This window comes from Carcharodon carcharias, chromosome 16 (assembly GCF_017639515.1).
Source record: "Carcharodon carcharias isolate sCarCar2 chromosome 16, sCarCar2.pri, whole genome shotgun sequence".
NCBI lineage: Eukaryota > Metazoa > Chordata > Chondrichthyes > Lamniformes > Lamnidae > Carcharodon > Carcharodon carcharias.
The window spans coordinates 23308140-23596497 of NC_054482.1; the positions used below are offsets into that span (position 1 = coordinate 23308140).

The 288358-nt window shown below is 43.4% G+C and overlaps 3 protein-coding genes and 1 long non-coding RNA gene across 11 annotated transcripts in view; 1 reads left to right on the forward strand and 3 right to left on the reverse strand.

Annotated features, from left to right (window-relative positions):
• Window positions 1-16726: 16726 nt before the first annotated feature.
• si:ch211-267e7.3 (ADAMTS-like protein 2) lies at window positions 16727-132104 on the reverse strand. Its single transcript, XM_041207796.1, has 26 exons — window positions 132051-132104; window positions 123734-123781; window positions 121489-121599; window positions 118967-119018; window positions 118248-118314; window positions 116531-116792; window positions 115455-115581; window positions 109373-109516; window positions 108886-108923; window positions 105021-105163; window positions 84464-84539; window positions 83718-83823; window positions 82796-82941; window positions 76639-76762; window positions 75732-75812; window positions 75442-75617; window positions 67135-67312; window positions 63434-63884; window positions 48417-48520; window positions 46006-46132; window positions 40106-40319; window positions 35421-35576; window positions 30732-30902; window positions 25144-25320; window positions 21014-21158; window positions 16727-16842 (listed from the first exon to the last, which is right to left on the reverse strand). Exons 1-26 carry the CDS (start codon window positions 132102-132104, stop codon window positions 16727-16729), a joined length of 3594 nt encoding a protein of 1197 aa, XP_041063730.1.
• A 70172-nt stretch (window positions 132105-202276) lies between these two features.
• Window positions 202277-233836, reverse strand: LOC121289310 (torsin-1A-interacting protein 2-like). Of its 3 annotated transcripts, XM_041208639.1 has the most exons (8): window positions 233699-233836; window positions 225339-225404; window positions 220252-220296; window positions 220009-220089; window positions 219199-219258; window positions 211498-211557; window positions 209529-209591; window positions 202277-206338 (listed from the first exon to the last, which is right to left on the reverse strand). In XM_041208639.1, exons 1-8 carry the CDS (start codon window positions 233766-233768, stop codon window positions 205545-205547), a joined length of 1239 nt encoding a protein of 412 aa, XP_041064573.1. In that variant the 5' UTR covers window positions 233769-233836; the 3' UTR covers window positions 202277-205544. The 3 variants fall into 3 exon arrangements, with proteins under 3 accessions (XP_041064573.1, XP_041064574.1, XP_041064575.1); XM_041208640.1 differs by lacking the exon at window positions 225339-225404; XM_041208641.1 differs by lacking the exons at window positions 225339-225404; window positions 233699-233836 and adding an exon at window positions 223528-223550.
• A 3801-nt stretch (window positions 233837-237637) lies between these two features.
• Window positions 237638-288358, reverse strand: part of LOC121289231 (torsin-1A-interacting protein 1-like) — a 93355-nt gene continuing 42634 nt past the window's right edge. For all 5 annotated transcript variants that reach the window (XM_041208453.1, XM_041208456.1, XM_041208455.1 and 2 more), the window contains 13 exons: window positions 282103-282183; window positions 276968-277030; window positions 276026-276088; window positions 275087-275176; window positions 271402-271449; window positions 266497-266553; window positions 265779-265856; window positions 263443-263505; window positions 262445-262534; window positions 249002-249031; window positions 247816-247893; window positions 244416-244505; window positions 237638-239690 (listed from right to left, as the gene is read on the reverse strand). In XM_041208453.1, coding sequence (XP_041064387.1) covers window positions 238915-239690; window positions 244416-244505; window positions 247816-247893; window positions 249002-249031; window positions 262445-262534; window positions 263443-263505; window positions 265779-265856; window positions 266497-266553; window positions 271402-271449; window positions 275087-275176; window positions 276026-276088; window positions 276968-277030; window positions 282103-282183 — 1607 coding nt within the window. In that variant the 3' untranslated portion in view covers window positions 237638-238914. The remainder of the gene's footprint in view (window positions 239691-244415; window positions 244506-247815; window positions 247894-249001; window positions 249032-262444; window positions 262535-263442; window positions 263506-265778; window positions 265857-266496; window positions 266554-271401; window positions 271450-275086; window positions 275177-276025; window positions 276089-276967; window positions 277031-282102; window positions 282184-288358) is intronic.
• The window catches only part of LOC121289232, a 20667-nt gene continuing 19232 nt past the window's right edge, over window positions 286924-288358 (forward strand). For both annotated transcript variants that reach the window (XR_005945518.1, XR_005945519.1), the window contains exon 1: window positions 286924-287262. This is a non-coding gene — a long non-coding RNA (uncharacterized LOC121289232). The remainder of the gene's footprint in view (window positions 287263-288358) is intronic.

A 288358-nucleotide genomic window follows, 5' to 3' on the forward strand; every position in this document is an offset into this window, starting at 1 on the left:
TAAACCAGCTTATATTTCAACTCTTTCTTGGACTCACTCAAGTTCTGTTGAAGGGTCATGAGGACTCGAAACGTCAACTCTTTTCTTCTCCGCCGATGCTGCCACACCTGCTGAGTTTTTACCCAGCCTCCGTACCCTGATCACTGCCCACCCCTGTGGTAGCTCAACATCCCCTCCAAAGCCTCCCATTCCCAATGCAGTTCTGCAGTCACACCATCACAAGGCCTTGGACTTCCTGTCCAGGATTGGCAGCCCACCCAAATCAGATCCCCTGCTTCACACCCCTGATCAAGCACACCCCTCCCCCTCTGAATGCTCCCCTTAGCTTACCCAGTCAGACCCCACTCCCACGCCCTCTGATCAAGCACTCTCCAATCAACTCTATCCTCCACAGTCAACAACCCATATCCCCCCACAAACTGATCAAAACACTCCAATCAAACCCCTCCAAACAACTCCCTCACCCATCCCAGTCAACCCCCTACTTTCCCCCCCAATCCCTGATCCCCACTGTTGTGACCTTCACTAACCAACACACCCACTCACGCCTCGCCCGGTTGATTAGAGACCCTATCTGCCAATAGAGCTGGCTCTGGGGCAGGGAGCGTCAGTTACTGGCTCTGGAGTTCAAACTCCGCAGAGTGCAGAAGAATCCCGAATTCTGGGTTCCCCACAACTTTCCAAAAAACCTGCCCCCTGTGGCCTAGGTAAGTCAAAATTCCCCCTCCCCCCAAAGCGTCTGTGCAATTTCCAGCTGTTGAGGGAATGCAGATGCCCCATGACAAGGGAGCGTAGGGACAGGGCAACTTGCGGCTGTGTGGTGAAGTCTATAAGAATACATCCAACCAGTGTTGCCACGGTTAGCGCGGGGCCATCGACAAAGGGCTTGTGTTCCTAAGGTTCACTCATTTATTCAAAAGAACCTTGCTACACCAGGAGACAGCTTATCATGCAGTTTGGTTGTCCGCTGGAGTCGAGGAACTGCTCAACGCTGCTTGGAAGGCACTATACCTTTTAGTGCTGGGACACAGGTCACTCCCCCCTTCACTTCCTGTCTCCTCTCCCCCAAATTCCCCTCAAAAGTCTTCACAACCTGAACCCCACCGGCCATCAAGACAAACAAGAAGAAGTCCCCAGAGATCAACAGGAAGGGCAGAGGGAACAAAATGGCGAGGCCCATCCATTCCAGACAAGCATCTGATTGGAGAGTGGAATTAGATCAGGGGTCTCCAGCTGGCCGGGAACCAGAAAGGAGACATCCTACCGGCAACAAGTAAATAGAACGATGCAGATTAATAGGAAACCACAAGAAGCTGTGAGAAATGATCTTGTAAATGACGTTCTTAACAACACACATTCTAATAAACAGGGTTCGCTGTATGCATTCCATACATAACCAAGGCCTTGCATGTCCCCTTGGTGTATACTGGAAAGGGCTCGATGTTCCCTGCTAACTGGATTTTGAGAGTAAATTGTATTTATTTAAATAAAGTAATAAAATGATATGTCTTGGGGTCGCTGAGCACCTGCCGTGGACTGAGTCTCTCTTGTTTGCATTTGAATGTCATTCTTTGGGTGATGGAAGTGAGCTAGGCACCACAGTATGTGTACCTGAGCAAAAGGCCACATAGTAGCTGGTCACATAGTCAGAAGGTCACATAGTACTGATTGAACAAACAGAAAGGATGGGCCTTATGGCTGAGTTTGTGTTGATGAAAATTAATTGAAAGCAGAGAAACAGGCATCTATTTCATAAAAAATAGAAGTTTACAGCACAGAGAGAGGCTGTTTGACTCATTGTGAGCATGCCAACTCTGCTAGATCAATCCCAGGACTAATCCCACTTCTCTGCTCTCTCCCTAAAGCCTTGTAGCTTCCTGTTACAGATAGTTTTTCCAAAATTCCTGACAATAGCCTTGGACACAATTACTTCCTGTGGCAAGGAGTGGGTGGGGAGGGTAGGAGGAGACACAGCCGGGGAGTTACTGAGGTGATAGATTCCACAGGATCCACACTACATAAGTTTATTTCAAAACCATAAACATCAATAACATGGGCGAACCATTCCAATATTACAGCTGTGTTACTGTAACATTAGTACAAAAATATTTCTAAAGAAGCTCAGCAAGCTTCCCCAATCTTTAAAAACTAATCAATAAATGCACATATAAAATTATAAACTAAAAAATCCTCTAGGCTTTCACACAGCTTGTCAGAAGCACAATTGTAATGTTCAGCTGACAATCTGGTCTGTTCCTTCTAACAGCACTGGTCATGTAATACCCCACCACTGGACGCAAGCGGTGGGGGAGTTGTCTACATTGACGTCTTCTGATAACCAGAGTTCCTTGCAATCTGGAGATGGTGCTTTTAAGTTTTAAGATTCAGGTCTGTTTCTCTCTCTGTCAGAGATGGGAAATAATCTACAAACAAAAATGACACAACATTGGAGGCTGTCAGCACTGTAGAAAGTGAGGGGATAGTCTGGGATCTGGGAGCACATGGAAGGAGTTCAGGAAGGTAGTAAAACCCAGAAGGCCTTGTCCCAAACATGAACAAAAGAGCTACATCCCAGAGGTGATATGAGAGCAACGTCCCTTGACACCAAGGTAGCATTTGACTGAGTGTGGCATCAAGGAGCCCTAGTAAAATTGAAATCAATGGATAATGGAGAAAACTCTGCACTGGTTGGAGTCATACCTGGCACAAATGAAGATGACTCTGGTTGTTGGAACCCAATCATCTCAGCTCCAAGACATCACTGCATGAGTTCTGCAGGGTGGTGTCCTAGGACCATCCTCAGCTTCTTCATCAATGACTTCCCGTCATCATTAGGTCAGTAGTGAGGATGTTTGTTGATGATTGCAGTGTTCAGTGCCATCTGCAACTCCTCCGATACTGAAGCAATCCATACCCAGCAAGCAAGACCTGGACATCATTCAGACTTGGGTGGGTAAATGGAAAGTAACACTTGTACCACTTAAGTGCAAGCTAATGATTATCTCCAACAAGAGAGAATCTAAGTATCTCCCCTTGACATTCAGTGGCATTACCATCAATGAATCCCCTACCTTGATCATTTGATTATCAGCATTGCCAATATGCCTGATGGCAGGCAGTGACAGTGGGAGGATTTCCCAGCCAACCATATTGCAGAATGCAACAATAATGAGTAATAACCATGGACCAATCCAATGGAAGTCCATGGTTGCCAATGCTCTCATAGGGAAGGCATGGAAGGAGGAGGAGTGTGGATAGTTATTCATGTTAACAGTGTGATGAGAGATTGGTGGGTCACTGCTCAAAGCAGATGGAAAGCTTCAGGGGATTATTCTTTGTTCCAAATAATAAAAATCACAACAGTTACATGGAGAGACTGGAGAAGATGGGATTGTTCTCCTTAGAGTAGAGAAGGTTACAGAGAGATCTATTACTGATGTTCAAAATCATGAATGGTTTTGATAGGGTAGATAAAGAGAAAGAGTTTCCACTTGCAGGAGTATAGCTAACCAGAGGGCCACAGATTTAAAATAGATTTACGGCAAAAGAACTGAGAGATTTTTTTTATATACAGTGACTTGTTAAGATTTGGAATGCACTGCCTGAAAAAGTGATAGAAGCAGATTTGATCGGTACATTTAAATCGAAATTCAACTGTTACTTGAAGAGAAAATATGTGCAGGGATAAGAAACCAAGTTGACAGTTCCTTCAAAAAGCTGGTACAGGTATATAAGCTCATCAAAGCATAATAAGTAGGAGCAGGAGTAGGTCATATGGCCCTTCAAGGCTGCTCCACGATTCAATAAGATCATGGCTGATCTTCAACCTCAGCTGCACCTTCCCATCGGATCCCCAAAGTATGAAAAATCTATCAATCTCAGCCTTAAATAAACTCAACGACTGAGCATCCACAGCCCTCTAGGATAGCAGATTCCCAAGATTTAAGATTTCTACTCATCTCAGTCCTAAATAATCGACTCCTTACCCTGGAACCTATCACCCCTAAGTCTCCAGGTAGGGGAACCAACCTCTTAGTATCTATCCTGTCAAGCCCTCTCAGAATCCTACATATTTCAATGATCACCTTTCATTCCTTTAAAATGAGAGAAGACTCTCCACATCTACCCACAGTTCTTTTTATTTACTCCATAAAAGCCCTTCATAATTTTAACACATCTAATAAATCTCTCCTTAACCTTCTCTGAGGTATGGTTGCATCTGATGATGACCACAAAACCATTACCAATTGTTGTAAAAACCCACCTGGTTCACTAATGCCCTTTAGGGAAGGAAATCTGCCATCCTTACTTGGTCTGGCCAATGTGCAAATCCAGACCCACAGCAATGTGGTTGACTCTTAAATGACCTCTGAACAAGGGCAGTTAGGGATGGGCAATAAATGCTGGCCTAGCCAGCGACACCCATACCGCGTGGATGAATAAAAAAAGTCTCTTTAACTTTATGATGAATTAAGAACTTGAGATTTAAAAGCACTTGGTATTTAAAAGTTTTGAATGGGCTTTCATGAATGGGAGTGTATGTTTTAATATTGTGAAGGTTTTAATAGATCTTTAAACCTTTATTAATCACAACATGGCTCCTGAGGTCTGCCATTGGTGAATACTAGGTGAGTTGGCATGGAGGGTTCAAGGGAAAAGGGTAGTGAGCGAGGGGCATGAATTGTCATGGAGCTATAAGGGGTCATAGGTATAGTGGGGGATGGATTGTCATCATGAGTTGGTATGAGATAGCATGGGAGTAGGTAGGGGTGATGGTGTATGAGGGACAAGGGTGAGAGGGCCTAAACTTTTGAGGAAACAAATGGGACGAAACCCAAGACAACCAAGGTGCACCTACAAACAACCCACCTCGGCACTCAAGGGCAGAGTATAAATCAGGAAATTAGAGCAACATTTAACAAGGGTAAATCAATAATAATGGGGGGTTTTAATCTTTATCTAGACTAGAAAAAACAAAATGGCAAAATTGGAAGATGAGGACACAGAACGCATAGAAAACCAACATGTCAAGAAAGCAACTAGAGAACAGATTATTTTAGATCCAATGTTAAGTAATGCAACAGGGTTAATTAGTAATCTTATAGCAAAATGACCCACAGGGTAGAGTGATCATATGTGTAGGTGATTTTACTTATTTAAGGCCAGAGACCGAGAATTACAATTGACCCAATCCCACACTAAATCCAACACCTTTATTGAGAATTTTAAACAAAATAAGTAAATCATAGTTATCCCTCAGGTGGTCAATCTGAGATGATTGTAGGCCACTTAAGAACAATCTTTGACCAAGATCTTCGTGCTTGGTTCAGCAGGACTCTTCCCATTGATATATATCTTCTATCTTCTTTCTGAAGCACTGCCCATCAATATGTATCCTCTGTCTTCCTTATTGAGTGCCCGTGTGGGATTTTTTCAAGGGTTTATATACAGTTTTTCAATGAGCTCATGCACAATTCTCTTCTGGTTAGCTGAGTGCATGATTGATGGTTGGCTAGCATATTCTAAAGTTGCCTTCCATTGGCTGAGCCATATAAGGACTTCATCCCATCCCACTGTGATTACCTGTCTGGCTTAGATCAATTTGCTGCCAATAACTTCTATTTGAATATAAAATTGTCCAAATCAGCAGTATCACTGCAATTAACCATTACCAATGCAATAAACAAGTATTGCAGCCATCCAGTTTTCACATGACAAACACTGTTCTGAAATAGCCAGTCCATTAATCCTTTCCTTACATGTGACAGAAATTGAAGTTCAGGGGTGATATGATTAATTCCAAAACTAGGATCTTAAAGTTAACCAAAGCAAATTATGTTAGTATGAGGGATGAGTTGAGATGATATACAATAACAAATGTTTGGAGAAATGATTATTAATTCTCAACTATTGTACATTCCCTAGAGGATTAAAATCTCCACAGGAAAATGGCACAGCTGTAGCTAACTAGGGAATGCATAGTATTAGACTAAAAGAGGGCTAAATGTTGCCTGAAAGCTTAGTAAGCCTAAGGTATTCATAGAAACCATAGAAATATAGAAAAGTTACAGCACAGGAGGAGGCCATTCAGCCCATCTTGTCCATGCCAGCCCAAGGACACCCATGTGCCCTTTCTAATCTCACCTTCCTGCACCCAGCCCATAGCCCTGCAGCTTACAGCACTTAAAGGTGCAGATCCAGGTACTTTTTAAAAGAGTTTAGAGTTTCTGCCTCTACCACCAACTTGGGCAGTGAATTCCAGACACCCAATACCCCCTGCATAAAGAAGTTCTTCCTCAGGTCCGCCCTACACCTTCTGCCACTTGCCTTGAATCTATGCCCCTGGTTCTAGAATTCTCCACCAAGGGAAACAATTTTAGCCTGTCCACATTAAAAAATCAAAGGATGACCAAAAAATGATAAAGAGGGAAACAACAGAATGATGATAAACTAGCAAGAAATATAAAAACAGATTGTAAGAACTTCTACCAGCATGAAAACAAGAGCTTAACAAAAATAAATGTGGGTTCTTTGGAGGCAGAGTCAGGGATAAGGAAATAGCACAGACATTAAACAAATGTTTCATGTCTGTCTTAACAATGCAAGCTACAAAATACATACCAGAAGTTATGGGTTACTGAAGGTTTGATGAGAATAAGGAGCTTAAAGTAATTAATATCAGTTATAAAAATAAGTATTGGAGAAATTAATGGGACTAAAAGCAGACAAATCCCTTGAACCTGATGCTTTACAGTCTAAGGTTCTGAAAGAGGTGGCGTAGAAATAATGGATACATTGACTTTGATCTTTCAGAATTCCCTAGATTCTAGAAGGGCCCCTGTAGATTGGAAGGCAACAAATGAAACACCGCTGTCCAAAAATAGAGAGAAGAAAGAAAAAGGGAACTTTTAGTTAGTTAGCTTGATATCAATAGTAAGAAAAATGCTAGAATTTACTATTAAAGACATGGTAACAGAGCTTTTGGAAAATCACTACAGGATTAGGCAGAGTCAACACAGTTTTATGAAAGGGAAATTGTGTTTGACAAATCCATGATTTGAGGGTGTAACTAGCCTGATAGATAAACAGGGGTCTAGTGAATGTAGTAGACTTGGATTTTCAGAAGGTTAAGGTGTCACACAAGAGTTGTTACGCAAGGTCTGGACTCATGAAATTGGGAGTAAATGTTAGCTTGGATTGAGGATTGGTTAATGGATTGGAAATAGAATAGGAAGAAACAGCCCATTTTCAGGTTAGCAGGGTGTAACGAGTGGAATGCCTCAAGGATCAATTCTTGACCCCAACTACTTAATAAATGACTTAAAACGGGAACTGGATGTAATACATCAAAAGTTTGCTGATGCTAGGAGAACTGTGAGGAGAACACAAAGAGGCCATAAAAGGAGTAGACAGGTTAAGTGATTGGGTACGCAGGTGTGTAATGTGGGAAACCAATAAAATTATTATTCACTTTAGTAGTGAGAATTAAAAAGCAGAATACTGTTTAAAAGGAGAAAAAGCTAGGAGATATTGGTATTCAGAGGAATTTGGATGTTCTTGTACATGAATTACGGAAAGTTTACAGATACAGCAAGCAATTAGGAAAGCAAAGGATATGTTAGCCTTTATTGTAAGGGGATTGGAAGAGCAAGGAAGATTTGCTGCAATTATATAGGGCCTTGGCGAGAGTGCACCTGGAATACTATAGACAGTTTTGGTCTCCCTACCAAAGGGCAATCAAGTGCCATTCTGGCAGCGCCTGTCAGTGGCTGTGGAGTGTTTTGGCAGAACTTTCCTCTAGACTCTAGGCAGGAGAGTCTAAAACTAGGGGTCATAGTCTCAGCATAAGGGGTCAGCCATTTAGGACTGAGATGAGGAGAAATTTCTTCACTCAGGATTGTGAATCTTTAGAATTCTCTACGCTAGCTGTGGATTCTCAGTTGATGAGCATATTTAAGATGGAGATCAATAGGTTTTTGGGCATTAAGGGAATCAAGAGATATGGGGATAGGTCAAGAAAGTGGAGTTGATGTCGAAGATCAGCCATCATCCTAACAAATGGCACAACAGGCATATTCCTGCTCCCATTCTTATAGTATTAAAGACCAGGGCTCAATGATAGTAAAAATCAATATCCCTACCCAGACCCAACGGTAGATGTGCAATGCTATGGTGCACCCATTAGCCCTACGCAGTAGTATTGCGAAATATTAGCCGAGGGCAGTGTTCAGCCTCAAAGCCCTATGATAAATAGTGACAGTGTCTTAATCCCATATCAATACAAATCAATACAGCCAGGCCACATTTTCCACTCCCAAACACATCCACATAGATGTTCTGAATCATTAAGCATGCACTGCTTCCAGCATAGGCGCATCATTGAAAGTGAAACTAAAGTACGAGCAATCCGTCACCATAAAAACCACATGTTAAACTCTCAAAACATGAAAGTGCATAATCATTACCCAAAACGTGAACAAAAATGTAACATTGCTTATTCCTTCCTTTCCCTGATAAGGTCAGATCTTCTGTGTGCTCCCACCCGCTGACAGCTGAACTAAGGCTGACCGAACTCATTTGTTTCCGGGATGTTTAGCAGCTGTAGGGAGCTGGCTTTCTTCCCACCAGTCTGGGCCCAATTCCAAACTGCGTAATAGAGGTGAAAGGCTAATGCTCCAACCCACTGTGCCACCTGCTCCTTCCATCTCCTACAGTTAGGAACCAACAATACTTAACAGCCCAAGAGTTTCAGTTAATGCTATCTGGGTCAAGTGAAAGAATTGTTTCATTGCTTCCAACGATGCAGCATCTTCACTGGACTCCGCAGAATGGTTTATAATTGGAACACATATGCAAATGATCAGTGACATGCTTTCTGAAGTGTAAAATATCTTTACTCCAAGTGCTGCTGGGATTCTTATTTACTCCAAGGCAAAGCTCTCATAACAGTTTTTTTTTAAAAATGATAAATGAGTGTAGAAGTTCATCAGATTCAACTCCACATTTACACTCAAAAGCGAGGGGTAACAGAATGCTTTACGTCAGGAGCTGGAAAATGTCATTGGAAGTCAGTGCAGTAGAGGGCGCTCTTCTGAGGTGGGCCCTGGTGCACTGCTGAGCCATAGGGCTGAACTCAGTCCAACATGATGGCAGCCGGACCCAGTAAATCACATGCGAGACCACGTGTCAGTCTGCCAAATGCAGGAAAACCTTCCACTATTAAATCAGGGGTGGGAAGAGGCTAACACTATTGGCAGGATGTCAATTAGGTTCATTAATAAGCCAAGCAACACCAATTATCCCTGATCCCACTGGAATTTAGAGGTGGCTCAGGGATTAAATGGGAGTTGCACAGGTCTCCTGTGCCTCCTGAAGGTTGCCCAGCAAACCTCGTCTGGTTTGCCGGCGATCCCATAGGAAAGAATTCCCTCATTCAGAGGCACTCAGTGTTCGATCAAGGGACTCAGCACTCTTGCATCGAATGTGCATCGCAAAGATGGGCCATTCAGGAAGGGGGTCTGCTGAAAGACACTCCCTTGCCCCTGACTTCCCTGTCCCCCATTCCGGTGACCTCCTCCCTGCAACCCCCCACCCCCCCATTCCATCCACCCACCTTTTGTCAGGGATCCAGCAACAATCCAAAGTGAAGTCCTTGGAACATTACCGGCAGCAGCCACTGCTCCCAGTGGCGCTGCTGGCATTGGAGAGCTGTCAGCCTTTGATTGGCCGATACCTCTCAGCAGTCAGGATTACTGCTCCTAGGGTCCTAAGCTTGGGGAAGGCCCAATGCGGGCCAGTTAATTGCCTGATGGGTACTTAATTTGGTCAGACTTCCCCCAATGAAGCAACACAGAGTTCTTCCAGAGTGTCCAAACTAGAGGTAACAAATGTAAGATGAGGTGGAATTTTCCAGCCCGCTACATGGCAGGTTCCCCCGCAGTGGGGCCGGCGAGACATTGAAATCTCTGCTCACATCGGCGGGACAGGAAGAGATAGTCACTAATAAGACCATTAGGGAATTCAGAAGAAACTTCTTTACCCAAATTGTGATAAGAATGCAGAACTCACTAGCACATGGAGTAATTGAGATGAATAGTATAAATGAACTTAAGTGGAAGCTAGATAAGCATGAGAGAGAAAATAGGATAAGGTAATAAGATAGAGTAGGAGGAGGCTTATGTGGAGCATAAACACAGCAGAGACCAATTGGGCTGAATGTCCCATCTTTGCGATGCACATTTGATGCAAGAGTGCTTCATACCATGTACTGCATTGTGGGTCAGCTTAAAGGTGCACTGCCACCTGGTAAAAGTCTCTCCCACACTGAGTTAAAAGGTGAGGAAGGAAAAGTCTGCTTCAGTAGCATTTCAAGGGAGGGTGGGGGTGCAGATAGAAGGATACACAAAGCCCTTTGAATGGGATAAAAGGGTGGGTATGTGCGAGTATTGCAGTGCGGTATTCCAATGCAATTCTTCGCATGAGTGTATTGTGAGAGCTATTGAGGGTGTTAGAGGGGCAGTACGCAGCGATGGTTCTGTGAGAAGTAACCCAGGTGTCAAGCTGTAGGAATAATAGTGGAATCTTTCATGCAGAAACTACTTCCACAGATAGAAAACATCCTATCAAGTGATGAAGACTAACTGTTCGAGTGCCAGGGACAGAGAAGCTCTGGGCTATCCAGTTATATTTCATTCACAAATATCCAACACAAAGTAACGTCAACACATCACAGAAACAGGACCTTCCAACAGCAAGAATGTTGAATCTGATTAAAGACTAAAATGTAACCTTAATTAAAAACATTATTCCTTTTAATCGGTCCTCTGCACTTAGCTCAAATTCCCACTCCCCCTCTTTTTCTGTTTTTCTTGTTTCCTCTCTTTCTCATTTGTTTTAACAGTAATTTTTTAAAAAAAATGTATTTTAAAAAGGGCAATTATTCCACCATTTTAAAGAGGTTGAACAAGTTTAAAAATAATTGGGATTCAATGGTCTGAAGCCTGGGTTTAACGACCTGCATTCGAGAAGATTTGAAATCCTGGACAAATGGAAGACTGATGTGTTCACATCATAGCGGTTTTTTTATATCAAAAGCAGGAAGCTCTCATTGAACTTCCTTAAGGTTCAGCTGCACCACACGACTCATTTGAACTCTCTTCTCGCCTTCAATGCCCGACTCCCTTGGGCCCTCTGCTCAGCTGCGTGACATGACAGGACCTTGCTTTGAACCTCAGAACAACATCAGGCTCGATCAGACCCTCTGTTCAGTTCTATCGCCCGACTCAATCCGGGCCATGGTCACGCTGTACCGCACAGCACAACTTCGATTTGGTACAATCACTTTGAGCAAAGTACATGACTGAATGCAAAATTATAGCTGGCTTGGGAGAGGCATACATCATCCATTCTAATCCTGAAATCACGTCACATCAAACAGAAAATGTTAACGATTTCCTCCAGCTCTATAAATCCCAACAGATTCACATTTTGCAGGAAAGATACAAGAGATTTGTGATTAATCATTGCTATAAAAGTGCATGATGTATTAAAACCAACTTCAAATGCAGAATTTACCAGGTGGCATTTTCCATTCAATAGTCCATTAGAAACTGTAGTCTTTATTTAGAGGTCAAAGTGGGTTAATAAATTGTCAATATAACGCAAGAGTCAGAGCTAAAAAGATGAGTGTGAAGTAAGACTGAGTTGCATGAAGAGATAGAGCCAGAGAGGAAAGGGAAGCGAAGATGGGAAGGAGTGGAACAAAAAACGAGAGGTAAGCAGAAAAGCAAAGAGACAAACAGCGTAAGGTGAAAAGAAACAGTGGCAGAGACAGAGTCACAATAAAAGCAGAGAAAAACAAAAGGTGATCAAGGCAGAGTGAAAAAGATAAAAAGTAGAGGCTAAGAAAGTCAAAAGAAAAGAAAGCAGCAGAGAGAGATTAGAGAAAAAGAAACTGCGAGCCAAAACTCTGGAGAAAGAAGCACAAAGAACAGCAAGAAATATGGAAACTGAGAGACCGGTGACAGAGAAGAGGGCAAGGGAGAGTGAGCAGAGAATGAGAAAGATAGAGGGCAAGAGAAATAGATAGAGATTGAGATAAAGCAAAAGACAGGTAGAGGCAGCCTCAAAGATATACAAAGGTCTATTCCCTGCCAATTGGCCACTTACTCTGATTCCGAGCCCTGGCAATGTCCCATTCTCACAGGTGCACAAGGACAGAGAAAGTCAGAGTACAATCAGCATTCCTGAAAGAGTGTCAGGAGATAGCAGCAGCTTTTACCGGAATAGGCTAGGGAACGGAAGGGATATCTCTTCAGTTGATCTATAAAGCAATGTTTTCTCAATTTCCTTGTTTCCCATCTAGCAACATATTCAACAATTAATAATAGCCTCTATATATAAGCACCTTTCACAAATTAAAGAGCTAGATACTTCAGTGTCATTTATTTGAGATGACTGCATGTCCACCTGACACAAACACTTTAATCCATGCACTGTAAAACCAGTAGTCCATGTACACAATGGAAAAAATACATGGAAGCCGATTGCGTACATCCAGTTTAGAGAAAGTGCAGATAAATGGAGGCAAACAGGATCCATGAGGAGTTGACGAGTTCAACTTGTCAACAGACACCTTGTGGTCCAAATTTCACGCTAGTGATAAAGGTTTTAATTTGCCTAATGGTAAATTCTGACTTTAGCCCTTGAAATTGAGACTCCAAGCCATTCCATTTCCATTTTCCCAGTTCAGCCTGGGACTGTGCCCAGTGCTGACTCATAACCGGTTAATAGGATTGCAACCTCACTGCTGCTGGGATGTCACATGTTGACTGTTGAAACACATTTGGCTAGCCAGCCCAAAGCATTGTCATCTGCTCAGTCTGGGCTAGATTTCAGCCAAGACCCAGAACAATAATTTATGAGTAACAAGCTCAGCATTTCTTCCTCATATTCAGTATCTGCTTGCATGGTTTCAAAGCTTTAGTAGCTCATTGCTTCATTGCTCTACAAAAAGCATGTGTTAAGAGCACAGCTTTTAACTGAGAAACAGTGATACAAATTTATTGGAGACAACTCCACTCAGCAAGTCTGGATGGGGTCACATAAAGAAGCAGTGCTTGAAACCAGCAGATGGGGCAATGGTTGCGCAAAAAGAGAATGTCTGTCTACATGCTACATGGCTATTTGTGATGTTACAATCCCATAAAGACCAAAAACATTTACAAATATGAGAACTTCCAATTAATTGCTGAAAGAATAACAAAAGGTTTCACAGTTTAAGAATTTACTGTAATACCAGACTAAAAGCACTATTGACTAAACACTATTTCTGTGGACAACTTATACTTTAAACTACAGGACATTTCCCTTATTAATTTACAGTGCAACTAAAAAAATACATTTCACGGGTATACTTTACACTGTCCTTTAAGTAGACATTAAACTCTCCCATGTCAGTCCAGAGTGATTTTTAGTTCATGAGGGTCTACTTCTGTTCTTTTCCTTTCTTATCCTGGTAACTCCTAACCCCAGAACTATCCTTCATAGTGAAAGTATTACTGGAGATCCTCCCTCTAACACAAGCTAGGCAAATCTTGCAGCTTCATTTTAACTTCTCACAAATTTGGTCTTTCCAGTCCAAGCACAAGCTCCCACCAACATTCCTGCCTGCTGAACCATAGAGACCTTCCACCTCTAGCTGCTCTCTCTCTCTCCTGGATCCTGGAAAACTCACTGTGAGAATTTTCAGGGATATCTCAGAAAGCCTTCCTTTCTTAAAGCCAATTTCCATGGCAACTTGAATCACATGGGCCTTGTATTCAGGTAGAAATGCTGATTAGCTAAACATGAGAGCCCAACTCGCTTTCATCTTAGAACTAAATGGACAGTTTAAAGTACAACTGTTTACAACCCAACATTCTGAACACTTTTCTGGGACTTTGGAGACTCAGTCTATCGACTGTTAACCATGGCCTTGCCCCTGCAATTGCCTCCATCCCTACAACCCTCTGAGAGGTCTGCACCCTCCAATTCTGGCCTCTTGCACATCAGCAATTTCCTTCATCCCACCACCGGTAACCGTGCCTTCAGCTTCCCGGACCTTAAACTCTGGAATTCCATCCCTAAATCTTTTGAACACTCTACCACCCCATCTCTTTTAAGTCGTTCCTTAAAACCTATCTCTTCCTGATAGCTCCTTATGCAGCTCAGTGCTAAATGCTGTTTTATAACAAACCTATGAAGCACCTTGAGGCATTTTTGCTACATTAAGGATGCTATATAAATGCAAGCATACTATAAATAGACATATAGTAACTGTAAAAGTGGCCAAGTGTTGCTTTATTAGGCCTGATTTAAGATTCCAAGTCCACCAACCTCCAGGGATGATGACATATTTCATTACAGGGACAGTGTCATTAGTACAATTGAGGAGAAAGCGTCACATCTAGCATGGAAAATCCACAGCACTCGACCCGATAGGAGTCAGGCAGGCTCTCGGAACAATTAACCTTTCCCCTGAACATGTGCGAGGGCTCTCAGGAGCTTCTCAACAGGTCTAGGCTCTGTTGAACTGGGTGGATGGCATTTCCTGGCAGGTGCTCCACAGATGCCCTCTTAACATGAAGACAGGGGGCAGTGGTGACATTCACAGCCACTTGAAATTTGAAAGCATGATCATGAGCTGCAAATAGCAGTGCCTAGGGGATTTATGCTATGCTCCAGGCCCGGGATATAACAGTGGCTCTTCATGGGCAATCTTTATCCAATGGGTAACCTGTATCCAATGCCACCATTTTGTTGTTTGAACTGACTCTTACTTTATAAATCAGTGGGTACCAGACACCGAAACATCCCTGGGACCTTCTTGTGTTACTCAATGGATGGAGACTCCATCAGGGCAGCTCAACAATGTCACATTCCACAAAATAGGAGTCACTCAAAAAGTCACTTATTTATTGCTGTACAAAATATTTCTAATAATATAGCTACAGTACATCAATAATCTGTTATTGTAAAATAATTCTAAAGAGTCGCTGTACAATTACCATTTGGGAGCATGTGTTGTCTAGTTGTCATATATTAAAGCTACACCGTACTATCAGAAATACATCCCCGAACTCAGTTTCACCAGGAGTGTTAGCTTCATCTTCCAAAGCAGACCTGTGCATAGCTACAACTTAAAAGGGCTTTCTGCTGTAGAAAACTGTCACATCTTACTTTGATCGCATTCTGATTGCAACGATATAACTTTGTGATCATAATGCATGCAGCACAAATCACAGTGTCACTGGGCCAAAGCCTCTTCCTCTCCAGTGACGTCCTGTAGATAGCGTGTCCTGCGAGTCAGTTGGCTGGCTCCTCATCATCAGGTCCAAGGTGATTCAGCCAAGCCACTAACCATGTGGGAGTTGTACTGAAACATGTTTTAATTCCATAAGTAACCCTGTTAAAATCCTGTCTGCTCTTTCCCCCGTTCTCTGGGTGATAATTAAGAATTGAGAGTGTGCGCTGTGCCATGAGTTGGAGCATCAGAGTGTAGTGCCATTATCTGATGGAGTACAGCCTCAACCCTTAATCACCGAGTCCCCGAGCCCAGGCACACCATTCCAGGAAGCTAAAGGGGGGGTGGGGTGAAGGGGAGCGGGGAAGAATCAGAGTGATAGAAACTCTCTCACTCCTCTTGATAACTGGTTTCAGGGCAGTGAAGAGGAAGGTTTCAGACAGGTGGTTTGTTGGCATTCTTGGCTATCAGAATTGCAAGGACCACAGGTGAGAGGAGGAGTTAACCAGAGAGTTGGGGGAAGATAAAAAGTTGGAGCAGGAAGGGACTGAAGAAAAATTGATGCAGTACTAAATTTCTGCCTCCAGTTGGCTCTAGCAAAGCTTGTAAACAATATGGAGTACAGTACTTCTTGTAATGATTGGAGGTGTCTGGGCAATCAACTTAATACTGGACCAATTTTTTTCTTCTAATTACTCACAAGTCTCTTAGCTGTATCATCAGGTCATGCCTCTTACATTGGTCCGGAAGCTATTTATATTGTTTCACTGCTTGTGACCACTCCATAGCCATGACTTCTGAGTTCTGAGACCACTGGAAATTTGCAAATGACTGTTGCCCTTATGCCCTCCCCACAGAGCCGCTATAATATGCAAAGATCTAGGTACCCACCTCAGTTAACTATTTCATCTCGTCTTACTAAGACATGGATCATTGTTGGGACTGGCGCCATGCACCTCATTTATGGGATGAGTCAGCTGTCGTAGACCAGAGAAGCTGGCCATTTTGGAAGGGAAGGGTAATGGAGGGATGGGGGTGGAGGGTAGGTGGTTGGGGAGGGGGCATGGAGGGGACAGGCTCTGGATTGAAGCTCATGCTCCTGTTCACTGATAGAGATACCCAATGGGCCCAACTCTACCCAGAGTAGAGTTCAGGAACTGCTGGAGTTTAGGGTGGAGGGTGAAATAATGGGAATAAACCCACCACCCGTAAGATGTGATGGAAGAGAGAGAGAGAGAAAAAGAGGCAAGAGTGGTATTCTATTCATGAAACAAACACAGATGTGGTTTGGGGGTTCATTATTTTTTAAGTTTAGCAGTATTGCTTGCTCATACTGACTGGAATTGATTATAAACTTCACCCCCTACCCCCACCCCCAAAAAAGGGACTGTATTTTCTATTATTTCCCCTACAAGATTGTAGCCCTGAGGGTCATCAGTGGCACTATGCCCTGTTCTTGCAGGATCTGCAGCAGGCCTTCCTGTAGTACCAATGTGTGCACAGCTTCACCTTCAGCACCAGTGCGCAGTTGGCCGTCACTTTGTCCTGACAATTGTCATCTGCAAGGCAAACAGGGTGTAGAGTTAACGTGGAAAAACCAGAAACCGATTCACTACCTCCCTTCCATGACCACCCCACCCCCACCCTGCCAGCCCCATGAGTGTTGCTAACTTTGGGGCGATGAAATCTGCTGGAATACGTCTCAAGGTCTTTGACCTCCAACCGCATCCCACCCCCCACCAACCCAATGCTATTGCCATTGGCCACCCAGCATGTCCGTCCTTGTGGCATAAGACCCCACGCTCAATGGAAATTGATCAAACTCTCTTTTTATCCAATTGGAAATTCTTGACTGTCAGTCAATTAGCCTTTCTCTCCCCCTGCCCCCCCACCCCAATATTTTAATAACTAATAAATGAAAGCGTTCACTAAAAATTTTGGCGACAATCCATAGCCTTGTTATTCTCCTCTCTTCACTTGAAACATGTCTGATTGTCCATCTTCTAGCCTGATGCTTGCTATTTGGTCCCTATATATGCTCTGGATAAATCTCATATCTTTACTGACAATGTCACATTTCAACAATGTCACAACGTTTGGTGATAAACACGATCAAACACTTTTTCATTGTCTAAGAAGCATTTGTAAATGTTCTAGTTTACTTCCAGATATTTGTCCTTAGGTCAAATATTCCCTCTCTTGTTACTATTCCAGATCTAAACCCAAACTGTGTTTCACCAAGCTCTGCTTCTGCTGGTAGTCAGAAGGAATACATGAGAAGAACTAAAGTGAAGATTGAAGTGGATGGTGTCACACTGGAACAAGTAGATAAGTCTGTCTACTTAGGACCAATGATAACAGAGGATGGTAGATATGATGCCAAGGTTAAAGGAAGAATAGAGATCGCCAGAAGTATTTCTGTGAAGATGAAGGGTGTGTTATCAACAAGAAAACTCAAGCTTGAAACAAGGCAAAAACTCATAAGATGCTACATTAAATCCACTTTCCTATATGCCTTAGGAACTGGATAATAAATAAAGATCTGTGGGAGAAAATAGAGGCCTTTGAAATGTGGACCACATACAGACCACAAGGCAAATGAAGAGGTGCTTGAAATTGCAAGAACAAAGTTAACTCTAAAAGGTGATATCCAGGAAAGAAAACGTCAGTATTTTCACCATTTGATCAGAGCTGAAAAGCTACAGAGATCTCTTCTAGAAGGCAAAGCGGAGGGCAACAGAAAGGGAGGGGTAGTTGGATGACAGGCGTCACATAGCGGTGGCAGATGAGCTACAGTGGATGTGTGTGAGGATGGCACAAGGCAGAGGAGTGTAACATACCATGACAACAGATCTCCTGGTGGGAGTAGCTACAAGCAGGAGCACATCACTAAAAGTTAAGAAAAACACAGGATGGAATTCTCCCATCCGGGACCAAGTGCCGTGACGGGGGCAGGGACAAGGTGTGTTTCCCACCATGGAGTCAACCGTATCGCGCAATCCTGGCCTAATTAATTATGCACTCAGGGGGTTTTCCCCGACCATTTGCCTGCCGGAGCAGGCAGGTTGGCTAAAGCCCCACTATCCTATCTGGGCACCATTTTTTAAAAGGCATCACTGACCCACCGTTGAAGAACGAAGATGGACCTCCTGAAGAAAGAGGATGGGCCTCCAGGAACACTCTGAAGCTGGACGATGGACCTCCTCAAAGGCACTGAAGCTGGGAGATCTACCCGATAGATGCTCTCCCCACCCCTGCGGCATCCTCCAGGGGCCACGGTCGCTGGAGGCCTCCATCCCAAACTCCGGAGGCAGCCCCAGACTCTCTTCAGCTAAGTCCCGATATGTTGGTCCAGATGTGTTCTGGACCGGTGTGATTTCCTGCTGGCGGCGCTGACGATCGGACATGGGCGAGGGTGGGTAATTCTGTTCAGGCCTTCATCTGCATCTGCAAATCGGTTTCACACTGGCCTCTGGCAGGAATTGCGACCCACTGTGGCGGCCGGGAGTGGATGATCCCACCGTCATTTTACGTCAGTGTGAAACGGATTTTTGGACCCCCCCACCACAGTCTCCCATCCCCTGCCGCCATTAAACCCACCATGGGGGGGCATGGGAGAACTCCGCCCACTGTCTCCCGAATTTGCCTGCGGCAGCAACCCATAGGATCACAGTTACAGTACAGAAGGCCATTCAGCCTGTATCAGCTCTTTACAAAAGTGATCAGCTAGTCGTACTCCCCTACTTTTCATCATAGCCCTGACTTTCTTCTCTCCATATGCTTATCCAATTTCCTTTTGAATCTGCCTCCGCCACACTGTCAGGCAGTGCATTCCAGAGCCTACCACTCACTGTGTAATAATGTCTTTCCTCATGTCGACTTTGGTTCTTTTGCCATTCGTCTTAACTCAATGTCCTCTGGTTCTCAATCCTTCCATCAATGGGAACAGCTTTTCTCTACCCACACTGCGTTAGACCTCACATGATTTTAAACACCTCTATCAAATCTTCTCTCAACTCTCCCTTTTCTAAGGACAACACCCCCAGCTTCTCTAATCTAACCATGTTAACTGAAGCTCCTTATCCTAGGAACCATTCTCATGAATCTTTTCTGCATCCTCCCTAAAGCCTTCGCAATTGTCCTAAACTACAGCAACCAGAATTGAACACAAGACTCCAGTTAGACCAAACCAGTGTTTCATAAAGGTTTATCACAACTTCCTTGCTTTTGTACTCTATGCCACTATTTATAAAGCCCAGAGTTCCATATGCCTTATTTCTCAACCTGGCCTGCCACCTTAAATGTGCGCGCACATATACTGCTAGGCCCCTCTGCTCCTGCATCCCTTTTAGAATTATATTGTTTATTTTGCATGCCCTCTCCTTGTTCTTCCTACCAAATGTATCATTTCACACTTCTCCGCATTAAGTTTCATCTGCCACATGTCTGCCACTTCCGCCAGCCTTTCTGTTGTAGTATCAGGGTGTTCGGGACTGTAAGGGTTAATGTGGGACTGGGGAAACAGGACAGCCCACATTATGATGCAGAGAATCACGTGGGAGTAGTAGAGTGTAGCTGTGAGTCAGGTAGAAATCAGCATGGGGATAGCACCTAGTCAGGGGTATATATTTGTATATAGTTAATAAACAGTTTTTGTTCAACTGTACAAACCTCTGGGCCTCTTCATGAGGCAATACATGTATGTCCTCTTGAAGTCTATCATCATCCTGCAAATTTTGAAATTGTGCCCTGTTCACCCAACTCTGGGTCATTAATATAGATCAAGAAAAGCAACGTTCCTAGTCCCAGTGCCTGGGGAACCCTACGATAAACCTTCCCCCCAAGCCAAGAAACAACTGTTCACTGCTACTCTCCGTTTGCTGTCACTCAGCCAACTTTGTATCCACGGTGCCACTATATCTTTTATTCCACGGACTTCAACCTTGCTGATAAGCTTGTTGTGCAGAACTTCATGAAATGCCTTTTGGAAGTCCACATCAACAGCATTACCCTCATCATCCCTCTCAAAAAAAATCATCAAAAAACTTCAAGTTAATTAAACATGATTTGCCTTTAACAAATCAATGCTGACTTTCCTTAATTAATCCACTTGTCCAAATGACTGTTAATTTTGTCCCAGATTAGCATTTCTAAAACCTTTCCCTCCACCAAGTTTAAACTGACTGCCCTGCAGTTGCTGAGTTTCTCCTTATCCCTCTTCTCCAACCCCACCATTTGTTTGAGGTTTCATTACATCAATGCCCTTGACCATTGGGTGGAATTAGCCTTAGTAGCCATTTCAGTGGCTCATTCATAAGGGTCTCGGTGTGCATGTCCTTGAATTGGGGATTTAATCCTGGGGGGAGATTGGATTGAGGATTTAATCCTGGGGGGAGATTGGATTGGGGATTTAATCCTGGGGGTTGGAATTGGGGATTTAATCCTGGGGGGGGGGGATTGGATTGGGGGTTTAATCCTGTGGGAGGGGATTGTGAATTTAATGCTGGGGGGGATTGGTGATTTAATAATGGGGAATGGGGAATGGGGAGTGGGGAGTGGGGAGTAGGGAGCGGGAATTGGATTGGGGATTTAATATTGGAGGGAGGGAGTGGGGTTGGATGGGGATTTAATATTGGGGTAGGGTGGAAGGGATTGGATTGCCAATGCAGGTCCTTTACATGTACTGGATCTCACTCTCTGCATCGTGGGGCCTGCTGCAGTCAGTCTTACCTGGTGCATCCGTGGGACACGGCTGAACCTCACATGCCTCTTTTGTCTCCGGTTTTGTGGATGGATCACATCCTTGTCCAACCTCATCTCCTTGGTAACATTTCACCTCCCGAACCCGGACTCCACTGCCACAGGTTTTACTGCACTGTGCAGGATAAAGAGCGCAGTTATTTATCAGACAGCACCAACTGCAGGTTGCCGAATGTAACAGCAATCCATGTGTGGCCAGTTAAAGTGCCAATGTTGCATCAATAACACTTCAAAACCAACGAAAGAAAAACCGTTTTAGTTATCAAGAAGGGTTTTAGTTATCAAGAAGGGTTTTAGTGCCCAGGAACAGACTAATTTTCCCCAGTCACCATCAAGCATTCACTGTTCAAGGATAACTCAAGGATTACTCCTTCCATACAGCTCCATCAAGCATGTGCAGCTTTTTACACTCCAGTGTCTCTTTATCCTTTTATAATTTTGAGACTAGAACTGTGCACAATACTCCACTGTGCTTGAACCACTACTGAAGCAACCCAAAGCACTTCACAGGGGTGACCAAACAATATCTGAGCCATAAAAGGCAACCTTAGGGCAGGTAAACTGAAGCTTGGTCAAAGTGATGGGCTTTAAGGAGCACTTTAATGAAGCAAGAGGGACAGAGCAGTTTAAGGAGGCAATTTCACAGCTTAGGCAGCTGAAAACAAGGCTACCAATGAAAATGGGAAATGAAAACCAGAGATGAGCAAGAAGACAATATTTGAGAAGTGCAGAAATTTCAGAATGTTATAGGGCAGGAGGAGCTTCCTGAGATAGGGATTGACAGCATTGTCTGTCCCATCTACCTGTCATCAGTCAGTAGCGTCAGAAGAGGCTCAGCTTGCTCTGCTGCTCACTCAGAAGTCTCATTAGCACCAGGCAACTGAACAGACTGAGTTTTTATCTGGAACGTGCTGCCTGAAAGGGCTGTGGAAACAGATTCAATAGGGAACTGGATAAATACTTGGAACAAAAAAATTTGCAGGGCTATGAGGAAAGACAAGGGGAGTGGGATTATTGGATAGCTCTTTCAAAGAACCAGCACAGGAACAATGGGCTGAATGATCTCCCTTCTGTGCCGTATGATATGATTATAGTATGAACTGTATGAACTAAGGACTGTATGAACAGCCCTTTACTTGTGGTAAGGATTAATCTCCTTTCTGGTCAATACCCTCTCCACAAGTAGTTAAACTGTTTGCCGCATTGACAAGTGGTGGACAGTGCCAATAATTACTCTGCTTTAACCTCTGTGAAAAGAGCACGCTAGCAGCACTGTTACTCAGCAAGTTTTTAAGCAGAAAAGGCACATAACCAAGCGGGGATCCTGATTCCTAGAGCTGGCTTCATACTCTGGACACAGCGGCATATAAATCCATCCTCTGGCCGCAGCGCAGGAGCTGGGGACAGCAAAACACCCCGACTGCCACACAGCCCACTCAAGCTCCATCCCAGTTAAGCTGCTGAAATTGCGCTGAAATGGAATGACTGTGCAAGTGAGCATAAGTGTGTAAATGTTCAGCATCGCGACCTTTGGATGAAGGGGACAGATTCCTGATTGGAGACTCATCCAAAAAAAAAAGAATGTGCCAGTTCCTACAGCAGGAACACAGCTGAAGGGTTTGGGAGGGGGGAATGAGTGAAGGGAAATGTAGGAACTGGAATAGGCCATTCATTCCTTTGAGCATGTTCTGCCATTCAATTAGATCGCGGCGGATCTGCACCTCAACTCTGTTTAGCAGTCTTTGCTCCACAGCCCATAATATGCTTACATAACAAATCCATCTATTCTTGGTTTCTTTCTGAATGGCCCAGCTTGAATGTTAAGCTTCGGTTTTGATGTCCCCACCAGAGGAAATAGTTTCTCTGTATCTATGAATCTTTGATCATTTCCAAACAATCCGATCAGATCATCCCTTAATCTTCTATATTCGAGGGAATAGAAGTCTAGTCTATCCAGCCTGTCCTCATAATTGAACGCTGTAAGGTCTGGGATCATTCTGGTGAATCTGTGCTGCACCCCCCTCAAAGCCATTATAACCTTTCTGAACATCCCTTTGTCCTTTTGTCTATGACATCTTTGGAAATCTCTTCTTTGCCTCCGCCTATCGCTGGCCCTCTATCCAGCTCTACCTGTCCCACCTCTCCTCTACCAGCTTATATTTCACCTCATTTCTATATTTCCTTAGTTCTGATGAAGAGTCATACAGACTCGAAACCTTAACTGTATTCCTCTCTGCAGATGCTGTCAGACCAGCTGAGTTTTTCCAGCTGTTTTCGATTTTGTTTCAGATTTCCAGCATCCACAGTATTTTGCTTTTAACCTTTCTGATGTCTGAATGCTGTCAGGGTCTAACCAAGGCTTCATACAACTGAAACATAATTTCCTGTCCTTTATATTACAGCCGCATGAGATAAAAGACAACTTTCTGTGAGCTTTTCCTACTTGCTTTTTGTACCTGCTTACTGGCTTAATATGATAAATGGAGTTTGAGAGTAGGAGAGGAGCTTCATGCCTTGATGTTTACTGGCATCACCTAGTTCCTATGGGCCACAGGCAGTAGAACGGGGAGCAGGGAAACAAGAATCAAGAAAACAAAGTGCATGAATATCTGATTCTATAATTCATGTGTTTTAGATGTAGAACTTTTAGATTTAGGAATATAACTTCTAACCTGGAGATTAAATCATTAAATGAAGAAACCTGATTAAGAAACGGGGGAACAATCCTAATGCAAATGCAAAATCCAACAAGCCTGGGTTAATTATCATTAAAAGGTAACCTGTGTTTTCAGGAATTAGTGGGAAAACCTAAATAATGGACGACCCATCTCTAAGCTTGTGATAGAGCCAGGAGATATACACTTACCTCAATAAAAGATTTAGATTATTTATGTGGTTCCCAGATGAAAAGAAGCTAAATGCTGCTTGAAAGCAGGGCAGTATTTTTTGTTGCTGGGACCAGCAAGTTTGCAGAGGAGGGCCATTATTTCCATTACAGATATAAAATTAGTCATGTGGGTCCCAGAATCAAGCAGGTTGTTTTGAAGGTAAACAATAGTTCATTTGCATTTCTGTTTGGAACATCCCAAGTATTGCCATTGAGATGGAGTGAGTGTGTGTGTGTGTGTGTGTGTGTGTGTGTGTGTGGGGCGGGGGGGGGGGGGGTTGGTGGTGGTGGTGGTTAGATAGGTTCTTTTTTTATTATGTTTTGCTCACAGAGGCAGGCAGAAAGCAATTCAGTTTGAGAACAGGTTTTGACCCAGCGGCAGTGAAGGAACAGCAATATATTTCCAAATCAGGATGGTGAGTGGCTTGGGGGGCGGGGTGGGGGGGTCCTTGGTGAGTATCTGCAGTACATCTTGTAGATGGTGCACACTGCTGCCATTGTTCGTTGGTGGTGGAGGGAGTGAATGTTTGTGGAAGGGGTGCCAATCAAGCAGGCTACATTGTCCTGTATGGTGTCAAGCTTCTAGAGTGTTGTTGGAATTGCACTCATCCAGGCAAATGGAGAGTATTCAATCACACTCTTGACTTGTGCCTTGTAGCTACTAGACAGGCTTTGGGGAGTCAGGAGGTGAGTTACTCGCTACAGGATTCCTAGCCTCTGACCTGCTCTTGTAGCCACAGTATTTATATGGCTAGTCCAGTTCAGTTTCTGGTCAATGGTAACCCCCCCAGGATGTTGATAATGGAGGGGATTCAGTGATGGTAATGCCATTGAATGACAAGGGGCAATGGTCATTGCCTGGCACTTGTGTGGCACGAATGTTACCTGCCACTTGTCAGCCCAATGCTTTCCAATGAAAAGTATAAGTAATTACCTAAGACAGTGTTCAGTTAATGCTGTTTGTTTTGTTTGACTTTTGTACAGTAAATTTATTTTATTTTAAAACATGAAACCTTGTTAATCACAGTTAATAACTTTGAATTCATATTTCTCTTCGCTACAGGTTTGTAACAAAAGGGAGGAATCTTATGCAGGAAAAGAAAAGCGAATTAAAAAAACAGAGCAAAGATAACTTGAATATGCTGTGGTACACTCTCTTCACGTGAATCAGTGAGAACCAGCAGCTCCCTGCTGATCAGGTGAGTTTGCTTACCTGTGACCAAGATGTTTTGAACCACTTTGAGCAGGGCCTCTCAAAACAGGCTGCCTCTTCGTTAGGCTTCTTGGAGTGTCCACATCGGCTCTCCTCATACTCCTTATAAGCTCCATTTTCCAAGCCAGCACACAGAATTCTCCGGGACTTCCTACCCCGGCCACATGTGGCATTGCACTAAAGTAGAACGAGGGCAACCGTTTATTACAGATAATTAATCAGTCCCCACCAACATCCTGCATCAGTGGGACTTGAGAGCAATGCCAGATTGCAGACAAACACTGATCCCCACCCCTCTCAACCTTCTAGCTAAAACTCTCCACCCCCAGGCATAAGACGAGTCTCCACATTAAAACAACATTGACAACTGCATCTGCTGCAGCCCAAACTCCCAAAGGCAGCAGAACATCAGAAACTTGGCCAACGTTATGAAATCCTACACAAAATTTACCTCCTGAAGGGCCAAGTGACCTTTCCCTGGAGTCAATTAGAGTCCAAACTGAGGCCCAAAGATTTTGTGAAAACTTTGGGCTGCTACTTAAGTCTGTTTGCAACAACCAATCACTTCCCTTCCTGCTCCCAGTCTGTCTTTCCTAGGGTCTCAGTCCAGAGCTTTCCTCTGTCAGGTCGCCACTCTTATTTTCCTCACCTGTTCACCTCCTGATTTACAGATACTACTGGAATGCTTTTTGTATCCTCTATAGTGAAGACAGAAGCAAAATATTTCTTCAATTTATCCGACATTTCCTTATTACCTACTATTAACTCTCCAATCTCACTCTCTGGAGGGCCAACACTCACTTTACTGACTCTTTTATTTTCTAAAATACCTGTAAAAACTCATGCTATCCATTTTTACATTTCTATCTAGCTTCCTCTTATACACTAATTTCTTACTCCTGATTAACATTTTAGTCATTCTCTGCTGTTCTTTATATCCTGACCATTTATCTGACCTGCCACTCATCTTTGAGCAGTTATATGCTTTTCCTTATGTTTGATGCTTTCCTCAAATTCCCTAGTTAACCATCGATGGTGGGTCCTCCCCTTAGAATTTTTCTTTGTAGTGGAAATATACTTATTCTGAAATATCCACTTTAATGTCAGCCACTGCTTCTCTTTTGATCTACCCCCTAGCCTAGTACCCCAGTTCGCTTGAGCTAGTTCAGCTTTCATCCCCACAAAGTTGCCCTTGTTTAAATTTAAAATACTAGTCTTAGACCCACTCTTATCCCTTTCAAACTGGATGTACAATCCAATCATATTGTGGTCGCTGCTACCTAGGGGTGCCTTCACTCTGAGGTCATTGTCATCGGATCCTTGGACACAGAGTGAGAGCAGGAATGGGGTCATGGAGGAGGGTTGCAGCAGAGGTTGGCAGGGGGCGTCGGTGGCAAAGAGCATACGAACAAGGAGCAGAGGCAGACCATTCAGCCGCTCAAGCCTGCTCCACTATTTATTGAGATCATGGCTGATCTGATAGTAACCTGAAACCTGCATCCCTTGCTTACCAAAACCCTATCCATCTCTGCCTGAAAATTATTCAAAGACTCCACTTCCACCACCTTTTCAGAGAGTTCCAAAGACTCATGACCTCTGAGTGAAAAAATTTCACCTCATCTGTTTTTTAAATGGGCGACCCCTTATTTTTAAACGGTGACCCTCTAGTTCTAGATTCTTGCACATGCGGAAACATCCTCTCCACATCCACCTTGTCACGACCCCGCAGAATCTTTAGTTTCAATCAAGTCGCCTCGTTCTCTTCTAAACTCCAACGGATACAAGTATAATCTGTCCAACCTTCTCTGAACTATTTCCAACACATTTATATCCTTCCTCAAAAAAGGTGACAAATACTGTACACAGTACTCCAAATGTGGTCTCACTAGTGCCTTGTACAACTGAAACAAAACCTCCCTACTTTTGTAATCAATTCCCCTCGCAATAAATGATAACGTTCTATTTGCTTTCCTAATTACCTGCTGTACCTGCATACTAGCCTTTTGAGATTCATGCTCTAGGACACCCAGATCCTTCTGCACCTCAGAGCTCCACAATCTCTCACCATTTAGATAATATGCTTCTCTTTTATTCTTCCTGCCAAAATGGACAATTTCACATTTTCCCACATTATCCTTCATCTGCCAGGTCTTTGCCCACTCACTTAACCTATCTATATTTGTTTTTGTTTCAGATTTCCAGCATCCGCAGTACTTTGCTTTTATATTTGTTTGTAGCCTCCTTAAATCCTCTTCACGACTTACTTTCCTACCTATCTTTGTGTCATCAGCAAATTTGGCAACCATCCCTTCATCAAAATCATTTATATAAATTGTAAACAGTTGATCCTGATCAACTGATCCCTGTGGCACGCCACTCGTTACATCTTGCTAACCTGAAAAAGACCATTTATGCATACTCTGCTTCCTATTAGTCAGCCAATCTTCAATTCATGCCAATATGTTAGCCCCTATACCATGAGCTTTTATTTTCCACCATAACCTTTGATGTGGCACTTTATCAAATACCTGCTGGAAATCAAAGTACAGTACATCCACCAGTTCCCCTTTATCCACAACACGTTACTTCTTCAAAGAATTCAAATAAGTTGGTTAAACATAATTTCCCTTTCACAAAACCATGTTGACTCTACCTGATGACCTTGAGCTTATCCAAGTGCCCTGCTATAACTCCTTTAATAATAGCTCCTAACATTTCCCTATGATAGATGTTAAGCTAACTTGCCTGTAGTTTCCCATTTTGTCTCCCTCCCTTTTTGAATAATGGAGTTACATTTGATACCTTCCAATCTAATGGGAGCTTCCCCGAAACTAGTGAGTTTTAGAGAATTAAAACCAATGCATCAACTATCTCACTAGGCACTTCTTTTAAGACCCGAGGATGAAGTCCATCAGGACCCAGACTCTTGTCAGCCCGCACCTCCAACAATTTACTCAGGACCACTTCTCTGGTGATTGTAATTTTCCTGACTTCCTTCTCCATTTCCTGGTTTATAGCTGCATCTGGGATGTTACTTACATCCTCTATAGTGAAAACTGATACAAAATACTTGTTCAATTCATCTTCTTGCTTTCCATCATCAATTCTCCAGGCTCATTTTCGGTAGGACCAATGTTCACTTTGTTAACTCTTGTCTTTTTAAAATATTTATAAAACCTCTTACTATCTGTTTTTATATTTCTGGCTAGCTTTCTCTCATACTCTAATTTTTTCCTCCTTATTAGTCTTTTAGTCATTCTTTGCTTTTCCTTATATTCTGCCCAATCTTCTGGCCTTCCATCTATCTTTGCACAATTATATGCTTTTTCTTTAAATGTGACACTATCTTTAACCTTTCTAGTTAACCACAGATGGTGTGCCTGTCCTTTGGAGTTTTTCTTACTCGTTGGAATGTATCTATTTTGTGCATTCTGAAATATCCCCTTAAGTAATAGCCACTGCATCTCTATTGACCTATCCCTTAAACTAACTTGTCAATTCACTTTAGCCAGTTCAGCTTTCATGCCTTCATAATTGCCCGTACTTAAGTTTAAAAACTTAGTCTCTGACCCACTCCTCTCTCCCTCAAACTGAGTGTAAAATTCAATCTTATTAGAGTCACTACTACCTAGGGGCACCTTCACTATGGGATCATTAATTACTCCCATCTCATTGCACAATACCAGGTCTAGTATAGCCTGCTCTCTGGTTGTTTCCAGAACATGCCGTTCTAAGAAACTATCCTGAAAACATCCGATGTACTCCTCATCTAGGCTATCTTTACCCATCTGACTTTTCCAGTCTATATGTAAATTAAAATCTCCCATGATTATCGCCTTGCCTCAGCAGCCTCCCCCACTTTCTCATTGCCAGATCCCTCGATCGGGCACAGATTGCCTATGAACAAGTGATCCTCCCAGGCATGCCACTGGCAAAACCAACAAGGTAGCAGTGCGGCCACTGAAAGGCAAGGGAAACCTGTGCGACACCCAATTATTACCTGAAGCATCTCTAAATTCCGGTGAGCTGAGGGAGCATTGCTGTCAATTGGCTCATTATTGAACCTAATTGAAATCTTGCCACAAACGAGCCAGATTCTCGCATCGGCCCTTTCCCGTCTCCGACTTAATCACAGGATGTTTTCCCACTTCCGGAAGACTGACATGCAGCCTCCACCGTAATTAAGCGGGCATGGCGGCCGTGCTTCCTGCTGGATTAAAATTCACCCTGGGAGTCTGAGAGAGGGCAGTGACAGACTGAGAGTGACAGGCTAGGGGCCTGAGAGAGCAGAGTGGCAGACTGGGAGCACGAGAGAAGGGAGTGACAGACTGGGAATCTGAGAGGACAGCGACAAGCTGGGAGTAACAGGCTGAGTATCTAAGAGAGGGCAGCAATAGGGTGAGAGTGACAGACAGAGTCCGAGAGAGAGTAGAGACAGACTGGGAGTGGCAGACAGTGGCCAAGATTTTATGACCCCACCGCAGCATCTCCCACCAGCGGATGCAGCGAGCCACTTAAACCTCCATCCAGTTCGACAGGACCGTGATATCCTGCCGGGCGAAAGGGGCCATAAAATCCAGGCCAGTGAGTCTGAGGGAGGACAGCGATGAGCTGAGAGTCCAAGAGAGGGCAGTGATAGACTGGGAACGACAGGGAGGAAGTAACAGATTCTGGGCCCAAGAGCAGAAACTGACAGAGTAGCTGAGGGTTGTCAACAAGGAGAGTAATCCGGATGTGGAATGTTGTCAGGGGGTAATCCGGATGTGGAATGTTGTCACGGGTAATCCGGATGTGGAATGTTGTCAGGGGGTAATCCGGATGTGGAATGTTGTCACGGGTAAACCGGATGTGGAATGTTGTCACGGGTAATCCGGATGTGGAATGTTGTCAGGGGTGATCTGGATGTGGAACGTTGTCGGGGGTAATCCGGATGTGGAACGTTGTCAGGGGGTAATCCGGATGTGGAATGTTGTCAGGGGGTAATCCGGATGTGGAATGTTGTCAGGGGGTAATCCGGATGTGGAATGTTGTCAGGGGGTAATCCGGATGTGGAATGCTGTCACGGGTAAACCGGATGTGGAATGTTGTCACGGGTAATCCGGATGTGGAATGTTGTCAGGGGTGATCTGGATGTGGAATGTTGTCAGAGCCATTGTTGATTTTGCGAAAGTCAAAATTCTCTGTTCTGATGGCTGAAATGTGTAGGGAAGGTGTGTGAGGAAAGTGCAGTGAATAACGTAACAGCACCAACCTATTAGCTAAGGAATATTTATTTTTCAAATGACAGAAACATATTAGCTGATCAGGCATCTCACTATAAGATGTGGGGTCCTGCAGTGCAGTAAATAGCTGCTACCTGTATCTCTACAACAACGGGCACTGTATTTTCAGATGTTGCTCTTTTACCACAGAAATGCCCTGTGCGAAATCTCTTTTTTTATGATGAGAAGCCTTGAATGCTCCCTGCATTATTTCTGTTCACCTCTTTTTTTAAGCAGACTTGAGGGTAGGCTGAAATTGGCTGCTAGCTCCAGTTCATCCGTTTGGCCCTTTTATTCCTGCAGAATATGTCTCACTCACTGTCATACCTGCTCCCACTCCTGCGACACCCAGTGGGGGGGACAGTCTTTATCTCCACAGGGATGCACTGCCAGGGGCTTCGTTGTCAAGTCGCACTGCAAGTCCGGTAACACCTTCCCGTCATTGTTCCTGCAAACCACATAGCGTGTCATCCGGCCCTCTCCACAGACTCCTGAGCACTTTAAACAGGAAAGGGAAAAATGTGGCTCAGAAATCAATCTAAACAGATAGCTTACCATTAACAACAACAACTTGCCAAGGCTTCTTTAAACACCACTTGACAAACTCAAAATCTCTATCAGTTGGATGGGCCAGGACAGCAGGCTTTCAGGTGCCTCAGGGCTTCCAAATCTCACACGCACACCCAACTAGGGTTGCCAACTGTCCAGGACTGGCCTGGAGTCTCCAGGAATTGAAGATCAATCTCCTGGACACTGCTGTGTGCAATGCTGAAGAAAAAACATCAGGACATTAAAAACAATTGTTTTTTTATGGGTCATTCTATTGGAACATTCCTCTTTACCAGACATAAAACTGTGGAAAATGCAGAAAAATGCTGTTTGGCTGACAGTCAAGCATCATCCAATTGGGCAATGAGTCTTTTTGTTTTCCAATTAGCAGAGGAAGGCAGTGAGTCAAACAATGGTTGTGTTGGCCGACTAATGGCTGGAGCATGGGAGAAACCTCCAGGAAAATATTTAGTCACAGTTGGCAACCCTACTCCCGACTTGGAAATATATTACCATTCCTTCATGGTTAATGGGAGACAAAAGTCCAGAACTCCCATTCTAACAGCAGTGTGGGAGCTCTTGCAACCATGGGCTACACAGCTTTAAGATGACCCACCACCTTCTCAAGGGCAACTAACGATGGGTAATCCAAGCCTGCCGGTGACACCAACATGCCAAGAATGAATACTGAATAAACTTACCTCACATTGAAAATGTCAGAAAGCACCTCACCTGTAAAAATAATGGACCCCAAGCTAATGATGGAGCTATTAAGGGGGGTGACCAAAAGCTCAGTCAAGGATTAAGGTTTTAAGGAGGACAGGGAAGTGAAGAGGCAGAATATGGAGCCAAAACCAATGGTGGGATGAAAGCGGAGTTGGGGGAAAGTACAAGAGGCTGCAGAGAGTGAAAGAGAGGAAGGAATTATGAAGCTGGAGGAAGTTGCAAAAAAAAGAGGGAAGAGGCCATGAAACCATTTCAACATGAAAGGATGAATACTTGAAACTTGAGGCACTGAAGGTACAAGATTAGAATGTAGATCAGGATGGGGGTCTGAAGAGGGTTCAGGACTTGTTATGGGAAGGGATGGACAGCAGAATTTTCAATGCTAGAAGTTGTTGGCAAGCGGAAGATGGGAGGTCAGCCAGGAGAGAATTGCAGTAATTGAGTCTGGAGGTGACAAAGACACAAAGGGTGAGGTATCATCAGCGATTAAGCTGAGGTTGTGGTTATAAGAGGATGTTGTTAGAGATGAAGATGAGTGGTCTTTGTGATGGAAGTGGTATGTCAGTGTGGGGAGGGTGTGTCTCCATGTGTTAATGACAGCGTGAGGCATGTGTGTTCCCGTGTGTTGATGTCAGTGTGGGGCGTGTGTCCATGTGTTGATGTCAGTGTGGGGCGTGTGTCCATGTGTTGATGTCAGCGTGGGATGTGTGTCCATGTGTTAATGTCAGCGTGGGGTGTGTGTCCCCGTATGTTCATGTCAGCATGGGGCGTGTGTCCATGTGTTAATGTCAGCGTGGGGCGTGTGTCCATATGTTGATGTCAGCGTGGGGCGTGTGTCCCCGTGTTGATGTCAGCGTGGGACGTGTGTCCCCCTGTGTTGATGTCAGCGTGGGGCGTGTGTCCCCCTGTGTTAATGTCAGCGTGGGGCGTGTGTCCATGTGCTAATGTCAGTGTGGGGCGTGACCCCCTCCCGTGCTAATGTCAGCATGGGGCGTGTGTCCATGTATTAATGTCAGCGTGTGGCGTGAACCCCTCCCATTGCTAATGTCAGCGTGAGGTGTGTGTCCATGTGTTAATGTTAGTGTGGGGCATGTGTCCATGTGTTGAAGTCAGTGTGGGGCGTGTGTCCACGTGTTGAAGTCAGTGTGGGGCGTGTGTCCATGTATTAATGTCAGCGTGTGGCGTGAACCCCTCCCATTGCTAATGTCAGCGTGAGGTGTGTGTCCATGTGTTAATGTTAGTGTGGGGCATGTGTCCATGTGTTGAAGTCAGTGTGGGGCGTGTGTCCATGTGTTGAAGTCAGTGTGGGGCGTGTGTCCATGTGTTGATGTCAGTGTGGGGCGTGTGTCTATGTGTTGATGTCAGTGTGGGGCGTGTGTCCATGTGTTGAAGTCAGTGTGGGGCGTGTGTCTATGTGTTGAAGTCAGTGTGGGGCGTGTGTCCATGTGTTGATGTCAGTGTGGGGCGTGTGTCCATGTGTTGATGTCAGTGTGAGGCGTGTGTCCATGTGTTAATGTCAGTGTGGGGCGTGTGTCCATGTGTTAATGTCAGTGTGGGGCGTGTGTCCATGTGTTAATGTCAGTGTGGGGCGTGTGTCCATGTGTTAATGTCAGTGTGAGGTGTGTGTCCATGTGTTGATGTCAGCGTGGGGCGTGTGTCCATGTGTTGATGTCAGTGTGGGGCGTGTGTCCATGTGTTGATGTCAGCGTGGGGCGTGTGTCCATGTGTTGATGTCAGCGTGGGGCGTGTGTCCATGTGTTGATGTCAGCGTGGGGCGTGTGTCCCCCTGTGTTGATGTCAGCGTGGGGCGTGTGTTCCCCTGTGTTGATGTCAGCGTGGGGCGTGTGTCCATGTGTTGATGTCAGCGTGGGGCGTGTGTCCATGTGTTAATGTCAGCGTGGGGCGTGTGTCCATGTGTTAATGTCAGCGTGGGGCGTGTGTCCATGTGTTAATGTCAGTGTGGGGCGTGTGTCCCCCTGTGTTGCTGTCAGCGTGGGGCGTGTCCCCCTGTGTTGATGTCAGCGTGGGGCGTGTGTCCCCGTGTTGATGTCAGCGTGGGGCGTGTGTCCCTCTGTGTTGATGTCAGCGTGGGGCGTGTGTCCCCCTGTGTTGATGTCAGCGTGGGGCGTGTGTCCATGTGTTAATGTCAGTGTGGGGCGTGTGTCCATGTGTTAATGTCAGTGTGGGGCGTGTGTCCATGTGTATTGCGTGGGGTGTGTGTCCATGTGTTAATGTCAGTTTGGGGCCTGTGTTCATGTGTTAATGTCAGCGTGGGGCGTGTGTCCATGTGTTAATGTCAGTGTGGGGCATGACCCCCTCCCATGCTAATGTCAGCGTGAGATGTGTGTCCATGTGTTAATGTCAGCTTCAGGCGTGTTTCCCCGTATTAATGTCAGTGTGGGGCGTGACCCCCTCCCGTGCTAATGTCAGCATGGGGCGTGTGTCCATGTATTAATGTCAGCGTGTGGCGTGAACCCCTCCCATTGCTAATGTCAGCGTGAGGTGTGTGTCCATGTGTTAATGTTAGTGTGGGGCATGTGTCCATGTGTTGAAGTCAGTGTGGGGCGTGTGTCCATGTATTAATGTCAGCGTGTGGCGTGAACCCCTCCCATTGCTAATGTCAGCGTGAGGTGTGTGTCCATGTGTTAATGTTAGTGTGGGGCATGTGTCCATGTGTTGAAGTCAGTGTGGGGCGTGTGTCCATGTGTTGAAGTCAGTGTGGGGCGTGTGTCCATGTGTTGATGTCAGTGTGGGGCGTGTGTCTATGTGTTGATGTCAGTGTGGGGCGTGTGTCCATGTGTTGAAGTCAGTGTGGGGCGTGTGTCCATGTGTTGAAGTCAGTGTGGGGCGTGTGTCCATGTGTTGATGTCAGTGTGGGGCGTGTGTCCATGTGTTAATGTCAGTGTGGGGCGTGTGTCCATGTGTTAATGTCAGTGTGGGGCGTGTGTCCATGTGTTAATGTCAGTGTGGGGCGTGTGTCCATGTGTTAATGTCAGTGTGAGGTGTGTGTCCATGTGTTGATGTCAGCGTGGGGCGTGTGTCCATGTGTTGATGTCAGTGTGGGGCGTGTGTCCATGTGTTGATGTCAGCGCGGGGCGTGTGTCCAAGTGTTGATGTCAGCGTGGGGCGTGTGTCCATGTGTTGATGTCAGCGTGGGGCGTGTGTCCCCCTGTGTTGATGTCAGCGTGGGGCGTGTGTTCCCCTGTGTTGATAGTGTTGATGTCAGCGTGGGGCATGTGTCCATGTGTTGATGTCAGCGTGGGGCGTGTGTCCACGTGTTAATGTCAGTGTGAGGCGTGACCCCCTCCCGTGCTAATGTCAGCGTGGGGTGTGTGTCCATGTGTTAATGTCAGTTTGGGGCCTGTGTTCATGTGTTAATGTCAGCGTGGGGCGTGTGTCCATGTGTTAATGTCAGTGTGGGGCATGACCCCCTCCCATGCTAATGTCAGCGTGAGATGTGTGTCCATGTGTTAATGTCAGCTTCAGGCGTGTTTCCCCGTATTAATGTCAGTGTGGGGCGTGTGTCCATGTGTTAATGTCAGTGTCGGGTCTGTCCCCGCCCCCCCGTGCTAATGTCAGTGTGGGGCACGTATCCCTGTGTTCATGTAAGTGTGGGGTGTGTGCACCTATATTAAGTAGTCTGTGATGATGGTCTATCTTATAGGTTGGCAATCAGGATAGAAGAACAATCTTGGGGTTCCTCGGGAAATGTTAGATCAGTAACATGAGTGCAGCACTTACTGGTCCCCAGTCTGATGCAGTCCAGCGTCGGTCACATGGAGGACCCATGCAATCCTTCTTGTTGCTTGGCTTGGTGTACTCATCACAAAGGCGAGGTTCCACCGAGCAGCGAACATCACGTCTCATGATACCCCTTGTGCCACACCGGGCAGAACACTAAGTGCAAAAGAATGTTACTAGCTGGGTGGGTTCCACACTGAGATTGCATCCAACTGTCACTAGCTGGGAATCTTCAAACATTTTCAGGATTGAGCCCTGCATAAATATAAAGACCCTTTAACCAATAAAATGTTGAATTTAAGGAGCATTACATTAGAACATAGAAGCAGGAGCAGTAAATTCAGCCTTTCAAAGTGTTCTGCCATTCACTTACACCATCATTGATCTGTACTTGAAATCCCCTTGCCTGTTTTTGCTCCATTTCCCTGCAAATCCTCACCTAATAAAATCTATTTGTCTCAGTCTGGAAATCTCATAGAATTACATAGGATATACAGCACAGAACCAGGCCATTTCCCAACCGGACATTGCTGGTGTTAATGCCTCCTCTCATCTAAATCTACCATCTATTAAATTTCAATGTAATTCCAATTGCCCCGGAATTCACAGCTTTTTGGGGGACAGAGCTCCAGATTATCATGACTGTGTGTGAGAAACTAGGGATGGGCAATAAATGCTGGCCCAGCCAGTGAAGCCCACATCCCGTGAATGAAAAATAAGTGCTTCTTGACATCACTTCTGAATGACCAAGAAGTAATTTAAGAAGATTATTCCTCCGGTACTCGATTACTCCAGCAGAGAAAATAGTTTCTCTGCATTTACCCTATCAAATCCCTTTATTAATCTAGATCACCTCTCAGTGTTCTATAATTCAAGGGAATACAAACCACATTGCCCTCAATTTAATTCTGAGCCCTGGTATAATGCAGTGCAACTCCTCCAAGGTCAATATATTCTTCTTGAAGCACATAAACGAATGCAGTGCTCCAGGGCTCTGTACAGCAGTGACATATGATCTTCCCCTTTGTATTCCAACCCACCATGCCTTAATTCCATCATTCCATTTACCTTTCTGATTATTGATTGTACCTGTCTACTAACTTTTACCTCTAAAAGAGAGATACCCACGCACTGCCTTGCATCTCTCATTCTTCCCTTTGTCTCCAATGCTTTGCATTGTTTGCAGTCACTCACAGGCAGTCTGAGTGCTGACATTTTGTGCAGAATCCCCTGGTTAATAGTATCAGAAACTGGAGGAAAGGGCTGCAAGCAGCATTCCTGATTCAAAGCAGGAAATAGACTTCAATCAGGGGGATTCACACCTGGGCTGTCACTGCTTTCCTGGCTGGTGATTGGTGTGTGAGCATTCAAGAGCCCTAAGAAAGGTTAACGGTAACTGAAAATGGAGGAAGGAGATTATTATCTCAAAAACTCCACAGTAAAATACATCTTCGGCTCGCTGCCTTTTAACAAAATAACTTCCTCCCTCAAGGGCACAGAGAGCGAATGCGGTCTGCTGTGTGCAACTGAGGAGGAAGGTCAAAGGTTAAATTCCCTGGTCTGAATAGTCCTAATTATTGGTGGGGGGTGGGTACTCAGGAACCCACATCAAGGAAAGGGGGAATTCACCCTGCAAAACTGTGTCTAGGTGAGTGCATTGGATGGCAGAGGATTAAGCTGAACTGCATGTTCGCAACTACCATTAGCCTCCAACACTCATTGTTAGCATACACATATGTTGGACAGGAAAAGACCAATTATCCCATCAGCCTGTCCCATAAGGTTGTTAATTTGCCAGATCTTTCTTTCCTCCTGACTGGCCTGAGTTTTCATCCCAGGACTTTACATGGCTCCTGGTCAAATGCGGAATGTACATATTGTGCTGTACAAGGTATAACAAACGCGTGGGACAGTCTTGATGGACCTGTCATTTTTCATCCATTCGCATGGTCCATTAGACATGGATATGGACCACCTCTGATCACGGAGAGCCACGTTATCTCCCAGGAAAGGCAAAAAGTGAGAACAGATAAAAATCCCCAGGCTAATTAGGGGGAAGGAGGAAATCTGTAATAATTCCTCTATGACCTCTTTAAGCAATCAGAAATATTCCAAGAGATTCATTAGCTGGTGAGCAATGGCTACACACAGACCATGTACGTAGAATCATAAGCTCCAGCATGAAAAGGGAATGGGGACAGGGAAAATGACACAAAGCAACATTGAACCCATGGATCGATTTGGAGTTTGGACAGAGAAAACATTAGAAACCTCCCTGCCTATCTGAAACAGACAGATACAGTCTCAGTGACACCACTGGGCTGGCATCAGCTCCCTGAAGTCAGGAATGTTGTTGTGTAACGTTGCCTTATAGAGGCATTCAACTGCCAGTCTTCAACACAAATCATATCTCTAGTTTTTCTCCTGGCATAGTAATCAGGGTGGAACAAATAAAATTATAAGTAGTTTAGCAATCGTAGAGTAGAAAGCCATTTGACTCATTGTTCCTATACTGACTCTTTGAAAGAACATGTAACTAATCTCACTAGTCTCCCATTCTTTCTCCATTGCTCTGTAATTGGTTGTTTATGCAGTACTGCATTAATGTAACCGTTCATGTACTCACCCACTCACCCACCCAGTTGAAGTAATCAAGCAGGTTGTAGTAATCCAACTGGTTTACAAATGTCCTTTAGAGAAGAAAACCCATTGCCCTTATCCTGTCTGGTCTATATCAGATTCTGGTCCCCACACCAACATTGTCAACTCTGAAGTGGCCTGGTGAGCATATCAGTTACATCAAGAAGGTAGCCCACCACCTCCTTAGTGCAACTGGGGATAAAAATCATAGAATCATTTTTTTTAATCCTTTAATGGGATGTGGGCATCGCTGGGAAGGCTGATGCCCATCCCCAATTGCCCTTGAACTGAGTGGCTTGCTAGGCCATTGCAGCAGGCAGTTAAGAGTCAACCAGGTAAGGACAGCAGATTTCCTTCCCGAAAGGACATTAGTGAACCAGGTAGGTTTTTATAATAATCAACGATAGTTTCATGGTCACCATTGCTGATACTAGCTTTACATTTCAGATTTATTAATTGAATTCAAATTCCACCAGCTGCCATGATGGGATTTGAACCCGTGTCCCCAGAGCATTAGCCTGGGTCTCTGGATTACTAGTCCAGTGACATTACCACTATGCCAACATCTCCCCGCTTTACGGCACAAGAGGCGGTGATTTGGTCCATCAACTCTATGCCGGCTTTCCTTGGAGCAATCCAGTTAGTCCCATTCCTTCACTCTATCCCCATAGCCCTGCAGGTTTACTTCCTTCAAGTGCCCATCCAGTTTCCTTTTGAAATCATTGATCAGCCTTGCTTCCAGAGCTCCCCTCCTCAGCAGCAGGCTCCAGCGTTCTTACAACTTGCTGCGTAAAAAACTTCATCCTCACATTCCCCCCTGTATCTCTTGCCCAAAACATTAAGGCTGTGTCCCCTAGGTTTTGTACCAAAACATTAAATCTGTGTCCCCTAGGCTTTGTACCATCAGCTAATGGGAATAGTTTTCCCCTATTTACCTTATCTAAACCTGTCATAATCTTGTACACATCTATCAAATCTCCCCTCAGTTTCCCTTGCTTCAAGGAGAACAACATCAGCCTCTCCAACTGCACCTTGGAGCTAAACTTCCTCATCCCTGGAACCATCCTGGTAAATCTCCTCTGTACCCTCTCAAGGACCCTCCCCTCCTTCCTGAAGTGTGGTGACCAGAATTGAGCAGAATAATCTAGTTGTGGCTAAACCAAAGCTTTATAAAGGTTTAGCATAGCTTCCCTGCTTTTATACTCAATGTTTATACTAATGAAGCCCAACATCTCATATGCTCTCCTAACTGCTCTCAATACGTCCTTCCATCTTCAAAGATGTATGCATATGAATCCCCAGATTCCTCTGTCCCTGCACACTCTTTACAACTGTGCCATTAAATATATATTACCAATAAATGAATAGGCAATAAATGTCAGAATGTCAGTTTTGTCGGTGATGCCATGTTCACTAATTAATATTTAATATTCTCGATTATCGCTAAAAAAAGACGTCAAAGCTTTTCGTCCTGCATTCATCAGGACATTCACAAGAATACCAAATATAAAGGGAACACCAAATCTCTGGTTCATTCCCCAGGGCAATGCCCTGACCAATCAGAGCCAATCTGCCTGGTTTGAATTTAAACAAAGCTTGGCAATTAACTGTCAGTTGTCAGTTAACTGGTGCATTCTCTATGGCAACGCCTCTACAAATCAGAGTCCACTTGCCAACCAATCAGCACTCTCTTCTCATGAAGTATAAATTGTTGTTCCCTTTACAAATGTATTCTTGTGCATCTGAGTGCAAGATGAAAGGCTTTGATATGTGTCTATTTTCAGTGATACAGACAGTTATTTAATATTCTCATAGAGCTACAAGTTCCTTTGTTCACCAACTTTAACAAGGCAGGGGAGAATAGCATGTATTTATATGGAGTGTTTTAAGTTTAAAATGTTCCACGGTGTCTCTCAATGTACTGGATGAATATTAAGCAGGGAAGACTACCCCACTTTTATTACAATTAGGGAACAGAAGACAACAAGTCCCTAATGTCCTCTTGTGGATACTGAACCCTCAATGCTGAAACAAAGCTGCATTACCTCCGACCATTCTGACACTTCCCACTGCGGCCCGCACCCCTTGTTTTTGCAGAGTTTGCGCTCCACAGGCCTGGTCAGCTCAGCCGCTTCGCACAATTCATCATAAACAGAGCTGTCAAAACCAGGGGCAATCATTTTCCAACACCGCACCGTCCTGAATTGATAGCCTTCCCCGCAGGTCCGGGAACACTCACTCCACCTGCTGGTCTCCCACCTGTATAACAGCCAGAGAAATAAACATCCAGAGTGAGAGCAATACTGGGGAAAGGGGAGTATGGCCTGAATTTCGCTTTTGGCGGGTGCACGCAATAAGCCGGCTCGGGAGCAGTCAGGAAACGGGCCCCCAACCCCAATCAGTCCCCGGCCACGATTTCACGCTGCCTGGGCCATTTAACAGCCAGCCAGTGTGAAACGCGCGCCGAAACGCTCAGCGCTGGCGGGGCAGGGGGAGGAAGAGGGCAGGCGATGATGTCACTGCGGGGGGGGGGGGGGGGGGGGGAGAGAGAGAGAGAGAGAGAGAGGGGGTTTGAGCGCTGCGAGAAAGCCCCCTGAAGGCAGACAGCTGCCTCTGGGAGCTGCAGGCCCGATAAAGCTAAAATAAAGGTTTAAAAAGCTGCAAAAAAAAAAATGTCCATGCATCATAATCAATCGTCTGAAAACATAGCTGATGAAAATGCTGTCCACTGAAATTTCTTTTTATTTTATTTAATAACGGAAATTTGACACTGCCTTGGATGAGGTTTGATGAAAAATGTAAAGGCCGCCTGGCCAATTCGCCCGTCCACCGACCGTAAGGTTGGACGGGCCACGAAAAATCAGAGACAATTGCGCCGTTAACGGACTTAATTGCCCTCTTAATCGTTGGCAGGCGGACTTCCGACTTTGGCGCGCCTCCACCGAGCGAAATACTGCGCAAGTGCACGACGACGTTGGGACACTCGCCCAACTTCCTCTCACACGATTTTCTGCCCAAACGGGTCAGCCGCGCCCTGTGTGGTGCAGATCAGCCATGACCTAACTGAATGGCGGAACAAGCTTGAGGGGTTGAATTACCCCCTCCTGTTCCTAAAATTCAAGTGCAAAAAAAAAAATGGCCATTCAGCCCATCAAAGTTATTCTGTCCAATCCCTCAACTCTTGCATCACGGAACTCAACATTATCTGGAGCAATCCCAATGGGGTTATCTCCACTATTCCAAATATTGAATCAGTCTCATCTTCATTAAACCATAGTTAATTAAATATATAAAACAAGGTTAGATAGAGATGGCAGTGAACGAGGTGGGCTGTGTCTGAAATGTCTGAGTTAGCGGAGAGCAGTGTGATCCCAAGTAGGAAGAGTCCGCAACTCAAGAAATTTCAGCTCAGAGCTGGAGACCGAGGTGCAGGATGCACTGTGGGTGTTCCTACACCACATGGACTGCAGCGGCTCAAGGAAGCAGCTCACCATCTTCTGAAGGGCAATTAGGGATGGCCAGCCATGCCACCATCCCATGAATTAGTTAAAAATGGACATTGCAGGGCATCGGGAGGGAGAATGTTATCTAGACATTTTGATCCAGGAGGCAGTCATACCCTTCGGATTAGGTAATGGTTTCGATCTGGTTAGTGGTCAGGGACAGGAGGATTTGGCTGAGACTCAGGCAGGGAAAAGAACCACAGATGTGGTGGCAGAGCAGCCTCAGCCTTTGCTGGTGAGCAACAGGTACTTGTGAATAGTCTGGATGAGACCATTGAAATGGGACAGTGAAAAGGAATCGGGCAATAGTAGGGGACAGTACAGTTGGGTGGATAGATGCTGCTCTCTGAAGTCACCACCCAGAGTCCCAAAGGCCCACAAATGTAACTCAGGCACTGACTGAGGGAGGGTAAAACTGGAACATCACGTGTCTGAGCCGGGTAGGCGAGTGCTGGCTTCAAATTTCACTGTATTTCTGCTGCTGTCTACCTGTGGTACTGCAGGCTAAGGACTCTGCTTCACTGGCACTGGCAACTAGGCCAAATGGGGGGTGGTGGGGGGAGAAAAGAGGAGAGGAGCTGATGAGCAAGAACTTGTGGGACGGGGGTTTGAAGGGTGGGGAAAGTGTGTCAGGTCTGGTTTGGTCAAGCCAGGCCTGCGAGAGGTTGGGGCAGTGGGGGGGGGGTGGTGTTGGTGGTGGTGGTGGAGGAGTGTGTGATGGGGGGGGGGGTGCCTCCGGGGATTGGGAGAGTGGGTGTCGGGCCACTAGGAGGTGGGCCGGGCTACAGGGTCCGGTCGGTGTCAGGCCTTGGGGAGGGGGTGGGGAAGAGGGCCTACGTTGGGGGGCGTGGCCTCAGGCACAGGTTGGGGGGCGAGGGTGTCGGGTGTTGGGTCTCAGGAGGGGGGTCGGGCTCATGGGAGGAGGAGTCAGGCTTCGAAAGGGGATGAGAGAGGAGGGTGTCAGACTTCAGAGGGGTTGAGGGGGAAGAGAAGGAGTCAGGCCTCAAGAGTGGGGTTGTGCCCTAGAGTGCTCGGGCCTTGGAAGCGGGGTCTCAGGAGCACACAGGTAGGGTGGGGATGGTTGTCAGGCCTTGGAGGGAGGGGGTTTGGGACTCAGGTCGGGTCCAGTCGGGCCTGGGGGGCATCGGGATGAGAATTGGCCTGCCAGGGGTGGAGTGGTGGGAGTGTCTCATGCAGGTGTGGGGAATCCCATGGGAGGGGTAATGGGAGACTCCCAGGGGATCAGGGGTGGAGGAAGAGTCCCAAAGGTGATAGTCAGGTTGGGGGGGGGGGGGCGGGGTGGTGGAGGCATGGGGATATGGGGGAGACCCATGGGAGGGGCGGGGGTGCTGGGGAAGTCAGGAGTGAGGTGGGATAGACTTGTGGAGGTTCCGGTGGGGCTGAGTGTCCTGTGTGAGGGCTGTCTCCTGGAGGGTTGGGTGGGGGGGGTGCGGTCAGCATCTGTATAAGTTACCCAGAAGTTAGAAAAGGCTTTAATTCTTCTAACTTTTTCTTGGTAACTATTGATATAATAGTCGGAACCATCCAAAGTTTGCAATTTAAAATCACATTTTCAGATGGCTCCCACTGCATGTCAATTGCCCAGAGGAAGTTTGCACTTCTGGGAACATCCAAAGGGAGTTTCCCAGCACATCTTTGGGATGCCCACCCAATCAGACAGTGAGGAGCTCGGAAGTAAAGGCCCTTTATCATATTTATAAGATGTATTATTATATGTTGATCTACAGCACGCAAACTTTAATAGTTATATTATGCTGTCTTATTGCTGTTTTGTTTTGGCTGGCATCTGGGGTCACTTTAATTACTCAGGTGTTAAAATGGGGTCACATTGTATAGATTGGGAAGCACTGATTTAGTAGCTATTAGCAATATGACTGCAGGTAAGCAATGGCAAACATTTAAGAAATTATCCATAATTCTCAACAAATGTGCATTCCTTTGAGGAATAAAAGCTCCACTGGAAAAATGGTCCAGCCATGACTAACTAGTGAAGTTAAGAACAGGATTAGGTTAAAAGAAGAGGCTTAAAAATGTCGTCTAAGGGAATAATAAAACCAAGGATTGGCAGAGTTTTTAAAAACCAGCAAGCAATCACCAAGAAAGTGATGGAAGAGGGAGAAAATTGAAAATGAGAGTAAGCTAGCAAGAAATAAAAGATCAGATTGTAAGAACTTTTGCAAGTTTTTCTTTAAGAAGAGATTTGTGAAAGTAAATGTGCGTCCCTTACAGGAGAGCTAGGAGAAGTTGCAATTAGGAATAAGGAAATAGCACTGAGGCGAACCAATATTTTGTGCCTGTCATCACAGCAAAAGACACATAACAGATATTGTGGTGAAATCAAGGGTCTAATGAGAGTGTGGAACTTAAAGTAATTAATAATAGTCAAGAAAAAGTACTAGAGAAATTAATGAGGCTAAAAGCCAAAATTTCACTGGGGCCTGATGGTTTACACCCATCGTGGTGGGAGCAGGTCCGGAAAATGCAGCAAGCCATTCAAAAGTCCACTGACTTCGGCAGGATGGGAAAATCCCGCCAGCGGGAGGGGCCGTAAAATTCTGTCCCATGGTTTTAAAAGATGCAGTTGCAGAGATAGTAGATGCATTGGTTTTAATCTTCTGGAATTACCCAGATTCCAGGACAGTCCTCATGGACTGGATTGTAACAAATGTAAGTCACTGTTCAAAATAGGAAAAAAGAGATAACAGGAAACTATTGCCAGGATTTTCCAGCCCCGTCATGGTGGGACCCGCCATGGGAGATTCAGCAGTCCAGCCAAAAGTCCATCAACTTCCGGCAGGACCAGACGATCCAAGCGGCAGGTAGGGCTGCAAAATCCCACCCTATAAGCCAGTTAGCCTGACAGAGATAGTAGGGAAAATGCTAGAGCCTATTATTAAGGATGTGGTATCAGGGCACTTAAAAATTACAGTGTGATTAGGCAAAACCATCATAGCTTTATGAAAGGTAAATTGTGTTTGACAAATCTTTTACACATTTTTGAGATGAGTATCTAACAGGCTAGATAAGGGGGAACTTGTCTAGTATACTTGGATTTGAAAAAGGTGCCATACAAGAGTTTGCCATCAAGGTTGGGACTCATAGGATTGGGAGGTGTAGAGTATTAACATGGATTGAAGATGGGTTAATGGACAGAAAACAGAGTAGCAATACAAGGATCATTTTCAAGAGTGTAGGATGTAACAAGTGGGATTCTGCAAGGATCAATTTTTGAACCTAAACCATTTATAATTTATATCAATGGCTAAGATAAGGGGGCAGAGTGTAATATATCTAAGTTTTCTGATGATAGAGGCTAAGTGGGAAAGTAAGCTGTGAGGAGGACACAAAGAGGCTGTAAAGGGACATAGGTAGGTTATGTGAATGGGCAAGGAAGTGGCAGATGGAGTATAATGTGGGCAAGTGTGAAATTATCTGTTTTGATAGGAAGAATGGAAAAGAATTTTTTTTTAAATGATGAGACACTAATAAATGTTAGTAATCAGGGATTTAGGGGTCCTTGTACATGAATCATAAAGTTAGCATGTAGATTCAGCAAGCAATTAGGAAGGCAAGTATTATGTTCAACTTTATTCCAAAGGGTCTGGGGTATAACTGTAAGGAAATCTTGCTGTAATTATATAGGGAAACAGTTTACAGTTTGATCGCCTTACTTAAGCAAGGATGTACTTGCCTTAGATGGGGTGCAACAAGACTCTCTAGATTCGTTTCTGGGATGCAAGGGATATCCCACGGGGAGAGACTGAGTAGAATGGGTCTATATTTTCTGAGTTCTGATGAAAGGTCATTGACCTGAAATGTTAACTCTGCTTCTCTCTCCACAGATGCTGCCTAACTGCTGGATATTTCCAAGGTTTTCTGTTTAATTTCACATTTCCAGCATCCACGGTACTTTGTTTTACTACCTTCTTTGGAGTTTAAAAGAGCAAGAGGTGATATTGAAGCTTGTAAAATTCTTAATGGCTCGAAAGGATAGATAGACACCTAGGCCGTTTCCTCCGGCTGGCGAGCCTATGCCAAGAGGTCATCGTCTCAGGATAACAAGTCGGCCGCTTAGGGCTGAGAAGAGAATTTTTTTTAACTCAGAAGGTAGTGAATTTTTGGAATTTTCTATCCCAGAGCCTGTGGATGCTTAGTTGATGACGATATTCAGGACTGAGATTGATAGATTTTCAGGAAATCATGGAATATGGGAATAAAACAGGAAGGTAGAGTTGATCTGGATATTCAGATCTTATTGATTGGCAGAGCAGGCTTGATGGGCCATGCGGCCTACTCCTGCTCTTATTTCTTACGTTCTTATATAAGCAAGTGCAGGTTTCAAACCAGTGGACCTCACAGGGGGACTGTACCTTTAAACACAACATCTACATCACATTTGAAAAGCCACACAGCTCACTTACCTGGGGGGGCACTCCCTCCCTGCACAAAATTCATGTGTCGGCTCAGGCCTGGTAACTGCATCACAGTGAGACTCATCCACCTCCACACCATCGTACCTGACACACATTGCATAAGAAGTGGTAATGCCTGTAGGGAAGGAGAGGGTTGCAGTTCATTAGATATTGTTTCATCAGCCTTGTACCAGTTATATTCAGAACATTGTTTCCGATGAGGGCCACGATTCAGTGGGGAGCTCTCTTGGCTCACAGCACCAAATCCAGGCTGACACTCAGTGCAGTACTGCACTGTCAGAGTTACCATCTTTCAGATGAGAAATTAAATTGAGACCCTGTCTGTCTCTCAGGAGGATATTAAATCCCATGGCACTATTACAAAGGCGAGGAGTTCACCCTGGTATCCTGGCTCATATTCATCTCTCAACCAACATCACTGAAAACAGACTATCTAGTTAGTGGAAGGTGCAGTTATTCTGGCTCTGGTTAGTGGAATAAGTAAGTGGTCTTGGTCCTGGTCCTTGGGAGGTACATTTAGGATAGATTCTGATTAGCAGGAAGTGCTGGGCTCTAGTTTGTGGGAAATACAGTTAGATGAGTACTTATCACAATGCTGTCTGTGGGAACTTGCTGTGCACAAAGTGGCTGCCACATTTCCCACATTACAAGAGTGACTACACTTCAAATGTAATTCATTGGCTGTATGCTTTGAGACATCTGAGACCTCAAAAGGCGCTATATAAATACAGTTCTTTCTTTATATGTCAGCTGCTGAATTATTGATGGCCTTTGGTGCAAGTAACCTTCCCAAATTAATGGAGCGGGTAAAGACTCTCTCAGGAGCGTTGTCTTTAATGGTGAGACCGTTTTCCATGTATATGCAAAAATCCCACAGAATCCTCATTCAAGTAAACAGACGCATCTGTTCTGACAGTCAATGAGATTAAGCATTCAATTGCACCAGTTTCGTCACCAAAAATCTCACTAACACCTACCTCCTCCTGACGCTGAGAAAACCTGCATCAGCAGGCCCAAATCAGAGGCATGTGCGGCCATGATTTTAAAATTATCTGCTGCTTCCTGATGGACCCCATTTTTGCTGGGGTAGGAAACATGGCGGGTCACAGCCCAGCGCTCACGTAAAGCAACGTGGGATTGCCATTTAAATGCCTATTGTAAATTCTATTTTTCCTGACATCAGTATTTTCGTCAAGGCGATTGGGATTCCTGAAGTCTGTGGGAACCACGCCAGCTAAGTCAATTTGCAAACTTTTGGGGAAGCCTGATGTGGAGTAAAGGCCTTTTGACCTTTTGTAAGTTTAAAAGTTGTTGGCAACTTCAAATATCATAATGTCATGGTGTATGATGATTTAAGTACATCTTCAATGCAGTGATTGATCAAAGGGCTCTGGCCTTAAAAGATCATTAAATTGAGCAGCATTGTGTAGTGTTCAATGCATTAGAGTACTTTATCCATGGATAAAGTACTCATGCATTCAGGATTATCAGGAAAAATGAGCCATATAGACACTGCAGTTTATTACAATGATTTAAAATCCAAAGATCCTTTCAGACTTTGAAAAAAAAAACTGAACAGTTGCCAGACTTCTATCGAAACACCATTGAGCCCTTGAAAAAAAATGAGCAGATGGCTAGAAATCTGGTCAGGGGCCTTCAAAGATTCTACTCTATTGAATTGTTATGGTATGTTTATTCAGCTGAATAATGTAATCCCATTATGGATGCTTGGCTGAGCTCCAAGCCCCACTAATGGACTTAGCCCAGGAGCTGTTTACACAATTGGGAGGGCACTGTGTGCTTCATTTGATTGACAGATTTAAGAGCAGATAATAGTATTAAATGCTTTGAAGAGGTTTTTGAATGTTTATTTTGACAGATTAATGAGAATTTGAGATCTTTTTTCCCCAAGGGGAGTTTCAATGACTGTGTGTTTGAAGTTTTATTATTTCCTGAGCATTTCAATATGGCTCATGAGTCCTGCACATTGTAGATACTGGGTGATTGGGCATAGAGGGTGCAAAGTGGCATGGAGGATGCATGGGAGATATGAGAGGGCATGGGGGGGTTGAGGGGTGAGGGCTAGAAGGCATAACAACCATCTAGAGAGCTAGGCCAATGTCCCAGTGAACAGAGGTGGGCCTATTTACCTGTCGGCCTAGCATCCACCCACCTCTGTTCCTGCCTCAGACCTGCTTTGGATGGTGGCGGCCACAATTATGTGCCACAGGCTTGATGACATGCCTCATGACGGGGTGATTCTTCTTAATACCATATGTTAATCCCCTCAGCTTTAACATCACCCCTCCCACCCACACCCCACCCAACACTCCAACTGGGTAAAAGATTAATGGCCCTGTACTTGTAGAAGTGAAGGGCTGTAGGGTTTCCAAAGGCACCTGTGGTACATGTGGAACTGCAGGGTGCGTACGCTGATACCTTCCATCTGTACATGTCAGCCAGACTGATGTCATGATCAATCTCTCCATCTTCAAACTCATTGCTGCAACGAGAAAGGAAACAAGAGAGGTTTAAAGATAGCAATGGAGAAAAAAAACCCCGGGAAACCGAGCGTGAGAGTGTAATTATTTAGGTGAGAATTGCCGGCCTTAGACAACATGTAGCATCTTCAAGCCTACTCTACCATCCAGTAATTGATCTGTCCCTCAACTCAATGCTATTAAAGTTCAGCACCACACCGCACGAGGCAACACCCTGCACCGGGCATCATCCCACCCATGTACTGCCCACCCTTGGCATCCCCCTCTTGTTGTGCAGAGCTTTGCAAGAACCTCTTTACTGCAGTTGCAGATTCATAGCAAAGGTCAACTGACTGTTACAATGCCATCTGGAAAAGAAAGGAAAGAGTCTTGCTGGGATAATAAATGAGGCAGTTTGCTTGCAGGTGGATTTTAAGCTGCACTGACAGTTAGCTAATATTTCTAACTGCACAGGACCATGAGTCATTTAAAATCAACGAGGTGAAATTTGCCTTGAGAATCAGAGTCAAATAGAAGATAGTGAACCAGGTGATTATTTAACACTCTTCCTCCTGCAAGGAGGATTTTGCACACCCAGCTGTTTGGTTGTGTCGGCTGTGACCCTAAGAGATCAGCTTGCTCTTCCCTGCCCCGCCCACACCCCACCCCAAGTCTTTCCTCTCTCAAAGATGCTGCTTTCTCCGGGATTCATTTTTATGAATGTTGGCAGTCATCCGGCACCTCAGGCTCACCCAAGTGGTCATCTGTCCAACGCAAATTGAGCAGACTGTCAGACTAGGCTAAGAACGAGACCTCAAGAAGCAAGTTCAATCTTGTCCCCACTACACAAATCAACATAGGTCGCTGCATCTACCAACTGAGCCAGTGAGGAGTGACCACTGATAGACTGCGACAGCAAGTAGCGACCACCTTCAGAATGAGATAGTGAGGAGGAATAATCACTTGGTGATTATAGATATCTTGGAAATCATAGAATCTTACAGCACAGGAGACAACCATTTGGCCGATCATGCCTATGACGGCTCTTAGAGCTATCCAATAAGCCCTACCAACCTGCTCTTTCCCCCACCTCTGTCTCTATCTCTTCAGGTACCATGCCCCAAGATGGTATTAGTGACCATGGGCCTCCATGTGAATCTTGCTCTTGATCTTCTCCCTGCTAATTTTTACCATTCAAGTATATATCCAATTCCCTTTAGAAAGTCACATTTATCAGCCTTCCAACAACACCCTGTATTTATTTGGTATTGCAAACCATTCCAAGATCCTTCGCAAGAGCATTAACAAACAATATTTGACAATAAACCACATATAGGGCAGGTGATCAAAAGTTTGGTCAAAGACATAGGCTTTAAGGAGCCCCTTTAAAGGAAGGGAGGTGGAGAGGTTTACTGAGGGAATTGCAGAGTTTAGGGTCTGGGCAGCTGAAGGCATGGCTGGCAATTTAGAGCCAAAGAAAACTGGGGAAACAAAAGGTCAAAATTGGGGAAAGCAGAATTATTGGAGGGTTGTGGGCCAGAAGAGGTTTCAGAAATCGGAAGGATCAGGGCCACAGAGCATTTTAAACACCATCATGAGAACTTTAAATTTGCAGCGTTTCAGGTAGTACATTCCAAACCATGACAACCCACTGCATAACAAAAATCCTCGTTGCCCCCCAGTTCTTGCACCAATTATCTTAAATCTGTTGCTTTTATCTTAAATCTGTGCCTGGTTATCGATTCTCATGCCAATGGAAACAAGTTCTCCCTATCTACTCTATCAAAGTTTTTCAGAATTTTGAACACCTCTGTTAAAGCTTCCCTTAACCTTCTCTGCTCCAAGGTGAACAATCCCAGCTGTCTAGTCTCTCCACACTACTGAAGTCCCTGGCTCCTGGTACCATCTAATGTTATGCCCAGCACAGGCATGAAGATATTACAAATTTTTAAAGCTATTTTTAAAAGCCACATTTTTAAAGACTGCTAAAGACAGAGTCCGGGGATCACCAAACTTCTGTTGTGGACTGAAACTACCTTGCCTCCAGAGAGGCCAAAAAACTACACTATTGACTGATGTGGCTCATTGTGGGTCAGACCACAAGATAAACAAAACCCAACAACACCTCACTATAATGTGATGGTCTGCCCTTCAAACACAAAAGCTTTTGACTACCTGAAACCACAGGTGTGAAAAGCCACAGTCCAGAATGCTTATTGATTGACATATCACCTTATTTGAACAATAACACGGCACTTGAAACGAGGTCACATCATTAAGGCTTTGCTCCATATTTTTAAAACGTAATTGCAGACTTCCAACAGAATTACATCAGAGAGTCCAGAAAACAACATCAAAAGCCATCCAGCCGTTGCAGTCAACTAAACAGAGAAGGCATCCAACAGAAATACCTTGAAAAAGAACAAACGATTCTCTTATATCCTGTTCCAACTTCAAGTTCACCTGAGACCAACCTCCTGGCAGATCAACTACAGGAACCTTAGCAGTTTTTGAGAATTCTCTGCTTATCAAGACCTTCACTCCAGCCAAAGCATCAACTCAATTAAGAAACATCGGCGCTGTGACAACAGATGAAATTGAGATAAGTTTCATTTTTATAGTTGACGTTTTTAGCTTCATCTGTATCTAATTTTGTGTGCGCGTGATAGTGTGAGAGAGTCAAGTGAGTGAGACATCGCACTTTGTTAACCTCTGGGGTAAGTGTGTAAGAAATAAAGTTAACTCCCTCATTTTTAAAAACACAAAAGCTTGTTGGTAGGTTGTTAAAAATTGAGTAAACTACTCTGAGGGTAACAAAACACGCACCTCTACATACAAACATGCGCAATAAAAAGGGTGCGCAAAATTTGTCCGTGGCACTAGTAAGTCTCCTCGGAAGGCCTTATTTTAGAACAAAAATAAAAATTGCTGGATAAACTCAGCAGGCCTGACAGCATCTGTGGAGAGGAAGACAGAGTTAACGTTTTGAGTCCGTATGACTCTTCTCAGAACTAAAGAGAAATAGAAATGAGGTGAAATATAAGCTGTTTGGGGTGGGGGGGGGGGGTGGGGGGAGGTGGGACAGGTGGAGCTGGATAGAGGGCCACTGATAGGTGGAGGCAAAGGAGAGATTGCCAAAGATGTCATAAACAAAAGGTCAAAGGAGTGTTGACCTTTTTTTTAAGAAAGTGGCCTTATTTTATTGAAAGGAACAGTTTCACATGAGCGAGAGGCAAGGAATGCCTGATGTGTCACTGGGATCGCCCATCTGTTCATGACATATTTACCGGTCTTTCCATTTCTACTGCTTTTGTTTTCTTTGGCAGACCAGGATTTAACTCCCTCTCTTGTCACACAGATATTGTAGATTCCATATTTCACAGTCAAATGCTCAAATAGCAAATGACAAAACAGGGGGTTATATCTATTTGTCATTCATCATTCAATCCTACTTCAGGAATTTGAAAACAATGACCAGTCATCTGCACTGGTCACTGTATCTTAGACAGCTCCAAGCAGCAAAATTTTCCCAATCAGTTTGCTGATACTCCAGTTAGTGCCTTGTTTTTTAAAAACAACTTTTAGTTGCTTAAGTCCAATTCTGTAAAGGTTTAACACAAAATAACTGCTTCGAAAAATATATACAGCTCTAAGATTGGTAATTAGATTTCACAGGATGGGCCCATTGTCATGGTGACACATTAGCTTGCTTAGTTATGGATAACTGTCCCTCATTAGCCAAAAAAGGTCAGCAGCTGCTACTGCCCACTAGTATATCTAATTGAGACACAGTGACAAAGAATGACTACGGGGAGAGAGACACAGCAAGGAGTGGCCACTCAGTGAATGAGAAGGAGCACTCATGTCATGATTGAGACAGCGAGTAGGATTAACCAATCATAGTGAGACAGAGAGGGGGAGTGACCAATCATCGTGAGACAGAGGGAAGGGGTGACCACTGGGACAGTGAGGCAAACCTATGCTGTTCTTTAAACAGGTTCCAGTGGTAAACCAGAATGAGTTGCTAATCATGTGATCAAGTTGCACATGATCTACAATCACTCCAAGTCTCACGTTGATCTGTACATGTCAGCATGTTCTGGGATCAAAGAAACCACAATACAGGATAGGTCATTTTAAAGGCTGCAGTAACAACCTGACCCTGATAGCTGTGTTTTGTTAACTTAATTTACTTCAGACATAAAGAGGGAGGAATAAGCTGAAGGTTATTCTTCTGTTAAGTAAAACAATATGTAAGAGACTATTTATCTATGAGTGACCATAATATGATCGAACTCAGTGTACAGCTTACAAAGGGGTAATTTAAACATAGGCACTTCAATCCTAGATTTTAGTTAAAACTAACTTTAATGGAATGAGATAGAGATTGATGACAGCAAACTGATCAAAGCTGATGGTCAAAAAAGATTTAACTCAATACAGGACCTGTATATACTTTTAAAAGGGCTGGTTAGTTCGGTTAGCTAGATGGCTAGCATGTGGTTCAGAATAATGCCATGGGTTTGATTTCCATTCCAGCTAAGATAGACCTGGGACCTGCCTTGTTGCTCTGCTCCTGCGACTGGAAGGATGGAAAGCACCCCTGAAAGAAACTGCTCCTAATGAAGCAACAGCAGACAATGAGCCAAAGACCTACCTTCGAGCTGGGTACGCATGAATGAATGAATATACCTCTAAGGGCAGCAGCTCCACTTATCAACTAAACAGCCATTGTTGACAAAAGGGACAAGAGGTGACATAAAACTAAAGAAGAGGATATAAAAGTGCCAAGAACAGTGCAGATCCAGGGGACAGAGAGAGAGAGATCTGGCGGACAGAGTGTGAGATAAAGAAGAGCAAAGAAAGTTAAAAAAAAGATAGTAAAAGCTGCAAAAGGGAATAATGAAAAGAAACTTGAGAGAGATATCAGCATCAACACAAAAAGTTGTTACAATTATACTGGAAGTAATAGTGCAATTTTGGGTAATGTGGGCAATTTAGAAAACAGATGTGTCTAATATTATAAATCAAAATATGGAAAGGGCAGGCTTGTTGAACAATTATTTTGTGTCAGTCTTCACAGTGGAAAAGGATAACATATCTGACATTCCATGAAAATTAATAATGAATCAAGAGCAGGAACTCACTAAAGTTAACATAAACAAGAAAACAATATTAGAAAAACATAATGGTACTAACAAATCCCCAGAACCTGATCCTTTAAACCCTGGGGTAGAAGCTAAGAACATGAGGAAATTGCAGCTGCTTTAGCCATAATCCTCCACAGTATTCTCGATTCAGGAAACATCCCTATAAAATGGAAAATTACTAATGTAATTCCACTATTTAAGAAAGGTGAGAGAAACACCAGAGAGTAAAATAAATGTTACTCTAATATCTATTGATATCGAAATCTACAATTAAAGACAGGGTGACTGAGCACTTGGAGAAATCTGAGCTGATCAGCATGAAGCAACATGAATTTGTAACAGGTAGGTCGTTTCTAACAAATCTACTTGAATTTTGAGGATCTAGTGGAGGTAGTGGACAGGGGAATGTCTAGGAATATGGTTTATATGGACTTCCAGAAGGTTTCTGACAAGATTCCACCTTACAGACTGTTGGCTAAAATTAAAGCTCAGAGAACTGAAGAAAAATTATCGATCTGTTTAAAAGATTGGTTAGGTGATAGAAGATAGAGAGTAGGAATAATGTTACAGGTACCCAAGTTGGAAGGAAGTGCTGTCGCACAAGGACATGTGCAGGGTCTCGGCTATTCATTATGTTTATTAATAACTTAGGCAATAGAGAGCCATGTAATCAGGTTTGCCAATAACTCAAAGATTGGTAGGATATTAAGTAGTGTAAATGGAAGCATAAGATTGCAAAGGACACTGACAGATTGGGCAAAAGTAGGGCAGATGGATTTTGATATAAGGTTAAATGTGAGGTTATCGACTTTGGACCAAAACAGGGTAGATTTAAATGGTAATAAACTAAAAAAACGGTGGAGATCCAAAGAGATTTAGGACTCCATATACTTAGATCACTAAAATGTAGAAATCAGGTCCAAAAAAAAATTCTAAAGGCAAATGCAATGTTGGTTTTTATCACTAGAAAGCTAGAATATAAAGGGAAGTTCTGCTACAGATATACAAATCGCCGGTTAGACCATACGCGAGGTACTGCGAACAATTCCAGGAACACTCCCTAGGAAAGATGTATTGCTCATCAAAGGAATGCAATGGACTGTCACCAGGATGTTACCAAAGCTCAAAGAGTTAAATTATGAGAAAAGTTGACATAAAGTAGGCTTATATTCCCCAGGTTATAGGGGGCTAAGGTGATGGTTTTAGGAAAAGACTCACCACATTAGACAGAAGGAAACATATTCCACTGACAGGGAAAGTCTAGGACAAGGGGACATAACCTTAAAATTAGAAATAAAAACAGAAAACCCTGGTAAAACTCAGCAGCTCTGGAAACATCTGTGGAGAGAGAACCAGAATTAACGGCTAGTCCATATGACTCTTCTTCAGAGCTAAAGAGAGCTTAAAATTAGAGTTCAGCCATTCAGGAGAGAAGTTAGAAATTGCTTCTTCAATCAAAGGGTGGAAGCAGTATGGAACTCTCTCCACAAAAGCAAATGCTAGCTCAATTAATAGCTTTAAATCTTGTTACAATCCCCATAGAGACAGATTACTTTTAAAAGAAAGTAATTTCCACAAAGGTAATGGAAAGAAAGCCAGTGGACAAGGTTTCATTTTTTAAAAACATTTTCCATAACCCATTAAAACCAACACAATTCAAATATAAATTAATATGTGAAAAATCTTTCAAATAAAGAGGTAAACTTCACTTCAAATAGACGATACTAATTATTCTTAGGCAGTCCCTCTGGAGCGAGGATAACTTGCTTCAACTTCACTTTGATGGGTTCTGAGATGGCTGATAGTCCAATGTGTGATCTGCAGACCCTGCTAATACGGGGTAGAGGGTGCATAAAGGGTCAGGTAGATGAGTTGCTTGAAGGTTTATGCACACTTTCCGTTGCCCTTGATTTGACCTCTGAACGCTCCTGACAAAGTCTCTCGATGTGTTCAGTGCCTTCCAGATGAGCCTTCTCCATATTTTGATCGGTCACAAGCCAGGGACTCCCAAGAGTTGGCAGGGATGTTGGATCTCTTCAGTGATGCTTTGAGGACATCCCTAAAGCATTTCCACCCTCCTGGGCGTCTCCTGCCACAACCAAGTTCTGAGTAGAGCAGCTGCTTTGGGAGCCTGGTGACAGGCATACAAACCACAACAGCAGAGCTGGTTTTAAGTAATTAGCGCCGGGCAAGTTGGCTTGGGAGAAGATGCCTTTCTTGTCACCAAATTTAGAGGATCCTGCAAAAGCAGTGCTGGTGGTACTTCTCCAGTGCTTTGAGGTACCTGCTGTAGGTTGTCAAAATCTCAAACATATGGGAGCATGGGGATCACTGCTGCACAGTAAACCATGATCTTGATCTTGGATCGATACATAGTCAATACAACAAAGATACGCCTCACAAGGTTACAAGTACTCGCATTGCTTCCACAAAAATGTGGCACCATGTGCAACCTCAGTCTTTCTAACTCATCCTCCAGTATGTAGGATCTCTCACTTCCCACTCAATCATTTCAGCCCTGTTTCACCAACAGCCATATTCCATCTGTAGTGGCTACATATGGTTAACACCAACAAGGTGCATATCTACGAACCTTCTTTCACTTGGGTCATGACAGTCCTGATGGCACAGAATCCCTAGAGGCTCCCTTCTCTGACCCCTTTAAACAGTCTGGTGGACTCTGGCAACACTAAAACAGCAGCAATGGGTCTTATCCAATCCATAATCCCTTGCCCTACCTGTCTTCAGTTCTCGGCTCTTTCCAACTCTATCATGCACACTATAATAGTCTCTGCTCTATTATCAGACACTTGCTTCAATGCCAGGATCTGTTCAAAAGCTGCCAATCAGAAGACTGTTCCAGTCAGAGATAATCTTGCTTGTTTCCTCTGACCTGAATTCCCAGCGTTCTGAACTGTCTGCCACAAAGACAGGCTGAAGTAAACCCAACACCACTGCAGTTAGCTAAAAACGAAAAACTGCGGATGCTGGAAATCCAAAACAAAAACAGAATTACCTGGAAAAACTCAGCAGGTCTGGCAGCATCGGCGGAGAAGAAAAGAGTTGACGTTTCGAGTCCTCATGACCCTTCGACAGAACTAAGTAGAAATAGGATTTCTACTTCTATTTCTACTTAGTTCTGTCGAAGGGTCATGAGGACTCGAAACGTCAAAGGCAATTAGCTTTCTATTGACCATTTTCTTCTTAACTGTTCATCCCCCATGGTAGCCTCAGGTCACATCGGCATTTCTTGGAACCTGTCATAATCAGGAAACCAATTAACCCTCTTTCAGAAAACTCCCACTTTGGTCTTAAAGGTGACATTGCACAAAAAGAAAATATAAGCATTTTCCAAAGCACATGGATTATCATAATCTGAGATTCATATAATTTTGCTACACAAGGATATTGAAGGGTATAAAGTCAAGGCAGATTAATAGGCTACAATTCAGCCATCTTCTTCTTTCATATGGCTTTAAGAGCCGAAGCTGTCATCACAGTTAATGCCAAGTTCCGCAAAGAGTCCAACACCCTGCTGGAGAGTGAGTGTAACTCCAGGATGTCGCCCTCAAACTTGAAACAGAGGATTGATATTAGTATGTCCTCCATGGTTTGGTCAGGGTTTCCACAGTTATAGCCAGGTGAAGTTTTGAAGTTCCACTTTCCAGTGAGGTCAGACCACATTGAGAATATTGTGAGCAATTTTGGGCCCCACATCTCAGAAAGGATGTTCTGGCCCTGGAGAGGGTCCAGAGGAGGTTCACGAGAACGATCCCAGGAATGAAAGGCTTAACATATGAGGAATGTTTGAGGACTCTGGGTATATACTCGAAGTTTAGAAGGATGAGGGGGGATCTGATTGAAACTTACAGAATACTGAAAGGACTGGATAGAGTGGACATGGGGAAGATGTTTCCATTAGTAGAAGAGACTAGGACCCGAGGGCACAGCCTCAGAGTAAAGGGAAGACCTTTTAGAACAGAGATGAGGAGAAACTTCTTTAGCCAGAGAGTGGTGAATCTATGGAATTCATTGCCACAGAAGGCTGTGGAGGCCAGGGCATTGAGTGTTTTTAAGACCGAGATAGATAGGTTCTTGACTGGTAAGGGGATCAAAGGTTACGGGGAGAAGGCGGGAGAATGGGGTTGAGAAACTTATCAGCCATGATTGAATGGCAGAGCAGACTCGATGGGGCCAAATGGCCTAATTTCTGCTCCTATATCTTATGGTCTATTATGGTTGCCCACATACTCCAGGGGAGATTGAAGTTGAGAGGTTGTGTTTCTTTGGGAGGGTGTTTTCTGCCCAAGTTTTCCTCCTGGTTTTATCAGTGGTATGGAGTTAGATGATGTTCTGATTCATGTCCAGAGGGGTTTTGTAGAGCCATGCGGTGCACCGGGACTCTTGAAGGTCTCTATGGATGGAGAGGTCCAGCAGGTTGTTGCTGATACAAGTTATTTCTCTGTACATTGTTGTTTCCTGTCAGATGAAGGGAGGGGACTGGCAACCACCAAATTGGAGTTGATCTCAGAGTCCCAGAGAACTCATTACCAAGTGAATTTGTGTGTCAATGAGTTTGGCGTAACAACTTGAAGCCCATACAGGTGCACAGTACTCAGCTGTCAAGAAGACCAAAGCTACAGCAGAAGTTTGAAGGAGGGTGGTTTTTGCACCCCAGCTTGTGCCAGCGATCTTGATGTTCACTCATATCTTGGTCTTCTTGGCAGTCAGAAATGTCCGCAGCACCCAGACTAGTTTGGCACATGGCAACAGCAGGGACAGCTTGAGCATCAGTCCATGTTTCCACACAGTATCATAGGCTGAGGAAAAATCTATAAAAGCGGCTCCAGTCTTGACCTTGCGATGAAAACCAGCCTCAATGTTTGTGGTTACAGCAAGGGCTTATCCACAACAACTGCTTTGGGGCCGAAAGCCAGCATGCTCTTGGGGGAAAGATGAGTTGGTAATAGGGCTGATTTTTAAAAGAATGAGCCACTACAGGAGCTTATAGGTTGTACAGAGTAATAAAATGGGCCTGTAGTTCCCAGGGTCAGCAGCTAGCTTTCCTGGTTTTTGCAGTGCTATTACCGTCACCTCGTGCCAGATTTAGGGAATGCAACCATTCTCCACCACATTGAGAAGAGTGCCAGTAGCCATTGTTTTGCCAGTGGGCCAAGATGCTGCAAAAAGTCTGGTGGGATGCCATCTTTCCCAGCAGCTTTGCCCTTTTTTGTGGTTACTAGGCCAACATTCAGTTCCACAAGGATAAAGTCGTCTGACAGTGGGGAAGACTCTGGACAACTCGCCATTGCTTCTCTGTTTTCTTCACCTCCTGGGGTCGATGATGATAGCATTCTCGTGGCCCACCCTGTCGTGGCAGGTTTGGGTGGAGATCAAGGGGAGACAGGTCAGGTTTCACAGACTGGGGGCGGGTAGGTTCCTTCAGTCCGGGGATGGGACGAGTCTAACAAACCAGGCATGGGATGCACATAAGATTATTAAAAATCCAAGCAACACCTTGAGGGCTTCACTGTACAGGGAGTTTCTCTTAGGATCACTTCAGATCGATAAAGTCAGCACAATCTGTCCTAGAAATGAATGGAATTTCATACCTTGCTCAGTTTAACAACACTAATATTTAAGAGAACTTCTATCACATTTCATGCAACAGCACCTTTTGCAGCTAGAAAATTTTGTACTGACCAAGATATGTAGCAGTCTCTGATGTTCCTTGACACCCCATCTGCACAACCAGCCATGCAAAATGGGAAGTATTTGAGGCACCAGCAAATAATCTGGACAGACACCTCAACACAGTACCAAAGGAGTGCTGCACTGACTGAGAAGAGACATTAAACCAAGGTCTTCCTCTCAGGGGTTGTAAATCCCACCCACCCCCTCCTCCTCCTCCCCCCACCTCAGAACAGCTTGGGTGTTCTCCCCTGACAGATACTTATCCCTCAATCAATATCATCATCACATTGCTGAGAGTTTGCCATGTACAAATTGGCTACCGCATTTCTTGCATTACAGCAGTGCCTACATGTCAAAAGTACTTCACTGGTTGTAAAGCACTTTGGAATATTCTGGGATCATGAAAAACACAATACAGACGCAGGTTCCCCTGACTCCATGAAGTTAATGCAGTACATCCCCACAACGTTGATTCTGCTGGTCAGTCCTCACCAGTTAGATTCCACACATTATGTTCTGGCAGTCCCAGAGGAACTGGAAGTTGAAACATTCCATCTAAGTCATCTAGTGATTACCTATGTCTACACTCCTTCCCATAACCTTCAATCCTGCTATTAACCAACTATTCATCACAAATAACTGTGGCAGAGGATTTTGATACTCTGCAGCGGAAATCATTTCAATCTCTAGTCCCACTCATCTTTCCAGCTTTGTATTTGCGTCTTACTGCTTTGTGATCACAGTTTCAGTTAAATACACTGCTTCTATCACGTTATCATGCCTTTTAGCATTTTACGTAACTTGCATTTAAGTGGCATCTTAAATGTAAAAAAAAACTTTACAGAGGGAAAAATAAAGAGGCAACTTGGGTCTTCACTGTCGGACAGTGAAGAAAGACAACAAAGAGACTGGAAAAAGAAATAGGCTTTGAGAAAACTTTCAAAGATGGAGGAAGCAATAGAGAGATGGATGGATTATAGGGTAGGCGGCCTTTACAGTTGGATCAAGGTTGTTAAAGCTCTGTCACAAAGGAAAGAAGAGTCGCACAGTACATCAGAACTGGAAGATCTAAAGATGTAGACAGAATGTAAGAGCGGAGGAGGTGCCAGAGCTTGGGTGGAGCTAGGCCAGAAAATGATTTGGAAGGAAGGAAATTTTAAATTCTAAATGTTACAGAGCAGGAAGCTAGTGTATTTCAACAAGAAAGGCAGTGGTAGATATGGAGGACATGATGGGTGTTTATGGAATGAAGAGAATGGAAAGCCGTCAAGGGGGAAATTGGAGATATCAAGTCTCCAAGTGGCAAAGGCATGGAGAAGGCTCCTCACTGGCAGTGTAGTAGGGGTATAGAGGCAGGCGATGTTGCAGACAGGCAAGTAAGCAGTCTTCAGGATGTAGAGGGTTTGAAGCTCAACTCCAAATTGACAAAATGCCATGGTTTAGCATGACCATATTCAGTCTAAGTGAGCAACCAAAGAAGATGATGGAATCAGTGCACTGAAAACAGTGGTTTCCATCTTCTTTCCATCTTGGAATGGAGTTTAAGTCACCCACTGCTTTCTATCAAACAGACAATCTGAAAACACCAAGGGTCTTATGGAGTTAAAGGATGGGGGGGGCGGTTAACAGTATATAGATTTGGAAGCCAATTTCATGCAATAGGATGATGCCTCAGAGAGGCAGCAGATGAAGCAGAGTGGGGCAAAATATAGATTCTTGGGAAACTCCAGGGGTGACTGTGCAGGGATGGGAAGCAAAGTCATTGCTGCATTGGTACAGAGAGGGTTGCATAGAAGCTGCATACAGCTGGACAACAAAGGTGTGGCAATGAAGGAGAATGGTGTGGTTGAACAAATCGAAAGCTACAAGATGCTCAGGAACTCAAAGTAATGTGCATGTGCGTTACAGAGGATTTCCTTCATGACTATTATTATTTGTTCTTTCGTGGGATGTGGGTGTCACTGGTAAGGCCAGTATTTATTACCCATCCCTAATTGCCCTTGAGAAGTTGGTGGTGAGCTACCACCTGGAACTGGTGAAGTGCAAGTACACCCACAGTGCTATCAGGAAGAGATTTCCAGGATTTTGTGCCAGCGACAGTGAAGGAACAGCGATATATTTCCAAGTCAAGGTAGTGTGTGGCTTGGAGGGGAACTTGCAGGCGGTGGTGTTCCCATCCAACTGCTACCCTTGTCCTTTTAAGTGGTAGAAGTCATGGGTTTGGAAGATGCTGTTGGAGGAGCATTGGTGAGTTTCTGCAGTGCATCTTGTAGATGATACACACTGATGCCACTGCATGTCGATGGTGGAGGGAGTGAATATTTAAGCTGGTGGATGGGGTGCCAATCAAGTAATCTGGTTTGTCCTGGATAGTGTTAAGCTTCTTGAGTATTATTGGAGCTGCAGTCATTCAGGCAAGTAGGGAGTATTCCATCACACTCCTGACTTGAGCCTTGTGGATTTTGGACATGTTTAGTGGGGGTTAGGTGATGAGTTACCTGTCACAGAATTCAGACATGCTCTTGTAGCCACAGTATTTATATGGCTAGTCCAGTTCAATTTCTGGTCATTGGTAACACCAAGGATGTTGATAGTGGTAATGCCATTGAATGTCAAGAGGAGGTGGTTAGATATTCTCTTGTTGGAGATAGTCATTGCCTGGCATTCGTGTGGCACAAATGTTACTTGCCACTTATCAACCTAAGCTGTTTTGCAGCTTATGGACACAAACTGCTTCAGTATCTGAGGATCTATGAATGGTGCTGAACATTGTGCAATCATCAGCAAACATCCCCATTTCTGATCTTATGATGGAGGGAAGGTCATTGATGAAGTAGCTGAAGATGCTTGGGTCTAGGACACTACTCTGAGGAACTCTGCGGTGATGTTCCCGGGCTGAGAAGATTGACCTCCAACAACCACAACCATCTTCCTTTGAGCCAGGAATAATTCTAACTGGTGACTTTTCCCCGATTCCCATTGATTCGATTTTTGCTAGGATTCCTTGATGCCACACTCGATTAAATGTTGCCTTCATGTCAAGAACATTCATTATTACCTTACCTCTGAAGTTCAGTTCTATTGTCCCTGTTTGGAACAAGGCTGTAATGAGGTCAGGAGTTGCATGGCCTAGGCGGAACCCAAACTGAGCATCAGTAAGCAGGTTATTGCCATGTAAGTGCCACTTGATAGCACAGTCGATGGCCCCTTCCATCACTTTACTGATGATCAAGAGTCGACTGATGAGGTGGTAATTGGCCGGGTTGGATTTGTCCTGCTTTTTGTGGACAGGACACACCTGGGCAATTTTCCACATTGCCAGGTAGATGCCAGTGTTGCAGCTGTACTAGGACAGCTTGCATAGGGCACGACTAGTTCTGGAGCACAAGTCTTCAGTACTATTGCTGGAATGTTGTCAGGGCCCATAGCCTTTGCAGTATCCAGTGCCTTCACCCATTTCTTGATATCATGTGGAGTGAATTGAATTGGCATGTTCTACTGCATAAGATTTTTCTAGAAATGCAGAGCATTTTTAACAAGTTTGAGGAATTTCTGTTAAATGACATGGAAGCTTCCTAGGCACAATTTATACACTGAGTTCTAGTGAACACCAATGGGTTAGATCTAAGGAGCTACACCCTATGAGAAAAGGGGACCAGTGAGTGAGACACAGTTGCTGATTGATTGATACACAAAGTTCACAGAACCTGTGAGAAACCTCCCAACCTCTCTCCAGAGCACGGTTGTCATATTTGGATTTTGTTTTCACAAGGATATCAGGAAGCATGAAGCAAGAAAAGGCTATTCAACCATCAGTCACACACAAACTACTCTCCAAAGGACTATTCCCTCCTTAGTTGAACTGATGGGAAGTTCTGCATAATTTCTCAAAGGCAATCAAGGTGGGGTCGAGAATACTAATCCACCCCCATATGCACTGCTCTAACTTGGCTAGTCGCTTTCCTCGTTGCGAGAGGGAATCAAGATTGTAATTTCTGTATTTCATTACAGAACGTGGAGATTAATTTTAGGACTATTACACAAGAGTGAATTGAGCTAAGTTCAAGAAAACAAGTAATGGTTAAATCTTACCTTTCAGTGTCTGGTGATTGAACAGACTCCGTCCTGTGGTCATTCACTAAGTTTAAGACGTGGAATGAAGTGGAATTGGAAAGTGGGTAAATTGAATCCGTTAACAGACTATAGCTAAATCGCTCCTCGCCTCCAGTGTTGATTCCAGGCTCTGAGCCCGTATGAAGCTGTTCAAGTACACTGCTCTGATTTGGTTCTTCAAGCTGCTGGCTGTCGAGACCTGTGTTTGAATAACTGGTGAAGTTCTCAGTTCTGAGCTTGGCTGACATGTTGACCTGCAGCTCCATACACAGGATGGGCAGTGCCGCATTCAGAGAGCTGTTCCTACACAACATTCTCAGACTGCTCTGCTGGGAAGTGCTTCGAAAGTTATTGTGCAAACGGGGGTGGTGCAAAGTGCTTGTTGTGTTCCATGGTGTTGGGCTCAGACTGATCACATTGGACTGCAGGGCTGTGAAGGAAATATTGGATTAGAATTGTGTTCTTCATGCAATAGGTTAACCAAATCCTTCAACTCTTCCAAGGGCAAATCCAACATATAGAATAAAACTTAAGAACAGGAGTAGGCCTATAAGCCTCTCAACCTAACTCCACCATCTTATTACATTGTGGCTAATCTATGAAACAAGTCTTTGGGCTGGCTGGGGAGGATCTAATCACAGAATTCTCACTCTGATATTCCCCTCCTCATTTGAAGGCACCTGTCTTCCACTTCCACAGAGAGGCATAGAAGATAATGAACTTACAATCCACCACTCCACAACACCATGTGTTGGCGAGGGGGTGGCATAGCGGTCATTTGTACTGGTTATCCAAAGACCCAGGAAACCCAGACTCTGGGGACATGGGTTCAAATCCTACCATTGCAGCTGGCAAAATTTGAAGTTCCATTAATAAATCTGGAATATAAAGCTAGTCCCAGAATGTGACCATGAAACCATCATTGATTGTCATAAAAACCCATCTGCTTCACTTATGTCCTTAAGGGAAGAAAATCTGCTGTCCTTACCTAGTCAACATGTGACTCCAGATCCACAGTAATGTGGTTGACTCTTAAATGGCCCTCTGCAATGGCCTAGGAAGGGCAATTAGGGATGAGCAACAAATGCTAGCCTTGCCAGCAACACCCACATCCCATCAAAATAATTTTTAAAAAGATATACCTACGCACAGTTCATTCAGAGGGAGAAAATGGAGTTATACATACAGGCACCCACAATTACACTATTTAGGCAAACTTCAGTGATCAGCCAAATTGACATATTTCAATCCCCCTAAGTAGAGCCATCTCTCAGACCTTCTCGGACTGCTCAAGCACATAAGCCAGCCCCACACCATGCAGAGCCTGCCAACTCAAAGTGCACCGCCCAACTTCCTTAAACTGCACAACCATCCCAACAGATACAACCCACGTGCAATGTTCAATCTCCCCTGACCAGCCGCCTGCATGACCTTGATTCATTGCTAGCCTGCACCCGAGAAGGAAGGCTTTTGTTTGCCTTCCTTCCCATCACCTGTTCGGAAATACTCCAGTTTTACCCACCAGAATCACAGAATCACAGTGCAGAAGAGGCCCTTCAGCCCACCACCAGGTGGAAAATTTTCTTTCAACATGTGTAACACCTTTAATGTAATGAAACATCCCGGGGTGCTTCACAGAACCATTTTAAAACAAAGTATGACACTGAGCCACATAAGGCAATACTAGGTCAGATGACCAAAAGCTTGGTCAAAAATGTAGGTTTTAAGGAGAGCCTTAAAGGAGGAAAGTGAGGTAGAGAGGCAGAGCAGTGCCTGGGACCTAGTAAACTGAAAACAGAGTCACACTGGTACAGCAATTAAAATCAGGGATGTACAGGAGGCCAGAAATTGTGGAGTGCAGGTATCTCACAGGGTTGAGGGACTGGAGGAGATTATAGAAATAGGGATGGGTATGGCCATGGAAGGGTTTGAAAATGAGGGTGAGAATTTTAAAATCAAGACATTGCTTGACTGGGAGTCAATGTAGGTCAGCAAGTACAGGGGTGATAGGGGAACAGCCTTGCTGCAAGTTTTGGATGACCTCAAGGCTTACCGAGGATAGAATACAGGAGGTCACACAGCCAGGAGTGCACTGGAATAGTCAAGTCTAGAGGTAACAAAGATGTGAATGAGGGTTTCAGCAGATGAGCTGAGACGGGGTGAAGTCAGGCAATGTTACGGAGGGATAGCAGATAGACACTAAGATCTATTTGGAGTATTCCAATTCAAATATAAACAATTTTACAACTGTGATATGTCATCTATGACTCGGCGATAGCACTCATGCCTCCAAGTCAGAAAATGTAGGGTTCAAATCCCATCACAGTATTTCTGCAGTATTGCATTGTTAGAGGCGACATCTTTTGGACTTCAAACCAAGGTTCTGCCTGCCCCCTCAGGCAGGTGTAAAGGATCCTGTGGCATTCTTCATTGTCTGATCGTGCGATCTAGTTATGCAGAAATTGACTGCCATGTTTCTCTATACACCAACAGTGACTACATCGCAAAAGTACTTTATTGGCAGCAAAGATGCTTGCAGATGCCGAGGTTGTGAAAGACACTATATAAATGCAAGTCTTTCTTTTCTTACCTGCTGTGGAGTGAGCCGAGTATAGATGGGAGCAAAGGAGTGGGACATAACAGGCAGTAACAGGTCTGAGGCTTCTCTAAGGGGTATTAGGTCATGGGATAGGTGGCAAAGGGGTGCACAGGGTTTACAGGAAGGACCATTAGAGGAGAGATAATGAGAATCTGGAGGCAATGAGGAATTGTTGGGTCAGAAGGAACTAAATCGCCATTCCTTCACTGTCACTGGGTCAAAATCCTGGAATTCCCTTCCTAACAGCGCTGTAGGTGTACCTACACCACATGGACTGAAGCAATTTAAGAAGGGAACTCACCAGCACCTTCTCAAATGTACTTGGGGTGGGCAATAAATTCTGACCTTGCCAGCAAGGCACACATCCTGTGAAAGAATTAAAAAAGGAAGAGTGAATGGAGTGGGGGGGAGAAACAGCAGGATAGCCATGAATAATGGCATGAAAACGATGGGGACGATAGAAGGTGACAGACTCCCTTGGAAGGACAGTGGATAAGTGACACTATGTGGACTTGGGCGAAATTGTGAGAAGATAGAAATTTCAACAATGAGATCGATAGAATTTTTCTGGGTAAACGAAGGAAGGAATATGGAGAAAAGATGGGTAAATTGAGTTGAGGTGCAAATCAATCATGATTTAGTTGAACAGGCTCGAAAAGCTGAGTGATCTCCTCCTATTCTTAACGTTCAGGGCCATACTACTGAATTCTGTGTTTCATGAGGGGTTAATACTGGAATTCAGGGAAACTCGGAAAAGCTAGGGGGAGCAAGTCTTTCACATACAAAAATAAACAAATATCGAGTCGAGGAAGCTTGCGGCCCGATTTTGAATATCCTTTCCTGAGCTGCTCAGTTCATATGGGATTTATTTTTGAGACTTGTAAAACTCAAATATCAGACAGATTAATTGAAGGATAGAACTCCCAATCTTGATCATCTGTTTCGCCAAGAGTGACATTCCCATCCTCCAGCTCCAGGTCAGAGGTGAAGCTGACGTCATTCTGACATTCTGACCCTGTGCTCTCATTATTGCTGCTGTAAACAATTTGGATGGCTGCATCAGTAGGAATCAATATCTCACCATTAGGGCCTGGATGGAGTTTGACTCGATGCCAGTTGTTGACACCGTCTTCGTACTTTGTTTCAGGGACACTGAAGTAGAACGGACTCTCAACGGGAGGCGCAGGCTTGAGCACGGGTGGCCGTGGGATCGTGTACTCATATGTTACGTGCGGCATCTTCCCATTGAGGTTGTAATACTGTTTTAGCAGAAAGGGAAGTAATCATAACCAGAGAGCAACAACAGCACCTCAGAATACATTTTCTATTAGAATATCATTCTTGATCTGAACCAAAGCAGAAGGATTGTGATCCAATAGTGCTGGGTAATACTAAGGCTAAAAAAGTTGGAGAGCAGAGGAGGTAAATCAAGTAAATGGTGGTTAGTTGATAGCAAGCTTGAGTTTTAAATGTCCATAGACAGAAAGAGCAAGGATAGACAGAGGGAGGTTAAAATGTTGTACAATATTCAGCGAGCTCCACAACAATGAGTGAGACTAGGAGATTGCACAACGAGTCTTGATTTAAGTACAGCAAAGGGTATGGAGCTTGGAAGGAACAAAAGAGGAAAATTCAGAGTAGCAGTGACCATAATGGTATGGGTGAAGCTTAAAAATAAAGAGAATCACGATAAAAAGTGAGGCAGAGAGATGCTAGAGCTTGCCAAGCTACTCCTGTCCTGAGATGTGTTAAGCAAATGGAAATGCTGTTTACTTTCCCCTCCTTTGTAGTTAAGAATGTAAGAATATAAGGAATAGGAGGCGTAGGCCATTTGGCTCTTAGATAAGGAAACCAAAGTTGCACTCAGCACTCCAGGTGTGGCCTCACCAATGCCCTGTACAATTGCAGTAAGATTTCTTTACTCTTGCACCCTGATCCCTTTTGAAAATCCAAATACACCATATCTACTGGTTCCCCCTTATCCATCTCACTAGCTACATTGTCAAAAAACTTCTCAACAGATTGGTCAAATACGATTTCCCCTTGGTCACTTTGCCAACATCGCATCAATTGACCCACAACAACTGGATGGCTGTGTGTAAAAATGGTGCTGTTATATCAAATGATCTATAGCTGTCAACTGTGGCCCAGTGGTTGCACTCTTGCTTCTGGGTCAAAAGATTAAGGGGTCAAATGCCACTCTAGGGTCTTGAGCATAAAGTCCAGGCTGACAGTCCAGTGCGGCACCAAGGGAGTGCTGCAAAGTACAAGCTGTCAGCTTTCAGATGAGATGTTAAACCGTTGGGACATAAAGGATTTCATGGCACTACTTTGAAGAAGAATGGTGGAGTTTTCCCCTGTGTCCTGACCAATATTTATCCCTCAACCAACACCACTAAAATAGATTATCTGGTCATTATTGGTGTTTGTGGATCTTGATGTAGACAATTTGGCTACTTTGTTACCCACATTACAACTGTGGCTGCACTTCAAACATATTTCATTGGCTGTGGAGGCAGTTTGGGATATCCTGAAATCAAGAAAGTTCTTTCCAGCATTCTTCAGCCAGGAAGGGTCTGGGGAACCTAGGACTAGGAGGCATAGCTGAAAAGCTAGGCCTTTCAGACCTTTTCTTTTAAAAAATATATCCTATTGTCACTAAAGGTTTCATTGCTTCTCTATAGTGTACAATGGGTGAATGGACATAGAAGTGCCATAATTTGGCATGGGGGCCTGAGGGCCCACAAAGGGTCAAAGGGGGAAACATATCTTAACATGGAGGGGGACATAAGGAGGACCTTCTGAACATACCTTTCAAAAGGTTCCCTCATGCAGAATATGGTTCACGACACCTCTGAGGTGCCATGAACCACGACTCTTTGAAAAGCTGGCCTGACTCCATGAAAATTGCGGAGGACTAGGGCATGCCTATCCCCTCAATGGAGCCGGCCAAGTTGGGAGTGCCAGGGGTGGGCTCATGACTTGAACCAGCTCACACCTTGAAAAAGCACTCCCAAAAACCAGTAGTCTCAGGAATGGGGTCAGGGATCCCGGAGTTGGGACCTGCTCGCCATTTTTAAAGGGCACCCGAGTCATCCCAGCTTGGTGAAAATCCAGCCCACTGTTCCTGAAAAGACAACAAAGTATCTCTCTTTAACGTCAACAGATAATTCCCATTGGGTCAGGCAGAAATATTGTGGAATGAAGCAGCACAGAAAGCGGCCATTGATCCATCCCGCCTGTGCCAACTTTCTGAATAGTCTCACTCGTCTGCTCTTTCCCTGTAGACCTGCAAATTCCCCCTTTCATGTATGTATTCAATTTCTACTTCAGAGTTACTATTAAATCTGCTTCTGCCACCCTTTCAGGCACTGCATTCCAGATCATAGCACACTGTAAAATAATTTCTCCTCATCTCGCCTCTGGTTCTTTCGCCAATTATCTTAAATTTCAGAACTCTGCCAGGGAGGACAGTTTATCTCTACTTACTCTGTCAAACCCCTTCATAATGTTTTCACACTTCTAACAGATCTTCCCCTAAACCTGCTCTACTCTAAGGAGTACAATCCCAACTTCTCCAGTCTCTCCCCTGTCAGTCCCTCTTCCCTGGTATTATAATCTCCTCCACCCCTGTCCGACACTCTGTCATCCTTCCTGAAGTGTGGTGCCCAGAATTGGCCTCAAAGCTCCAGCTAAGACCTGACCAGTGATTTATAAAGGTTCAGCCAAACCTCCTTGTTTTATACTCTCTGTCTCTATTTATAAAGCCAAGGATCCTTAATTTTCAGTTTCAATTTGTTCTGCTATCAACCATTAGGTAGGAAATATTCAATAAAACATCTTAAAAAGCAAAATAAACCCTTTCATCATCACAGTAAATCTATTTATAAAGTCTCAGACGTTAGGGATGTACTGAGTCTAGACTATCAAGAAATTTTGTCTGAAGGAACAAGAGTCTGGTTAACATAACATCACGAAAATACAATTTTAAAAAATAATTCACAAAAAAAACAAGATTAGTACCCAAGATATTATGCCCAGCAATGACAGTCATGTGATATTCATAAACTTATATGTTCAAAATCCTCAATATATACCTTAAATTTTATTGCCAAAACTGATGTTGCTCCCCTCCTGCCAAATGAACTGCTCCTCAGGGCTGCTGACCTATAACATCATAAGATGAAGAGATTGTTGTCAGAAGCACAATCCAAGAGTTAATGCTGGAGTCACATTGCACATTAGCTCTTCAGTAGCAAAGGCAACATTCAAAACTTTCCAAAACTGCTTTTGAAATAATGGAGCCTATTTTAGGGGGCTAGGTACTACACAAGGAAGGACTTTCGATACAAAGTGCGTCCGTCCTTTGTTTTTATTAAGTATCCCAAGTATGTGGTGTTAAAAAAAAAACAAACTTTCTACCTGTTTTGGCTTAATGACAAACTAGACAACTGCCTCAAACCTAAATCAGAAGTGGCATGGTGGAAGTCAGATCCTGCTCTAGTTTAACAAGGAATTCCTCCCATTTCAGTCCCACGTGCCATGATAGGTCTGCAGCTCATTCTAACCAGTACTGTTTGTGGGGCTCAGCCATCACTAAGATAGCAAATGAATGGCAGCTTCATACTTCATGTTTTTTATGTTCATTCTTGAGATAGAGAAGACCACCATTTATGCCCTATCCCCAATGGTCCTCCAGAAGGCAGTGGTGGGCCTTCTTTTTGAATAGTTGCCATTCATGTGGTGTAAGCACTCCCATGGCGCCGCTAGGCTCAGGCACTTCAGGGTTTTGACGGGCAGAGTGAAAAGAGTGAATGCGTGGATATTCTTTCTTTTTAAAAATCTACATGCTGGCACCGATTGGGTGTGCCTCAGGACAAGGGGAGATTGGGACATTTAATTCAAATCAGGATTTCTCAACACACATTGGAGAAAGAGAAGCATCTATGTCTTGGCAAGGTAACGAAGGAAAGGATTTTTGCATTGAGATCGTTTCACTGTCCAGTATCGGGTCCTCTTTAGCTGTTTACTAGGTGGATATCTCTTGGCTACCACCCTCCATCTCAGCCGTGCTCCTCACAAACAGTCTCTTCAGTTTTTCATGTTATGGATCAGCAGCCCAGTGGAGCAGTTCATTTGACAGTGTGGGGGAGGGGGAGGGGGAGAACAACATAAATTTGGCAGTAACATTTATAATGAGTAAATTCAGAAGTTTGAACTTGTCGAGTGTTTTGGTTTTATGAAGGAACTCATTCATTAGAGAAAAAAGTTCTGAAGAATGGTGTTAGTTTTGGGAAACCTTATGCACCATTTGAGGATGGGCCATCACATTTCTTCACTGTGTTTGCAACAGTAAATGCAAAGTTTTGAATGTTTCATTTTGCCATGGATTCCACTGTTAATAACAGACAGGTGTCCCACACGCCTGTGTCTTATTTCCACTGCATTTCAGAATGCAGTGAATTGCACAGATTTCCTATTCCACTTACTGTGTAGCTGAATAGAAATAAGAATTCCTGTTACATAAAGAAGGGATTTAAGTAGTACCTGTGATGAACTCGGGACATCCAACTGCACTTCACAGTCCAGGAAGTACATTTACAGTTATAATGCTTGCAAACAAAGCAGCCAATTTGAACAAGGTCCCACAAAAGACAACAAGATAACAATTTATCTAATTGGGTGATGCTAGTTACTGAACGTTGACCAGGAGACTGGAGAACACCCTTGCTCTTCTATGAATAGTGCTTGCAGGATCCTTGACACTAGAACATGGCAGATAAGTGGAGCCCACATTTAATGTCTCATTCTTAAAAGCGCCTCCAATGATGCAGGATTACTGGATTGTCAGCCTCAGTTGTGTGTTCACGTTGAGGAATGGAGCTTGAACCCACCATTTCCTATCTCTTGATTCAGAAGTGAGAGTGCTGCCATTGAACCAAGCGGACGCTTTGCATAGGGAAATAACAGCGCATGATGGGGTTGCCAACCCTCCAAGGTTGCCCTGGAGTCTCCTTGAATTAAAGCTTCATCTGCAAAACACCGTTGCAAGCAGCCCAGGAGGAGAATCAATGTGACAATAAAAGTTTGTTCTTTTTGTTAATTTTTTGTTAAACACTTTCGTTCGCTAGTTATAAAAATACTGGATATGGGTACAAGTTGCTTGACTGACATCGAGAATCATTGGATAACGAAGAATCTATTTGTTTCCCAGATGATGTGGGAAGACAGTACACCATGAGGATGGACATGTTGGCTAACTAATGATAGGTTTGGGGCATTTGGTTGTAGAAGGTCATGTGCTAAGACCTCCATGAATACCTTCAAACAGAGTTGGGAACTTAAGCTCACAGGGAAATTTCCAGACACCAATTTTCTGTTCTTCAGCTAACAAGGGTGGTAGAATGCACTCCACAGATCAATGAAAACCTATCCTTCATGTTCTAAAGAGTCTCATGTCGGCTAGTCTTGATTAATTTCTTGACTGGACTATGAAAAGTATTGATTCCAATTCAATTAAAGAAACAATTTCCTATAGATGAATTGGAATTGATATATTTCTCTGCAACAGAATTGGAAGCTTTTGGTTCACTCTATTACATTTATTAAAAAGGCAACCAGTATTATCCCATCAACCAAGGTCATGTGGCACAGCCTCCCAAATACTGGAACTTCTGGCATTGTGAAATGTTGTCAGGTCAAACAACATTTTATGAAAATATAGCACCCTTTCTTTCAGGAAATATTTTGGAATATAGATAGAAAATTGTCAGAAAAATAAAATAACTATCTCTATATCATATAGATTTACAGATTCCTGTCTATCTGTGTCTACTCAGTAATGTTTGTTGTGTCTAGTTTGAAAAACAGTGTTACTTTATGGCTCTAAACTCAGTGGCAGATCAGTTTAGAAGATCTGATGATCATTAATAAGAACAGGTATCCAATGACTCTAGAAGCTCATTCATTGAGGAGCTGATTCAACCAGGTCAGATAAATCATACTTGATGAATTGGGTTGAGTTCTTTGAAGGTTGAAGAAAGTAGTGCAGTGGTGTGTATGTGGACCTTCAAAAAGGCGTTTGATAAAGAGCCAAATAGTAAATCTTGTTAGCAAAATTGAAGCAAATGATTTAAAGGAACGGGGACAATTTATGAACGAAATGGGCGAAGAGACAGAAAGCAGAGAGTTGTGGCAAACAGTTGTTTTTCAAGTGGTGCTCCCCAGGCGTCAGTATTAGGACCACTGCTCTTTGTGATATATATTAGAGCTGGACTTGGATATGTAGCATATAATTTCAAAATTTGCAGATAAGACAAAACTAGAAAATCTACTGAACAATGAGGAAGATAGCAACAGACTTCAGGAGGACATAGAGTAATGAAATGGGCAGACATGTGGCAGACAGAATGTGTGTGAAGTGAAGCGTTTTAGTTGGAAGAATGAGGGGCAATATAAACAAAACTTTAAAATTTAAAAGGGTATGCGGGAACATAGTAAAGACCTGGAGGTAAACATACACAAAATTTTCAACAGTTAGCAGTACAAGTTGAGAAGGCTGTTAGAAAAGCATACAGCATTCTTGCCTTTATTAATAGGGGCACAGAGAACAAAAACAAAATAGTCATGCTCAGCCTCTATAAAAGACTGGTCAGGCCCCAGTTGGGGTTGTGTCCCCCAAATCTGGTCACCATGCTTTAGGAAAGATGTCAAAGCCTTAGAGAGAGGGAGAGGAGATTTATTAGGCTTGTACCAGCGATGAGGCTTCACTAATGTAGAGCGACGAGAGAAGCTGGGGTTGTTTTCCTCAGGGCAGAGAGCCTAAAAGGAGATTTAATAGAGGTGTTCAAAATCATGAATGGTTTTGTTGGAATAAATAGGAAGAAACTGTTTCTAGTAGCAGAAGGATTGATAAAACAGAGGGCACAGATTTAAGGTAATTGGCAAAAAGCATCAAAAAGCAGAGATGAGCAGAATTTTTTTAAGTCAGTTCTGATGATCAGGAATACACTGCCTGAAAAGGTGGTGGAAGCAGATTTAATGGCCTTGAATTTGCAGGATTTTTGATGGCAAACTGTTACAATTCACCATAATTACCCCTCGGAGCACAACTTCAGGATTGGGAGCAAGTACAGGATAACATACAAATCCTGAAGTTGTAGTCTGTCAGTCACTGTTCCATTGCAGGTTGTGCTGTGGACTACCCCAAACTACAACCAGCAATTAGTGAAATCAGTAATGTGGTGAGAACTTCCCCTTTTCTGCTCTGAAATTGCTGTTAGGAACCCCATAAAAAGTTGTTGAAATCTAAGTGACAACTACTGCTGAACAGCTGTTCTGACCCTGAAGAATAGTGGGATGTTGTTAAATGTCTGCATTCGGATTTTTAAAACTAGATTTTTAAAATTTGTTCATGGTACTTCAGCTTCTACCTTACCCCATGTGTTATGGGCTAATCTTTAGTCTGCTCTCATTAAAGCTTTTACTAAGTGTATTGCTTATTAGTCCTTCTCATTTCCTGGTTTGCCATCTGTGAAATTTCTTTAATATTATTGGCTGTTTAGACAGCTAAATATCATTGTAGCTCGAACCTGAGAAACAAGGCTACACATTGAGAAAATTAGAGTTCTCGTCATAGAGATCAGCAGATCTCTCAGCACAGCTCTCCTCAAGGTCAGCAGGGAGCGCTGTCACATGCCAGTGACTACAAATTATGGATCATATAATAACTTTCTACAGGAAATTGGTTAAATACCTAAAGGGGAAAAATTGCAGGGCTATTGGGAAAGAGCAGAGGAGTGTACCTAATTGGATGGCTCTCTTTGATTGTATGATTCAATTCCTAGTCTACACTGAGACATCAATAAGGACAGTAATTCTGGAGCTACAAATGGTCATAATGTCCCAAGATTAGTGAGGATGGAGGCGGCATGGCCAGGATGGCTGCTGTACATCAACGCCTGGTAGCAAAACACATGTGGACAGGGTATTGCCTTGCTGTGATGCACTCTGTAGCCAAATAGCTTTATCAAATTGGCTGTCGAGGTGTGCAAGTGCATAGCAGCCATTTGGAACTGTAACCCAGCAAGGGTGTTTGCCTTCTGGAGGAGAGCAGGAGAGATAAGTATCAAAAGAAAACATGACTGACAAAGAATGTGCCCTTTCAAGACAATGTCCTTTCCCTCCAGAGGGATGACAGAAAATACCCTCCCCATGTGTGAACATCACTTAATGCAAGCTCCCATATTTTTTTGTTGATTGTGGGGGTGGGAGGGGGGAGTGGTTAAAGTACATATTAACAGGACCTGTGCCCCTCAGTGATCACAAGGTTATGGATGATGTGACAGGAGTTATAAAGACTATTACTGCTGTTATCTAAGTTACATACCATCACATTCAGTCCTTGGTTGGTGGGTCCTTGAGCAATGATGTATTCAAAGCCATCAGACAGCGGATTCGCAGGACGTCTATACTTAAATACTGTCCCAGCCACACGGAAGTTCCGAGGATTGTCAATCGCTGTGTTCCCATTGAAGAAAAAGTATCCACCTTCATCTGCGAGAGCTTTAGAAGGTAAAACAAGAGATTAGTAATTCATTACACAACAAAAAAATAAGGGTGGAGTAGGTGGGGGAGGGGAGGGGCAAAGGACTATTTGAACTGATTTAATGGAGTTACCCAAAATATTTTCCGTTTTCCTCCTTTCAATTATTTGGATGTCAGAAGCACCAACAGGAATGTTTGTAATGAAGAGATAACCTGCCGAGCAAAGGGAGAGATGGTCATCAAACCAGAAATCATTTCAGTTACGTCCTAATGCAGGAATGGTGGAGCTGCCTCAAGGTATTGTCTGTGACTAAAACATGACTCCCTATCCAAAAATCCTAACCTAATGATGGTGTACACTGGACTCCTTGAGTTTCAATTCAAAGTTTTCAGGTTCTGTGAAAAGACGCCCATGTGAAAAGCGTCAAGCATCACAGACGAGCTCTGCCTGTCACCTCCTGTGTGGCTTAATGGTAAATAGTTCTTTTGGGGTTTGTATTATACTCATGGGGATTTGTAATATATCCATGTTACACTAGCCTCTTGTGCATCTCCATTTCTTTTGCACTACCAATGGCAACCATGCTTCCAGCTGTCTTAACTCTTAACTCTGGATTTCCCTCTCAAAATCTCATTACCGCTCTAACTTTTCCTCCCCCATTAAAATCCTCCTTAAAAACAACCCCCTTGTCAAAGCTTTTGGTCACCTGCCCTAATGCCTCCTTACGTGGCAGGGTGTCAATTTTTGCCCGATAACTCTCTTGTGAAGCACCTTGGGTCATTTTTAATTTAAATGCACTACATAAATGCAGGTTGTTGTTACAGTCACTGCTGACGCGGTCAAGCCAGAACACCCAAACCTCCACCTCTAAAGCGACAATGTATATCAAGAGGTTGCTGCATACATTGCCACTTGGCTGCCTCTGGCCTATGGTGTCACCTCTTACCAAGATGGTCGTTGGGGAGCCTTTCCTCTCCATTAATAACTGGTATTATTCTGTCAGTTTGAGTGAAACATGCAGTTAGATCTCACACCTACCTAAACGTGTGATCCCTCGTCGGTAGGTGCCCGAGATTCGGAAGCAGGTGCTTCCGTCACCGCCGCAGAGCCCACATTTATCCAGCCTTTTGGAGGAATACAGGAGACCATCACAACCCACGGGCTGCAAAAAAAAAAAAGACATTACATTTATTGGGGCTTTGGACGACTGACCTCCTTCCCCCAGAGGGTCACTTTTCGTCAGATGAAAGGCAAAACCGCTACCTGGCCCAACAATGGGCATGTTCGCTCCAGTCTCAAAGGGAGTAATTGGTTCCAACAATCCTGCATCCCAGTTCAACCATCTCTTGAGACAGACATGGTGCCAATTCAGTGCTGGGTTATCACAGAATGATGTTGCAATGAAGAAAGGCTATTCAGCCCACTGTGCCTGTGCCAGTTCTTTGAAAGCCCACTAATTTCCACTCCTGCTCTTTCCTCCGAACTCTGTAGATTTCTCTCCATCAAGCATTTATAGCAGACTTTGATTTATTGCTGAAAAAAAGACATTTTGTTGAAGCTTTTCGTCTTGCACTCATCAGGACAATCACAGGAATACCAATGTCATGGGGAGCAACAAATTTATACTGCATGAGAAAAGCGTGCTGATTGGTTGGCAAGTGGGCTCTGATTAATAGAGGCATTGCCATGGAGAATGCACCAGTTAATGGTGACTGACAGTTAACTGGCAAACATTAAAATTTTAAACAGGGCAGCCGGACTCTGGCCAAGGCATGCCCCGAGGAAGATTGGGCACTTTTCAGGGCTGAAAGTGACGGCCTTGGGCCCGTTCACGAGTCTGCGTGATATACTGCATGAAATGATCTGATCAGGGTAGCCATTATTCTGCAGGATGTCTTTGATATGCCTTATTTCAGCATCAAGCTTGCATGGCGAGCAAATGGCTCAGGTCCTATTTACAAGATTGCCAATAAGGCCAATCATAGAGCATGGAACTGTAAGAATTCCAACGTGTATATTGACCAGTGAAGGTAGGCTTGCGGTAGACCGTGGTAGAGAACCCCCTCACAGATTTCTCAACTAGCGTGTCAAGGAAAGGGAGTTAATTTGACCGCTCCATTTCAAAGGTGAATTTGAGCGCAGGATGGAGCCCATTAAGACATGGAGGGAAATTATTACATACCACTATGGATTTAAATATAACAAACGCATCATCCACATATCAGAAATATGCAAGGTGTAGGAGGTTAGGTGTCATTCCATCAAAGACACATTTTCTCATGGAGCCCAACAAAGATGTTTTCGGGAGCTGGGCCTAGAGGGGATCCCAAGGCAACACCATCTGTTTGGACAAACATGGTGCCGTTAAAGCTAAACTCAACAGCACAATTTGCCGAGTACATAACTTCAATTAATACTGATTCACGCAATGGTGGCAGGTCTAGATCACCATGATATAGCGCCATAGCGCAAATAACTATGGCTTCCTTAAGTGGAATATTGGTGAACAAGCTAGCATTGTCGAATGAGCACATGGACACAACATTGCTATTGATATGCAAGTCCTGTATGGTCTTCGCAAATGTGAATGACTCCTTCACTGTGAACCTGGAAAACTTGTTCAAAACTGGTTGGAACAACTCACCCAACCATTTGGCCAATTCATGCTGTGCAGAACCAATCAGAGATAAGATACAGTGTAAAGGAACATCATTTGTGTGTCTAGGACAGCCTATACATATGCAGTCACAGCGAGCATGAGGACAAACCCTGTCGTATATTTCTAGCTGTTTCATGCTGCTACTATGTAGTAGCAACACAAGTGGTATTTGCCACTAACAGGGATGCTGCCATCAAGCCAAAAAGATATTCTGCCTATCACACAAATGAATAACATTGTATATGAATTTCAGTGCCAATGTGATGCTAGGTACATAGGCCGTACATCCCAAAGACAGATGAATCGTATCAAACAGCATGTCCATTCCAATGTTTGCAACGGGCAAGGTACAGACTGTATCCAACCAGCCCGTGCTTGGAAAACTCAAAGCACAGTGTCCAACATTAGATGTGATTCTGTGACTCAACAACATTTGCTAAATAATCCTCAGTGTGTTAAAAATTACACTAACAATCAATTTCAGATCGTCAGTCAGGCTCGCACTGAGGCGCATTTGCATGTACTGGAAGCTACATCTATTAATACTCAGGGCCCTGTACTTTGCAGACAGGGATAACATTTACACACACTGCACTTGTTTCACCTAAGCAAAATAAGTGGCAGCCATTCACTGGTTCATTCCTTGGGGCGTGCCTTCGCCAATCAGAGTCAAGCTGCCTGGTTTAAAATTTCAAACAATGCTTGGCAGTTAATGTCAGTCACCATTAACTGGTGCATTCCCCATGGCAACACCTCTACCAATCAGAATCCACTTACCAACCAATCAGCACTCTCCTCTCATACAGTATAAAGTCATTGCTTCCCCTGACATTGGTATTCTTGCGATGGTCCTGATGAGTGTAAGACAAAAAGCTTAGAAAAAATGCCTTTTTTCATCGATACCCAAGTTCTGTGCTACAGAGTTTGATTTAGTGGATTCACACCAGATTCAAACTTTCCAGATGCCTTTCACCATTGGATCCACAGCCAGGCGAGAGTGTTCAATCATTGTCCCGGTGCATGGTCTGGATTGTAACTCAGTCCCCAGAACTAAAAGGGCAGATTGCTAATCCACTGAACCACTGATATATTCACGTATTTGCCAGAAATATTTTCAGATAAATGAAGGCTAAGAGAGGAGAAGCAGGTTTGTATGCCACCAAGGCTGGAAAACATAGCATTCTACAAAGCACATCTTCCATCTCTCAATTTACTCTGCATTACTGAGGCATATGCTCACTGGAGGTGACATTATGCAAATACAAAATGTCTGGGCTCTCCCAACTCATCAAGCACACTGAAGCTAGTACAGGACCATGAACAGATGACCAGTTAATCTAGAATTTTCCTCTCTAAAATACTGTACTGGCAATCAATTTAAATTTAAAGACCGAGATTGACAAATTCTTATTAGGTGAGGATAAAAAAGGAATATTATTCAAAGACAGAAAAATGGAGTCAAGGTACAGATCAACCAGATTCCAGTTCAATGGTGAAACAAGGTTTGAGAGGCTGAAGGGCCTACTCCTGCTCTTATGGCAATACATTAGATCACTGTAGTGTATGTAGCTCCATTCCACATTTTACACAAGATCCATTTAGTGTTCTGGAAGTTCTCAGGAAAGATTTATTCCAGGAGCAACTGGCTGAGGGGTATGTTCAACATGTTCAATATATCAAAGGTTTTATGGAAGTGAATCATATCTTCTATTTTATTACATTAAGTAAACAACTATTAAGTATAGTTTTAAACTCACACTGGGAACAGAACATTCCCCTCCCCCTCCTCCATTGCATCATGGTGACCTTTCCATTTTTCATGCCTTTTACACTTTCCCCCTTTACAGTTTCGCCAACTGAGGTTGCCAAAGTTGTGACCCATCATTCGGGGCTTTGGCAGGCAGCCAACTAGCCAACTCAAGACACAAAGAGACTGAGAGCAGCTGGTATGTCCATCCCACTAGGCGCTTTAGCTGATTGGTTAAAGTGCTTGCCTTGTAAACAGGGATCCCGGGTACAAATTCCAGTGTGCCTTTAATTTGTGTGGGGAGAGAGCAGGAGAATAGGACTGACTGGATTGCTCTACAGAGAGCCGGTATGGACTTGACGGGCCTAATGGCCACCTCCTCTGCTATTTTAATTCTATGACAGTATGATGCACTGGGGTTCCATTTGTAACATTATCCCCGGCTAAAAACAGCAGGACAGTTGGTGAAACTTGTTGGCGGGTTAGAACATCGCCTGGGATTACATAGTTACATCTTTCAATTCACTCACAGGAGAGGGAATCAAAAATGCAAATAGGTTATTGGTCTTCATCTCAAAAGGATATGGAATACAAAAGGGAGGAAGTGACCCCATCTCAGACCCCATCTAGGCTACTGGGTTCAGTTTTGGACACCAACTCAGGAAGGAGATGTTGGCCCAGATTCACCAGAATCACACCTGGACTTAAAGAGTTAAATCAGGAGGACAGTTTGCATGAACTTGGTTTGCATTTAGATAGCTGGGGTGATCTAATTGTTTTGTTGAAAATAATAAAGGGATTCAATAGGTCAGATAGAGAGAAACTATAATCTCTGATGGGGAGTGCAGATCAAGGGAGCACACTTTAACATTAGAGCCAAAGCTAAAAGTGCAATCAGGAAGTACTTTGTCAAAGAAAGGGGAGTGGAAATCTGCAACAAAAGGCTGTGGATGTTCGGTCAATTGAAGCTTTCAAGACCGAGATTGATAGTTTGTTGCTGGGCAAGGGTGCAAACATAGAAGCAGAAGCAGTCCAGTCATTCCCTCAAACCTGCGCTATCATTCAGTGAGATCAGGGCTGATCTGTGTCTTAACTCCATTGACCTGCCTTGGCTTTACAGCTTTTATATCCTTGGCTAGCAAAGATCTGATTTAAAATTATTAATCAAGCAAGCATCTAATGCTTTTTGTGGGAGAGAGTTCCACTCTTCCACTATTTTACAAGAAGTGTTCTAATCTCTCTCCTAAATGGCTGAGCGTTGATTTTAAGGTTATGCACCCCACCCTAGGCACACTCATCTGTAGAAAATGGTTCTATCTACCAAATCAATTCCTTTCAAAATCCACAAATCTCAATCAAATGACCCCTTAACCTTCTTAATTCCAGGAATACAAAACTAGTTAATGTAATTTCTCCTCATAATCTAAACACTGAAGCCCTGGTGTTTCCTTCCTAGGCCAGTATCTCCTTTCTAAAGGTAGTGCCCAGAAATGTTTGCAGTAATCCAGATGTGGTCTAACCAGACCTTTGTTTAGCTACAGCAAAACTTCCTCCCCTTTACATTCTAGCTCTCTAGTTATAAAAGCTAACACATCATTCAAATTTGTCATTTTGTTTGCAGCTGGCAACTCCATTTTAGTGACCTGTGTATATAGATCCTTAAATCTCTTTTGACCTCCAGTATTCCTACTTCTCACCATTAAATAATACTCGGATCTATCCTTTTTTCTTCAAAATCAACGGCCTCACACTTAGCTGCGTTGAAATCCATTGAGCACAGTTTCACCCGCTTATTTAATCTATCAATGTCTCTTTGTAATTTTATGCCTCTGCCTGCACAACTTATTACAGTCAATCTTAGTGTTACTGAAAAGCTTGGATACATAGTTAGCTCTCTGTTATATTACCCAACCATTAATAAATATAGTGGATAGTTGAGGCCTAAGCATGGATCCTTGTAGGACAGCATTATCAATTCCTTTCAATTAAAATACAAACCAATTATCCTGCTCCCTGTCTTCTACCTAACCAATTTTGTCTCCGAATGACATCAAAATTTTGCCTTTAATTTCATGAGCTTTAATTTTAGCTAACAGTCTTTTCTGCGGAACCTATCAAATGCCATCTGGAAGTCCATGGTAACCATATCCATAGACATTCCCCTGTCTACGACTTTAGTTACTTCCTCCATAAAATTGTTATAAATTCATGTTAAATCTCTCCAACAGCTCAAATTAATCTACATCCTTAGTCACATAGATTATCTACATTAATTATAGATTCCCAATAAATCCCCAATAATAGATGCTAGGCTTTTCACTGACACGATGTGGACGTCTCTGGCTAATCCAACATTTAATGCCCATCACTAATTGCCTTTGAGAAGGTGGTGGTGAGCTGTCATCCTGAACAGCTGCAGTCCCTGGGAAGACTGAGACAAAATCATTATTCAACATTAAACTTCTTAAGGGATATGGAACAAAGGCAGGTAAATGGAGTTGGGAGATACGAATCAGGCATGATCTAACTGAGTGGCAGAATGGGCTCAAGGGGCTGAATGGGCTAGTCCTGTTGCTCTGAACCTACTCCACGTAAGTGCTATGGGTTATTTATTCAGAATCAAGATGTAATGTGGAAACAACATGTTACAGAGCAAATGAGCTGCCTGCTATTGCACTACACTATCCACCTTCTGTTATCAGGCACTGTTTTCACTTCAAAGGAAAGCTCATTTCCAGAACAGCGATTTGATGAGTAGTTTGAAGTTCACCCAAACACATCAGCCTTACCTCACATCGGCCAGTAATGCAGACGCCCTGATAGGTTCTGTCCCGGCATGATGTTCCATCCTGAGCAGGAACCATTAACTGCCTCTCTCCGTCAGTAGTGGTGCATTGCAAGTCACATGGCTTGTTTGAAATATTAATATAATCATCTGTTTAATAACCAAAAGAAGGGGCTGTTAACGATAATCAGCATCCCATCACTCCTCATGATGTAAAAACAACAGGGGCCTCTTTCCTATCTGTCTTGTTTGGTTGAGCTTTCAACAGTTCTCATCAAATGTCTTGATGAATTTTCTGATCTTGGCAAGAAACCAAGGAATTACAAGCCGTTGTCAATCTACAGAAAATTGCATTCCATGTTAAGCCTTACCAGGATGTACCTGTAATAGACCTCAGGAGGTGTCAGTTTAATACAATTTGAACTTTTGGCCTTAAGAAGAACAGGTCATCTAAAATATAGATCCACAGTAGCAGCACAATTTTATTTGCACATGTTATATAGTATAATGCTCCTGGTCCTCATCATACAGTGTTATCACCAGAATTATTAGGAGTGACATCATAAAATATCTGCTACAAAATCTAAGGTAGGTTTCAGAGAGCATCTTAAAAGGAGGGGGGGTGGGAAAGAGAGAAAGAGAAAGAGAGAGAGAGAGAAAGACAGAGAGAGAGAGGTTTAGGTAAGGATTTCCAGAACTTAGGCCCTTGGCAGCTGCCAATGACAGAGCAATAAAAGCTGGGGATGTACAAGAGGCCAGAATGGGCAAAGCACGAAGATCTCAGGGGGTTGTAGGGCTGGAGGAGGTTACAGAGATAGAACTTTATATCTTTTTTATATCTTAGTTTTAAAATGACTGCAACATGCAGTCAGAAACACTATTATGTGCAGTGTTTCTATTTTTAAATCAAGCTTGTAGCATCTTACCTGGATACAGTGGAACCCAGTGATAATATCGGCCACCACTGAATGCTTTGGCATTAAAAGCTGAACATTGCTGTTGTTTGAAGCTGACTCCATTGTTTGGACAGGGCTGTACAGAGAAATAAAAACATAATGAACACAAAGATCTTGCGATTATATAGTACCTTTCATGACCTCAGGACATCCTAAAGTGCTTTCAGCATATTGAGTATTTTCTGAAGTACAGTCAATGTTGTAATGTAGAAAATGTTGCAGCTAAATTGCACACAAGGTTCCATAATATGATAATCTACTTTAATGATGTTAACTTGGCCATCAGTGCTGCACTGGCATGCCAGTCCAGATTTTAAGTGGGACTTGAACTCACAACCTTCTAATTCAGAGGCAAAAGTGCTACCAGCTGAGCCACTGCTGGTACTACAAGGTACAGCACTACAAGGTGCATCCCATTCAGCAAGTGCACAGTGGCAAGGTTTCTCTGTTTGCCCCCTGGATCTCGTTGTCATTACAAGGTATTAGGCAGATAAAGGCATACATCAATTTGTTGAGAACACAAGGTCCACTTAAGGGTGTGGACTCTGAGCCCAGGTAGAATCCAAAAAACAAACTCAATGGTGGTGACCACAGGCTCAATGAAGGAGAAGCATTGAAGATTTGTCATTGCTATCAGTGGATGAGTTTATCCCGAAGGAGCAAGAAAAGAGGAAAAGAGACAAAACAGTCAAAAACACAGATCTAGAAAGCCTTACCTGGATTTGGCACAAGTGGTACCGCCGAGGTGATCCAATGCAAAAGGTGTCGTTTTTACTTTGTGAAATGATACGTCTGCAAAAGAAAATCACACTTCAATAAATGTACTGTAATGTCTAATCTAATTCAACAGTTCAAATAAGGTTATAAACATCACCTCAGCTTACTGAACTACAGTGGTTCACCATCTTATCAAAGGTCACAGACCTGAAATGTAAACTTTCTTTCTCCACAGATGCTGCCTGACTTGCTGAATATTTCCAACCTTTTCTGTTTTAAATGCAAACTTGAATTTTTTTAAACCTACATGTAAATTTATCAATAAATATAACATCTAAAACAAAATCCATTAAATGTATTAAGCAATTCAAAACAAAATGTTATTCTTTTTGAAATAGTTGCATGCATCATGTTGTAAATTCCCACGGTGTGTGCTTTTCAGAAAGGCCTATTACTGTGTCAGGAACGTGGAGCTCAGTTTAGAAAACCTGACTGGAGATTGAGCCATTTAATAGAGCTTTCTTCATTTTCTTTTCCTAATGATGCCTTGGTTCCAACCAATTAGCCACAATTTAATTATGCAATCCACCATGCTTTTTTTTAGCAACCCTTGTTGGCCACATCATGTACTTCTTGCTCCAAGTGTTCCCTTTGAATCCAAGAGCTTCCTAGCTGAGGCTCCTATTCAACTTGAGCTTCTACAACAACCAGAGGTTCTTCCTGGTTTGTAAGGCAAGAATTGGAGGAGAGCCAGAGAGCAAGAATTGAAAGGGTGGAGCAAGAGATGAAGTTGGAGAATTAACACAGGTTAAGAGAACAAAACAGCAAGGATATACACAGGAGAGATATACACAGGTAGAGCATAGAAAAGAGAGACACACAGATGTATTGTTGGAAGACAAACATAGGTGGTATAGGACTATTAGTCCAAAACAATCCAACTAAATCGTGTTGGAGGAACCTGAAGACATTCCTTAACACTTACTGCAAATCCCATCAGGAACTCAAATATGAATATAGATATCATCCCCTTTGTTCATCTGGTGAATCACCCCATAAAATATACAATTATTAATAGTTTGAAAGATAGCATATGTGTGCAGGCACCTCAATCTCCAGGAATGGGAAATAAAAATCTGACAGAGTAGTGTATGACAGAGTAGTCATATCCTGCTCACCAGCTACTTAGCAGCATCAATACCAGCTGACTTTTCCTCCACTCATCGAAAACAAGGTTATCAGAGGCACTGCCAATCACAACTGGATGAGAAGGAATATATAAAGAAAAGGGGCAGAATCGTCTAGTCCCGTTGGTACCGGGCGTCATGGCGGGTGTGAGCGGACAATATGGCGAGAAAGCCAAAAACCAGTTTCACGCCATCGTGAAACCAGCTTGCAATTGTCTGCTCCAAGCTGTAGGACACCAAGGAAGAGGTGCCTCACATTTGGAAAGTGGCTGTGTGTGTGTGTGTGTGTGTGTGTGTGTGTGTGTGTGTGTGTGTGTGTGGGGGGGGGGGGGGGGGGGGGGGGGGGGGTGGGGGGATGGGATGGGATGGGATGGAACAAGAACGTCTCTTTTTCCCAGCTACCTTTCAGTGCGCTGCCAGGGCAAGGGCTATAGTGCGGGTGGGGCTAGATGGTACACGGCAGCACAGACTGAAGGAAGTACACAAGCACACACCGGAGGCCTGGGGTGGGGGTGAGGGAAGCGGCCACGCACTTGGAAAAGCTTGTCAAAACAAAAGTGAACATTCTTCCGTAGCTGAGACCATTCAGCAGCAGCTCCATTGACATGCTTGGAGTCGGGCCTCTGAAGCTTTTCTGCCCACACAAGCCATGCAAAAGCCTGAAAGTGCCACCAAATGCTCCAGAACCTTTCACCCCTCAGGCACAGACTGCAGATTAATGTGCATTTTAGGGGGCAGCAGAAAAAGTTGGCCAACTGGTCAAGTTGTAGAATCCCCTTGTAAAAAGTGGCCACGGCACAGTCACTGGTGGATGTGCTCACAACCACTTGCAATGTTTTTATTAAGGTTTGGACCCAGTATCCCTCATGGTTCAAGCTAACAGTGCAGCCTTGCAGTGTGAGTTAGGAGAGTGGAGGGGGGTAGAGGTGGTGCGGTTTCAAGCAGCCATGAAATGCACAACACACTGGCCAACTAAGTGGTGGTCAGCACTCTCCTGTATGCGTGAAGGGGCCTTCAAGCTTAACCAAGAGAGGTTCTTAGTTCCCCCACGCTAACCAACGCATCTCTCTCTTTGATCCTGCAGGAAGAGAACATCAGGATCATGGAGCCTGGTGATTTAACGGTATGCCTCATGGCTTACAGGGATAGAGAAGAAAAAGAGACTGGTGGAGGCACCTGTTAAGCAAAGGGAGGAGCACCTCCCTCAAGATGAAGGGGCGGCAGGGCCTGCAGCTGAAGATCCACAGAAAGCCATCGCTCATAGGCACCTTGCTAGACCCAGCGTCTATAGATGGCACCTGTCATTCCTTCAAATGACTGAGAACCAGTGTCACCGAAGACTGCGCATGTCTAGGGAACTGGTCGGTCGCATATGCCACCTGCTACAGGATTTGGCGCCACGGGAACATGGAGGACACCCACGGCCAATGGCTGCGAAAATGATCGCGATGCTCAATTTTTACTCCAGTGGCTCCTTCTAGGGCTCCACAGTTGACCTGTGCAGGATCTTGCATGCCTCCATGCGTAAGTGCATCCAGAGGGTCATGGATGCCATCTTCGAGAAGGCACAGAATTTTGTGCATTTCGCCTGGGATCAGGAAAGCAAGGAAGCAAGAGCGCTGGTATTTGTGCAGATCTCAGGTTTCCCACAGGTGCAGGTTGCCATCGACTGCACTCATGGCACTTAGGTCTCCATGGCAACAAACAGTCAACTACTTCAACTGTAAGGGTTTCCATCGCTAAACATTCAGCTGGTTTTCAACCACCACAAACACATCCCACAGGTCTGTGCATGATTCCCAGGGAGCTTCCACGACTCCTACATCCTTAGCAGGGCTCAGTTCCCTGACATCTTCCAGGGTCCACAGAGGCTGCAGTGTTGGCTCTGCAGGGACAAGGGCTTCTAACAGAGGATGTGGCTGACGACACTCAAGCAGCGGCCTCAGACTGCAGCAGAGTGACAGTATAAGGAGGCTGATGTCGCAACCTAGACTTTGGTGGAGCAAACAATAGGCATCTTGAAAATGAGGTTCCAGTGCCTTGACAGGTCCAGTGGAGCCCTGCAATACAGCCCCCAGAGGGTGTCACGCATCATCATAGCTTGCTGTGTGCTACACAACCTGGCGCTGCAACAGGGGAAGGAAATGGAAGAGCTGCATATTCCTCCAATGAGGGGGACATTGAAGGGAATGACAGTGATGAAGTTCTCAAAGTCAAGGATGCCGGCGATGAGGTCATCGCACTGGGCAGATGAGGCAGGCGCACTCGGGAGACCCTCATAGCCGCAAGATTCGTGGAGGATGATAACCGGATGCAGTGAGGACAGTCCTGACATCCTCACCTTGCATTTGTGAACCTTTGACTCCTGTGTGGCTGATGGCTGAGCACATACCCTTAGTGCTCAGGCTCATGTCATGGAGATGCCACAGAGGCCCTAATAGTCAGATTCCAAGAGGATGATGACAATGACATGCAGTGAGGACACTCCAAAGATCTTCACATTGCCTCTGAGAAGGTCTGGCCCCTCTCTGGCTGAGGGCAGCTCGCTTGAGCTCTGTGATCAGGGCCATATCATGGAGATGCAGCCATGAAACTTTAAATGCACCTGATCCTTAATCAGCCTACAGCATCTGTCTCCTTCAGGAGCCCAGTGTAAGCGGACACAGATAAAAAAATTGGGGGGGCCAGCCCCACCTTAAAAGTTGCTGAGTGCACAAAGAGAGAATGACAGAACTCTGTGACTCCTGCCCACGACATTCTGGCAGCAATGACAAGCACCATCGAGGTGCAGGCATCAGTAATGTTTCCAGGGAGTGTGAGGCTGGACCATCACTTTGATCTGAAGGTTACACAAAGCACAGGGAAGAGGCCATTGACTGAGGCACCTTCCTTTATCTTGTGCAGGATCCAAGGTTTCACACCTGAGTGACACGAACACTGCTCATCATAACAAGGAGTCATAGGCAGGGAGACATTCTTGGGAGTCTATTGACAATAGTGAACATTATGTACAAGTGATTAACACTCATGCCCACACTGTGCAACTAATTCTTCTTAACGTTCCTAACCCTGCTGCTATGTATTGGTGCTCCCCCGACATCCACAGCAGAGGAGGAGGCAGCCTGCTGACTGCGACACCGTCTCTGTGATAACTTTGGCATACATCCCTTTGAGGACCAAGACCTGGAATGCCCTGGCCTGCTTTGGGTGTCCTGCTGTGGGCCAGCTGCACTCTACTCAGCCTGTGGAGCTGGAGCTGCTGGGGTCACAGGAAGAGCGGATTTGGATCTGCTCGACATTCCCGGAGTCACCTGGTTGGACGGCCCAGGGGTGTCGAGCTGCTGGTCCTCCTATGTGTGCCCGACGACCCCTGGCTGACTCTTTGAGAAGGGGAAGCTGAAATGAGATCAAGCTACCCCGCACACCTGTCGCGCAGGCACTGTTGGAGGTCAACTATGGGGTCAGCGATGGAGTTCAGCCTGTGCAGCAGTGCAGAAACAATGTCCTGGACTAAGGTCTTCATAGCTCCCATCCTGCCAGTGTTTACCTCAGTGTGTTGGCATTCCAGCGCTATCATCTCAGACTGAAGGCAGCCGGACTCCTCCATCCTCCCTTGTAATCTATGGAGTGCACCAAACATCCCTTCCTGATGTTCCCCTGATTATCTGTGCAGCTCCACCAACTAATTGAGGACTGAGTCCAGAGGCGCATCATCTGACTCAGACTCCACAGGTTCATCCCTCCAGCAGTCCACTGAGTGCCAGTGACCCAAGGATGTCCCTGCCTCCGCCTGCTGTGGAACAGATTGTGTGCTGTGCTCACCAGACTGTGATCCCAAGGCTACTCTATATCTAGGTCCCACCAAGGTGCGTGTCGGGTGTCGTGGAAAATGTGGGTGAACGCCATGACGGGCCTTCAACAGTGCTGCTTTCAGGGTCCTCATCCAAGGTGCTCTCAGCACTGGGGTCGAGGTCAAGGTTGCCGGAGGACAATTGGTTAGATGTGCCGAGGATGGAAAGGAGATTATTTGTGCTTGGCAGCCGCATTGAACACAGAACATTGGACGTAGTAGTACTGACAGAGAGATCATGTGGTGCAGGATCCTCACATGGGTGTCCACTGCCAACCTCATCACCACTGCAGGAACTGCCCATGTCGTGTCCAGCCAGCTCCAACGTGTGACTTGAACTGAAATGAGGACCTTGGTGTCCGGCACACCACCCCTAGTCTAGGACCTCTCCAGTTGATTGCGCACGATCTTGTTCTGCATAAAAACATGTTTTTATTCATTCAAGGGATGTGGGCTTTGCTGGCTCGGCCAGCATTTATTGCCCACCTCTAACTGCCCTTGAGAAGGTGAAGGTGAGCTGCATTCTTGAGCCACTGCAGTCCACACAGTGTAGGTACACCCACAGTGCGTAGCACACGTAAGTGAGCCAAAACATGAGCGCGACTGATAACCTTAAATTGGTTGTCAGTGTAATTCTTAGCACACATAGGATTGTTTAGCAAATGTTGTCCAACTTTGGAATCACATCTAATGTTGAACACTATGCAAGCACGGGCTGGTTGATTGTGTACAGTCAGTACTTTGCCTGTTGTGAATAGCTGAAGGGGCACGCTGGTTGAAACAAACCGCAAGTCTTTTGATCGTAGGCCTACATACCTAGCATTACACTGGCACTGAAATTCATATATCACATTATTCATTTGTGTGTTAAGCAGAACGTCCTTTTTGGTTTGGCGGAAGAATCCTGTTAGTGGCGAATACCACTCATGCTAATATTGCACAGTAGCAGCGTGAAATGGCTACCTTCACCTGTTCCTCAAATTTTTGAGATACCATACCCTTTCGGGGCAATCCGAGGTAGCCTGGGCACTTTTCAGGAGCAGAAGTGGCAGCCTTAGGCCCATTCATGAGTTTGCACGATATATATCAGAGCAGTGATCTGATCAGGGTAGCCATTATCTTGCTGGATGGCTTTGATACACCCTTTTTCAGCATCATGTTTGCACGGTGAGGAAATGGCTTGGGCCCTAGTTACAAGGTTGCCGATAAGACCAGTCTTGTAGCGTGTGAGACTGTAGGAGTCCCAACGCACATATTGACCAATAAATGTAAGTTTAAAGTAGATGGTAGTAGAAAACACACTGGTAGATTTCGCAACTAGCACGGCAAAGAAAGGGAGCTCATTTGACTGCTCCATTTCAAAGGATGGAGCCCATTAAAAGACGTGTAAAGAAATTCTTACATGCAGCTGCGGATTCAAACGTGCCTTTTTTAAAAATTCAGTTATGGGATGTGGGCATCACTGGCTAGGCTAGCATTTAATGCCCATCCCTTATTGCCCTTTAGGTGGTGGTGAGCTGCCTTCTTGAACCACTGCAGTCCCTGTGGTGTAGTTACACCCACAGTGCTGTTACAGAGGGAGTTCTAGGATTTTGACCAGCGACAGTGAATGAACAGTGATGTGCTTCCAAGTCAGGATGGTGAGTGGCTTAGAAGGGAACATCCCGGTCATTGTGCTCCCATCTATCTGCTGCCCTTGTCCTTCCAGATGGTAGTGGTCGTGGGTTTGGAAGGTGCTGCCTAAGGAGCCTTGGTGAGTTTCTGCAGTGCTTCTTGTAGATGGTACACACTGCTGCTACTGTGCGTCGGTGGTGGAGGGAATGAATGTCTGTGGATGTGGTGCCAATCAAGTGGGCTGCTTTGTCCTGAATGGTGTCAAGCTTCTTGAGTGTTGTGGGAGCTGCACTCAACCAGGCAAACAGGGTATTCCATCACACTCCTGACATGAGCATTGTAGATGGTGGACAGGCTTTTGGGAGTCAGGAGGTGAGTTACTCGCCACAAGATTCCCAGCCTCTGACCTGTTCTTGTAGCCACAGTATTTATCTGGCTGGTCCAGTTCAGTTTCTGGTCAATGGTAACCCCAGGATGTTGTTCGTGGGGGATTCAGTGATGGTAATGTCATTGAATGTCATGAGGCGATGGTTAAATTCTCTCTTGTTGGAGATGGTCATTGCCTGGCACATTTGTGGCATGAATTTTACTTGCCACTTGTCAGCCCAAGCCTGGATATTGTCCAGGTCTTGCTGCATTCGGACATGGACTGATTCAATATCTGAGTCGTCGCGAATGGCACTAAAAATTGTGACATCAACGAACGGCCCACTTCTGACCTTATGATGGAAGGAAGGTCATTGATGAAGCAGCTGAAGATGGTTGGGCCTAGGACACCACCCTGAGGAACTCCTGCATTGATGTCCTGGAACTGAGATGATTGACCTGAAACAACCACAAACATCTTCCTTTGCGCTACATATGACTCCAACCAACAGAGAGTTATCCCCCGATTCCCTTTGACTCCAGTTTTGATAGGGCTCCTTGATGCCACACTTGGTCAAATGCTGCCTTGATGTCAATGGCAGTCACTCACCTCACCTTGGGAGTTCAGCTCTTTTGTCCATGTTTGAACCAAGGCTGTAATGAGGTCAGGAGCTGAGTGACCCTGGCAGAACCCAAACTGAGCATCAGTGAGCAGGTATTTGCTAAGCAAATGCCACTTGATAGCACTGTTGATGACCCCTTCCATCACTTTAGCAATGATCGAGAGTAGACTGATGGGGCTGTAATTGGCCGGGATGGATTTGACCTGCTTTGTGTGTACAGGACATACCAGGGCAATTTTTTACATTGCCAAGTAGATGCCCATGTTGTAGCACAACTGGAGCAGTTTGGCTAGGGGCACAGCAAGTTCTGGAGCACAAGTCTTCAGTACTAATGCCAGAATATTGTCAGGGCCCATAACCTTTGCAGTATCCAGTGCCTTCAGCCATTTCTTGATATCATGTGGAGCGAATCGAATTGGCTGAAGACTGGCATCCATGATGCTGGGGACCTCTGGAGGGGGCCGAGAAAGATATCAGAAATATGGAAGAAGTAGGAGTTAGGTGTCATTCCACCAAAGAAGCATTTTTTATGGAACCCAACAAATATATGTTAGTGAGAGCTGAGCCTGGAGGGGATCACACGGCAATACCATTTATTTGGGCACACAAGTATCATGAAAACTGAACTCAACTGCGCAAGTTGCTGAGCTCAGTTCATAAGTTCAATGAATATAGATGCAGACAATGGCGGTGGGTCTATTTTGCACTGAGGCACTATAATCATGGGAAATATCTAATGGCTTCCATGAGCAGTACATTGGTGCATAGAGTAGCAATGTCAAATGTGCACATGAACACAGCATCACCATCGATATGCAAGTCCTGTATGGTCTTTGCAAATGTGAAGGAATCATTCACCGTTTATATGGAAAACTTGCTCAAAACTGCCTGGTTTGAATTTAAACCAAACTTGGCAGTTAACTGTCCGTTATCTGGTGGATTCTGCAGGGCAACATCTCTACCAGAGTCCACATGCCAGCCAATCAGCACGCTCTTCTCGTGCAATATAAATTGTTGTTCCCTTTACATTTGGTATCTTGAGAATTGTCCTGATGAGTGCAAGACAAAAAGCTTCGACAACGTGTCTTTTTTCAGCAATACTCAAGTTTTTTTACTACCAAACAACTACTAGTTACTATCTTAATTATCACATCTATTCTAAAACTCAAAGGCACCATTAGTTAAACGAGAGTTAAAAGATAAGTTACAATTAATTATGAACTATGAATTACACATTAAATGGCAGACACAACTAAAACAGATCTTACAAATTGGTTCAGTGGTCTACTCAGCATATTTGTCATCAAAATCAGCCAACAAAGCCCTTTTAAACTCTGTCGTCCTTACAAAGAATTTCAGCTGCTCTTATTCTCGGATTTAGTCTGATCCCCAGCTGAGAGCAGTGTCAACCAACCCGAGTACCACAGGTATGGTCTTCCCCAAAAATGGCACACATCTGCAGAACCTCAAGTTGCTCTGAATGGTGTAGATCCACCAATGTTATCTTCATGGAAAAGAAACAGCTGCAGCAACTGTGTATTTGCTTATTCTCAGCTTCCGGATCTTCTCCAGCATGCCTGTACTGCACCACTGGACTCATTAATTTCTACTGAGCTCTGATTACTCTTTCTCCTTTTATATAGTTTCCAATCTCAATTTCAGTCAGTCAGAAACTGGGAGGGTTACTTTCCTTTCTCAGTTTCCATTTTCAGTTTGCCTTTCCAATTAGGATCTGTCTCAAAAATACAAGCTTTGCCCACAGATTCCATCACAATGGCCTTTTAATTACCTCTGTTGGCTACCATATGCGGACGGGTAGCTGTTCCACCCCCAATCCAGCCTCCCAGAAAATGGATTGGGGGCTTGATGGTGCAGGCAAACCAGATAACGGAATGAAATTTCACACCCGCCCACCCATTCCCTTGATTTTTATGCTGAAGTGCTGGAGTGAGACTTAAACCTACAACCTTCTGACTCAAAGACAAAGTGCTACCGGGACACAGCTGACATCCACAGAAAATGTTTTTTAAAAAGTTAAATTTTTAAAAATTGGGGCCAAAATCCTGCCCTGGGTGCCTGAAATGCACCCATATCCCTCAGCTTGATGAGGGAAGAGATTCATCAGAAATTCTAACACTGTAGAAAATTGTACTCAACAATGCTGCACCTGAAAACATGAATTATGATGTGTGCAGTCGATTTTGATTACTGGCTCTAACCCATGAAGGCAGCATGGGATGCGTACCTGCACATTTCCAGTGGAAGTGTGCATGGCTCCCAATCCTCCTTGTACCACTTAAAATGAGCAGGTCGTGTTAATTTTCTTTTACACGGTAAGCACATTCTTTTATGCTGTGAGCTTGCAAATGAACAACTTGCACCTTCACACTTAGCTGCATACAGCACAAGTCACTGTGGTGAGCCATTTAGAAGCAAGGAAAAACAGGAGACCTCATATCTTTTGTTAAAAGAAATTTCTCCACTACCCCCTACAATGAATCTTTGTTTACAAGAGTCTACTGGCCCACTCATTGTTCCCCAACTCTCCCATTACTTATAAAAAGAAACGTTAGCATTTTTTTGAGCCTGCACTCCAAGTTAATAGTTAGATTTGCTCCTTCAGCTGAGCTATTCACTTTGCTGCATGAGATTAGGTTGAAGAGTATCTGATTGCTTGACAAGTATCTTGCCAGCTAGGCCTGGCTTGAATCCCTGCTACAGAAGAGAGGCATCCAGACTGTTGCTCAATTCCTTCACTGTGCTGGTGGCTTGGGATAACAACTTATTTTTCTTGTTTTTCTGTGCAGAAACGAGAAAGATGAGCACTGAGCAGCGGAGAAGTATAAAATTTGAGAGTCCAGAGAGATCATTTATAAAGGGATTTATTTCGAAAGCAGACTGAGGTTGATGGCACAGCAGAGGGTTTTAAGGAGGAAGTTCTGCAGTACATGGACATGGCAGCCAATAGTATGCCTACTGACGACAGAATGGGCAGGCTAGGGAACGGGTGGTAACCCAGTGGAGGAGGGAATGAGTGTGTGGAACACCTTCATGACCACCTTAAACTGTCAGAGGAGATGGGACAGCAAGTGGTTCAAGAAAAGCTGTGGAAGAGTCACAGGGAAGTTAAGGCAACATCCCAAAGGCATTGCAATAACTTGGTCAGCATGAGCTTTGAATGGTATGTGCCCAAAGGTTCTGGCCTCTAACACATTCCTGGATTTTCATCAATCCACCATTGGTAGACCATTACCTTCAGTTGCCAAGGCCCCACACTCTGGAATTTCCTCCCTAAACCTCTCTGCCTCTTTATCCTCCATTTAGATGCTCTGAAAACTTATTTTCTTGGCCTCTCTCCTAACATCTCGAGGCTCGGTGTCAAGTTTTGTTTGATATTGGTCCTGTGAAGTGCGTTGAGATGTTCGGCACATTAAAAGCGCTATATTAATGAAAGTTGGTGTTTGTTAATTTGACAATGAGCCTGTTTAGCAAGTGAACGGATTTCCACTGACAGAAAAAATGTAGGGGGCCATGATGGGGATCCTTTCCCTAGATAACAGACAGAATCAGGTTGAGTTTTGAAAATCAAGTGCGAGATCATGAGTCACACCACAAATGCAAATAGGAAGTGAACTTTCACCTCAGCCTTTTACATATGAAAAGCACGGGAGGGGAGCCTTTATCATCAAAAGGTCCAAAGGGGATCACTCACTGTGAGCAAGTCACGTCATCCGAGGAGCTTTTCTTTGAAGCCGCACTAATGCTTTCAAAAACTACAATTCACATAAAGCCACCATGATTTTCCTGCAAATTTCATAGGAGTTCCCACGCCACATTCTATCCTGAAAAACAATTTGTCCAACCCTTATTATTTTGTTTTTACATTTAAATAACATGTTTTTTAAATCTTTCACAGATGATGAGGTGCTTGTGTTCCTTCAGGAAACAGACTAAGGCGCAAGAGATTAACCTATGACCTGGAAGTCTGGGAAGTGTTTTAATTTCTACTAATGTTCTGGCAGTCCTGCTATGGATTTCCATTTTGTATAATGCCTTTGCTTTTAGAAAAAAGCAAAAAGTAGTCCCATCTAGTGTAATATTCCTTCATCTTGAGGACGATGAACTGTATTGAATATTCTGTTCAAATCACACAAACACACAGCACAATTGCAAGTCATACTAAAATAATATAACAAAAAAAGACAAGATAGAATGGTTTGCTTTATCATCACTTTTGACCACTCCTTCTACAGGTGGTGCTAGTAGCCCTCTTTCTCAGGTGGAGTCTTGTTTCTCCCCAATGAGTGAGCTTAGATAATGAGTGTCGAAGAAGCTAGTCAATGACAAGAGCACAAAGTCAAACCCAAACCTTACCTCGCATCCAAGTGATCCCTTTTGAAAGCTATGTGCAAAGAAAAGGGATTGGAAGCAGAATCCTTGGTACGGTTTTGTACCTCAGAGGCCTTTTTTTAAATTCTTTCATGGTATGTAGGCATCACTGTCAAGTCCAACATCGCCCATAACTAATTGCCCTTGAGATGGTGGTGGTGAGCTGCCTTCTAGAACCGCTGCAGTTCCTGAGGTTCTGTGGTACCCACAGTGCTGTTAAGGAAGGGAGATCCAGGTTTTTGACCCAATAACAGTGCAAGAAGGGTGATATATTTCCAAGTCAGGATGGTGTGTAGCTTGGAGGGGAACATACAAATGGTGGTGTTCCTATGTGTTTGCTACCCTTGTCCTTTTAGGTGGTACAGGTTGAGGGGTGTGGGTGGTGCTGCAGCGCATCTCGTATATGTGTGTCAGTGGAGGAGAAAATGAATGTTCAAGGTAGTGGAAGGGTTGCCAATCAAGCGGATTGCGTGTGTGTGTGCGTGTGTGTGTGCGGTGCTGAATAATGACAGGGAGTCAATTCATCCTTCCTCACCCAGGGCATAACAGTTTGGGGGTGTCCCAGCCAGACAGTGAGAAATAGAGGGGTATCGCCTGGAACAAAAAACTTTGGGGAACCTCACCTGGAGGTCGGTTGTAACTGTTTCAGTGATGACGCAGTTGAAGATGGTAAATGGGGAATTCAATGATAGTTATGCCATTCAATCTCAAGGGTTGGTGATTATACCCTTTGTTGTTGATGATGGTCTTTGCCTGGCACTTGCGTGGCACAAATGTTACTTGTTACTTTATCGACCCAAGCCTGACTGTTGTCCAGGTCTTTCTGCATATGGACACAGACGGCTTCAGTATCTGAGGAGTTGTGAATTGTACTGAACCTTGTGCAATCATCAGCAAGCTAATCTTATGTTGGAGGGAAGGTCATTGATGAAGCAGCTGAAAATGGTTTGGCCTAGGACACCACCCTGAGGAACTCCTGCAGTTATGTTCATGGGCTGAGGTGATTGACCTCCAACAACCACAACCAATCTTCCTCCATGCGAGGTATGACTCCAAGCCGTGAAGGGCTTTCTCCCAACTGACTTTGGATTTACTAAGATTCATTAATACAGCACTTGGTCAAAAGCTGCTTGGATATCAAGGGCAGTCACTTTCACCTTACCTCTGGACTTCAGCTCTTTTGTCTATGCTTGGGCCAACACGTAATGAGGTCTGAAGCTGAGTGGTCTAGGCAAAACCCAAACTAACCATCAGCGAGGAGGTTGTTATAGCAGAGTCAATGGCACTTTCCATCACTTTGCCGATGATCAATGATGAAATTGAGGCTGATGGAATTGGATTTGTCCTACTTTTTGTGGACAGGACAATTTTCCACTGCCAGGTAAATGCTAGTGTTCCAGCTGTACTAGAACAGCTAGTTCTACAGCACAAGTCTTCAGTACTACAGCAACAATGGGAGAGGTGGTGGCATAGTGGTATTGTCACTGGACTAGTAATCAAGAGACCCAGGATAATGGGGACATAAGTTTGAATCCTGCCACTGCAGATGGTGGAATTTGAATTCAATAAAAAAATCTGGAATTAAAAGTCTAATGATGACTATAAAACTATTATCGATTGTTGTAAAAACCCAACTGTCCTTTTAGGGAAGGCCATCCTTACCTTGTCTGGCCTACATGTGACTCCAGACACACAGCAATGTGGTTGACGCTTAATTGAACAAGGGCAATTAGGAATGGGCAACAAATATTGGCCTAGCCAGCGATGCCCACATCCAAAGAATTTTTAAAATGTTATTGGGACTCCGCAGTCTTTACTGCATCCATGCCTTTAGCCATTTCTTGATATCACGCGAACTGAACTGGCTGAAGATGAACGTCTGTTAGTTTTGGGGGTGGTGAGGAGAAGGATGAAAGAAGCATTTGGTACTTCTTGCTGAAGACGATTGCAAATGTTTCAGGCTCGTCTTTTACAGTCACATGCTGGGCTCAGTCATCATTAAGAACACAAATGTTCATTAATCCTCCTTCTCCCATTCATTATTTAATTGTCCCCTGCCATTCATGACTAACTGAGCTTTGATCTATCAGTGTATTGCATGCGGTTTCTGCTGTTAAGCACATATGTTATCCTGTGATATAGCTTCACCAGGTTGGCACCTCATGTTTAGGTGTGCTTGATGCTACTCCCCGGCATGTTTTTCTACACAACTCATTGAACCAGGGTTGATCCCTTGGCTTGATGGTAATGGCAGGTTGAGGAATATGCTGGGCTATGAGATAATGGTTGTACACAATTCTGCTGCTGATGTTGATGGCCCTCAGCAGCTCATGGATGCCCAGTTGAGTCACTAAATCTGTTCTGCATCCATCTCATTTAGCATGGTGGTAGTGCCACACAACACAATGGAGGGTGTCCTCAGTATGAAGGTGGGACTTCACCTCCACAAGGACTGTGCAGTGGCCATGCCTAACAATATTGTCACAGGTGGATGCATCATTAAGAGTCAATTGCAAGTGTGGGACTGTAGCCTTGTCTAAAGGTAGCAGGTTCACCTTCTCTGAAGGAGCAGTCAATGACCCATTTGGGGTTCCACAACATTCCTGATCACTTTTTTCCTGATGCCAGCCCACAATTATTTAACTACTGAATTCCATTCCACAACATGGAGCAATGGGATTTGAACTCTCAACCTCTGGGTTATTAATCCAATACCCATAGCTGCCAGGCTACTGTTTTGGAGTCTTGCAAATTCGCAAATAGTGAGAGAGAGAGAAAAAGAGATGGTTGTAAATTTGAGTCCAACAATGACAACACCAATTCAGAATCTATTGCAAGTGATGAGACAGTGCAAAGAAATTAATATCCCATGAAAAGGATTCACAGGTTTCCTATTTTTCAGGGTAATGCAGCAACGGTAAAATCAAGAATACCACCCCTTGCATGAGTCAGTTGGAAAATTAAAACCAGACCTAGCTCAGGCAGTAGCCCCTCTCTTCTGCTCTTCAAAGTACCAAAGTCATTCAAGCAGCAACATTCAAGCATCAGGTTACACACTCGGGTCATTGGTTGACACGGGGCATGTTCTGCTGGGTGAGAAGCGTCAGGAGAACAGGACAGAATGAAACATAACACGGCTTTAGCTGATCAATGGCATCACTAAAAGTCTTTCAAGTTTCACACAACAGGTACAGAATCTCTCCGGAAGAACAGTAGATTAGTAAAAATCTGTATTCTCAGCAGCAAATTCATTTTGACCTGGAAGTTATTTTAATGTTGTTTTAAATTTTGATCCAGCAGTGGAAGTCCCCATTATGTTTGTGGCACAGAACCACTCCCACAAACCTTAAACACTCATTCTTTAATAATTGTTTCTGTGTCAGCTGTGCTTTAGTTGGCAGCATTTTCACCTCTCGAGTCAGAAGATTGCAGGTTCAAGTCCCAGACCAGAGACTTGAACACAAATCTAGGCTGATACTCCCAGTGCAGTACTGAGGGCATTCTAGCTGTTGAAAATGCCGTCTTTCAGATGAGATATTAAAACCTCTGGTATGGACATAAAAGATCTCACGTAACTGCTTTTAAGAAACGCAGGGTGTTCTTTCTGGTGTTCTGACCAATCAATATTTTACCCTCAACCAACATCATTAAAACATAAAATCTAGTTATTATTACGTTGCTGTTTGTTGGATCTTGCCATGTGTTATCTGGCTGCTGCATTCCCTACATTACGACAGTGACTACACTTTCCAAAAGCGTAATTGCTTTGAGACATCAAGGTCATGAAAGATGGAATATAAATAAAAGCTCTTTCCTCAATCACTGCAGGATCAATCTCACAGCACAGTAGTAGAAGGCAGTAAGCTTATTATTTGAAAGTCACCACTTACAGCCTTGCTTTAGGAATTCCCCCGCCCTGTTCTTCCTTTAAGCCGTACAATTGTGTGGAGCCAAAAGCAGATCCACCTCCCTCAACGGTACTAGCTGATGTCTGATCAATATCTCAATTCTTTTCATATTACCTATTCCAGACATATCTTTTCACATTCATGTGTGTGCAGATCAGGTTAAATAGATCATCTGATGCAATTTTCTAGGAAACTGTACCTTTGCATGGGGTCCCAGCAAGACATACACCACCCTTACATGGTCATAGTGAGAACTTAACCAGGGAGCAATAGGCTGGGAGGACAAACAATGTAACTGGTACCTGTGTCCTATTAGTATATCTGGGGTACGTATAGTTGAAGGACCCGTTAACAGCAAAAACACTGACCACCCTCCTACATTAACACAAGAGCAAAATACAGCTGATCCTGGAAATCTGAAATAAAACAGAAAACGTGGGAAACACCCAGCAGGTCAGGCTGCATCTGTGGAGGGATAAGGAGCGTGAACGTTTCAAGTCTGTGGCCTTTCGTCACCCTCCTGTTCTGTTTATGGTGCCTTATATCTGTACAGTGTAAGCAGGCCAAATTCAACAGAAAAACAGCTACACAAACAGAGGAAGATGGAATATAATCAAGTCTAACTCTAGGCAATCTAACTCCTGCACTATGAGATGTAAACAGGCCAGCTTCCCACAAGAAACCTCACTCTGACAGTCTTATAATCTGAGCTGGCCACACAAATCGACAGCCTCCTGAAAACATGACAAACAGTGTAGGAGGATAGCCAGACTGTACGATGGAGATAAAGCACTACACCCAAAACAGGAAGGTGGTCAGACTGTACAAGAGAGAGATAAGACACCACACCCAGTACAGGATGGTGGTCAGACTGTACAATAGACAGATAAGACACCACACCCAGTATAGGATGGTGGTCAGACTGGACTATAAAAAAAGCAGCAAGGAGAACAAATTCTAATTGTGACCCTAGATTTGTTAACTCAATAGAAAGAATTTTGTCACCAAGTATCTCCGATAACACTGTAAAAGTCTACTCTTCTTCAAAAAGCACCATTATAGTGTTAGCATCAACCTATACTGGCAGATGGATTCTTGATTTATCTCAGATAAAAGCAAAAACCTAGTTCTGTTGAAGGGTCATTCAGACTCGAAACGTTAACTGTGTTCCTCTCCACAGATGCTGCCAAACCTGCTGAGTTTTTCCAGGTATTTTTGTTTTTGTTCTTGATTTATCTCATTTGATTTAACATCTCTTGATTTTACACCCCATTAAATCCATAATGGAACATGAGAACAGGAACAAGCTATTTAGTCCCTCAAACCTGTTCCACCATTGTGTGACACTCCAGTGCTACACTGAAGTGTCAGCCTGAATTATGTACTCAAATACTGAGGTTTCTTGTAGGAAGCTGGCCTGTTTACATCTCATAGTGCAGGAGATAGATTGGAACTTGAACCCACAACCTTCTGACTGGAGAGAGTGTAAGTGCTGCCAACTAAATGTGTGTCACGTAACACCCGATGATCCCTATTACCAAGATCAGAGACAAGGTGATAACTGAGCAGCAGCCGTCCTGCACCTGGATCACTCCAGGTAAAAGGTAAATGGGGCCGTGGGGATATTGGGCCACTAACAGCGTGTCAATGTGTCTAGAAAGCAGAACGAGACACATCACTGGCTTGTATGGCTGTTCTGATTGCTGACACGTGCTTCAGAGGCTGTGTAGAGAAAAAACAACCAAGGATCATTGAGGATCTAGAACGGTTTAAGACTCAGTGTGTATTTGCAATAAGGCACTGAGCTAGCTTGTCCCATTCCACAATTTACTTACTGAAGGCAAGAAAAACAACTGTCTCGGGGACACAAGAACGTGCTACTTCTAAATTTATACTAATGTTTCACCGTTTTAGGTGTTTACACTCTCACTGCTGAATACAGTTCATTTATTTTAATTACACAGCCACTGGAAATCATTACAAATCTTACAGGACCTCAAATGAGAAACACTGGAGTTAGCCAAAGATCTTGCAGTTAAATCGTTTATTATTTTATAAAATTCCTCATTTGGTCTTTTTGCCCCTGTTGAGCTTCACCAAAAGGGAAAGGCTGCCTTATGAAACAGACCTGTTTATTTGAGAGCACATGGTAGAGTGCTGACCTGAACTGGTGCACTGGCAAGGGGGCAGGACACAGCTAATTCACCCCTGCGATATCCCCAACTCCTCTCCTGATAACACCATGTTCCAGTTGGGGAAAGGCGACAATTGGAGGCAAAGGAAATAATGGCCAGACAAATTAAGCATTAGCCCACTTCATACCCTTCACAACATGGCTCAGAGCTGCCATCTGTCCAGGAGAGAAAGGGGGCATTTGAGCAGAAGCCTTATCAGAGGCTAGTGAGGAAAGCAATTACACTGCTGTGGCAACAAGCCAACATATTAACAATAACCCATCCCTGAGGGACTCTTTCAGTTACCCTATAATTTACTGCCATTGAAAAACAAATCCTGTGTTAATTGATCAGTTAACTCCCACTATATTATTTGATTGAAGCAGTGCATCCTTGTACTCATACAAAGGGACAAAAATCATCAATATCAACTGGAATAATGAGTTGGTCCACTATGTCTACCACTGGCCTGAAACAGCAGAGCCACAAGTGTAAGGAAAAAATAGTCAAAACTCCAAATGCTACAGCGTGTCCAGGAATAAAGAGTGTAGAAACTAAAATGTGCTTAAAAAAATTTGAATGCCCAAAGAGTAGAAGTAGACAGTCCATTAATTAGAAAGATTTGCATTTATAGAACACTTTGCACACCTCAAGATATCCCCAAAGCACCTTATAGTCAACGAAATTACTACAAAATAAATGGGAATATACTAAGAGGGATAGATGAAGTGAGAGATCTTGACGTACATAGGTTCATGAAGGCAGCAGTTCAAGTAGACAAGGTTGTAAAGAAGGCATATGGAATGTTCTCCTTCATTGGCAGAGGTATAGAATATAAAAGTAAGGATATAATGTTGGAATTGTATAAAACACTGGTGAGGCCACAACTGGAGTAGTGTGTGCAGTTCTGGTCATCACATTACAGAAAGGACGTAATAGCTCTAGAGAGAGTGCAGAGGAGGCTTATAAGAATGTTGCCAGGGTTAGAAAAGTGTAGCTACGAGGAGAGATTGGATAGGTTGGGGTTATTTTCCTTGGAAAGCTGAGAGGTGACTTGATTGAGGTGTACATAATTATGAGGGGAATAGATAGAGTGGACAGGATAAAATTGTTTCCCTTGGTGGAGAATTCTAGAACCAGGGGGCATAGATTCAAGATAAGTGGCAGAAGGCATAGGGGGGGACATGAGGAAGAAGTTTTTTACGCAAGGGCTAGTGGGCGTCTGGAATTCACTGCCCAAGTTGGTGGTAGAGGCAGAAACTCTAAGCTCTTTTAAAAAGTACCTGGATCTGCACCTAAAGTGCTGTAAGCTGCAGGGCTATGGGCCGGGTGCAGGAAAGTGGGATTAGAAGGTGCACCTGGGTGCCCTCGGGCTGGCATGGACAATATAGGCTGAATGGCCTCCTTCTGTGCTGTAACTTTTCTATGGTTATATGGTTCTGTAAAGAATGGCAATGTTGTAATGTACTAAGTGCAGCAGCCAACTTGCAAACAACAACCTCGCACAAACAACAATGTGAATAATAACCAAATGATCTGTTTTTAGGTGTTGATAGAGATAAATATTGACCAGGACACCAGGTGGAACTTACCTTCACTACTTCAAAATAATATCATGGGATTGTTTTTTTTTTACATACACCTCAGCTGCAGATGGGGCCTTGGCTTAACGCTCTCCTGTGAAAAACAGCACTTGCTGACAGTGCAACACTCCCTCAGTATGGCACTGGAATATCAGCTTAGATTCTGTGCTCAAGTACCTGGAGTGGAACTTGAGGAACCACAGCGGGAAACACCTTATAATGAGCTTAGATTAAGATAACTTTCCACTTAGTGAGAAATCAGTGAGCAAGGCATTAGGTAATATAGTGGAAGGTTCTGGGGACCCAATGAAGATGCACCATACTTTTTTCTTATACGTTTTCAGGAAATATTGTGGTTGCATTTATTACCCTTGAGAAGCTGGTGGAGGACCTTCTTGAATTGCTGCAGTTCATGCAGTGAAGGTGCTCCCGCATTGCTGCAATTGGAAGCTCCAGGAGTTTGACCCAGCGTCTATGAAGGAATGGCAATATATTTCTTAGTCAGGATTGGAGGGAACTTGGAGATGGTGATGTTCTCATACAATTGTTGTCCTTGCGTTTCTAAGTGGTGATGGTCACAAGTTTAGGAGGTGTCATCACAATCACACAGGAAATGTGGCCAGGAGCCAAGTTGGTTCAGTTCAGCCTTTGCACAACTTTGCTGCCAACTTTCCCAACTGTCTGGGGTAGTCACCAGTGTGCTACCATTGCTGAGACACATCAACGCTTTGCCCCTAATACAACTGGCATTTTTATTGCATCTTGAAGCTGGAAGGTCACAAATGCTTTACAGATCCATAAATGGGAAAATAAAAGGGCGTTAGCAGCAAACAGTTGAGCGGCAAAACTCTTCACCACTCACCTTTGTTGTAAACAGTGCCTCTCCTGTGCCATGACTCCTCCTCCGCAGCTCCGACTGCAAGTGGACCAGGAGCTCCATTCTCCCCACCACTGAGCCACGTCCTCTTCTCTGCTTTGGTCCTCCTCCGTGACTTCACTACTGTCCTGACAAAAACAACAAGAAAAACGTCCATTTACATCCATAAAACAAAGATGTAGATAAATTCCCTGGAAACATGACACCAAGGGAACAGGCAGCAAACTTGGCAACACAAAACACCTGGGTAAAGAAAAAAATTTGCATTTATATAGCGCCTTTCACAACTTCAAGACATACCAGAACCCTTTACTAGGCAGTTTTGAAGTGCAGTCAATGTTGTAATTTAGGAAACACAGCAGCCAATTTGCACACAGCAAGATCCCACAAACAACAATGTGACAACCAGATAATCTTCGCTATTGATGCTCGTCAAGGAAAAGATATTGACCGTGGTATCAGAAAGGACTCCACTGCTCCTCTGCTTCAAGCTCATCCCTCCCCATCTCTCTATCCTCCTCCAACATCTCTTCACTGCTCCAATTCTGGTCTCTTGCGTGGCCCCGAGTTTTATCGCCTCAACTGCCTAAGCCCTGGAATTCCCTTTAAGAAGGCCTTAGCAAGGTCAGCTGGCCTTTTACTCCCTTCACCCTTCCACAAACATTTGCACCATTTGTTTTTGAAGAGTACAAATGCTCAAAATGCTGCCTCCCATGAGTCCATTATTTTTAAAGCCCTGTCTTTGTGTGCAGCAGTATTTAGGGCAGCAGGTCTCCCTGAAGCTTCCAAGAAACCCGGCTGTACTGAGGCAAGTCCTCAAATAGAAATCCAAGCCCAAAATAAAACTTCACTGGTCAATTTACTCTCTGGAGCTATGGTTACCAAACCGAGCGGTTAGAATATAAAACTATAGGGGATATTGAAGCAAACAGCATCAATGTATTTAAGAGGAAGCAAGATAAGTAGATGAGGGAGAAAGGGAGAAAGGAATAGAATTCCTCAGGATAGTGTCCTCGGTCCAACCATCTTCAGCTGTTTCATCAATGACCTTTCTTCCATCATAAGGCCAGAAGTGGGAATATTTGCTGATGATCGCACGATGTTCAGCACCATTCGCAACTCCTCAGAAATTGAAGTAGTCCATGTCCAAATGCAGCAAGACCTGGACTATATCCTAACTTGGGCTGACAGGTGGTAAGTAACATGCGTGCCACACAAGTTCCAGACATTGACCATCTCCAACAAGAGAGAACCTAATCATCGCCCCTTGACATTCAATGGCATTACCATCACTGAATCCCCCACTAACAACATCTTGGGGGTTACCATTGACCAGAAATTGAACTTTACCAGCCATATAAATAATGTGGCCACAATAGGTCAGAGGCTAGGAATCCTGCGGTGAGTAATTCACCTCCTGACTCCCCAAAGTCTGTCCACCAGCTACAAGGCACAAGTCAGGAGCGAGATGGAATACTCTCCACTTCCTGAATGAGTGCAGCTCGTACAACACTCAAGAAGCTTGACACCTTCTGGCCTGCTTGATTGGTATCCCTTCCACAAACATTTACTTCCTCTACCACCAAACAGTGGCAGCAGTGTGTACCATCTACAAGATGCACTGCAGAAACTCTCCTTAGGCAGCACTTTCCAAACCCACAACCACTACCATCTAGAGCAAAAAGAGCAGCAGGCACATAGGAACACCAGCTCCTGCAAGTTCCTCTCCAAGCCACTGACTTGGAAATATATTGTCGGTCCTTCACTGGGTCAAAATCCTGGAACTCCCTCCCTAACAGCACTGTGGGTGTACCTACACCACGTCCACTGCAACGGTTCAAGAAGGCAGCTCACCACCACCTTCTCAAGGGCAATTTGGGATGGACAATAAATGCTGGCCCAGCCAGCGACACCCACATCCCGTAAATGAATAAAGAAAGGAAATGCTGATAGAGTTAGATGTTGGAAATAGAATAAAGTTAGCATGGAGCATAAACACTGGTATAGATCTACTGAGCTGAATGGCCTGCTCTAAAACTAAAACCCTCCAGGACTGAAAGACTGATCTCCTAAGTACTAATGCAAGAAAATCCTGGGGAAAAATCATGGGCACTTTAAAAGAAAAATGATCACCCACGCTCCCCCCACCACCATTTCTTTGAGCTAATTATTTAGTTATAAAAATATTGGAGATGGCAAAGTAAAGGGTGTTTGATTGGGCAAGGTGGGAAATCACAAGATGAAATCATCAGCCACTACACCTAAACAGAAATAAAAACAAAAAAATGCTGGAAATACTCAGCAGGTCAGGCAGAATCTAAGGAGAAAAACAGAGTTAATGTTTCAGGTTGATGACCTTTGGTGAAAAGCTCAGGTATTACAACACTCAAATTTCAGTTAATGGTGCTTGTTCTGGGTTTGTACAATTACCCTGCTCCTTATAATAAGTGTTATGGTAGTGCTATTATTCCATAGTCCTGCATGTTATCCAGATTAACAATCTACTCACAACATACTGATTTATTAACTGCCTGTGTTTAGTACTGCAACTACTACCCATCTCAATTACTGATGCAACATTTTTTTTTAAATGGTTTTCTCTGCATGCTGCCCTTGGTAAATCTAGAATGTTCTGGAGCATCTCCTGACTAGGGATAAGGAAAACGTTACACCGTCTTTCCTCGGGGGATTAAAATAAATCGGCAAAAGTTACATTATCAAATGTGGGAAAGACCCATCAATAGGAGTTGATCAGTTTATTCTTGTCCTTCCTCAGTAGAAGCATGCAGCTCACAACAGAATTTCAGGCTCATCTTGTGAGATCTTTCTAATCATTAGACGGAGAGATGGATTCATTCAAAGTTCAAACGGACCAGGATTGGGCCATACTAACGATGACAAAAAGGGAGGGGAGATAGAGAGAAACTATTTCCTTTGGTTGGAGAGTCCAGCCCAAGGAGTCATAACTTTAAAAGTAGAACCAGGATGTTCAGAGGTGAAGCACTTCCTCACACAGAGTAATGGAAATCTAGAACATGCTCCCACAAAAGGCCATAGATGCCAGGTTTGGGGGTGGAGGTTGCAGGGAGCAACTGAAGCTTCAAGATTGAGCGATAGATTTTATTCGGTATAGATGTCAAGAGATATGGAGACAAGGTGGGCAAATGCAGCCATGATGTAAATAAGTGGCAGGACAGGATTGAGGAGCTGAATGGCCTAGGTGCTGTTCCTGTTACTCAAAGTGACTGTTGATCTTTTGCATACTGCCAGGGTGCTGAACACAGCCGTACAGGAACACAGACTGATCCTTACATTGCCAGGGTGTATCAGGCCCATCAGGCCCCACCTCAGCTTGGAAGATAAAAATGACAACCTAAAGTGTAGTGTCATCTGGCCAATGTAGACCCCTTTGCAATCTCACCGTATGGTAGAATCAAAACAAGAACGGATTTTCTGATAGCAAAAGATGTTGCACTATTAGTACTGAGGACTGCCAATACTCTTCCAAAACCAGCTACCAGAAGGCAGAAGGGTGACTATGCCCTTGAGGAAGGCTTTGCCCTCCTCTCATGTCCTGCTTTTAATTATCCAAGACCAGAAACTCAGTACACAGAATCATAGAGCTGTTACAGTTCAGAAAGAGGCCATTCAGCCCAGCATGTCTACATCAGTTCTCCAAACGAACATTTTACAACGCCATTTCCCTGCCTTCTCCCCATAACACTGCATGTTCTTCCTTTTCAAATAACAATCTAATTCCCTTTTGAATGTCTCGATTGAACCTGCCTCCACCACCTCATCCTCCCTGTGAAAGAGAGTGCACTACTTCCATTCTGCCACTCCCACTCACGACAACTTGGCTGGGTGTCTCAAACACATCGACCACAACTGGAATCAAGGCCAGTCCAAGGACAGGAGAAAGAGATCAGAACACATGTCCTGCTACCTCATGCACATGTGGTTTTTATGATGCAGTGGCATTTTCTAACATACGTCAGCATGCAACCCCACTGAAAGGCTTGTCCCAAATAATGTCCTAACAGTGCAAGCATACATTTCACCATCTGACCCTCAATGAAGTGTGTGCATGCTGTCCAATGTTGTCCTAAGCAGCACAGACAAGGGAGGTTCTAGATTCATTGACCTGAATCAAGTAATGACAACTGAAGCATGATGTAGCCTCTGACCTAAAATTATACAGGAGAGTAGGGGTGGAAATCAGGCACGATTTCAGCTCCTGGTCATTGTCCACACCCCCCACTGCAAAATGCGAAAGGCACGGTCAGGATCGTGATGGCTACGGTGCCTTCCCAGCCAAATCGCATGCCAACATTTACCGCCTATGTTCACACAAGAATAATAACCACCTGAGTGAGTTCCTGGAGGGCTTCCAACAATATGGAGTTCGACGCCAAAGGTCAATGACCTCAGGAAACGAGTGGGGTCGAGGCGAGACAAGGAGGCACTAATCTGAAGGAAAACTGGAGAGGGAATAACAGCAGTATGGATCTGATTAAAATCCACACACCCGACACTACCAGCCAGCAGATTTAGAAAAATTATTACACATTAAATAATCAGCAGTCATTAGTGGGGAAATTAAGGCTCAGGGGAATTCATACCTAAAAGTACAGAAAATTCCTGAAACAAATTTTTAAGCAAATGCAGAGCAGTGGCACCACCGAGTGTGTTAAGGGAACAGGGGCTGGATTCCCTTTCATTACTGATCTGCAATCAATTCCCAGCTAGAGGCTCAGGGAAAGGAGGGTAGGGCTGAGGAAGGGTTTTCAGCAGGCTGTTCCTCTGCCTCCTAGTGGTTAGCTGCAGAACAGCAGCAGTGGAAAACTGGAACTGGGTCATCCCCTGACCTCTTACACAAAAAGAAAGGAACAAGAAGCAAATCGAACGCTGGCTCCCTGGCAGTTCATTAAGTTATTTCCACCACCAAGGTTGTACTGTGCAAGACATGGCTTGATTGCTATCTGTGCTGTTAGCTTCAATTGGACTCATAACCCCGGGGCCAGAAAAAGGAAAAATAATCCCGTTGTGGTGCTGTGACTCCTGTAACAAAGCACTTTCCAGAGCTCTGTGGCCCACACACACTCATCACTCCAGCCATGATAAACTCCACTCACTTAGCCAACAAATCAACAATCCTGCCCCCAATCTCCAAATCATTGCATTGCTAAACTCTATCCCGATCGATAAATGGGAGCCTTTATCAAATGTCTCTGCCTTCAGCCTTATCTCCAGCTTCAACGTTTTTACACCGTGCTTCATGATAGCCCAAAATGGCTTGGTGAGCAAAAGAAAAAAAAAACAGAATTACCTGGAAAAACTCAGCAGGTCTGGCAGCATCAGCGGAGAAGAAAAGAGTTGACGTTTCGAGTCCTCATGACCCTTTGACAGAACTTGAGTTCGAGTCCAAGAAAGAGTTGAGCAAGGCAAAAGAGAGGAACGGAAATCTTGTCGCAGAAAAGAACAGAACTTCTTCAAGGAGGTAGGCATTTCTTGAAGAGCAGTGGCAGTCAATTAAACACAGAGATAAAAACAAAAAAACTTCAGAAGCTGGAAATCCAAAACAAAAACAGAATTACAGTTGGAGCCAGTGCAGTAGTCTGTTTCTGTTAGCAACGTGCCAAATATTCTAGTACACAGCAAGATTCCACAAGCACCAATCGAAGTGAACTACTTAATTTTTTTGTTGTTGCCACTGGTTAAGAGAGGAATGCTTGCCAGGCATTGGGACTGCATCCCCGGCCTTGTTATCCTTCAAAGAGGCCATGGATTCTTCAGCATCCACCTGACTCATCAGAACAAACAGATGAGGCTTAATTTACTGGCTCATCCAAAAGATGGCATCTCTGACAAAGCAGCATTCCCGACAAATATAAGTGCGGGTGATTTATTCCAACGGGCCTGAGCCAAGCTTACACTTAGCATTTGTTCCCCACGCCCTGCACTCCAGGACTGGAGGCTACTCATGCATTCAGTACACTCCAACAAGCCCCTTTATGTAACAAGATGTTTAGCAGGAGCATTATCTGACAAAGATTTGACCCCAAGCCATCTAATGAGGTATTAAGACAGGTGAAAGAGGAGTTAAGGAGTTTTTTTTTAATTTATTCTTTCACAGGGTGTGGATGTCACTGGCTAGGGCAGCGTTTGTTGCCAATCCCTAATTCCCCTTGAGAAGGTGGAGGTGAACCGCCTTCTTGAACTACTGCAGTCCAAGTATTGGAGGCACACCCACAGTGCTGCAAGGAAAGAAGTTCCAGGATTTTGACCCAGCGGCAGTGAAGGAACAGCGATATATTTCCAAGTCAGGATGGTGAGTGGCTTGGTGGGAACTTGCAGGCAGTAATGTTCCCATCTATCTGCTGCCCTTCTCCTCTCTAGATGGCAGGGGTCATGGGTTTAGAAGGTGTTGTCGAAAGAGCCTTGGTGAATTCCTGCAGTGCATCTTGTAGATGGTACACACTGCTGCCACCGCGTGTCAGTGGTGGTGGAATGGATGTTGGAGGTTGGTGAGTTGTCAATCAAGCTGGCTGCTTTCTCCTGGATGGTGTCAAGCTTTGAGTGTCGTGGGAACTGCACTCATCCAGGCGAGTATAGAGTATTCCATCACACTTATGACTTGTGCCTTGTTGGTGATGGACAGGCTTTGGGGAGTCAGGTGGTGAGTGACTCACTGCAGAATTCCCAGCCATTGACCTGTTCTTGTAGCCACAGTGTTTTCATGGCTAGTCTAGTTTAGTTCTGGTCAATGCGGAGAGAGTGGCAGAGATATTCAGGGAGAGAATTCCAGAGCTTAAGGCCGAGACAGATGAATCACAGAATCACAGTTCAGAAGGGGCCCTTCGGCCCATCAAGTCTGCACCGACACGTGAGAAACACCTGACATGAAGGCACAGCCATCAATGGTAGAGAGTGGCAGTGAGCTGGCGAAGTTTACATGTTGTACATTTGGCCTGGAGTGCAATAGTTGTAGAGTTCTGGTACGGTGCATGTTTTGAGTGTTTAGTTTTTCTTTTTGTTCTGGAAAGGGCCAATGAATAAAAATGTTTGGTTTATATTTTCCTTTGTTTAATTTCCTCCTTGCCAAAGTCTGTTTTGCTGTGTGAATGTCAAGGAATAAAAAATGATTTGAGGCCATCATCATTGAGGACAATGAGAATCATGGTCTAGGCTCCAGCCTGCATAAGACACCTGTAAGTCATTTTTAGGCCAGTTTTAAGCTAATTCACCTACCTTCCAGGGAAGGCTTGGCCTAAATAGCCAAGTGGTTATGGTACTGGGCTTATAACCCCAAGATCAAGAGTTCAAATCTCACAATGGCAAGCTATGAAACAATGTAACTTCATCTGAATAAAAACAGATGGAAACATGTTTGTACTCGAAAGAGTTACCTTCCAGGGAATTATGTCACCATCACTAGAAACAACCATCTTAAGTTCAGCATGTGACCTAGAGGACATCTTAGAGTCGTTTTTGTATTTCTGTGGATCAGCAAAACAGCATGTATTCTTAATATTTATATTTTGTTGTAGAAACAATGTACAGATGTGTGTGCCTACAACCATGATAGTTAAAGGCGTTCCAGAAGAAACAGACTAATTGAAAGCAATGTACTTTGGTGGCATGCCGAAGAATTAACCCTAATCAGCAGAGCTGACACTGAACATTCACACTTAAGTTTAAATATTATTTCACCTTTTTAAGTTCTACGCTCAGGATAGACTTCTTTCTTAAAAACCTATGCGCCATTTACAAATTATTTTCATGTTATGTTTACTGTAGTAAGCCAGCACTGAGATAAAGAAACTCTACTTTTATAATCACTCATGTATTAAATAAGGGTTATTACATAATTAGGAACCATCCAGAAACAGATGATTGGCCAAATAGTGTACTTCAATTAAGTTGTAATTGAAGAAATAGTAAATAATCAAGAAGTTATGTTAAGGTTGGATTTAAAAGCTTATCGTACTAAAATGCTGTAGGTTTCTTTGGATGAACATCAAATCAGATATTCTGTGCTAAGCTCAGCATAAACCTTTTACAAAACAGACAATGGACAATTGTGTAGAGTCAGATAACAAAAGACACTGCGAAAGAAACATTGTCCCTTAGGTGATCAAACACCAATTGAACCAAACTAATTCTTAAATTAACCAATTATGAAATTAGACAGACCATGGTCTGAGATGGATGCTTGGCCTGAATAGCCAAGTGGTTATGGTACTGGGTTTGTAACCCCAAAATCAAGAGTTCAAATCTCACAATGGTAAACTATGAAACAATGTAACTTCATCTGAAAAACAGATGGTCTGAGATGGAGTATTGATCATTTAGGGGATAAAAAGTAAAGGCTTTGAACGACACCTTTGCTAGCTCATCACATGCTGGATGTTCCCAATAAAGAATTTGAAAGAATTGCTGTCAACGAAGGAACTAGTAGACGAGTTTACTCTTCAGCAACCTGAACATTCATTGGAAGCTATAAAGTTAAGTGTACTTTCTCTTTTTTAAAATAAACATTTTCTTTTAATTTGCTATTTGAGAGTCCATCTTGCCTTATGGTTATGTCTTGTTCAAACCAAAAGATTTATTGGATTAATTTGAACTCAGGTAATTGAATAATTAAGAAGATAAATTTTTAAAACTCTATATATAAAGAACCTACAGATCTCAAAGGATGCTTGTGCCCATGCACCTTTGCCTAGCAAAGTCTGTGGCTATACAGGAGGGCAGCAGAGGAAGAAAATTGCTACAGTTAACCTTTCTTGGAAACAAGTCGCTGTTAATTATTCGAGTCCATATGGCCCTTTTTCAGAGCTCTGAAGAAAGGTCATACGGACTCAAAACATTATGTTTCTTTCCCCACCGATGCTGCTAGACCTGCTGAGTTTTTCCAGCATTTTCTATTTTTGTTTCAGATTTCAGCATCCGCAGTATTTTGCTTTTATCTCTGTTAATTGTAATCTGAACTTGGGTTTCAGCCATGACATAGTGAATAGCAGTCTCACCTTCAAGTCAGAAGGCTGCGGGTTCAAGGCCCACTCCAGACTCAAGCACAAATTCTAAGCTAACACATCAGTTCTTATACTGAGGAAGTGCTATACTGTTAGAAGTGCTGTCTTTTGGATAAGATGTTAAACCCTCTCAGGTGATATAAAAGATCCCACGGTTCTATTCAGTCCGGGGTTAGGGAAGCAGTGATGTTCTTAGTGTCTGACCAACATTTATCCCTCAACCCACATCACTAAAACAGATTTTATGGTCGCTATCACATGACTGTTTGAGAGAGCTTGTTGTGCTCAAATTGGCTGCCATGTTTCCCACTCTACTACAGTCACTATATTTCAAAAGGACTTCACTGACTGTATAGCACCTTCATCTGTTGTGAAAGGCTCTACATAACTGCAAGTAATATGAGTGAGAGCAGAGAGGGCAAACCTCAGAGGTAACAGTGCAAATGGACAGCAGATAAAAGTGGGAGAAGCGGTGACAGAGAGACGGGGAGTCAGTGAGAATGAGGGGAAACTGTGCAAGACTAGTGGAAGAACTGGGATCAGGAAGTGCAATAAGTCACAGTCCCAATCAACATTCCCTCTAAGCTGCACAGCCCTCTTCCTGCTCTGCCCACGAGCAAATCTTAGATTATGTCTGCACGCCGTGTAAAAGCTTGAACAGGTTGCGCACTTAAATATATTGTCCACACATTCAAAAATAAGTTGGAGAGGATATGTTGATCAGAACACAAGCTAAATGAGAAACGCCAAGAAAGAAATTCGAAATTGACATCGTTCCTACAGAGTGAGTGAGCGAATTGGTGGGTAACAATCTTTCAGAGGTCAGCTTTAGAGTTTAATAGGTCAGTGTTCACGTCTTGGAGCATCAAGAGGATGTGAAGTACCACATGAGTGGCCCCAAGCATTTAAACAGAAGCACAGGACAGGACAAAAACAAAACTGTTGAAGGGTCATGAGGACTCGAAACGTCAACTGTGCTCTTCTCCACCAATGCTGCCAGACCTGCTGAGTTTTTCCAGGTATTTCTGTTTTTGTTTTGGATTTCCAGCATCCGCAGTTCTTTGCTTTTATCACAGGACAGGAGTAGCAGAGGGGAAAACACAGTAAATTTGCAAAGTTGACACCACAGTTCGGAAAGTGCAGGAGCCTGTGAAAGTCAAGTGACGTCAGAGGATGAGTAAATCAGGCCAGGAAAAAAAAGTTTTAAAACAAAATAAGCAATCTATCTAATTTTAATTCAACATTAACCATAAACAAACAAACAAACAAATTAATAAATAAAGACTGGAGATGGCGTGGCAGGCAGAGAGTCAGGGCTGTGATCTCAAGACAGCAAGACCATCAAGTTTCCCAAATCTGCAGGCAATCTGCAGCCTTCAGTCACTTTGGCTCAGAATCATTAATGTCAAGGGAGCTTTCTTCACCCCATCTCTAGAATTCAGCTTCTTTGTCCGCAGTTGGACCAAGGCTGTCATGAGGTCAGAAGCCAAGTGATCCCAGTGGAACCCAAACTGGGCATCATGAGCATGTTATTGTTGAGTAAGTGCCACTTGATAACACAGTCAATGATACCTTCCATCACTTTTCTGATGATTGAGAGTAGACTGATGGGAAGGTAATTGGCCAGATTGGACTTGTCCTGTTTTTTTGTGGACAAGGTTTGCCTGGACAATTTTCCACTTTGCTAGGTAGATGCCAGTATTAAAGCTTTACATGGATAACTTGACTAGAAGCACAGCTAGTTGTGGAGCACAAGTCTTCAGTACTCCTGCTGGGACGTTGTCGGGGCTCATAGCCTTTGCAGTCTCCAGTGCCATCAAACGTTTCTTGATATCAGGTGGAGTGAATTAAAAATTGGCTGTAGACTATCATTTATGGTGCTCGGGATTTCGGGAGAAGCTATGATGGATCACCCACATGGCACTTCTGGTTGAAGACAGTTGCTAATGCTTCAGCATGCCTTTTTCACTCAGTTGCTGGGCTCTCCCATCATTGAAGCCTCTTCCTCCAGTCAGTTATTTCATTGACCACCAGCATTCAAGACTGAATGTGACAGGATTAAAAATATTAGATCCAATCTGTTAGTTGTGGGATCACTTAGCTCAGTCTATCGTATTTTGCTTCTGTGATTCAGCATGCTTGTAGTTCTTGCTGTACCAGGTTGGCACTTTATTTTTAGGTATGGCTGCTGCTGCTCCTGGCATGCTCTTCCGCACTCCTCATGAACCAGGATTGATCTCCCAATTTGATGGTAATGGTAGAGTGAGATATGCCAGGCCACGAAGTTACAAATTGTGGTTGAATACAATTCAGCTGCTGAAGGCTGACAGCACCTCATGGATGCCCAGTCTTGAGCTGGCAGACTTTTTTAACAAATTTATCCTACTTTGGACAACCTCCATTGTGATGTGTGGCATATGCTAAGGGTGAAGACAAGACTGTGCAGCAGTCACTACTAACGCTCTTGGACTGATGTGTCTGTGACATGTAGATTGGTGAGGACATGGTCAAGTAGATTTTGCCCTCTTGCTGGTTCTCTAACCACAGGTTCAGTTCAGCAGATAAGTCCTTCAGGCGTTGGCCAGCCCAATCAATACTGATGCTACTGAACCACACTTGGTGATAGGCATTGAAATCCTCCACCAAGAGTACATTCTGTGCCCATGTTACCCTCAGTGTTTCTTCCACAAGATGTTCAATGTGGAAGAGTACTGACTCAGTACTAGAAAAGGAAGGGGAAAAGTTCAGTTGTCGGAGTCCAGGTTGGAACAAATGACATAGGTAGGGACACAAAGGAGTTCCTGCTGAGGGAATATCAGGAGATGGGAACTAAACAAAAGCAGGACCTAGAGAGTCATAGTCTCTGGCTTATTGCCCAAGTCACTTGCAAATTGTCATAGAAAAATAGATCAGGAGAATGAACACATAGCTAAAGAGTTGGTGTGGGTAAGAGATGTCCCATTTCACGGGACATTGGCACCAGTACTTGGATAGGAAGGAGCTGTATTGATGGAACGGGCTCCTCCTGAACTGGAATGGAACTAGTGTCCCAGCGGAAAGTGTAAAAAAGGAAGTGGCAAAGGCTTTAAGTTAGTAAAGACAGACAAGAAATGAAACAAGCCTAAATATAAATGAAACATGAAAGGACAGTTAGGACAGACTAAACTAAGGAAGCACATAAATGGCCAGGAAATAAGAGTTATAGTGCAGCAGTGGAAAAGGGTGGTTAAAAATAAAGTGAGAGGAACTGCAGTTAAAAATTAAAAAGTCAGGCAATGGGATTAGAAATGATAATTTCACTTGATACAAAAGAGGAAAAAATATTAATAAACTAATCAAACTCAAAGAGGATAAAACCTCCGGACCAGATGGATTACGTCTCACATTTTAAGAGAACCTAGTGAAAAAATAGCAGTGGTACAATCACAACTTTTAACTATCTAACAGTTCATTAGAAAAATATGTAGTGTCAGATGACTGGGGGATAGCCAACATAATACTTCTATTCAAGAAAGGAGATAGAACATGACCAGTGAACCACAGACCAGTCAGCTTAACATTGCTGATGAGAAATAACAACTTTATATTTATATAGCACCTTTAACATAATGAACCATCACAGGATGCTTCACAGGAGCATTATATAACAAAGTATTATTTCAAGTTACATGAGGAGATATTAGATCAAATGGTTAAAAGCTTGGTCAAAGAGGTAGATTTTAAGGGGTGACTTAAAGGAGGAAAGCAAGGTAGAGAGGAGGAGAGATGTAGGGAGGGAATTCCACATAGGCAACTGAAGACACAGCCACCAATGGAGGAGCAATAATAGTTGAAAATGCACAAGAGGCCAGAATGAGAGGAGCACAGATATTTTGGAGGGTTGTGGGGCTGGAAACAATTACAGAGATAGAGAAAGGCATGGAGGGATTTGAAAACACAGACGGAAATTCAGGAAAATAGAAAAACATCTAGAAATCAAAAACAGTAATGAATAGTGGTGGGGATCTAATTAAGGGCATGTCATCTGCTCATTTCTCCAGGCCTCACGGTCTTGCATTGTCCTCTTCAATTGTTCGCAAGAACCTCCCATTTTCAATCTTAAATTATCTACCATCAACATTCTCTTCAACCATCAACTTCAGCAAGTTCTCAAGCCTTAAGATATGGCCAATCCAACCTTTTCAAATGAACAGTCGAGATGGATTTCAAAAAGGGCAGGCTTGCTTGACTGATTTCATGGAATTCTTTGAAGAGAGAACAAGGGAGTAGACAAGGGGAATACAGGAGATGTAATTTATCTAGCTTTCCAGAGGCCTTTGATAAAATGTCATGATGCTCATGAATAAGGTCAGACCATACAGTCAGGAGACAAGAGACTAGCTGGCTGCAAGATAGAAATCTGACAGGAGGGATAATGGGTAGCCATTCAGAATGGCAGAAGGTGATAAGTGGGGTTCCAAAACAAACTGCTGGGACCACTGCTTTATTAATAAAAATTAATAATTTAGACTTTGGAATCAAAAGCACAATTCCTAAATTTACTTATGACACCAAAGGGGGGGGGATTGCCAATGTTGAGGAAGACTGCAACAAATTTCAAGAGGGTATTAATAAACGTGCAGAATGGGCAAATAACTGGCAAATGGATTTCAGCACAAATAAGTACGAGGTATAATATTTTGGTAAGAAAAAATGTGGTCTGCATTACGTAAAAAAATGAGAATTTAAATGGTGCAGAGGAACAAAGAGATATGGGAGTACAGATCCACAAATGACTAAAAACAGTGGCATGGGTTATTAAGGTCAAAAACAAACCAAGTAATGGGTTTTATTCTAAAGAGATTGAATGGAAAAGTAGATAAGCTAAACTTGCATCGAACTTTGGTTAGACCATACTTGGAGTAATATGTACAAATCTGGTTGTCAAATTATAAAAATGATTGATGCACTAGAGAAGAGCAAAAAAGATTCATAAATATGGCACCAGAAATGCAACATCATACCCATCTGGAAAAGATGAACAGGCTAAGTTTCTGTTCTAGCGAAGGCTGAAGGGCAGCCTAATAGAGGGCTTTAAAAATTATGAAAGATTTTGGTAAGAGTAGAAACAGGGAGAATGTTTCCACTTGTGCAAAAGAGTAAAGCTAAAGACCAATGAAGATTTCACCAAGAAATCAGATAAGGAGTTGAGAAGAAACAACTTAACCTAGAACGTGTAGCTTGCTACCACAGTAAGTAGTTAAAATGAATATATAAGCATTTATATGGAGGCTAGATCAGCAAAAGGAGGAATGAGTCCAGGATTTTCCTGATAGTTAGATAAGGCAGGTTTATTTAAATTTATTCTTTCATGGGATGCAGGCATCATCAGCAAGGCCAGCATCTGTTGCCCATCCCTAATTACCTGTGGGTCTGGAGTTACATTTGGCCAGACCAGTTAAGGATGGCAGATCCCTTCCCTAAAAGACATCAGAAGCAGAAGGATTTTTGCAACAATTGACAACAATTGTCCTGGTCACCATTCATTACTGAGACTAGCTTTTCAATTCCAGTGAGTGGGATTTGAACCCTTATCCCAGGAGCATTATGACTTTGATTACTGACCTAGTGACATTACCACTTCACCACCATCTATCCAAAGGATGGGAGAAGGCTCGAGTGGAGTATAAACGCCAGAAATGCACTAATTGGTTGGCCTGAATGCCTATTGCTGTGTTGTATATTCTCCATAATTCCATACAAGCTGCGCTTTTAAAGTATATTTATCAGGGAGCGTTGTTCACACGTTTGACCTTCCATCTGTCAGCAGAGTGCCTCCACCTGAAGAAGTCAGTAGCAGAGAGTGAGCACACTTTCCTGCTAGCTTTTGGCAGCTGGCTGCTTATCCCGTGGCCTCCCGCTTATTGTGGGGACCTCCCGATTTAGATGGGGAGACAAGTGTAGTTATTGCTGTGATCTGAACGTCAGCGGCTGTGAGAAAACCGCAAGAGCACGAAAACAAAAGCACCACAGCAAACAATCGTTCAAAGACTTTCCTCTCCAGGGGAAATGTTTAGCTAATCGTTTCAGTTAATGATGCCCAATTTTGATTTTGTAAGGAGCCAGAGATTTACAAAGTCTTGCGGCTAAGAGTGCAGTGGTTAAGTTCATCATGTTAAAAGAAAGCTTTGGGCTGAACAAGCGCACATTCTCCCCCACCACCCCTCCTCCCGGAGTCTAATCGCTTCTCCTTTCTCCCCTCGGGGTTGGCAGCTCTCAAGAGCGGCCAGAGACAAAACAAATCCCACGTGATGTGCCAGAGCATTAACACGGCCCCGAACCAGGGCCAGATGAAAGGCTTCAGTTTGAGGCAAAATTAATGTGCCTCTCCTATAGTCTAGACAAGCAAGAAAGGGGCTGCAAACTGCCCTCGCCAGCCTCTCATTCTACACACTGCCCTCCTCCCAATTCCAACGTTCAAAGAGAAAACACAGATTTAGGCCACATAGCCTTTCCTTTAAATATATTTTTTTAAAAACCTTCATCTCAATCATTTAACACCCCCCAATACTTAATGTAGTAAATTCGAATCTGCACCTTGTCCTTTGAATATAAAAAGCATTCGAACCACTTAATTTCAACACTTGAGGTTTTATATTATCTTTTGCATAGAAATTTCCTCGCGCGCAAAAAAAGCCCTGATTTCTAACATCAAGAAGCTGTCAGTTGCGTGAAGAGGGAGAAACTTTGATCCAGCATCTGCAATAATTTGCTTTTGTCAGAAGTAACTGTGCATGTGCGCGCAGACTTCTTTTCTCCAGGATGAAAAAGTGGCAAGAGGATATTTATCTGAAGTCAAAGTTGTTGCCGTCTGTGTGATGGGAGGCGACAACTGCAAATAGCGGGGTTTAAAAGAAACTCCACATTAATACACTTTGGGGCATGAAAACATTTAAAATAGGGCGAGTTTGGTTTAACTGGGCAGTCAAAGTTAGTAGCAAGTTAGTCTAAACACACACGATACACATCAATTCTTGTTGAAAGTGGACAGTTCGATTTATCTAATCTCCAAAATGTTTCAAAACATCTCTACTTAAAACAAAAAAAATTCTTCCCTTAAATCTGGAAAATATAAACCAATCGATGCCATTTAGAAACATTTCAAAAAATCAGGATTTGACAACTGATTTGCATAGTTTTTAAAATATCTTTCTAAAACCTTTTAAAATAAAGCAGCAAATCAAACCAAAAGACAAATGTTTTCTCACCACCTCACACGTGAGAAGATCACAACACTAAAACAGCTTTTGTCTTGTGCTATCCTTATGTGAAACAGGCTGCTGCTCATGTTGCAACAAGAGAGAGAGAGGCGGGGGGTGTGAGGTGAGGGGGGGAAGCATTAAAGCTCACGAGTGTGTAAGATAAGAACTAAAACTTACCAGATAGCCGTGAGCCTCAGCCTGCCACAGCAGGAAAAGCACAGAATAGGTGAAAAGCGCAGCAGACCTGTTGCCGAGAGTCCAATCCCTGGCAGCCATTCTCCAGCAGAACTGCAGGAGAACACATCAAGGGAGAGCTTGATGAAACCTGGATGGAGAGCAATTAATGACTTTACAACCTGTGGGTGCAAGCGAGGGGAGCAGATCGCTCCATTTACCCTGATTGACAAGCTAGACTAGCAGTATATGTATGCAAAACCCCAGCTCAAAGGAAAAGACACCCATTCTTTTCCTCCTTTGTGTCTGTGTGTGTGCTTACTGCACATTCTTTTCAGCTTTTTTTTTCTCTCTCTGTCTCTTTCCCCCACCCCTCCCCAAACAGCCACAAAAGAGGAGGACAAACTGGAGGGAGGGGAGGGGGGGTGCAGTCGACCTGAACATGCATTCAAGCCTTGCCGTTGCACGCCAGTGGCTGCAAACTCAGGAAGTCACAAGGGGCTGGGACCTGGAGCCACCTCCAGGCTGCCTGCCTTGCCTTTGAAGCTTGCGCAGCAGGTTAAAAGAGGAAACGTTTACTCTTTCATGCCAGACGTTAAGGAGAATAGACAGGATCCTCTTTTTTTCATGTGCGGAGACAACCTGGGTAATTCAAAGCCATATAGCAGAAATTAAAGCCACATGGCATGTCTTTTTAAATAGTCCGTCCTCCCCCACCCCACCCCACCCAATAACGCACTTTTTGCACTTTCTTCAAACTGAACCCTGTTTGTAAAGCTGGAGGTAAACATAACCTATGGAAAATGATTCCTATTTTCTGGATCCTGCCAATCAACATGGGGAGGGGGTTTTCTGTGTGTTTAGTGAAAGGCCTACTTTCTCATATACTTTGACATATGAGTCAGCAATGTCCTGGTACTCAGTTTCTGAGCGAGTGCACACACAAGCCCTCGTCTGTGTACTGAAGCCCTATGGCTGAGGCTGGAGTGGTTTTGGTTTTGGATTGAAGGCGGCGTCGGTTGAACAGTTTCCCATTTGCTCTGTAGGTCATCTCCACACCTGTGGTTGATTTGCTGGAGGTGAGGTAAAATATTGAGACGAGGAAATGAAGAAAAGAGTTGGTGCAATGACACAGCCTTGTTTGACCCCAGTTTTCAACACCTTCCAAACCTGCAACCTACAACACCACAACCTCCAAGTTCCCCTTCAAGCTACACACCATCCGGACTTGGAATTATAATGATATTCCTTTACTGTTGCTGTGTCAAAATCCTGGAACTCCCTTCCTTAACAGCACCGTGGGCATACCTACACCACGATGACTGGAGCGGTTCAAGAAGGCAGAACAGCACCACCTTCTCAAGGGCGATTAGGGATGGGCAATAAATGCTGGCCCTGCCAGTGATGCCCATTTCCCATGAATGAATAAAAAACTATTTTAAAATAAAATGCCCAGCATCTCGGCACTTATCGCTCTAATCGTTCAGCTGGATGGGGCACGTTAGTCATATGTCTGACACCAAAATCCCAAAGTAATTGCTCTATTTGGAACTCGACTGCAGCAAGGCTCTCCCAGGGGGACCGTGGAAATGCTTTAGGAGCGTCCATGCTTCATGCCTGAAACATACCCACCAACTCACGGGAGACCTTGGCTTGTGACCAACCAAAATGGAGCAAGCTCATTCAGGAGGGCACCGAGCACAATGGGAGGAACATGCAGGGGTGAAGTCGAGGTGTCGGAGGGAGCGTGTAGACCTCCAAACACCCATCTCCATCTACCCTTATTAAACTTTTTAAAAAATGGATCACTGACTCCATTCTCTCTGACCATTGGCTGCTTCACCTCCCCGACACACATGCTGTGAATTGTTGGGGAGGGGGATAAAGGGGCAGAGACATGAAATTGTGGCAGTTTCTGTGCTTAAAAACTTTTAATCAAATCCCTTCAATTTAGTATAATACTTTTCACTTAAAATAGTTAAGTGAGAGGTGACCTTCATTGAGCATCCCATCTCCATCTACCCTGTAGATCGTGCATCTCGCTCAAGAACCGTTTTTCTGTGTGAAAAACGGTGAGAGTGAAGGTTCCTCTGGCGAGTGCAGCCACATTCATGGCGCTGTGAGTGGCTCAGCTGCACAGTGGGTGAGCAAAAAGAGGGGAAGAGCAATAGTGGTAGGAGGCTTGATAGCAAGAGGAACAGACAGGTGTTTCTGCAGCCGTAGACGTGACCGCAGGATGGTACGTTGCCTCCCTGGTGCCAGGGTCACGGATGTCACGGAACGGCTGCAAGACATTCTAAAGGGGGAGGGCAAACAGACAGAGATCGCGGTACATATTGGTACCAATGACATAGGTAGAAAGAGGGATGAGGTCCTGCAAGCAGAATTTGGGGAGCTAGGAAACAGATTAAAAAACAGGATCTCAAAAGTAGTAATCTCTGGATTACTTCCAGTGCCATATGCTAGTATAGAAATAGGAGATTAGTCCAGATGAATGCGTGGCTGGAGAGGTGGTGGAGGAGGGAGGGCTTTAGATTTCTGGGACATTGGGACAGTTTCTTGGGGCGGTGGGACCTGTACAAGGCAACGGGTTGCACCTGAACCAGAACGGGACCAATATCCTTGCGGGGAGGTTTGCTAGTGCTGTTGGGGAGGGTTTAAACTAACTTGGCAGGAGGCTGGGATACTGAGAGGAGGTTCAGCAGGGGGAGATTCACAGTCAAAATTAATAGAGAAAGCAAGTGAGTCTGGAAGGCATAGAAATTATAGCACAAGGGAGCTTGGCAAGGTTGGATGGTATTTATTTTAATGCAAGGAGTCTGATGAATAAGGCAGATGAGTTGAGGGCACAAATTAACACATGGAAATATGATGTAATTTGCTGTCACATAGACATGGTTGAGAGAGGGATAGGATTGGCAACTCAATATTCCAGGATATAGAGTCTTCAGGCAAGACAGGGAAGGAGGTAAAAGAGGAGGGGGTATCTCAATATTGATCAAGGAATCAATTACAGCATTAAGGAGGGATGACACCTTAGAAGGCTCCTCAAATGAAGCCATATGGGTAGAAATTAAAAACAGAAAACGAGCAATCACATTGCCGGGAGTGTAATATAGGCACCCCAAACAGTCAGAGAGAAATAGAAGAGCAGATATGTAGGCAAATTTCAGAGAAGTGTAAAAATAATAGGGTAATAATAGCGGGGGATTTCAACTTCCCCAACATTAACTGGGTTAGTCATAGTGTGATAGGTTTAAAGGGAGCGGAATTCTTAAAATGCATGCAGGAGAGCTTTCTAAGCCAGTACGTAGAAGGTACTGCAAGAGAGGCGGTGGTCCTGGACTTAATTTAAGGGAATGAAGACAGGCAAGTGGTAGAGGTATCAATGGGGGAGCATTTTGCAGATAGTGATCATAATGCCGTTAGATTCAGGGTTGTTATGGAAAAGTCAAGGATGAGCCAGAAATCAGAGTTCTAAGTTGGGGCAAGACCGATTTTAATAAGGTCAGATTTTATTTGGCCAGAGTGGACTGGGAGCAGCTATTTTAGGTAAATCAGCGTCAGAGCAGTGGGACTCATTCAAGAAGGAAATAAGGAGAGTACAGGGCCAACATTTTCCAGTAAAGACAAACAGTGGGACCAACAAATCCAGGGAATCCTGGATGTTGAGGGATATACAGAATTGGATAAAGAGAAAAGGGGAGGCTTATGGCAGATACCGAGGGCTCAAAAGAACAGGAACCCTAGAGGAGTATAGAATGTGTAGGGGGGAACTTAAAAAGGAAATTAGGAGAGCGAAAAGGGGGCATGAAAAAACATTGGCATGTAAAATAAAGGAAAATCCAAAATACAAGTATATTAAGAGTAAGAGGATAACTAGGGGAAGAGTAGGGCCCATTAAGGACCATAGTGGTAATTTGTGTGTAGAGCCAGAAGATGTAGGTAGGGTTCTAAATGAATACTTTGTTTCGGCATTTACAAGTGAGAGGGATGATGTGGGTATGGAAATCAGGCAGAAGGACTGTGATATAATTAAAGAAAGGGAGGAGGTTCTAAGTGGTCTGGCAGGCTTAAAAGTAGACAAATCTCCAGGCCTGGATGAAATGTATCCCAGACTGTTGAGTGAGGCAAGGGAGGAGATAGCAGGGGCACTGGCAATAATTTTCAATACCTGTCTGGCCACAGGAGAGGTGCCAGAGCACTGGAGGACAGCCAATGTGGTACAGTTATTCAAGAAGGGAGGAAAGGATAAACCAGGGAACTACAGGCCAGTCAGTCTAACCTCAGTGATGGGGAAAGTATTGGAAGCAATTGTGAGGGACAGAATTAATCTAAACTTGGAGAGGCAGGGATTAATCAAGGACAGTTAGCATGGTTTTGTTAAGGGGAGGTCATGTTTGACCAATTTGATTGAATTTTTCGAAGAGGTGACCAGGTGTGTAGATGAGGGCAATGCATTTGACGTAGTCTACTTGGACTTCAGCAAGGCTTTTGATAAGGTCCCGCATGGGAGACTGATAATGAAGGTAAGAGCCCATGGGATCCATGGCAATTTGGCAAATTGGATCCAGAATTGGCTGAGTAGCAGGAAGCAGAGGGTGATGGTCGAGGGGTGTTTTTGTAACTGGATGCCTGTGTCCAATGGGGTTCCCAGGGATCGGTGTTGGGTCCCTTGTTTGTGGTATATATAAATGATTTAGATTTGAATGTAGGAGGGTTGATCAGTAAGTTCGCGGATGACAAAAAAATTGGTGGGATGGTAAATAGTGAGAAGGATAGCCTTAGAATACAGGAGGGTATAGACGGGCCGGTCAGATGGGCTGATGAGTGGCAAATGGAATTTAATCTGGATAAGTGTGAGGTGATGCACTTGGGCAGGACAAAAGGGCACGGGAATACACAATGAATGGTAGAACCCTGTGAAGTACCGAGGATCAGAGGGATCTTGATGTGCATGTCCACCGATCCTTTAAGGTAACGGGATAGGTAGAGAAGGTGGTTAAGAAGGCATATGGAATACTTGCCTTTATTAGCCAAGGCATAGAATATAAGAGCAGGGAGGTTATGCTGCAACTGTATAAAACACTGGTTAGGCCACAGCTAGAGTATTGCGTGCAGTTCTGGAATCCACATTATAGGAAGGGTGTGACTGCACTCACGAGAGCGCAGAGGAGATTTACCAGGATGTTGCCTGGGCTGGAGAGCTTTAGTTATGAGGAGAGAGTGGATAGACGGGTTATTTTCCCTGCAGCAGAGAAGATTGAGGGAGGACATGATTGAGGTGTATAAATTATGAGGGGCCTAGATAGGGTAGACAGAAAGGAACTTTTCCCCTTGGTGGAGGGATCAATAACCAGGGAGCATAGATTTAAGGTAAGGGGCAGGAGGTTTAGAGGGGATGTGAGGAAGAATGTTTTCACCCAGAGGGTGGTGGGAATCTGGAAATCACTGCCTGAAAGTGTGGTAGAGGCAGAAACCCTCATAACATTTAAGAAGTATTTGGATGTGCACCTGTGATGCCATGGCATACAAGGCTATGGGCCTAGTGCTGGAAAATGGGATTAGAATAGTTCGGTACTTGTTTGACCGGCGCAAACCCGATGGGCCGAAGGGCCTTTTTTTGTGCTATTGACCTCTATGACTCTCGCCTGAATCACAAGTTCATGGATGGCCACCATCTTGTACAGTACTGAGGGAGTGCTACGTTGTTGCAAGCCATGCTCGGCGGATGAGACATTACACTGAGGCCCTGTCTGCTTTCTTCAGAGGATATGAAAGAACCCATGGCACTATTTGAAGAAGACAATAACCTGGATGATATTCATCCCTCAACCAACACCACATTTCTGTTTATGGGAAACCTGCTGTGTATAGATTGGCTGGTGCAGTTTCTGCATTACAAAAGTAACCCCACTTCAAAAGGTACTTAATTGGCTGTAAAGTGCTTTGGGACACATCCTACTGTCATAGAGGTGCTTTACAAATGCAAAGCTGTTTCATTTGTCTTTCTTTAATGCTTCCTGAAGAATTTCAAATAACCCAGGACGGACCACGAATGTCGTGTCCTTTGCCTCAGAAGTTTGCTACACAGTCCACTCGCCCACCGAGCCATTGCGATCATGATTGTAACAACAAAATAAAGATTGAACGTTTTCAATCCCTCACATAAGACACTAAGTGAGGGCATCATCCAGATCTTAACGCTGTCCTACCGTGAGGATGTCATGATCACATTACTTACAGTCCATAACTCAGCACGGAGTGAGGTATTGTTAAGAAATTTAGGCAGAAATTCAGGCGCGCAAAAAACATCTTTTCCATTTCCTTATTGGAGATTCAGAAGTATTCTTCTGAAGTGCTTCTGTAGTATTAATGAAGTCTAACTCACAAGAGTAAATTCTGAGCAGAATACTAATAAATTTAACATGGGCCACGGTCACCCTTGGGACTGATTCCAGGAATTCCCCTTTGAGTTTTTGGGATAAGTGAATGGCCTCCCATCAAATGTGGGCCAAATCCCAACTGCTTAAAAAAAAATGCACCACACCAGACTGGCTGATCTCCAACTCTCCACTGCATGAAAAATAAGAAATCACAGTTGATCCCAGCCCAAACTCTTCTTTCAAATAAAGGTTTTTATGCTGAAGTGAGACTCTCGGAGTCAGCCCTGGTTTCCAACCTGGAGCTGGTGGCTATCTTAATTCACTTGAAATAAGTCACTTTTTTGGTGCTGATCAAATTGAAAGCGACGGATCTATAAATGGAGGATATGCTAATAGGGTGAGGTGATCAAAGAATCATAGAATGGTTACAGCATAGTAAGAGGCCATTCAGCCCATTGTATCTGTGCTGGCTCTCTGCGACAGCAACTCATTGGTCCTGCTTTCCTGCCTCTTCCCAATAGCCCCGGAAAGTTTCTCTGTTCTGATGTTATCCAATCCCCTTTCGAAGGCCATATTTGAATCAACCTCCACCACACTGTCAGACAGTGTATTTCAGATCCTAACCGCTTGCTATGCAAAAGATTTCCTCATGTCATCTTTGGTTCTTTTGCCATTCACTTGAAGTGTAGGAGGAGGCTCCTGTGGAGCATAAACACTGGCATGGACCTATTGGGCCGAATGGCCTGTTTGTGTGTTGTAAATTCTATGGAATTCTATGTAACCAGTAATACTTTCTTATGCAGCACTGAAGGGAGCTTCCCTGGGGTTGCTGCTTTTAACTTGAGAGACCGGGTCTCAGGAGAAGCAGGCAATCAGACTGCTGTCCCCCATTTGCACTCCAATAGCCTGTAGGGTTTATGAAGCCACCAACTGCAGTGTGATATTGCAGCGCATGGGGCCTGCGAGTGCATCACCGGAGTTGAGGCGAGACAGGCTGCTATTTAGGAGATGATGGAGGGGTGGAAGGGTCTCACCAGGCTGGAGCCATTTGCTGGACATAGCTCGAAAGTCAAAAATATCCAGTTGCTCTTCCTGGCCATAGACCTGAAAAGAATCTGCAGGCTGCACTTGCCCAGTACATTGGGAATCAGCAGTGTTAGAAGTACGTCAGGCTGGCCAGCAACTAGGCCTGGGTTCCACCTGCAGCCTCTGCTGAGTTTGCTGGTCTCAGCAAAGGGAGGGAGGGAGAGGAGGAGAGAGGGAGGGGATAGAAAGAACAAAGATGCTACGGTTGGTCGCAGAGCCCCTCAAGTTAAAGAGGGGGAAAGTCAGGCACGGTTTCCAGTTCTTGGCATGACTCATTGCCTTCTGCTGGAAGTGGGTGGCACGCACACTGGGTGAGAAGGGCATGCTCCACCCTGATTGTAATAGCCCCAAGGTTGAACACCAGTTGATACTCACGGTCAAGTCTCACACACAAATACTATTTAATCAGGCAAAGTACCAGAGATTGTGGGAATTATTGTTTTATATATAATGGGGCGGGGGGGTGGGGGTAGGCAGTTAGCTCACATTGGCTAGACAGCTAGCATGTGGATCAGATTAACAGCAACAGTGCAGGGTTTGATCCCCGTTCCAACAGAGGTAGACTCGGGGCCTGACTCCTCGCCCTACCCGTACTAAAAAAAATCATGGCATTTTGCCATGATTCAGCAAATAATTGCCAAGGACCTGCTTTCAGGCAGAGAACTCAAGGAGAAGAAGATTTATATATAATACCAGATTTTATATGGCCCATCCGTGAATTGAAACGCCTCAAAGCCATTCACAAAAATGAATTATTTCTGTTTAATCTAGTTTTCACTTGTCACACATGATGAACCAAATGGCCTCCTTCTGTGTCTGCGTTTCTGTGGGAAGGATTTTTTGCTCGGCGTGCAGGCAGGCGCCCGACACATGCGGGGTGAAATCGCACGCGATGACATCGGGCAAGCATCCCAATGTCACCACGCACTCGTGCAATATTTGGGTTGGCAGGCTAGCGTAACAGTTGGCAGCGAGCCCGCCGACAATTAAGAGGCCTATGAAGGCCACTAATGTAGTGATTGGCCTGGATTTTTCGCTGCCTGTCCAACGTTACGGTTGGTGGCCTTTGGATTTTTTGAGGAAACCTCATCCACGGGCGGGATGAGGTTTCCGACATTAATTTTTTTTTTAAATAAAAAATGTTTGGGCAGAACTTTTATCATCGATATGTTTAGGTGAGCGATTCTTTTACGGGTGAAATTTTTTTTCGGAATTTCAAAAGCTCTATTTCTGGATTTAAAACTCTTCAGCTTCCTGAGGCAGCTCTCAGCCTTCAGGGAGCTTTTGTTGCGTGGCTCCTGCACTGATTTCAGCACCCGCCCTCTTCCCGCCCCCATCCCGGCACTGCTGAGCTTTTCAGCGTGCATTTCATGCCGGCTGGCCATTAATTGACCAGCCAGCGTGAAATCGCAGTCGGGGGCCAATCGAGGGCAGCAGCCTGTCCCCCAACTGCTCCTGTGGGCCCACCCACCCGCCCACAAATCCTGCCCCATGATTCTAACCTGTTATCCCCTGCCGCAGTCGCCCAGGACACCCAGGTCCCACCTCAGCCGAGACAATGAGGGAATTCATGCCGTCAAAGTTTATCATTTTTGTTTTTAAGTTGTCTCCCCCAGATCACATTTCTTCAGTCGAAATTGCATTAGAATGTAACATGGAGCCAATGACTGACCCGGCCCGGTTTTCTGTTCACCTCACTTCTGACAACCCTCATCCCAGCTGTAACAAGTGGATATGAGGGACAGGCAGTCCTCCAAACCACTGCTATAATAGCAAGGCTTCGCTTGTTATTGTGCTCCTCTTGGGTTCCTGAAATTTGAAAAATTAAGGCTTCAACACGCTGTAGTCGAGCTGCTCAGAAAATTCCAATCTGTGGAGCGTGCATTCCTGCATGATACAATCCGGGGAAAATTGGATAATCTCTGGTCTTTGTTTAGCTCTGGAAATGATCCCGTGTTCTTGAATATAGGGTGAGCAGATTTCCAATTGCTCCGTCTGTGGCAGGCCAAGAATACAGTGAAAGTGCCCCCTCTTTTCAAATCATTAAGTATCTCCTTTGCTTTTTGTCGTTACTCTGGTTTGAAAATGTACGTTTGTCTGCAAATGTCTGCTTGGCTGTGAAGCCAGAATGGTGGAATAGTCAGCTGCCAACCAATGTCAAGGCCCACACATGAAAAATGATGTCCCAGCTGTGCCTCAGTGGGAACCTTCTTGGCTGTGGGCTCAAGCCCCATTCCAGGGACCTGAACAGAAATATCCAGGCTGACACTCCAGTGCAGTAATGAGGAAATGCTACACTGTCTGAAGTGTTGCTTTTCAGGTGAGATGTTAAAGCAAGTGCCTGTCTTCCCTTGTGGGTGGGTGTATAAGATCTCAAGGCACTATCTTGAAGAAGAGCAGAGGAATTCTCCCCCATGCCCTGGCCCATATTTATCTCTCAACCAACATCACTAAAACAGATTAGTCATTATCTCAAATAAAAGGAAAATACAGTGCATGATGGAGATCGGAAATAAAAACAGGAAGTGCTGGACTCAGCTGGTTGGACAGCATCTGTGGAGAGCGAAACGGTGTTAACATTTTGAGTCCAATATGACTCTTCTTTGGAACTCCTTATCTCATTGCTGGTTGTCAGAGTTTGCTGCATGCAAATTAGTTCGCCTCCTGAGTTTGGAAAAGGTGCTATATAAGTGCAAGTTTTTACTTTCTATGGCTCATGTCGCGAGTCCCTGGAGGGCAGCTCATGTCCAATGCACCTACCTGACTATGAGTGGTGACATTGAAAAGGGAATGCACCTAAGGGAAAGCAGGGTTCATATTGCTTTACATTATCAATTAACATGACATTCTCTGGTAGATTACTGATAATGAACCCTCCCTTTTTCTGAATTTATATATCCAACAGACCTTGTCTTGGCAGCTCAGTGAAATCATGTACTCAGCGTGTGTCTTGCCTGCGAGCTAAGTGGATCCCCCAGCTCGTTAAGCTGCAGCTTTATCTATAATCACAGTCACGGTCGATAAAGTAACACACAAAGAATAACAATAATAAACTTCCCACAAAAACACAACAGACTGCAAAACCCTCCATACCATGTTTTCTGGGAAAGCTGCCTGTAGTTCCTTGTAAATGCACAGGATTCCCATCTGTGCTGCTAATGGGCTGGAACACTGGGGAACCATGAAATACTAAACTCAACACACAAGCTTCCGTCTATTCCCTGCTCTTCAGATTCCTTGAATGCCCAAGGAAAGGGGAGTTGGGGGCTTTTCCAACTCTATGTTCTGGTACATCAGCCTCTACTATCAGTGCATTCAAAGGGCTTATCCAATTAACCTGGGGTTCCTCCTTACACTTTAAGTCTTTCAGTTGGATGCTACAGATAATAAATAAACTGAGCGGACAGCCGCATATGTACTTTTAAAATGTAGCCATTGTCGCAATGTAGCCAATAGACAATTTCTGTACAGCCAAGCCCCACAAACCTCAATGAAATAAATGATCAGACAATCTGTTTGAGAGGTTGGTTGAGAGGTACATATTGCCCAAGTCAGCTCACGGTAGATGTAAATGATTACAGCCATGTAATCATTTACATCTATCCGTAAGGGCAGACAGGGTTTAGGAGTAACACCAAATTTCAAAGATGGTGCATCTGACACTCCCTGATCCACACTGCATTGAAGGTCAGCCTAGGTTATGCGGTTATATCTCTAAAGTGTGCTTGAATCCACAATCTATTGAATCATAGGCAAGGATGCCTTAATTGAGCCACAACTTGACAGAACCTATTGTTTAGGAACAATTGTTTTCATTCGCTTTTAAGTTAAGTATGCAGTGACGTAAGTCATGCCACTTGCAGTATTAAGTAAAGTGCTACCAGGGTACAAAGCTAATCATGCCAAGACTAAAGCCATTGCCTCCGGGGTTGTTCTCCCTTTTAATATCACAGAATCATTTTCTTTTAAACAGATGTCTCCGAAGCATGTTGGGGCACATACTATTGGAACCTTCAGCTCCTTTGCAACAACAATTATTCCTCTTTCCAAATGACATAAGTGGTCTCCCATAGAGGTTGGGGGAAAGAAGAAGAAGACTTGCATTTATATAGCATTTTTCATAACCACTGGATTTTTAAAAAATTCTTTCATGGGATGTGGACGTTACTGGCAAGACCAGCATTTGTTGTCCATCCCCAATTGCCCTTGAACTGATCTTGCTCAGTCATTTCAGAGGGCTGTTAAGAGTCAACCACACTGCTGGGGGTCTGAAGTCACATGTAGGCCAGACCAGGTAAGGACAGAGATTTCCTTCCCTAAAGGACATTGGTGAGCTGCATGGGTTTTTACAACAATCAATGATAGTTTCATGGTCCCCATTACTGAGACCAGCTTTGTATTCTGGATTTCTTAACTGAATTCAAATCAAGTGGTGGGATTTGAACTCATATCCTCAGAGCATTAGCCTGGGTCCCTGGGACAGCGACATTACCACTACACCACCGTCTCCCCCAAAAGCACTTCACAGCCAATGAAGTACATTTGAAGTGCAGAAACTACTGTAATGTAGGAAATGCAGCAGCCAAGTTGTGCACAGCAAACTCCCACTAACAGCAGTGAGGTAAATGGCCAGATCATTTTGTTTCATGGGTGTTGATTGAAGAATAAATGTTGACCAGGACATCCCTCCCTGATCTTATTGAATAGTTCTGTGAGATCCTTTACAATCACCTGTGGAGACAGACTTAGCCTTAGTTTAGCATGTCACCCATAAGATGGCACCATTTAAAAAAATCCTTTTACGGCCAACATTTATTGCCCATCCTTAATTGCCCTTGAGAAGATGGTGGTGTGCTGTCTTCTTGAACCGCTGCAGTCCATGTGGTGTAGGCATCCACAATGCTGTTAGTGAGGAGAGTTCAAGGATTTTGACCCAGAAACAGTGAAGGAACGGTGATATATTTCCAATCGGGATGCTGAGTGGCTTGCAGGGGAACTTCCAGGTAGCGATGTTCCCATGAAACTGCTGCCCTTGTCCTTCTAGGTGATAGCAGCTGTGGGTTTGGAAGGTGCTGCCTAAGGAGCCTTGGTGAGTTTCTGCAGGGCATCTTGTAGATGATATATACTGCTGCCATTGTTCATCAATGGTGGAGGGACTGAAGGTTTGTGGACAATATAACACTCGTTCAAGTGCAGGGAGTGGAGCTCGAATTCTCGATTGTCTGAGTAGAATCAAGAGTGCAACCATTGAGCCGTAGCTGGCACCTCGAGCGCAAGGTTAATTTTACATGTTGATATATACCATGTCTTGGGGTCTCCCTTTCCTCTCACTTTACATTATTTTACGACCACATGATAATAAGGTTAAAGAAAGGCCTATAAAGTGGCCAGAAATAGTAGTAAACCTGAGGATTAGGAGCATTTTAGAATACAACAAAGGAGGACCAAGAAACCGATAAAGAAAGGGAGATTAGAATATGAATGTAAACTAGCAAAAAACATAAAAATAGTAAAAGCTTCTATAGGTATGTAAAAAGGAAATGTTTAGCTAAAACAAACGTGAGTCCATTACAGGCAGAGTAAGGAGAATTTATAATGGGGAATAGAGAAAACACAGAGAAGCTAAATGATTACTTTTTGTCTGTCTTCACTGAGGAAGATACAAGAAATCTTCGATAATTAGAGATCCAAGTGGCTCGGAAGAATGAGGAATTGAAGAAAATTAGTATTAGTAAGAAGGTCGTATTGGAGAACTTAATGGGACTGAAAGACCCCAGGACCTGATATTCTACATCCCAGAGGTAGCTATGGAGATAGTGGATGCATTGGTGATTATCTTCAAAACTTCTATAGATTCTGGAACGATTCCTGCAGATTGGAAGGTGGCAAATGTCACCACACTATTTAAGAAGGGAGGGGGAGGGAAAATGGGCAACTACAGACCTGTTAGCCTTTGTTATGACTGGTCCCCGGGCGAGATCCCCCAATTTTTTAACTTCCCAAACAAGACCCCAATTTTGTTATGCTCCCGGGTGAGGAGGAATCAGCTGGCTCCCCATCTCTATTCAACTGCTTGGTCAGTCACAACAAGGTTAATTTAAAAGGGGTCCCTTCCCCCAGGGATACCTTTTCCCAGTCCAAATGTATTTTTTAGGAGGCAGCAAATTAACCAGGCTTTCTTGAATCAAAGAAAGAGAAAGTTTATTAGTTACTAAAACCTGAGAAAAATAATAAAAACGCAACACATATACAGACGGATCAGAAATGAGAAGTGAACAGTCCAAATAAAAGTTTAAAAAGATATACAAATCAGTCTTTGGCTGGTCTGTGAGGCATAGTGAAACATTGCAGACGTTAAGTTCGATGATTCCGGGAAATCCATGAGCTGCTTCACAGCAGAGCCATGTCCATCAGAATCCACCCAGGATGCCATGGACGTTTCTCCAGAGTGCCGTTGGTGTCGGGCTCCAACACCTTCTTCTCCTCAGAGGTCCACGATGTGAGCAAAGCCTGGCGGGTAAGTCCCGACTTCTGCACATCACAATTGTCAAGACATGTTCTACATCGGCGTGTTTTCCTGCTGACGTGGGCGATCGATCCAGTGGGGAGGGGACAATTCTGGTGGGCAGGCCTAATAATGATATGCTGATGTATTACAATGAGGTTCCAGTGGCAGAGAACGTGGCCCACCATCAGCAGGCTGAGCGGACGATCGCAAACTGGTTTCATGCCAACGTGAAACTGATCATGCCATATTGTCTGTTCACGCCACCGAACACGCCTGACCCCAGCGGGCACTGAAAATCCCAGCCCTTGTCTCCACAACCACAGGAGATTAAAGTTCAGTCTTTTGCATCTTTCCTATCTCCCTTTCAAGTGTTTCTGCTTAAAGAAGGTGCGACATTCCATGTTCTCTCAGGATAGGTCTGTCGATATAATCCCTGCAGGAATTTTTCAGGAGGCAGTCACTTTACATTATCAGCCATCTTTTGCTCAGTGTCCTTGCTTGTACTTCTTTAAAAACAAACCTCTCCCTTAAAAAGTTCAATATGCCCATTAGTAAATTGTTGCAGTAATCAGCTTTTCACGACACTTCCCCCACACCACAAATGAGTGAGAATCATTCTCAACACAAACACACACACACACACACACACACACATATACACACACACACTCTCTCTCTCACTCCCTCTTAGCCTTGGTCAGTATTATCTAGCCGGGTATCTTCACAGGACGTCTGCAATCACATTTGATTTCATGGCAATGTAGGTGATTTTTAGGTAGCACGGTTGGAGAAACAAACTCCGATGGGATAACCTGGCATTCTATGTTGCAAGTTCTTCCACAAAGGTTACATTTATTTACAGATTAGCTTGGTACCAAGGTTTCAAAGTTGCTTTATCTTATAAAAACAAAAAAACTGCGGATGCTGGAAATCCAAAACAAAAACAGAATTACCTGGAAAAACTCAGCAGGTCTGGCAGCATCGGCGGAGAAGAAAAGAGTTGACGTTTCGAGTCCTCATGACCCTTCGACAGAACTTGAGTTCGAGTCCAAGTCTTAGACTCGAACTCAAGTTCTGTCGAAGGGTCATAAGGACTCGAAACGTCAACTCTTTTCTTCTCCGCCGATGCTGCCAGACCTGCTGAGTTTTTCCAGGTAATTCTGTTTTTGTTTTGCTTTATCTTATAGTCAGTCATCTCTGGTCAGTAATCCTGTGGCAGCCAATGTGATTCATTTCTTTTGTCATTTAAAAGGCTGCAAGATCCAACTCCAGAGTATTGGAGAAGGTGAGCTCCAGCCGCTCTGGGGCTCAGCTATATCAGGGTTCAGTTTGTGCTGGGTTTCCTGCCTGACCTGGGCCGGCTCGTAGGGCTATTGATTCCCACATCCACCTCATGGGCAGCTAGTGGGGTACCCTTCAGTGCATCGCTGTGAATTTCTCTAAATTTCCCGAGCAGGATGGCCACATTTTCCAACTGCTCTAGGGTCAGGGTTATTGATTGAACATTTGAGATCACAGGCTCTGCCAACCTGACAGTGGGGATTCAACTGGGGAAGCCTCTTGTCCCTCCTGGCTACCCACTGAGGTGTCCCCCCTCTGGTAGACACTCTGGTGGACTGTGCTCTAAATTAGTCCCAAGGGCGGTGGAGTTTCAGGGTCACTGTCTTTCCCTGACCTGTTACCTGAGGAGGGGTTAGTTCCCAACCTGTTCCATTTTTTTTGGGACACTACTGCCCTCAGGTGACTGTTCAGCTCCTGCTGCACTGCCCTGAAGCTCATCAACTAGGTGAGGCATCCCCCTCACCATCTGCATGTCTATTTGGGATCCTCACTCTTCTCCCTCTAAAGTTGAAAAAAAGTGTGGGCTAGCCAGATCCCCAGCTCATTCTGCAGAGGTGCAGGTTTCTTTTAAAACATTCTGCCTGGTTTGGGACCCTTTTGCATCCCTGTTCTTTCCCGTATCTTTGGGGATACTTTCGTTCACAGGGTTGGCCTGCTTCGGCTACTATGCCCTGGGGCTCCTCAGCTAAGTGGGGCATCACCCTCACTCTTCCCTGGCCTATTTGGGAATTTCGCTGTTAGATCATATCATCATAAGACGTAAGAGCAGAAGTAGGCCATTCGGCCCATCGAGTCTGCTCCACCATTCAATGAGATCATGGTTGATCTGATAATCCTCAACTCCATTTTCCTGCCTTTTCCCCATAACCCTTGATTCCCTTACTGATTAAAAATCTGTCTAACTCTGCCTTGAATATACTTAACGGCCCAGCCTCTACAGCTCTCTGCAATAAAGAATTCCACAGATTAACTACCCTCTGAGAGAAGAAATCCCTCCTTATCTCTGTTTTAAATGGGCACTCCCTTACTCTGAGATTATGCCCTCTGGTCCTAGACTCTCTCACAAGGGGAAATAACCTCTCAGCATCTAGATAAAAACAAAAAAACTGCGGATGCTGGAAATCCAAAACAAAAACAGAATTACCTGGAAAAACTCAGCAGGTCTGGCAGCATCGGCGGAGAAGAAAAGAGTTGACGTTTCGAGTCCTCATGACCCTTCAACAGAACTCTGAGGACTCGAAACGTCAACTCTTTTCTTCTCCGCCGATGCTGCCAGACCTGCTGAGTTTTTCCAGGTAATTCTGTTTTTCTCTCAGCATCTACCCTGTCAAGCCCCCTAAGAATCTTATATGTTTCAATAAGGTCGCCTCCCATTCTTCTAAACTCCAATGAGTACAGGCCTAACCTACTCAACCTCTCCTCATATGAAAATCCCTCATACCCGGAATCAATCTAGTGAATCTTCTCAGGACTGCCTCCAATGCCAGTATGGTTATAGTTCCCTATTTAAATTTGCCACAAAGCTATCAATCAAGCAGAATCTTGGTTCAATAGCACTCTCCGTTGTCTCGGGAATTTGCGTTTTCCCAACCTATTCCACATCTCCTCGAACATTACCGCTTCCAAGTAGACATTCGGCCCCCACCATACTCCCTTGTGCCTTTTCAACCAAGTGAGGCATCCCCCTCACTATCTGCCTTTCTGAATGGGAACACCTCTCGTCCCCATTTAAGTCTGCCATGAAGCTGTTTGCCAAACAGATCATTGGCCTCTTCCTATCCTCCTTTTTAACCTTTACCGGTGCCGCATGGATCTCTTTTATTACTACTGGTCTATCTTTGATCCTTTTAATGTGCTTAGGTTCTACCTTGTTTCTTTGTTCTTCTGCAGGCTGTCTTTGGCCCTTTTAACTTCCAGTAGCTCTGCAGTCGGGTGTGGCAGCTCTCTCACTGTCTCCTTACTTGCCTTGGAACTCCCCTGGTCCCTGTTTAATTCTGCAAAAAAATGTACTGACTAACTGCATTTCCAGGTCATCCTTTCTGCCTGTTTTACATTCCACTGGTCTTTCCTGGACCCTTGTTAACCCCACAGATCTGACTTTGCCCTTTTAAATTCAAGAAACTGTTTCTTAACTACTCCAACCCTACTCCAACCCTCACTGGTTCTATCGCCTCCTTTTGGGCCGGTGAACACTCTCCAGCTCTCTGCCTTTCTGCAAGCTTTGGCTGTGTAGTCCCTGCCTCTTTAACTGCAAGTAGCCCTTGCCTAGCTACTCCAACCCTTACAGGCTCTATTTCCCCTTTTAAGGCCTCTGAACCATTCTGGGATTCTGGGTTCCCCGTATTCCTATGGATCCCGGCTGGTTTCCTCCAGCCCTTTCAGCTTCTTTTGACTTGCGATTTTTCTTGACTTTTCAAGAGTGCTATCCTTTTGCCTGCCTCAGTTGCCTTTATCTTCCTTTCCACTTCATGCAGTCTTCTTTGGAAAGCTTCCTCCCTTTCCCTTTCTCTTTCCTGTCTCTCTTTCCATTCTCTTTGGAAAGTTTCCTCTTCCCTTCTCTCTCTTTCCTTTTCCTTTTCTCTTTCCTGAAACTCTAATTTCCACTGCTCCAATTTTAATCTCTCTACCACTGTTCTATCTGTTTAATTGTCCTCGATTTCCACCTGTAGATGGTTGGCTACCTCTTTTAAAATTTTGGATTTTCTGGCTTTCAGGCGAAATTGTGGCTTCTGCTGAGCCTTGTCTCCAGCAAAAGAGAGAGAGAGAGAGAGACTTTGCCTGCAACTGCAGGGGTGACTAGTTGTTCTTCTTGTGCTGGCACTCTCACAGCACACTAGCACACGCTGCACTGCTCTGCAGCTAGTGTTTTAACCCATTTTCCCCTGTGTATTCCTGTAAGGGGAAAAAGACTATGTGTTATACCCAAAGTCTGTTTTCTTTCACTTCCAACCATTTTACACATTATGAGGTATAAATCAACAGGAAATTGATTTTAGATGTCTCCTGAGATATGGTAATCAATCTTTGTCTCCATAGCCACAGGAGATTAAAGTTCAGTCTTTTGCATCTTTCCTATCTCCCTTTCAAGTGTCCCTGCTTGAAGAAGGCCATGATGCCTTTTCAGAAGAACATTCCATGTTCTCTCAGGACAGGACTGTCAGTATAATCCACCTAAGGATTTTCCAGAAAGGGGTCACTTTAGATAACCATCTATCTTTTGCTCTGTGTCCTTGCTTGTATTTCTTTAAAAACACACATATCTTCCTTTAAAAGTTCAATATGCCCATAAGTAATGCTTTTCATGACACCTTACATCAGTGGTAGGGAACATGCAAGAATCTATTATAAAGGGTGTGATATATGGACTCTTGGATAATAATGATCTGATTGTGCAGAATCAACATGGATTTATTAATGGGAAATCACGTTTGACAAACCTGTTGGAGTATTTTTGAGGATGTTACTAACAGAATTGATAGAGGGGAGTCGGTGGATGTGGTATACTTGGATTTTCAGAAGGTGTTTGCTAAAGTCCCCCCACAGGAGGTTGGTTAGCAAAATTAAAGCATATGGGATAGGAGGTAATATACTGGCATGGATGAAGGATCGATTAACAGGCAGAAAACAGAGAATAGGAATAAATGGGCCATTGTCGCATTGGTAGGCTGTGACTAATGGGTTACTGCAAGGATTAGTACTTGTGCCCCAGCTGTTCACAATATATATCAATGATTTGGATGTGGGGACCAAATGTAATATTTCCAAAACAAAAACAGAAATACCTGGAAAAATTCAGCAGGTCTGGCAGCATCGGCAGAGAAGAGTACAGTTGATGTTTTGAGTCCTCATGACCCTTCAACAGAACTAAGTAAAAATAGGAGAGGGGTGAAATATAAGTTGGTTTAAGGTCGGGGGGGGTGGGTGCTGATTGTAGGGACAAGCAAGCAGTGATAGGAGGAGATAACCAAAAGATGTCACAGACAAAAGAACAAAGAGGTGTTGAAGGTGATGATATTATCTAAAAGAATGTGCTAATTAAGAATGGATAGCAGGACAAATAAGGTACAGATAGCTCTAGTGGGAGTGGGGTGAAATAAGACTAAAAGGGCATAAAAGGTATAGATTTAAAAATAATGGAAATAGGTGGGAAAAGAAAAATCTATATAAATTATTGGAAAAAACAAAAGGGAGGGGGAAGAAATGGAAATGGGGTGGGGATGGAGGAGGGAGTTCAAGATCTAAAGTTGTTGAATTCAATATTCAGTCCAGAAGGCTGTAAAGTGCCTAGTCGGAAGATGAGGTGCTGTTCCTCCAGTTTGCATTGAGCTTCACCGGAACAATGCAGCAAGCCAAGGACAGACATGTGGGCAAGAGAGCAGAGTGGAGTGTTAAAATGGCAAGCGACAGGGAGGTCTGGGAAATGCTTGCAGACAGACTGAAGGTGTTCTGCAAAGCATTCACCCAGTCTGCGTTTGGTCTCTCCAATGTAGAGGAAACAGCATTGGGAGCAACGAATGCAGTAGACTAAGTTGGGGAAATGCAAGTGAAATGCTGCTTCACTTGAAAGGAGTGTTTGGGCCCTTGGACGGTGAGGAGAGAGGAAGTGAAGGGGCAGGTGTTGCATATTTTGCGTTTGCATGGGTAGGTGCTGTAGGTAGGGGTTGAGGAGTAGGGGGTGATGGAGGAGTGGACCATGGTGTCACGGAGGGAACGATCCCAATGGAATGCTGCCGGGGGGGTGAAGGGAAGATGTGTTTGGTGTTGGCATCATGCTGGAGTTGGCGGAAATGGCGGAGGATGATCCTTTGAATGCGGAGACTGGTGGGGTGATAAGTGAGGACAAGGGGGACCCTTTCATGTTTCTGGGAGGGAGGAGAAGGCATGAGGGCGGATGCACGGGAGATGGGCCGGACACGGTTGAGGGGCCTGTCAACTACCGTGGGTGGAAAAATTCGGTTAAGGAAGAAGGAGGACACGTCAGAGGAACTGCTTTTGAAGGTAGCATCATCAGAACAGATGCGACGGAGGCAAAGGAACTGAGAGAATGGGATGGAGTCCTTACAGGAAGCGAGGTGTGAGGAGCTGTAGTCAAGGTAGCTCTGGGAGTCGGTAGGCTTGTAATGGATATTGGTGGGCAGTCTATCACCAGAAATTGAGACAGAGAGGTCAAGGAAGGGAAGGGAAGTGTCAGAGATGGACCATGTGAAAATGATGGAGGGGTGGAGATTGACACCTTACGTCACATCAACAATTTCCAGTTCCCTGGCCCCAACTGCCTACTCTTCACCATGGACGTCCAATCCCTTGACACCTCCATCCCCCACCAGGATGGTCTGAGGGCTCTCAGCTTCTTCCTCGAACAGAGGCCCGAACAATCCCCATCCACCACTACTCTCCTCCATCTGGCTGAACTTGTTCTCACACTGAACAATTTCTTCTTTAACTCCTCTCACTTCCTCCAAATAAAAGGTGTGGCTATGGGTACCCGCATGGGTCCCAAGCTATACCTGTCTCTTTATGGGGTATGTGGAACATTCCTTGTTCCAGTCCTACTCCAGCCCCCTCCCACAACTCTTTCTCCAGTACATCAATGATTATTTTGGTGCTGCTTCATGCTCTTGTCGGGACCTGGAAAAACGTATTAATTTTGCTTCCAATCTCCACCCCTCCATCATTTTCACATGGTCCAACTCTGACACTTCCCTTCCCTTCCTTGACCTCTCTGTCTCAATTTCTGGTGATAGACTGTCCACCAATATCCATTACAAGCCTACCGACTCCCATAGCTACCTCGACTACAGCTCCTCACACCCCGCTTCCTGTAAGGACTCCATCCCATTCTCTCAGTTCCTTCGCCTCCGTAACCTCTGTTCTGATGATGCCACTTTCAAAAACAGTTCCTCTGACATGTCTTCCTTCTTCCTTAACCGAGGTTTTCCACCCACAGTGGTTGACAGGGCCCTCAACCGTGTCCGGACCATCTCCCGTGCATCCGCCCTCACGCCTTCTCCTCCCTCCCAGAAACATGATAGGGTCCCCATGTCCTCACTTATCACCCCACCAGCCTCTGCATTCAAAGGATCATCCTCCGCCATTTCTGCCAACTCCAGCATGATGCCACCACCAAACACATCTTCCCTTCACCCCCCTGGCAGCATTCCGTAGGGATTGTTCCCTCCATGACACCGTGGTCCACTCCTCCATCACCCCCTACTCCTCAACCCCCACCTACGGCACCTCCCCATGCAAACGCAAAATATGCAACACCTGCCCCTTCACTTCCTCTCTCCTCATCATCCAAGGGCCCAAACACTCCTTTCAAGTGAAGCAGCATTTCACTTGCATTTCCCCCAACTTAGTCTACTGCATTCGTTGCTCCCAATGCTGTTTCCTCTACATTGGAGAGACCAAACGCAGGCTGGGTGAATGCTTTGCAGAACACCTTCAGTCTGTCCGCAAGCATTACCCAGACCTCCCTGTCGCTTGCCATTTTAACACTCCACCCTGCTCTCTTGCCCACATGTATGTCCTTGGCTTGCTGCATTGTTCCGGTGAAGCTCAATGCAAACTGGAGGAACAGCACCTCATCTTCCGACTAGGCACTTTACAGCCTTCTGGACTGAATATTGAATTCAACAACTTTAGATCTTGAACTCCCTCCTCCATCCCCACCCCCTTTCCATTTCTTCCCCCTCCCTTTTGTTTTTTCAATAATTTATATAGATTTTTCTTTTCCTACCTATTCCATTATTTTTAAATCTATACCTTTTATGCCCTTTTTGTCTTATTTCACCCCACCCCCACTAGTGCTATCTGTACCTTATTTGTCCTGCTATCCATTCTTAATTAGCACATTCTTTTAGACAATATCACCACCTTCAACACCTCTTTGTTCTTTTGTCTGTGACATCTTTTGGTTATCTCCTCCTATCACTGCTTGCTTGTCCCTACAACCACCACCCCACCACCCCCATCCCCGCCAACGTTAAACCAGCTTATATTTCACCCCTCTCCTATTTTTACTTAGTTCTGTTGAAGGGTCATGAGGACTCGAAATGTCAACTGTGCTCTTCTCTGCCGATGCTGCCAGACCTGCTGAGTTTTTCCAGGTATTACTGTTTTTGTTTTGGATTTCCAGCATCCGCAGTTTTTTGTTTTTGTTTTTGTTTTTATCTCTGTAATATTTCCAAGTTCAGGGAAGACACAAAGCTAGGTGGGAATGTGTGTTGTAAGGAAGATGCATAGCAACTTCAAAAGGATTTGGACAGACTTAGTGAGTGGGCAAGAACATGGCAGATGGAATATAATGTGGAAAAATGTGAGGTACCTACTTTGGTAGGAGGAACAGACGTACAGAGTATTTCTTAAATAGTGAGAGATCAGAAAGTGTGGATGTGCAAAGGAACCTGGTGTGTCCTCGTCAATAAGTCACTGAAAGCTAATATGCAGGTGCAGCAAGCGATTAGGAAGGCTAATGGTATGTTAGACTTCATCAAAGAGGAGTAGCGAAGTCTTGCTTCATTTATATAGAACCTTGGTTAGACAGCACCTGGTGCACTATGTGCAGTTTTGGTCCCCTTACCTTAAGAAGGATATTATTGCCATAGAGGGAGTGCCACAAAGGTTCACAAGACTTGTTCCCGGGTTGGTGGGACTGTCCTGTGAAGAGAGATTTGGGAAACTGGGCCAGTATTCTCTAGAGTTTCAAAGAATGAGAAGTGATCTCATGGAAATCTACAAAATATTCAAAGGGATAAACAAGGTAGATGCAGGTAAGATGTTTCCCCTGCTTGGGGAGTCTAGAACCAGGGGGCACAATTTCAAAATAAGGGGGAAGCCACTTAGGACCAAGATGAGGGGAATATTTTTTTATGCAGCAGGTTGTGAGTCTTTGGAATTCTCTATCCCAGAGGGCTGTGGAAGCTCAGTCATTGAGTATGTCAGATTTTTAAATACCAATGACATAAATGGGGTATGGGGATAGTGTGGGGAAAAAAGCATTGAAGTGGATGATCAGCCATGATCATATTGAGCGGTGAAGCAGGCTCAACAGACTGAATGGCTGCTATGTTCCTAACTGAGGAGAGTGGTCATGTTGCACTTCTACTTCACCAATGCTGTAAATATAACCCATATCAAACATCTGGGCTTACAGCAAAGTAAACTGGACTTCACCAGTTATCATCTTCCCCTCTGTCCACTGTCAGAAGACAGAATGAACACCTACACCTCCAGACTCTTGGAATGGGAGAAAATCCTGCTTCAAAAAAGTTCTGGCATGTTCAGAGAATGTGATAAGATTCCACAGAAGTGCAAGTTATTTATATAAGTAACGTTGCATTTTTCAAATGTCAAACCTGAAAGCATGGTCCCATAGGATCAATACTTTAAAACCACCAAAATTGGACTTAGAAATGGGTGATTGGTTCAAATAACCACTTGCCTGTTAAGTTGATGATTAAATTGCCAATTGTGTCAGCCATGGCTCTGTGATAACGCTGTTACCTCTAAGCAGGCTGTGGTTTCAAGTCCCATGTCAGAGACTTGAGCACATAATCTAGGCTGACACTCCAGTGTAGTATTGAAAATTACTTTATTTACTGGGGCTGAAGCTGGTTGAGTTTTAAAAAGACTGAACAGCAGCATTTTTTTTTAATGACTTCAGCAGCAGTTTTTATGATGGCTAATTATTTGCATAATCGTACCCTACAAATTGTGAAGCTATTAAGATGGAGGCAGGCTGTCTCGAAGAACCCATCAAAGACAATCACCTTAGAGAAATGTTAATGGCCCATCTCCTCACCCATTCAACTATAGTGGAAGAAGCCATTAGACGTGATCATTTTGAACAATAAACCATGGCAGAGATGGGAACTAACTCTTCCAGCCATAATCTAATCATGCCTGAACCATGAACCTAGAAGCAACTTGCTTTGGCTATGGGAAGAATTTTCCTGTCGGCGAGCGGGGGCGGGGGGGGGGCTCGCCAATGTGTAAAAGGATGCACGGTAACATTGGGCGGGCATCCCGACAGTCACAATGCATCATTTAGATTGTCAGTTTGGCAGGCATCGGCTGCACGCCCGCCGAACTGTCAAAAGCCTATTAAGGCCATTAAGAAAGTAGTTAAAGCTGTTAAGAACGCTGCCCGTCCAACCTTAAGGGCGGGATGAGGTTTCGTGAATGGTTTATTAATTAAATAAATTTTTTTGAAAAAATTTATGGACATGTCGCAGCTCATGTGACAGCTTCACATGGGGAGACATGTCCTTAAAAATTTTTTTTTTACCTTTATTACATTTTAGAAGTTAAAGCAATCTTCCTGAGGCACGGAAGCACCTCAGGGAGATTTCTGCGCCCTTTCATGCACATGTTCGAAAGAGCACAGGCCCCGGCTAAGGGAATACCCCTCCGCCCGCACCAGGAGCGCATAGCTCTTAATTAGCCCGCCCACGTAAAATGGCGGCATGCACCCGATCCCGCCTGCCCCCCCACCACCCCCCCCCCCCCCCACCCCCCCCTCCACCCCCTCCCAACGGGGAGAAATTTCCACCCTATGTTTGATTAGCTGATCAGTTGGTGAGAGGGGAATCCTGTGATAAGCCAACTAACTGTCTTTTGTGTCTTAAACTGCTTTTCTCCAGGTCAGAACAGAAGAGACGTGGAAGAAGAAGGACCTCAAGTGGGCACACTCCCTTTATCGCTCCCTCTATCCATCCTGCAACCTCGAGCCATGCCTGTTGTTTGACCATCCACACGTTGCAGGCAGTGTTTTAAGAATCAGCCCAGCAGCTGCTGGCTCCAGAGGAAAAGACATAAATCGTCCGTCAACATCTTTAAATTGTCTCGACACGGAATCCAAAAAGACCATCGAGCCCAGTCTAAAACCTTCCAAGTCATCAATCTACAAGATCCATATGCCACTGACTTTTATTGGACTTTTAAACTACTTAACCTATACTCCCACTTTGTAACTTACTTGTGTGTGCATGTGTGAACCCTTGAATCCATGTGTGTGAGAGAGTCAGAACGTTTTTATAATTTTTATTTAGAACGGGTGTTAAGTAGATTAAACATTATTCTCTTTTCTTTAAAAACTTGCAAGAATACCTCAATGTGTGTCTTTTACAGCTACAGCACGTAAACAGTTAAACACTTACTGAAATGGCAAGCGTGTCCTTTTAAAAAGCCTGTTGTGGTCAAATGAGGAGTGGAAAAAGAGGGGAACCATTCTACCCCTCCTCAGTTGGCCACAACCAAGGAGTGTTGTACTGTTGAACATAAGAAATAGGAGCAGGAGTAGGCCATTCAATGAAATCATGGATGATCTGCCCCAGGACTCAACTCCCCTTTTGTGCCAGCTCCCCATAGCTCTTAACTCCCCCATATTTCAAAAATCTATTTACCTCCTCTTTAAATACTTTCAGTGATCTAGCGGCCACAATTCTCTAGGGTAGAGAATTCCAGACACTTGCTACCCTCTGAGAGAAGAAATTCCTTAGCATCTCAGTTTTAAATGAGCGTCCCTTTATTCCGTAACTATGGGCAGAATTTTACGGCAGCTGGATTTTACGTTCCCGCTGTTGTCAATGGGATTTATAATGGCTCACCGCATTTTACGGCCCTGTCCCTGCTGAAACAGGGCAATAAAATTCTTCCCTATGTCTCCTAGTTCGAGATTCCCCAACTAGTAGAAACGTCTTCTCAACACCTACCCTGCCAAGCCCCTCAGAATCTTGTACGTGAAGGTACTAACTTTCAATTGAGGCGTTAAACTGAGGTCCAACCTCCCTCTCAGTTGGCAGGGCCCACTTGCCGACCCGTAAAATGATGCGCATTGACGTCAGGCGGAACTCCCGATGTCACCCCGTCCCATTTAAATTTTCCGGAAGATGGGGGCGTAGCAAAATCAGCTGCGCACCCGCCGACCTGTCAATGGCCAATTGAGGCCATTGAAAGATCAATTAAAGTAATTAGTGGACCTGCCCGTCTGACCTTAAGGTTGGTGGGCAGGCCAGGAGCCCTGGTGGGAACTGGAAAAAACATGAAACCTCGTCCACAGGCGGGATGAGGTTTCATGTAGGGTTTTAAACATTTTTAAACATTTTTTTTTGAATATAATGAAAATGTCCCAACTCATGTGACATTGTCACATGAGGGGACATGTAAGGGAATTTTTTTGTTTTTCTATTTTTAATACCGAAAGTAGAGGCGATCTCCCTGAGGCTGCACTTAGCCTCAGGGAGATGAGTGCACTCTTTCGTGCGTATGTGCAAAAGAGCGCACTCTTGATTTTAGGGATTCCCGCACCACCCCACCCCCCACCCCCCGCCCACATAGGGACCGCATAGCACTTCCCTGCGGATGTTACGCTGGGCGGGCCTTAATTGGTCCCCCCATGTAAAATGGCACCGCACCTCTAATCGGGGGTGCCAATCAGAAGCGCACCCGCACACGCCCGCCCATCAACATCCCCCCCAACGGGGGGACAATTCTGCCCAAAGTTAACATTTCAGGTTGAGTAAAAACAAAAAAACTGCGGATGCTGGAAATCCAAAACAAAAACAGAATTACCTGGAAAAACTCAGCAGGTCTGGCAGCATCGGCGGAGAAGAAAAGAGTTGACGTTTCGAGTCCTCATGACCCTTCGACAGAACTTGCGTTCGAGTCCAAGAAAGAGTTGAAATATAAACTGGTTTAAGGTGTGTGTGTGGGGGGCGGAGAGATAGAGAGACAAAGAGGTGGAGGGGGGGGCGGGGGTGTGGTTGTAGGGACAAACAAGCAGTGATAGAAGCAGATCATCAAAAGATGTCAACAACAATAGTACAATAGAACACATAGGTGTTAAAATTAAAGTTGGTGATATTATCTAAACGAATGTGCTAATTAAGAATGGATGGTAGGGCACTCAAGGTATAGCTCTAGTGGGTTTTTTTTTTATTTATATAATGGAAATAGGTGGGAAAAGGAAAATCTTTATAATTTATTGGAAAAAAAAGGGAAGGGGGAAACAGAAAGGGGGTGGGGATGGGGGAGGGAGCTTACGACCTAAAGTTGTTGAATTCAATATTCAGTCCGGAAGGCTGTAAAGTCCCTAGTCGGAAGATGAGAAACTGGAGGAACAACACCTCATCTTCCGACTAGGGACTTTACAGCCTTCCGGACTGAATATTGAATTCAACAACTTTAGGTCGTAAGCTCCCTCCCCCATCCCCACCCCCTTTCTGTTTCCCCCTTCCCTTTTTTTTCCAATAAATTATAAAGATTTTCCTTTTCCCACCTATTTCCATTATATAAATAAAAAAAAACCCCACTAGAGCTATACCTTGAGGGCCCTACCATCCATTCTTAATTAGCACATTCGTTTAGATAATATCACCAACTTTAATTTTAACACCTATGTGTTCTATTGTACTATTGTTGTTGACATCTTTTGATGATCTGCTTCTATCACTGCTTGTTTGTCCCTACAACCACACCCCCGCCCCCCCCTCCACCTCTTTGTCTCTCTATCTCTCCGCCCCCCACACACACACCTTAAACCAGTTTATATTTCAACTCTTTCTTGGACTCGAACGCAAGTTCTGTCGAAGGGTCATGAGGACTCGAAACGTCAACTCTTTTCTTCTCCGCCGATGCTGCCAGACCTGCTGAGTTTTTCCAGGTAATTCTGTTTTTGTTTCAGGTTGAGTACCTTGATGAAAGGTCATCGACCTGAATCGGTAACTCTGTTTCTCCACTGATGCTGCCTGAGCTGCTGAGTATTTCCAGCATTTTCTGCTTTTATTGCAAATACCGTATATTCACCATAGCCTACAGGCCAAAAAAAAAACATAAGCAGCTGCCAAAAAGGAAGTTTGAAGAGGGAAGAACAATTATATAAAAGCAAAATACTGCGGATGCTGGAAATCTGAAACAAAAACAAAAATTGCTGGAAAAACTCAGCAGGTCTGACAGCATCTGTGTAGAGAAAGACAGAGTTAACATTTTGAGTGCATGTGACTCTTCTTCAGAACTAAAGAGAAATAGAAATGTGGCAAAATATATACTGTACTCAGGAGGGGGTGGAACAGATGAAGCTGGATAGAAGGCCAGTGATAGGTGGAGGCAAAGGAGAGATTGCAAAAGATGTCATAAACAAAAGGTCAAAGGGGTGTTGATGATGGTGATACTGGGTAAAGGAGGTGCTAATGGTGACATTAAGAGTAGAAAGCAGGATGAGCAAGTGACAGATGGCCCTAGTGGGGGTGTGCTGGGGGGAGGGAATGGTATGGGAGCAAGGATCAAAATAGGCTAAAAGGTGGGGATAAAACAATGAATGGAAATAAATTTTTAAAATAATAATAGAAATAGGTGAGAAAAAAATGTATATATAAAAATTTAAAAATAAATATTTGAAAAAAGTGGATCAAAAAGGATTGAGGATGGAGGAGAGACTTCATGATCTGAAGTTGTTGAACTCAATGTTAAGTCTGGAAGGCTGTAAAGTGCCTAATCGGAAGATGAGGTGCTGTTCTATATATATATTTAACATAACAATTATTAAAAATATAATTGCATTGTGAGCAAATATGTAGTGGTAAGTAAATTGTATTACAAACATTATATGAGGGCCCTGTATCTTTCAATAACAATTTTGTTTTGACTGAGCAATGTGATGTATTGATGGATGATCCACTGCAGTGTTTATGCTCTGGTACAATTCCAGTAACCATGAGGAGCCACCTCTAGCTCCAAGACAAGCTCTGAGCAATGCCATGGGAGGGCTATGAGTGACATTAATCTTTTAATGTGATCTGTAACTATTGCCCTGGGAGCACAAGAACCAGGGTGATCGATTAACACTTAAACTGATCGAGAGTTCAGGTTGATAGAACCATAGAAAAGTTACAGCACAGAAGGAGGCCATTCGACACATCATGTCCATGCCAGCCCGAGGACACCCAGGTGCCCTTTCTAATCACACCTTCCTGCACCCGGCCCACAGCCCTGCAGCTTACAGCACTTAAGGTGCAGATCCAGGTACTTTTTAAAAGAGTTTAGAGTTTCTGCCTCTACCACCAACTTGGGCAGTGAATTCCAGACACCCACTACCCTCTGCGTAAAAAAGTTCTTCCTCATGTCCCCCCTACACCTTCTGCCACTTATCTTGAATCTATGCCCCCTGGTTCTAGAATTCTCCATCAAGGGAAACAATTTTATCCTGTCCACTCTATCTATTCCCCTCATAATTTTGTACACCTCAATCAAGTCACCTCTCAGCCTTCATTGTTCTAAGGAAAATAACCCCAACCTATCCAATCTCTCCTCATAGCTACACTTTTCTAACCCTGGCAACATTCTTGTAAACCTCCTCTGCACTCTCTCCAGAGCTATTACGTCCTTCCTGTAATGTGATGACCAGAACAGCACACAATAATCCAGTTGTGGCCTCACCAGTGTTTTATACAATTCCAACATTATATACTTACTTTTATATTCTATACCTCTGCCAATGAAGGAGAACATTCCATGTGCCTTCTTTACAACCTTGTCTACTTGAACTGCTGCCTTCAAGGACCTGTATGCACAGCCTAAACATTCAATAATTGTTAATATCTTTTAAGGGGGTGAATATTAGCCAATTAAGACTATATTCCACCTTCAGCCCTTCTATATACTGCCTAGATTCTAATATTGCTTAAAAAAACATTGTGCACCCCTTCCCCCAACCCCACCTTACTGGATGCTCAATTGACAGAAGCTCCTTAGAACTTCAAAAGAAACCTCCCAGGAATGAAAGGTTGACAACAGGAATATGTATAGATATGTATGAATCCATAGGCCAACAGCAACCCCAATCAGTGGGACAACTAGCTCATGTCGGCCAACGGCTAGTACTAAGCTTCCTCAGCTCTTAGAAGGGCAGTGCTTCCAGTGGATCCTCAGCCATGATAACAAACACTTGCATTTTTAGAACCTTTCACAACTCAACTATCCCAAAGCATTTTACAGCCAGTGAAGTATTTTGTGAACTATACTTATGGCTATAATGAAGGAAATGCAACAGTCAGTTTGCGCACAGCAAGGTCCCAAAAACAGCAGTGAGACTATGACCAGGAAATTTGTTCTGTTGAATATTGGCCATGGCTTCTTTTAGGTCCACTTGAGAGAGCAGACAGAGCCTTGGTTGAACACATCATCTGAAAAACAGCATCTCCAACAGAGCAGCATTGCCTCAGTTCTACAATAGGGTATCAGCTGAGGTTTTGTGCTAAGATCTCTAGAGTGGGATATGAACCATGATTTTCTTGCTCCAAGGCAAGAATGATGCCAACTGAGCCACAGATGACATCAAGTTCAATATGTTCTCCCACACATACCATATGGACTGTACATGCGTCTGCAAATATAACCTTGAAAATACAATTAAAAGAATATAACAGCATTTCGGCAGTAAGAGACTCACAAGTTTTGGTATGTTAAACTCTTGAAGTGAATAAAGTACTGTGGTGAATGGGTTACTGATTGGACAGGGATTGGCTGCATTCCCAGCAGTAACAGCCACTCAGACATGTTTCCTGCTGGAGTAGGTTTCGTACAACACGTCTGGAGAGCAGACTGTGTGATAACAGCTACTTAATATAAACCATACCAGGCCCTCAATGGTTTTGCTTTAAAACCGCACAATCATTCCCTTATTATACTCTCCTGTCAATCCTGTAAGCATGTGGTGAGTGAACCCCAGTGCAGCCTCTCCCAGTCAGTTGTAATTCCAGCGATGTTTCCCGTTTTCATTTTCTTTTTAAAATGTTCTGCTCATCAATGCGAGGAATGTCGGTCCTGTTTTCCTGAAGGAGTTGACCCTTTGTCGGGTTTGCGGTGGCCTGGTCAAGAGGCGACCTCTGCTATCTCAGCCAAATAGCCACTGTTTGTGTGCAAGCCTTAATATGGGAGTGCTAGCAGCCCATTTAACTGGAGCGGCATCACAGGCCAACCAAAATTTTGTCCCCATCTTACACCCACATATGCAAATTTCCAGCAGAGATCCAAGGTCTCAAGCAGGAACAATTTTCCCCTCCCCAGCTAAGGACGCAGGAGGCATCACCAACTTGTCCAACCACTGCTTGCTTATGAATCAGAAAGTTGTGGATTTGAGCCCTTCACCAGAGGTTTAAACGTATTATCCAAGCTGACACTCCAGCGCAGTACTGAAGGAGCACTGCGCTGTTGGGTGAGATATTAAACCAAAGCCTCATCTGCCTCTCAAGTGGGCATAAAAAATCCTATGGTGCTATCTCAAAGAAGAGCAGGGAAGTGCTCCCCAGTGTCCTGGATAATATTTATCACTCTTCCAACACCTAAAAACTGATTATCTTATTCCATCAGGTTGCCGTTTCTATGCTCAAATTGGCTGCTGAGTTTCCTACATTTCAGAAGAACTTCATTAACTGTAAAATGCTTCGGGATGTCCTGATATTGAAAGATACTTTAAAAATAAAAGTTCTTTCTTTGTTTCAAACTGAAATGGTAAAATTCTAGAGAGCAAAATTGTCTTAAAAATTGCATTTGTTCTTTGCTATTGTGTTTTTTTCTTTACATATTTTTATACCAATACAATTTGATACATCGATTTTGTGTTTCCACTAGTTTTTCAATATGATTGCAGTTTAAGCAGAGGTGGAAAGGGTAGAGAGACTGGGCTCACGCTTTGAGGGCAAGATGACCCTTTCATATCTTGAAACATTGGTTTAAATCTAGCCCTGACTGATGGGGTGAATGTGACCTCTACCTACTGGTTCTAAGGGTCCCGTGTAAGACACTGCAGGAAGTCTCAAACTATTTCCTAATGGAGGATAAATCCACAGGATGAAACTGTTCTACTCTAGCACCAATTCACTTGGAGAGGTCAGAGGCTGACTGGTGTCACCCTGGTGCCATGCGGCGTGCTTTGTCTGAGATTAGGGCTGAGTCCCATTGTTGGGATAGAGTAGAGGGAGCAGTGCTCTACATCTGTCTGCGCTTTACCTGACCTGGGACTGCTTGATGTCAATGCTGAAATAGAACATTCACCGTCATGCACAAAACAATTTTTTAATATAAAATAATTGAATTCAGAAGGTTATAATTAATTTATAACAGGTGCTTCATTTTTGTTCTTGACAGTTTTCCACCCACCCAATTCCCAGGAATTTTCATGTTTCTGATTCTCCACATTTTTTGCATTTCCAGGAGCACAGTAAGTACTCCTGGAATTGCTTGAGGGTCTATCTCAATTACCTTGAGGTTCTGTGATTCTTTTCACTAAAGGTCCTTATTTCTTTCCAGTTTTCAGCCAGGTTTTACCCTCCAGCCCCATTGTGGTGGGACCCACCATGAGAGATTTGGTGGCCCAGCCCAAAATCCAGTGACTTTCAACGGGACCGGACAATCCCAGTGGTGGGCGGGGCCAAAAAATCCCACCCTAGTTGTACCCACCACTTAGCCTTACCAGAACGATTTACAGTCATTCAGCCAGTGAGTGGGTGAGTTGGAATGCTATTAACACTAATAGATTTTGATGGCCACACATTTGATCCTTTGTATGGTCAAAGTAGAATGAAAAGAAAGTGCAGCCTTAGATTTGGTTCCTTGTTTCTTTGATTTTCCAGGAATTTGCATTGTATTATTACAATTACTCCAAGAATCAGTTCTGCGTTTTCTCAAATTTTCTGTTGGATTTCATTTGTTTAATGAATTTTCATTCTACCATCTATTTGGATTTCATTTCGCTTCATCCACAGCAACCCTTGGGCAGTTCTTTGATTGGGTACGCTTGGGTGTTACACAGGAGTAAGACATTCAGTTCCTTGAGCGAGTTCCACCATATTATTAGATTACAATGATCTCAACAATCTCTTAAGCAGTGGCGTAGGGAGCTCTTTGCTCCTGATAGGACCATTGTGGCAGGGACAGTGATTAGTTTGGCAGGGCGGGGGGGGGAGTGGGAAGGGGGGAGGGGGGAGGGGGGAGGAGAAAAGCCAGACAGAGTGCTGTCCAAGTAGTCCTCAACTGTAGAACAGGCAAAGGAATACTGTGCATAAGACCATAAGACCATAAGACATAGGAGCAGAAATTAGGCCATTTGGCCCATCTAGTCTGCTCCACCATTCCATCATGGCTGATAAGTTTCTCAACCCCATTCTCCCGCCTTCTCCACGTAACCTTTGATCCCCTTACCAATCAAGAACCTATCTATCTCGGTCTTAAATACACTCAATGACCTGACCTCCACAGCCTTCTATGGCAATGAATTCCATAGATTCACCACTCTCTGGCTAAAGAAGTTTCTCCTCATCTCTGTTCTAAAAGGTCTTCCCTTTACTCTGAGGCTGTGCCCTCGGGTCCTAGTCTCTCCTACTAATGGAAACATCTTCCCCACGTCCACTCTATCCAGGCCTTTCAGTATTCTGTAAGTTTCAATCAGATCCCCCCTCATCCTTCTAAACTCCATCGAGTATAGACCCAGAGTCCTCAAACGTTCCTCATATGTTAAGCCTTCATTCCTGGGATCGTTTGCGTGAACCTCCTCTGGACCCTCTCCAGGGCCAGAACATCCTTCCTGAGATATGGGGCCTAAAATAGCTCACAATATTCTAAATATTGTAAAAAAACAGCCGCTTTTCCTGAATCTCCCTGTCACTTTATCTGCAACGTCTCCCACATGTGAATGTTAAAGTACATTTCTAATCCTGTGTGTTTCCCATTTTAAAGATAATAGAATGACACCTACTCCCCATCAGGGAATTGAACGCTGGTCTCCTGCATGACAGGCGGGGGTACTAATCACTATACTAACAAGGAGCTGATAAAACTCATGCATGCTTTCAATTACAATGTCTTAATGATGAGGCAGAGTGGCAACAGAGATGGAAAAGAAAGGAAGCAAATCCTGCACTCCAGATCCACCACTTTGTCCTACTTCACATGCCTAAAAATCTGTGGGTTAAGAATTGACCTGTTCACTCACATGAAGACCCATGGCATAAACTTGTGACCCTGTGTAAACATCATCCTCGAATTGAGGGACAGCCACTGCTGCCAACAGTCTGTATCTAGACTCCATCAATGATTCATATCCTTTAATATCTTTACCTAACAATAATCTATTATTAAATACTCAATGGATCATCCTCCGCCATTTTTATCAGCTCCAGCGTGATGCCACCACAAAACAAATCTTCCCCTACCCTCCCCTTTCCCCAAGCTGATTGTTCCCTCCGCCACACCCTGATCCTTTTCTCAGTCACCCCCAACAACCCCTCCCTTTCCTACAGTACCATTCCACACAAGCGCAGGAGTGCAACACCTGTCCTTTTACCTCCTCCTATCTCACCATCCAAGGTCCCAAATACTTCCTTCAAATTGGTATACTGCATTCACTGCTGACAATGTGGTGGTCTTGTCTACACTGGGGAGACCAAATGTAGACCGCTTTGCAGAACACCTCCATTCAGTCCGCAAGCATAACCTTGAGCACTCTATCACTTGTCATTTTAATTCTCCACCTTGCTCCCCGCTCTGTCCATGGTCTGCTATGGTGTTCTAATGAAGCTCAACACAAGCTCAAGGAACTGCACCTCATTTTTCAGCTTGGCACGCTACAACCTTCTAGACTCAACATTGAGTCCAGCAACTTTAAAACATAACCTCTGCCTCCATCTTGTTCTGTGTTTTTTATTGCTAGTTCGGTCTTGTTTTGTTTCTTTCTTTATCCTTTCATGTTGCATTCAGAAAGCTGCTACGTAGCCATTCATGCCTCAGCTGGACACAACCTTTGTTTCTTTACTATACCAATTACCAGTCTCTTTCATCAGGAACTTTTTTATTAGTTAATCTCTCCTGCCCTCCACCCAGAGATGAGGTGAGAATGACTGCCCTTGACATCAAGACAGCATTTGACCGAGTGTGGCATCAAGGAGCCCAAGCAAAACTGAAGTTAATGGGAATTGGGGAAAACTCTCTGCTGGTTGGTGTCACATCTAGGACAAAGGAAGATGGTTGCTGGAGATCAATCATCTCATTCTCAGGACATCGCTTCAGGAGTTCCTCAGGGTAGTATCCTAGGCCCAAACTTCTTCAGCTGCTTCATCAATGATTTTCCCTCCAACGTAGGGTCGGAAGTGGGGATGTTTGCTGATGATTGCATAGTATCCAGTGCCATTTGCAACTCCTCAGATAAAGCAGTCCATGCCCATATGCAGCAAAACCTGGACAACACTCAGGCTTGGGCTGATAAATGGCAAGTAACATTCACACCACATATGTGCCAGGCAATGAGAGAATCCAACCATTTCCCCTTCACATTCAATGGCAATAACATCACTGAATCTACAAGGGCAGGTCAGATTCTGGGAATTCTGCAGCGAGTAACTCAACTTCTAACTCCCCAAAGCCTGTTCACCAACTACGAGGCACAAGCCAGGAGTGTGATGGGATACTCTCCACATGACTGGATGAGTGCAGCTCCAGCAATGTTCAGGAAGCTTAACAACATCCAGGACAAGGCAGCCCACTTGACTAGCATTGTAAATATTCACTTAAACACCTTTAAACGTTCACTCCCTCCACCAATGATGCACAGAGGCAGCAGTGTATACCATATACAAGATGCACCACAGTAACTCGCCAAGGATCCATCGACTTCTACCACCTAGAAGGACAAGAGCAGCAGATGCATGGGAGCACCACCACCTGCAAGTTCCCCTCTAAACCGCACACCATCATTACTTGGAACCATAATGCCGTCCCTTCACTATCTCTGGAACTCGTTTTCTAACAGCACAAATGCATGCTGAGCCATCAAACCCCACATCCCCTGAAAGGATAAAAAAAATCACAGACATTTCCTTTTGTTCTTTTTGCCATGTCAACGGCTCTCCAAATTTTCCTGTCCCACCATTGTGATGCCCACTGGTGTCAGGGCCAGAAAATCCCACCTAAGGTGACAAATCCTGGAGCAATCCCATAATTAATCTGAGGCCTCAGTCAGTTTGGAGAAAGAAAATAAGGAAACTTCCCAAAAAAAAACTTCCTTCCCAAAAAAAACTATTGGAACTAAAAGCTGTGTTACTGATAAAAGCTTGTAAGAGAAAAAAAAATGTCATGTTATATGAACTTCAATTCAGAACTTTCCATTTAACATGTTCAGTTTTGACTGAACACATTAACAGATAACTGATTCCAGAACATGTACAAGGTTATCCATAGTTTCCACAATTTCCAAATGGGCTGCTTTGTGTGAAAATGAGCCACACAGGCCAAGTAGCCAATACAGCAGTCAGCTTGTTATGATCACTCATCTCTCCTGAAGATGCTGGTCTGCAGCATTGTGGACATGAGCAGCTCTGTGGGCCCCATTCTTCACACCAGTCCAGATGGTGGGTGCCACAGAAGGCCATCTGACGAGATGGAATCACATCACCTTCCAAAGATGCATTCACCTTCGCTTTCTGTCAAGCTATCTAACTTAGTATCAGCAAACCTTGATCGCTCCAGTGATACAATTGCCCAAATCATTCATACAAAAGAGTAATGAGAGATTCTGGCAGGATTGGAGTCATCCAGCACACCACTACCTACAATCTCCATAATCCAAAAAACGTCAACTGATCCCAACTTCTTGCTTTTTATTCCCCTCACTCCAGCCATCTCTCAATCCACTTGGCTCTATTCCCTTTAAAATGATTCAACATCATTCATCCAACAAGTCCCTTGTGTGATAACTTATCAAACATCTTCTGAAAATCCTTATATACAACTACAGCATTTCTTTGATTATTTCATAACTTCTTCAAAATAAAACTAAATTAGTCAAGATGTATGTAATCTCAGCAAATCCATGCTGACTGTTAGCCTAAGCCCTTCTAAATGTTTTCTAGTTTTACTCATACTAAGAACTCGGAGTTTACCCACAACTGTTTTTTCTGGCTTCACTCTTCCTCCATTTTAAAGGGGTATATCATTCTCCAACCCTCAGTCCTTTGGCACAGTTCCCAAAGATTTTGAAAATGTGATGATTAGTGTCTCTGCTATCACTTGATTGAAGATTATAAGATCCTGAACAGTATTGACAGGGTGAACGTGGAAAGGGTGTTTCCTCTTGTGAGTGATTCAGAACTAGGGGGCACTGTTTTAAAAATAGGGGTCACCCTTTTAGGACAGAGATGAGGAAAATTTTTTTTCTCTCAGAGGGTTGTGTGACTTTGGAACACTGCCTCAGAAGGCGGTGGAAGCAGGGTAATTTATATTCTTAAGGCGGAGGTAGATGGATTCTTTTTAGGCAAGAGAATCAAAGGTTATCAGCAGTGGATGGGAATGTGGGATTCGAAACGCAAACAGATCAGCCATGATCTTATTGAATGGCAGAGCAGGCTCGAGGGGCCGGATGGAATACTTCTCCTCCTATTTCGTACGTTCGTGTAATATCTTCTCCCCATCTCCTTCGGTACTCTGGGACACATACAGAGTCACAGAATCACACAGTGCAGAAGAGGCTCTTTGGCCCATTGATTCTACACCGACACACAAGAAACACCTGACCTACCTACCTAACCGAATTTACCAGCACTTGGCCCATAGCCTTGAATGTTATGATGTGCCAAGTGCTCATTCAGATGCTTTTTAAAGGATGTGAGGCAACCCGCCTCCACCACCCTTCCAGGCAGCACATTCCAGACCATCACCACCCTCTGGGTAAAAAAGATTTTCCTCACATCCCCCCTAAACCTCCTGCCCCTCACCTTGAACTTATGTCCCCTTGTGGCTGACCCTTCAACTAAGGGGAACAGCTGCTCCCTATCCACCCTGTCCATGCCCCTCATAATCTTGTACACCTCGATCAGTTCACCCCTCAGTCTTCTCTGCTCCAATGCAAACAAACAACCCAAATCTATCCAACCTCTCTTCATATCTTAAATGTTTCATCCCAGGCAACATCCTGGTGAATCTCCTCTGCACCCCCTCCAGTGCAATCACATCCTTCCTATAATGTGTCAACCAGAACTGCACACAGTACTCCAGCTGTAGCCTCACCAATGTTCTATACAACTCCAACATGACCTCCCTACTTTTGTAATCTATGCCTCGATTAATAAAGGCAAGTGTTCAATATGCCTTTTTCACCATCCCACTAACATGTCCCTCCACCTTCAAAGATTTATGGACACACACACCAAGGTCCCTTTGCTCCTCAGGACTGCCTAGTGTCATGCCGTTTATTGAATACTTCCTTGTCAAATTACTCCTTCCAAAGTATATCACCTCACACTTTTCAGGGTTAAATTCTACCGGCCACTTATCTGCCCATTTGACCATCCCATCTATATCTTCCTGTAGCCCAAGATACTCAACCTCACTGTTAACCACCCGGCCAATCTTTGTGTCATCCACAAACTTACTAATCCTCCCCCACTCATGGTCATCGATGTCATTTACATAAATGACGAATAATAGGGGACCCAGCACAGATCCCTATGGTACAGTAAATTGCAGAACCCTTAAGTGCATTGACGGGCAGAGGGATCTGGGTGTACAGGTCCACAGGTCACTGAAAGTGGCAATGCAAGTGGATAAGGTAGTCAGGAAGGCATATGGCATGCTTGCCTTTATTTGCAGGGGTATACAGTATAAAAGCTGGGAAGTCATGCTGCAGCTGTATAGAACCTTGGTTAGGCCACACTTGGAATATTGCATGCAATTCTGGTCGTCACATTATCTGAAAGATATGGAGGTGTTGGAGAGGGTGCAGAGGAGGTTAACCAGGATGCTGCCTGGAAACTCGGATTGTTCTCACTAGAGCGACGGAGATTGAGGGGCGACTTGATAGAAGTTTACAAAATTATGAGTGGCATGGACAGGGTAGATAGTCAGAAGTTTTTTCCCAGGGTGGAAGAGTCAATTACTAGGGGACGTAGATTTAAGGTGAGAGGAGAAAAATATAGAGGAGATGTGCGGGGCAAGTTTTTTACACAGAAGGTAGTGAGTGTCTGGAATTCGCGGCCAGAGGAGGTGGTGGAAGCAGGTACGGTAATGGTGTTTAAGAGACAGCTTGACAAATACATGAATAGGATGGGAATAGAGGGATACGGACCCTGGAAGTGCAAAATGTTTTAGTTTGACAGGCAATATGATCGGCGCAGGCTTGGAGGGCTGAAGGGTTTGTTCCTGTGCTGTACTTTTCTTTGTTCTTTGTTTTTGGTACGCCATTGGACACTGGCTTCCAGTCACTAAAGCAGCCTTCTGTCATCACCTTTTGTCTCTTACAACTAAGACAATTTTGAATCCACCTTATCAAATTACCCTGTATCCCATGTGCATTTGCCTTCTTGATAGGTCTCCCATGTGGGACCTTGTCAAAGGCTTTGCTGAAATCCATATAAACTACATCAACCACACTACCCTCATCTACACACCTGGTCACCTCCTCAAAAAATTCAATCAAATTTGTTACGCATGACCTCCCTCTGACAAAGCCATGCTGACTATCCCTGATCAAACCTTGCCTCTCCAAGTGGAGATAGATTCTCTCCTTCAGAATTTTCTCCATTAGTTTCCCTACCACTGATGTGAGACTCACTGGCCTGTAGTTCCTTGGCTTATTTCTACAACCCTTCTTAAATAGCAGAACCATATTAGCTGTTCTCCAGTCTTCTGGCACTTCCCCCATGGCCAGAGAGGAATTAAAAATTTGGGTTAGATTTCCTCCATTGCCTTCCTCAGTAGTCTGGGACACAAATCATCCGGACCTGGAGATTTGTCCACTTTTAAGCCCGCCAACACCTCCAATACCTATATCACTCCCTATATCAATTTGCTCAAGAACCTCGCAGTCTCTCTCCCCGAGGTCAATACCTTCATCCTCATTCTCTTGGGCGAAGACAGACGTGAAGTATTCATTCAACATTCTAGTGATGTCCTCTGGCTCCACCCATAGATTGCCCCCTTGGTCCCTAATGGGCCCGACTCTTTCCCTGGTTATCCTCTTCCCATTGATATACTTATAGAATATCTTGGGATTTTCCCTACTTGTACCAGCCAGAGCTTTCTCATATCCCCTCTTTGCTCTCCTAATTGCTTTCTTAAGCTCCACCCTGCACTTTCTGTACTCCACTAATGCCTCCGCGGATCTGCTTCCCTTATACCTGCTAAAAGCCTCTCTTTTCCTTCTCATCGTATCCTGAATATCTCTGGTCATCCATGGTTCTCTGGGCTTGTTACTCCTTCCTATCACCCTAGAGGGAACATGTTGAGCCTGTACCTTCCCCATTTCCTTTTTGAACGCCTCCCACTGCTCCTCTGTAGATTTCCCCACAAGTAGCTGTTCCCGGTCTACCTTGGCCAGATCCAGCCTTATTTTGCTAAAATTCACTATCCCCAAATCCAAAACATACCAGCTAGGCCTGATAATTTTTCAATTTTTGTAACTCCATTATCATCAATAGTGGCTCTCCAACATCATTCCCTGTTATACCTACAATTCCTCCATCATCCTTTGTAAAATTGATGCAATATACTTTGTTATTTCTGGCATTCTCCAATTTTTTTGAATAAAAAAAATTAACCTCCTTGGCTTTGATTGAGTCAATTGGTGAAAATACCATAATTCGAACAGGTTACCTTGTCAGCTAGTTGCAACGGTGTACTGTTTAAAATATGTATTCAAAAAGTACAGGGCTGTCCAGTGACACCATTGGTTATTTTTTTAAAAATTCATTTCCAAGATGTGGGCTTCGCTGGCTGGACCAACATTTATTGCCCATCCCTATTTGCCCTTGAGAAGGTGGTGGCGAACTGCCTTCTTGAACCCCTGCAGTCCATGTGGTGTAGGTACACCCACAGTGCTGTTAAGGAGGGGGTTCCAGGATATTGACTCAGTGACAGGGAAGGAACAGCGATATTTTTCCAAGTCAGGATGGCGAGTGACTTGGAGGGGAACTTCCAGGTGGTGGTGTTCCCATAAATCTGCTGCCCTTCTAGGGGGTAGTGGTCGCTGGTTTGGAAGGTGCTGCCTTAGGAGCCTTGGTGAGTTTCAGCAGCGCAACTTGTAGATGGTCCACACTGCTGCTACTGTTCATTGGTGGTGGGGGGAGTAAATGTTTGTGGAAGGGGTGCCAATGAAGCAGGCTGCTTTGTCCAGGATAGTGTCAAGCTTCTTGAGTGTTGTTGGAGCTGCTCTGGAGAGTATTCCATCACTTTCCTGACTTGTGCCTTATAGATGGCGGACAGATTTTGGGCAGTCAGGAGGTGAGTTACTCGTCATTGGATTCCTAGCCTCTGACCTGCTCTTGCAGCCGCAGTACTTATATGGCTAGTGCAGTTCAGTTTCTGGTTAATGGTGACCCCCCAGGATGTTGATAATGTGACATTCAGTGATGGTAATGCTATTGAATGTCATGGGGTGATGGTTATATTCTCTCTTGTTGGAAATGGCCATTGCCTGGCATTTCTGTGGTGCAAATGCTTCTTGCCATTTGTCAGCCCAAGCCTGGATATTGTCCAGATCTTGCTGCATTTGGACATGGACTGCTTCAGTATCTGAGGAGTCACAAATGGTGCTGAACATTGTGTAACCATCAGCAAATATCCCCACTTCTGACCTTATGATGTAAGGAAGGTCATTGATGAAGCAGCTGAGGATGGTTGCCTTAGGATACTAGCCTGAAGAACTCCTGCAGTGATGTCCTGGAACTGAGATGACTGGCCTTCAACAACCACAACTATCTTCCTTTGTGCTAGGTATGACTCCAACCAGCAGAGAGCTTTCCCCATTTCCCATTGACTCCAGTTTTGCTAGGGCTCCTTGATGCCACACTCGGTCAAATGCTGCCTTGATGTTAAGGGCAGTCACTCTCGCCTCACCTCAGGAATTCAGCTCTTTCGTCCCTGTTTGAACCAAGGCTGTAATGAGGTCAGGAGCTGAGTGTTCCAGGCAAACCCAAACTGGGTGTCCGTGAGCAGGTTATTGCTAAGTAAGTGCCGCTTGATAGCACTGTTGATGGCCCCTTCCATCACTTTACTGATGATCAAGAGTGGACTGATGGGGCGGTAATTGGCTGGGTTGGATTTGTGCTGCTTTTTGTGTACAGGACATACCTGGGCAATTTTCCACATTGCTGGGTAGATGCCAGTGATGTAGCTGCACTGGAACAGCTTGGCAAAGGGCACGGCAAGTTCTGGAGCACAAGTCTTCAGTACTATTGCTGGAATATTGTCAGGGCCCATAGCCTTTGCAGTATCCAGTGCCTTCAGCTGTTTCTTGATGTCATGTGGAATGAGTCAAATTGGCTGAAGACTGGCATCTGTGATGTTGGGGACCTCCAGAGGGGATCGAGATGGATCGCCTACTCTGCACTCCTAGCTGAAGATTGTTGCAAGTGTTTCAGCCTTGTGTGACAGCACACTCAATTAAGCAGTGATAGTATGACACAGGTTGATAAGGATGAGGTGCCAGGTTGAGACACACCTTCAAAGGGAAGGAAACCAAATCAGAGAGTAATTTAATGTCAATCATGGCGGGGAAGCACTCTCACAGAAAGCTGTAGATTTAAGTACCAATTCAGAGATTTCAGCACAGAATCTAGACTGACACTCATGTGCAGTACTGAGGGAGTGCTGCACTGTCAAAGGTGTCGTCTTTCGGATGAAACATTAAAGCAAGGCCCATCTGTCCAGTAAGGTTGACTAAGCTATTTTGAAAGAGAACAGGGGGGTTCTTCCTCGGTGTCCTGGACAATAATTATATCTACATTACTAAAGCAGATTATCTGGTTATTTAACACATTGCTGTCTTTGGAACCTTACTGTGCATAAATTGGCTGCCACGTTTTTTACATTACAGCAGTGACTACACTTTAAAAGTATTTAATCAGTTATAAAGCATTTGAAACATCCTGAGTTTGTGTGAGGCACTATGTAAATGCAAGTCTTCTTTTAATTTTAATAATGGAATAATGATAAAGAAAAATTAAACTAACTTTTTTTTAAATAATAAAAGCCTTAATACTGCCATTTTGCAGAGCTTTCTAACAAGTCAATCATTAAATAAGAAAATAAAAATAAGTATAAACAGTGCTCATTCACACAGTTCATTTGACTGTCAGGCGATCGGGAGGGTCTGAACACTATTCAGATGGGTACCGTATCTTTCTGTAAGTTTGACCCATGTTTTTCAAGTGCATTTAATGCCCCCATTTATCCTAGCCAATGATCATAATTGAAACAAGCTTTATTAAGTTCTGTGCAAGTTTTACAGTGTAAAGGCATCTGGAATGTGTTCTCTTTTCCTGTGAGGCTGTTGCCTAACTGTGCTGTTACATCCAAGTAGTCAGAAGGAGGCCAAAATAGCTGGCTGTAACGCTAAAGACCAGCCGTTTAAGCAGCCTGCATTGCACCGATGTGGATTCTCCTGCAGATCTCATACTGGGTAACCCAGCTGTGACGGATGCTGAGCAACCAGCCCTGGGTGCCAACTGTGGAATAACCAGGACCCAGTAGGAAATTAAATGAAGCATTGCCATTAGTGTTTTAAAATGGCCAGTGAGACTCCCCCCAGTGTGGTGTATCAGTGACTTAACCCTATTGCCCTGCTGTGGTACAGCAAAATACAAACCACAGAAGATCCCAGATTAATTCCCCAGTCTGCGCTGACTTTACTGATCCATGCTATGGTGCAGAGGGGAGATGGGGGGATTAACTAATCTCAATAAAGAGACTTAAACAAAATCGAGCACAGTTGTTGTTTCTGTTCGCAATCCAGAGATCCTTGCTAAACAATGTGTGAACATAAACATTAAGCAAAGATAGGGGTGTGGCTTCATTGAAATACCTTCCCTGGTCAAATATCCTGCTGCTGTCACGTGTCTGTGCTTGCACAAACAATGGCTGACATAATGAGAATACAGAAGAGCTCAAGGTCAGATTGAAAATCAGCGCCTGAAAGATAGGAGAGAGGAAAAATGCAAAACCAATGAGCAAGCTTCATTTTATTTGTTGTATAGAGAATTTATTTGAAGAATAAACTGTTTTCTTCTCACAAGTTTGTGAAAATTCTGAATGGCCCCTAATTTTGTTTGTAGAGAAAGGATTTTGATTCATTTCAAACATTGACCTTTTTTTTGAGTAATGGTAGGGCAGTAATATTGAGCTCCTGTAGCCTGGCACTCACTTAATACTGAAGACATCTGCCCCATAAGATAACATTTTTAAAGCCAGACAGCGTTCAGACAGCTTCTGAGCAACACACCCACCCTCCCTGCTTCCACATTGACTTTTCCAAGAATTCCTTGATTCCATTCAAACAGGTTTGCAAGGAATGTTTCGGCACCTCTCCTAATTGCCAGCTCCCTCTATTGTGCAGAGGATGAGAACTCACGCTATCAAGGTCGATCTTAGTAAGTGACAGATGCACTGATGTTCCAGATGTTCGCAGTTTTTTGAGCCAAGTCCATTACTTCTTGAAGGTCCCGTCCACAGAGTTTCAAGCAGAAGCTGACAAACTGCAGCGTTAAAAGGGCTGTGGTTTCGGGTCTCATTCCTGCAATAACTCCAGGGAAATCCGTTCTTTCTCCCACCTGTACCGCCCAGTATTACTGTATTGCCGCAGTGTCTATCCTTGCCTCTGATATGTCTGATAGCTGAGTTACAGTGGATTTTCAGCTTATTTTTTATGAAACTGTCTCCCGAAAGGTCTGCCCCTTTGCTGAGTTACAGCACCCACCAGTGACAAACAAACATTCAACCCAGGGGTCATTCTTCATAGGAGCCGGAGCCATGCCTGATAGATATTCATATGTTGACAGCTGGCACGCTTCACCAAGTGCCGTTCGGAACCCTGGGTGGCTGGGTTTTTCCCCCCCCAACTGAGCAAAATTAGAAATAACTTGCAGGAAAACTTAAACAATTCGCTGCAAAGGGTTGAGGCATAAGTGTGCTTTTCTCCCAGCCCAAACCCAGCCATCATCAAGACTATTCTTCTCACGATCAATACGTAATCAAAGCTACATAAAACGTATGCGCATGTGTCTGCATGAGGTGCTTGGGTATTCAATAATAAAGGTGCTTGGAATTCTAGCTTTAATATGAAGTTATTACTGCTACGGCATGGTAGCAGAACCTGCAGTTCTGCCTTTTTTTTTCACAAACCAGCAATCTGCATCACCTAGAAGGACAATGGCAGCAGGTGCATAGGAACATCGCCACCTCCAAGCTTCCCTCCACCACCCTAACTTGGGCATATGTCACCGTTTCTTCATCATTGCTAGGTCAAAAGCCTGCAACTCTCTATCTAACAGCACCAAGGGAATATCTTCACACCACAGGACTACGCTGTGCAAGAAGGCAGCTCACCACCACCTAATATTTTTCCCACTGGCAGGTGCATTGGAAACCAGAGCACAAGAGTTAAGGTATCTGATTTTTAAAAAGCCAGAACGGAAATAAGGGGAATAATTTCACAGCGAGTTATGATCTGGGGTGCACTGCATGAAAGGGTGGTGGAAGCAGATTCAATAATACTATAGATCACAGCATATATGTCGAATTGGCGTATAAGACCACCTCATTTTTCCAGCCCCAAAATTCATATTTTTGCATATACTTGGCATACGAATCAATCCCTTTTTCAGCCACAACATGCTATACTCACATAAATAATCAGCCTCAATTTTTCACTCCACAAATGCATGTTTTACTTATTGGTACCTTATATCTGGTTGCAAGATATCAAACGAGTGATACAGGCTCTGTTGCGAAGGTGTACAGGGGTTTAGCACACGCCCACACAGAGCAGTCCGCATGTGGCAAACAGCAGAGAGATTCCAACAAAATGAATGAAGAGTGAAGTTAGTTTCAACCTAAAAGTCATGACATTTGCTAACTTGTCAAATAACTGTGCTGCAGCAAGGAATTCGGTGCTAATTAAAAACTGGTGCAAGGATGGAAGAAGGAATCCACCCTGAAAAGATGCCCACAACCAAATGCACCTTGAGAACAGGGACCAGTCACTGGTCTGATCTTGAGAAGCATATGGGTCCTTGAAAGTTGTTAGCATAGTCACATCGTCACCAGAAATGCAATGTGTATATACGCACTTAAATGGGCCAAATCAAACCCAGAGTCCAGCAAAGATTTCAGCGCAACGGTTAGTTGGTGTAGCTGCTTTATGGAGCAAAAATGTCCTGTGTTACAGCAGAAGACCAAGATCGCTCGGAGACTACGAAAAAAAACTTAATGCCAAAATTACCAGTTTCCAGTGATTCATCATCAGACAACAGCAAAAACACAAGGGCCCATTATGCCACATTGGCAACATGGATGAAATATCCATGAATTTCGATATACCCCGCAGCTGAACTGTGGGGTGGAAAGGTTCAAAACTAGTTCTAATGAAAACCACAGGACATGAGGAGACAAGGTTCTTATGGCATTAACCTGCATAACTGATGGAACAAAATTAAAACCTGTGGAAATTTTTAAATGTACAATCATGTCAAAGCTCAAATTTCCCACAGGAGTTTTTGTCCATGTCCACAATAATCTTTGGATAGATAAGGATGGAGTGAAGTTGTCGATTGATAATGTGTGGAATAGGCGCCCGATGGCCTATGTAAAGAATACAACTTATCAGTGTGGGGACAAGTTCAGATCTCACATAACCAATGAGATCAAGAGGTGCCTGCAAAGAAATAACACCCACATTGCAGCTGTATGAGGAGGGGGTCTGGTGTCTGCAATTCAATGTTTGGACATGTGCCTCAACAAGCCATTCAAGAATAAGTGGATGGTTGTTGGAGAATGATGGAGAAAAGAACCTTCGCAAAGAGTGGAAATACGCATACTGTCCCACTTGATGTCTTATGTGGTTTTGTCATCAAATCGTAGGATGCTATTAATGCACAAACCATCATCAGATCGTTCAAAAAATGTGCAATATCCAATTCAATGGATGGAAAGGAAAATGATTTGATGTGGAGGGATGATTATGGAACCAAAAGCGCCACATCTGATCCAGAGTGAGATCCTTTTCTTGATGCCCTAGCCGAAGTGTCACTGAATGAATTTGATGAACTCTTTGCTTTGGGTGCTGTAGTAATCTGAGGTGTAATACACCTTTAAGAGAATGTGAGCAGATTGACCACGTGACTGTAAGACCCAATAGCTGTATAGTGTGGGCTACCATGTTAATGTTACTCTAGCATAGAGTCTGATTGGAGAAGTATACATGATATTAGTACTCTGTTGTCTGTGTAAATAAATAGCACGTGCTTCATTTCATATTGGTCTCTGTGTTTGCAGTGTTTGTAACTGACTCACCTACTGACAAATAAGCACGCAACTGGTTTGCGAGCAAAGCAACCCCTTGTAGAACATAACAGATGCCAAAGACAATGGGCAGAACTTTTCGTCCCCTAGGCAGGCGCACGCCTGACCCAAACAGGAGTAAAATAGTGTGCGATGATGTTGGTCAAACATCCCAACGTCATCGCGCACTCACACGATATTTCGGTCGGCGGGTGCGCACAAGAGGCGGCAGCGCGCCTGACGGCAATTAAAAGGCCTGTTAAGGCCATAAATCAATTAACTGAATTGAATTTTCGCTGCCCATCCAACCTTACGGTTGGCAGGCGGACAGAAAGGCCAAGTGGGCTTTGCAATTTTTTGTGAAACCTCATCCACGGGTGAGGTTTCGATCGTTGATTAAAAAAAAAATAAAAATTTTAAAATCTCATTTTTAACATATCCCTGCTCATGTGACAGAGTCACATGAGGGGACATGTTTTCCTTAATGTTAAATCTTTATTTGTAAAGTTGAAAATCTTCAGCTTCCTAAGGCAGCTCAGTGCCTCCGGGGAGCTTTCACTGAGGGCACACCCGTGCGCACGTGCTGACTTCTGCGCTCGCCCTCCTCCCCCCTCTCCACCCAGGCAGCGCTGAGCGTTTCTGCGCTCAGTTGACGCTGGCTGGCCGTTAATTGGCCAGCCAGCGTGAAACCGTGGTCGGGGCCCAATCACAGCAGCTCATGGACCCACCCGCCCGACGAGGGAAGAATCCTCCCCAATGATTTTGTTTCAAAAAGCTTCGATTGTGGTTGATCTTTGTAGAGTTAATTGATTCCACAAACCATGACACATCAATTTAATATGAATTACCAACATTTTTTCATCATTCAAAAAGGCGGCCTCGCACACCTACACAGACAGTTCAGATTTTATACTCAGCATATAAGTGGACCCCCCCTTTTTATAAAGGATTTTTGGAGGCTTCAAGTGTCGACTTATATGCCGCGATCTACAGTAACTTTCAAGAGGGAATTGGATAAATACTTGAAAGGAAACATTGGGAGGGCTATGTGGAAAGAGCAAGAGAGTGGGACTAATTGAATAGCTCTTTCAAAGAGCTGGCACAGGCTTGACAGGTCTAATGGCCTCCTTCTGTGCTGTATTATTTATGACCACCTTCGCAAGGGCAGATAGAGATGGGCAATAAAAGATGGCCTTGTCAGCAACACTGACGTCCTCAGAATGAGCTTAAAAACATAAACACAGCCTGTTTGCAAAATCCCCTTGCCCACCCATCAATCCCCATCCCCCTCTGCCCCACTCCACCCCCGCTAACCAAAGGTAATGGTGTCCCCCTGACTGAGTAAACATAATTCAGATAAACTGAGATTAATAAATGAAATCTGACATTAGTTTCTTGTTGTCTGCCAGGTGCTGGCAGATATATAAAATTAATGACCACACCTTCGCAAAAACTACCTTACCCTTAGATCGATGTAGAGGAAGGAGAGCAGAGCCATAAGGATACACTTCATTGGGAAAATTTTCTGTTCCATCAACTGTACAGTACTGAATAAAACAAAAACATGCTGATTGACCAATCCATCACTTCTCTACAAAGACTCATCTCTTTCTAGATCCCTAGCAGGGCATGACTTTTGAATGAACCTCGAGGCCATTCAGCTCTCATCTTACGAATTGGTCAGTTAAAATAAAAGGAGTTTGACCTCCACAGCCATGTTTGGCTATTAATTTGCTCATGATCTTTGCTTTTTAGTGCAGATTGAAAAGATGCAGAGGTTCCATATCCTGAGAGACCATCAGACCCAAGAAGAGATTTATGTTCTCCTATTGTTGAACTGAATTGTGTGGAGAAAAAAGTTGGGCAAATTTTCAAAATGAATAACAACACAGCAATTACTGTTTGAAGTACCAGGAGGCTGGTACCTACTAAGATTTATAATGAACTCATCTTAACTGAAGCTAATTAATGATCGTACTAAATAAGAGCTGGTAAGAATCAAGACATCTGTGCTCCTCCAATTCTGGCCTCTTGATCATCCTCGATTTTAATTGTTCCACTATTGGTGGCTGTGCCTTCAGCTGCCAAGGTCCTAAGCTCTAAAATTCCTGCCCTAAACCTCACCGCCTCCCTACCACTCTTCCTCCTTTAAGGCGCTCCTTAAAAGCTACCTCTTCAATTAAGCTTTTGGTCATCTGCCTTGTGTGACTTGGTGGCAAGATTTAATTTATGCTGCTCCTGTGAAGCGTCTCAGAATGGTTACTACATTAAAAGCTCTATATAAATACAAGTTCTTGTTAAGCCAATGTTTTAAACCAGTGGCTGAGCATGTGGTTGTGGCGAATTTAATTGTGGTTATCAAAAGGGAACTGGATCATTGCGGGGGGAATTTTTCCTATGGCGGATGGGCTGGGCAGGAGCGGGCGGGCATGGAGCTGATCGACTGTGCGCCGCCATTTTACTTGGGTGGGCCAATTATGGCATGCGCGCAAAAGACCGCAGCAGCAATTTCCCTGAGGCAGAGAGCTGCCTCGGGGAGATTGAATGGTTGTGAAAACTTTTTAGTAAATGATGTGAAAATTTATTTTTTTATTTATTTTACTGACAGTGTCACATGAGCTGGGACATGTTTGTCAAGTAAGTCAAATTTATTTATTTTATAAAAGCTTCGGGAAGCCTCAGCCTGCCCATGGATGAGGTTTCCTGAAAAATGCAAAGGCCGCTTGGGCTGCTCTTCACCTGCCCGCCAACCTTAAGGTTGGACGGGCAGCGTTCTTAACAAGGCTAATTAATTTGTTAATAGCCTTAATAGGCCGTTGATATTGAAGTAACACGCGATGATGTCGGGGCACACACCCGACGTCATCACCCGTCATTTTATGCGTTGGCATGTTGGGCCTGCCCCGCCCGCTGACGGCAATATTCTGCCCATTGTCTGAAAAGATTTTATAGGGCCACAGGGAAAATGTCGAGGAGTGGGACTAGCTGCATTACAGTTGCAGAGAACTTACACAAAGACCATCCTCCTCACATTTCACAATACTTCCAAGTCTTGCATAATCTTCAAATTTTGAAATTGTGCCCTGCACACCCAGGTCTAGGTTATTAATATAAATCAAGAAAAGCAATGGCCCCTCTATAAACCATCTGTCAGTCAGAAGTAAGTAAGGTTTTCTGTGATTAATGTTTTTCATTGGTTTGAATTAAATAATTAAGCTGTTGCAAAATGAGATTCTAGTTATGTTAAATATTAATGATTCAAAATACCACATGGTTTGAAATAAAATGGCTATTGACCTGATATTTTTCACTTAAGAAGCATAGTTTTACTGACTTTGGGGACTCAAATGATTAATACATAGGAAAGCAACATAATAGATTTAGAAATGATATGGCCAACACATTTCCTTAGAGCTCCTGCACCTGAAAATTTGGCACGACATTACTGCACAAGATACAGTTAGAGAAAGTAGCTTCACTTCTATGAATATTGAAACCAAACAGAATAGTTCATAGTTTACATGAATATCATAGTCCAGTGAGATGGGTTCTTCCACTCAGGAGTTAATCCAGGTGAGTCCAGGTAGCTGAAGACAGGATTTCATGGAGTTTTCTTCTGAATAAGAGATGCACACCAAGTTGAGAAAAGCAGCCTTGATAACACTTGTAGCCATAGGACCAGTTTGCTTTTCCAGGCGATGTTAGAACCTTTCAGGCAATAGGTTTCTAGGGGGCTTTAAACTTTAAGCTTTGTGGTTTGTTAAAAATGCTAGATGTTACAATCGCCAGGTTTCTGCAGTGATGTTACATCTGCATCCTGCAGTGCTGTCTCTTCAGCAAGCAAGCAGAACTTATAACTTCATAGGCTTTCAGAAATGAAGGAATTCCAGTCAGGTGACGACTGGTCATTGATGCGCGATGGGAAGCAATCAATTGTCTGCTCATATTTACGAAGTAGCTTCCATCTCCCATGGTCAAAACCATTGACACACAATGGAGGCAAACAGGAGTCTCAGCTTCTGCATAATAAGTTTCAGTAGCTCCCTATTGTTACCTGGCAGGTCTGGAGACAGGATGCCTGTCTAGGCTTTATTGTCCTTGCTGTTTTGGGGTGAGCTTTGACACTGGCAGGTGTGACATTCCACAAAGTTGTGGCCATTGCCCTCTACTTGTAGAAGCTGCTGCTTGGCCAACTTGCAGTTACAAAAAGTCAGGGAGTCTGTGGCAGCCATTTTAAAAGTCCGACAATGTCAATTTTTAAAAGAAAGTACAGCTTTTAACAACTTGTAATATTTCCATGTCTGCTCGACATGACAAATATGATTTCCCTTTCACAAAACCATGTTGACACTGCCTGATCCCATTATGATTTTCTAAATATCCTCAGATTCTAGCAATTTCCCTATGACAGATGTTAGGCTAACTAGCCTATAGTTTTCTGCTTTTTGTCTCCCTCCTTTCTTGAATAAAGGTGTTACATTTGCCATTTTCCAGTCTGCTGGGACCCTTCCAGAATCTAAGGAATTTTGGAAGATTATAACCAATGCATCTACTATATTTGCAGACATTTATTTTAAGGCCCTAGAATGCAGGACATCAGGTCATGGGGACTTCTCAGCCTTTAGGCTTAATAGTTTACTCAGAATCTTTTTCCTGGTGATGGCAATTATTTTAAGTTCCTCCCTCCCATTCACCTCTTGATGTTCAAATGTCTTTGAGAAGTTTTCTAAATCTTCTACGGTGATATTTGGACCTTTAACAACAACTTGCATTATATCCAGTCTTTAGTGCAGTTAAACAGCCAATGGAGCTTCCCAAGAGCACTATCATACAAAATTTGACACCAACCACCTAAGGAGAAATTAGGACAGATGACTAAAGATGTAGGTTTCAAAGGAGAGAGAGAAGTTGAGAAGCAAAAAGGTTTAGGGAGGGGAATACAGAACCTAAGGCCAAGGTAGCTGAAGGACACCAATGGTGGGGCAATTAAAATTGGGAATGTGCAAGAAGCCAGAATTGGAGCAGCGCAGATATCTCAAAGCATTGTGGAGCTGGAGGAGATTTCAGAGATAGGGAGGGATGAGACTAGACAGGGACTTGGAAAAAGGAAGATAATTTTAAAGCTGAGGCTTTATTGGGCAAAGAGCCAGTGTGGGTCAGCAAGCACCAGATTATGGATGAATGGGATTTGGTGTGAGTTATGATATAGGCAGTAGAATTTTCAATAACTTCAAATTTATGGAGGATGCAAGGTGAGAGCCCAGTCAGGAGAGCACTGAACTCAGATTGGACTCAGAATAGTTGAGTCTAGAGGTAACAAAGGCTATCAGCAGCAGATGTATGGAGATGGGGCATGTTACAGCAGTGGGGCTAGGCAGTCTTAGTGATGGAGCACAAGTCAATTATAATAGTTCATTTTCATTATCCTAACTTTCAAACATCATGTAAAGTTAAGCCTTGATCTAAAAGTGACAACCTTTCAATCGATACGCCATACAAACAAATGTTTCATACATTACTAACTCCATGTCTGAAAATACAAGCCAGCACAACCACCACTTCAGAAAGAGGGAACTTTAAAGTCTAGAAATTTAATCCCACATACTTGAGATGCAAAAATCATCACTTTAAAGGAAATAATGGAGAACCATTATTCCTATTACAGCAATAAGGGTCTTCGGGGGCACACTTCAGTGGTCAGAAATATTTTGCATAAGAGACAAAAGAAAAATAAAATCTTGTCATTTAAAAATCACCTTTCACAAATACAGGATGCCTCAAAGTGCTTTACAGCCAATGAAGTACTTTCAAAATGTTGTGTTAGGAAACTCAGCAGCCAAATTGTGCAAGGCAAGCTCCCACAAAATTGCATTATGATAATGACCAGATAATCTGTTTCTGGTGATGTTGCTTGGGATATAAATATCAGCCAGGACACCACTTTGAAATACTGCCAGTGGATCTTTTATATCCACCTGACAAGGCAATGGGGCCTCAGTTTCGAGTCTTAGCAAAAAGGAGCAAAAGAAGGTGCTGAAGAAGAGGTAGCCAAGGAGTGACATAGCATGTTGGAAGTCTACTATACCCCAACAGTATAAAAATGGAACAGTGCTGATTAAATCCCCAAAGTCTCTCCATCACAATCATCTTCAAATTTTTAAGCATATTTTGAGGCCCAGCGTGGGGATTGATGGAGGAAAAAGGGACAGGGGGAGAGATTTTTTTTGTAATTAAATAAATTGGATTGAATATCATAATGGTTATCTGGAACCACTCTTGTAAATCTTTTCTGCACCCTGTCTAATGCCTTTGCATCTTTACTAAAGTGTGGCACTCAGAATTGAACACAAAGCTCCAGTTGAGGCCGAACAAGTGTTTCATAAAGGAACATCAGAACGTCCTGGCTTTTATAAACTATGTCTTTATTTATAAAGCCTATGATCGTGTACGCCTTTTTAATCACTTTCTCAACTTGCCCTGTCACGTTCAACAATTTGTGTACACATAACCTCAGATCTCTATGTTCCTGCACCCCTTTTAGAAATGTACTTTTATTTTACATTGTTCCCTCCTTTTCTTCCTATTAAAATGTATTATTTCACACTTCTCTGCAATAAATTTTATCTGCCATGTGTCCAACCCTTCCCCCAGCCTGTCTATGTCCTTTGGAAGTCAACTACTCCTCGCAGTTTATACAACATACCTAGTGTTAAAATCACCTGAGTATGTTAATGTGCACAACCAACCAAAGGTTCTGTCAATCAGACCCAAAATGGTGCACCAGGTCATTTGCTTTACACAACACACACCCTAGTGACTTGGTTGACTAGATCCCTCCTGATGTGAAATCAAAGGAAGTCATCAATCCCACAACAAAACACAAGGTTTGACAGTGATTCATTAGATCAAAAGCAACAGTAAATTCAAAGATTTCAATAATACAAGTAGTTGGCAATATAACAATTGTTTGTACGATAAGGTTAATGATTAAAATGTGAACGAGATGCAGTTTAATTACTCAGTTAAGTAAGGTCCCTATTTTGAGACGGCCTTCATCTGAAACCCTGAGAGCAGAATTTTACCGCCCCGTTTCGGCGAGGATGGGGCCATAAAATGCGGTGAGCCATTATAAACCCCATTGACAACAGGGGAAGGTAAAATCCAGCTGTCGTAAAATTCTGCCCTTAAAATGCAGAGGTTATGGTCTGGTTTCTAAAAGTAAAGAGTTTCCCTCGTCAACAGCCTTGATGATGGAGGGCTGGCTGTTGGCTCCTCAGAGGTAAGTGCACTATAAGGTATGGTACTGATATGTGGCAACTATCAGATTTCCGGACTCATCATAACGTTTGCTCCCATTTTACTTTTGGGAAGGTGGTGATTCTGCTTTTTCCCCATTTACACCTCTTCTAGACTTTTGTTTCTTTACTTGTCTCATTACCATCTCTTTTTGCTTTACACTATCAACCCATTCATCATTTAATCTCTCCTGCCTTCCATCCTATCACAGGCCAGCTTCCATTTGTTCTTTCCTCCTCTCCCTGCCTCTCCTTGCCCTCTCTTGTTTAAATTCTGTTACATCTCTAATCACTCCCTGTTCTGAAGAAGAGTCACCAATCTGAAATGTTAACTCTCTTTCTCACTCCCCAGATGCTGCCAGACTTGGACATTTGCAGCATTTTCTGTTATTGTGTCCCAGGATTGATCCCTGGTCTATGCCAAGCGCCTGTTCCCTGGCCAGGCAGGAGCTGAATTTAACTCAGCATCCTCAAACTGAGACTGAAGAGGACATTTTTAAAAATCGGTAAAGATTGCTGCTTTTGATCACTGTCTACTTACCCAGTCCTGGAATCTATGTGGCAGTGGATTAGGATATACGGCACAGAAACAGGCCATTCAGCCCAATCAGTCTGTGCTGGTGCTTATGCTCCACACGATGCTCCTCCCATCTTTTCTCATCAAAATCTACCACCATAACCATTTTGTTCCCTTCTCCCTCAAACACTTGCTAGCTTCCCTTTAAATGCATCTATACTATTCACTTCAACCACTTCCTGTGATATTGAGTTGCACATTCTCACCACTCTTTGGGTGAAGAAGTTTCTTCTGAATTCCCTATTGGATTTCTTGGTGACTATCCTAGATTGATGGCCTCCAGTTATGTTCTTTTCCTGAAGAGGAAACATTCTCTCTGCATCCAATCTATCAAAACCTTTCATAATTGTAAAGACCTCGATTAGGTCAACCCTCAACCTTCTTTTACCAGGAGAGAAGTCCTGTTAATCCTTTCCTAATATGTACAGCCATGCATTTCTGGTAAGATCCCTGTAAACCTTCTCTGCACCCCGCCCCCCCCCCCACCCACCAGTGCCTCTAAATCCTTTCTATAATATGGTCATGTCAGAGGAGGCCTGTGTCAGAACACAGCTGTGACACCATCACAGTTGAACAGCCTGTCAACATTCACTGTATACCCACACTTGAAGAATGACCATTTGGACAAGGCACTCAAGGCTACTTTCCATTATGTAACAGAGCTACACTGTGGATCAGCGTCTTCATGAAAGGAGGTGAGAGAATAGTATGAAAAAAACTCAAATGAAGAAATCAAGTCTTCAAGAACAGATCGTACAAAAATTCACCCATGAAGTAATGCACTCCTTGGTTAAGTACCTCCCAAATAAAGTGAAGTCAGCACTGAACCATTGGCTAGAACAATAGACTCACACATGTACTCTATCAGCTTCTATAATAGTTCCCTCTCCAAACACCAAGAGATCCAGTGGGATTTGCATACCTGTAACCAGTTGCACCACATCCAAGGCATCAGCTCAAAATTTGGTAAGTTTGGGCCAACAGCAGAACATAAATGTACATGTATTCATCCCTAAATATTCGTCATTGCTCACTAAAGAAGAAACACACAGTTGATCTGCTTCTGAAACCCTCATTCATGTCTTTGTTACCTCTAGACTTGACTATCCCAACACACTCCTGGCTGGCCTCCCACATTCTATCTCCCATAAACTTGAGGCATGCAAAACTCTGCTGTCTATATCCTAACTTACACCAAATTCCATTTACCCATCACCCCTACAATGGCTCCCGGTTAAGCTACATCTTACTCTTAAAATTGTTATTCTTGTTTTCAAATTCCTCCATGGTTTCACCCCTTCCCTTTTTCTACAATCTCCTCCAGCCTCACAACCCTCAAAGACACCTGTGCACCTCCAATTCTGGCCCCTAGAGCATCCACGATTTTATCATTCCACCATTGGCACCTTAGGATGTTTTACTACACTAAAGGTGCTATATAAATACAAGTTGCTGTTGTTGTAATTGTTCTGGCGTTCTGTAATAACAAGTTAAAATCTTCAACTTGGCCTCCTTTGTTTTAAAATCAAACAAACACCCCAAATAGCTATCCTCTTTAATAGATTCAGCAATATCAGCCTCACAATCCTCATCTGTGATGCTTTTTCCACCTGAAAGACAGATTTCTTTAGAAAAATCATCTTCCCACTTGTCTTGTCCCAAACAAAAAGATGATCTGCCAGCATGCCCTCATGCAACCTCCCAATATCAAACTCATGTGAGGAAGGTGGTGTAGAGGGAGGGGAAAAGAGAAGAGTGTTGCACTAGGCCTAATGAAAATGAATGCCACACCTGGGAGGAATGAGATTAGAACAGTGATCGCTAAACAGGTCAAAGTGATATGTTTTGAAGAGATGTGGAGATAGGGATACAGAGGATCAAGGAGAAAACCCCAAAGAATAGGGCTGAGCCACCAGAATGTTCTGTAGTGAGGGAGGTGGATTTCTCAAAATGCTGGAATCAGAGGAATGAAAAGGAGTTTTCAGGAGAACTTAAAAGAGTAGGAGCAGGAAAAGGAAAGACGGTGGAAAGATTTATTGATGAGGAAAAGAGTTTTCAATTTAACGTGTTGACTGAAGGGAAGTCTGTAATTCAGCAAGGATGTAGTACTTGATAATCAGGCTTAGTGTGAGGCAACGCAAATCATGTATTGATTTGAGTTTATGGAATATTGAAGGCCTGCAAGGAAGACATTAGAGTAGTCAAGTCTGGTAGTGACAATGGCAGCTGTAACAATATCAGTGGCAGAAAGGCAGGCGTGGGCCAGTAAACTTCAATTCGTCCAAAAACTTGGTTATCCATTATACTGTCCTCACTGATTGACATTACCTCCTTCTAGCCCAATATATAAAAATCCTTGTCTTCATCTTCAAATCCCTCCAAAGCCTTATCCCCAGCCTTGTTCCACAACCTCCTCCAACCTTCAATTTCTCCTGTAGCCTTCAATTTTCTGTACATTATACGTTCTGTACACTGTACATTTGTACATTGACCTTTGGCCCCACCATTGGTGATAAAGCCATTAAACACTTTGGCCTTATTCTCTGAAATCCTTCCATAAACTCATCTACTTCACCGCTGAACTCTACACATTTAAAAACTTCTTAAACCTATCTGTTGGTTACCCTTCCTAATCTGTTTCCATTGCTCTGTGTCTATTCTTCATCTATTCCTACATTAACTCCCCTGCCACTCTCACACCCCCGCCATCCTCTGCAGCCCCACCTAGATATTTTCTATATTAAGGACGCTTTATAAATCTAAGCAATTGTTAACTGTGGAACAGACTAAGAAAGCGCTTCACAACTGTTCCAGAAGGAAACATTCTAGGAAAAAGTATAATAAATATATCAGTTCTTTCCTACCCTATATTCCAACTAAAGTAGACACACGTTCAAGATCATCACTTAAAGCAAAGGGGTATAATGTTGACATGGAACTAATATTTAGTATAGGGCAGGATACATTTTAGGAAGGGGGCAGTACAACAACAACTTATATTTATATAACATAATGAAACGTCACAAGGCACTTCATAAGAGCATTATAAAACAAACTATGTCACCGAGTCACATGGAAGATATTAGGTCAAATGCTCAAAAGCTCAGTTAAAAAGGTAGATTTTAAGGAGTGTCTTAAAAAAGGACATGAGTTAGAGAGGTGGTGAGGTGTAGGGAAGGAATTCCTGAGCTTGGGATCTAGGTAACTGCAGGCACAGCCACCAATGCTGGAGCAATGATATTTGGAAATGCTCAAGAGGCCAGAATTAGAGGAGTGCGAATATCTCAAAGGTTGTGGGGCTGGAGGAGAATACAGGGATAGAGAGGGGCAAGGCCTAGGAGGAATTTGAAAGCAAGGATCAGAATTTTAAAATCGAGACGTTGTTGACTGGGAGCCAATGTAAGTCAGCAAGTACAGGGTAATAGGGGAATGGGACTTGCTGCAAGTTAAGGCCTGGGCAGCAGAATTTTGGATGACCTCAAGCTTACAGATGGTGAAATGTGGGAGACCAGCCAGGAAAGCATTGGAATAGTAAAGTCTAGAGGTAAAAAAAGGCATGAATGAGGGTTTCATCAACAGATGATCTGAGACAGGGGTGAAGTCAAGCAACGTTACAGCGGTAGAAATAGGCGGTCTTAATGATAACATAAATATGATGTCAGAAGCTACCTCAGGATCAAATGCGACACTAAGGTTTCGAACAGACTGGCTAAACCTCAGACTGTTGCCAGGGAGAAGGATGGAGTTTGTAGTTAGGGAATGGAATTTGGGGTGGGGACCAAAAACAATGGCTTCAGTCTTCTAAATCTTTAATTGGAGGAAACAATAGTTACAGAATCTACTTGAGTTGCAAGTCTCCCCTTATCTTTGTCAAAACTTCATCATGTACTGAATTCCTACATGGGAAGGAATGGGTTGAAGGACCCCTCTAGGTCACAGATTTAATACTTGTTACTGTTAACTGGTCTCTTAATCTAGGTTTTTCTCCCATCTATGTTTTATTTGCCACTTTCCTTCTTTCTCTTCAGGAGCTGGGATGTCCCACAGGCACTGGATGAAGGAAGGGAAGAAAGTGACAGAATCTCAGCACTAATCACTATTCAGTGACTCCTGATAGAAAGAGCTTGTGTGTGTGGTTGGGATAAGGTTCAGCTGTGATGGTCTCTGTGATCAAGTAGCCTCCCCATTAGATAATGTAAGCTAATAAATTACTGCAGGTTTGTCAGTTCCCATGAAATTGTCATACACTACAAGGCTTCACTTTTCAGATGTGGAGAGAGGAAACGGTACATAGAATTTACACTACAGCACAGGCAACTTAGCCCAACAGATCTACATCAGTGTGTAAGCTGCACATGGGCCTCCTTCCACTCTGCATCATTTCACCCTATCAACATACCCTTAAATTCCTTTCTCCTTTGTGTACTTATCCAAATTCCTCTTAAATGCATCTGTACAATTTGCCTCAACTATTTCATGTGGCATTCTCTGAGGTAAAGATATTTCTTCTGAATCCCTTATTGGATTTATTGGTGACCATCTTATATTTATGACCCCAATTTTGGACACCCCCACAAGTAGAAATATCTCTAGTCTATCCTCCCTCTTAGTAACTTTAAGAATGGACAAAACACCCAGTGAATATTATGTGTTGCATGGACATGAAAGCATGAGGCACAGATTCACAGCCCCAACAATGACTTGCAAACCCCTCTGAAGTAATATTATCTCATCATCTTTTTGTGAATCACCCCTCTTTTTCCCCAACTGCTACTGGATATTCTCTTGGTCTGCACATGGCATTTCGCCAGAGTGGAACAGTGAGCACACAGCTCTCCAGGGATAACACAGGTGAAGGCTGCACTATGTCGAATTAATGCTCCATTAGTTGAGTGTTTCAGAAAGTGCATTCTGAGAGTCATTTCTGTATTAACAGTTGGTAAAGTCATTACACAGCCATTTTTTTTTAAGTAAGACGATGGATACACTGTTGCTGTGTGGTCTCTGACCTATCCATTAAAAGGTGAGGCTCCCATTGCTTGCAGGGACAAAACAGCCCTCATGAAGCCCAGACACAATAATGAACAGACTACAACCGGAAAGATAAGCTTCTGCTTTTATTATCAATAATATTAAAAACCTTGGGAATAACAAGTTATTACATTCATTATAGCTTCTGCTGCCCAGAATCCATGTACTGACCCCGTCACAAATCAAAAGCAACAGATTTTTTATGAAAGAGAAACTACATTTTAATTCCCATCGCCTTCTGATACTTTTTCTATCTTTTTTTCTTCAAAAGTTTTGTTATTTTCTGTAAAGGAATGGTCTGCCAGCTGCCCCTTCCCCTTTCATCCCCTCGCAGAAGGTCTACCCTCAAGCAATCTCTCCAATTATTGCCTCCATCTTTAACCTTTCTTAGCTCCAAGGCACCAAAATGTGTAACTCTTTTCTAACAACTTCCTGCTCAAGTCTCCTCAACCAACTTTCCATGCCACTCAGCACCAAGATAACCAACGATAGAATCAGTGACTACAACTGTGGAGAACTACCCTTTCCCAGACTGCCTCCACCTTTCATTGCTGCCCAATATGGTTGACAAGATATCCACTGCTTCACCTAGGTCAAGCCCCATTGGGATGTCCTCATGTGGTTCCACACCTATCCACCCAGCTGGTGGAATGACAGCGATGGTTCCTCCTCCTGCTGAGTGTAGCCATCACCACAATTCACCCAGTTTCATTCTTGGCTCCTTCTTCTTCATCTACATGTTCCATCACTAGGGACAGAGGCCATTTCACTATAGGGTTGGCCACACCCAGCTCAATCTTTCCATCACTTCCTGAGCCCTACAAGCATGACTGTGCTCCAAAAACAAAAAATGCTGGAAAAACTCAGCAGGCCCGACAGCATCTGTGGAGAGAAAGACAGAGTTAACGTTTCGAGTCCGTATGACTCTTCTTCAGAGCTAAGAGAAGTAAAAATGTGTTGGAAGTTATGCTGTTTAAGGGGGGTGGAGCAGGTGAAGCTGGATAGAAGACCAGTGATAGGTGGAGGCAAAGGAGAGATTGCCAAAGATGTCATAAACAAAAGGTCAAAGGGGTGTTAATGGTGGTGGTACTGGCTAAGGAGGTGCTAAATGGTGACATTAAGGATAGGAGGTAGAATGTGATAATAGCTGGACAAGGGTAAGCACTTTGGAAAGAATCCAGCTTCTATCCAGCTTAACCTGCTCCACCCCCCTTAAACAGGATAAATTTCACCACATTTTTACTTCTCTTAGCTCTGAAGATGGGTGATACGGACTCGAAACGTTAACTCTGTCTTTCTCTCCACAGATGCTGTCAGACCTGCTGAGTTTTTCCAGCAATTTTTATTTTTATTTCAGATTTCCAGCATCCACAGTATTTTACCTTTATATGACTGTGCTCCAGCTATCCACATAAAGTCATGCAAGTCACACTTTCCTCCAACTGAATCTCAGGGAAACCAAAGTTATAGTTTTTAGCTTCCAGCAAAACAAACTCTTCCCACTGACTTCATTCAACTCCTTGGCTGTTTGCTTAAGCTGCATTGGACAGTATGAAACCTCAGCCTCCAGTTCATCCAACGCATGAGTTAGAAAACCTGTCCATCACCAAAACCAAAAACTTCTATTTGCATCTCATCAGTTGCCTCTATGCCTACACAACCCTGACCCACATTCTCTGTACCTCTCAATTTGATTTCTTCAATGTCCTCACTGACATCCACAAACTGCAACTTGTCCAAAGATCCACCATTCACATATGGTCCTCCTTTTCTCAAGCAAGAAAAGTCCTTATCCTCAGAGCTCTCCTTGGCCAATACCCACCTACCCTACTACAACCTCCTCTAGCTCCATGTCCTCTCAGGTCCTGAATCTGGCCTTGTGTGTACCCCTCTTCACTCCACTCTGCCAGCATCTGTCTCCCCAAAAAACTCCCTCCACTTCTCAACAGCTTTAAAAGGTACCCAAAAGCTCAGCACTTCAACCAAACCTCTGTTTTTTCCTTCTATGTAGTGCGTCAAGACATTTTAACTCTTAGCTATGTGATTGAGAGCTGTTCTTATCTAACCTCACATATGATGAGTGATCACTTGAGTGAAGCACAAGAGTCAATGCATATACAGGACAGAAATTTTTTTCTCTACAAGTGTTTTATATACACATCACGTGGGAATCTCATGGCCAACATTGTAGTCGACTTTAGTCTTTCGCCAAATGATAACACCAAACAATCACTAGGTATTAGTGATACAGAGAGCTAGTGCAGACATGATGGGCCAAATTCTGTGATGTACTGGTTCCAATTCACTTGAATGCTGATAATACCCTTGTATCACTGTTGAACTTCACTGAATCACACCAACCCTCCAACTACAAGAATAAAAGCCGGCCCCTGCCTGTCCACCAGAATATCAACCATGAGCAAAAAGAAGAGTCTATACACCACAAAACAATAAAGCATAGAATAAATATTGGTGCAGTGCGCTCTTAAGCATATCAGTTTGGGAAGTAAGGACGCTAGCAACAGGAAATAGGGGGGTTGGGAGCTCGATATTTAAGGGGGAAATGAAAACACTGGCTGAAGATAGGGCTCAGTATCATGGAGGCTCAAAAATTGGTGCTGACACTGAGGGCACTAGTTACCTTAGAATCTCAGTACTCTTGTTGGTGGAAAGGTCACTGGTCATCAATATGGGGAAATTGGGGGTTGTTTCGTAAGGGCAGTCTACATTTAAACCAGGCTAGGGGCAGTGTCCTGGAGAATTAAAGAACTAGGGAAGTGGCAAGGTCTTTAAACTAATAAAGGTGTGATGGGAGGTTTCAGCAAAGATTAAATTCAAAAGCAGCAAGGGAAATACAAAGGCTCTAGAGCAGAGCAGTGCTTTGAACAAAAGGATAGACTTGCATTTATATAGTACCCTTCATGGCCACTGGACCTCTCAAAGTGTTTTCCAGCCAATAAAGTGCAGTGATTATTGAAATGTATGAAACAAAGCAGCCCGTTTGATTGGCACCCCTTCCACAAACATTCACTCCCTTCACCATTGCTAAAACAATGGCAGCAGTGGGTACCATCTACAAGATGCACTGCAGGAACTTACCAAAACTCTTCAGGCAGCACCTTCCAAACCCACAACCACTACCATCTAGAAGGACAAGGGCAGCAGATACATGGGAACACCACCACCTGGAAGTTCCCCTCTAAGCCACTCACTATCCTGACTTGGAAATATATCGCCATTCCTTCAATGTCACTGGGTCAAAACCTCCCTCCCTAACAGCACTGTGGATGTACTTACACCATATGACTGCAGCAGTTCAAGTAGGCAAAACAACATGGCAGCAAACTCTCACAAAGAGAGGCATGATATGGACCAGATAATCTGATTTTGTGATGTTGATAGAGGGGTAAATATTGGCCAGGACACCAGGGATAATTCCCCTGCTCTTCTTCAAAATAGTACCATGGGATCTTTTACATCCATTTGAGCAGGCAGCTGAGGCCTTGGTTTAATATCTCATCTGAAAGAAGGCACCTCCAACAGTGCAGCACTCCGTCAGTACTGCATTGGAGTGACAGCCTTGATTTTTGTGCTCCAGTCCTGGTGTGGGAGGGGTAAAAATAAGCAGAGTGGGTCAGGAAGGGACAGTGAGAGTAGCAAAAGTAATAAGGCATTAATGACTAAGGGGCATCAGGAAAAAATTTAAAAATGCCAAAGCTAAAGGTAAAATATCTGAATGCATGTAGCATTCACAACAAATTACCGTAGATGAATTAATAGCACAGATAGAAATCAATAGGTTTGATCTAATAGGCATTATCGTGACACGGGGCGGAATTTTCCGTGCCCATTGACATTGGGCGCGTTCGGACAATATGGCAAGAGGGTCAAAAATCGGCTTCACAACGTCGTGAAACCAGTTTGGGATCATCTGCTCAGCCTGTCAATGGCATTTCCCGCCATTGGACTCAGGAACCTCATTGTAATACAGCTGCATATTATCATAAGGTCAGCTTGCTGGAATCATTCCCCCCACGCTGCATCATCCGAGCACATCGGCGGAAAAACACGCCGGTCCAGAACACGTCTTGACAGGTGTGACATGCAGAAGTCAGGACTTACCTTCGAGGTCTTGCTCACATCACGGACATCCGAGGAGCATAAGATGCTGGAGCCCGACAGCAATGGGGCCCTGGAGGAATGTCCATGGCATGTTGGGTGAATTCTCATGGACATGGCTCTGCTGCGAAGCAGTGCACGGAAGGTGGAAAGTCACCGCTGAGGGTCTGCTCCCAACAGATGTTAGTCAAGTGGGTTGGGAGGAAGGTCTAAGATCGACTGGGAGAGGAAGAGGTGTCAGTGGGGGAGGGGGTGGGGTGAAGTTTGGAGAGGGTGTTGCATTGAAGGTGGTTGTTTCGTAGAGGGGGGGAGGAGGTTGGGAGATGGGAGGTACTAGGGGGGAGAAGGGGGCTATGGGGGAAGAAGACAGCAACTGGCGAAGTAGGTATAAGAGGGTTAAGGGGAGTTGGTGGGGGACTGGGGGGGGAGGAGTCCAAGGGGAGGAAGGAATCCAGGGAGAGGAAGGAATCCAGGGAGAGGAAGGAGTGTGGGGGAGGAAGGAGTGTGGGGGAGGAAGGAGTGTGGGGGGAAGGAGTGTGGGGGAGGAAGGAGTGTGGGGGAGGAAGGAGTGCAGAGATGGGAGAGTGTAAGGGTGAAAGAAGGAGTCAGGAAGGGAAAGGAGTAAGGATGTCTAATGGAGTCAGGAAGGGAGAAGGAGTAAGGTAGGTGGAAGTGCTGTTTGTGGTGGGGGGGAAGGATTAAGCGGGGGGAGAGATCTGGGGTCGGGGAGGAAGGATTTCCAAGTCGGGGGGGAAGGAGCTCCAAAGGGGAAGGAGTCTGGAGGGGGTGGATGTCCAGGTGAAAATACAAGAGAGGGGTCTGATGAGTCCATCACTGCTTCCTGGGGAGCAAACTCAGGGTGGGCGTGGTATGAGGGAATGGTGAGAATGACCAAAGGCAGAGGGGGGCGGTAGGGTGGAAGGGTGATGGTCTGATGGTATCAGTAGAAGGGACGTTGAGGGTGCTTGCTGGGCACTCGGAGGCAGTCACAGATCCTGGATTGGGAAGGAGGAGGTTGGGGAGGTTAATGTGGATGGGGGTGGGATTTTCGGGAAGGAAGGGAACGTGCACGTTCACCTGGACATCACCAAAAGAAAAGGGTTGTGGCTGGTAAGTCATGGAGGGGAGGTAGAAGGTGATGCCAGGGGGGTGGACAGTGATGGGGGAAAGAAAATGAGTGACTGGGGGAGGAGAAAGGATAGGGGAGCGTATTACTACCATGCTGGCTAAGTCAAAATCAATGCTGTGGGAAAACTCGTGAGGCCTATTAATGAAGCTGAAAGACACCATTATATATTATTCAGTGAAAAGGAATATATTTCCAGATTGTAAGGTGGCAAAATATGTTCACCCATGTAACAACAGTGACCAGAATTTAACCTTTGAATAGCTTTGTTCCCTCCCTCCCAACCTCACCCCCGACACATTTGTTCCCCTTCAACGTCACCCGCTCCCCCGACACCTTCGTTCCCTCCCTCCCAGCTTCACCTTCCCGACACCTTTGTTTCCCCCTCCCAACACCTTCTCCCCAACCTCACCCCTCCTCAGCTTCTTTCCCCCCTCACAGCATCACACCCCTGACATCTACGTTCACCCATTCCCCACCTCACCAATTCCCTCCCAACCCTGCCACCCTGCCCCTGACATCTCTTCCTCTCCCAGTCAATCCTCTCCCAAACACAGCTGGATGTTCCCCTCCACTCCCTCAACCATCATCCGCAGTAAGCAGACCCTTAACGGTGACTTTCCACCTTCCGTGAGCTGCTTCGCGGCAGAGCCATGTCTATGAGAATCCACCCAGTATGCTATGGATGTGCCTCCAGAGTCCCAGAGTCCCCTTGCTGTCGGGCTCTAGCATCTTCTGCTCCTCGCAAGTGCGCGATGTGAGCAGGACCCTGACGGTAAGTCCCGACTTCTGCTCATCACACTTGCCAAGACGTGTTCTGCACTGGCGTGTTTTCCCACCGACATGGGCGGACGATCCAACATGGAGGGTCGAGTCTGGTGGGCTGGCCTTATAACGATATGCAGGTGTGTTACAATGAGGTTCCCGACGTCCTATGGTGGGAAACACGGCCCGCCTTTGAAGGGCAGAGCGGTCATTTGCAAACTGGTTTCATGACATCATGAAACCGATTTTTGGCCTTACCATATTGTCCACTCATGCCACCGAACACGCCCAACATCAGGCACAGAAAATTCTATCCTTTGTATCTGTCTTCATGGTAGAAAACACAAAATCCGTTCCAGAAATAATGAGAAATCAAGATTCTAGTGAGAGCGAGGAACTATGTAACAAAATAGTACTAGAGAAATTAATGGGGACTAAATGGCAACAAATCCCCTGGACCTCACAACCTGTTTCATAGTGTTTTAAAAGAGGGTAGCTGCAGAGGTAGTGCATGCATTGGTTTTGATCTTCCAGAATTCCTCAGATTCTAGGACAGTTGCCAAGGATTAAAGGTACTAAACTTAACGCCCACTATTTAAAAAGAGGGAAAAAAAAGAGGAATAGTAGAAAGAGAGGGAAAACATGAACTATGGGCCAATTAGCCTAAACATCAGTAGTAGGCAAAATGCTGAATCTATTATTAGAAACATGGAGTGGCATTTTCCATTTTTCACTGTAAAAGTGTGGAGACGTTACCAGAAGTTAGAGTTGAACCTGCTCCTTGTCAGGCCGGAAGAACTTCTGCAGTAACGCGCCTCTCAGCTCATTACCTATTCATGCGCATGAAAGGCAGCGAACCTTGAAGCAGGGCAGGCAGCAAGTCAACACCACTCCCGTTACATCACGTGTTCGAAGGCCTGGGGTCCGTATTTAAAGGGCACCCAGATAGGTATTCATTACCTGCAACCCAAGAACGGCTTCTTTCATCACTGAGCACCCCCCACCACCCCCAGCGCCCAGCTGTGGACTGATGTCTGAAACCAGACAGCGTTTGGCCCCATCTTTTAGCGACGCCCCATCGCAGGTTTTCCTCCAGGCTGTCTGCAAAAGAAGGGATGTCCTCTTTCCCAGGGACATCAGCAGGAGGCCATTTCCCCAGACTAAAGCAGCCTGGACAAAGGTAGCAGCGCAGGTCAGCAGCTGTGGGGCCCACAGAAGAAACTGGCTCCAGTGCCGCAAGAGGATGAGCGATCTGTTGTGCGCTGCCATGGTGAGTGCCACCGTCTGCTCAATACGAAGTCACACTCATAGGGACACGAAGCATTGTAAGTTTGCAACTGTAGAGGGTTGACACACAGGTGGCATACATCTCCACCAGATGCAACATGTGGGCTGAATGTGTGCGAGTTAATTAGTGCTCTGAACGTTCCACAACATTGTTAGAGAGTTTTGAAACTGTGCGGGGTTTAAAATAAAACAAAAAAGGCTGAAAAAAACTCAACATGTTTGACACCACCTGTGGTGAGAAACAGAGTTAACATTTCAGGTCTGTGACCTTCTCTCAGAACTAGGCAACGTTTGAGGTGGAATAGGTTTTGAGTAAAGGGTATGTGGAACCAGGACAAAAGCAATAAAGGTGGCTTTTAACTTTTCAGCAGGACAGAGAAACCCCAATTACACAGATGTGACAATGCGTGCCATTTTTACGAATAATGTAACTCCTTGCCAAAACAAGAACAGCATGTACTCAACAGCTATAACTCTTCAAATGCCCCATAGTATATTCTTCTCACCAATAAGGGTGACACAGAAATTGGCAGCTGTGGGGGCCACAGGAGAATATGTAGCCATGAATGCTGTGAAACTGCTCATGTACCCATGTCTCTCAATGCTCCTCTCTGTCTGCAGGAGACAAAAGGGCACAATAAGCATGAATGTGCACAGGCGGGGAGGAATGCCTGACATCAGGATCATAACCCCATTTAAAAAAGAGGCCACAGAGCTGGCAGGAGAAGAGGGTGACCATGCCTGAGGGGAGATTAGAGTTGTCCGACCATCGAATGAGAATGCCTCCTGTCTGCTCCCCCCAGCTGGACATGAAGCAGCCTTATACATGTAAGCTTTGCTGCTCGTGACACCAATAATTCTTTATGTTCTTTAATGCAGCCTCTGGAGCCCATTCTCATTCCAGGCATAAGAGCAGAAGGTTCCATCCCCCAGCTCCGGCTCCAAATCTGAGAAGAAAGAGTCAGGACCCTCACGGAATGCACCATCAAGGTGTTCCTCCACATCCTCTGCCAGCACAGAGATATTCACCTATCAAGAGTAGGCTCAGGGTCACAATTGGTGATGCCGAAACTGACATGGATCAACTAGTGAAGGAAGTGAGTGATAGTCGAGGCCTCTGACACCGGAGGACTGCCGAAGATAGTAGAATAAAGGGTTAACAGCAGAAGCATACACCATGCAGCTGTAATAATGATGTTGGATCATATGTCTGAGAAGTAAGGGCGATCTGGAGGGAGGAGAAGCTCCACCCTCATGTAGGTCCAAATGTTTAAACACTTGCTGGGGATAAAGATTAATGGTTTAGAGAAAGTACTGACTTGAGCAGCATGCTTTGGAGGAATAAACAATCTCCAAACCCCCGTCTCAACCACGACCACACAATGAAACATGGAAGTAGAAAGTAAAAGACCCAGCAGACCTTAGGAAGATGATACAGGGCTGGCAAGAAAAGAGATACTCAAAGGAAGGACAAATGAAAAAAATTTAAGACTCACCAAGATGTCGGAATATTGAAGGAGCAGCAGATACAGACCTGGAGACTGGATGGCAGTGAGCACAGGCCCGAAGCAGCAAATAGCAGCAGGAATAATTCCTGGGCTCAGCTGAAGCATGGAATCCACACTACTTCTTCCAGGGCCATTTCAAAGTGCAAGGGGCCCACAAAAGGCTCAGAACTGGGAGACTTGAGAAAATGGGTCACAAGGTACAGAACTGCTTCAGGATTACACAAGATAAAAAAAGGCCAGGTGAGTACACTACTTTATGCAGTAGGATACAGCACCGATGGCGTGATAGCAAGGCAGGGGTTGATGAGACTTTAACTTCTTATGAAGAAGTCCTGAAAGTCTTTAGATTTTATTTCCGTGTCCGTCAGAATTTAATAATAGAGAGGGCTAAATTTAATAAAAGAAAGCAAAGACCAGACGAAAGCATGGATTCCTCATCAACGACTCTATAGGCTGGCAGGGAAATGTGATTATGGGACCTTAAAGGATGAGCTGATTCACAACAGAATTGTAGTAGGGGTCCTAGATGAAGCATTATCAGATCTTTTACAAGAGAGGAGTTAACATCAATCAAAGCAATGCAGATTGGGAAGCAAACAGAACTCAGGAAACAGAATTGGGCGTTTGTTCACAGAGAAGGTGAGGTCCCATGGAGGTGATCGCGTGAGGTCATTCAGTTTTAAGGCTACAAGAGAGAAAGCGCACCAAAGCCTAAGCTCGCAAAAATGGGAAAAGCACGTCAACCATCATTTTGAAATGCCATCGGTGTGGCAGGAACAAACCACACAAGAGAGAAGAAATTCCAGAGTGCCACAACTGTGGAAAAATTAGGCATTTCAATGCTAACAACCTGTAAAAAGATGGAGAAAATTTTAAAACAGAGCCACGCACAAGTAGTGAAAGAACCACAGCAAAGGAACTTATCTTCCTGTGGGGAGGTTTTTGTTTTATCAGATGAAGTCAATTGGCTCAAACATTGCAACCCTCATCTATCAAATTACAAGGGCCTGGTGGGATTTTAAAAGTCAAAGGCCAACTCATGGCAAAGCTGAAATATAAAGAGTAAGAAATCCTCAAATCCCGCTATGTCTTTCAAAATCAAGAGTGCTCTTTACTAAGCAAAAAGATATGCCTAAATCTATAAAGTGGATTAAGTTACTGATGACAACTACAGCAGTACATTTCAAAATGAATTTCCAAAATTGTTTACAGGGCTAAGGAAATTAAAGATCAAATACCTCCAACCCTATCAGCTGATGCTAAACCAATTTGCCTCTTTACACCGAGGAAAGTCCCTCACCCACTCTGGGATAAAGTCAAGGATGAAACTAAAAAGTTTCAGTCACCATGCCAACAAAATTGTGTTCAGGAATGGTTACAGTCCCAGAGCCAAACAGCTCTATCAGAATCTGTGCGGATTTAACTCCATTGAACAAATCGGTGGAACGTGAGATCTGCTCGATGGCCTGAGTAGATGACAGCCTTGCCAAACTAGCCAAGAGGACTGTATTTACCAAATTGGATGTGAACAGTGGATTTTGGCAGTTGCCTCTCAACAAAGAATTCAGATTCCTGACCACATTTATAATGTCATTTGGTTGTTATTGTTTCAATTGATTGACCTTTGGTATAGTGTCTGCCCCAGAAATTTTCCAGAGAACAATGTCTCTCACTCTAGAAGGCATAGAAAGAGTAATATGCTATATGGACAACATACTTAGACATGGTTCCACAATAGAAGAGCATGATCAGAAAGTCAGAGTCTTACTGGGTACAAGCCTAACATTGAATGAAAAATGTGAGTTTGCCAAAGCTTTGATCAAGCTTTGAGGTCATATGGTACAAGCCACTGGAATCACAGTTGATCTAAAAAAAGCAAAAGTGATTGGAGGATTTCCACAGCCCAGGGACATAACTGAGCTCCAAAGGTTCTCGGGATGGTCAACCAAGTAGGCAAGTTCCTATCAAGTTTAGCAAAGGTTAATAAGTCCTTGAGACAGTTGTTGATACAGGATCAACAAGTGCTGCTGGAATGTGGACCAGCAAAATGCTTTCGAAAAGATTAAACAACTTTTAATCTCTTCTGAAATCATGGCACATTACAAACCAGCAGCTGATGCATCGTCTACAGGTCTGGGGGCAGTTTAATTTCAAGTGCAGAGACAGCAAGCATAGACCAGCCTACTATGCCTCTAGGTCACAATAAGGACAACAACACACCACCATAGAAAAAGAAGCATTGGCAGCAACGTAGGCTTGCGAAAAAATTTCAGATATGTTATGGGACTGCATTTCAAAATCAAAATAGACCATAAACCACTAGTCACCTCTTGAACAGGAAAGAAATTGTGAAGATGCTGCCCAGAACAAGGTTCAGATTAAGTTTAATGATATATGATTCCATAACAGAGTATGTGCAAGGGAAGTATCAAACAACAGCACACACACCATCCTGAAAACAATCAAAAGGAACCAAACAAGAGGATTTACTGTTCATCGAGGAGGATTAATCACTCAGCACTTACCAGCTCCTGCAAAAAAGTTGCAGAAAATAAAACAAGCCCAACAACGAAATGAAGAACGTCTCCAAATCCGAGAATATTATCTTGAAGGATGGCCAGACTACATCCCCACTAATCCTTCACTACGGATGTACTTTGAACAGCATAAATATCTCACTATTATTGACAATTTACTAGTCTCCAACCAGAGAACAGTCAAATGTATAGCACTTGGACTTCATATTCTTCAAAGACTTCACCAAGATCGTCTGGGAATAGCAAGATGCCACGTGAGAGCACAGGAATCAACCTGGTGGCCAGGCATTGCTCACTTCATAGAAGAAATGATTTCTAACTATCTTACTTGTGTAGTAAGCAGCAAAGAGCAAAAACTCAAACCCAACATCACCATGAAAGACCACAGGAGGTAAAACAGCATGAGGAAGAACAGAGAAGCAACCAGGCTCAGAACTTCAATCACAGACATAGACCACCATAGAATTACCAGTGCTGAAGTCCAGGGAGAGTGTATGGGTCCGGGAGCAACAGAAGGAACGCACAATCATTGAAAAAACTCCATAACCAAGATTGTCGGATTGAGGCAGGTTAGGGTATCATAAGGAGAGACCACAGTGCCTTAACATCCTTGGAGAGAAAGCCCATAGAAACTTGGGCTTACTATTCAGATCCTGATGAAGAAGAAAGACTTACGACAGCTGTACAAACAACCAGGAGAAGAACACTCATACTGAGAAAGGGAAGTGCACTGAATATCCTCGACTTCAAAGAGAGATCAGAACAGGTCAAGGCACCTCAGAGACTAACCCTGTGAAGTCTGAGACTTTTGGGGAGATATAGGGGAATATAAAAATGACAGGCATAAAGACTTGGGGGGAAATGTAGAGTAAAGGGTTAACATCAGAAGAATACGTGATGCTAATGTAATAAAGATGTCAGATCACATGACTGAGAAGTAAGAGATCTGGAGGGGGGAGAAGCTCCAACCTTGTTCAGAGGCCCATATGTGTAAATATGTGCTGTAAATAAAAAGTAATGGTTTTGAGGAACTACAGAACCGAGCAGCATACTTTGGGAGAATAGACATCCACAAGACCTCTGAGCAGACCCCAACCTCGCAAAAAACAGAGGCCAGGCCCCAACAGGGCCCCATGTAGATGACAAGCCTCTGGACACAGCCATAAGAGACCTGTTGGGAGATGCAGAAACAGGCAGGGGAATATCAGGCAGAGGTGCCAGAGGCCATTCACAGACTGGATAAGTCCATCCACATTCTGTCCGACATCGTGACTCCGACATGTGAGTGCTTGGCTGCCTCCGTGGAAAGGGTGGTGGCCGGCTTGGAGACCCAGTTCCAGCAGAACACTCAGTGGCTGCTGGATATGTGCTCAGACCTGTACTTCATCGCTCTGGCCATGAGCGCAGTGTAGCAGTGACTAGGTGAGAGAGCGGTAAGGCACCTCAACTTCTCTCCAGGTGCCCCTCCACCTCAAGGAGTCAGGGAGTTGCCATTGTGCACCGACAGGGAGGAAGGCACCTCAGGATGTTCGCCCCAGTACACTGCACAGGTGGCCTGCAACTCAACCTCCTCTCTGCCAGTACCTCCATCTCCTCCAGTGACTCCGTCTCCTCCACTAGGTCAGGTCGGTGAGAATGCATCTTCACCTGTGCAGGAGACCCTTAGCAGGCTGGAGCCCTGTAGGCCTTGGACCACCAGAAGGACCCATCAAAGTTATCACAGGTAATGGGGCATAGTAGTCAGCAGGCTGCCTCCACCCTAACTGTGGATGTCAAGGCTGTGCTTAGACGTAGCAATAGAAAAAGAAAGATAAATATATTTTGAAGGCACATAGGTGGCACAGGTGTCTAATCACTGTATATATGATGTTTAATTGCACTGTTTTCAGGTTTAGTATGTTCTCATTATGTTGTTAGTTACTGTAATGGCTGCGGAGATTTAAGGGTGTTGCACTTCGTTCCCAATCAGATTCCAATGATGTGGTTCTACTGATACATCATTTATTTTCTCACATCATCAATAATGTCATCAATGAGTATTCTGACATGAGTATGTTTCAGCCTAGGCCATCATTTGTGAATGTGCAGCCTAGACACGCATCAGGCAGCCCAGTAGAAATTGATTACCCTCAGAAAAAATGCTATCTGTGCAGCGTCTGCAGTCAAGTCATTGCATGTCCTGCTGGCATCCTGATGTGAGATATGAGGAGGATGTAAAATGGCCTCAAGGGGAGTTAGATATGCTATGCGAGTACCCAGGAACATGGCAGATGGAATACAAGAGTCAAAAGCACGAGGCTCTCTATTGTGGTCTGAGGAGTAGCAAACGAGAGTCTTTCCTAGTGGTAAGATAATGAGGTGTGGACGGTCAAACTGAATCACAAGCAGGTGCAACCAGCAAGTAGGAGGGCAACTTGCAAGTTGGTCTTGACTGTAAGAGGGATTAAAGAAGTCTGGCAGCAGTTGACTGCAGCCTTGGTGAGGCCTCATCTGGAATAATGTCTGTCCTGTTCATCTCCTTACCTAGGGAAGGATTAGACCTGCATAAAGAGATTGCAACCAAGGTTCACCAGACTTGTTCCAAGGACTGTGGGATTATCCCATGTGCTGAGACTACTACAACCCCAGACCCTGCTGGGATTTCGATATTATGAGACCCATGAGTCAGGGAGCACACTTGCTACCTGTGGGCTTCACCATAGAGAAAACACAACTATGATTCTCAAGCAGTTGCCTCATAATTATTAGGGTTCCTTTGTAGTCAACCAATTGTGCTTGCCTTTAACTCCACTCACCCAAAAAGACCCTCCTCCCACTTCGAAAGATTGCACTTTCGGAACAACTGTGTTTCAACAAACACATTTAAAAAACGGTGCGTGTCACATTTCAAATGCACTCCACCAACTTCCTCATCACCCTTGACCCACCAAATATAACCATTCTTCTTACCTCTCTCACCCTTGAATCTTCCCATTACCCTTGATCCTATAATCATCACCTTTCACATGCCTTCTGTCTCTTCTGTGTCTACACCGGTTACCATCCCCATCCCGACCCTTACCCTTCCCGTTATCCGAGCTACCCATTTTGTCCATTTCTGTGACCCACCCACTACCTGACAATTACCCTGAACCTGCCACCCTACCACATCCCACTACCCCCTCTCACTGTGACTGTTCTGTCTGCCGCCAGTGCCCTCAGTGAAACCCTCAGGACCCCACTATAGACAGCACCAACACCGACCTTTAGGACCATCTCTTTCCCACCATCCCTGCCCTGAAACCCACTCCCCCATTTAACCACAGATCACCCACACCCAACATACAAGGCCATTCTCTCCCTCCCACATCCGTGCATCCTCGCATTCCCTCGCTGCCTCCCTCCCTATCCCAAACAGTCTGGTTACCTTCCCCTTCCCACCCTGCTCCGTTGACCCTTGTACCTGGTCCAGTTCCACCCTTCCCTGCTGGCCCTGCCTCCCTTGAAATAAACAGGACATTTTTGAAGTTGGCAGATTGTAACTATTGGGGTACCATAAGCATCAACGCTTGGACATCAGCAATTTATAATCTATATTTATGCCTTGGATGAATATAAGGTTTGCTGATAGTACAAGTTAGATGGGAAAGTAAGCAGTGAGGAGGCCACAAAGAGACTTCAGGGGATTAGAAATCCAGAGGGACCTGGGTGGCATTGTGTATGAATCGCAGAAAGTTAATATGCAGGTACAGTAAGCAATTAGGAAGGCAAAAGGTGTTTTAGTGTTTTGGATTGGAGTAAAAGAGTAATAAAGTCTTACTGCAATTACACAGGGTATTGGTGTGGCCACATCTGGAGTTGTGCAGTTGTGGCCTCCTTGCTTAAGGAAGGGAATATTTGCCCGAGAGAGAGTGCAATGAAAGCTCACTAGGCTGGTTCCTGGGATGAAGGGATTGTCTGACGAGGAGAGATTGAGTGGACTAGGCCTATATTCCCTGGAGTTTAGAAGAATGAGAAATGAAACATATAAAACTCCTAAAGAGCTTGACATGGTACATGCTCCTAGGATAGGGAGTCTAGAACATGGAGCCACAGTTTCAGAATAAGGGGTCAGCCATCTAAGGATTGAGACGAGGAAAAACGTCTTCACTCAGTGGGTTGAGAATTTTTGGAATTCTCTATCCCAAAGAGCTGTGAATGTAGTCATATATGCAAGACAGAGGCTGATAAATTTTTTGGTTCTAAGGGATATCAGAAGGTTGAATCAGGGTAGAAGATCAGCCACGATCTTGTTGAATGATGGAGCAGGCTCAAAAAGCCATAAGGCCTACTCCTATTCTCATTTCTTTTTTAGTTATTCTTTTCATGGGATGAGATTGCCATTGCCCATCCCTAATTGCCCTTGTGAAGGTGGCGGTGAGCCACTTTCTTGAACCGCTGCAGTCCCTGTGGTGCAGATACATCCACAGTGCTGTTAGGTAGGCAGTTCCGGGGTTTTGACACAATGACAGTGAAGGAACGGCAATATAGTTCCAAGTCAGGATGGTGTGTGGCTTGGAGAGGTAATTCCAAGTGGTGTTCCCATGGGAATAGGAGTAGGCCTTATGGCTTTTTGAGCCTGCGCCATCATTCAACAAGATCATGGCTGATCTTCTAGCCTGATGCCACCTTCTGATATCCCTTAGTACCAAAAAATCTATCAGCCTCTGTCTTGCATATATGCCCTTGTTCTTCCCGGCAATAGAAGTTGTGGTTTGGAAGGTGCTTATTGAGGAATATTGGAGAGTTGCTGTAGCACATCTTGTAGATGGTGCACACTGCTGCCACTGTGCAACAGTGGTGGAGTGAATGTTTAAGGCGGTGGTTGAGGTGCCCATCAAGCTGCTTTATCCTGGGTGATGTCGAGCTTCTTCAGAATTGCTGGAACCACATTCATTTTGGCAAGTGTAGAGTATTCCACCACACCCCTGGTTTGTGCCTCGCAGATGGTGGACAAGTTTTGGAGTCAGGTGAGTTACTCATCATAGAATTCCCAGCCTCTGACCTGCTCTTGTAGCCACAGTATTTACAGTATATGGCTGGTCCAGTTAAGTTTCTGGTCAATGGTAAACCCACAGGACCACCATCTTCCTTTGTGCTAAGTATGACTCCAACAAGTGGGGAATTCCCCCGCCCTCCCCCAATTCCCATTGACTTCAGATTTGCTACGCTTTGATGCCATACTTGGTCAAATGCTGCCTTGATGTCAAGGGAAGTCACTCTCACCTCACCTCTTGAGGCTCTTTTGATCATCTTTGGACCAAGCCCTGGCAGCAAAGTGAGCATTAGCGAGCAGGTTATTGCTGAGTAAGTGCCACTTGACAGCACTGTTGATGACACCTTCCATCAGTTTGCTGATGATCAAGAGTAGATTGATGGGGCTGTAATTAGCCAAGTTAGATTTGTACTGTTTTTTATGGACAGAACTGGGCAATTGTCCACATTGTTGGGAGGATGCCAGTAATATAGGTCTACCAGAACAGCTTGGCTAGAGGTGCAGCTAGTTCTGCAGCACAAGTCTTCAGTACTACTGCTTGTATGCTTACAGGGACCATACCCTTTGCTGTATCCAGTGCCTTCAGTTGTTTCTTAATATTAAGGGGAGTTAACTTAATTGGCTGAAGACTGGCATCTGTGATGGTGGGCCTCAGGAGGAGACCAAGATGGGTCATCCACAGCCTGTTTGAAGATTATTGCATATGCTTCAGTATGGTCTTTTGCACTGGCAGCCTGGGCTCCCCAACATTGAGAATGGGGATATTTGTGGAACCTCCTCCTCTAGTTAGTTGTTCAATTGTCCACCGTTCACAACTGGATGTGGCAAGACTGCTTCGATCTGATCTGTTGGTTGTACTTCTGTTGTATTTATCACAGGCTGATTCTGCTGTGTTAAAGCGTATGGACCTCTGGATATAAAACAGAAAGATCACCTACATGTCTTCATTCATAAAATGGTTAGCAAGTGAAACTCAAGAAAAATCATTACTGGATGTGATGGAATAAGCTGAGTCTTCAGACAGCAGCTGCTAATGTCACACCTGATAAAAACAAAAAACTGCGGATGCTGGAAATCCAAAACAAAAACAGAATTACCTGGAAAAACTCAGCAGGTCTGGCAGCATTGGCTGAGAAGAAAAGAGTTGACGTTTCGAGTCCTCATGACCCTTCAGCAGAACTGGGTGAATCCAAGGAGAGAGGTGAAATATAAGCTGGTTTAAGCTGTGTGTGTGTGTGTGTGTGTGGTGGTGGTGGTGGTGGGGGGGGGGGGGGGGGGGGGGGGGGGAGGAGTTGGTGTGGTTGTAGGGACAAGCAAGCAGTGATAGGAGCAGATAATCAAAAGATGGTGACATCTTTTGATTATCTGCTCCTATCACTGCTTGCTTGTCCCTACAACCACACCACCCCCCTCCACTTCTCTCTCCCCCACCCCCCCCACCTTAAATCAGCTTATATTTCACCCCTCTCCTTGGATTCACAAAGTTCTGTGAAGGGTCATGAGGACTCGAAACGTCAACTCTTTTCTTCTCCGCCGATGCTGCCAGACCTGCTGAGTTTTTCAAGGTAATTTTGTTTTTGTTTCGCACCTGATGAACCCTACCACAATGCCACATCATCTCAGCGCATACTTCTAAGTCTTCCAAAAGCTAAATAGATTGCATATCAAAAGGTATATATACTAAAAGTCATCCTGTACAAACACAGAGCATTAAGGTAAGAAAGGCAACTCACAAAAAACATGACTCAGATTCAGATTAATATAACCCACTTGCACCACTCAGTGGTTGCTTTCAGATATACCACCAGTTCAATTTTACCAAGTTCCTCATTCCTTTCACCTCTTGATTTACAGCTATTATTGGAATTTTTTTGTATTCTATATAGTGAACACAGAAGCAAAATATTTCTTCATTTCTTCCATTTCTTTATTATCTACTATTAACTCCCCATTCTCACTCTCTAGAGGACCAATGCACACTTTACTCGCTCTTTTCCTTTTGAAACACCTGTAGAATCTCTTTCTATTCGTTTTTACAGACTCATGATTTTGAATACCCTCTATCAAATCTCGTTTCATCCTTCCCTTCTCCAAGGAAAATAGCCCCAACATCCCAATCTATCTTCATAACTGAAGTTCCTCATCCCTGCACTCTCTCCAATGTCTTCACATCTTTCCTAAAGTGCAACGCTCAGAAATGGACACGATACTCCAGCTGAGGCCCAATTATTTTCTTATAAAAGTTCAACATAACCTCCTTGCTCTTGTACTCTACACCCCTATTAATAAAGCCTAAGATATTGTATGCTTTATTAATCACTCTCAACATGTCCTGCAAGCTCCAGTGACTTATGCATATATACACCCAGGTCCCGCTGCTCCTGCACCCCTTTCAGAGTTGTATCCTTTATTTTATATTGTCTCTCCATGTTCTACCTACCAAAATGAATCACTTCACACTTCTCCACATTGGATTTCATATACCACTTGTCCACTCATTCCACCAACCTCTGTCCTTTTGAAATTCTACACTCTTGTCCTCACTGCTAACAATCCTTCCAAGTTTCATAATATCTGCAAATTTTGAAATTATACCCTGCACAACAAGGTCTAGGTCATTAATATATTTCGGGAAGAGCAAGGGTCCAACACTGACCTCTGGGGAACTCCACTACAAACCTTCTAACAGCCTCAAAAACATCCATTAAGCACTACTGTTTCCTATCACAGCCAATTTCAAAACCATTATTGCTGCTTTCCCGCTTAATCCATAAGCTATAACTTTGCTCACAAGTCTATTGTACGGCACCATATCAAATATCTTTCAGAAGCCCATGTACATCACATCAACAGCATTGCCCTCATTCATTCTGTGTTACCTCTTTAACATGGAGTTTTTTTAACATGATTTTCCTTAACAAATCTCTGCTGGCTTTCCTTAGTTGATCAAATGGACAAATGCAGGTTATCAATTTTGTCCCAAATTATTTCTAGAAGTTTCCCCCACTGTATTTAAACTGACTGGCCTGTAGTTGCTGGGCTTATCTTTACACCCTTTTTTTGAACAAGGGTGTAACATTTGAAAGTCTTCAGTCTTCTGGAACCATCCCTGCATCTAAGACAGATTGCAAAGCTCATCCAAAACTCTGCTGCTCATATCCTAACTGCCACCAAGTCCTGTTCACCCATCACCTCTGTGCATAATGATCTATACTGGCTCCAGTCTGGCAACACATCAATTTTAAATCCCTCCATGGCCTTGTCTCTCCCTATCTCTGGAAACTCTACTAGCCCTGCAACCCTCCAGTATTTCTGAGCTCCAATTCGGAGGTCATCGCCACAGATGCTGCCAGATCTGAAGTATTTCCAGTTTTTATTTCAGTCTATGAGCAGAACTCGTTCAGCCTTACGGAGTGGCATGAAGAGGGAATACAGTTTGTGGCAGAGACCAAAGGCTCCAGCTTCAGTCTTCCCAATGCTAAAAAGGAAGAAATTTCAGGGCAATCTCTCTCTCTCTGGATAAGTTGAGAAAAGCCCATCTCAGAAATTAACTGACACACTCCAAAAATGTTAAGCACATCATTTGTGTGTTTGGTATTAAAATTCATTTTCAGAATAAGTGTCACTGGCAAGTCCGACATTTATTGCCTATCGCTAGTTGCCCGTGAGATGGCGGTGGTGTGTTTTCTTGCAGTTTGTGTGGTGATGATGATGTTCGCATGTGACATGTTGCCAATTCGTACCCCGCCCCTCCACAATTTCCCTCCAGACTGAATCCTTAAAAACAGCCTGAAACTGGCTGTACCCATTACTAAATAAAGTGAACTAGGGAACAAAGACTTCAGCAAACAGCAATGGGGCAAAATGGTCACAAAGCTGAATTTACATAGAAATATTTTAAAAATATACATTTTTATTTTCCTTCACATTGTAAAAGAAACTCTACACAAACTTGTGTTACAAAGAAACCTGATTGAGAGAGAATAGGAACAGTACAATCAACACATTTTAAAAAAGAGGCAACTTGCATATTCACAGCACTCAAGTTATTAACTTGTACATTAGTGTAAACAGGCAGTATTAGAAATGCCGAATTCTTAAAATCAATTGATAAGGAAGAGCTTGCATTTGTAGAGTACCTTTCATAATCTCTTGACATCGCAAAGCGCTACATAGATATTGAAGTACATTTGAAGTGTCATCATTGTTGTAATATAGGAAACTTGGCAGCCTTTCTGAAAGGGGTGATCTGGGAAGTTGAACTCACCTCTTTTTCAGGCACTGATTGGTCAGCTGTGTGTATTTGTAATCCTTCTGGAGCAGTTATGCTGTGGAACTGAAACTATTTGTAAAAAAAAAATGCAGGCTGCTATATTGTAACCTGCACGTTTCAACTTCGGGAAAACTTTATTTTTTTTAAATTTGAGCCATAAAAACATACACTTTTAGGAGGTACTGCAGATACAACGACAGAGAACAGGCATTGTATCATGCACATAGCTCTCGCAGTCAGCTATGGCCCCAACAACTGAACTCGCAAGACCATGTGAAGTAATTTTCTCAAATGCCATTCCACTAATCAGGAAGAAAAGTTAAGTTCTACACAAAAGATTTGTTCTGTCACAGGAAAAGAGGTTTCACAACAAGCAACAGGATATGCAGTCAAGCCAGCAATCAAGTAAAACATCCTACACGAATGGCAGATTTCACGATCATCTAAGTTTAATATTGGGCACTTATGAACCAAAAGAAAAAAATCCAATCACTGTAGGAAGCTCCTTGCTAAACCATCTCCAACACAGCTTTACCTTAAGAAGAATATCAGTTAAAAAAATGCACTATCACAACAATACTTCTATAATGTACTTAAGGTAAAGGGAAGGTTTTATGGTAGAGTCACTCTCTCAGTTTAGTAAAGGGTCTATTAGCATTTTATTTTTAATTCAGAGTGAAACACTTCCAAGTTATTTTCTCCATATTTTCTCAGCCTGGCTGGAGCAAGAATTTCCCCAGAGATAAGGGGTGGGCAGCAGCCTGTCCCCAGGATATCAGTCAATGCTGCACTTGAATCAGATACTCAGGACAAATGACCCTCCCTTTCCTGTGGGAAATCACCATCACTTGTTCTCCCTAGAAACAAAATTGAAAGGTTGACTCTACCATAAAATGTTTTCTTTACCTTAAATACAGTATAAAAGTATTGTGATTGTGCATTTTTTACTGAGTATATTCTTCTTAAAGGATAGGAATCTCAGCAAGCAAAAACCATGCTTATTAATCAATGTTGTAATGTTGGAGTTGTAACATGATAGCACAATGTCCCTCCCACCCTACTTGTTCTATCACACGTAAGAGACAAATGGATTGAAGTCCGAGTGCCTTTATTACTTAGCCACAATTGTATTTCCAGAGAAATACAATACCATGGAGTATTATTTCCTGAAAAGAGTTACTTTTAATTATGTAGAGGGGTTTAGAGAGCAGCTGTTCATGCTGCCAGAAGTTACCAGACAGGAGTAGCAACAAACACTTTTACGAAATTGAGAAGCACAACCTGTGCGCTCCCATTGGACTTCATATATTCAGATCTGTTCAGCTTCCTGAAAAGGCTGAGCTTTAAAAAAGTTGTGCAGATTTTTATCTTTAACATTGTTTTAGGCTTAAAAGTATTTTAATTTTTTTCAATGACTGTGATTAATCAGGAAGTTTAACTGGAGTAGAAATACAAGCAGCAGCTCAATGCTACCCTCACCATGGCAAAAATCAAGATCAAGTTAATGGAGGTAATCACAGTGCAGCAGAATCCACCCATGGATCTGGCTGTGGAGCTTCGACCTTTGCCGGGAGGTGGGGGGAGATAGCAACTAATCGTTCACAGGTTGTCTCTGGATTGTTCCAATTATTAGCGCAGTTCAAAATAAAAACCATCCCTCATACTCTTCCACCAACCCAAGCTAAATAGGGATTTGTGATGCTCCTGCACTCAAGTGACTTAAGGCCACATGGCAGCAAAAAAAAGACACATGAATACAGATGTTTGGTCCAAAAGCCGCATGATAGATTTTCAGATTTCCACCCGGAAGAAAGGCTCATCATTGGGTACCAGATGCACCTTACAGAGGTTACTCAATTTACACTTCCCTCAATTTCAGTGGAAACAAAAAAATTGGGTTTTTTCAATAACGATGGTTGAATCATAGTGTTATTTTATCGCGGGGCGATGTGCATTATCTCCCGTCAGGAATTTAAATAACTGAACTGAAAGTAGGTACATGGTAGCAGTTGCTGCACAGCCCAAGTACAACTGGCATCCAAGCTATTCTTACTCAATGTCATACTTCATATTCTGCCCACAAATGCACACTGGTTATTTTCGTTGCCAGGGTAAGGGAGGAGACCCTCAACTTCCTAGCCTCTTTTTCTGCTCCAAACACCATTCCCAAGAAAACGGTGGCTGACCCACTCCAAATCCTCCACGGGGCTCTGGCTCCTATCTCCTCACTGGCAAGGAGCGGTTTCCACATTCCTTCATTTTGCTATTGATAGGTTGGTGCTAAATGCTTGGCTCGAGCAGGTTACCAGCTGTCTTGGCAGCATAGCCAGCACATGGTTGGGGGGAGGGGGTGGTTAATCATGTCCTGGTAGCACCTAATGCTGTGCAATGGGGCACTCACCACAGGACTGTCATCAATTAGTTCCTGCAACATTGAGATGGACCATGTTCATCATGGGTGAAAGCTTTCATTCAAGCTTTCCATTCAGAAGCCACCCAAGATTAAGTTTATGACACATCTTGCTAAATAGCACATTGAGAAACCATGGGGGAAGATAGATGGGCAACATAGTATCTCCCAAGGCATTCAAGTGTCAAAATTTTAATAAAAAGTCACTTAACAAGAGTTTTAAAAATGCTTTGCGCATAACTTAGGTTTGCAAGCTTCCACAAAACAGTTCAATCAATAAACAGAAGAGGTTTGTTCTTTTTAGTGGACAGATGATCATATCTTAAATCAGGGTATCATTCACAGAGCCTGGACACTCAACTGTGGACAGGCAAGTGTAATATGGTGTTGGGGGTGAGGGTGGGGTGCGGGAAGGGAGAAGAGAGAGGGGAAATACTGCAAATGATTAAACTTCACCTTTCCACAGCCCCCTTCCACAGATCACCGCCCACCCTCTTTAGGATCGCAGCCCCTCTCCTCAATCTCACGCACGGGCACTACTGGGAGCACAACGTGTGCAATGCGACTCCACAGGCCACTCAGCTTGTCTGTGTCCATGCCCTCTCTGCCGTCAGAGGCAGAGAACTTCCTCTTTAGAAAGTCCCGGACTTTCACTTCCACGGCCCCCAAGCCGACACCAGGTGGCAGTCTCTCCTCGTCCAGCAGGACGGTGAGCAGCAGGGCAATGCCTTTGTAGGCCGCATTCTCATGGTCACAGTACTTGTAGAATATCAGGGTGGAGGGTGGGGGCAGGTCCTGGAAATGGTGAACCACCGCTGCCTTGCTGCCTTTGTCAAAACCAGATGAGAGCAGTGTGTCCACCTCCAGCTTCACCGCATCACTGTCCCGCCTGCTTCTGGCAGAGGCATCAATTTCCACTGTGGCTGTGGCGTTGAGGGCCGAAGAGTAAGCTTCAGCGATCCGGCGAGCGAGACACCTCATGGTCTGCTCTCCGTCCCACGCAGCTGTAAACATCAGGATGGCAGGTTTCACGTGCCGGGTCACATTGATGTGGTTGCGCAGGGTGATCCTGCTTCTCCTCCACAGCGCCGATTGCTGACCATCAAAGAGGGCCTCAACCTGCTCAAATTGGTCTGAAAATAGCACCAGTGCCGTCCTTTCCCTCAACACCTCAGCCGGTGGTTTGTTCCTCACAGAGAGAAACAGTGCAGAACAAACCACTACTACAAACATCATAATCAGGGCTGCATACTTGCTTGAGGCTTCAGTGATCCCTGTGGAGGAATGAAAACGACAAAGAAAATCAGTGGCTGTTCAAATGGCCAGTTGTTGAAATTCCACAAAGTTCAGTATCTGACCAGTGTCTAGGTTGAGACTATACGAGTACCAATGCGTGGGATGTGTGAGCACTAACTTTATACCTGGACCGAACAGTGAGAGTGTGTGTGAGTGCACTGAGACCATACTAGTAGCTCATAGTGAGAGATATCTGCGCAGAGACCACAGCTGTACTGGCTGTAACTCAAATTCTAACTAAACTCATTCAAAACCATTCCTATTTTGTACCAGGAGAAATTCAAATCAGTAATCCCAGGTGTTAAACATTCAGCAGTAAGGTTAAAAAAAAACAATACTGTGCAATTTGAAATAAACGCAAGTCTGCTACACCCACACCACAGAACATGGAAAATGCATTGCACAGCTGGAAGCCATTCACAAATTGTGTCTGTGCCATCCAAATAAAAGCTATCCAGCCTAATCCCATGTTCCAGCAGTTAGTCCATACATCCACATGTTACAGCATTTATCAGCAGTTAGTCCGTAGCTCTGTATGTTACTGCACTTCAAATACATGTCTAAGTATTTTCAAATGCGATGAGGGTTTCTGCCTCTACCATCCTTTCAAGCAGTTAGCTCCATAACCCTGCCAACCTGAGTGAAACAAATTCTCAATTCGGCTTTAATCCTTCAGCCACATACACCACCCACAGCACCTTCCCATGCAACCGCAGAAGGTGCAACACCTGCCCCTTTACTTCCCTCCTCCTCACCATCTAAGGGCCCAAACACTCCTTTCAAGTGAAGCAGCATTTCACTTGCACTTCCTTCAATTTAGTCTACTGCACTCACTGCTCCCAATGCGGTCTCCTCTACATTGGAGAGACCAATCGCAGACTGGGTGACTGCTTTGCGGAACGCCTTCTGTCTGTCCATAAGCATGACTCAGACCTTCCTGTCGCTTGCCATTTCAACCTACCACCCTGCTCTCATGCCCACGCCTGTCCTTAGCCTGCTGCAATGTTCCAGTGAAGCTCAACAGAAGAACAGCACCTTATCTTCCGATTAGGCACTTTACAGCCTTCCGGACTTAACACTGAGTTCAACAACTTTAGATCATGAACTCTCTCCTCCATCCTCATCCCCTTTTGATCCCCTTTTTTCCAATAATTATATATATTTTTCTTTTCCCACCTACCTCTATTATTATTTTTAATATTTGTTTCCATCCATTGTTTTATCACCACCTTTTAGCCTTTTTCGATCCCTTCCCCTCACCCCACCCCCACTATGGCCATCTGTCAATTGCTCATCCTGCTTTCTACCCTTAAAGTCACCATTAGCACATCCTTTAGCTAATATCGACACTGTCAACACCCCTTTGACCTTTTGTTTATGACATCTTTGGCAATCTCTCCTTTGCCTCCACCTATCCCTGGCCTTTTATCCAGCTCCACCTGTCCCACCCCGCCTTAAACAGCTTATATTTCACCACATTTCTATTTCTCTTTAGTTCTGATGAAGAGTCATACAGACTCGAAACGTCAACTCTATCTTCCACTCCACAGATGGTGTCAGACCTGCTGAGTTTTTCCAGCAATTTTTGTTTTTGTTTCAGATTTCCAACTTCTGCAGTATTTTGCTTTTATCTCAACTTCTCTTGTCTGGCTCAATGCTTCCCTCTCCAGCCAGAGGGCAAGATGAGTTGCCCCAACCTTTATGTTCATTGTTTCTCAATCCCTTAACAGAACCTCCATTTCTACACAGCAATTGTAACTCTGAGAAGTTTTCCCTTTCCCATCCCTTCACAAAATAAAAACTCTGCACCTGCGCACATTGTATACACTGTTTTGGATTTAGTGTTACTTCTACAAGATACATTTGTGTGGGATCGTTACACACTTGAGAAAGGAACAGAAACCAACACCATTTTCAATGTCCTGATAAAGTATGGTTGAGTGCGTTCCTGGTCTTTTACTAAAGAACAATTGAATGTATCTTGAGAGATTAGAATTTTGGATCAAATTCCTTTAACTGCACAGCAACCAACCAAGTAAAGCTGAATTTACACTTAATCATGTTGGATCTAACCTAGCATCGTGCTTCTCTGAGTACAGCAAGTTCAAACTTCCTTCAACAAATATCAACTTTTAACAGGGGTCAGCAGTGCTGTACACATTACATTCTTCTCATTGAAGCTCATGAACTCAGAATGGTTTGATATTGTACCATTAATTAGGCTTATTTCACCATCATTTACAGGTATTTTTTTTATTACTGAGAAAAAGAGACATGCTGTCGAAGTTTTTGTCTTGCATTCATCAGGACATTTGCAAGAATGCCAAATTTCAAAGGCAGCAACAATTTATACTGCATGAGAAATGGGTGCTGACTGGTTGTCAATTGACTTGATTGGTCAAGGCATTACGATGGAAAATGCACCAAGGTACTATTGTCCCCCATGCTTTTGTTTAATGAAAAAAAGTGCAATGCTGGGACTTGGGGATTCCTTTTGCCTGCAGAGGACCGGTCTCTATATATGAATATATGCAGCCATGAGCAGCTGTAAGCAAGCCATTGTGCATGCCTGACTACTAGTCTTAAATTGGCTGTTAATGTAATTATTAGCACACTCAGGATTGTTCAGAAAGTACTGCTCAATCGCGGAATCACATCTAACATTAGACATGATGTTCTGAGTTTTGCAGGCACTGGCTAGTTGAGTACGGTCAGTGTTCTGCCTATTGCGAACAGCCAAAGGGATGTGCTGTTTGGCATGATCCGCCCATTGTTGGAACATACGATCTACATACCTGGCATTGCACCTGCACTGAAATTCATATACCATGTTACTAATTTGTGTGGCAGGCAGGAGGGCTTTTTGGCTTGATGGTAGCTTGGCTTGACTTATTAGTGGAAAGCATGGGGACAATAGTTCCCTGGTGCATTCTCCATGGCAATGCCATAACCAGAGCCATCTTGCCAACCAATCAGCACCCTTTTCTCATGCAGTATAAATTGTTGCTCCTTTTGAAATTTGGCATTCTTGCATCTGTCCTGATGATTGCAAGATGTTTTCTTTTCAGAAATACTCAAGTTCTGTACTTCCAAGTGACCACAGCTTTTCCCTTTGGCATAAAGTTGATATATAACAACTGGATAAATCTTAGCAGGTTTGGCTTATACCTTCCTTCCCATGTCTTCTGTCCCTTCGTTCTTTCTTTGGTGAAGGCTCACTGCGAGGCAGAACTGTAGAGTGAAAAAACAAGGCTACTGAACAAAAAAGTAAACTTAATCTCTGTGCAATGTCACTACCACCAATACCAACATCAACACAGTTATACACTCAATGAACAAATTCAATCACTTCAAATGAATGCAGGACATAGATAAGTGAAGCCAATTACATTCAGTTGGCTGGAATGCTTGCCATTTATCCTCAACAAAAGTCATCACACAAAGGCAGGGAAATAACCCCTTTGTTTCATTCATTAAATAAGTGCAAGACATTCCCTTTGGCACCTTGAAAATTAGGAAATGTTCAGTGACGGGAAAATTAGCCTAAAAATCCTCACAGCTTATCGTCTATAATTAAGCCCTTTTCCCTGAGCATAGGTGCAGGACAGCACAACCTATTATATATTATACTGTCTCACTGAGACAGTGAAACAGACAGAAATTAAATACTAAAGAACTTGTATTTGTATAGCACCTTACATGACTGCAGGACATCCCAAAATGCCACCCATCTAATCAAGTAATGTTCTCGTAAAGTGGGGGAGGAATAAACTTCCCTGCCACACTACATTTGCCATAATGTCTTTAATACCCAGTTAAGAGGGCAGTCAGCCTCAGCTTAACATCTCATCCAAAAGACAGCACCTCTGACAGTGTGACACTTCCCTCAGTAGTGTAGTGGAGTGTCAACCAAGATTATTGATTCGAGTCTCTGGAGTGGTATTTGAGCCTATAACATTCTGACCCAGAGGCAAGACTGATACACCTGCTATTCGTATATTTTGGGACAGTTAATATTGCAACTTGGATTGAAGTGAAATCCAATCTCGAACGATAACTTGCAGGATAGCAAGGGGAGGCACACTTCTCTACAGAACACTATCACAGGAAATGACATTTACAATGCTTACCAATCATTTCACATGTTTCACAAAATGGATAGGTCAAGCAGTTCCTCCAGGAGAGACAGTCATTCCCAGGGACGTGTGTCTCTACAGAGTCAGGAGTGCAGGTTGTCCAAGCTCACATGTTGTGTGGAGTTTTGAAAAGAGGAGGCTGAGCGATGACCTATAGTAGTCTTTAAAATTATGAAGGAGTTCAATAGGATAGATGTAGAGATGATGTTTCTACCTGTCACTGAACATTTCCTAATTTTCAAGGTGCCAAAGGGAATGTCTTGCACTTATCTAATGAATGAAGCAAAGGGGTTATTTCTCTGCCTTTGTGTGATGACTTTCGTCTGAATTACTGAATGTAATTGGGGGGACCACAAATAAACATTAGCGTCCATAAATAAAAACAGTCACTGATAAATCCAACAGCGAATTCAGAAGAAACTTCTTTATCCAGAGTGGTGAGAATTTAGAACTTAATATTGTGTGCAGAGACTAAGGTGAAAGGTATAGATGTATTTAATAGGAAGTTAGATAAACATATGAGGCAGAAAGGTTATGCTGATATATGTTTCTGCGATGTGAATTCTGTGCAATTCTATATAATACTTCTAAAGATAAATGCCACTTCATCAAAGAGCAAACATGCACATCCAAAAATACGGAGAGTGGCTATTTGTGGTGAATTGTTGTGATCATCAAACCAATGCATGCCAGAGACGTAGAAACCTTTCCCATTTGTAATACTGAACATTGGTATCATGTTTTCCCAGTTTGGATAGGTAACACCCTCTCTGACTTTTATTGCCACACCCTACAGAAGCCTAACTGAGACACCTGGAACACAGTCCTGCAAGTCATGCAGAGAACACAATGCACCAATTAGTGCAGCTAAACTTTAAGAGGGTCTCAAGAGTTGGCCAGCCTTCTGTGAATTTTCCAGCTAAAATCTGACATTCCTTAAATTCTACCTACTCTGAAAGATGAAACAAGCATTAGAACAAAATATTGCTGTCAGGCTTTACCTGAAGTTACAGGCCTGGGATCAGCTTTAGCTGGTGACACACTCCCACCATCCTTTCGGTCTATAGAAAAGCAAGAATCGTAAAGGTTAATAACAGTGTCTCAAAGTACATGTAAGAGGTGAGATCATGAAAGTGAAATAACTGAATCATTTAATAGGAACCTTGAACATTGAACCTAAGAGAAACCGCAAAGGGTAATTCCAAAATGACAGTCAGATTGAATCTAAAACTACACACATCGTTTGATCAAGACTAATGCCAACGTGACAAAAGCTGGTTTACATCATCTTCTTTCTCTGATGTGATAGATACAACTCTCTCAAAGAAAAACTAAATCAGATTAAGACAAAATACAATCCCAGGTGTTCCCTTTTAAGAAAACAGCAAGGATCTTGCTTTCTGTCTCAGGCAAGAATCACTGTGTGACTTCGGCCAAAGTTTAAAATTTCACTCGCCCTGTTTATTTTTTTTTGAGTACGGATGTGCAACATTGGTAACATGCATTTATGAGCTGCAGCACCAGTTTTCTATCATGCAGGGAAATCCATCTACATTGTGGCCTGAAGACATCTAGTTTCAAGATTCCAACATTTCAATGTGGTTCAGACCTTCTGCAAACTGGGCAGACTGAACCTAAGGACCCAGGTAAGCATGAAGCCAGAGAGGTGAGGAAGGGTGGGGGTTCAAAAATGAAATAAGTTGATCTCTGCCAATGTTAAATTGAAAAATCGCAACAGTTCAGAAAAGTTAATATCTTTTGTTGCAAGTCACAAAGTAATTGTCTGATCTTGAAAGAAAAATCACATCTGTAATAACAGGATCATAGAAATTTGTTTTGCACACTACATGCAATAAATAGATTAACATTCTTTACGACGGTACAATAAAAGTTAACATAACATCTTGGTGGTTCATGAAACCAGAATTATCTGAACTCCACATTTTCTGTTCAGGAAATGAAGCTGAGATTTTAAAGCTATTTTCAATCACACACAGACTCCATTGATTCACAAGAACAAAAGAAGTAGGAGAAGTAGGCCATCTGATCCTTTCAGTGTGTTCCACCATTCAAGATTATGGCTGATCATCTACCTCAACACTACCTACCCATACTATCCCCATATCCCTAATTTCCCCGAACACTCAAAAATCTATCAACTTCTGTCTTGAATATATTTAACGACTGAGCATCCACAGCTCTCTAAGGTGCAGGATTTTAAAGATTCACAACCCTTTGGGTGAAGTAATTTCTCTTCATCTCAGTCTTAAATGATTGACTCTTACCCCTAGACTGTGCCCCCATGTTCTAGATTTCCCTGCCAGGGGAAACATTTTCTCAACATTTATCCTGTCAAGTCCCTCAAGAATTTTATATGTTTGAATCATTCTTCTTAAGTGCAGGGAATATAGTCCTGGTCTACTCAATCTCTCCTCATAACACAATCCCCTCATCCCAGGAACCAATCCAGTGAACCTTCACTGCACTCCCTCTAGTAAACGTATTTCCTTCCTTAAGTAAGGTGACGAAAACTACACACGGTACTCCGAATACGGCCTCAGCAATGCCCTGTATAATTATAGTAAAATGTCTTTACTCCTATACAATAATTCCTTTGTAACAAAAGCTAACATACCATTTGCCTTCCTAATTGCTTTCTGTACCTGCATGTTACATGAACCATGTACAAGGACATCCAGATCTAACTGAATGCAAAAATTTCCCAGTCTCTCACCATTAAAGAAATATGCTGCTTGTTAATTTTGCTTGCTTGTTAATTTTTCTTACCAAAGTGAATAATTTCACACTTTGCAACACTGTATTCCATCTGCCAATTTCTTGACCACTCACTCAACCTGTCTATATCCCTCTGCAGCCTCTTTGCACCCTCCTCACTGCTTACTTTCCCATCTATCTTTGAATCAGCAGCAACCTGGACACATTATAATCAGTCCCTTCATCCTAGGCATTAATATAGACTGTAAATAGCTGAGGCCCAAGAACTAATTGTGTTGGTACCCTCCTGCCAACCCAAAAGTCTTGTACTTCGCCTTCTCCCCATTTACCAATTCTTAATGCATGCTAATACATCACCCCCGAATCCCATGAGATCTAATTCTGCATAATAACCGTGTGTGACATGTTAGTGAATGCTTTTTCAAAATTCAAATACACTGAGGCACAGGTTACCAAATGGGATTATATTATTGCTATAATAGAGACCTGGCTCAAAGGAGGGCAGGACTGGGCTTTAAATATTCCTGGGTACGAGGTGTTTAGAAGAGACAGGAAAGAAAGAAAAGTTGGGGGTTTGGGGTGGCAATATTGATTAAAGATGGCATTACAGTACTGGAGCGAGAGGATGTTCCAGAGTGGTCAAGGATGGAATCTCTCTGGCTAGAGCAAAGGAGTGAAAAAGGTGCAGTAGCATTGAATGGTGTAGTATATAGACCATCAACTTGTGGAAGGGATGTGGAAAAACAAATTTACATAGAAATTACAGAGAGGTGCAAGGATTTGAGTAATCATAATGGGGGAACTTCAATTATTCAAATATAGACTCGGATACGAATAGTACAAAGGGACAAGAGGGGCGAGAGCTCCTGAAATGTGTTCAAGATAATTTTCTGCAGCAGCATGTTTCCAGTCCAACAAGAGTACATGCACTTTTGGACCTGGTTCTGGGGAATGAGTTGGCCCAAATGGATCAAATATCAGTGAAGAGCCTCTAGGGGACATTGATCATGAGGTTTAGGTTGGTCATGGAAAAGGACAAGGAACAATCCAGAGCAGGGATAATTAATTGGGAGAAGCCAACTTCAATGGGATGAGAATGCATCTGAGTCAAATGAGTTGAAATTAAATGTTGGCAGGAAAGATGGTGGCTGAACATTGGGCCACCTTCAAAGTAAAGGTATTGAAGGCAATGTCAAGGTATATTCCCTTGAAAGAGAAAGGTAGGACAAATAAATCCAGAGCACCCTGGATGATGAGAGAGATAGAGGTGAAGATGAAAAGGAAGAGGCGCGCATACAACATATATCAGGTAGAAAATACAATGGAGAATCAGGCTGAATACAGAAGGACCAGAGAAAAAGTGAAGAAACTGATAAGAAAAGCAAGGGGAGAACATGAAAAGAGCTGGCAACTAACATAAAGGGCAATCCTAAGGTTTTCTATGAACATGTAAATATTAAATAATATTAAATAATAAAAGGGTGGTAAAAGAAAGATTAAGGCTGATTAGGGGCAAAAAAGGGGAACTACATAGGGAGGCTGGAGAAATAGCAGAGATATCGAATGAGTACCTTGCATCTGTCTTTATAAAGGAAGAAGACGCTGTCCAGGACAAGATAAGAGAGGAGGTAACTGGTACACTAAAAGAATTTACAATTAAGATGGAGGACATGTTAGAAAAGCTATCTTTACTTAAAATAGATAAGGTACCAGGACCGGTTGAGGTGCATCCATGGGTTCTGAGGGAAGTGAGAGTGGAAATTGCAGACGTACTAGTGATAATCTTTCAGTTTTCCTTAGACACAAGGGAGGTTCCAGAAGTGGAGAATTGCGAATGTCACACCCTTGTTCAAAAAGGGCTGCAAGGATAAAGCTGGCAACGACAGATGAGTCAGTTTGACCTCAGTGGAAGGGATACTTCTGAAACCTATAGTTCAGGATAAAATCAATAATCACTTAGTGCAGGATAATTAAGGAAAGCCAGCGTGGAATCATTAAGGGAAAATCATGTTTAGCTAACTTGGAGTTTTTTGAGGAGGTAACAGAGAAGGTTGATGTGGTGCATATGGATTTTCAAAAGGCGTTTGATGCAGTGCCACACAGCAGACTTGAGAGCAAAATTCTAGCTCATGGAATAGAAGGGAAAATAGGCACTTGGATAAGAAATTGTCTGAGTGACAGGAAACAGAGAGTAGTGATAGATGGTTGTTTTCAGATTGGAGGAAGGTTTGCAGTGGAGTTTCCCAGGAGTCAGAGTTGGGACCCTTGCTCTTCCTGATATATATTAATGACCTAGACTGCAGTGTGCAGGGCATGATTTCAAAACTGCAGATAATAAGAAGATTGGAAATGTCGTCAACTATGTTGGGGGCTAGTCATGAACTTCAAAGGGACATGGACATGTTGGTGGATTGGAAAGACAAATGGCAGATGAAGTTCAATGCAGACAAGTATAAAGCGATCCATTTTGGCAGGAAGAACATGGTGAGACAGTATAAAGGGAGAGTCTCTAAAGGAGGTACAGGAACAGAGGGACTTCGGTGTATACGTACATAGGTCATTGAAGATGGCAGGGCATGTTGAGAGAGAGCAGTTAATAAAACATGTAGTATCTTAGGCTTTATTAATAAGGGGTTCGAGTAAAAGAGTAAGGAGGTCATGTTGAACTTGTATAAGACACTAGTTAGGTCTTATTTGCAATACTGTGCGTCATACTTGAGGAAGGATGTGAAGGCATTGGAGGGAATAGAGGAGATTCACAAGAATGATTCCAGGGATAAAGAACTGTAGCTATGATGATAGATTGGAGAGGTTGGGACTCTTTTCCTTGGAGAAAAGGTAGCTGAGAGGAGACTTGATCAAGGCATTCAAGCTCCTGAGGGGTATGGACAGGGTAAGTAGTGAGAAGTTGCTCCCACTCAAGAGAGCATCAAGAACTAGAGGGCACAGATTCAAAATATATATATTTTTTAATTCATTCACGGAATGTGGGCTTCGCTAGCTGAGCCAGCATTTATTGCCCATCCCTAGTTGCCCTTGAGAAGGTGCTGGTGAGCTGCCTTCTTGAACCGCTGCAGTCTCTGTGGTATAGGTACACCCACAGCGCTGTTAGGAAATTGGCAAAAGGAGTAAATGTGATGTGGGGAAAAAAAATTTCACCTAGAGGGTGGCTAGAGTCTGGAACAAACTTCCTGAAAGGGTGGTGGAGGCAGGTGCAATTGAGGTATTCAAAAGGGAATTGGATAGCTATCTGAAAAGAAATAATGTGCAAGATTATGGGATAAGGCAGGAGAGTGGGACTCGGTGGAATGCTCTTTCAGAGAGCAAGTGCTGAATGGCCTCCTTCTGCACTGTAAAGATTCTATGATACTACATTCACTGGTTCTCCCTTATCCATCATCAACCCTGTCGACCCTGCAAAGTCCTCCTTACTAACATCTGGGGGCTTGTGCCAAAATTGGGAGCGCTGTCCCACAGACTATTCAAGCAACAGCCTGATGAAGTCATACTCACCAAATCATACCTTACAATGTCTCAGACACTACCATCACCACCCAAGTATGTCCTGTCCCAATAGCAGGACAGGCCCATCAGAATGGTCGGCACAATGGTATACAATCAGGAGGGTGGTGCCCCGGGAATTTTCAACATTGACTCTGGACCCTATGAAGTTACATGGCATTAATTCAAACATGGATAAGGAAACCTCCTGCTGGTTACCACGTACTGACCCCCTCCCCTAGCTGATGAATCCATACTCCTCCATGTTGAACACCAATTGGAAGAAGCACTGGGGACAGCATGGGCACAGGTTGCATTGAGTGGGGGACTTCAATATCAATCACCAAGATTAGCTGACGAAGCTGGCTGAGTCCTGAAGGACATAGCTACTGGCAGGGTCTGTGGTGGTGAGGCAACCAACAAAAGGGGAAAAACTTGTTTAACCTTGTCCTCAGCAATCTACCTGTTATAGATGCATCTGTCCATGACAGGATTGGTAGGAGTGACCAGTGCATTGATGAAGCAGCTGAAGATGGTTGGGCCGAGGACACTACCCTGAGGAACTCCTGCACTGATGTCCTGGAACTGAGATGACTGACCTCCAATAAGCACAACCATCTTCCTTTGCGCTCAGATTGACTACACCCAGTGGAGAGTGGTCCCCCCGATTCCCATTGACTCCAGTTTTGCTAGGGCTCCTTGATGCCACATTCTGTCAAATACGGCCTTGATGTCAAGGGCAATCATTCTCACCTCACCTCGGGAGTTCAGTTCTTTTGTCCATGTTTGATCCAAGACTCTAATTAAGTCAGGAGCTGAATGGCCTTGGCGGAAGCCAAACTGGGCATCAGTGAGCAGGTTATTGCTAAGCAAGTGCAGCTTGATAGCACTGTTGATGACCCCTTCCATTGCTTTACTGATGATCAAGAGTAGACTGATGGGGTGGTAACTGGCCGGTTTGGATTTGTCCTACTTTTTGTGTTTAGGACATACCTGGGCAATTTTCCAAGTAGCCAGATAGGTGCCAGTATTGTAGCTGTACTAGAACAACCTGGCTAGGGGTGTGGCAAGTTCTGGAGCACAAGTCTCTACCACATCCCACTACCCCCTCTCACTGTGACTGTTCTGTCTGCCACCCAGTGCCCTCAGTGAAACCCTCAGGACCCCACTATAGACAGCACCAACCCCGACCTTTAGGACCATCTCTCTCCCACCATCCCTGCCCTGAAACCCACTCCCCCATTTAACCACAGATTACCCACACATTTCCCTCCCTCCCACATCCCTGCATCCTCGCATTCCCTCGCTGTCTCTAATTCCCTGATTTATACCCTACCCTTCACTACAACTACTGTTGGGCGGGCCAATAAACAACTCCCGCCAGTATTTTCTATCCCATGCTATCCATAGTTCCACCCAAAATGTTTCTGCTTCTTGATTTTGTGAGCTAAGATCCACTCTCTCTACGGCCCTTATCCATCCTCAATTATTAGGGCTACCTCCTCCTTTTCCATTTTGCTTTTTTCTTTGAAAAGTTAAGTATCCTGGAATATTCAGTTCCCAACCCTGATCACTTTGTGACCATATCTCCATAATGCCTGTAGATCAACTTATTAATTCCTGTTCGTGCTACTAATTCATCTAGTTTGTTGCAAATGCTTTGTGCATTCGGATACAATGCTTTTAGCTTAAACATTTCCTAAAACTTTCCCTGATGTCACCTTCGTGATCAATGCCCTATTTATTACCTTTGTTACACCCACTGTTCCTTCCTGGTCCACTCTGCTTATTTTTACCCAAAACTCTGCTCTGCAGCCTTAACATTTCCCTTCTGCTTTTGAATTTTCATTTTTCCCGAATCCTACCAACCATGCCCTTTATGGTTTAAAACCCAGTCTACTGCCCTAGTTACTGAATTCGCAAGTTCTAGCTAGTTTAGTGGAGTCCAACCCAACAGAACAGTTCCCTCTTACCCCAGTGCTGGTGCCAGTTATCCATGAAGCGAAACCCTTGTCTTCTTCACCACTCTTTCAGCCACGCATTTAACTTTCCAAAATGTTTATCCTTGTGCCAATTTGCATGTGGCTCAACTGACAATCCAGAAGTTATCTTTGAGGTTCTGCTTTTAAAATTTGACCCTAACGCATTGGGCCCCCTCAGCAGAACACCATTCCTTGATTTACATACGTCATTAGTTCCTATGCGGACCACGACAACTGGATGCTACCCCTTCCACTTGTTCTACAGCCGCGAGGTATTGACCCAGGTGCCAGGCAGCCAACAAAGTCTTCAGAACTTCTGGTTGTATCTATTTCCCTAAATACATGTTCCACTATCATTACCACCTTCCTTTTCACTACCTCCACTAATACAAGCAGCTCTTTCCTGAGAATTGTCCGGTCAGTTCTACACTCAGTCATACATCCACCATACTTTCTTGTTCAGGGAACCGCAAGGAGACATACTTCGAGTTGAACGAAGAGGTCTTCGGCTGAGGCTAGGCTGTGTGTGCAGAAGAACTTGATCTGCAAAAAACAGAAACATAGCAAGAGGTTATGAGTGTCCAAAGTTCAGTGCTAAGTTCAACTCTTCCAACTCAACTTCCAGTACAGATACCACCCATTAGGTACGTTGTTGATTTTTTTCTACAGTAACACGTAGATGACAGAATAAAGTATATGAATGAGCCACACAGTTCTTAGTTCAATCCCATTATGAGTTAGCTGATCTCATTAAGGACAGTGGTTGAGGCATTATAGTTGCCTCAACAATCCTAGAGTCAGGAAAGGAAAAGGATAAATATTGTCCAAGGCTCCGAGGACTGGTGGCAATCCAGTGACTCTTACTAGAAAGTGCTCCAGAGTGGGCACTGGGTGTAGACAAGATGGGTGTGGCTATAATGCCCCACTGTTAAGAGGGAGAGAGTAGGGAAGGTGGGGGAAAGGGAAAAAGGGGAATAGGGGCCAGAAATAAAACCCAAATTCAAGACTGCTCACATACATCCACTTTTCAGCAAGGGTATCAATGAGTCTTGGTAAACCTGGATTGTCTCCCTAACTGGTGAGGAGGGAAATCAGTTAGAATGTCTGATTCATTACCCTAATTCACAAATATTAAGTTTCACTGTATTCATTCCAGTATAAGTGGTTTAACTGGAAAGGTCAATGCCAAAGAACAGCAGTATTGATTTACAGCTGATGGGTTAAAGGACAATTGGCAAAAATGGAGAATCCCATGAGTGGAGCTAACCGTGTTCTATCTCTGGGAGCTCTTACCTGATAAAACCTGAGACCGTGTCCTGCTACATATCGGTGAATCCCCACCTGCCCCCACATCCATATCAGAGTCACTGGTTTCTAGAGAGAAAAGAAACACAGAAGCATCACGCATCACAACCACACTGTTCGAGATCTCTGCCGGCATTCACAATGACAATGGGCATTTCAAAACCAGATTGTCTCAATAACATCAATATCATCAGATAAAACTGGGCCAATATCTCATGCGCCTCCACTTACCTTTGTCAGATTTGCTGAAATCAACTTCATCTTTAGGACTGCGATCTGTTGAAAAGGAATCATACAAGTTATGTACCCTAATTACCATTTCATGCCCCAAAATTAATCACAGTCTGCACAACTAGAAATTTTATATAATTGCAGATAAGGTGCATCATCCTAAGGAGCTGGGTGGTAGGAATGCAGCTTTATCTTGTCCTTGCAAAGGGGGAAAGAGGAGCATATCCTAGACTTCCCTTACATCAAGGCAAGATGCAGAAGATTTGAAAGCAGCAGGGAAGATGAGGCTAGAGGGAAGAGAGGAGGCTAATGGCAGGAGAGAAGAGATGAGAAGATGAACAGTTACTGACCTGTTCAGCGGCCATTTATTATTAAACACACTGGTCTGCATATGGTTGTGGCTGGAATGTGTTTGAAAGAAGCTTTAGACTTATCTGATGACATATGAGAAAATTAAAATACAAATAACCCTACCTACGAAAATGTACACATGCACGTGGTTATTTAAGAAAAATTAGTAAATATAAATCTAGAAACACAATCCATTTCTGTTAGCAACACTCATTGATTCATATCCATTGGAGTTTGAATACTAACTGCAGACCGAGGAATTTGATTCACATTCAAGCATGCGCTTTTTGCCCAATAAATCGTACCCTCACCAACTGTTAATGGCTCATCTTATGATGTCAGTATAACAGCTCATTTCCATCATTTGCTAAGGTCTAGCCAGTGTACCAATGACACTCTAAACATCACGATTGGTATCCCTGATTGATATTGGATTCACATGTAAACACTGCTGTTAGCATTCTGAATTGGCCCAGACCTATCTCAAAACTAGTTTTTATTCATTCACAGGATTTGGGTATCACTGGTTAAGGTCAGCATTTATTCTTCATCCCTAATTGTCCATCAGCCACCTTCTATAATACAACTGAATGGTTGGCTAGGCTAATTTATTGCTGATTTCCTTCCCTAAAGGGCATTCGTGAACCAGATGGGTTCTTTTGACACTCCAGCAGTTTCAATGTCATCAATACTGATGCTAGATTTTCTTAAATTTATTTTAGACATATTTAATTAAATTAAAATTCCTCAGATACTCTGATGGGATTTGAACTCATGTCTTCAGATCATTAGACTAGGCCTCTCGATTACTAATCCAGAAACATAACCACTATGCTACTACTTCCCATAACGTGCTTGGCCTAAATAGCCAAGTGGTTATGGTACTGGGCTTGTAACCCTAAGATCAAGAGTTCAAATCTCACAATGGCAAACTATGAAACCGTGTAACTTCATCTGAATGGGAACAGATGGAAATGTGTTTGTACTTGAAAGAGTTACTTCCCATAATGTATTCCACAGTACTAAAAACAAAATAGTAATTCTTTTGCACACTGTCTAGAAATAAGAATCAGGCTCCTTAATTCATTACCTATTTTCTTTCTGGGGAAAGATAACACTGGCATGCAGGGGAGAGAAAATAACAACTTGCATTTTTATAAATTTATTTTATGACCTCAGTACTTCACAACGAATGAAGCACTTCTGAAGTGTTGCCACTGTTCTAAATGTAGGAACAAACGACTGCCAATTTGCATACAGCAAGGTCCTGGAGAAAAGCAATGAGATAAAGGACCAATTAAACTGTTTAAGTGAAAGTGGTTGAGGGATAAATGTTGGCCAGGCTATCAAGGAGAGCTCCTTTGCTCTTCTTCAAAATTGTGTCATGGGATCTTTATAACCACCTCAGGGGCAGACAGAGCCTTGGTGTAATGTTAAAGCAGCACTCCCTCAATACTGGACTGAAGAGTCAGCCAAGATTACATACTCAAATCTCTAGAGTAGAGTTTGGACTTAAGTTCAAGAGTGCTGGTACTAAGCCAAAAACAACTTAGATTAATATAGCACCTTTAAAATAATAAGGCTTCCCAAGGCAAATTTAGACACATGAGACACTATTGGGGTAGATGGCCAAAAGCTTGATCAAAGTAAGTAGGTAACTCCAGAGCTGAGAGCCCAGGCAGCTGAAGGCATTGCCAGTGGTGCAGCAATGAGATTCAGTGAAGTGCTCAAGAGGCCAGAATTAGATGAGTTCAGCTTTCTGAGGTTGGAGGGGATTACAAAGATAATCTGTATCTCTATGGCAAGGCCATAGAGGGATTTAAAAACAAGGGTGAGGCATTACTTTAGGAGCCAATTTAGATTTGCAAGCTCAGAGGTGATAGGTAAACAGGGTTTGATGTGAGTAAGAACATGGAACAGCAGAATTTTGGATGACCTCAAGTTTATGGAGGGTAGACTGTGTGAGGCTAGCCAGGAGTGCGGCAGAATAGTCAAATCCAGGAGTAACAAAGGCATGAATGAGGGTTTCAGCAGGAGATGGGCTGAGGTAGGGGTGAAGCCCTGCGATATTACAGAGGTGGAAATAGGTGGTCATTGTGATGGCGTGGTCAGGAGCTCATCTCAAGGTCAAACATAACATCAAGGTTGCAACAGTCTGTTTTAATCTCAGACAGTTGCCAGGGAGAGGGATGGACTCAGTGGCTAGGTAATGGTGTTTGGAGCAGAGACTGAAGACAATGGGCCGTAACTTCCAAACTCCAGGGTGTCGTATCTGGGGGTTACCCCAAAGATGCGCTGGGGAACCCCCACATTCCACCTTGGAAGTTCCCAGGTAAGGTTTGTACGGCAATTGCCTGGGAAGTGCAAAGTTCCCATGGTCAATAGCCATGCACTGGGAACCACCCGAAAATTCGACTTAAATCGTAAACATCGGATAGTTCCAACTGTGTTAGCTCAAAAGTTATCCAGAAAAATTAGATGAATGAAAATTACTTCCAGCTTCAGGATTATTATTGTACAGTCCCACAGTGACCCCCATCACAGGCCTTACTCCACACCACTCTTACCACCTCCTGACTAGCATCCCACCGCGGACTAACCTCTCAACCCACATGACACCCCACCTCTTGACTGCCCCCACCCCATTCTGCAGGGGACTACCACACCACTTCCCACCAAAGGGGCTCCCCCACAACCCATATAGGACAACCATCACCCCCACGGTGACTCTTCCCGCCCCCCACTCCCGGCCAGGTTAAACTTCCAACTCCCCAACTCCAACTGCCGCCAGGCCCGACTCTCACCCCCCACCCCCTGCCAAGTCCTGACCCAACATTCCTCCCTCCACCCTACCCCCCAACCCCAAGGTCCGACTCCCACCCCCAGGCCTGACCCAACCCCACCGCCCCAGTCCTACCCACTTACCTTCTCTTTTGGCTTGTCAAAGACCTTTAAACTTATCTGGTTTACAGCAGCTAGTGCCATAAAAAAGGGGAGTGGCTTACTTATCTACGACTACAGCCCTCTATGCTAGGCCCAGGGGATGTGCTGCACTGTCCAGATCTTGCCTGCTTTGAGTCAGAAGGTCAGGCAAGATAGGATTGCCTGGATTTCAAGGAACTCTCGAACGGAGTAGCAATCCAACTCAATTGTCACTTTATTGGAGGTTACAGCCCAATGGTTTTAGTCTTCCCAATATTTAATTGCAGGGAATCTTTTGTTCATCCAATACTGAATGTTGGATAAGCAGTCTGATAATTTATCAACAGTGGGGCAGTCGAGATGCGTGCTGGTGAGGTACTGGGCATTATCAGTGTACATGTGAAAACTATGATGATGTTGCTAAGGGGCAGCATGTGGATGAGAAATAGAAGGAGATCCAAGGTGGAGACCAGAGTGATTAGTAATATAATACATGTTTTCTACTATATAGCAAGGCTAGGCACAGGTTTTAGTACAATGATCTGGACTTTCTGAACCTTTCTGTGTCTATCGTGATTATCAGTGCTCTATATCTAGATAGCAACAGATGTTCTCCTAGTCCTGACACCTTGCCTTTACTTCTTCCAAAAAATCAAGAGTTTATCTACTGTAATGTTCTTACAAAACAAGCAGCATGGCATTCAATGAGGACAAGCAAGTTAAATGGTGCTCAAGGCTATGACTCCAACATTAAAGTACCAGAGCTCCTGAACCATCAGCTATCTTGCTCCTCCACACCACACAATTTCCTGGTACTCAAGACTCAGCTTTGGGTTGAAAGGTCTCACTAGTAAACCAATGAACCCTCACACACACACATGGGTAATGTTAATTGCTGTTACCCAGAATCAAGATATATAACGTGGTTGACCCAATATCGGCCACTTCATACTATCATCACAGGTTATTACTGCCCCATCTTCAGTCTCATGTTTGCAACATTTAGGAGAGGCACCAGAGGTTGGAAACCTCACCTTTGGGCATGAAATAAAATAGCAGAGGGCACAGTAATCCAGGGTCAGGAGAATTACTGGCAAATTGTGGCCTAATCAGTAAAGCCTCTGCATACTTGAAACCTGTGGCTCTGATTAATAGACCTCAGTATTATATGATCTTCACTCAACTGTCAGTCAATCATCGAAAGGGATTCATCTATTATGCCAAGGACCAGTCCTACAATTGATCAAATAAAAAGGGGCTCCACAGTTCTATTCCAACATATTTTTCTTGGGTATAAATTCCTTCAGAAAGTGCCAACACTCCTAAACTAGGAGTTCCTTGACATTTTCCCAATTCCACAATTCTAGATCTAGATCTTCTGCAAATCTTCAGTTTTTCCTATTTTACTGTTATCAGCAAGCTTGGCCACTAAACATTTAGTTTCGATATCCAGCTGTTAGATATGGTTAAGTGGGTAGCACTCTCATCTCTTGAGTCAGAAGGTTGTGGGTTCAAGTCCCATTCAAAGAATTGAGCACAAAGTCAAAGCTAACACTCCAGACATGAAGAATCCTCCGCCCCTCTCAGCAAGATGGAAAAGATCCCATTGAAAGAGGAGCAGGGGAATTCTCCTCAAATTACTTCATTGGCTAAAAAGTACTTTGGAACATCTTGAGGTTCTGAAAGGCGCTATAGAAAGTCTTTCTACTTAATTGATGTTGTGCCTAAGTACTGTGCTTAAAGAAATACTTAAGCCACATGTACTAAAAAAAATTCTTTGTGCAGTCGAAAAACTTGGAACGGTTAATTTATACCTCTCCTCGCAGGACTGCTGTCCACATCATCTGTCACTCCTTTCTTTGAAGAAAGTTTACTTCCATCTGGAAAAGTAATGAGGAGAACAAATCAACCAAAAAACAAGATGTTACACTGCAGGTGAAGTGCATAGACATCACCTGGGTTTCAACAAATCTTAGTTTACCAGCTTGGGGCATTTTGTATGTCATTTGAAATGTTGCCTATTTCCTGCTCAAACTATGCAAATGACGAGCAGCAGAAAATGCTCCACTGCTGCTGAGACAGACACAACAGCATGTGCTGTCACATCGGGACAATCCCCAAATAGGTTTGAAAGCACTAGTGTTCAGCTAACTCGACCAGTCTGCATTCAAACATCTTCTGACTAGAATTATTTATGGCACCAGTGATAAGATACAGAATTTTAAAGGGCTGGATACAAAGATCACTCAATCAGCTGCACAAGAGGTCGCCACTTGAAGTCTAGCAACAAGTGACAGATGGCCACTAATATAAAAAGGCATTGAAGTGTGGAACTGAAAAGGCACTCATCTGTTTCAGAACTCCAAAATGAGATCTTAGTACACTTGCCAGGCCAGATGACACTTCTTTCCTCTTGCAGTGACAAGTGTCTCTCTGTCTTCAGGATTACTTTCTACCATTAACCTTCTTATTTTGAGGTAACTTTATTTTATCATATAAAGATACAGACAGATCACAAGGGTGTTATTTAATCTTAAGAGTTCATGCAGAATCCATAAACCACTTGAACTTTGTTCTCTGAACTTCCAGCAACTAGAAAACTAAAGTCAGACACGCCTACAGACATGAATTAAGAATGCAATCAATTAGTTCTCTCTGGTTTCTGTACCTAATTAAGTCAACCATGTTCTTAGATTGTACGTTCAAAATTCACCTGACTTAACCTCAAAAAGTTCAGATTATGTATATTCATCCTCACCACCAAATACTCAGCCAAATATGTTTACTTGGCGCTTATGTGAAAGCATCATTACAGAATTTCATCCAAGTGACCATGTGAGCCACACTATTGCACTGCTGTTCCTGAGGTTACAGTTAGTGATGCAGAGCTGAGAATGTGGGGCTCCTGGAAGCCAGTGTTGCATTTTTGGACAATGGCACAGAGGGGTAGCATGTAGATGAAAACTAGGAGGGGTCAAGCATAGGTACTTGGGAGGATTCCAGAGGTAATGGTGAGGAAGCTGGGAGAGAACAAAATGCTGGAGATTCTCTGGTTATGACTGGAAAACTAAGTGTGGAATCAGGCATGGGAGGTCATACTCAGCTGGGCAAGGAAGAGAGGTGATGGAAGAAAGCAATGTGGTCAACCATCTCAAAGAATGAAGCCAGGTCAAAAGGATGTGGAAGGAAAGTGCAACACCACAGTCAGATCGGTCACAGGTGACTTGTGACTTTGATGAGGACCCTTTCAGTGCTGTGGCAAGCACAAAAAAAGCCTGATTGGAGAGGTTCAAACCTGGAGCTGCAGGAAAGTTGGGCACAGGTTTGTGGTGTGACTATACGTTCAAGGACACCTGGAGAGGACTAGGATGCTGGAGATAGGGTGGTAGTTCACAAGGACATAGAAGCCAAGGGTGGGTTCTTCAAAGAGGCAGGTGATGACAGCAGACTTGACAGGGAAGGTGACAATACCAGAGGAGAGGGAACCATCACCAATATCAGCTAACATGAGAGCGAAGAAAGGAAGTTGGATGGTCAGAATTTTTGTGGAAATCGGGTTGAGAATGCAGAAGGTGGGTCTATTGGCAAGATGAGCTTGTAGAGGACATGAGGGGAAGCCGGAGAGAAAGAGAAAGAAGACAGTTCTAACCAGGGCAACATGAGGACAAGTTTGGCTTGGTGGGTAAGGGGAATAGAGAGATATGGAACAGGCAATTAAACAGGATGGTTTCAGTCTTAATGACCAAGATATCCACACTTTCTTCACACTTGTTGGAACGGTGGTGGAGGCAAGAGGGGGAGAAAGGTTTAAGGAGACATGTATTGAGAAAAGTTGTGTTTATCGTTGGATTCCAAGATAATCGTGGAGTAGAGAGTCATTTTGCCAGAGGACAGCTAGACAAGAGAGACCTTTATGTGGTCCAGCCAGATCTGATTTACAGGCCAATATCATTCATATCTCTTTCTCTTGGAGTTAAGAGACCAAAGGCTCTTGTTTCTGATGAATTGCATCATTCTGATGAATTGTGGTAACTCAGGGCTTTGAAATGTGAGATCAAGTATGAGACCTTTTCCTCCCTCCAACAGCGCCACTAATTACAGAAAAGCACTTCAGTGCCTTGAGGACAATAAGGGAATTAAATAAATGCAAGTTCTTTATTTCTGTAATGGTTGCAGTAACATTGAGTATAATTATGGGGATTTGAAGAATCAAATGTAAGCCTTGCAAAAGTATTCGGTCTTGACTATACATACACCATTAAACTAGGGAGACCATCACTTTGAGCTGCCATATGCATTGCTCAATTTCAATCCTGAACAAGTCTATTCACCCCACAAATAAGGCGTACTAATATAAAAACCTCAAAGCACATTCTGTCCTAATTCAATCCAACATCAAAGAACAAACTTGCCTTTATATGGCGCTTTTCACAACCCCACGCAGTCCCAAATCACTTTATAGCCGGTGAAGCACTTTTTGAAGTGTAGTCAATATTGTAGTGTAGGGAAACATAGCAGCCAATTTGCATACAATGACCACATTATTCTATTTTGGCGATGTTGGTTGAGAGATATACATTGGCCAGCAGAACTCATCTGGTCTGCTTCAAAATAGTGCAATGCGATTCTTAACCTCCACTTCAAGAGCCTGGGTGTACCATCTCCTCCGGAAGGTGGCATCTCTGACAGCACAACATACCCTCAGTACAACACCGAATAATTAACCTAAATGATGTGCTCTAGTCTCTGGAACAGGGCTTAAGCCTTTACCTCATGACTCAGGATGCATTGAGCCAATATTGATTTTCTTGTTTCAAAATTCATGCCACTATTTTGGCACAGAGTCAATGACTTTTTACATAAGGAGGAATGGCAGCTCTAGCATAGTGTCCCTGATGGTTGGAGTGTTCTCTGGATAGCGCATTAAAGAAAAGAAAGGGACTTCTCCCCAGTTACTGGCCAATATCCCCAGGTTATGAAAACGACGACAGAAATCCAAGTCCTCTTTCTTTGTTCCCAGCTGTCTGTCTCAGAAGTAAATAACATGCTCAACCCTCTGGAGTGAAGGCGGAACTGACAACATTCAGATTCAACGGGAACATACTCACTGATCCAATCTTGGGGTGGGGGAGGGGGGAGGGGAAGAGGAAAATTATAAATTCAACATGAAAGGATCTATTCCTCCTCTCCTTCCTCCATTGAGAAAAATCTGAGAACAATTTTTTAAAATGTTAATTCTCACAGGAAAACCGGCTTAAGTTAAAAAAAAACTTAAATGAAATGAACCAATATTTTGCTACTCTCTTCACAACAGAGGATACAAAAAACATTCTAGTAATATTGCTAAAAAAGACATTTTGTCAAAGCTTTTCGTCTTACACTCATCAGGACAATCATAAGAATACCAATGTCAGGGGAAGCAACAACATGAGAAGAGAGTGCTGATTGGTTGGCAAATGGACTTCAACTGATGGAACTTTCCAGAATCTAGCGAATTTTGGGAAATTAACACCAATGCATTTACTGCCTCATTAGCCACTTCTTTTAAGACCCTAGGATGAAAGTCTTTTTTCATCAATACTCAACCAAATTACTATTTGTACTCCAGTATTCGATGAAAATCAGGTTGAAAGGAGAAGGAAACGGTGAAATTACAATCACTGGGGAAGCGGTACTAAGCAAACTGATGGGGCTGCAGGCTGACAAGTCTCTGCGTCCTGATGGATTTCATCCTAGGGTCTTAAAAGAAGTGGCTAATGAGGCAGTAAATGCATTGGTGTTAATTTCCCAAAATTCGCTAGATTCTGGAAAGTTCCATCAGAACAGAAAGAAGCAAATATAACCCCTCTATTCAAGAAGGGAGGGAAACTGAAAACAGGGAACTATAAGCCAGTTAGCTTGATGTCTGTCGTGGGGAAGGTATTGGAATCAATCATTAAGGAGATTATAGAGAAACTCAAGGTAATTGGGAAGAGTCAACAGTGTTTTGAGAAAGAGGAATCATGTTTAACTAATTTATTAGTGTTCTTTTAAGGAGTTGCATGAGCTATGGATAAAGGGGAGCCTGCAGACATACCGTATTTGGATTTCCAAAAGGCATTTGATAAGATGCTACATCAAAGGATATTACCGTAAGACCATAAGACATAGGAGCAGAAAATAGGCCATTCGGCCCATCGAGTCTGCTCTGCCATTCAATCATGGTGATAAATTTCTCAACCCCATTCTCCCGCCTTCTCCCCTTAACCTTTGATCCCCTTACCAATCGAGAACCTATCTATCTCGGTCTTAAATACACTCAATGACCTGGCCTCCACAACCTTCTGTGGCAATGAATTCCATAGATTCACCACTCTCTGGCTAAAGAAGTTTCTCCTCATCTCTGTTCTAAAAGGTCTTCCCTTTACTCTGAGGCTGTGCCCTCGGGTCCCAGTCTCTCCTACTAATCTTCCCCACGTCCACTCTATCCAGGCAGAAAATAAAAGCTCATGGTGTAGGAGGTAACATGTCAACATGGACACAAGATTGGCTGGCTGACAGAAAACAGACACTATGCATAAATGGGTCTTTTTCTGATTGGCAGGATGTGACGAGTGGGGTCCCGCACGGCTCCGTCCTGCAGCTTCAACATTTTACAATTTATATCAATGACTTAGATGAGAGGATTGAAGACATGGTAGCTAAATTTGCAGATGATACAAAGATAGGTAGGAAGGTATGTTGTGAAGAGGAGATAAGGAGGTTGCAGACAAATATAGATAAGTTGAATGAGTGCACAAAAATCTGGCAGATGGAGTATAATGAGGGAAAAGAATAAAAAAGGCAGAGTATTACAAATGGAGAATGGTTGCAGAATTCCATTGTTCAGAGGGATCTAGGTGTTCTGGTGTGAGCCACAAAAGGTTAGTATTCACATACAGCAAGTAACCAAGAAGGCTAATGGAATGCTATCATCAGGAAGATGTAATCATTTTCATAATGTTCTTAGGATTTATTGTAAAGTACAGTAATAGTGGGGTCTGTTTATGTGTGTCTGTGTGAGAGAGTGTGTGAGTTAATTGAATTAAAGGCAGCTGGTCTGAAGGCTTTAATGTAACAGAAGATAAGCTAGGTTTGAAATGTTCAGTAGGTAAACATAGGTGTTAAGGGAACATTTGCATTTTTAAATAAACCAGACTAGCTTGAATTCAAAGGAGGGGTGAAATGTTTCACCTAGCCAGGGGAGGTTAAGAAACAGTGTGTTTATTTTTCCCCCAAATTACTGGTAAAATTGGTACTATGAGAGATTCTTATTATTAGAAATGTAAAGTCAAAAGACAAAGTGAAACAATGGGAATTTGCATTTAAAGGGAAAAATATGTATAAAGGTGCAAAGGGTGTGTGTAAGGGCAGGCATTCTAAGATCCAAAACAAGGGTGAAAAAGTTTCCAGCATCTACACCTCAAGCTGCTGTCTACAAAGAACTGAAGTTAAGAAAACTCACTTTGAATTGGATTGTTCAGGGTATTGTGTTTCTTTGCTTGGATCTTTGAAAATCTATGTGCCTTACTGTTACCTTAACGAAAATGTAACTGGGGGTTAGATTAACTAGGAAATTTAGAAGTTATCATAGTAGTAATTTGAAAAATGTGTGTACACTTAAAATAATTTCTTCTATTAATAAAATTTAATTTAGTTTTGTAAGAAACCTATAAGACTCAGTGGTCTTTATTACTACTGAATTCAAGGCATGCATCTCAAAATTTATACAAATTGCAAAACAGTTGTGGCAGTTGTTTCAAGTTTCCCTTTGGGATTTGAGCAGCTATCCTTTATTACAAGAGGAATTGAACATAAAAGTAAGAGTGTTACGCTTCAGTTATACAGGGCCATACATCAAATATTACATGCAGTTTTGGTCTTATTTAAGAAAGGATGTAAATGCATTGGAGGCAGTTCAGAGGAGGTTTACTAGATTGATAACTGGAATGAGTGGGTTGTTTTATGAGGAAAGGCTGGACAGACTGGGCTTGCTTCCACTGGAATTTAGAAGGGCATGAAGTGACTTGATTGAAGTATATAAGATCCTGAACGGTATTGACAAGGTGGATGTGGAAAGGATGTTTCTTCTTGTGGGTGAGTCGAGAACCAGGGGCCACTGTTTTAAAATCAAGGGTTGCCCTTGAGGACAGGCATTAGAATTTTTTTCTCTGAGGGTTGTGCGACTTTGGAATTCTTTGTCTCAGAAGATGTTGGAGGCAGGATCATTGAATATTTTTAAGGCAGAGGTAGATTTATTCCCTTGCCTAACAAGAATCTAAGGTTATCGGGGTAGATGGGAATTGGGAATTCGAAACAAACAGATCAGCCATGATCTTATTGAACGGCAGAGCAGGCTCGAGAGGCCAAATGGCCTACTTCTGCTCCTATTTCATATGTTCGCATGTTCGTATAACTTGGTATGATGGTAGGTGATCTTAGCCCTTCAAATTGTTCCTATCCCCCTTTGCCAGCCCCACAAGCAAGTTCCCAGTGCAGACTTTGCCAGCTGGCCAGTCTCCCTCCCTCCCACTCTATCCATCAAATTCTGCTCCTCCCTCCCCCTCTAAACATCCCTCCCTCTACCTTTTAACCCCCTCCTCCATCCCTTGCCAAATCTATCTTCTCCCTCTCCCCCCCTAACCATGTGCCTCCCTCTCTCCCTCCCTTCTCCATCTCCCCCCATCTCCCCAGCCTCCTTCTTCCCCATTTTCCCCTCTCTCTCAACAAAGATATATTCGATTGAGAAAGAAAGGCTCTATGAGAAGGATATAACTTCCTTAGTTAGCCACAGATATTAAAGATGATATCAAATTGAAATAAAAAGTGTACAATGCTGCAAAGATTAGTAGCAGGCCAAAGTTAGGGAAAATTTTAGAAACCAGCAAGGGATGACTAAAAAAAAATTACTGAGATATTAGAATATGAGAGTAAACTAACAAGAAAACCAAAAAAGAATGCCTACAGGTTTATAAAAAGGAAGAGTAGCTGAAATAAATACTGGTCCCGGAGCAGCTGGCAGAGACTTTGAACAAGTATTTATCTGTCTTCACAGTACAAGACACAAAAAAATCACAAGAATAGTATAAAATCAAGGAGGAAAAGGGAGGGAGCAACCTAAAGTAATCACGATCACTAGAGAAAAAGCACTGGGAAAACTAATGGGACTAAAGGCTGACAAGACCCTGGACCTGATGGCTTGCATTCTGCTTTCTTAAAAGAAGTGGCTGCAGAGATCAGGATGCAATGGTTGTAACGTTCCCAAAATTCCCCAGATTCTGGAAAGGTCAAGGCGGATTGGAAAACCATAAATGTAACATCTCTAATCAAGAAAGGGGGAAGGCAGAAAGCAGGATGCAATAGGCCAGGTCGCCTAGCATCTGTCATTGGGAGAATGCCAGAATCCATTATAAAGAAAGTAGTACCAAAGATAGGTAGGAAAGTAAGTTCTGAGGACACAAATAGTATTAATAGATTAAGTGAGCGGGCAAAAATTTGGTAGATGCAGCAAAATGTGGGAAAATGTGAAATTATCCAAATAGGTGAGAAATCTTGCTACAACCCTACAGGGAATTAGTGAGACCGCATCTGAAGTACTGTGTACAGTTTTGGTCTCCTTAAGGAAGGATAGACTTGCATTGGAAGCAGCTCAGAGGACGTTCACCAGGCTGATTCCTCGGATGAAGGACTTGTCTTATGAGGGAAGGTTGAGACTATTCTGAATGAAGTTTAGAAGAATGAGGGAGCGATCTTTTTGAAACACATAAGATTGTGAGGGGGCTTTGACGGGGCAGATGCTGAATGTTTCCCCTCGTGGGCACAGTTTAAAAAGAGGGGTTCTCCCATTTAAGGCAGATATAAGGAGAGTTTTTTTTCTCTCTCAGAGGGTCTTTAATCTTTGGAATTCCCTTTCCCGGGGAGCAGTGGAGGCTGTGTCATTGAATAAATTCATGACTGATTTTTGATCTACAAGGGAACCAAGGGTAATGGGGGTGGGGGGGTGGACGGGTTTCAGTTTGGAAAGTGGAGTTAAGGCCACAATCAGGTCAGCAGCCATGATATTATTGAATGACAGAACAAGCTCGAGGGGCCGAATAGCCTCCCCTGCTCCTCATTCTTAGGATCTTTACCACCTCCGCCGCCCCCCTCACCTCACCTCGGCTTTTCTCCGTTTCCTCCCTGGGTCCGGCCCCGGGGCTGCTGCTGCTGCTGCTGCTGTCACTCATCTCCCTGACTCAGCGGTGCCGGTGAATCTCCGCCCGACATCAGAGGGGAAGCCGGTGCTTTGTGGGGGGCGGGGGGGCGGGTGGAATTAACCAAGAAAAACTTTCCAACCGGCACCAGGAACACGAACCGGAACCGGAAACCGGAAGGGCGGCCATCTTGATGATGGCGGCCTTTTTAATCTTTACAGCTTTTAAAGAATATCTTGAATCATCCCGCCGGCTGGATCGCATCTTTAGTCTCTCCGGTGTGTGTTTTTATTAATTAATCTGTCTGTGTGTCTCTCTCTGCCGTTCGGGCTGATTGAACAGTTAGACCCGTTCAGTTCCCAACCCCTCCCGGAATGGGCGGGAGTCACTTGGGAGTGGGAATACGCGACAATGAGATAAAAATGATATATGAAATGAAACAGCTTGATGTCGGTCTGTAGAGAGATATCCAAAACTGGCAGCAAGCCCCACTCTAAAGGAATTGTCTTTCCTACCACATATTACTGAAACAAAAATCAGACTTTACAGACAACTCTGGCACTCGAAATTTTCATGTGGGAGGGCGGAGAGGGCAAGGGTTGCAAGGGAAATGTCGCAGTGGGTTGGGTGGGGTAAAAAAAACAGTTCGAATGAGTATGTTGCTCAGCAGATTATAATGGTCAGTGATGCAAATTGTGCCCCGAATGTCGACACCCCCAGGTCAAGCGTAGCGCAGCTGAGATGCTGCCTCTGCCCTGACTCCATTGCTTGAATCTAAGACTTTAGTTTCCACACCAATCGTTCATGTTGCCTCTCTGAGCAATATGGGCAACTGAACGGTCCCAAATTATAAATAAAAACAGAAAATGCTGGAAAAACTCAGCAGGTCTGGCAGCATTTGTGGGTTCTGTAGCAGAGTCATGCTGGACTCAAAACTTTAACTTTCTTTCTGCACAAATGCTGCCAGGCCTGCTGAGATCTTCCGGCATTTTCTGTTTTTATTACAGTCGCTTGCCATTTCAACACTCTCTCATGCCCACATGTCTGTCCTTGGCCTGCTGCATTGTTCCAGTGAAGCTCAATGCAAACTAGAGGAAGAGCCCCTCATCTTCCGACTAGGCACTTTTCAGCCTTCCGGACTTAATATTGAGTTCAACAATTTCAGATCATGAACTCTCTCCTCCACCCCCACCCCCTTTCTAATAATTTACAACTTTTTTTTACACCATTTTTTTCTTTTCCCTCCTATTTTTAAATTTATTTTGATATATTGTTTCATCTCCACCTTTTAGCCCATTTCGATCCCTTCCCCCCACCCCACCTGCACTAGGGCCATCTGCCACTAGCTTGCTTCCCTTAATGTCTCCATTAGCACATCTTTTAGATATCATCACCATCAACACCCCTTTGATGCTTGGCCTAAATAGCCAAGTGGTTATGGTACTGGGTTTGTAACCCTGAGATCAAGATTTCAAATCTCACAATGGCAAACTATGAAACAATGTAACTTCATCTGAAATGACGGATGGAAATGTGTTTGGCTTGGCCTAAATAGCCAAGTGGTTATGGTACTGGGTTTGTAACCCCAAGATCAAGAGTTCAAATCTCACAATGGTAAACTATGAAACAATGTAACTTCATCTGAAACAGATGGAAACAGGTTTACTCAAAAGAGTATCAACACCCCTTTGATGCTTGGCCTAAATGGCCAAGTGGTTATGGTACTGAGTTTGTAACGCCAAGATCAAGAGTTCAAATCTCACAGTGGCAAACTATGAAATAATATCAACACCCCTTTGTCCTTTCGTCTATGACATCTTTGGTAGTCTCTTCTTGGCCTCCACCTATCACTGGCACTCTATCGAGCTCTCCTGTCCCACCCCCTTCTACCAGCATATATTTCATCTCATTTCTATATGTCTTAGTTCTGATGAAGTGTCATATGGACTCGAAACGTCAACCGTATCCCTCTCTGCAGATAGTCAGACCTGCTGAGTTTTTCCAGGTATTTTTGTTTTTGTTCTAGATTTCCAGCATCAGCAATATTTTGCTTTTATCTTTGTACCATTTTGTCTTTTGCTTCTTGCTAAATGTGACACCATCTGATGTTTTGGCGATCCAGTTGGAACTGGTTGCCAAACAGAGAGAAAATGCTGTCTTTTCACACCATGCTGTTACTCCCTATTGTTGCTTATCTCTAAGTCATAGTTTTGTTGTAAACAATCTTTGATGCGTGTTCTCGTAGCAGCATATTACCTTATATTTTCTAGCAATCTCCCACTCTCACCATTCCTCATGCTATGATGAAAAGCCCGTTTAAAAAACTTGTGGTTCATTCCAAATCACAATTTAAGTTCAATATTTGTCCACTTATCTTATTCAGATGTGCCTATTTTTAGGGTATAATATCTTTGCTTCTGAAATTCACCCTTCTCTAACGTTATCAGCATCACTGAGGGGAAAAGACGAGTTTTTCCAGAATATGATTTAAACCAACTTATTTCTAAAAAAAGACAAAATAGTGCAAAAACATTTATATTCTTACAAACTACTGTATTGTTGCAATATCATATGACTACCAGGATGGTATAAGGCAAACTAGTTGATCTGTGGTCATTTTTCATCCTGTATTTCCTATGTTTAGGATTTATTTATTCTGCATTAGACACCAGGATTCAATAGAACTGCATGATCTTGTGCTGGTCAGTGCCTGCATTCTGCCAAACTCAGTTTCTTCTCCCTACTTCCCTGTCCCCCACAATATGTAGATTTTTAGTCTACTTATCAGTGCAGTCAAAACTTTATTTTAAACTTCAGTACACAGGTAAAAATCATTAATAAGGTTTGTCACTTTAAATCAGTTCCAACTTTGCTTGATAATGTTTTCGTTCACCTTTCCCTGAATGAATTGAGGCTTCATTTGAAAAGATTATTAGAAATGCTAAGAAGTTAAAGAGCTTGTGTAGTTAAAATTATTCAACAGACATTGGTTATTTCTATCATCATTCAATTTTATCTGGCCCTTGATGTGGCAGATTTCAGTTCTCAGTTCCAGAGCAGTGAAAAGGAAATCCTGGAACGAGGTTTGGCTTGCACATCATTGTTGTTTCAGGAAAGGAAACAGATCCTCAGCCTACTGTCCAGGGGGATAGGTACACACATCTTCCTGGTCACTTCCAAATTATTCAGTAATCTTGACTTCTGTACTCTGTACTAATCTAATGGGGCGAGTATAGTTTTAGCAAGCCATGAGAGGACTGAAGGATGGTCATTTTCTGTAAATGAAAATCGCAAGCAACAGCTAAGACTGCTGAATACACAAAATTGTTTCTTAACAGTACTGTGCTTTGACCAAGAGCCTACCATTGTTAGTTCAGCAGGTCTGGCAGCATCGGCGGAGAAGAAAAGAGTTGATGTTTCGAGTCCTCATGACTCTTCGGTCGAAGGGTCATGAGGACTCGAAACGTCAACTCTTTTCTTCTCCGCCGATGCTGCCAGACCTGCTGAGTTTTTCCAGGTAATTCTGTTTTTGTTTTGGATTTCCAGCATCTGCAGTTTTTTTGTTTTTACCATTGTTAGTTGCTGGTTGGAATCTATCATGTATTCCCCAAAACAGAGAACGTGGGAGCAGGGGTCTAAAGCTCCTATAATAATGAACTGTTTTACAAACAGTATTCATTGGGGAACAATAAGAAGTTAAAAATTAGGAACAATAATAATAAGTTCAGAGAAGGTTCACGCTACTCATTGCTGGGACAAAGGGCTCATCTTATGAAGAAAGATTGAATAGATAAGGCCTATACCCATTGGAGTTTAGAACAACTTATTGAAACATAATATCCTGAAGGGTCTTGATAGGACTGATACCAGGCGAATGAAGAAAAACAAACATCTAACAGAGGTTTCCTACAAACTTTTTATTATGAATTTTTAAGTACTTCAAGGGTAATAGACAAATATATAAAACACAATCATAATAAATATGTACAATTCCAATTGAAAACATTATTATATTTTTGGAGTGGAAGTTAATCTTTGTACTGCTGAGAAAAGTTAAATTATGAATGGGGCTCCTTGTAGAATGGAAATCACCAAGAATGTCCAAAAAAGGGGTTTTGAATGAGCTTGTATGCCTGCTGTATTCCAGTGTTCAAGCTCCCTTTGTTTTCTCCTCTCAAATCCCAGTCTGGGCCCTGCAATCGCCGTGATTGAGAGGTTGAGCAAACTGGTATGGACCTCGGCTTTGACCATGCTGCTCTTCAGCCAGCAAATGGGTGTGCAACAGTGACCAAGCAAATTATCAATTTCTAGCCCCAACTTGCTCTGCAAGGACTCTTGGGCTCGACTTGGCAGCTCCCTGCAGCAGCACCTGGAGATCAGTAGTGCCTTACATGGAGGATTGCCACCCCTTCAGGGATTGAAAATTAATCTCCAGGACATAGCTTGGAGCAACCCAGAAAAAAAATTGATTCAAGGCTTTTTATTAGTTAACAAAATATTGGAGTTAGGAAAGAAAGGGTTTTTAAATGACAGTCAACAATCATCTTGTCAAGTAATAAAGACTCAATCGGAGTGTGGAGGTCACATGATGAAACCTCCAGGAATACATCGAGTTAAAGCTGGCAACCAGACTAATTGTTGAACTGCTGAAGAGTCATACGGACTCGAAACATTAACTGTGTTCCTCTCTGCAGATGCTGTCAGACCTGCTGAGTTTTTCCAGGTATTTTTATTTTTGTTTTTGTTGCGTGTTGTACTGCCTTGGGCAGACCACTTTTTCACATGGCTCCTTAATGAGAGTTAGCTAGGCAGGTAAGACAGTATTCCAAAACACATATGGTATCTCCAGTGGAGGCAAAAAATTAATATAAATAATACAAACTTTTCATACCAAAATTTACAAAAAGTACTGGTTTGTTTAAAAAACGTTTTAAGCTCCCCCATCCCCAACCCCACCATACCCCAGAAAACATCAGATCCAGGTTCATAACAATACTCACGTGTTATTTAAAAAAATATTCCACCACTGATTTGATTTTAGCAAGACAGCAGAAAAGAAATAATCAGATTTTGTGACTCAAGTAACAACAGGCCTTTCACAGACAATGCACAATCAGCGCAGAACAGGTGAATCATTCAAGATTCTAAACTCTGTGCCGTACACATCAATCTCATCACTTCAAACTGGGCAGTCCCCATCTTCGATTTCTCTCTCCACCCTGACCGGCAGCACCAGATGGGCAATGCGGCTCCACAGTCCGCCCAGTTTGTCTGCGTCCATGACATTGAATGCTTGCAGTTCATTGGAGCAGAACAGCTTCTTGAGGAAGTCCTGGACTGTCTCCTCCAAATCTTTAAGAGGCAAGTCCGGCTTCAACGTTGGCTTGTCCAGCAAGACCGTGATCAACAGGGAGACGTCCTTGAAAGCGGCATGTTCATGGTCGCAGTACTTGTAGAACAGAAGGGTAGAAGGGGGCGGGAAATCCTGGAAGTGATGAATAATGGCCGCCTTTCTCCCTTCCTGGAACGCAGATGACAGCCGCTTGTCTAGCTCTAGCTTCGCTGCATCGCTGTTCCATGACTTCATGTCAGATCCATTGATTTCCAGTGTATTTGAATTGAAAACGGAAGCGTAAGTTTCGCCTACCCTACGTGCGAGGCATTGCATGGTTCCATGAGCATCTTGAGCAGCAGCAAACATGAGGATAACAGGCTGAGTGTGCACTGCTGTGCCTACGTGCTTCTTCAACAAAATACTGCTCCGCGCCCACAGTTCCTTCTGCTGATTTGGGAACATGGTCTCCATCTCTTTCCACTTGCCCAGGAGCAGCTCCTCTCTCTCCTTCAAAATTTGTTGATCAGTCACCTTGGATATCCAAAGGCAAAATACGCAGGCACTCAAGACTGCAATCAGTCCTATTATTGGAATTACAAGCTTCCAGAAGAAGTTGGATCCTAAGGAAAGATGAAATATACACACAGTACTTTTTTTTTACTCCTGGGAAAGCAGATTGCAAGGTCTTTGGGGAAATCAGAAGCTACGCAAGCAATCATTTCAATGATTGAAATTCCCAAACTTATATACATTAGGTTTGAAGCAATTGATCAGAACCGATTCTACTTAAGTCTGTTCGATAATACCAATGGGTTTTTGGCTTTGCGTGACCCATCACATTTACAGTATTTACGATATTCTGGTCCTTTGCAATTTCCATTGCTCCACCATTGGCAGCTATACCTCCAGCTGCCTAGGCCCTAAACTCTGGAATTCCCTCTCTACCTCTTGCTCCTTCTTTTAAGATGCTACTGAAAACCCAAGTCACTTGTCCTATTACCATCTAATATGACTCAGTGTCAAATTTTGTTTTATAATTGCTCCTGTGAAGCCCCTTGGCACATTTTACTCTGTTAAAGACTTGTATATAAATACAAGTTGTAGTTGATACAGTGGAGATTCCATAGCACTGTCATTAACACAAAACAATAACTCATGCAAAGTTGTAACTTTCTCTATTGGTCACTTGTCCTTCCCTCATGGTTTTTCTTGAAAACTGCCTAAGACAACAATAAGAACATAAGAGCAGGAATAGACCAAATGGTCCCTCAAGTATGCTCCATCATTCAATATAATCATGGCTGATCTGCCTCAACTCCTCTTTCCCGCACCTTCCCCATATTTCTTGATTCCCTGAGAGATCAAAAATCTCTCTATCCCAGCCTTGGATACATTCAATGATGGAGCATCCACAACCCTGTGTGGTAGAGAATTCCACAAATTCACAATTCGCACAGCGAAAAAATTTTCTCTTCATCTCAGTCCTAAATGATCAATCCCTTATCCTGAGGCTGTGTACTTCCCAGCGTAGAATTCCCAAGCCAGGGGAAACAAACTCTCAGTGTCTACCATGTCAAGCCCCTTCAGAATCTTGTTGGTTACCCCTGTGCTCGCTAGACCTACATTGGCTTCCAATCAAGCAACATGCTGATTTTAAAATTCTCATCATTTGTTTTCAAATTCTTCCCTGATTCAGTCCTCCCTATCTCTGTGAATCTCCTCCAGTCCCACAACCATCTGGGATGTCTGTATTCCTCTAATTCTGGACACTTAATTTTAATTGCTCCACCGTTGGTGGCCATGCATTAAGAACATAAAAGCTAGGAGCAAGAGTAGACCACGTAGCCTGTCATGCCTGCTTTGCCACTCAATACGATCATGGCTGATCTTCAGCTTAAAGCTCCACTTTCCCTCCTGTTTCCCTTATCCCTTACTTCCCTGAGACACAAAAATCTGTCCATCTCAGGCTTAAATATATTCAATAATGGAACCTACACAACCCTCTGGGGTAGACAATTCAAAAGATGTGAAGAAATTTGAGTAAAGAATTTTCTCATCTCAGTCCTGAGACCACCCATGTTCTAGATCCCCCAGCCAGGAGAATCTCTCAGTATCTACCCTGTCAAGCCCCTTCAGAATCTTGTATGTTTCAATGAGATCACTGTCATTCTTCTAAACTTCAGAGATAACAGACCTTATTTACTCAGCCTCTCCTTATAGGACAACCATCTCATCCAAGGGACCAATCCACTGAACCTTCACTGTATCACCTCCAACGCAAGTATATTGTTCCTTAAACATGGAAACCAAAATGAGCACACTACTCCAGGAGTGGTCACACCAAAGCCCAGTCCAATTGTAGCTACACTTCTTTAGTCCTGTACTCCAATCCCCTTGCAATGAAGTCCAACATGCCATTTGCCCTCCTCATTGCTTGCTATACCTGTATGCCAACTTTCTGTGATCCCTGTTCACCTGAGTCCCTATGAACATCAATATTAATAAGTTCCTTGCTTTTTAAAAAAAATCTGTTTTTCTGTTCTTAGAATCAAAGTGAATAACCTCATACTTCCCCATATTATACTCCATCTGCCACCTTTTTGCCAATCACTTAACCTGTTTATGTCTCTTTTCAGCCTCCATATGTCGTCCTCACAGCTTGCATTCCCATCTAGCTTTATAACGTCAGGAAACTTCCTAAGGTGCGATGCCTAGAACTGAATGCAGTATTCTAGATGAGGTCTGAACATAGAATCACAGAATTTTAACGGCACAGAAAGAGGTCGTTCGAACCATCGTGTCTGCACCAGTTCTCCATATGAGCATTATGACCCAGTGCCATTGCCCTGCCTTTTCCCTGTACCCCTGCACATTGTTTCTATTCAAATAATCATCTAATGCCTGCTTGAATGCCTCCATTGAACCTGCCTCCACCGCACTCCCAGGCAGCACACTCCAAACCCAAACCAGTCGTCGGGTGAAAAAGTTTCTTCTCACATCACATTTGCTTCTTTTGCGAATCACTTTAAATCTCTGCCCTTTCGTTCTTGATCCTTTCACGAGCGGGAACAGCTTCTCCCTATCTACTCTGTCCAGCCCCCTCATGATTTTGAACATCTCTATCAAATCTCCTCTTCGCCTCCTTCTCTCCAAGGAGAACAGTCCCAATCTCTCCAACCTATCCTCATAACTGAAGTCTCTCATCCCTGGAATCATTCTTGTAAACCTCTTCAGCACTCTCTCCAATGTGTTCACATCCTTCCTATAATATAGTCCCCAGAACTGTACACAATATTCCAGCTGAGGTCTAACAAGGGTCTTATATAAATTCAGCATAACCTCCCTGCTTTTGTACTCTATGCCTCTATTAATAAAGCTCAGGATACTATATGCTTTATTAACTGCTCTCTCCACCTGTCCTGCCACCTTCAATGATCTATGCACAAAAACACCCAGGTCTTTCTGCTCCTGTGCCCCTTTCAAAATTTCACCCCTTATTTTATATTGTCTGTCCATGTTTTTCCTACCAAAATACATCACCCCCCACTTCTCCACATTGAACTTCATCTGCCACCCATCTGCCCACTCCACCAACTTGTTCTTACACAGTTCTGTACAACTGTATTATAACATCCATTCCTTTGTATTCTAGCCCTTGAGATAGAGGCCAATATTCCATTAGCCCTTTTACTTACATTTTGTACCTGTCCACTAATTTATTGATTTCTGTACTTGGCTCCCCAAATCTCTTTGCTCGCCCACAGTTCTCAGCTTCTCACTATTTAGAAAATACTCCAATGTTATTCTTTGGGCTGAAATAGATGACTTCACACTTCCACACATTGAACCCCATCTGCCATAGTTTTGTCTGCCCACTGAACTAGTCAGAGATGCCCTACATTTTGCAACTTTGTGCTCTCATCTACATTATTCACTGAACCACCTAAATTAGTGTTGTCAGCAAACTTAGATGGCTGAAGCAATAGAGAACCATACAAGTCATTTATAAATATAGTGAAAAGCTGAGGCCCCAGTACAGATTCCTGGAGGGCACCACTATTCACATCCTGCCAACTTGAGTACACACTTACTAACCCTACTCAGTCTATCTCCTATTTCTTAAACCCATTTTCCATCCAAGTCAATAGGTTTCCTTTAATTCCATGCATTCTAATTTTTTGTTAACAGTCCCATAAGTGACTTCCATTACGAATTTAAACAATGCAGCTGGAGCTTTCTCCATTTTTGTGCAAATTTCATGCTAGAAAATAGAACTTTTCCAATTTTGGAGACCCAGCAAGCATATCCAGGTCAGCAATAACATCAGTCACCAGTTACATGCAAACTAAAGCTTCCCCTGATATGTTCCTACAATATGTCCAACCACTTCAATCTCCCTAACAGCACTAGTGCACCAACTTCCTCCCTTCCACACCATTCATCCTGCCACTCCTCTGACTAAGAATGGTAGTTTGTGTCAAATGAGGGACAGATTTGCTCTGGGTACTTAGGCCCACTAGGACCTGGGATGGCATTAGATTTGATCAAGAATCCTTACAGATAACAGAGTTTCTTTTAAGCCCAAAACAAATAAATTTATATTTTTAAAGCTCCACCACTGTCTTTTAGATTTAGTATTTGTTCTCTAATGGGTATTAGACGCAATTATCTTTGCATGTTGATTGTTTGATTCCATAATCTGCAGAAGTGATGACAATTTTAGAATTAATAAAGAAATAAAACATAAAACTATACCTGCAAAAATAACATGATACATAGCCCCCTCGAGCCTATCCTAACAGTACCCTTTACAAGATAACTTTTCTATTTCTTCAGCAACTGTCTTTAAGGTTTCTTTGCATCTGATTCCTGATTTTAGCAAGATTCTATTCACCAAACTTATGAAGGTGTGGTCTTTAAGCATTGTTTGATGCCACCTAGTGACACAAGATTTAAGTGCAGCAGGTCTTCCAGTAGATTGCCCACTCATCAACAGCCTCTGTTCATTCTGGAGGGCCATATTGAAGACTGGATGGTGTGGGAGTCCAAGCGCCAACTCACTCCCTGTCAATTCTGAGATCTAAGGAGTGAGAATAAACCATGGCGTATCTTGCCTTCCTGCTGGTGTTAAGGGTGCTCTGCGAAATGTTAGTGAGCAGTCATTTTTGGAGCATATTGAGGGAGGGCCATGCTCTGGCTACACTCCAGTAACATCAAAAGTGGCCATCACCAGACACTTGTGCACAGTGATGCATTTTATTACCCAATGCTTGAAAGAATGAGAAACCCAATCACACCGAATGAAGCCAAAATTGGGACTTCCAAAACAGCTTGTTACGCCTTACCTGCTACACTCGGCCTGATGAACTGTGCACTTTGTTCTGCATCAGTGTAGTTCCGCAGCTTCCTGTAGTTTGTGGATTGGCGAATGTCAGCTATGGGAAGGAAAGAATAATTTGGCAATTATGTTAAGGTGCAGCAAAACATGGACATTTAAAGTATCTTCCCTAATATATTCAATATCAAGAATGATCTCTTTTCATTTGGCATGTTACTAATCTGAAACCTCACTCTGTGCTTCTATCCAGAGACTGCAGGAAAGACTTGTAACCATTACAATACAGAGTTTACGTTGTAATATGGACCTCCCCTAGTTCCTGAATAGCTAAAGTACAGAAAAGCCACTCATGCAGATGACACCAAATATATCTGCAACAAATATATCTTCAGTGAATGGAGCAATGTTACTTCAATTTAGTTCAATTGTTAATTTGCATCGCTGCAAACGTGGACTCCCCAGTACAGTAACATTTTAACACAAAAAAAAAAGCACTCCTTAGCTATTCCTAATACCTGTATATGCTGAGATTAGCTGATACATTTCCATGGAGGAATAAACACACCCACTAAAGAGGGAAGGTCCTCAGCTTAATGCTATGCACCCCATTCATGAAGTCACTAATTGGTCTTGATTTTTCTTCAGCTAATGCGTGACAGTTCCACATATTTGTTTTTTGAACAAAAGGCCAAAACACTTAGTTTTTATAGTAACCCACAACTTTAAGACTGAATGTAAAACTTCTTCTTGTCAACTTTTTCCAATTCTTCCTGAAGATGTTGGTTTTTCACTGGAACACGTTTTCACCTTCCAGTACCTCCCTCAAATTGGGTCGTTTTACAACTGAGTCTTGAGAGCAGATACCAATATTTTTTATTTTAAACACATGGGGCATCACAGTCGTCACCTAAGGTACACGCAAGTGCAGACACTGTAGAGATGATGACATAGTGTTCAGCAACCAGGATGATTTTACCCTTCATTAACCCTGAGAACAGAGGCCAATTTAGTCTTTCTATGGTCATCTGTTCACTGAGATCAGCTGACTAAGCTGAGATCTGGTCTGTGAGGCTTAGCTACTCACTATACAACTTGTTGGGCATCAAGAGAATCATAGAATGGTTACAGCACAGGAAGAGGCCATTTGGCCTGTTGCATCCATGCTGGCTCTCTGCAAGAGCAATTTAGCTAATCCTACTTTCATGCCCTTTCCCCATAGCCTTGCAAATTTTCTCTCTTCAGGTGCTCATTCAATTCCCTTTTTAAAGCCAGAATTCAACCTGTCTCCTCCGCACTCTCATTCAGTGCATTCCTGATGCTCCATACAAAAGTTCTTCTCCTTTGTTCTTTTGCCAATAACTTTAAATTAGTGTCTTTTAATTCTTAAGCCTTCACCATTGGGAACAGTATTCTCTACCTATCCTGTCTGGATAGAAATGTTTAAATTATGAGGGGTCTATCGAATCTCCTCCAAGCCTCTTCTCTAAGGAAAACAACCCAGCTTCTCCAACCTATCTACAAAACTGAAGTTCCTCATCCCTGGAAGCTTTCTCATAAATCTTTTCTTCACCCTTCCTAAAGACTTCATACCTTCCTAAAGACTTCATACCTTCCTAAAGACTTCATACCTTCCTAAAGACTTCATACCTTCCTAAAGCGCGGTGTCCAGAATTGGACACAATACTCCAGTTGAGGCCAAATCAGTGTTTCACAAAAGGTTGATCATAACTAACTTGCTGTTATACTATATACCCCTCTTTATAAAGTCTAGGATCCCTAGAGAGATCCTCCAGGACATTCTCTCTTTCTAGCACTGCAATATTCTCCATAATCTATACTGCCACCCCTCCTCCTTTTGTTCCTTCCCTATCTTGCCTGAACACCTTCTATCCTGGAATATTAAGTACCCAATCTGTCCTCTTTTGAACCAGGTCTCAGTTATCCTCACAATATAAGTTTTTTGTGTGGCTATCTGTCAAGAAAGAAAGAGAGTGAAGCTGGGGTCAGCCACATTTCTTTAACTGCTGCTTCTGACTTTACTTTCAGCACTACTCCCAATCGCAATTTGAACATATCCAAAACCCCATGCTAAAGAATATCATTTCAAGCAAAGCAGAAATCCGCACTGTTACAATTTCTGAAAGACAAACAGAAAATGCTGGAAATACTCAGGAGGTAATGCAGTATTAATGCTTGGGAGAGTTGCAAATCTTCTGCTGCTCATTAGATCAAAATGGTCTGCTTTAGAAGCAGACACAGTGATTCTTAGTTAACGTCTACCTACCCTGAAATAAAGAAGTTATAAAAAGACATGATCGCTAATGCTTCTTGAACCAATCTGGTCTTCCAAAATAATACACCTTCCTGCTGGGGGAACTCCATAATTGGCTAATGAAAAGTAGGAACACTTTTCTGAACAGTCAGCCAAACACCAAATATCCCATTATGAATAGTCCCAGGCAACAGCTTAAAAACTACACAATTCTCAGACTAACTTGAAGGAGAAAAGTCACATACACAATTCTGTGGATATGCTCAGGTTGCTGAACACGACTATTATAAATCACCTGAAATCGAAAGTTATGGATCAATACTTCAATTGAGTGTCACAACTAAATCAGTGGAATCAAGATCATGCACAAGCGAGCAACAGGTAAAGCGCCACTTGATCTACTGATCTTAAAACCCTTCAAGTGATCCAAAAAAAAAATGACCCAATCTGAACCTGGTAGAAGGGCCTTCAAAGTGGTAGACAGATGCCTCCCTCATGGTCTCTGCTGCTGCTGAGATTCACAAGCATTCACTTTGAAAAAAATGGAGGGACTCACTGTCCTTGCTGAATGATTTTCCTGAAAACACTATAGATTGGGAGGCTAAGTGGCAGCAAGGAAATTTTTTTTTATTGTGCATCACAATCAACTTCCAGTGATATAAGTTGCCACTAAGCCACCAAAGTGACCATCTAGTGCCTGTTATGGCTTGAACTGAGCTCTTACAGAGACCCCTGGAGTATAGGATCGCTAATACTTCTTGAACCAATCTGGTCTTCCAAAATAATACACCTTCCTGCTGGGGGAACTCTATAATTGGCTAATGAAAAGTAGGAACAGCTAAATGTAGACACACGAAATGGCATAAAACAATGCCCTGTGCAGTATCGATGTCTCACCACTCATGTCTCAGATGTCCAGACTATAACCATTGGCACCATTTAGTACCACATCACTCAGATTATTGCCTATAACCAAAAATGGAATCGCTGCGAAGTCAACTTTCAAATTTCTGCATGGTGCAGAAAGTTGGAACACCATCTACATATCATTTACAGGTCTTATTACATATGAAGCAAAACATATACTTTCAACAAATGTGTACCTGCATGACACAATGAAGAGGCCCAAACATACCTTGAACCATGTCTGAAAATTGTAATGGAGATTTTCCATGGAAAACTCTTGGCATATTGCCAGTTGAAGGAAATGGACCTACAAAAGAAAAAATTCCATTAGTCCCCAGAGTAAAATCTATTCACCTTTTTGACCTCTGAATTAAAATTGATAAGAGTATATCACGCACAAGCTATAAGCCTCATATTACAAGGAGACATGCACAGTGCAGTGTTAAACTAATAAAAAATGAATGAGGCAATTTTGACAATTGTTCAGCACTCACTGCTTTCAGATGGACTGAAAGTGCAGCCAACATGTTGAGATACAATACTACAAATAGTCAGAATCACTGGGCCATAATATATCTCCCTCATGCAGATTTTCACAACTCAAAAATAGTGCAGGTCATGTAGAGGCCGTGTACACAGTACCCAACAAGTCTGCCTTCAATAGTGACTAAAAATTGGTTATTTCCACGAACAGCCTTAAAGTTGGCAGTAAATTGTGAGATAAAAACAAAATGCTGATACCACAAGTCATATCCTGCCCACTGATTCTCTAGCCAAGCCTCTATAAGTTGACTCGAATTTTACTTTGTTAACAGTCCCTTAAGTGGCTCCCATTATAATTTAAACAATGCAACTAGAACTTCTTGCATTTTTGTGCAAATTTGATGCTGGAAAATAGAATTCCTCCCATATTGGGCACCTAGCGTCAGCAACAAGCAGTCCCAGCTCAGCAATAACAACAGTTACCAGTTACGTGCATAACTACAGCTTCCTCTGCTCTGATCCAACAACGTGCCTCTGCCATCCCAACCTTAGGGGAGCTCTCCCTAAAGCACCAGTGTACTAATTCCTGCCTTCCACATCAGTCATCCTGTGGCCTTTCCGAGTAAGACTGTCAATTAGTGCTGAATTAAGGCAGATTTGCTCTGGGTATGCCCACGGGTTTCAATGAGAATCCTTACAGGCAACAGGAAGAGTTTTTTTTTTAAAGTCCAAAATAAGTTCCTCATTTATTATAAAAACAAATAAATTCCACTTATGTCAATGCAAAGACTTCCGTGGAGTGTCCTTGAATCATACGTTTTATGCAATGGAAAGACTTGTATTTGTTTATATTTTAGAGCTCCACAATAGTGAACCATCTTGTATTTTAGAATTAGTATTTTGTTTTCCAATGGGTGCCTGACTCAATTTACCTTTGTGTGTTGTTTGTTTGGTTCCATAATCTGTAGGAAAGGATGACAATTTAAGCACGAGTAACAAAAAAAAATACATGCTCCCTTGAGCTGACTCCATTAATGTACTGTGTCAAAACTGTCCCATCCGCAAAAAAAAGTAACAAATTCAATTCAGCCAATTACTGCCCCATCAGTTTATGCCCAATCACCAACAAAGTGATGGAAGGTGTTGGCAACAGTGTTATCATGTAGCACTTACTAATATCCAGATCACCAATGTTCAGTTTGGGTTCTGGCAGAAGCACTCAGCCCCAGACCTAATCACAGCCTTAGTCCAAACATGAACAGAAGAGCTAAATCCCAGAGGTGAGATGAGAGTGACTGCCCTTGATATCAAGACATTGTTTAACTGAGTGTGGCATCTAGAAATCCCAGTGAAATTTAAGTCAATGAAAACCAGGGGTAAAACTCATTGGAGTCGTACCTAGCAGAAAGGAAGATGGTTGTGATTGTTGGAGGCCAATCCTCTCATCCCAGGACATTGCTGCAGGAGTTCCTCAAGGTAGTGACCTAGGCACAAACATCTTCAGCTACTTCACTGATAACCTTCCCTCTGTTATAAGGTCAGAAGGGGGTTAGAAGTAGGGATGCTCAGTGATGATTGCACAATGTTCAGTCTCATTCATGACTGCTCAGACAGTAAAGCAGTCTGTGTCCACATGCAACAAGACCTGGACAACATTCAGGCTTGAATTGATAAATGGCAAGTCACATTTGGACCCATAAGTGTCAGACAACGACCATCTCCCCTTGACAATCAACAGCAGCATCATCTCTGAATCCCCCACAATCAACATTCAAGGGCAACCACTGCAAAAACTTAATTGGACCAGTTACATAAATATTGTAGTTTGGGAGGCTGGGAATTCTGTAGTGAGTAACTCACCTCCTAACTCTCCAAAGCTTGTCCACCATCTATAAGGTGCAAGCTAGGAGCGTGATGGAATCTTTCCACTTACCTAAATGAATGCAGCTTCAACAACGCTCAAGAATCTCAACATCACCCACAATTGGAGAATGACAAAGCACAAAGTGATCGGAGGACAGAGTCCTTGGTACTTCATTTACAAAGTGCTAAGTTGGGAAATTGATGCAAGTGGAAATTCAGTGCAGAAGGGGAAGGAGGAGCTTGTTTATACTTTTTTCCCCCAACCTCCTATAGCTGATGAGTGCTCTTTTGTCTGCAAGCTAGGAGACTGTAACTTACTATTGCTTTAGCCAACTAAATTAATGACTAATTGACTAATTAAATAAATAAAGTTAGACAGAAATGACAAGGATACTGGTGACTGCAACATGTGGGAATCGGTCGAATGCATTTCAGTCCCAGACAACCATATCTATGGTAAATGCAGTTTGTGAAACTTCTGCTCGGAGTTGTTGGTAGCTTTAAAACCAATAATTTTAATGTGATTTTATCATTTTGCAGCCTGATTCAATATGTTATTTAATATAGTAAGCTAACCTGGTCAGGAGCCATTTTGAACTAATTGAGGAGACATTTTAAAACTAACCAGTTACTGCATGATTGGAAACCATTCAGGAATGATACAAGTAATTAATCAATAGATGTATTGGTAAATGCTGGGAATATAACATGTAACAGAAAGCCTGTAATGTTCTATGTTTTATAATAATGCATAATTAACACATGATTTTAATTTTAAATATACTAATTGTACATTATGAGAAATGTAAAATGATGATTCTCAGGCCAGTCTGGAAAGATAAAGTGTGCTAAGCCAAAGCCTTCACAACCTTGGAGAGTTACATTAAGATGGGTAAAGAATGAGGTATTATTTAAGTATTTTACAAAAATCTTATACTGAAACATACTGAATGGCCCCCTTGTATTACTGTATGGAGAAAATGCTCACGTGTGTTAGGAACCAAATATAAATCAGCAGAGTTAAGTTAACCAATTAATGTTTGACAATTCAGCTAGTTCGAGATAAGAAAATATGAGTTGAGGGTACAAAATGAATGTTTCGAGAAGCCGTTTTGTTAGCATGTTATCCACATACTGAGTGTCCTACGGACCAGAGGGTTATCATCACTCCATACCTTTGGCCAGATCAACCGAGGAAGCCTAAGAGAAGTCTGTTAATTTGTGAAGTTAAGCTTTTTCCTGTTAATTGAAACTTTGTCTTTATCTTTTTAACTTATTACCTTTCTACCTTTGAATTGTCAATAAATCTTTTGAATTTACTATCTGAAGTGTTCAGTCTTGCCTGATGGTTAAATCTAATGCAAACCAAATGAGTTCAGATAATTCGCAATTGGGGATTTATTGAATAGTTAAAACATCAAGTCAAACGAGTTGTACCCCATATATTATCAGCAACAGAGTTGCTGAGCTGGATTCTGAGTTCCAAGAGGCAGTCACACCCTTTAGGTTAGGTAGAACTTTAGAATTGATTAATTGTCAGAGACAGGGTGCTTTTGGGTCAGTCAGGTATGGGGATCCAGCACGTTTTGGGGGAGCCTCAGTTCTTAACTTTGACCAACAGGTATGAAGTGCTTACTATCTGTGTGGATGACAACAAGCACTGCAGGGTGGATAAGAAAGCTGACTGGCACCATGGTGCAGGATGCAATTCAAGTTGGGGAAGTGAAAATCAATGTGTAATGTTAGAGGGCAGCATAGTCAGGGGAACAGATACTGTTTTCTGCAGTCGGAACCGGGAGCTCTGAAGGTTGTATGCCCTGCCTGGTGCCGAGTTTAAGCACAAGTCCTTGTAGCTGGAGATAAACTTAGAGTGGGAGGGAAAGATCCAGTTGTTATGGTCCATGTAGAAACCAATGATAATGGTACAGCTAGGAATGATATTCTGTTGAGAGAGTTTGAGGAGCTAGGGTCCAAATTAAAATGAAAACCTTGCCAATAGGTACATGGTTCAGGTAGGCAGTCAAGCAGATTAGAGAATTAAACGTGTGATTCAAAGAGTGGTGTGAGAAGAAAGGGTTTCAATTCATGGGGGACTGGGATAAGTACTCGGGAAAGAGGAAGCTGTTCTGTTGGGACGGGCTTCACTTAAAGTGGGCTGGAACCAGCGTCCTGATGAATCGTATAACTAACAGGTTTAAGGAGGGAGGGAGGTTGGCGGCGTTGGATGGTTCGGGTGAAGGGAGAATTAGAAATCCAAAGAGAAAAGTCAAAGCAATAGAACAGTGTCACTATGTGAGGAAAGACAAGCAGAGTACAGGAAGGAACAGCAAGTCTAATGGGAATCATGCATCAGCAGCAAGGTCCATGCAAGGAATAGTAGTAAACAAATAAAATTAAAGGCTCTCTATTGAAATGCATTAAAAATCCACAATAAGGTAAGTAAACTAATGGCATAAACAGATAAATGGTTTAGATCTCACCACCACCTAGTAGCAAGGTAACCAAGTTTAGGAAATAAATATTCCAAGGTACATAACATTTCAAAAAGACAGGCAGAATGGAAAAGGAGGAAGGGTACCTCTCCTATTGTAAGGATGACATAAGGACGAGTGAGGAAGGACTTTGGCTCAGAAGATATAAAGTAGAGTCAGTTTGGTAGAGACTAGCAAGAGTCAGAAAACAGTAATGGGAGTAGTTTATAGGCTCCCTAACTGTAGTTATACTATTGGACAGAGCATTAAACAATACATTATTTGAGAATATTATAAAGGCAATGTAATAGTTGTGGGTGACTTTAATCTTTGTTTAGACTGGACCATCAATTTGGCGAAGGTGGTCTAGCAGATGAGTTTGCAAAATGCCTTCATGGCAGTTTCCTGCAGCAACATGTTGAGGAACCAACTAGGGATAAAGTTAGTTTAAATCTAGTATTATGCAATGAAGCAGGGTTAATTAACGTCACATTAAAAGGTCCAGTGGGAAGTAGTGATTATGATACCACTGAATTCCATGTTAAATTTGAAAGTAAACTTAAATGAAGCCAATTGCATAACTATGAGGGGAGAATAGTTATGAGGGTTAATTAGGTAAATAGACTAAAAAGTTGGATGGTAAATGAACAGTGGGAGACATTTAAAGAAACAATTCAAAATGTTCAACAAAAGTACATTTCATTGAAAAACAAAACCTTAGCAAGAAAGATCTATCCATGGCTTACGAAGGAGCTTAAGGATAGCAGTAAATTAAAAGAAGAGGTTTATAATATTACAGAGAATGGCAGCAACTCAGAATTGGGAATGTTTTAGAAACCAGCAGAGAGCCACTAAAAAGTTAATAGAAAGAAAAATAATAGAATACAAGTAAATTAGCCAGGAATATAAAAACAAATTGTAAGAGCTTTTATAAGTATATAAAAAAGAAAGTAGCTAAAATAAATGTTGGTCCCTTTGAAGCAGAGATTGGAGTAATTATCATGGGGAATGAAGAAATGGCAGAGGCATTGAACAAATATTCTGTGTCTGTCTTCACAATAGAATACACAAGTTACATCCCAGAAATAGAAGGTAGCCTAGGGGTTAAAAGAATGATGAAATTAAGGTAATTGATAGCAGCAGAAAAAAAGGATTGGAGAAACAAAAAGGACTAAAATCCAACAAATCTCCAGAACCTGATAGCCTACAATCTAAGGTGCTAAAAGACATAGCTGTGGAATTTGTGGATGTACTGGTTATAATTTTCCAAAATTCTCGAGATTCTGGAATGGCCCCAGCAGATTGGAACTTAGCAAATGTAATACCACTATTCAAGAAATGAGGGAGAGAGAAAACAGGGAAAGACAGGCCAGTTAGCGTGATATCAGCTGTCAGAACAACGCTGGAATCTATTATTAAGGAAGTTTTAACAATAAACTTAGCAATTCGTAGAATGATCAGACAAAGTCAAAATGGTTTTATGAAAGGGAAATCATGCTTGACAAATTTATTAGAATTTTTTATGAGGATATAACGCAGAGGGCAGATAATCAGTAGATATAGTATATTTGGATTTCAACAAGGCATTCGGTAAGGTGAAACACAAAAGATTAACACACAAGATAAGGGTTCATGGAGTTGGGGGTAATACACTAGCACAGACAGAGGATCGGTTAACAGACAAGGAGTAGGGATAAATGGAGCATTTTCAAGTTAGCAGACTGTGACTAGTGGAGTGCTGCAAGAATCAATGCTGGGGCTTCAGCTATTTACAATCTATATTCATGACTTAGATGAAGAGGCAGAGAGTGGTATATCTATGTTTGCTGATGATACAAAAGTAAGTGGGAATGCAAACTATGAGGAAGGCATAAAGGGGCTGCAAAGACATATAGACAGGTTAGGTGAGTGGGCAACAAGGTGGTGGATGGAGTATAATGCGATGAAGTGTGAGGTTATTCACTTTGACTCTAAGATTAGAAAAGCAGAATATTTTTTAAAAAGACATGAAACCTGCCAATGTTAATGTTCAGAGGGACTTAGGTGTACTTGTATACAGAACACAAAGTTCACATGCGAGTACAGCAAGCAATTAGAAAGACAGATGGCATCTTGGCCTTTATTGCAAGGAATTGGAGTACAAAGATAAAGAAGCCTTGCTACAATTTTACAGGGCTTTGGTGAGACCACTCCTAGAGTATTGTGCACAGTCTCTATATTGAAGGAAGGATATAACTGCATTGGAAGCAATGCTGTTCAGTAGATTGGTCCCTGGGATGAGAGGGTTGTCCTATAATGAGAAGCTGAGTAAATCAGGTCTGTAATCTCTGGAATTTATAAGAATGAGGAATGATCTCATTGAAACATAGAAGATTCTGAAGGGGCGTGACAGGGTAGATGCTGAATGGTTTTCTCCTGTCTGGAGAATCTAGAACGAGGGGGCATAGCCTCAGGATAAGGGGCTGATCATTTAGGACCGACATGAGGAGAAATTTCTTCACTCAAAGGGTGGTGAATCTTAGGAATTCTTAACTCCAGAGTGTTGTGGATGTTCCATCATTGAATATATTTCAGACTGGGCTAGACAGATTTTTGGTCTCTCAGGGAATCAAGGGATATGGGGATCAGGCAGGAAAGTGGAATTGAAGCCAAAGATCTGCCATGATTGTATTGAATGGCGCAGCAGGCTCGACACGCTGTATGATCTATTCTTGCTACTATGTTCTTGTGACAAAACAGCCTGTTATATCAGCAACCCATCCCCCATCTTAAACATTGATCTCCTCCACCACTTGCACACAGTGGCAGCAGTGTGCATCATCTACAAAGCTTGCCAAGGCTCCTTCAACAGCACCTTCCAAAACCCCAACCTCTACCACCTAGAAGGGAAAGGCAGCAGGTACATGGGAATGCCACCACCTGCAGCCTCCATTCTAAATCACATACCATCCTGACTTGGAAATATATCAATGTTCCCACATTGTCACTGGGCCAAATCCTGGTCTCCCTGCCTAACAGTACCTACGCCATATAGAATCATAAAATGGTTACAGCAAAGGATGGCGCAATTTGGCCACTGTATCTGGACCACTCTCTGCAACAAACATTCATCTTGTGCCACTTCCCTGGATTTTTCCCAAAGCCATGCAAAAGTTTTATCTTCAGATGATCCAATTCTCTTCTAAATGCCACCATTGAATGTACCTCCATCACAGTCTCTGGTAGTGAGTTCCAGATCCACTTGCTGCCATGTCGCCATTGCTTCTTTTGCCAATTACCTTAAACTGGTATCCTCTGGTTCTCAATCCTTCCACCAATGGGAAGCTTTTCCCGATTTAATCTGTCCCAACCCCTTGTGAATTTATATTCCTCTATAAAATTTCCTCCCAACTCTCTCTACTCCAAGGAAAACAGCCACAGCCTCTCCAGTCTATCTACATAACTGAAGGCCTTCATCCCTGGAATTGTTCTCATGAATCTTTTTTGCATCCTCTCTAATCCCCAGAACTGGACGCAATACTCCAGTCAAGGCTGAACCAGTGTTTTATGCAGGTTTATCACAACTTCCCTATCTTCATATTTTATGCCCTGGATTATAAAGCCCAGGAATCCATATGCTTTATGAACCACTTTCGCAACCTGCCCTGTCATCCTCAATGATTTGTGAAGATATATCCCCATGTCTGTCTGCTCCTGCGCTCCCTTTAGAATTGTGCTCTTTATTTCACATTGGTAGGAAGAATGGGAGGCAAAGTGAATCACCTCATACTTTTCTGCATTTAATCTCACCTGCCGCTTGTCCACCCATTCCATCAACTTGTCTACTTCCTTTTGAAGTTCTACACAATCCTCCTCAAGTTCACAAGTTCCAAGTTTCAAATCATCTGCCAATTTCAAAATTGAGCAGAGGTTGTAACACCAATCCCATCAACAAATCTGTGTTCTCATTCCTTAATTAACCCGTATTTGCCTAAGTGAGTTAATTTTGTCATGAGTTATCATTTCTAGACAATCAGGGACAGGCAACAAATTCACAGCCCATGAATGAATTTTTAAAAACTTCTATTGGCAGATAACGAAGCAGTCCATGCCACTTGCAGCAAGGTCTGGTCAACTTTCAGGTTTGGGCTGATGTGCAAGTAAATTTGCACCACACAAGTACCTGGCAATCTCCAATAAGAGAGAATCTAACCACCTCCCATTGACATGCAATGATATTATCATTGTCAAATCCCCACCATCAATATCACAGAATCACACAATGGAGAAGAGGCCCATCAAGTCTGCACTGACATGTAAGAAACACCTGACCTACCTACCTAATCCCATTTACCAGCACTTGGCCCATTGCCTTGAATGTTATGACGTGCCAAGTGCTCATCCAGGTACTTTTTAAAGGATGTGAGGCAACCCGCCTCCACCACCCTCCCAGGCAGCGCATTCCAGACCATCACCACCATCTGGGTAAAAAAGATTCTCTTCACATCCCCCCTAAACCACCTGCCCCTCATCTTGAACTCATGTCCCCTTGTGATTGACCCTTCAACTAAGGGGAACAGCTGCTCCCTATCCACCCTGTCCATGCCCCTCATAATCTTGTACACCTCTATCAGGTCGCTCCTCAGTCTTCTCTGCTCCAATGAAAACCCAAGTCTATCCAACCTCTCCTCATAACTTAAATGTTTCATCCCAGGCAATATCCTGGTGAATCTCCTCTGCACCCCTCCAGTGCAATCACATCCTTCCTATAATGTGGCGACCAGAACTGCATACAGTTCTCCAGCTGTGGCCTCAACAAGGTCCGAACAACTCCATCATGACCTCCCTACTTTTGTAATCTATGCCTCAATTGATAAAGGCAAGTGTCCCATATGCCTTTTTCACCACCCCACTAACATGCCCCTCCACCTTCAGAGATCTATGGACACACACGCCAAGGTCCCTTTGTTCCTCAGAACTTCCTGGTGTCATGCTGTTGATTGAATACTTACTTGTCAAATTACTCCTTCCAAAGTGTGTCACTTCATACTTTTCAGTGTTAAATTCCATCTGCCACTTATTTGCCCATTTGACCATCCCATCTATATCTTCCTGTAGCCCAAGACACTCAACCTCACTATTAACCACCCAGCCAATCTTTGTGTCATCCGCAAACTTACTAATCCTACCCCCCACATAGTCATCTATGTCGTTTGTATAAATGACAAATAATTGGGGACCGAGCACTGATCCCTGCATACGCCACTGGACCCTGGCTTCCAGTCATTAAAGCATCCTTCTGTCATCACCCTCTGTCTCCTACAACTAAGCCAACATCCTGGGGTCACCACTGACACATAAACTTATCTGGACCAACTACATAAATACTGTGGCTACAACAGTGAGTCAGAGGCTGGATATCTTGCATTGAGTAACTCACCTGCTGACTCCCAAAGCTTTCCAACATCTACAAGGCACAAGTCAGAAGTATGATGGACTATTCTTCATTAGCTTTGATGCGTGCAGCTCCAATAATACTTGTGAATATCAACCTCATCCAGGAAAAAACAGCCCCCTTGCTTGGAAGCCCATCCACCATGGTAAACAGTCAATCTCTCCAACATTCACGCACACTGGCAAAAATTATTTCACATCTACAAGATGCAGTGCAGCAACTCATTAGAACATAAGTACTAGGAGCAGGCCATTTGGCCCTTTGAGGCTACTCTGCCATTCAACAACATAATGGCTGATCTATAACCTCAACTCTGCCTTCCCACACTATCCCTATATCCCGTAATTCCGCCAGTACCCAAAAATCTATCAATCTCTGTCTTGAATACACTCAATGACTGAGCATTCACAGCTGTCTGGGGTGGCCAATTCCAAAAGTTCACCCTACTTTATTTGAAGAAATTTCCCCTCATCGTAGTCCTAACTGACAACTTCTTAATCTAAGTCTGTGACTCTTTATTCTAGACTCCCCAATCAGGGGAAACATTTTTTCAGTGTCTACCCCATCAAGCACTTTAAGAATTATATATGTTGCAATTAGGGTTGCCAACTTTATTTGGATGCATTCCTGGGGCAGGATTTTCAGGTCATTGGGTGGGCTCAGGAGCGGCCAGGAAACGGTCCGCCTCCTGCAATCGGCCCCCCCCCCACCACGATTTCACGCTGGCTGGCCAAGCGTGAAAGACATGCTGAGAAGCTCAATGCTGCTGGGGGGGGTGGGGGGGGGGGGGGGGGGGGTGTTGGTGGCAAGAGCGAAAGGAGTGCAAGCGCAAAAGTCTGTGCATGCACGGGAGTGCGCACACTGAAAGCTCCCTGAAGGCAGAGAGCTGAAGAATTTTAAAGTCAAGAATAAAGATTTTGAAAATGTGAAAAACATGGCCCCACATAGGACTCACTTGCATGAACAAAGACACACGATGGGATTTTCCACACCCGCCCACCACCGCAATCTTCTGGTCCCGCCGCAAGTCAATGGACTTCTGGCTGGGGAGCTGCTTCACCCACTGGCAAGTCCCAACAGCGACAGGGCTGGAAAATCCCAGCCATAGTAAAAATTCTGTCAAAACGCTTCTTTTAAATTAATGTTGGAAACCTCATCCTGCCTGTGGATGAGGTTTCCTCAAAGATGCAAAGGCCTGCCTCCACCATTGGTTAACCAACATGTCCATCCTCACAGCGCACTGGCTTCCCAAGTTAATCACGAAGTGAACAGATTCTATTATTCAATTGGATTCCTCGCAACTTCAGTCCAGCAACCTTTTTACTCATTTCCAATGATTTTTTTGTAATTAATAAGAAAAGTATTCAAAGAAAAATTTAAAAAGCACACAAATGTTTAATGTCCCAATGGTTTTTCTCCAGGTTTGCTCACAGGAACCAGACTAATTAACCTTTGTTGCACTCCCCTTCGGGAAAGTATGTCCTTTCTTAACTAAGGAGACCAAAATCTCAGTACTCCAGATGTGGCTTCACCATTTAATTGTAGTTCAACTACATTACTCTTTTACTCCAATATCTTTGTAACAAAAGCTAACATCCCATTTGCCTTCCTAATTGCTTGCTGCACCTGCATATTGACTTTCTGTGATTAATATATAAAGACATTCAGATTTGTTTGAATGCAAACATTTCTCAGTCTCTCAACCTCTGCAGCTTCTTTGCATCTTCCTCATCTCTTACTTTCCCACCTAACATAGTATTGTTAGCAAACATGCACATTGCACTCAGTCCCCTCATCTAAGATATTAATATAGACTGTAAATAGCTGAGGTCAAAGTACTGATCCTTGCAGCAACCCGCTAGTTATTGCCTGCCCACCCAAAAATGTCTAATTCATTTCTACTGTCTCATTTATTTCTACTGTCTGTTTCCTGTCCATGAAGCAATCCCTAATCTATGCTAATATATTACCCTCAATCCCATGAGTCGTAATTTTGTCTATTAACCTCTTGTGTGATACCTTAATGAATGATTTTTGAAAATCCAACTGCAATACATCCACTGATTAAGGTGTGACCTCTACTTCCTAAAAGACTACGTGCAGCAGGCATATGGGACTACCATCCCCTCCAAATCAGACACTAACCTGACTCGGAAACATATCACTGCTTTTTCAACGGCTCTGGGTCAAAAGCCTGAAACTCACTAGCTAACGGCCCTATGGGTGCGTTTATACCACAAAATGGTTCAAGACAGCAGCTCACCTCTACTTCTCAAGGGCAGTTAGAGATGGGCAGTAAATGCTGGTCTTGCCAGTGATGCCTACATCCCAGTAACAAATTCAAAAAACCCTTTACCAAAACAGGATAGCATTTCCAATTCCTCACAGCTATATTTAAGGTCCCTTTGCACCCAACTCCTGATTTTGGGAAGACTCAACTCACCAAATTTACAAAGACGCAGTCTCTAAATTATGTCTAACATCACCTGAGTGACAAGAAAATCAAGAAACAAAATGGAGGGAGGAACTTAAAACAATCATTATCACGTGAGAAAAGTACTGGGAAAACTAATGGGACTAAAGGCGACAAGTCCCCTAGACCTGATGGCCTGCATCCTAGGGCCTTAAAAAAGGTAGCTGCAGAGATAGTGGACACATTGGTTGTAATCTTCCAAAATTCCCCAGAAACCTCTGGAAAGGTTCTACAGGATTGAAAAATCACAAATGCAACAGCACTATTCACGAAGGGAGGAAAACAAGGCAGGAAACTATAGGTCAGTTAATGCAACATCTTCATTGGGAAAATGCTGGAATCCATTATTAAGGAGGTAGTAGCTGGACATTTAGAAAATCATAATTCAATCAGGCAGAGTCAACATGGTTTTGTGAAAGGGAAATTGTGTTTAACAAACTTATCAGAGTTCTTTGAGGATGTAACAAGCAGGGTGGATAAAGGCAAACTTGTAGATGTTGTGCATTTGGATTTCCAAAAGACATTCGATAAGGTGCCACATAGAAGTTTACTACACAAGGTAACAGCACAGTGTTGCAGTGATATATGCGCAGACATAGAAGATTGGCTAACTAACAGGAAAGAGTTGGGATAAATGGGTCATTTTCGGGTTGGTAAACTGTAATTAGTGGAGTGCCACAGGGATCAGTGCTGGGACCTGAAGTGCTTACAACCTATATTAATGATTTGGATGAAAGGACTGACTGTATTGTAGCCAAATTTGCTGATGATACAGAGATAGGTAGGAAAGCAAGTTGTAGGTGCGTACAAAGAGTCTGCAAAGAGATATGGATAAGTTAAGTGGGCAAAAATTTGGCAGATCGAGTATAATGTGGGAAAATGTGAAGTTGTCCACTTTGGCAGGAAGAATAGAACAGCAGATTATTACTTAAATGTAAAGGGACTGCAGAATGCTGCGGTACAGAGGGATCTGGATGTCCTCGTACATGAATCATAAAAAGTTAGCATGCAGATACTGCAAGTAATTAGGAAGATGAATGGCATGTTGGTCTTTATTGCAAGGCAGGTGGAGTACAAAAGTAGGGGAGCCTTGCTAAAACTATACAGAACATTGGTGAGACCGGTGAGGCCACAGCTAGAGTATAGTGTACAGTTTTGGTCTCCTTACTTAAAGAGGGATATACATGCATTGCAATCAGCGAAGGCTGATTAGGTTCATTAGGCTGATTCCTGGGATGAAGGGGCTGTCTTACGAAGAGAGGGTGAGCAGGCTGAGCCTATACTCATTGGAGTTTAGAAGAATAGGAGGTGATCTTATTGAACATAAGATTCTGAGGGGGCTTGATAGGGTAGATGCTGACACGATGGACAGAATGTGTTCCCCTATGGGGGACTCTAGAATCAGGAGGCACAGTTTACAAATAAGGCATCTCCCATTTAAGACAGAGATGAGGAGGAATTTTTCCTCTCAGAGGGTTGTTGGTCTTTAGAATTCTCTTCCACAGAGAGCAGTGGAGGTTGGACCATTGAATATATTCAAGGCTCAGTTAGACAGATTTTTGATCTACGAGGGAGTGCAAGGATTTGGGGGGGGGGGGGGGGGGGCAGGGGGCAGGGAAATGGAGTTAAGGTCACAATCAGATCAGCCATGATCTTATTGAATGGCAGCGTATGCTCGATGGGCTGAATGGCCTTTTCTTATTTCTTATGGTCTTAGGATCTTATAATACATGACAGTTTTAAGTGCAGCACGTGTTCCAACAGATTGCCCACTCATCATCATGCAAGTTCTGCTCATTCTAGATGGCTAAGGATTAGATGGTAGGGAGTTCAAGTACTTATTCCCCCCCTGTCAACTCTGGGATCCAAAGAGTGAGAAAAGGGCATAGCCCTTCTCTTCTTCCTGCTGGCATTAAGGATGCTCCTTGAAATGTCATTTATTGGCCATTTATGAACTGTACTGAGAAATAACATATTCTGTCCATTGGCTGCACTCCAATAGCATCAAAATGGCCATCACCAGACCCCTTTGCACAGTGGTACATTTTACAATCCAATTCTCCAATGAACTAGAAATCCAATCAGACATATTGATGCCAGGATTGGCACTCTGAAAGAGCTTGTTACAACTTACCTGCTACTCGCTGCCTGGACAACGGCACACCACGTTGTGTTTCAGTGTGGTTCTGGGGCACCCTGTAACTCATGGATTGCTGAATGTCAGCTACAGGAAGGAAAGAATAAACAGGAAATTATGTCAGAGTAAAGAACCGACACTTGAAGTACCTCCCCCAACAGGTTCAATAAAAGAAAATACCATTTAGCACGTTTGTTATCGGAGACCTTGTGTTCTAGATAAGGGAGGACATATATGCCCTAAAGGGAGCACAGTGAAGGTTCACTAGACTGGTTCCTGGTATGAGGGAATTGGCCCAAGAGGACAGATTAGGATTATATTGCTTGCCTGAAGGTTAAAAGAATGGGAGATGATCCATTTGAAACATAAAATTCTTAAGGGACTTGACAGGGTGAATGCTGAGAAAATGTTTCTCCTGGCTGAGGAATCTAGAACACTGGGTCACAGACTCAGAATAAGAGGTCAACCATTTAACTCTGAGATGAGGAGAAATTTCTTTACTTGTAGGCTTGCAAATTTTTCGTATTCTCCACCTTAAAGAGCTGTAGATGCACATTTGTTGAGTATATTCCAGACAGTGATCCATAGATTTTTGGTGAATAAGAGGATTAAGGGATAATGGGGATAATGTGGGAAGGTTGAGTTGAGGCAAAAGCGAAGCAATGATCTTATTGAATGGTGGAGCAGGTTTGAAGGGCCAAATGGCCTACTGCTGCTCTTATTTCTTATGTTCTTATAAAAAGTAGGAAGACCTGAATGTTGACACATTGAGTAGCACAAAGCTATGCCCTGTGCCACTGTCTTCATGCCCATGTCCTAGGTGTCAAGACTGCAACTGTTAGCTGAAAAGTCAACTTTTGATTTGCTGCATGACATACAAAGTTGGAATACCACCTGCACATCATTCATAGATCTTAGATGTGGAGCATAACATTTTTCACTGAAATTTATCTGCATGATCTACTTAAAATCTACTTTAAGTGACCTGGACGTACCTTGAGCTGGGCATGAATATGGTGTCCTAGGCTGTCTATAAGAAACTGTTTGCATACCACCAGCTGAAAGAAATAGACATGCAAAAGAAATCATAACAAACCCCAGAGTAAAATCTGTGTCTTCATGAACTTCAGGTGACCTCTTGAAGAAAACTGTTAAGAGTTTACTGTTAGACTTCACCTTGTTGGACATTTGTGTAATTAAGGCTTAAGTTATCAAACTGCACTGTACATAAGCTTAGTGGTAAAAGTCTTAATTTGTATGCATTATTGGGATGATTCATGAATTTGGGGATATGTTGTTAAGAAAAACTTAACACTAAATACTGTGATGTAGCTTTAAGAAAGAACACATGGTCCTTTAGGAGTAAACTAAAGTTATAGGTAGGACAAAATTGCACATTTGGGCTCCAACAAGTCTAGCTTAGCAATAAAGAGAAGCCAAAGCTACAACGCTGATTGGACAGGAAGGTAACAGGAGGACTAGATGTTCCAGAGCCTCCAGTCAAAGATACAAGCTATAGTTTGGCAATTAGAAGGGGCACCTAGGCTGCAAAGCTGAGTGGCTAGAAGAATGATCTCGGGTCTAGAATGTTCGGGTGATCTCCAGTTAGATATGCAATTAGGGTTAGATTGTTGTGGAGACATTAGAAGCGCTCTCCCCATTGATCAAGACTTGCAAAGATTGTGTTAGAAGCCGTTAGTTGTGTTGATCCAGGTGCATATATTTGGGCTACATGTTGCAAAGCTGCCTGCAAAAACGATATAAAATAGGGGTGCATCACGGAGGTCTCTGCACTTTCCAAGGGTTAGCATTTGTCACAGGACACTTACTGGGGGTATTTGTTAGACGGACAGTTAGGAGTAGGGTACTTGCTAGGAAGTTAGCAATTGCATAGAACATTGTCAGTTGATGGGTATTTGCACAGGCTGAGAGATTGCTATAAGAACTCAGGTTTATGCTTAGTTAGTGACAAGTCATTTTCACAGGTTGAGAGTTTTCTGTAAGGACCCAGTATTATGCTTAGGAGAGAGTAAATAGAAAATATTTAACCACTTAGCTGCTGAGGAATCGTTCAGTCAATTAACATCTAGCTTGAGAGAATCAGTAGTCAAGTACAGTGTTGGCCATTTTGGGAAAGCCACAATTGTTGTTAGATCACCCCTCACTCTTCTAAACTCCAGGGAATATAGGCCTCAAGAGTTGCACCCTTGCTTTGGGAGTATATCCAACATACTGAAGTATAATGCTACGAGAAGCCATCAGAATCACTGTGGCTATGATATTTCCCCTCATGTTCATAAGAGAACATGAAGGTGTTATATAAATACACGTTCCATCTTTTCTTACTCTGGACATATTGATGACTGCAACTACCTTATTTACTTCATACCCATTCTCACAAACTCATGCTCAAATTATAGAGTGAAGTTCTAGTCACCAAGCACTGACCAAAGATAATATTTTGTCATCTCCATGTACTCTCTCTCAGTCAGCAATATTTTATGAGATGATAGGTAAACATGAAAACATTGCTTTCAGTGACAGCTTGACTTTGTACTGATCAGGACGACTAAATGTTCAAAACCCCACTCACTCTACATTCTCTTAAAATGCCTCCAATTTTTGTCTCCAGCTACTTTCTGCTTCGCATGGTATTATAGAAATAGAATGAATCTTGAACACTTGGCGAAAACCCACATCCCATCACATTCTTGACATTTTCCTTAATGTCGAGCATATACAAAGTGAAGATAAGAGGAAGAAAGGAAACCATGGCATTGCTGACATGGTTATAGATGGACCACGACTCCAATAAAAAGGACATGGTCATTTCAAACAGCAGAAACACCAACAAATCATGAGAAGGGTGACAACTGCCCTGCATCATTCCAAGATTATATGACAGCACTTACCAATGCCTTCAAGAGAGAGGACAAGAAATTCCATGTATGTAGAGTGAGATTAAAATAAAGGCTGTATTTAGTTACACTACTGTATAATTAGGACAAAGCGTAATGTGTCATTTGATGCAGTCAGGCTATATACAGCTAAGTGCAGAACTGAACAATTAGTACAGCAAAGCACTAATGCAGGACTAACAAGAAAGCCAGGTTTGAGTGATCTCAAGCGTATGTGGGTCATCAGCCTGGTAAAATGTCAATATCTACTCCGTTTTTAAAAATTCATTCTCAGGATGTGTGTGGTGCTGGCAGGGTCAGAATTTAGTGCCCATTCCTAGTTGCCCAAATTTACAGATTCATCTCAATGACAGATTCCTGTTTACAACTCAGCATACTGGCATTTTACACACTAAACTCAAGACAATCAGTACCAGAGAACGTTTGCTGCGTCGATGGTCCTGTGGGATCTTGCAACCCATCAGCTTTCATCTCAGATTCTGAATCCATATCTGAAAGTTGAAAGAGTTTATTACAGATTATAATTCATGAAAGATATTCTTTAATCAGCAGAAAGAAATAGCCGTTCTAATGCTGCTCAATGCTACTCTCTTGAACCAGGCACAGTTAAATAGCTAGACAAAAGATTTGAAGGATGTATGAAGAGCACATTTTGTCGACTGCAAATGCTTCTGAGAATTTGATTTGCACCAAAGGAGTGACACAGACACAAACTTCTCAGACTTTATTGGGCAAAATTGGCCTGTGAAGGGAGTGAACTAACACCAGTAGAGGCAGAACAATAAAGAAGTATTTCAGCGATCGTTGCAGTTCAACTGTGCATGAGAATTCACATCCTTTACAATTTCCCCTTTTCAGCATCACCCTGCAACTGGATTAGTAGGAGTTTCATCAGAGTTCATTAATTCAAGCTAATATTTGTATAAGACATGAATGGTATTTATATATAACAACCTGTTGTTTACTTCTGTAAATCCTTTGTAATTGTAAAAATGGCTTCGAGGGAGAAACTGTTGTACACTGTCGTCAGCAAACTTGTATTTGAATGAGATGGGGAGAATCCCAAACACAGGGATGTTCTTTTGGTTGGAAAATATAAAGTGCTATTTAAGAGGAGTGGGAACACATTACCTTCATCTGTAGAATTCTGAGGTGTCAGATCATTGTTATCTTCAGACTGGTTCCCATCTGAAAGCAAATCGCAAACATTAACAACTAAAAATCAATGACAACAGGGCAGGTTGCCTCCTTGGTACACAGGAGAAACAAATACATGTTGAAACATTTTATTGGCCCTCCCTTCTACCTTGAAGATCAATTGCATCACACTTCACCCAAGATCTTCCAAATGTGAGCTAAGCAAAGTGTGGGTTGTTTGATGCAAGGCTTGGGGAAGGGGTGTGTACCAACGTTCCCACGAAGCCGTTTGTGTGCACTGGAAGGTATGGCAGGGATCTTGCTCCATGTTAAACACTGCACCAAGAAAAGTGTTGTGCATTGAAGAAACCGCTCACACACAACAAAATTGTAAAGGGAACATCAGCAGACACATATCAAACAAGTGCTAGTCACGCTGCTTGTACATCATACCTGCTGGTTGACAAACAACACAAAACTGTTTATTTCATGCTACTGCTGCAAGCACTTTTGACTACAGTGTCATAATTAAGACCAATACTATAGAAATACTCACATGCCATGTGATCAGACTTTGTGGATCAATTAATCAACTAATGAATGAACATATATTATAATATTATATTTTGTTTTGTTATTAGATCTTACTATTCATCTATAATAGAGAAGGCTGAGGGGCAACTTAAGAGAGGACTTTAAAATTATGGAAGTTGTTCAATAGTCTAAGGAACAATCGACCAGTTAACTTATCAGTGGTAGGAAAAATAGAATCTTGACTGAAAGGTGCATCAAAAAAATAGCTGGAAACTGAAAACAGAATATAGAATAGTCCGCACAAATTTCAGAGGGAAGTCTTGCTTGACCAACCTTATTGAACGTTTTGAAAGAGTAACAGAAAGAGTAGACAAGGGCAATGGAGCAGATGGAATATATTTGGATTTTTAAAAGGCCATTAATAAAGGTATAACATAATATATTCATGGGCAGAATATTGCGCTCGTTGGGCGGGTACACACTTGACCCAAATGAGCGTAAAATGACACACGATGATGTCGGGTGAGCATGTCGAAGCCATCGAGCACCATGATATTTTGGTCGGCGGGTGCATGGAGTCGGCAGCGAGCTCACCGACAATTAACAGGCCCAATAAGGCCATTAAAGTTCTAATTAAATGAAATTTTTCACTGCCTGTCCAACCTTACAGTTGGCAGACAGCCGAAAAGGTTTTTTGTGAAACCTCATCCACAGGCGGGATGAGGTTTCGTTCAGTGATGTTAAAAAAGTAAAAAAGCGATTAAAAATTTTTTTCAAACTAATTTCTAATATGTCCCTGCTCATGTCACGAGGGGACAAGTTATTAACATTTTAAAATTCTTTATTTTTTATTTTCAAAATTCTGCAGCTCCTCGGGTAGCTTTTACAGCGCACACCCACACACATGCGCATACTTCCACGCTTGCACTCCACCCCACCCCCACCCCAGCAGCACTGAACACTGCAGAATGTGTTTCACGCTGGCTGGTCATTAATTGGCCAGCCAGCATGAAATCCATGTTGGGGCCCAATTACAGGCAGCGGTCGGCTTCGTGACCACTTGCAGGCCTGCTGAGAGCAAAATTCTGCCCCATAACGAAGGTCAAAACATGTGAAGTCAGGGTACAAGTCCTAGAATGGATAACAAGCTCACTACAGAACATGAAATGAAAAGAAGGGGTTAAGGGTAGCCATTCAACTGGCAAAATATGGAAATGGTGTTCTACAAGCATCTGTGCTGGCACCCCACTATTGTTCACAATTAACATAAACAATTTAGGCTTAGGAATCGTAAGCCAATTTCAAAAATTGGGGATGACGCCAAACTGGTTGGACAGAGATGTACAGTTAAACTAAGGATGACAACAACAAAACACAAGAAGATATTAACAAAATTGAAGAATAGGCTAATGTTTGATACATGAATTTCGATATTGATAAGTGTGGTGTTGCATTTTGACAGGAAGAATAAGGGGGTCACCATGCACCTGGCGAGTTGCACTTCACTTGGGACTTTGAGGTTTGTTTGCCTACTCCTTGGGATAATGAGATTCCAAATGAGAGAGAGGAGCAGCGAGATCTTGGAGTACAGATACATAAATCACAGAAGTAGCGACATAAGTTAATATGGCCATTAAAAAAAGCAAACCAAACACTGGAGTTCATTACTAAAGGAATAGAATCAAGAAACAGAGAATTTATGTTAAATTTGTATCGAACCTTGGTTAGACCACCCTTGGCGTACTGTGCACAGTTCTGGTCTCTATAGTATATACAGGATATAGAGGTTATTGGAGAGGTTAAAAAACAATTCACAAGCATGATACCAGAACTAAATGGATATAATTTTCAGGAAAGGTTGAACAGGCTGTGACTGTTTTCTCCAGAAAGGAGAAGCTGAGGGGTGACCTGGTAAAGATCATTATGAAGGAGTTTGATAGGGTAGAAGTACAGATGAAGTTTTGTGATGGAGTCCAAAACTAGGGCCAGCATTGGCGTCGGGCATTATGGTGGGCGTGAGTGGACAATATGGCGAGAAGGCCAAAAATCAGTTTTACATTTTCATGAAACCAGTTTGGGATCATCTGTTCCACCCGTCAATGGCGTACCGCTTTTCCCACCGTCCAACATTAGGAATCTAATTTCAATACTTTAGCATCTCATTATAAGCCCTGCTCGTCGGAATCATCCCCCCATGCTGGATCATCCGGGCACTGACATGTTTCACATGTGTAGATAAGCAACATGCACCTGGCGAGCTGCACTTCGGTCAGGACTTTGAGGTTTGTTTGCCCACCTTGCTTCAGGCAGCACTTGCGGTCGTTAGCATCAGGCTTTGCAGGCAACACCACATCACTTTTAGGGAGAATCACTGACAGGTTTCTACATACCAGACCAGTCATAAGGCGGGGGTGGCTTTTCAACAGCAGCAGGGTTAGGCATTGCTTGGGGAAGAGGAAGGTGGACTCAGGCAAGGGAAGAGGCTGCAGAGTGAGGATCTACTGGGAAAGGAGGGTATCCCAGGGTGTGTATGGGGACATATGCTGATCTGTGCAAGTGACCGCAAGAGGGTGAGGGCTAAGAAGGCAGTCTCCAGAGAAGATGAGGCCAGAGGGTGATGTGAGGGTGTGTGTGAGAAAGAGAATGGTGATGTCCCCTGAACTGGCAGTGAGTGAGATGCCAGTGAATGTGTGATAGCCTTGTGAGTGTGTGAGTTTAGATTGCTGAAATGGTTGCCTTACCTTGGCAGCATGGATGAGATCATTCGTTTTCTGCATTGAATGGCCAACCTCTTGCATGCAGCATTGGCACTGATCACCCCTGACATCACCTCCCAAGCCAAAGTAGTGAGATTGATGGGCCTCCTGCAGCCAGAGCAGGGGTAGAGGACATCATGGTGGATCTCCTCGGTGTCCAGAAGGCGTCCCAAGAATGCATCATTGAATCGGGGGGGGGGGGGGTGCTGCACCTTTCTTGACTTTTGAGGCCATGTCTCCATCAGTGCCCTCTTGGGCTGCAAGCATTGAGAAGTATGCACACAGCTGCAGTTTAAATATGGTGCCATGCATGAGGAAGCAGCGAGGTAACAGCGTGGCAGGCAAATCGGAGGCTGCCCGCCAGCAAAACGGCACCCTTCCTGTGGCTGCATAATTAATGAGGCAGGAACGGGACAATACGACACAAAAAGCCACCATTGCAGCCGGACGGCAAAACGTCCTTTTTCCTGCCTGCTACTGCACTTAATGCAAATCTGGGACGATTCTGCCCTAGGAGAAAGACTAATACTACTAAATCAAATAAGTAATTCAAGAGAAACCTCTTTACCCAAAGGGTGGTGAGAATGCTGAACTTGCTACCACATGGAATAGTCGAGGTGAATAGCAAAAATGCATTAAAGGGGAAGCTAGAGGAACACGAAGGAGAAAAGAATGTTTAAAGGACAAGAGGAAATAAGATGGGAGGAAGCTTCCCTGGCATAGACCTATTGGGACAAATGACCCATTTCTGTGCTGAAAATTCAATGCAATACTGTGTAATATTTCCAAAGTGTATATTCACCCACCTTATTGAGAGTGAACACACAGCAGTAATGAGGAGCAGGATCTGTCAATAAGAATTACCTGTAGAAGGCCAACTTAGTGAGGCTGTTTTTGATTTTTTTGATTTAGGAAATCAGCCTTTACTACTGACATGAAATACACAGCAGTGACAGAAAATAAATGATACAAAAAAGCTCGTGCTCACTCTGTAAACCACTATCTGACTGGCAGCAAGATGACACAGAAGCACATTCCAAAGGAATTATCATTTCCTACCACACTTGATGGAAGCAAAAGCAGACTCTACAAAGGAGTCTGAGGTTAGAAGTTTTTTCCCTTCTCCCAAGGAGGATGGGGGCTGGTAGTGGTTATGGGCAGGGGGGCGGGCAGTGGAAAATCACATGAATCTGGTTGATCAACAGATGAGGAAGGTCAGCAATATGAATTTTGCACCCAGTGTTAACACTCAAGTTAAGCACAGCAAAGCTTAAATGCTAGCTCTGCCTCGAAGCATCACTTGGACCAAAGACTCTCTAGTTTCCATTCCAAGCATTTTAGTTGCCTCTCTGAGCAAGATGGCAAACTATTCCAAATTATAAGCAGTTTGTGCAATAGATGCCAATTACTGGGTACAATCAGTCTGGCCTCTCTCCAAATCCAAGCTGCACCATAAAAATTTTGTTTGAATACTTTTACCAGCAGTGACATTACTGAGCAAGCTATAGGCTGTTGACAACAACAACAACTTGTATTATATAGTGCCTTCAACAGAGTAAAATATCCCAAGACACTTCACATGAGCATTATCAAATCAGAAATGACACACCTGGAGACACACGGCTGGTATCATCAGAAAAGTCCATCTTCTCTGGTTCTGCATGGAAAGGCAAAATGGAAACTTTTGAGTCTACTGACAGTAAAATCTCTCAAATTAAACAAAACTGCATAGTGTTCCTGCTGCTAAGTGCAATAATGGACATCTGGCATGTCCTCTTCGCTTGAACCAAAGCAGAACAAATCAACAAATTTATACAAGCTATGCACATCATGGAGTACCCAAGGGTTGGCTTAGCAACTAAAGGTGTCTGAGCACAAGGGAAAACAATGGATGGGTGCACTAGAGTTTCAAATTTAAAACTCCCATCTTGATGTCCACTTCCATCCATTGCTTTGACCTTCCCTTATCTCTTTAACCTTCTCCAACTCTACACCATTGGCAGCTGTGCTTTCAACAGTCCAGGGCCTGATCTCTGGATTCCCTCCTCATATGTCTCCTGCTCGCTCTGTCCTTAAGGAGTATCTTGAAGTATATCTCTTTGAACAAGCATTTGGTCGCTTGTCTTAATGTCTCCTTCTTTGGCTCAGTGTACTTGGATTTTCAAAAAGCATTCAAGAAGGTGCCACATATGTGATTGTTACAATAAATTAGGATCCATGGGATTGGGAGTTAGATAGTAACACAGATTGAGGATTGGTTAATGGACAGAAAACAAGAAGTAGGAATAAACGGGACATTTTCAGGTTTGCAGGTCATACGCAAAGATCAGTACTTTGGACTCAGCTATATATCCAAATTATTGAATTAGATGAGGAAATGGAGTGCACCATATCCAAGTTTGCTGACTGAACAAAGGTAAGGAAGTAAGTGGTGAGGAATACCCAAAGAGGCTGCAGTAGGATATAGACAGGATGAGATAAACCCAAATTACTTTTCAATTAACAACTATTCACACATTAAGGACAACATGCCAGTCAGTTTGTCTCAAGGAGTACATTCACATAATGACAGGCACAGCTTTTGAACAGGGTTATTTGTTCAAACAAATCTGGTTTAAAAAGAGGCAGAACAAAAGTACATTAGAGGGGAAAAAACTGTAGTTTGACATACAGCCCAGTTAGCACTACACAGACATTAGTATTTCTCAGTGGTACAAAAGAAACTCACCTCAAACATCATATAGAATCATAGAATGATAGAATGGTTGCACCACAAAAGAAGGTCATACAGTCCGTCATGTCTATGCCAGCTCTTTGCAAACTCAATTCAGCTGGTCCCATTCTCCTACTTTTTCCCCATAGCCCTGGAATTATTTTCTCTTCAGATAATTATACAATTCCTTTTTGAAAGCAATGTTTCAAGAAATGTGCAGGAGCAGAGGGACCTGGAGTACGTGTACACAAATCTTTGAAAGTGGCAGGACAGGTTGGGAAAGTGGTTCATAAGGCATTCAGGATCCTGAGGCATAAGATACAAAAGGAAGGAAATTATGGTGAACCTCTATAAAACTTCAATGAGGGATTTCAGTCACATAGATAGATTGGAGAAGTTGGGACTGCCTCCAACACACTTCAAACAGTACATTCCAGATCTTAACACTTGCTGCATTTTTTTCCCTCCGTGTCACCTTTGGTTCTTTTGCCAATCACTTTAAATTGGTGACCTCCAGATCTTGTCCATTCTGTCAATAGGAACAGTTTCTCACTATCTACTCTATCCAAACCACTCGTGATTTTGAACACCTTTATCAAATCTCCCCTCAACCTTCTGTTCCCTAAGGAAAACAGTCCCAACTTCTCCAATCTATCTATGTGACTGAAGTCCCTCATTGAAGTTTTATAGAGGTTCACCATAATTTCCTTCCTTTTGTATCTTATGCCTCAGGATCCTGAATGCCTTATGAACAACTTTCCCAACCTGTCCTGCCACTTTCAAAGATTTGTGTACACGTACCCCAGGTCCCTCTGCTCCTGCACACTTCTTGAAAATTGTATCAATTATTTTATATTGCCACTCCATGTTCTTACTACCAAAATGTTTCACTTCACACTTCTCTGCATTAAATTCCTTGTGTCACTTGTCTGCCCATCTCACCATTATATCCACCTGAAGTCTACCACTATCCTCTGCAGCACAAGCAGGTTAATTCTAACTGTGATATGCTAATAAGATAAAGTATACATCATCACAGGAAGCGATGCAATGTCTCATTATCTTGCTCTCTTGTACAACCTTGTGGTGAGATGTAGCTCACATTAAGAAATGTTCCAATAAAGTTAATGCTTTCCTTACCTCAACAGACTCTGTGAATATCCTCTATTAGCACAACATGACCAAGAATATCATACCTTCCTCACAGTTCACACTACTTCCAAGTTTTGTGCCATCTACAAATTTTGAAATTGTGCCCTGCACATCCAACTCTCGGTCCTTAATACAGATCAAGAAATGCAGTGGTCTTAATACCAATCCCTGGGGAACCCCATTAGAAACATTCCTCAAGTCCGAAAATCAACCTTTTGCCATTAACCTCTGGTTCCTGTCACTCAGCCAACTTCGTATCCATGTTGCCACTGTCCATTTTATTCCACGGGTTTCAACCCTGCTGACAAGTCTGACAAGCACTTTATCAAATGTTTTTGGAAGTCCATGTACATCACATCAAATGCATTGCTCTCTTCAACCCTCTCTGTTACTTCATCAAAAAACTCAATCAAGTTAGTTAATCACAACTTACCCTTAACAAATCTGGACTGACTTTCCTTAATTAATCCACATTTATAGAAGTGATTGTTAATTTTTTATGCATTATTACCTCTAAAAGATGTCCCATCTCTGAGGTGGTGCTCTGAGAATAAAATCACGTGCTCAAAATTTGTATTCAATGGTTTAAACTGCATCATTTATTTTTGGTGTTTTTTTTTCTCTTGCTACTCGTGTCACATAATTATTCAGTTATCTATTGTATAATTCTGCTTCCTAGTACATGATATGGCTTGTTATGTCACGAGCTGAGTTTTACAGTTTCAAAGGAACGGGATGAAAACTGATGCTGCACCTCTCTTTCACACACCAACAAAATAAAATTCACAACACCCAAGGCAGAGAAGTTTCCAACTCAATCCTCAAGTCCTAACTATAAGAGCAGATTGTTCCTTTCCCTTCTATTAAATCCCTTCTTTGCCCAATTCTTTCTGCTTGCAGCCCACCTGTTTCTTCCTAACTTGCTCCTGTCTCTCTCCATCCATCGGCGTGATTTGAAGCAGCCCCTGGTACATTCCCAGCCACCACTCAAGATACAGCCAAATTCTTTTAAACACTTTGGTGTTCTCTGCTAAAGGTAGCCAGAGTACATGAAACATTTTAAAGATCTTCAAGCCAGCAATCTCACCCACCACCAGGAATTTACATCATGGTCACTTCTTGGTCAGTTGGTGAGTTGCAGATGCCAGCACCAGATTTTGAACCAGCAGCTGCAAACCAAGACTCAGGAACAGTCACCCAGCAAAGGAACATAATGTAGATACCCATGACTGTATATTTGCCATATTTACAAAACAATTGAAAATCAACATATCAGGGGCTCCAACATAGGCCAATATGTGAAATAAAAGCAAAATACTGCAGATGCTGGAGATATGAAATAAAAACAAAGTGCTGGAAAAACTCAGTAGGTCCGACAGTGGAAAGAGAAACAGAGTTAATGTTTCAAATACATTTATTTGGCCAATACCTGGGCAGGGCTGTAACTCCACACTCCCCTTAGCAGCAACTGGAGGGCCATCTGGCTCTTTCTGAAGATATCTTCCAACTGAGGTTCCATCTTAAAAAAAGGGTAAAATATATAAACTGAATAAATAAGAAGCAGGTATAAAAACAATAAAGAACTGGGAACAAATAGCAGGCAGGAGGATGGAAAGACTTAGCATAAAATGGAGAACATTCAGGTTTCCCAACCAAACTCCTCTCTCCTGCTCGCAATACCCACCTAGGTAAATACAGGGGCCAGAATGTGTCAAGGAAGGATTAATAGATGTTTTGTTAGGCAGGGATATTAAAGGTAATAGAACCATGGTGAGTAGACGGAGTTAAGATACAGGTCAGCCATGATCTAATTGAATGGCAGAAGAGGCTGGAAGTATTGAATGTACGACTAATGTTCCCAGACATTCTGTTGGTCTAATACAGCTAAATGTCTCAATGAAGGAGTCAGACTTTTGTTTTACCTTTGATTTGGTAGCCCAGTTACTGTTCTTAATCTAACAGCCTTCAAGCTCTCTACAGTATTTACTGCTGACAGGGCATCAGTTGTGAGTCAGCTTTTGATTAGAATCTCACATATTGCATTTTAAAAGTTTGTAGTAGTGATGTGAAGCAACTGCAATGCTCCAATGCCACAGTGTGGTAGGACATGGGCTTGTTGCTGTGCTCTGTTGATGGTGGGCTTCTGATCTAGAGTGTAATGAGGTGCTGAGCAGAGTCTAGAAACGCTTTCTGTTGTGAATTAAGGAAGCGGGTGAGAATAGAGTGGAAAATGGTCACCCAGGGCAACCCGTGCACATCTTTCTAACTGCTATGGGTCAGCACAGAGCAAGGGAGCTGCTCATTTAGTTTGTGTAACATAAATAAACCTGCAAAAGTTAGAAATTAACTAATTAACAAGACAGTGTACCTTTAGGAGATTTCTTCAGAGGTTCTAATGATTCTGCATCCAATCCATATGCTGGCACAGGACCTGAAAGGGAACAGTCAGCATTACAACTAAAGCGATTCTACTATAAAGGCTTTACCGTGATTCCTACAGAAGTTAAGCCCTTTCCCACCTGGAGATTGGTATTAATCATTGAAATGTCTTGCACAAAGATACTAAAAGAACTTAATAAGGGCGCACAAAACTAGCTCTGTGGCCAGGCAGAGGAGCAGCACAGTTGCTACTTCCCTGGTTTAGGGCTGACTAATCAGAGAAAATGGAGTAGCAATGAGAACAGCCACTCTGGCAAGCCAAAGCTCACTCTATGGAGGGTTGCAAGGCACCAGTTTGTCCCAGTCGTAGTGAACCCACACAACTCACTGCCAGCATGATCTGTAAAAACCCCAGTCAAAACTTCCCAGTCAGCTGGAGCAAGAAGCACCTGCTCACATTGAGAGCCTCCCACCTCCACTCCAAGCCAACACATCAATTGACTTGTGGGACCTTAAAATATGTGACCCGATAAACAGGTAACTCTTTTGAGTACAAACACATTTCCATCTGTTTCAGATGAAGTTACTTTGTTTCATAGTTTGCCATTGTGAGATTTGAACTCTTGATCTTGGGGTTGCAAGCCCAGTACCATAACCACTTGGCTATTTAGGCCAAGCCGTTGATAAACAGGTAGTGGAAGCTCATGCTGAGTGCTGGAATTGTTTGTCTGAGGCTGATCTTGGAAATCCACAGCAATGATGAGTTCACATAATTTGAGTTGCAAGGTTGGTTTATTGAAGCAAAGTTCATTCAACGAGAATGGGTGAGTGTTTGGTAATTAGCTTTTTAGCCTGGGAACTGGTTGTTAAAATGGCAGTTAACAAATGTGAAGTTAGAAATGAACTAATTCAGTCAACAGGAAGAATATACCTTTAGGAGATTTCTTCAGAGGTTCTGGTGATTCTGAATCCGTTCCATAACCTGACACAGCAGCTGAAAGGGAATCATGAGTGTTACAACTAGAACAAGACTGACTTCTTTCAAAATTTCTTCATTTTTACTCTCTTTATCCTTACGTATGTTCATGATAAATAAAGGCTTACTTTGTGAGGTGAGGTGAGTAGAAGGAGAGGAAATAAAATGAGAGAGCATAGGTTTTCAAACTGTCTGCCTTAGACTCAAAGAGGTCAACAAGAAAATCATAGGTCATCAACAGGCAGAATGTGAAGGGGGAGTGGGGGATCAGCAAGGTTTTCACACTTCTGTCCAATGTTCCCTGTCACATTCTTCCCCCCTCCTCACCCAGTGTGTGGGCAATTTCTTTACATGTACAGCCCCTTTAATTTTTTTTAACACGGACACTCACACAGGGTAACTTAAAAGAGCCGACTTGTGCGCGGCCTGCAGGTAACTATGGGTTGTGATTGTTCAGCTTAGACGGAACAATGCTTCCATCCATGTATTAGCATAAACGTGTAAATTTTAAACTTACTCAATTAACTTACTAATAAAATGTGTCTCTGCTCTTTTGGTGCAGTTTTCCTTTAAGTGGCTGAGTTTTCCTGGCCCCCGAGTGACCAGGCTTGGAGACAGGGGAGCTGGGAAAATAGGGGGAAATGGTGTTGGGACAGTACCCCGACGCATTCCCATAGCACGGAATGGTCCCAAAGGCAGCTTGGGAAGTGGTTTGGCTGCCCGTTGCACAGAGGAGGGCCCAGTTAGGGGCAATTTTGCAGCACTGCTGGCATTTTGTCAGGGGTAGAGCAGCCACCCTGACCCACTATGTGTGGAAGCCGCCAGCTCAACAGAGGCAACCTGCCAGTCATCAGAACCAAAGGCTCAATGTCCAAATGACAAGGTTGCAGGCAGGGAAGGCTCCACTTACAGTACCAATAAACTATCCGAAGGGATTTCCACTCCACTCCCAAGGCCTACATCTTTTGCCTCTGTATTTTTTTATTTACCTGAACACCATTGAGAGCACTTGAGGCTCCCTCACGGTTTCCAATCTGCCTCAGCAGCATCCACCTGTCCTGGTGGGGCAGCCAAGGCTCCAGAATTGACAGCCCTCTGATAGGGTCGACAGCACTTGGAGCCTGTCTGCTCTCTTTAACTGGAGGGCAAGCTCGAAGGTGGCCAATTCGAAGGCTGCCTCTGAGAAAACTGCAACGCTGGTCTTGTTGCCGGCAAGCACTGGCACAGGACCCCGATTTGGTCCCATCATCAGGGTCCTGAAGTCCACGGCAAAATTTAGCCTTTTATTTCAGAGTTAAAACAGGAGGTTCCAGATGAAGAAGCTCACAGCACCTGCACTGTCAATTAAGCCTCCTGCTGGAGAAATATGAATCAACATCATTTTACAGTCAAGGTGCAAACTGCTCAGGGATGCACCTGAACCTCTCACCATTGTTCCAAAGCTTACACAATGTGGATAAGTCCTCAATTTGATGGGGGTTCTCTCTGGGGTCCCACCTAATAATCAGTCCAAATGACTTGTCCCAAAATGTTACAATGATAGGCTTCCCATATAGTTTCCTGAAACAATCAATCCTGATTTGCAGTTAATCATCGCAAATCTATACATAGCTGCAAAAAAGACATAGACGAAGAGACTTTGGGGGTAATTTTAATGCAAGTAGCCAGTTGAGAAAGCGAGAAGATCAAATGCAACGCTTCTCAATGTAGAGCAATACTGTGTGGGGTGAAAATAAGCATTCCACCCAATAGCATGAGACATAAGTATTGGAAAAAGATCAAACTGCAACACACAGGGCTTTTTCTCCTCATAAAAGGATTTAAATATTTTGTTTAAAACAAAAAACTGCAGATGCTGGAAATCCAAAACAAAAACAAAATTACCTGGAAAAACTCAGCAGGTCTGGCAGCATCAGCGGAGAACAACATTGACATTTCGAGTCCTCATGACCCTTCAACAGAACTGAGTGAATCTATGGAGAAGGGTGAAATATAAGCTGGTTTAAGGTGGGGGGGGGAGAGAGAGAGAAGTGGGGAGGGTGGTATGGTTGTAGGGACAAGCAAGCAGTGATAGGAGCAGATAATCAAAAGATGTCACAGACAAACGAACAAAAGAACACAGAGGCGTAGAAGGTGGTAATATTATCTAAACAAATGTGCTAATTAAGAATGGATGGTAGGGCACTCAAGGTACAGCTCTAGTGGGGGTGGGGTGGAAAGACTAGCAGGGCATAAAAGATTTAAAAATAATGGAAAAAGGTGGGAAAAGAAAAATCTACATAAATTATTGGAAAAAACAAAAGGAAGGGGGAAGAAACAGAAAGGGGGTGGGGATGGAGGAGGGAGTTCAAGATCTAAAGTTGTTGAACTCAATATTCAGTCCAGAAGGCTGTAAAGTGCCTAGTCGGAAGATGAGGTGCTGTTCCTCCAGTTTGCATTGGGCTTCACTGGAACAATGCAGCAAGCCAAGGACAGACATGTGAGCAAGAGAGCAGAGTGGAGTGTTAAAATGGAAAGCAACAGGGATGTTGGGGTCATTCTTGCGGACAGACCGCAGGTGTTCTGCAAAGCGGTCGCCCAGTTTACGTTTGGTCTCTCCAATGTAGAGGAAACCACATTGGGAGCAACGAATGCAGTAGACTAAGTTGGGGGAAATGCAAGTGAAATGCTGCTTCACTTGAAAGGAGTGTTTGGGCCCTTGGACGATGAGGAGAGAGGAAGTGAAGGAGCAGGTGTTGCATCTTTTGCGTGGGCATGGGGAGGTGCCATAGGTGGGGGTTGAGGAGTAGGGGGTGATGGAGGAGTGGACCATGGTGTCCCGGAGGGAACGATCCCTACGGAATGCCGCCAGGGGCTTGAAGGGAAGACGTGTTTGGTGGTGGCATCATGCTGGAGTTGACGGAAATGGCGGAGGATGATCCTTTGAATGCGGAGACTGGTGTGGTGATAAGTGAGGACAAGGGGGACCCTACCATGTTTCTGGGAGGGAGGAGAAGGCGTGAGGGCGGATGCGCGGGAGATGGGCCGGACACGGTTGAGGGCCCTGTCAATGACCGTGGGTGGAAAACCTCGGTTAAGGAAGAAGGAGGACATATCAGAGGAACTGTTTTTGAAGGTAGCATCATCAGAACAGATGCAACGGAGGCAAAGGAACTGAGAGAATGGGATGAAGTCCTTACAGGAAGCGGGGTGTGAGGAGCTGTTGTCGAGGTAGCTGTGGGAGTCGGTAGGCTTGTAATGGATATTGGTGGACAGACTATCACCAGAGATTGAGACAGAGAGGTCAAGGAAGGGAAGGGAAGTGTCAGAGATGGACAATGTGAAAATGACGGAGGGGTGGAGATTGGAAGCAAAATTAATAAATTTTTCCAAGTCCCGACGAGAGCATGAAGCAGCACCGAAGTAATCATCAATGTACCGGAGAAAGAGTTGTGGAAGGGGGCCGGAGTAGGACTGGAACAAGGAATATTCCACATACCCCATAAAGAGACAGGCATAGCTGGGGCCTTTGCGGGTACCCATAGCCACACCTTTTATTTGGAGGAAGTGAGAGGAGTTGAAGGAGAAATTGTTCAGTGTGAGAACAAGTTCAGCCAGACAGAGGAGAGTAGGGGTGGATGGGGATTTTTCGGGCCTCTATGCGAGGTAGAAGCTAAGGGCCCTCAGACCATCCTGGTGGGCGATGGAGGTGTAGAGGGATTGGACGTCCATGGTGAAGAGGAAGCGGTTGGGGCCAAGGAACTGGAAATTATTGATGTGACGTAAGGTGTCAGAGGTGTCCCCCCTGTCCTCACTTATCACCCCACCAGCCTCCGCATTCAAAGGATCATCCTCCGCCATTTCCACCAACTCCAGCATGATGCCACCACCAAACATATCTTCCCTTCACCCCCCCCCCCCCCCCCCCCCCCCCCCCCCCCACCCCCCACCCCCCACCCCCCACCCCGGTGGCATTCCGTAGGGATCATTCCCTCCGGGACACCATGGTCCACTCCTCCATCACCCTCTACTCCTCAACCCCCACCTATGGCACCTCCCCATGCCCACGCAAAAGATGCAGCACCTGCCCCTTCACTTCCTCTCTCCTCACCGTCCAAGGGCCCAAACACTCCTTTCAAGTGAAGCAGCATTTCACTTGCATTTCCCCCAACTTAGTCTACTGCATTCGTTGCTCCTAATGCGGTCTCCTCTACATTGGAGAGCCAAACGTAAGCTGGGCGACCGCTTTGCAGAACACCTGCGATCTGTCCGCAAGAATGACCCAAACCTCCCTGTTGCTTGCCATTTTAACACTCCACCCTGCTCTCTTGCTCACATGTCTGTCCTTGGCTTGCTGCATTGTTCCAGTGAAGCCCAACGCAAACTGGAGGAACAGCACCTCATCTTCCAACTAGGCACTTTACAACCTTCCAGACTGAATACTGAATTCAACAATTTTAGATCGTGAACTCCCTCCTCCATCCCCACCCCCTTTCTGTTTCCTCCCCCTTCCTTTTGTTTTTTCCAATCACTCAGTTCTGTTGAAGGGTCATGAGGACTCAAAATGTCAACTCTTTTCTTCTCCACCGATGCTGCCAGACCTGCTGAGTTATTCCAGGTAATTCTGATTTTGTTTTAAATATTTTGTCCTGTAAAGAAAGCATTTACTGATCACATTTTTGAAAGAAAAGCTCACAAATAATTGTCATTTAAATCTTAATATCTTCAGTTATACACCTGTGAGAAAGGTTTCTAAACTTACTGGCCTTGGAAGCGTGGCATGTGTGGTCCATCAGTAACGAACTCTGAATTTAATGTCATTTCTTAATTTATTCCAGGTTAGTGATTTGGATCTATAAATAATGGCTCCAATTCATTTACAATTTTCTTTGAATTGCACAAGTGGGAGCAACAATCTCACCTTGCCGCCCTGCAGAAGAAGTTTGCACTTAACAGGAAATAACTGAAGAGCAGTAAGTATATCAAAACTGTTGACCTCCTAAAAATAAGTGGGAACACAGGTAACTATAGTTTGTAACAAGCTTCCTGGTCAATAAACTGCTTTTAAGTGTCAACAGGTGAATGGATCACACATAATTAAAGCATCTTACCGATATGTCTTTTTCTCTGGTTCTTTATTGGAGATCGAGATGTTACTTCTATTTGATCATATCTCTTTACTCTGGAGGAACCTATGTGCAACAGAGTGTCCATAAATGGCAGTACATTAGCAACTGGTCCTGCCTCTTAACAGAACTAGCTGCTATTAACTATTTTCTACAAAAGATCTGCTATGGTGTCTGCAGACTGATGATGACTGATTATCCTGTCACTCTGACGGATGAGTGTTCAGCAAAAAGTCCGATTATTCATATTCCAGGTTGTCATCATCTCATATGTAATTCTAAATCAAATCTTGATTTGCAGATCAAAATGCAAACATTACATATGAAGTCACTGTTGGAGGGTTGGGTAAAGGAACTGGCTTTGCTTTCTTGTCCTGCAGGCACCTGACCCTGTTCTCTTCAATGCTGAGATACTTGATGACAGAGATTTCTCGATTTGGATCTGTCCAGGGCTGGTATGGGCTCTATTCTATTCTAGTTTGTATTATAGCTGACAATGCCTGTTGTATATTTACAGTGGCTGAGTCTAAATGGTCAGGATAATCACAATAACTTCCTCTACTTTTCCTTGATGCAGCACCAGGCTGTTAATATAACACATGAACATACGAATTAGGAGCAGGAGTAATCCACTCGGCCCCTCAAGCCTGCTCTGCCATTCAATAAGATCATGGCTAAGCTGATTTTAACCCTGCATTCCTGCCTACCCCCAATAACCTTTCAACCCCTTGCTTATCAAGGATTCATCTAATTCTGCCTTAAAGATATTCAAGGACTTTGCCTCAACCACCTTTTGAGGAAGAGAATTCCAAAGTCTCACAACCCTCAGAGAAAAAAAAAATCCTCATCTCTGTCCTAAATGGGTGACCCCTTATTCTGAAACAGTGACCCACTAGTTCTAGATTCTCCCACAAGAGGAAGCATCCTTTCCACATTCACCCTGTCAAGTCCCCTCAGGATCTTTTATGTTTTGATCAAGCTGCTTCCTACTCTTCTAAACTCCAGTGGATACAAGCCTAGCCTGTCCAGCCTTTCCTCATAAGACAACCTTCCCATTCTAGGTATTAATCTAGTAAACCTTCTCTGAACTGCTTCCAATGCATTTACATCTTTCCTTAAGTAGGGGGACCAATACTGTACACAGTACTCCAGATGTGGTCTCACCAAAGCCCTGCATAACTGAAGCATAACTACACACAAGCTGTAGTTAAAGTATACAAAACTTGGACTTAAAAACCTGAAAACTGAAGGTAGGAAGGGAAGGTCAGAAAGACATATGGAGTTCCACAGTTTTGATATTCCAGAAAAGAGTGGGGGCTTTATGAGAAATGGTACATGGCCCATGTCAGCAACTAGTTTGTTTATTAGATGGGTGTTTCTTTGTCAGCACACTAAAGCAATTCTGTATAGATCCAGAAAATTTTGTAAGCTTGTCTTTGATATTATAAGCTGCGCCAGATGATAATGTACAATAGATTATACCATACATCAACAAATGTTACATCCAGTATTGGGGGGCAAGGGGTGGAGGAAGGAGGACGGCTGGGTAGAGGAGGGGGAAAGGCGATCAAAGGGGAAAGGAGATGGGAGAAAGGGGTTGGGGAAAGAAAGGGGTTGGGTGGGGAGGGGGGAATGGAGCAGTGGCATTGGAAGATTGAGCTCAAGGGACAGGGAGAGCAAAAGGGGTTGAAGATCTACTTGGAAATACTTCAATAGACTCAGCACTTTACAACTAAGCTTCCAGAACTTTGTTAGGACCTTGTGGCTGCCTCCAACACATCTGAAAAGACATGTACAAAACATTTGGGATATTCCATAACTTCCGCAACATTACCATACAGTTTGGCATCATTCTGGATTCTATTTTGTGTCAGCAAAGCCATGCTATTTTTGTGTAGCCTTTTCACAGGTTGGAAAGGCCTTGGGTTGTGACCCCGCACGCAGGTTATCTGAGGTCAGGGTCGCAAATGTGAGCTCTATAGAACCCTATAGCAAATATGAGTACCTTCATCCCAATCTCCTGGGCTATTTTTGTGTGGTGGCGCAGGTTTTGCAAGCTCTAAGAAAAAACAAACCACCCCATTGGAGAGTTTGTGACCACCGCTGAAGAGTCGGGAACATTCTGATAGGCAAGTGTTAAGTTCTTTTGACAACTTCAAATTTCACTATTAGATGTTGTATTATAATGTAGATGTATTTTTCATGGTGATTCATAAGATTCTGTCCGCAAAGGTAAGTTGATCATAATATTGAACAGCATTGTTTAAGTGTTGAGATGCATTAGAGTACTTTTCCCCATTGAAGAAAGTGCCATAATGCATTCAAAACTAAAGGAAAAATTTCTGTAATGTTTTGGATTGTAATTTAAATGTAAGGAGATCTTTAACACTTGGAAAATGAATCGCCCTGCCATTGAAAGTAAAAAAGAATTCTAAGCACCAGCTCCACTCCATTGATTGACAGGCAATGTGATTTGAAATGGAAATGAAGCATCATCTGGTCTTCCAGTTTCATTGTCTGTAAGTTGTAATGGTTTGTTTTGATAGCTGTATCCATTTTGAATTCTTCACTGAGTTTCAGAAGTTACAGAACCACTTAATCCAGCAGGGGGCTGTATTCACATTTTGATTGACAGTGTTAAAACGTTATTAAAGATCATCTGCCTCTGATGTGGCATGGGAATAAGTTTTTTTTTTAAACCATAGATTGACCACGTGAGGAGATTTACATTTTTAAAATGATTATATGAATGAGAGTTTTTCATAAAGAAGTGTGTTTTCTATTTGATTATGAGAAGTTTTTTTTAATTGTCCATTTCAAAGACATCTTGAGGTCTTCTTATAGTGGATACCAGGTGAATGGCTATGGAAGATACATAAGAAGCATGGGGCGTATGAGGGGGCATAGGACACAGCAATATGAGGGGCATGGAGGGTTATAGGAGTTGGTGAAAGGTTGAGGGGTGATGTTTAGTGGGCATAAGAAGAATGTTGGTAGCTGGGCTGCTGTCCCTGAGAACTGAGATGGGTCTTCTAACGAGCCTGCCTCAGCACCTGCTCCAGTCCTGTACACCGATTACAATGCACAGCAGTTCACAAAACCCAAGCCCTCCGTGCACATTATCTCTCAGGAACAAAAATATGGGTGGGAATGTGGTTCAGAGGCAGGCTCAGAATTTGGAAACAGGCCCGACTTGCATTTCCCCAGCCTGAGACGAAAATCCGGATCACTGGAAAGACCATGTATGTGGGTGACAGGATTAGATTTGGCTGTCAAACAACCTGTTGCATTCATCTCTTTGCTTTATTTATGAAGAATGCCTGAGGTGTTCAGATGACTTACTTGTAGAATAATACTTCCCAAAAGTGATACACCTGGAATATGAGTGCCTCAGAATGATCATACAACTACGATGCAATAGTTTATTTTTAACTGCCCAAGCCTAAGTGAAGGATCAAGCTTCATAGTGGAGAACATCAGCAACTTAGATAAAGAACTTATGATTAAGTAATCACAAGCTTAGGTTTTAAAAATCTCTAGATTGTAGGAGCTGTTAAGAAGAATTTCCATAGCTTTACAGTCCTGTGAAAGAACCAATCACATCAGGACAATACAATGCAAAAAAAAATTAAAACTACAGATACTGGAAATCAAACAAAAACAGAAACTGCCATGAACACAGCAGGCCAGGCAGCATCTATGCAATGAGACAAGTTAAAGTTGTGTATGTGGGGAGAAAAGATTTGGATCTGAAACATGAGGCAGTACAATGTGCTGATTCCAACCTAAAAGTTCAGGGAACGAATGGAATTATTTAAATGGAGTTTAGGCGATGCAAAGGAAAAAAAACATGGTCAAATGGCGGTAAGAAAGAAAAGTTATGATGAGGAAGGAAGCTGGGAGTAGAAGTGAGACTAGGATTGTTATCTGTCCAGGATTGCAAGATGCAAGACGGTTTATGTAAGCACGGCGAAAAAGAGCCACCGCAAGTTAACAAGACAAATTCTCGACACAAAAGTGATTTTATCAAAGTTTACACGGGGAATATTTGGGGATGAGTGACATGATTGAGGGTTTAAGGTGTCACCTAATTCCCGTGTCTTGATAGCCTTGCACAGTAATCTCCTACAGCTACTGTTACTACTGATAATCTGCTTCAATTTTACAGAGCTCTATTCCGTATTTAAAGGCACGCGAATGAACATTACCAGACCCCACAAGACAACTGCCAGATGATTAAGTTCAGTCCACTGACTGAGATAGTGGATAAAGCAGGAAGTACCATGTGTGAGCAGCCTCAGCTAGCAGGGACGAGACTAGTTACCCTCCACCCAATTGACTAAGCAGACAAACAAAAAAGTCCTAAACCAGTTCATCTAGACTGGAGGAAAGCGCCTCTGGAATTTATAATTTGCCTTTTGCAACAACAGTTGAGTCTAAATCATTTTCGGTTTCTATTCTCAGCCTTCAATTAAAATCACTCAATCTCTCTCTCTCAAAAAAAAGCCCTGGATACAAGACGCACACCATTTCCCTCAATCTCTTCTTCAGCTTCTAACCTGTCACATCCTTGGGCCGGGCATTGGTACTTCTTGTTGATCTCCGATTCATCTTGCCGTCGTCTTACTGTCGCTCTTTCCCCTGATAGAACCGCGCCTCCGCCGCCGGACTCTCCCTGCGGTGCCAGTTTCCCCGCCCCCGCACATCCTGCAACACATCGCTGTCCACCACGGAACCGATTCGGGACGGACAGTTTGCGGGGCAAACCTAACTACCGCTTGCACCCAGTTGCGGGGCGATCGGGGCTTCCGGTCGGCTTCGTCCTTCGTCCTCCAAGAGTCGAGCGGCGTTGTTTGGCCCTCGAATTTACAATCGATCCCCCAACACTCTCTAATTTCAGTGCCAGAATTTTTCCCCTCTTTACGACGAAAAAAAACAATCAAATGCCGAGCGTTACCGTTGGCGTATTTGAATTGACGCCGTGCGCGCGCTCTTGAGATTCCGAGAACCGTTAAAAGGCGCCGCGCGCCTGCTCAGGGAAGCTTTTGTCCTCCTCAAGCAAAAGCACTTTAAATGCAAACTACCCCCCAGCCGCCTCCTCTCCATCTCTGAGCAACGATAGAGCGGACAAGGCAGGAGAGAAAGGTACGAATATGGGAAATGATTAACAGACGTGACAGGAAGGGACCGGGAGTACAAATCCTAAGAGTAAAATTAGCCCACAGGGGGTAGACATTACAAAAATAATAAAAAGACAACATTAAAGGCTCTATATCTAACTGCAAGTATCATTCGAAACAAAACAGATGAACTGATAGTGCTAATAGAAATAAATAAGTACAATCCGACAGCTGTTACAGAGACATGGCTGCGGGGTGACATGGATTGGGACCTGAATGATGAAGGGTATATGACATTTAGGAAGGTCAGGAAGCTAGGAAGAGGTAAAAGGGTGGCTCTGTTGATTAATGATGGTCTTCCTTCTTATCGTGTCCACAGATATACATGGCCCAGCCAGAACTGGACACATTTTTTGCGCCTTGTTGAATTCTGCAAGATCTGCAACAGTGCAGGGTTCCTCTAGCAATAGACATTGCAGGAGATGTTGCATAGTCTGTGGCTCAGTTCCACATTCACAAGTTGTCGGGCAGGTTGTATATCCCCATTTGCTTTGTGACGCCTTTGAACAACCTGCACCAGTCCTAAGATTGTTGAGGTACTTCCGTGATGGTATTAGCACATTAGAGAGGGATGACCTAAGTTCAGGAAACCAGAATGTAGAAGCAGTTTGGGTTGAAATGAGAAATGATAAAGGCAAGAAGTCCCTCGTGGGAATGGTGTACAGGCCTCCTAATTGTAACTACACAGTAGGACAGAGTATAAAGGAAGACATAATAGGAGCTTGTCAGAAAGGTACAGCAATAATCATAGAGAGTTTTAACCTGCAGATAGACTTGGAAAAATCAGATGGACAAAGGTACCCTAGAAAAGGAGTTCACAGAATGTTTTTGGGATAGTTTCTTGGAACAGCACATTCTGGAACCAACCAGAGAGCAGGCTACACTAGACCTGGTACTGTGCAATGAGATGGAGTTAATTGATAACCTCAATGTGAAGGCACCCCAAGGGAGCATAATATGTTTGAATTTTACCTTCAGTTTGAGGGAGAGAAGAGTGGGTCTAGAACTAGTATTTTAAAACTTAAATAAGGGCAATTATGAGGGCATGAAAGCAGAGCTAG

Coding starts and splice junctions, on each gene's coding strand:
- LOC121289310 (XM_041208639.1), bottom strand. CDS start 233,768: ATGAGTGACAGCAGCAGCAGCAGCAGCAGCCCCGGGGCCGGACCCAGG. Junction 220,090..220,251: donor TTTCAGCAAATCTGACAAAG/GTAAGTGGAGGC, acceptor TTTTCTCTCTAG/AAACCAGTGACTCTGATATG. Junction 219,259..220,008: donor ACGGTCTCAGGTTTTATCAG/GTAAGAGCTCCC, acceptor TGTTTTTTGCAG/ATCAAGTTCTTCTGCACACA.
- si:ch211-267e7.3 (XM_041207796.1), bottom strand. CDS start 132,104: ATGGGAATCCTGTGCATTTACAAGGAACTACAGGCAGCTTTCCCAGAA. Junction 83,824..84,463: donor ACCACTTGTGCCAAATCCAG/GTAAGGCTTTCT, acceptor TTCTCTGTACAG/CCCTGTCCAAACAATGGAGT. Junction 16,843..21,013: donor GTGTCCCACGGATGCACCAG/GTAAGACTGACT, acceptor TTTGCCTTGCAG/ATGACAATTGTCAGGACAAA.